This window comes from Oreochromis aureus, linkage group 16 (assembly GCF_013358895.1).
Source record: "Oreochromis aureus strain Israel breed Guangdong linkage group 16, ZZ_aureus, whole genome shotgun sequence".
Lineage (NCBI taxonomy): Eukaryota > Metazoa > Chordata > Actinopteri > Cichliformes > Cichlidae > Oreochromis > Oreochromis aureus.
In genome coordinates, this window is record NC_052957.1 from 3,886,386 (window position 1) to 4,174,743 (window position 288,358).

The 288,358-nt window shown below is 40.6% G+C and overlaps 7 protein-coding genes and 3 long non-coding RNA genes across 14 annotated transcripts; 6 read left to right on the plus strand and 4 right to left on the minus strand.

Annotated features, from left to right (window-relative positions):
- The first annotated feature begins 4,497 nt into the window (after window positions 1-4,497).
- twist2 (twist-related protein 2) lies at window positions 4,498-7,597 on the plus strand. The gene is made up of 2 exons (XM_031739457.2): window positions 4,498-5,250; window positions 7,041-7,597. The coding sequence occupies exon 1, from the start codon at window positions 4,723-4,725 to the stop codon at window positions 5,215-5,217; it is 495 nt and encodes a 164-aa protein (XP_031595317.1). The 5' UTR covers window positions 4,498-4,722; the 3' UTR covers window positions 5,218-5,250; window positions 7,041-7,597.
- Window positions 7,598-15,972: 8,375 nt separating this feature from the next.
- Window positions 15,973-133,963, minus strand: LOC116319962 (histone deacetylase 4-like). Of its 3 annotated transcripts, XM_039600043.1 has the most exons (28): window positions 133,828-133,963; window positions 121,279-121,481; window positions 86,491-86,553; window positions 65,337-65,513; window positions 65,110-65,255; window positions 63,926-64,076; window positions 61,539-61,659; window positions 59,633-59,751; window positions 54,135-54,263; window positions 53,917-54,023; window positions 52,328-52,447; window positions 51,877-52,090; window positions 50,607-50,824; window positions 45,786-46,058; window positions 44,541-44,727; window positions 44,084-44,217; window positions 43,236-43,338; window positions 42,093-42,139; window positions 38,909-39,016; window positions 36,980-37,035; window positions 36,713-36,800; window positions 35,564-35,683; window positions 35,371-35,468; window positions 29,214-29,332; window positions 28,360-28,493; window positions 21,722-21,806; window positions 21,373-21,514; window positions 15,973-20,571 (listed from the first exon to the last, which is right to left on the minus strand). In XM_039600043.1, exons 2-28 carry the CDS (start codon window positions 121,298-121,300, stop codon window positions 20,532-20,534), a joined length of 3,321 nt encoding a protein of 1,106 aa, XP_039455977.1. In that variant the 5' UTR covers window positions 121,301-121,481; window positions 133,828-133,963; the 3' UTR covers window positions 15,973-20,531. The 3 variants fall into 3 exon arrangements, with proteins under 3 accessions (XP_039455977.1, XP_039455978.1, XP_039455979.1); XM_039600044.1 differs by lacking the exon at window positions 86,491-86,553; XM_039600045.1 differs by lacking the exons at window positions 86,491-86,553; window positions 121,279-121,481; window positions 133,828-133,963 and adding an exon at window positions 70,775-71,014.
- LOC116319964 lies at window positions 46,980-50,798 on the plus strand. Its single transcript, XR_004199416.2, has 5 exons — window positions 46,980-47,135; window positions 47,213-47,333; window positions 48,177-48,210; window positions 48,788-48,872; window positions 50,664-50,798. It is a non-coding gene; the product is annotated as an uncharacterized LOC116319964 (long non-coding RNA).
- Window positions 133,964-166,486: 32,523 nt separating the features above from the next.
- On the plus strand, window positions 166,487-177,588 carry LOC116324946 (lactase-phlorizin hydrolase-like). 2 transcript variants are annotated; one of them, XM_039600152.1, is made up of 17 exons: window positions 166,487-167,274; window positions 167,527-167,597; window positions 168,582-168,659; window positions 168,763-168,856; window positions 169,683-169,767; window positions 169,884-170,562; window positions 170,658-171,306; window positions 171,407-172,945; window positions 173,061-173,329; window positions 173,452-173,742; window positions 173,851-174,049; window positions 175,818-176,020; window positions 176,102-176,208; window positions 176,438-176,569; window positions 176,671-176,894; window positions 177,033-177,266; window positions 177,426-177,588. In XM_039600152.1, the coding sequence occupies exons 1-16, from the start codon at window positions 166,653-166,655 to the stop codon at window positions 177,257-177,259; spliced, it is 5,469 nt and encodes a 1,822-aa protein (XP_039456086.1). In that variant the 5' UTR covers window positions 166,487-166,652; the 3' UTR covers window positions 177,260-177,266; window positions 177,426-177,588. The 2 variants fall into 2 exon arrangements, with proteins under 2 accessions (XP_039456086.1, XP_039456087.1); XM_039600153.1 differs by having other exon boundaries at window positions 167,170-167,274; window positions 167,531-167,597.
- A 1,339-nt stretch (window positions 177,589-178,927) lies between these two features.
- Window positions 178,928-181,731, minus strand: LOC120433618. Its single transcript, XR_005608667.1, has 3 exons — window positions 181,643-181,731; window positions 180,234-180,345; window positions 178,928-179,052 (listed from the first exon to the last, which is right to left on the minus strand). It is a non-coding gene; the product is annotated as an uncharacterized LOC120433618 (long non-coding RNA).
- Window positions 181,732-186,943: 5,212 nt separating this feature from the next.
- LOC120433619 lies at window positions 186,944-187,432 on the minus strand. Its single transcript, XR_005608668.1, has 3 exons — window positions 187,339-187,432; window positions 187,149-187,219; window positions 186,944-187,041 (listed from the first exon to the last, which is right to left on the minus strand). It is a non-coding gene; the product is annotated as an uncharacterized LOC120433619 (long non-coding RNA).
- A 9,712-nt stretch (window positions 187,433-197,144) lies between these two features.
- LOC116324945 (lactase-phlorizin hydrolase-like) lies at window positions 197,145-211,751 on the plus strand. The gene is made up of 17 exons (XM_039600154.1): window positions 197,145-197,757; window positions 198,028-198,098; window positions 201,837-201,914; window positions 202,010-202,103; window positions 202,925-203,009; window positions 203,120-203,798; window positions 203,894-204,542; window positions 204,642-206,180; window positions 206,296-206,564; window positions 206,665-206,955; window positions 207,055-207,253; window positions 207,430-207,632; window positions 207,715-207,821; window positions 210,092-210,223; window positions 210,325-210,548; window positions 210,705-210,938; window positions 211,164-211,751. The coding sequence occupies exons 1-16, from the start codon at window positions 197,145-197,147 to the stop codon at window positions 210,929-210,931; spliced, it is 5,460 nt and encodes a 1,819-aa protein (XP_039456088.1). The 3' UTR covers window positions 210,932-210,938; window positions 211,164-211,751.
- Window positions 211,752-232,800: 21,049 nt separating this feature from the next.
- LOC116324944 (lactase-phlorizin hydrolase-like) lies at window positions 232,801-243,394 on the plus strand. 2 transcript variants are annotated; one of them, XM_039600149.1, is made up of 17 exons: window positions 232,801-233,576; window positions 233,851-233,921; window positions 235,563-235,640; window positions 235,734-235,827; window positions 236,595-236,679; window positions 236,791-237,469; window positions 237,565-238,213; window positions 238,315-239,853; window positions 239,959-240,227; window positions 240,356-240,646; window positions 240,741-240,939; window positions 241,030-241,232; window positions 241,315-241,421; window positions 241,560-241,691; window positions 241,790-242,013; window positions 242,156-242,389; window positions 242,901-243,394. In XM_039600149.1, the coding sequence occupies exons 1-17, from the start codon at window positions 232,964-232,966 to the stop codon at window positions 243,083-243,085; spliced, it is 5,652 nt and encodes a 1,883-aa protein (XP_039456083.1). In that variant the 5' UTR covers window positions 232,801-232,963; the 3' UTR covers window positions 243,086-243,394. The 2 variants fall into 2 exon arrangements, with proteins under 2 accessions (XP_039456083.1, XP_039456084.1); XM_039600150.1 differs by having other exon boundaries at window positions 233,472-233,576; window positions 233,855-233,921.
- A 12,004-nt stretch (window positions 243,395-255,398) lies between these two features.
- LOC116333422 (lactase-phlorizin hydrolase-like) lies at window positions 255,399-269,907 on the plus strand. The gene is given in 19 exon segments (XM_039600151.1): window positions 255,399-255,978; window positions 256,491-256,561; window positions 258,104-258,181; window positions 258,273-258,366; window positions 259,589-259,673; window positions 259,765-260,036; window positions 260,039-260,062; window positions 260,065-260,441; window positions 260,537-261,185; window positions 261,287-262,837; window positions 262,933-263,201; window positions 264,936-265,226; window positions 265,310-265,508; window positions 265,746-265,948; window positions 266,029-266,135; window positions 266,292-266,423; window positions 267,032-267,255; window positions 267,424-267,654; window positions 268,600-269,907. Coding segments are annotated over 19 exon segments (5,580 nt in total). The 5' UTR covers window positions 255,399-255,452; the 3' UTR covers window positions 268,797-269,907.
- Window positions 269,908-271,373: 1,466 nt separating this feature from the next.
- gjc4b (gap junction protein gamma 4b) lies at window positions 271,374-278,744 on the minus strand. Its single transcript, XM_031756653.2, has 3 exons — window positions 278,538-278,744; window positions 272,885-274,061; window positions 271,374-272,806 (listed from the first exon to the last, which is right to left on the minus strand). Exons 2-3 carry the CDS (start codon window positions 274,029-274,031, stop codon window positions 272,793-272,795), a joined length of 1,161 nt encoding a protein of 386 aa, XP_031612513.1. The 5' UTR covers window positions 274,032-274,061; window positions 278,538-278,744; the 3' UTR covers window positions 271,374-272,792.
- Between the last annotated feature and the right edge of the window lie 9,614 nt (window positions 278,745-288,358).

The following is a 288,358-nucleotide window of genomic DNA, read 5'->3' on the forward strand; positions in this document are numbered from 1 at the left end:
TTTCTTCACGCAGCTCTCCCATAGGGTGTAAAGCCTCTGAGAGCTGCACTTCAAAGCTTGGCTTTTTCATTGGATGGCCATAATTCTGCAGGGCAGTCGGGCAGAGTCAGGTACTGCGCACAGGTTTTGGTGTGGGTGTGGGCTGATGGTGTGTATACATATAGGCGTGTATTTGTGTCCGTGTAGGACAGGGGTTATTCTGCTCTATTTCCCCTTCCACCTCCAGATATCAAAGCAAACTCTAACAGTGGGGGTCTCTGGCATCCCGGGCCCCTTTCCACCCAGGAGACAAAGCAGCGAGCAGCGAGTCTGCATCGTATTAAACAAAGTCTAAATGCTTCAAGCTGTTACACACTCCCCAGTGAAACCTTTATGAAAGGGCCCCTAATGCGATTTCAGAAACACCTTGTCATCAGCCCCGGGGCAGAGGAATGGCGCAGTGTGGATGTATGAATGAATGGGTCCTGGGCGTTACTGAGGGCTCGCTCTGTGAGTGCAGGTGACCCTATGGTTTTATAGTCCAATATGTATCACTCATTGATATTGCCTGTTGTTTCATTCACTGTGGAGGCCTCTGCTAAATATGGGCTCTTATTAGAAACAAGTGGCAGTCTCGTGCTTTTAAAGAAACGCAAGCTTGTGATTGCACGTTTGGGACAATGGATCCCTAAAGAAATGTTTTAGCAGGAAATGCAGCGATGTGTAATTTTCTCTCCTTGATGCTATCGGCCTTTTGAAGTTACAAAACATGTCTTGTTGTTTTTCTAAATGTCTTTGCATTCATTGGACCTTAAATGTGGACTTTGAGTGAGTATGACGCGCGAGTTCTTAGTCGGAGCTGACTTGTGAGTCACATTTTCACAACTTACTGGAAGAGAACTGCGCAATAAAACAGACATTCATGTTGTTTTTCCCAAACTCTGGAAACAGACACGCTTTTACAAAACAGCAGCGGCAGAGATGGCTAACAATTGTTTTCTGTTTTGTTCCAATACTAATCAGCGGTGATCACTCACGTTCTTTTTTTCAATAGATAGCACTGACCTTTATGGAAACGTTGTACTCTTCTTTTTGCTTGTAGTCTTCACAGCCTGTTCTGAGAGAATTCCTTGTCGTTAGGTGCTTTGTGGCCGGTTCAAGTCGCAGGGTTGGATTCCTGTATAGATATGTAAAGGATTCCTCCAGTGGAAGCAGTGGTGCTACAAGTAGCTTTAAAAGCGATTGCACTCCTGGTAATAGACACCGTACTCTGTGCAATGAAAAGCAGCTGGGCCTTCCTCTGCTGATCTCTGGTTCATCTTGAATCACTTTCTGGCACACCCGCACGCGTAGATACGCACATGTTAAGTGCACATATAAAAAGGCAAATGTGGATGCACTGATGCATGCCGTAATCAGGTGATAATGTAGACTGTACACGACTTTGCATGCAGGCCAAAGCTAGTTCCTCTTTCCAAGATGATTTGGGGTGAGGCTTCGCGAGTGTCTGGGGATGGCAGGATGGTGTTGAAGTCAAAGGTAACCGATTCTGTCAGACACATGGACAGCAAACCTTCACTCATCGCAGCCTCTAACAAATCATCTCTTTCCTGACTTTCCTCACACATCCGTGACCCTCCACGTCAGATCAAAGTCTTCTGTGAATCATCACATATCAGTACATTTGGCCTCTTTGTTTGCCATTTCATCTCTTTTCTTTCTTTTTCTTTTGAAACTGCTTTTTGTCTCTCAACACCTCTCGCTCTCACTCCTCATCTCCGTCCTTTTCTGTTTATGAGGCGGTCCATGCAGCAGGGATGCGTTTCTCGCTGCAGTGACAGCAGAAAGGCTCTGCGCTTATTAAGGCCTTGCCCTCGGCCCATGTGGAGCTGGTCTTAAAGGTGTCAGACAAGACAGAGGTACGTCATCCTGCTACGCTGAGTTACGGCCCAAGCTCACCTTTGATCTGAGAGGCAAGTCATCCCTCTCTCTTTCCCCTGTCTCACTTCATTTTACAGTATTTGGCTGCCTTTTTATCTTCCGAGAGCCAACAGCCTCTCTGGATGTCATTGAACACTGGGTGAGATGTATTTGAATTATGAATCAAGAAAAAACACATGCTTACTAAACTGCCACAGCACCACATCAAGTTAAATGTTTTTTGATTAGCTGAATTACTTTTACTCTGTTAGTGTGAAAAGTATTTTTTTGCAAGCTTTGCTTGACTTTTGACTGGGCACTTGCTTAGCATTGCCTAGAGCGCACAGTGGGTGGAAAAGTGTCAGCTAAGGTCCCATTCTTCTTCTTCTTGTGAAGTTTGTGTGTGTGTGTGTGTGTGTGTGTGTGTGTGTGTGTGTGTGTGTGTGTGTGTGTGTGTGTGTGTGTGTGTGAAGCCTACCTCATAGTCACTGCACAGGATCAGTCTCGTACTTTGCAAGTCAACCCTTCTCCCCGGGGCCTCCTGCAGCCGAGCCAGGGAGCAGAAGGTCAGAGGTCATAATTGGGGGAAAGTGTGTGCGATTTTGTGCACGCTCCTTCAGGTGCATGTTCCCTCTTTCATACTTGCTCTTGTGCATATTCGAGCATTGCTTTCATATTTGCATATGCGAAACATTTCCTTCTTCGTGTAGAAGCTGTATGAAAGAGGCCAGTAAAATGTGTAACCACACTTGGACCTACCGGGAGGCATGCCACGGTCTGAATTAATGCATCTGGCACTACGTAAAAGTAGAGTGACAGTAACCATTACCGGTGACGCCTAAAACACAAAGCACACTCGGTTCCCATAAGCAACACCAAGTCAGTGCTCAGGAGTTTAACGTATGCTGAGCATACTTCAACTCCATGACTCCTCGTGCCACTGCCATCAAATTCAAACCGAGCATGTAATTTAACACAGAACAATAAATATTTTCAGTTCTGATATTTTATGTTGCCTTTGTACTATTTCAATTAAATATAAATCTTAAATAATGGGCAAATCATTACATTCTGTTTTTATTAACACGCCTAACAGTTGAGCTGCTGTAACGTGATTATATTCACACTTTGTGTGTGTAAATTAGATAAATTGCTTGTTAACGATGTCATTCTTGGAACAGTTTGATTTTCGTTGGATTTACATTGGCAGTTAAATTTCTGTTTCTTTAATAAATACATGAACATCATGCAATACCGGTTATAAATATAGCCCCTGCTGCAAAAAAGTAAAATATACACGCTCACGTTCATTAATCTTCATTAGGAAATGTTTTTTTTTAATCTTCAACACAGTCTTATTACTAATATTAGTCCAATTTCCTGTAACTAAGTGAAAGTCGGATTTATCCCCAAGAGTCGAAAAAAATGCATTTGATTAAAATAGAACATCTTATTTCATCCGACTCTCATATTTTTTCTCCGCTCTCTTTTTTCAATAAAAATAAAACAACTGGTTATATTTTGGTGCTTTATGGGAGCTGAAATGCTCTCCAGTCAGAAACTGATAACAAAGAAGTTAAAGAAATCTCCAGAGGTCACAGTCAGCTGATTTGGACAAACTGAGATTTTGGCAGTGGATAAATTCAGCTCTATAATATGAGCCACCTGTGCGCCGCTCTGTGTAGGGAAAACACGACATGACAGATGAAGAGGTGGGCCGCTGACAAAACGCATGGAAAAACCGTTCACTGGAGGTATCGGCAGAAACCGGAGAGCTCGATGGTTAGTTTAAGCCTTCTTCCTGTTTGACTTCCACATTATAGGAGCTGCGAGTGCGCACAGACTTGATTCGATTAAAGATCAAGCGGATATATTTCCTCCGGTCTGACGAATCTGTGCGCAAATCGCCCTCCGCGGTGCGCATACTTTACACTGGCGTTAAAACTCAGTTTTTACGGTACACGGAAGGTTTGTGTGGCTGTAAAAGGCCTCGCAGGGAGCGACTGTGGCACAAAGACTTCACTCTCCAAGAACAAATGGATTTTATACTGCAGTTAATTTGATAGTTTTATTGACCCTAAAGGCTCTGGCTCATGTTTTACTTTAATTCAAATCCAGCGACCTTATAAGAAATCTGGAAAATATTTTCATGAGGAAAGACTGTTTTTATTATTGTTATTATTATTATTATTAAATTTTAACTTTAAGATGTAAACTAACTATAGATATTTGTCAAAATATTATTGCAAATATTCCAAGAAAAACGAGACAACTTTTTCTTTTTTATTAAATTAATTTTTGTTAAATTATGAGTCATCATCTCAGTAAAAATAGTGAATGTAATTTTCTGCCACGTAAAGAAACTGCACTTTTTTTCCTTTAAGGGGACCACCGATGATAAAAAGGGAAAAGAAAATAAGAGCAAAGTCGGTCATCCCTGGCCTCTGACAGTAAATACGAGTCTTGTTTAAGTCTTCTATGATACACGAAACCGTGACTGGTCCCTCCCGCTTGCTGAACACCAAGGCGCACACTAGCTCCCCCTCCGCACCTCAAAACCCCTCCCCTTCCACTCTTAAACCTATTTAGCATCTGACGCCGGGATACCGTTTCCAAAAATATTGTAAGGAAAAAACTTCCTGCGCGAGGAGAATTGTGCCAACCGCCACTTTGACCATAGTTCCTTCCAAAGTAAAAAGCGCAGAGACCCATCTCGAAATTATTCCCCTCAGCTTCAAGGATATCTATACAATTTTTGTAACCACGGCTTCAAAGGTGGACAGCGTGTTTTCCTCTCTATCTCTGCATTTCTTCAAGAAAGAAATGGAAGAGGGCTCCAGTTCTCCGGTTTCCCCTGTGGATAGTCTGGTGACCAGCGAGGAGGAGCTGGACAGACAGCAGAAAAGGTTCGCGAGGAAGAGGAGGCACAGCAAAAAGTCCAGCGACGACAGCAGCGGGAGCAGCCCGGGTCCGGTGAAACGGGGGAAGAAGCCGAGTCCGAGCAGCACTCAGTCGTACGAGGAGCTGCAGAACCAGCGGGTCCTGGCCAACGTCCGGGAGAGGCAACGGACTCAGTCTCTGAACGAGGCCTTTGCGTCTTTGCGCAAAATTATCCCCACACTGCCATCGGACAAACTCAGCAAGATACAGACGCTGAAGCTGGCCTCCAGATACATCGACTTTCTCTGTCAGGTGCTGCAGAGCGACGAGATGGACAGCAAGATGTCCAGCTGCAGTTACGTAGCGCACGAAAGACTCAGTTATGCGTTCTCTGTGTGGAGGATGGAGGGCGCTTGGTCTATGTCAGCTTCTCACTAGCACCCACAGACCGTCACTTCCAATGCCAAAGCGGTGGGTAGCACGAAGCCCGGAAAGAAAAAAAGTCAATGATGTCAGTGTTTACAGCGTGAAAAAGAAGTAATAACGATGAAGGACTCATTTATAAAGGCGCCGCTGTAGGCAGATATAACGCCTTATGGTAAAACGGTTATGAAGCGCATTATGGGAGTCATCCCCCAAATTCTGTTTATTTTCACTTTGAACTTTTTCTTTTTTAAAGAGTCGTTATCAGGTGGCGACTTGACCACGTGTCTGGAGGGAAACTGTAGCCAGATGTGTAGGTGACAGGCATCCAGTGCATCAAACGTGTCCAGATCCCTTTTTTTTAATGTTCAAACTTTAAGCACGAGGCGCAGCATCTTTTAAACCCTGCCCGCCCGCCCGCAAACTCTCGGGGACAGTATAATCCATGATGAGTTTGATGTTCCGAGAATTGAGTGAAGCAGAGGGCTCGTTCGGGATGTGAAAAACGGGATCGTGTTTATTTGAAGGATTAGGCGGAGGAATGAATGCAAATAATAGTTGCGGAACGTGTTTACATGCCAGGCATTAAGAACGTGCCTCATCTGTTCCTCTCTTCTATTTGTTGCCAAAAAATTACGTTGTTGTTTTTTTGTTTGTTTTTTTAACTTTTGTAGTCCCTCTTATAAGGACTCTAGTTTTTCTTTTTCTTAAAAAGGGCCAAGACGCAGCTGTAGTGCCACTACGGGTAATTTATATCCACAACAGAGCGCCTTCCTGTGTGGAGACCGCAGGAATGGGCAGCTCCTGCGGCTGGACGGGGAAGTTCAGGCCAGTGCAAGACAACAAAAACAGAGCCCGCATTAACACGCAGGCTCGTTACTTTCTTCAGACTTGCTTTGCTCCCTGATCTGGAGGATTGGTTACTCTACAGCTGACCTGCAGCTGGGACAGATTGCACTGTTTTTGGAGTTTCTACTTTTAATTTGAGCTTTTTTAATTTTAGCAAAAGGGGATTAAAGAGGGAGTAACAGTGACTCTATTAGTGATGTCAGTAATCAGGAATGCGTCTTTTTTTTAGTCGCTGTAACCTTCATTTAAATATCTGACAGGGCTCAGGGCCCGATGTGGAGATCGAAGCCTGTCCGGTCCTGACTGCCCCTCGGAGCTCCTCTGATTCTGAAATCAGGCTCTTCACCGTGATTTGCTTTAAATTTGAAGGCGCATCCGCGACATGCAGGCTAGATTCAAAATATTCAGATGTGTGGCTTGACAGCGTTAAAAAGGCAGAAGTAAACCCGCGCTGGGGTTTCTCACGGGCTTCAGATTTATCCAAAATATAGTTGGAAGGAAATGTAACAACAAACATTTTTTAATTTAGCAGCAAAATGAATAATTCACACCGGGCTGTGGACACACTGCGGGGCCTTTCTAAACAAACTGCGACCTTGGTGAGCCGCGTGATTTATTTCAATAATAACTCGGGGCTTAACTTTGCTCCGAGGAATTGGATTTTATTGTTTCAGGCTTGTCCACTAACGCCGAATTTACTCAGGTGCTTTAAAACCGAAGCCCAGAATAAAAGCAGCTGTGGAAGTACATTCGCATTCAAAACCACGCTGCTTCCCTGCCTCCATATGGTTTTACTCAGCTCCGAGGCTAATAATTGATTCATTAATTAGTTCCCACGTGCTAATTGAGCCCTTAAATGCGTAAAATACACCAGATGTCCTCCCCCCGTAGAGCCAAAGCCGATAGATAGCCTGTCACTGTCCGCACACGTGATCTCTCCTGATCAATAACATCCCCCCCACATTTCTTTCTCCCTGCTTCTTTTGCAGACTGTTAACTTCTACAAAGTATGAAGACCACAGGGATTATTGAAGAACCCATGGACCTCAAAGGCATGGCGCAGAGACGTAATGCGAGCCACAACTACAAACTCTCTGGGAGTGAGTGTGGATGTCGACCCATCGCACTGCTTCTGACCGTCTGGAGCTGTTTGTGGAAGAGAGAGCGGGGGAAGCAGGAAAAGAGACAGCCCTGTGATGTGTGTAAGCCTAAAAGATGTTACAGCGAATAGCTCGGATTCACGGCCTGTATTCCACCAAAGCCATCCTTTAATCGTTTTTAGAAGTAAATATATTTTTGTTTTGTTTTGTTTTTTAAAGACTTTAAACCAAATTATAAATATATATAAAGAAATGCATATTGTAAATACTTGTGTAAGTACGCCTATAGCCTGTAAAGGGACCAATGCAATTTAGATTTTTTTTTTTTCGCTGCATGGATTTAGTTCATCGACTTTCTTTAGCAAGTCTCCATCCAAACTCCGTTCAGTGTACATTTTTTTGTTTTGTTTTGCTTATTTATTAAAACACGTATTTTTTGAACGAAATACGTTTCGTTTTTTTATTCGAGTTATACATTTTAGGCTAGAATATGTAGTTCTGCTGATTAAATTCCAATAAAAATACATCAAAGAAATAAATATATATATAAAAAAATATGGAGCCAATTTTTTAGATGGACGTAAAAGAATACGACTCCCATGTTAACCACATTTTTCCCTCTTTCTCCGCTGGGTGTGAGAACGTGCCCCTCCTCTTGTTATGGAAAGAAAACACCGACCCAAAAAAAAAAAAAAAAAAAAAAAAAAAAAAAAAAAAAAACCAGACCATAAAATAATACAGCTTCATTAACAGTGCAGGAAACTCGAGCCAGTTTCAAACTGGGTCATATAAAATGTTTGTACGCTTAAATAACGAGTAATCATTTCAAATGGCGATGCCTTTGTGCTTCCTAACGAGCAGGGAGCCCCAAAAAACCGCAGATAAGGACAATAACTCTGCCTGTAGTATTAAAAAATCCCAAAGACCCCACCTAAATGACTGAAGAAATTCCTTTGAATCTCCGCTCAGTCTTAATACATCCAAACTGTTTACATGTCGTTTTCCCAGACGTGGTTAGATGCAATCTAAACACTAAAAGGACCTCATTGTTAACGTGGGGCTGTTAGTGTAAATGGATGGCTGACTCTTTGTGGCTATTTCAGCTGTATACAGTGCACTGTGGGTCTGCTGCTGGAATAACTGGGTAGCCTAATTTTATCAACCAGTAAAACAAACGCCTGCCCCCTGGTTTTAAATACAGCACTTTCAAATTACCTTTTCCCGCACTGAACCGCCGGTTTCACAGGTGAAAAGCTGTATAAAGAATCAGCGACCTTCACTGAGCTGGTTCTCTTATAAAATACTAGTGTTACTAAATATTTTAACCCCCTAGGATTGGTGCTGAGTCTGATTTTTCTTATGGTCTTTGAACGCGGCCTCAATTAGGAACCACCTGCAGCCACCGTGGCTTTATCCTCCTGTAGGTTTGTGAATATGGTAATGCGGCACTCTGCCGTCAAACACTTTTATTAAAAATAAAAGTGACGAGCATGTGGCAGTGTGCAGAGTCTGTGCAGCAGGGATCCTCTTTTATTTTTCAAAATCAAGAGCTTTCCATCACTTAGAAACCGAGAATGACCTATATTTATTTCAACCTTTTAAAATAGATTGATTTATCTGATAAAGACCACGTGACCAATCCCAGTCTTACTGCTGGAGGAATGGCACGACCCTCCCTGCATGAAGGGTAAGGATCAGGCCCTCGTAAATGTGGTGAATTTACACATGCTATACCTGAGCCGCATGGCAGCCAAAACACACTCACTGGATTTTCTGTATAATATCAAGCAAATATTCCTGTGAGCTCTAACTAATTAATCTCTAAGAGTTTAAGCAATAATAGCCAGAATCCTTTTCTAAATCTTTCACAACGCTTCAAAAAAATATGAACAGACGCCACAGTGTGCAGTCACTTTTGGCATGGTGGTCTTGGAAGTTGTTGTGCAGCCCTTCCTACCAAGGCCGGCTTATCCATAGGAGCCCGTTTGATACCTGCTCATTATCCCGGGCCCTCACAGCTGAGCAGCACAGAATCACCCGGGGCCACCGCTCCAGTGGTGCGAGAGATCCAGATGTTTCCCGTAAAATCAAACGGAAAAAGCTACAAAACTTTAATTTGCACTAAAAAAACGGAATAAAGTAAAGGTTTACACTCTGTGTGCCTCAAATGGTATTCTGTGTTCGTCTGGTTCAGTGAAGAAAAAAAGAAATTCAAAGGTTAACCTTATACCACTTTGAAGGGTGATGTTGGCTCGACTGCGTGTGTGTGTGTGTGTTTGTTTGTATGTGTTTGCTGGCAAGGCTGGAAGTCAGCTGTGTAGGCTGCCACCGAGGGAATACACAAAGCATTAGTCAGGCTTCAAATATGCCTCAAAGGTTTGAGCCATATCTGATTTTTCTCTTTGGTTCCCCTGTTGTGAAGGTTTACTTTATCAAGTTAAGACTGATGAAACGGGTGATTAAAAAGGTATTCTTGCTAAGAAATTAGACTAGTTTGAGTAAGACAGCTCTTTATTAGTCAGTATTTCATGCATACACTGGCCCCACTACAGGAGAAAAATGCTTCATGCAAACACAACTAAAGCTGCAAAGAAGCCACATAAAGATCCTCCATCTGTCATAAAACAAATAAAAATGAAACTGCAGGCGTTTCTTTGTGTGTTTAAATGAACCAGTGCTGACATTATGGACATCTTCACTAACAAAGCAATAAACTGCTGTGTATACAAATGAACAGAAGTTGAAATGCGAGGAGAGAGTGTGTGATAGTTCTGAGAATTCAGAGAAACCTGGCAGAGACTGAGCTGTCGAGGCTGCCCTGAAAAAAACAAAAGATTCTGGCATTTTTCTTAAGCTCGTCTCCACCTTTCCTTCATTCCATCTTTTATTCCGGCGCCCTGAGATCCTACACAGAAGCATGTGCCTGCATTACTGTCATATCTCAGGCTCATATTCTTAAATATGAGGATTTTATTTCTTCAAAGAAGGTGGAAACTCAATATTTTAGATTTTTCTTAAGCAGCTTTATGCCTCTTACAGTCACCACACTTTGTCACTCACAGTCAGCTCCTTCCACTTCATCATGCATCTGCTGATTGCTGATTATGCTGATTACACTAACAGAAAGGGTTTGGTATATGGGATAGTTTGTAATGACTGACCTCTGATCGTTGAATTCCACCACCAAACCCTTTTTTTCCTCAGTCTGCTTTGATCCTGACCTACAGCCTCAAACCTAACAGCCTTTACACGACACTGCTGAGGTACATCCTCCATTAATCCTCCATTAAAGGGCGTGGCACTCTAAAGCACTCCTAAGTATCCTCATAACCCTGATCTTGTGTGTCTGTCATCGGCCCTATAAAAAGAAAAAGTCACTGCATGCACACAGTTCAGGTCTCATACCTACTCTCTCTGTCATCTCTGTGCTTATCAAACGGTTTCCTGCATTTTCCAGCTCTGCATTGTAGTGTGCACATCATCATCATCCTCTCATCCCCACACTGCTGCCCTTCACTGCGTGTCTCTTTGGGGTTTTCGTGTGGAATTGGGGTGTGGAACTGGACTGGTTGTAGAGCTGTAAAAGCAGTCCTGCATTTACAGCCAACAGTCCAACAGTCCCATCCGTGTGTGTGTGTGTCTGATATTTTTTTTTCCCATTTTGTGTGACAAACACATCTGCAGTGCAGTTCTGAAAACACCTTTCACTTCTGATTTGTGATGTACTAAAAAAAACGATCTGATGCTGCTGCCACGTGAAAAAAAGACAACGTCTGATCTGTCATGTTGTTTTCGCATCTCTCTGTAAGAGATTACTGTTGTTATAAAAACAGTGAAGGCAATCACACTGAGTTCTGGAAAGCAGAGAGACCAAATTCCAAATTAATGTGGAGGCAGATGCTTTTGTTGAAATCCTCTCTGGGGTATGAAGTGTTATTTAGGAGTCTTTTATGACAGACTGTCAAAACAAAAGCTTTTTTTTTTTTTTTGGAGCATCAATTGATATCAGGTCTGGTTTGCATTAAGAAATAAATGTGATCAATTAAGCAATAGATAAAGCATAATTGCAGAGCACAAATATGCATGCAGCTGTGGCCTGGACCTGCATTATGTGTGTTTATTATACATCACCTCTGGTGTTCTCTAAAGTCCATCTGACCTCACCTTATATGCATGCACACACATATAGTGCATTTATAAACTGCATCCATTTCTGACTAACACCGCCAACATCTGTTATTGTGCATTTAAATATCTATTATCCCTTCATAAGATTGAAAAAAAAAAAGATTTGTGTGACCAAGTTAGAAAATATCTAACTTTAGCGTCAGTGATGTCAGCCAAACAATAATTGCAGCCTTGCTATCAGGTTCAGGCGAAGGACGGCTGGAAGAAAGAAACATTTCTTTAAGGTTTCACTGTTTGTTTCACTCACAAACAAATGGACACACAAAAAAAATATAATAAAAAAATATAATAACAGTTGATCAATATTTCTAACTCATCTCACAGTGAGTTAGGTCAGACACCAACAAATCAGTGCTTTTGCTGCTAAACCACAGTTTACAAATATGAATATGAATAATTTGCCTTCACCGTGGCTGTGAGCCAGTAACGAGGCTGATAGCTGCTCACAGACAAAGCAGTAAAATTTGATTTGTCTGCAGGCCGGGGAGGTGACGAGGGTCTGTGTTTGTAGGGTGATGCCCCCCCCGCGCATCATTAGCACTAGTGATGACTGCAGGGTCAGCAGGAGTCACCAGGTCACGCCACTTCAGGAGCCAAACTTCTCGTTTATTTTTCACTACATTCAACAGAAATGAAAACTAAACAGGTAATATATTCATACAGTGCATACTCTGAAATATAACGTAAGGCAAAAATAAAATATTTACTCACTGCTTCGAAAACCCAAAAGGAATTTGTTGGTATTTATTTCCACTCTGCACAGGCACCACTATAAATACTCCAACAGGAGGACATAGCGGTTAAATCCACATCACAGTTCAAGCCGTCTGAAGACCTGGAGACAGCGCTGGTGGCTTGAAACAAGCAACATTCGGATACTGTTAGATGTCAGTTTCATGATTACAATTACTGTGGAGTTAAAAACAATAGACAATAATGTTATTAGTAGCATATCTAGAGAACATCTGTAAATAGTAATAACATTAATAATAAGTGCATCAATTTTCTCAGTCAGTTCAATTCAATTTTATTTATATAGGATCAAGTCACGACTGTCACTGCAAGGTGTTTTACTATATACTGTAAGATAAAGACCCCACAATTATACAGAGAAGACAAACACAAAAAAACACCTATGGGCAAGCATCTGGCAACAGTGGGAAGGAAAAACTTCCTTTTAACAGGAAGAAACCTCCAGCAGAACCAGGTTCAGGGAGGGGCGGGGCCATCTGCTGGTTGGGAGGGAGGGAGACGGGACAAAGACAGGCTGTGGAAGAGAGCCAGAGATGAATAATAACTAATGATTAGATGCAGAGAGGTGCATAAACTCACAGTGAGTGAAGAAGCAACAACCAGGGCATCATGGGAACCCCCCAGCACCAATGACCTAATTCAGTGTAACTAAGGGAGGATTCAGGGTCACCTGGTCCAGCCCTAACAATACGCTTTATGAAAAAGGAAAGTTTTAAACCTAATCTTGAAAGTAGAGGGGGTGTCTTCCAAATCCAAACTGGAAGCTGGTTCCACAGAAGAGGGGCCTGAAAGCTGAAGGCTCTGCCTCCAGTTCTCTAGGAACAACAAGTAAGCCCGCAGTCTGAGCGCAAAATACTGTTTTGGGGGTGATACTGCACTAAGATGGGATCTAACAATTAAAGACCCTGTATATGAGGAGAAGGATTTTAAATTGTCCTTCGCCTCCTCCAGAACCACATTGTGTTCAGCCACACCTCAACAACATCTCAGGAACAGCTGAATAACAAACCACAGTGCCCGAGGCATTGATTTGGCCCTCAAAATCCCCAAATGCCAAACTAATCAAGCATCTGTGGGATGTGGAAGAACAGCCTGATCCACGGAGTCCCCATCAGACAATCCACAGGACCCAAAGGATCCACTGCTAATGTCCCTGTTATAGACGACCGCAGGATGTCCACAGCGGTCCCGTGGAAATTCCCAGATGGGTTTATGGTTGTTCTGTTGGCAAGAGGCAGACCTACACAACATTAAGCATGTGGTTTTAATGTGGCAGATGACTGGATGTACAGTATGTGCTGCTGTCCGTCACTGAACTTTGTACTGCGCTTTAGTCCTGACACCCAAGCTGAGAGTGACCTACTGTTGTTCTGTTTGCACAACCTTCCAGCCGTGTGTGTGTGTCTGTGTGTCTTTCCCTTTTTGATGTCAGCGCACACCGAACAGTAGACTAAACACATACAGTAGCAAGATAAGCAAATGCCGCACAGCTTTTCAAATACACTATGGATCAGAAGTGTCAGCCGGACAGACGGAACATCCGATGGAAAGAACAGCAAACGGCCACAGGCTCCTCACGTTCATTTTCATTGTTTCCAAAGTCATGCTTGGAATAGAACAAGTCGAGAGAAACTGCTGGATTTGTTCTAACTTTGTGTCTAGCATTTCATCGACCTTTCCTTCTCCAAGACTTCACAGACTTCACTCGACCGGGCCCCTTCTGTGATCCCAACGTACATGTTTGTTAGGACCTGTTAAATATAGCTGATGTTTGTGTGCTGAAGATCCAAATTTAATTCTAATGACTCTCTTCTATAATTAGTTTTATTTGTCATCCAAGCAACTGGCCAAAGCCTCATCGCCCATTTGGAGTCACTCGAACCTGCAATTAAAAAGTGCGGCGATGAGCACAGCTGGGAGGATGAGGCCTTTTTTTACGCATACGGGCGGCTGGGTAATGACAGAGCTGACTGATAACGGCCGACGCTGGAGGAAGATGAGCAAGGCAAGAAAGCTGCGGCAGACCAGAATGTCACTGCAGGGAAATGAGAGGGAAACAAAATAAGGGGTGGGGGGGTTCTGACTTTTCAGTTCTTTGTTGTGGAAGAGGAAACCATCTTGTGGGTTGAGCTTCAGGAGGGGGGAAAGTTCAACTAGCAGGGCTTCACCCCTTCTCCGACCTGACCTGACTTGGAGGGCACGGGGGTTGCGTGTCACTGCATAGCGGGAATACGGTGAACTTAAGGTGAGACGGGCAGTCTGTGTGTGTCACGGGCACGTCATTAGAGCATCTCAAGGCACAGAGGAACCATAAAAGAGCACATTCCCAGCTTTACTGTCATCGTTTTTAGTAGTAGCGCTTTCAGAGCTCTTTTCAGCATCTCTAAGATGGTAAATATTGTCCCTCACGCCTCAACTGAATGTTATTTTCTCAAGAAACCAGGTTGTCTTCACTGCATGGTGCTTCAAATCTGACAAGTCTACAAATCCTGCCGCAGTGGTGTTATTTACACTGTTACTCACTGAATTCAGACTCTGACTGAAAGCACTGGGATGTATATTTATTTGAGGGGAGGAAAGTCGGGATTGGCTTTGTTTGTTTTTGGACTGTTGTCTTAGCGTTAGTTCCACCACCATCAGGGATTCAACGCTGGCTAAGACCTTTGACCTCTCCAAATGGGTGGTTAATCCTGGTCAAAGCTACTGTGGGGCCCTTGTTGCCGTTCTTGCCAATGATGCCCACCTCAGGACGTAAAGGCCCACTACCCCAGTTTTACACTGAAGGCTGTTTGCAGGAACTGGGGAGCGCAACTCTGAATGTTAACATTTATAAAAACTTGTGTGCCTGCAGAGGGAGCTGTGTGCAGTGTGATAGCTTCTTTAGCTTCAGATTAGCTTTAATTCAGTGTGTCATCTTTCCCAGTGCACCTTTTACTCTCATCATTGTAGTTTGTATTATTTACTGTTGTCATTTATATTTTTATTAATTTACATTTTTTTGTTCCTAAATCATTTGCTTTTTTTGATGACTTTGTTTGTGCAGCACTTTGGTCATCGTCTGTAGTATAAATAAAGTGACTCGGTTTGATGGGCTGTCGGTTGGATTAAAGATTACAAGCTTGAAAGAAAAAACTAATCTGGGTATTTTCAGAACTTTAGCTTCTGTTAGAGCAGAATATCTGACCAAACAGTCTGCAGTCAATATGCATCGCAGGAGATTTGGCCAAAAGCATGTTAGTTTAACTGGTCAATCTACTGGGATACGCTCCAGGACTGGATAACCAGTTAAGAAAATGGATGCATGGATGGACCATCATCATAAATATTAGCATGAGGTCCAGTTGACTACGACTGGAATTACTGGAGGCGAAGCTTGGCAGATTCAACCATCAGCTACACCCTGCTGTGTTGGCACGCCTCTCAGTCAAACCATCCACTCTAATTTTGACCTTGAACAGTATCCAGATGGATGAGTTTTTTGCACTAGCCTTGGACCTGTGAGCTTTTTAATGCTGTAAAGTTTGATATTTACATTTTAACTACAGTATTGACTCACTTGGAAGTCTGGAATGTCTGCAAGGCCAGATCAACCTCATCAGAATATTCTCAGAAACACAAGCCTCTCTCAGGCTCTATCTTTTTTGGAAATTTTACCAAGCGTGGCATTCATATCCAATCATATCATTACCCACCACAAGAAACTGCTGCAAAGTAGCGATGGAAGCAGATACGGATATGCTGTTGCACTCGAACTTTTAAGTGCAATCCCTTTAAATCTCTGTAGTATTTCTTTTATCGCGTGAGGACACATCCTGAACGTCTGCCTTCATGCTTTATCTTCGAAATTACAGCAAACAGCAAAAGCATAAAAACACATCAATTTTTTTTTCAAAACAATACTTTATAATGTACATGTCAAAGACAACATGTTAGAGCAAAGGTTCCCGAGAAAAATGTACTATTTTTGTAACAATGGTGGAACAAGTCAAAAACATAACTGATAAAAAAAAAAAAGAATATGCATTTTATACATATGTAAACCTAGAACTGTTTGTTTCTGAACCACAGTGGTCATAGAGATAACTGGCTTATTTACTGGAATGGACAACTGTAACAATGACCAGGCGTCTGGATGGAGCCCTTTGATGAGTTCAGACGTGACAGAAAACACAAATATCTTCTGAAAATCCTCCAAAGTCACATCTCGCCTGGTTTGGAAAAAACAAACAAAAAAAAGACAGTCCATTCTGGTCTTAGAGTTTACAAAGCATCCCACTAAACAATTTATTTTCTACATAAATACAATAAAATCTATTGTCTGTGCTTGATACTATTTCTTTTTGTAACTTATTCAACTTAAGTCTGCCAGGTTTGATGATTCGTTCGCTACAAGTGAAAGCACAACATGGAAAGCACCCAAAGTCCTCCATACTAGAAACAAAAAGAGAAGCAAAGAGATAAAAAATAGTTTGGATACAGTGAAAGTCCTTCAGTGCTTGATCCCGTGTGCTGGTGTGTGGCAGGGGACAGACAGACAGGTAATGCATGCAGACAGACGGATCATGCAGGGAGAAAAGAGGAGGAGCGGAGTGGGGTCAGACCGGGGCATCTACATAAACAAGACAGCTCTCAGACCTGTGAGGGTTAAAAAAGAAAAAAGATTTACCTTATAATAAATGGAAATTACACCAAAATGGAATGCTGCTTTTTTTTTTTCTTTTTGGTTACTGGACATTGTTTTAAGACTAACAGTGAAGACAGATGGCCAGAGTAGCCAGACAGTGCTAGTTTTGGCAGCGTTTGAGAAACGAAAGCATTAAACAGAAGAAAAGCCATGACTGGCACTGTTGTGCAAAGGTTCTGGGAATGTTCTGGGCCGGGTTACTGAAAGGCATCTCTTCAAGTGTGTTAAAATGAGCCGAGATGTCAGCATATCCCAGCTGAGGTCATATTCAGGATAGCCCGATTATATGCATTTTCATATCCCGACTATGAAAGTACGCAAGTATTGCACACACAAAGAAGCTGGCCAACGTCTACAAAGGAGGAGAAAACAATGTGCCTGTGTGTCTAATAAAAAGGGAATGTACAGAAAAAGCTAAAAATTATAACAAAAGATGCCCTGCTGCAACCAGACCAGAGGTTTTGTTTTGGCAGAATTAACTTTATGCACGATTTAATGCAAACTTGTATTGGTATAGACATTATCTTTAGAAATTTACTAAAAAAAGATGATGGTGAAAACAATCTACCATATCCATATCTCAACTACAAAAGTTATGGAAAAGGATTCGAGACTTAAAGACATTAGTGGTGCATTAGTAAGGAGAGGGAAGATCTCTCTGAAAGATACATTCAGTTAAAATAAGCAAATTTATTTCTTGTACGTCTGATTGAAATGTCCCCCCAAAAAAGAAAATCAAACACGTTTTTTCCTGTTTTTTTTAAGGCATAGATACCACGGTCCTGCTGCAGACAAAGCCAGGACACGTTGGCTACTACTGTGATCAAACAACTGTGATTTTTAGATACAGAAACATAACTTGCATACCAAAGCTGATGAGAATTCAGCTGTGAACTTGAAAAATGTTAATTTAAATTAAAACTAAGCATACTTGGCCTGATAAGAAAATAAATGTTGATCATACAAAACCATTTGCGAGGCCCGTCGTGGTGATTTAACACAGGGAGAAAGCAATGGCCGTGTTCCAATTCTAATCCGCCCTCGCTATTCTTCCTATTCTTTCAAATACGTCAGATGATAATCTTTAACAAAGAGGAACAAAAAAGGCTTTGGCATTTTTTTGGATGTCGAAAAATTCATATCTTTAACTGTAGTCTCAAATTTCTTGAAATACTGAAACTTAACAGATGCCAGGCAAGATATGTGTGCAAGAACATCTGCACTGAGAAAGAGAAGGTATGGAATCTGACAAATATGTGCATTAAAATGCAAGGCTGAGCAGAGGGTGACTGCACACCTACTGTAACAGTGTTATGGTACCAATGGGATAAATAATGAACAAAAACAAAACAGACCAAAAAAAAAAGAAGTCATTACTGCTGAGAGACAAAAAACAGCCAGAAAAATGCTGCTCAACACATAATCAACAGCAAAAGGTGCCTTCAGTAACACCCCAAAAAGGGCCAACTGTAACTAAGACCCACGGAAAGTATTGTTTTTCAATACCAACTTCAAAAACAACATCGTAGCATTTTGTAATGTATAGATATATAATATACTCATTTCTTTTTATATATAAATCTACTATGAACAGACAGTAAATACACAATTGTCCATCATTATACAAAGTAGAAACATTTGAATCCCAACGCTCCCGCAAAAACCCTGAACCCAGAAAACGTACTCGTGTAACGTCCACTAAAAACAGAGTCTGAACCCTCACCTGCTGTGAAGTATGTCAGCTTTACAACATATCAGAGAAACAGAGAGTGGACAACACGCACAAAACAACAGGAAAATTGTACAAAAATAAGTCACTAGAGCTCAAAAGCAGAAAAAAGCGAATGAGAGGAAAACAAACCAAAAAAATAGTTAATGTGTGTGGCAGGAATACTCAGGAGATCAGTGTCCTATGTACAGTAAATAACAGTAAATACCACAGCACTCCGTTTCCTGTTCACTTAAAAACGACATTAAAGACACGATTAGTTTTTAGGTCAAATAAAGGCGGCAGAAGGTAGTTGCCCAGAGGGCCAAACACAAGCTGGAAGGAAGTTAGCATGCTGATCAGAGGGGCCGCTATAGTCTTAATCTGGGACTGTTTAATTATTAAATTAAACAAACTACTACAACCTAGGCTGGTGGTTGTGTGTGTGGTGCAGAGCGACTGGGAGCTATATTGTGGGCTTGACTTCAAAAAAATCAGAGCAGGAAACTTTTACATCTTGTCTTCTTAAATATTATAACATATAAAAATGCTGATTCAAAAAGATTTGATACTCAGATTAGTAACGAGACCCGACCTAACAAAACGATTCAGAATCCAGGAGGACAGGCTGAGCTACATGTGCTATTTAAAGCTCAAATATGTGCATTTGAGCCACGGGCTGTCAAAAAGAGGACTGCGTTTTATAATGCAGAACACCTAAAAATGAGTGCATACTATTAAAAAAATATATAAAGAAGAGTTTGTGCTTTATTGTATACGAAGAGGCAGACGGATTCACACCTGCCTCGTATCACCTGACATTTGCAATGCAGATGTTCTTGATAAGGATCGAAAGATGTTAAGCCAGCTGTGAAAGCTCCAGAACACCCCTCTGGAAAATCCCAGGTGGTATGGTCCTTGTCTTAAAGAGAGGGCTGGTTCAACAAATTAGCCCATGTGAGATTAGTTTATTTCCATTCGGCAAATGTCTGAAAAAGTGAGACAAATTCTAATGTAAATACTGACACTGCTCAGTCGTTGTTATATGTGTGGGGCAGTAAGTGGTTATACTCTACAGAGACAATAATCTGTCATGCTTTGGCTTCATTTTTATGTAACTACTACATACGATATAAACAGGATTCTATCTTTCAGAAGTCCCAATGCTCCAGTAAAGTGCATGCTACGTACATCTTTCTCTGACAAAGAAGAATTGGTGCCTATGTGATTAAATGATACAACTCTTAATTTCCTTTTTAAAGGAGCCACCTCCAACTTGTGGCTGGGAACTACCTTCCAAGCGGACACTGAAAATGAGGGGAAAAGGTGGGGGCAGAGACAGTAGGCTGGTTGCAGGGAATTATAGGTAAACATGCCAAAGTCCTTCAGTCTATGTGCCAACAACATGCAGGCAGTGGATGTCTTGCCAGGATAGAAATGTGTGAGGGCTTGGGGAGAAGAGGCCTCAGTCCCAAAACTATTTTTAAGGCAAAACTCTTCCAGTGGAGTTCAATAAAAATTCCACCAAGTTTAGACGGGGTGGAGGGGGGGGGGAAGGCACAAATGTCTTTTACTCTAACAGGTTTGTGACCTTTCTCATCTGTAACCTTCAACAATATGGAAAACTGTCGTTTTTTCCCTCTCATTTAGATAACTTGAAAGAGCAAGAACCCATCTTTAGTCCAGAGTAACAATCACAATAGCTATGGTGGTCTTCAGGAAAGCGAAGAGATGAAGATAAAGCAGGGACAGAGCAGAATTACATGAAGAGTAGATGACTGTAGGTCCTCTGTATGGTTCTCACTGGCAATCAAAAGTATGTCTGTCTAGTGTTTTAAAAGCACTGGCACTGGAGGTTGTCATTACGGGATAGCTGAAACAATCGTATATCCAAAAGTCTTTAAGTGCAATGCAATGCAATGCATTTATGCTGATTGCTCAGTGCACTGCTGATCAGCAAAAGGGTCGCTCATCTTCGGTGGTCCATTTTTGTCACGATAAAATGCCACCGATGAGTCTGAGAGATCAAAAAGGTCGTGATGTTTCTTTACATAGGAGCTTCCTCTTCCATTGGTTCCTCTTCAGCCCTGTTAAAAAAAAAGATAACACTATGAACAAAGGAGAAGTAACAGAAAACTGTTTTAACTATTTAACAACAAATACAACATATAATGTTACAGCAGGAAAAAACTGCATTGAAGGAGTCCTGTAATAGAGAGCTTTCACAGGATTCAGTAGCGTGTTGAAGCAACAACTACAAGTAATCATTTTCTGTTGGACTTTATCGTTCTCTCACATTGTGAAGGAATTTTGTCTCACTCTTCTTTACAGCTTTGCTTCAGTTTTTTAGATTTGCAGTCATTCATTGATCCATTTATCTCTCACAGGAGCATTTCAATCACTTTGAACTTTGACTGGGCCATTGCAGCACTTTGATTCTTTTCTTTTTCAGCAATCCCGTTGTGCTTGGTCCTGACCCAGTCAGGGCAAAGGTTTTACTGTCAGTCGGATAGCCAAACATTTAATTCTAACTACAAGATTCCCAAGTCCTCTGACTGAAAAACAAGCTCCCCCACCGTGCTGACACTTGGTGTGAGGTGTTTATGCTGATGTGCCGTGTTTGGTTTTCATTAAACAAGGTGCTGTGCATTATGGGCAAACACCTTCTGTTGCAGCAGTCTTGCAGCTTTGTCCTGAAGCAACTTTGTAAACCTAACTTTACAGCAAAGAGGCTTTTTCTTGTCAACCCCTCTAAACAAGCAATGCTTCTTCGGGGGTAACTCTGGGTCTGGTATTGTGGTATCGTGATGACCTGCTTTACCTCCTGAGCCACAGCCAAATGTACACTAATGTAAACCAGTGACTGTAAATGACGACAATCAACTTACCTCTTTCCAACATGCTTGTTTGCGACAGACAATGAGGCCATGGCAGAAACAGTTTCAGCTTCCTCTGCTTCACGCTTGAGGGCCTCACTCAAAGAATAACCCAGCGAGGAGGCAGAACGTTGCAGTGAGCACCAGTATTTACCTGATAAAGAAATGCAGACAGAGTGTGTGCAGAGATATAATATGTTCGGCTAACTGGATTTGAACATGAAGTTCAGCATCTAGAAGCTTTGCTTACCAACTACTTGACTTACCCTTAGGGAAGCTAGTTACACCTAATTATTATTTATAATGCCAGCAGGATAAAGCAAATACATAATGCTTAAAAAAATGCAAAAGATCTACTCACTGTGAAATTCGATTACTTTCTCCATAGACTGTACCGCATTCGCATTTGGTCTCTGCTGCAGCACCTCATCAGGTATGGGGTCCAACTGAAAGGAACAGAAAACAATAGAAAAATTAAGCATGAAATGTTTTTCTCTATCAAAAGGAAAACAAAACAAGACAATGGCCCTGCACACTTTTACAGTATCAGTGCTGAACCATCAGAAGAGTCATCTGTGAGACCACTTATGGCACCTTTGCCGAAATAAAACTGCTCTAACTTGGCAATGAAGCTATGCCTACTGGGAACATCGGTTAAGCGCATTAAATGTATCACAGCGTTTCTTCTGGTGAGCTGAATATGGCGAGATAGGCCTTTCTATAAATGTGACTGACAGCTGTTCAGAAGCCTCGCTCCAAAACTTCACTTGAACTAATGCGAGTCCCTCCAGGTTTAAGGGATCATTTTTGATTGTGGCCCACGGCCCACGGTTGAGTCAATCCAAGAGGTGGGGAGCAAGTTTGAGCTGCTGACACAATAGAAAATAGGCCTGCAGATGCACACCTCCTCCCACTCATCGGCAGCTTTGCTACTCTTTGACACAATCGACAATGCGTGCTTTGTACAGTGTCCCACTCCGAGGACACATGCTAGTGCAACAGATGCATAAAAGCAGAAACTGCCAGTTTGCCCAAACGCTTGCACTGGCACACACATGCACGCACGAAAGACGCGCACGCACCTCAGAGAGCACGGCTCCAAGCCGCAGCACAGAGAAAACAGGGCTATTCCTCAAAGTGCCTTCCCAACCCGGAATGATTCAATTTCCCTTTTGGCCAACTGCACATACGACACTTTCCCATCCCATTTTGTCAAACAGGCTCATTCAGCTCCACATTCCACCACAGACAACATGCATCCCTTTTCTGCTCAGTCATAACCCCAACGGAATAAAGCACCGACTGAGACTCATGTAAAGAGAGACACGGAGAGAAAGAAAAACAGTTTGGCCTGAGATTTGTGAGCAGAATGCCAGAGAGAAGAGGAAAAAGTCATTGTCGGTTGGTCTCGCTTGGCCGAGGCTGGAAGTTTTCTTATAATTAAAACAAATAGTGTGTGGGAGGAGTTCAGAGGGAAGAGGGAAAAGGCAGTCTGGGGAGAGGGATACTTTAATCCTACTGTGGCACGACAGGCTACATCATGCAATGAAGAATGGACAGAGGTCGCGCACACACACACACACACACACACACACACACACACACACACACACACACACACACACACACACACACACACACACACACACACACACACACACACACACACACACACACACACACACACACACACACACACACACACACACACACAGTTTTAGCACAATATTTTCATTGGCCTATTTAATATTTGACCAACACTTTCATCCAGAGTAACATACAGTAACAATGGACAGTCATTAAGCTTCCTAAAGCTTAATGACTGTCCATCAACTCCAACTATTTATCTACGCAATAAGTCAAAGCCGGCCTTACTTTTCCATACTGTTTAAATCCAAACAAAACCCTCAATGGACCAAAGGGCCGTTCGGGACCTTGCTGATGGTTTTCAGTCACCTCTTTTTTGCCTTTTCGTTCACTTCTTATTGAATTTTCATTCACCGCTTGCTTCAGTTTAGGGTTAAAATACACCTTTCCTCAACATTAACCTAAAATTCAGTGACAGATCAGCCTCGCTGCCATTATAGGTACAGCAGTGAGGCCCAGCTATGAGAACGAGCTGCTGCACTCAATAATCGACAGCAATGGAGCTCAATTACCGGAGAACTTAAAGGTTCGGTTCTTCAGCGCCCCATTTAGACTGGCCATGACGTACGCGTCAACCCGTGTCAGCCGGCTCTCCTTCATATCCCGCCTCTTCAACAGAGCTCAACTCGGAATAAATGCCGTCTGGATTTTTTCTCTGGTGTTGCCATTTCACAGAAATGAAATCACATTTATGTGATACTGTAATTTCAAATGTCATTTAACTGACTGGACAAAAAAACGAGGGAGAGAAGCACATGAAATGACCCGAGTCATATGCAGCTCTGCTCCTTAAAAGTGGTGTAACATTACTTTAGTTGTGGCGGAGAAGGAAACAGCAGTGCTTATTATCCCATCTCAAAATTTCCAAGTCTGTAGACTGAAATCATTAATCTTTTAGTCAAAACTAACTCCTCCAACCTCCAGGCTACAGCCACCATCTACCCACCATAACCCACGCCAGTTCCAGCCCAGACCTACCCAACCCGTGCAAATCCAGCTTGCGTCAGCTCCCTGTCAGAGCGAGGTCAGGGGTTCTCTGGGGTTTCGTGAGGTTCACGTCAGAGCAGAGTTGGACAGGGGCAGTCTGTCAGCTTGATTGACAGCTGGGCCTCACGCTTATAAACTTTAATGGCTCTTGTCAGGGTAGTCCAGGGCCCCCCCCCCGGCAGGTATGGCAAACGCACATATACACACACATACAGATATGCAAAGCGTACTCTAACACAAGCCCAAATTTCTCCAGCAGATCATCTGTGATGGTAATTCTGTTTATTTGAGTTGGTGGTACTGGTCTTGGCCGGATGTCTGGATCTTGGTGTCATTATAAATGTGTCGCAGTCTTTGATAGAGAAGTGCGAGAGAATGATGGTTTGAATAATCTCTGAGGAGGTCTACATCGCTCTGTGACACAGCGGTCCAAAATAAAAAAACTCCTGCCCAACAGAACTGAGGCACCATGGAAAGCCATGAGCCAAGCGTAAGGAATGTGGCCCGGTAAAAACATTCCTAAGAGAGGCTGAAACCAAAACAGTGGAAAGAGGAGGAATTCCACTTGTTCAGCAAAGAAAAAGCGCACAAGGCATCCATTGTTTACTGTTGTGTCCATGTGCATGTGTCGGCGGTCGCTAAAACCAGTTGATTATGTTATGCTAAGTGAACAAGGAAATGATGTGTACTGTGCAAAGCAGGCGACCTTTTTTGGAAAAAAGGTGTGGGTTAGCCTTGCTCTAGTGGGGGAACAGTCAGATCCAAAGCGGGGGACAGGTGAAGTCGAGCGTCTTACTGTAACTGGAGTGTAAACGCACAAAATAACCTCATTGACAGCTGGTAACAATTAGCATATTAGCCAGTTGTTTATCAAATAATTGCTAACAACCGTGGTTCGAGCTGGGCCAACATCTGTTTGTGAGCAATCATCAATTAGTCCAGAGTTCAGAGTTGACTAGTGGAGCTGCCAATGCATCATTCATGAGCTATTTAACTAGAGAAACTTCAGCATTATGCATTACAGCGGTAAAAGAGCCTGTAAAGTCCATTCAGCAATTTTCTTCCCTAACTCTTTCCCACCAGCTAATTTGAGCTGCTTTCAAAAGAAACCCAATACTCATTATAGCAAAGCTTGTCTTAACCTGCCAAAGAAAGTACGGCTAGAACTCTCACACAAGTTCGAGTAAAACACAGAAAGTACGAGATACAGGGCAAGAGAAGATGATGTATAACATACAGAGTCTTTTGCAGTACTTGCGCATTACCTCCCAGTAATGGTCAACTAAAGAGCACCAACAGCATGAACAGTGTTTCAGTTATAGTCATGTATTGGGTTCATGATACCTGCAGACAAACCCCTCGCCCCCCAAGCAGCTCGAAGCAACATAAACAAATGCACAGCTGACCAGCAGTGATCGTATGCCTCAGTCCACCCCTCCAACACGCACACATGCACAAACTAAAACAGTCTCAAAGAAAGAGAAAGAAAGTACTCAGTCATTCAAAAAAAAGCTTTTTTTCTGACTGTTATTCATTTGATGCCCAGCTGGCCTTGGACCCAAAGCCTGGTTGGCAAGACTTCACTGTTCCTAGACTTTTTTTTGCCATTACCAGGACAGAAAAACAAAACAAGAAAACAGGCCTCCATCCTTTCCCTCCAGCTCCATCCCCCACTGACGTTTTCCATCAACATTCCTTGTCCATTACAGAAACGTTTGCTGAGATTACGTTAGAAACACTTGCTTCCTGCTGTTTTGATCTGATCAGGGACATTTTAGCCTATTTTTTCTTCTTTGCTATCAGCTATCAAAGCACCAAACAACCGTGTGATCTGCCTTTGTTCAAACAGCTGACATCACTTGCTGCCAAAGAGCCAGCCGGAGCAGGTCATGCAAACTGTAGTTCTATCTTTGTAGGGGGAAAACATCATTGTGTTCTTCACAACTTTGTTCAAACCAGTCTGCTCATTCAACACATGCCAGTAAGGCCTTCCGTACAACATGTCCTGTCAGGCTCCTGCCATATATCTATATATATATCTATCTATATATATATATATATATATATATATATATTATATATATCTATATCTATCTATATATCTCTATATCTATCTATATATCTCTATATCTATCTATATATCTCTATATCTATCTATATATCTCTATCTATATCTATATATATATATATATATATATATCTATATCTACATCTATCTATCTATCTATCTATCTATCTATCTATCTATATATATATATATATATATATATATTTTAAAATCATTATTCAAGATTTTGTTTTTTAAATTAAAGATGAAGCCAAGTTGTTGGGACTTGTGTATAGTGGCCAGGTTTATTGAAAAAGACTTTGAAGACCTGCACAGGTACAACAATACTTACACACGCCTTAATAACAATAGCTTCCTCCCTCCAGACTTCAAATGATTGCTCCATTTCCTTTTATTATCGGATTCCAAGACCAAGGCTGACCCTGCTTGCAGAGGTGTGAGGGTAACCACTTTCAGATGTGTATCAATGACAGGGCCCCGGGTGAGAGGGATGCCCTGCAGAGCCGAGGCAATTGACGCTCCCTGCCTCCTGCCTATTTTCGAATTTTCAGCTCCCCATGGCACTCGTCCAGGTACCTCCTCCAAACCCCTGCTGAGACTGGTGCACTACAGGCGGCTGAAACCTTAGAAGCAAAGCCCCTGGCCTAAAATATTATTTTTGCTTCAGGGCGGTACTGTGAGTAACGAAAGTGTCCTTCAAGCTGGAAGTTGTGCACAAACCTTCGTGACAGCAAAAAGCATCCGCCCTTCTGAAGTGTCCTTGAATTCCTGAAGCTTTAACAGATGTAATGGCAGTGCTATGTACTGCAGCTTCAAGTCATTGGTGGGCAAAGTGCAGGTACAGAGAGGCTGGTTATTACATTTAGCCTCCAAGTTTAGGCATTTCCCATGAGCTGGAAGCTTTCTTTGATCTGTTTAGCACATAGTCAGCGGTTAAAACATCGCTAACATGCTCACGCTGCACTTTACGATTCTTTTTAGAAACATGCTACATGGATACACGTTATTACTTACAGTGTGACTGAAAGGCCCTGCAATGTTAATCTGCGATGGTCAACATCTTTGCGTTACAGAAGACAGTGTGGAAGCAGAAACATAATTCGTGTGTTAGATTAAATAATTAGATAAAATAATACGGTCATAGATTAGATTCCAAAATCCACATGGAACACCGTCAGGCTGCTTTATTCTTATTATAAATCTACAAATGTACAAATTTACTGATATAGTAAATTTAGACTGATATAAATTCACAGTTAAACATCTCATACTCATAAAAGTCATTTTGATTTTGATTTTCATGCAGGCTTTTTGTTTAGAGTTTGTAAGATAAAAGTAAATTTGTAATTATTATTGCTTTTTAGTATTTTGCATTAGTGTCCCAAGGAAATTGTTAATAACACTGCATCAATACATTGTTATACCATATGGTATGATGTAAGTAGTTTATATGTATTTCAAGGTGCTCTATACTGCTAAACAATACTGCAGAAGTGCAAAGATGATGGCTTTAGCAGGAACAGAAACAAATCCAATGACAACCAACAATCTGAGCCTGTGCTTGTGGCTAAGACTCCAGCAACAGTTTAGATTGTTCGCTTTCTAAAAATAAATGTTAATATATGTCACTCTGGATATTAATCCTTGATATAAAGTGTCTCTCAAGAATCTCCACTTTAACCGCAGTTTTGTGGTTCTTTTGCAATGAATCAGACACCAGCTAGAAGAAATCTGTGGGTAGCCATGAATCACAGAGCTGCTCCCCTGCCCAACCTACACACTCCACAATTAACCTTCTGCCTGGAAATCCTCCCTCTGACATATGTGTGTGTGTTTGGTGCTCACTTCCTGTCTGAGTGGTGGGGTAGACGAAGAAAATATGAAGAGCTTGGACTTGGATGAGTTAAAAATAAAAATCAGCCTGCTGTTGATGCAGAATTGTACAAACTTGTGGTGTAGTAATAAAACTTTTATGAAAACAGGTTCATCCTTCAGCAGGTAGTATGGACTAAAACATTGTAACAGCAAATCAAGAACCGAAATCATCGCTTAGTGATTCATTTGTAACACTTTTTGTTTTAGCATCATTCATTTAAAGTGTACACAGAAAGTCTGCAGTGTTACTCAACTGGAACAGCTCAAACTCCAGTGTAGGAATTATATCAGTGCTTCACATATCATCACATATCAGCTGACACAGGCAAACAGTCATCTTTAATGTGCTGATCAAGAACAGTTTGACAATTATTTATACAAATATTTAAAGTATTCTCTCCTTCTCTCTCTTCACATCTTACCTCATTGCCAAGCAGAGCAGAGATGCAGGCTTCAGAGGCATCACATATGGCTGTGAGGTCGTGACCCCCCTCCAAGGCAAGCACCAACCGACCGCCTGCCAGACCCATCAGCTGCCTCGTCAGGTAGCCAAAGCCTGGACAGACAGGAAATCACAGCAGAAATGGCAAAGGGAGGGAGAGAGAAAGAGCAAGGAAAAAAAAGAAGAAGAAGAATGAAATGGTATTCAGCCTCTAACTTCCTTTCTGGATATTGATCAAAGAAAAAAGGCAGAAAAAAGGGGCTGGAGCGCGGATGAAGGAAGGGGTGAATGCATCACAGAGGAAAAAGAGAAAGCGAGTGCACTGTGGATTTACTGGGGGGCAAAAAACAAGCCCTAATATAAGCCAGGTTTAATTTTAATAAATGTGGCTTTGCGTTTAGTCTTGGTCACAGCCTTTGATGTTTCTCCTCTCAGGACGTGGGGCACTCTTATATATGTATTCAGCCCTAAATTCTACCATATCCCCTCTTCCTGCAATCCTCTTTAACCCACCCATAACACCCCCTCTTTGACAACAAAGACCCCTAGCTCTTATTTGAGATATGCTGGATGGTTTTAGAAAAGCTCTTTGCTGTCACGCCAGGGTCTCTATCTGAATATGTAAGTCAGATATGCACACTGCACACAAAAGGGGTGAGTTTGTTTTTGAGTCTTTCATAGCATTGAAAGCAGTGTAGCATCACACAGCATACGACACGAGTGACGTGGTGCACGCCTTAAGATGTGCATATATGATTCAGCTCATAGTAAAAAAAAAAAAAAAAAAAAACAGGTTTAGAAGAAATGAAATGGACAGTTTGAATCAGCACTTACATTTGGCTGTCAGTTTGTATCCTCCCAGCGGTGGGGCATGTCCATCTACTGCATCAAAGCCAGAAGACACCAGAACCATATCAGGCGCAAACTCGTTGGCAATAGGCATGACCACCGTCCTGCAGAAACAACAGGCAAGGTAATGTATTCGTAACAAACATTTTAGTTAAATCTCAGACAGTCAAAGGTTTTCAGCTTCTGATGTCTATATTTCAACCTTACACATCAGCGTCTGCATGAATAACAGTGCATGCATGCTTCTTATTTGGCTTGCTGCCCCACACAGGAAGGCCAGAAACCAGAAGTAATTTTAAAGTCTAGTGTTTCTCAAAAATATCACAAAAACCTTGGTGATAAGTGAGGTTAGATTTTGTCACACAGCCTTGTGGAAAATTCTCACTATTATATTATATTTTTCAAGGAAGGCTATCAGAAGTGTCACACTACATTTCACTGGCATTCTTGCAACCGGATATTCTTGAACTGCCACATATGGTTAATATTTGATCTAAATGACAGGGTGACTGGGCTGCTCTTACTGTATGAAACATGTATTTGTAAAAGAAAATGCATTAAATACAGCAAATACTTTAGATTAGAAAGAAATGCTGCTTAAACCACCAAAAGAAGAATCAAAACCACCAAGCCTGAGATTTCAAGATTAAATTATAACACTACTAGCAGCTGTCCCATGTGAATATAAACAGTTAGTTTTTCCCACTGCCATATTTCCAATACATGAAACTGTGTCAAAGGATAAGGAACTCACAACTAAGCATACGTGGACATTAAAGAAGCACGAAAACCAAAGAGCTGACATCAACAAACTCAGGTCTGACAGATTTATAAATACCCAAAAAAACTATTACCTCGGTCAAGGTTATTAAACACGATAGTTCGGAAGGTTGAACTTTGTAGTCATGTTTATAATCCATTAAAATTTGGGTTAGATCTACCAAGTTCTTCAAGGTTAACTTGATGATTTATTGTTTGAAAATTGACAAAAATTCTTAGAACCTGAAGAAGTGTATTGGCAGCTTATAGAAAGCACCATATATAGACTTAAAGTATCATGTCAGATTTGACCTCTGCTTTGAGATCAATGGATTGATCTGAAGGTCAAAGTGATAATAATGCTGTGTAGCTAAATAACGCTTAAAACTATGTTAATAACTGCCACCATCTTTAGCCATATAGGGACTGCTATATGGCTTTGTATCAGTATTGTGTTAGCTCTGATGGCTAAAAGAAAAGTAACAGGGACTACTATAAAATAAATATACTAAGAAATGCCTTCAGTGTTTTTAGTGCCCTCGTGATGTTGCTTTCTTCCACTCTGGGGATGCTACAATTCACTTGCACTGTGAATGAATTGCAGTATTTTTTAATTTTTTTTTTTCTAAATGGCATTTTTCTCCATTTCATGGTTTTCAAAGCAAACATCCAACTAATCAGTTTGTTTGTACAGTATGTGTGTGGTAAGGAAAACTGCCACATAAATGTTTGAAGTGGAAGCTTTGGAAATTTAGTGCAATGCACCGCATGAACCTTAAGTAAAAAGGAAAAACGGAAGGACAGATATAATTGCATATGTGTATGCGTGTTAAGTACGGAGGATAACTAAGACTGGATGGGTGTGGTGAATGAGGGCTGCTTGTGTACAACCTTCATCTGACTGCTTGTGTGCAATGTGTCATACACAGAAATCAAATCAACAGTGGAATAGTGCGGAATGATTCACTGCAAGCTGTGGCTGGAAAATCCAGTCGGGTTTATAGGATGACCTTGTTTTGAAGAAAGGGTTTTTGACCAAGCAGATTAGATAAAATAAGATTAGAGTTGTTTATATTTAGCTTGTTTTTGTAGTCCTATCACAAAATAACAATAATACAACTTTTAAGAAATGAAAACTTTAGATGTTATTGGGTTTCCATAAATTATGAACCTGTAATAATCAATCCTTGAACTAGTAATAACAGGAGGGCCACAGACATATCATGTGACATAGCATTCTGGTTTAGCATAATTTACAATGTCTAACTGAGTTCATAAATAGGACTTCCCAGATGGCAAAACAAGTGTCTCTGTCATTCGCTGTGGAACCTCTGGCATGGCACAACAATTTTTTGGGGGCCTGGGATATTTGGGCAAGTAGCGTTTTAGTGAGGTCTGTGACTGATGGAGTACCACAGGGTTTCGTTGTAGGTCCCCTGTACTTTGCTGACCTCAGGAACACGGTGTTGGTTTGCCAGCTGTGGGTGAACAGCGTGCCCTGAGCTCCGTAGGCCGCAGGTTTTTCCATCTCTTGCTCACCACCAAATTATAACCCTTTGCTGTGCGCACCCCACCCCCCACCACAACACAACACTCCTACATACACACAGCTGTCTGAGGGAGAGGCGGGAGGTAGCACTGGGAGGTTTTTGGGAGTCCCAGACAGTAAGTATACGCAGAGTGTGAGCGTCACTGCGCTATCGTGCAGCTGGCAGCGTTTCAGATGAAAACGTCAGGCCGAATAGGATGAAAAACAAAGTGAACTTAATCGAGTAAAGACATAAATAAAAAGTGGATGAATGAGGCGAAAGACGTGACATACTGCATCTTTTTTTTGTTGTTTTCCAGCCTTTCATATACTTCAAGTCAGACAGCCGTAAACAACACAAAAGTGTACACGAGCAACACAGATAATTATGTTTGGATTTATGTTAAATTAAAAAGGACTTCTGCTAAACCCTCTGACTAACTGCTACATTTATTTAAGCATACAGCCTTGGCCCATTAACATTTGGGGGCCATAAAGACCCCACACTAAAAGAAGCCTGCCACAGACGTTTATGTGGCCTGACACACGACTTGGTGGGAAACCTTGACTGCCAAGGATATGCCTCAACCACCAAGGGCTCCTCCACCCTCTCCCCTCCAACCTTGAGCACAGACAGCAACTAGTTCTGGTCACAATGCTGAAAACTGCTGGTGTGGACAGTTCCACACCCCACCCCACTGGAATAATATCCTGACATTTAAACAAATAAAAAGCCACAGTGATCAATTACCAGACTGGCAGAGAGGGAAGTAAGTGGTTTTGAGAAGGGCTAATTGTGCGTGAATCAGAGGCTATGCACGCTGAGATGAAAAAGACTTTTTGTTAATTAAGGGAGGGGAGAGTTTACGACCGAGCCGTAAGCGATGGGACATCCTGACCAATCTAAACCACTGCTGGCTGTCTCCCAGTTACATTTAACTACAAATGCAATTACTTGACAGCTATGTGGTCTAAACTTTTGTTTAGCATTGTTTGGCTTACCTAGCAACAGGTGCAGCTGAGTCTGCATGCACAGAGAGCACAAAGGAATGCTGAATGGCTGTTGCACTTCAGCACTTTATCGCAGCTATGAGACGGCTTTAATAAGAATACTCAAAATAGATGCAGCAGAGCTCGGGTTCGAAAACACTGGATCCTACACTTCCCGTTTCTGCAAGCCAGGATAAGCCCGGTGACATCACTGGGGGTATTTTCTCAGTCTTTTCAGAGAGAAGGAGCTCCTGTCCACAGACTGAGGAGCATTCCCAAAGCTGTATGAACAGATCTCCATGCGTAAAATCTGTTGAGGCAAACACATATCTTCACTTGGCACCGCTTTAAAAGACTTGACCATGCTCAACCTTATAATGCACGCTTTTTTTCATTTACTCTGCTCCAAGTAATTTCTCCTTGTCTGATTCCAGTGAGCACTTTTAGTATTTGGCACATGTCACCCAACATGATTTCAAGTGTGCACACTCACACAAGTTAACGCGGCAATAGGTCTTGGCATAGCCGTCATTTTTTTGAGCCAAGAAAAACTTCCTCTCTCGGGACTACACATCTTTATGTAATTAATCTAGTCCTGAATTTATACGTTGCCAGATCTTGATTATGCCCTGTGATCCTATGTACTTCAGCTTTGTAACATGAAAAGTGGTACTGTGATGTACAGAATAAAAAAAAAAAAGAAAGTATTACTATCCTATCATTTTGTATAAGATGACCGGCTCTGGTCTAGATGAAAATGCCACCAAATTAGATATTTGTGGGCTTTAAAGCTTAGAGAAATTCATTCTCATCGAGAAAAAAGAAAGAAAGATCCTTTAAAGGGAGCAGCACTTGTCAAACCAGCAAACAAAAGGTTAAACTGCAGGCTTCCCCCCTTCGTTCATAAAAAATGAACAGGAGAGCGGGAGAAGAGGGAGAATAAGAGAGCGAAAAACTCACACACGCACACTTACACTTCAAAGCCCTGTCATCTGGCTCTGCGGAGAGCTGGTTTGAATTAAATTTAATTCTCCTCCTCTCTCGTCTTTCCAAGTTCATGGCAAAAAGAGGGGGGTGGGTGGGATGGGGGTGAGAGAGGAAGAGAGAGAGAGAGACGGGGAAAGAGACGGTGCTTCTGGTTTTCATTAGGGCCAATTTTCTTATCTTTTTTCTCTGTGCTTTCTGGAGGCTCAGACTTGATCCCCTGCAAATGCAACGTGGCACAGGCCAGAGGAGGAATGGGAAGGTACTGCCTGCAAGGCACGCATCCCCTCCTCAAGACAGAGAGAGGAAGGAAAAGACCGAAACACACAAGTAATAAGAGTGAAAGAGCAACTGTGTTCACCAGGTGTTTATTTTGGGTTGTAGATGTGTGAGCAAACAGATATAAAAGGTGTGCATTTACACATCTGTTTCACTGTGCACATTTTGCACACAATCATGCAAATTTGAATCAGGGCATGATGCATTTGTTTGACAATGAGTGCATGCAAGAACTATGCATGCATGCGTGTGTGTGTGTGTGCGCATTTGTGACAGATCTATGACCTGCGCACAGGTTTGCTGGTGCCCCCGTGGGGCCTATAAATTGTCCAATACCTCTGGAGCCTCTGGGAATTAATGGTGACAGGACCTGAGGTTCACGAACACCAAACTCTTATTCTCTTTCGCGCAAAGAAGGCTGAATCGCAATTGCATAAACAACTTGAGCATGCACAGGCCGATATGCAAATGTTCATCACTCCAGGACAAACACAGACATACCAAAACAAGGGCATAAGAAAAGTTCATCCAGATGGTGGCAACACTGTTAGTCCAGTGTGTGTAAAGAGTGTAAAATGGAATATTATATAATTGTAAATGAAAAAAAAGCGTGAACTCTCTTTTTTGAGGCAAATTCCTAATTACAGGAAGCCAGAGTTTGAGTGAAAGTTCCCTTTGGTTCATTTAACTGTGTTTTCATGATTATATTTTTGGAACTATTCAAGAATTTCTAAAACTTGAAATGAGTGTGCAGGGTTAATTCTTTCCCCTCCTAACGCAAATAAACATATAAATACAGAGTTATAAAAGTAATAACTTAGTAATTTAAGGTCTTCCTAATGGTCTCTTGTGCTGTTAGTATTGGAGAGCTCTCAGTTATATTCATCTCAACTGTCAACACAGTCATTAACATTTAAAAGGTGATTTAATACAGAGCATGGTTACTAGTCTCTTTTTGTGGTTTTATTTATTCATAAATTCCTGAGAGTAGCACGTTCTATGATGGTAGAGGGAATGAGAGTGAGGCAGCAGCTACTGGCTTCAGTCATAGATTATAAGTAATAGCTGCAGTATGACATACATTACGTGGCTGTCATCAATGCACATGCAAACAGCAGGGTAGAAAGAGGAGGATGAGGAGGAGAGAGAAGAATACAAAGAAGAGAGACGGGGAGCGAGAGCACCCGGGGTTCTGGGGTGCATTAAGAAGCTAAGGTGTACTTCCGGGGGATTGCGTGCCTAAAGCCGCGATGAGCCAGTGGCCTGTTGGTTTGATGTGTCGGGCTCGGGCCAGATGGACAGACAGTTGCAAACATGGACTCGTCTTCAAAGAGTGCTGGAACAAATCCAGGCCTTCTCCTTTCCAGCTGTATGAACTAAAATGTATGAGAGACAGGTACATGTCTGCACCGAGTCCATGCCTGTATCTGTGGAAGCTTATGTATAGTTATAGGACCATGCCTAACGGGAATCAGATGGGATAAGGGTGACCAGCATAAGTTCTTAACAGCTACCAATAGATAATTTGTTACACGCTCTACTTCATACTCCAAGGCTATGACAGGAAGAATTAGACTGCAGTGAGTGACATCACCGTCTTACCTGAATGCAGCTAGATACTCTGCATCCCCCATGGGAGGGTCCAGTCCCCCAGTAAAGGCCATGTTCACGTTAAAACCTTCACCTGCTCCACTGCCCACCTAGGAAGCACAAAGACATGTGACTGGGTTTGTTATGTGTGGGCTGACCGAAGGCTGGGTCTGAAAAGTTTATTAAAAGTATTCGGCGTCTTTACCTCATCGGGTGCGCCACTTCCAGGGAAGAAGTTCCCATCATCGTAACGATGCAGGGACAGGTAAAGGACACTGGGGTCAGTGTAGAAGGCCTGCTGGGTGCCATTGCCATGGTGGACATCCTGGAAAGATTATAATGGACATATTGTTATTAAAAAATAAGCATATAATAATATTTTCAGCGCAATTATCCTTTAAATCTCTTCGGTCAAAGAAAAACCAAATACCAGGGGCACATAGAGACTGCCTCGTCATTAAGGCGGATTAAGATGAATAGGTTTCAGGAAATTAATGAGTTTCACAGAAACGGACCATCAATCTCTGCACCTCCACTTGGACCAGCTGACTGATGCAGAGAGTGAGTCCTATACTGCCAGACTACATCATCTCCGCTCCAGCCTGTTGCGATGTCACAAAAGGATTCAGCAAAATTCAATAAAACACTCGACTTCAACAGCTGCTCACTTTTGCCAAAAGCGTCAATTATAAATGACCTCATTGTCTATGTCTATGAATGCTATAGTACACAATTTCTAAAAATGTCCCGGCGGCTGGAGGCAAGTGCCATGACAATGAGCCTGCACTCAGCGTCCCCCTGTGACAGACAGAGAGGAAATTAAAAGGCCCTTCAAAGGCTTTGGGGAATGGCCGTGACCAGCCAGGGATGCCACTGAACAGCACCGCTCCTGGACACGACGAAGGCTCTGTCATACCTTCTTATAAATTTTATTTATAAGAAGAAAAAAGGGATAGTATCTGACCCAAATAGCCAGACAAGAGTTCAATTTGCAGCTGCTATGTTCATAACCCCTCGCAATTTAAAAACATCAAGTGGAACAGATAACATAATGAGGATTTTTATATTTTTACTGCCTCATAAATCTAGTAGCTATTTTCTTTTCTTTGTTAATAGAAGCTAGTGAGACATTTGTGCCTTTGTCAGCTGACAGTCTCTCTCTTTGACACTTTATGGTATAAAAAATATTTTAAAGTAGTTATGCAGAAGGGATCATTCTGGGATGCAACACGAGCATAAAGAGAAACAATGAGTAGGTAGCCCACATTAACAGTTTCTTGCCATGTAAGTCCAATATTGTACCTGTGCATACAGGTATGCTGTCATGTAACAAACATCCCACTGAGAAACTCACCCAGTCTACGATGAGGATTTTACTGACACTGAGCCTCTGCTGCAGGAGCTTGGCTGCTATGGCGACTGAGTTAAAATAACAGAAACCCCTGAGGATTGGGAAAAAAAGAAGAAGACAGCAACAAAATGATGACATTTTTAAATTTTATATTCATGCCTGGGCAATATTATACGCATCATACAGTAAGTGCTGTGTAAAAAGTACAGAAACACTAAACGTAAGAGGATGAGGAAAACAGCTTTGTAAGATGAGGTGTGGATTACTTACATAGGTGTGCTCTCCTCAGCGTGGTGTCCAGGGGGTCGAACGATGGCGAAGCCATTCTGTCGGCAAAAACAGATCACAGATGACACGCCTGCTCACTTTATTTAAAAGACTAGTAAAAAATAGTCTTCACAAATCCACTGCTGCATGCAAAATCCCACACATGGAAATCCATAAAGAGTGCATTTGGACAGTTCCTTAATTGCTTATTTAACTTGGGGGGCTTGGGATAGTGGGCCTACACAGGGTGAATTAGCCCCTCGTGGGGTCCCCTGGACAGGTGTCCAATCCATCACAGGGCTAACAGAGAGTGACGCATATCCACACACTCTCACATTCATACTTACAGCCAACTGATGAATCACAAATTAACCTAAAAAGCATGCTAAAACAACTGGACTATAACAATGAAAACATTATTTTCCCAGCATCGCTATTTACCCCGTAAGGACGAGTAATGTGTAGATGAACAGAAAGAACACAAATACATTCAGAAGTATTAAAATCTATTTCTGTATTCTAAAGAATACAGATGTTAGCTTCTCCCACTGAAAGTGCATGCGTGTCCACACGGGAACAATGAGTCCGTTAAGGCAAACTTTGTCAAGGCAGTACTCCAAGCAATTGTTTTTGGAGGGTCCCAGCGCAATGTGGGGACATTAGATAGATGTTTGAGCTTATGTAGAGCGATTGCAAACTGGACTAATGATGTTGAGTCAGCTGCAGCGGATTAGCAGCCAGCCGGAAGATTACTGTAGCGACAACTGCCTCTACTGGTTTCCCCACACACGGTTAAAGAACTCTGTATGGTTCCATATATATGTGAGTGAGTGAAGTTTCTCTATACAAAGAAAAGAGTAATTAAATTAAAACAGACGTGGGGGGAAACAGAAAGTAGCAGACGCAGAGACAGGTGTGTGTGTGTGAGAGTGTGTGTGTGTGTGAGTGTGAATGTGAATGTGAGCCTTCAGTAGATTTATGGCTTTCTGTGGAGTTCATAGAGTTGTTGGTGCAGGTGGAATTTGGTCATTTGGCCATGAAGGATCCTCGGAGAACCATCTGCATGTGTGTAAGTATGCACGTGTGTGTGTGTGTGTGTGTGTGTGCGCACAAGCATTAATTTGAGGGTAAGTCAATACCAGCAAACTTTAAGCAGGAAATCACTCAAACTAAAGCTGTGTTGTTTTTAATTGTGCAAACTGATGCACAGAATGACCAACTCATGCCCACCCAACATGACGGCAGGATGCTAGCAACCCCACCCAAAACTCAGCTGGGTATCAGCATGGTTTGCTACTGTTTCTTGCTGAAGAATATCACCAGATAATGTGCTATACTGGTGCAAAGCTGACGCTAACCTGATCTGCAGGTGGCTTTGGTGTAACACTTCTAAAGGGGGCCCATTAGTGGGGACTGCTAGCGCTTGCGGTGCGTGTGCACCGGGTCTCCCTGCTGGGTTCAAACAGCAAGCAGCCACTGCTACAGACGCATGAGTCTGGCTGGGATGGGGGAGAGGCGTGATGGGGTGGGGATGTCTGTCTGGGAGGTGCGAAAGTTGGTTCTGGAACTTTTTCCTTGTTTTTTTTAAGGTGTCTGGAAGTACGGCCGGATAGCACATTACTAGAGGTGACCTGATATAGTCCCCTCGTTGCACTGGGCCTTGTTCTGTCTGTAAGCCTATGTGACTGGAACTCGGGTGGAAAATCTACTAGAGCAGTAAGACCTTAACAAGGATATTAAAATCAAACCCCTCGAAGTTGGAGGGGACCAATTATACTGCAGAGTCCATTTGAGTTAGGTTTCGCATAGCATTTAAAGGTTAACGCACATTTACCCGCTCCTAAAGGCCACAAGTGCTCCAATGCCTAAAAATACACTGCAGCCCCGCAAACAGCCATGACTAATCGAACTCCACGGAGCATCCAAACCAACCTTCAGTTCTCCCGATGCTACTTTGAAGACGAGCTCCACCACAGAGCCAACAGCCAGACGCGCTGCGCTGGATGAATGGACTTCATTCCAAATGGTGTCGCTGTCCACCTGCCAACACAGACAAACACACATGAGGCCTTGTATTGTTTAAATAACATTTTCAAAGGGAGCCAAAATATGCAACTTCATACTGTTTTCCACTTATCTATTTTTTGCTGGTGCTACTGACAGCACTTGAGTGGGGCAGAAATCGTAAAACTGAGCACATTTGAAATCATTTAGCTTGTGTCATTTCACAGCATCAAAGTTACTCTTTGAAAGTTTGTCTGCAGTGGTGCAAGAAGGGCTGGAAAATTTATTCACTGTGAGGAAAACAATAGAGAGAAACACTACGAGACATAAAATTAGAGGATTCATCGTGCTGTGTATAATACAACAGACTTTCTAAAAATCCCTTTTATCCGTAAGCATATGACACTGTAACTCTGCACTTCAGAGACCAATCAAAGACTTAAGTATAATATGATGAAAACACAAAAGCCTTAATTAATAACAGGTTAAGCAGCAAATTTATAGTAAGCTGTCAGTTTATACGTCAGTTTTAAGGTTAAACCATATAGAGGGGTTTTCAGGCAAACAGCACTCATTACACTTAGAGATATTTAGAGACATTCTATAATTTATCCACCTTAAAATATTACACGACAGAAAAAAATAGTAAAAGGCCCATTTTTAAAAAGTTTTTTGGTATAGAGCATGAAGTTTAAAAAAAATATGAGTGCGTTTATTAGATTTTTGACTAAAATGCGTGTGTGTGTGTGTGTATTCATATCTTTGTGGGGACCAAGAAATGGAAGTTTAGTATACGTGTGAGGCCCAAAATCCTGGTCCCCACAAGTTTGAAGGCATTTTTGAGAGTCAAAATGTAGCTTTAGTGACAGGGTTACAATAGGGTTATGGTTAGGTTTAGGGTAAGGGTTAGGCATTCATTTTTAATGGTTAGGGGTAGGGTAAGGGGCTAGCTAAGGGGCATGTCAAGTAGATGTACCCACAAGATATGAATACCCGACGTGTGTGTGTTTGTCTGTGTGTGTGTGTTTGAGCATGCTTAGACACGGGGCAACTATTCAGTGGTCAAGCCTGATAAATGCAGAAGCACGGGCAGCTTCTGCATTTATCAGGCTACACTACAGTACCTCCACATACATGCACACAGCCAAACAGACCACAATAGTCTGTGTGATTGATTGTACGCAGAGGGCCACGCACAGGATAATATACACACCCTCCATCAGGCATGGCAGATGGAGCACACGATAAACACAGAGAGAAGAAGCTGGCAGGGGAAAAGAAGAAAGGGAAGGCCTGTGTGTCAGTGTGTTTTGAACCGTGCACACATGTGCAGAGCGGCCGACGCCAGAGCTCTAAGTGAGGCTTTCCTGATGTAAACCTGGGGGTCTTCGAATATGTTAACTTTAACCTGCCAGTCACTCGCCCTTTCATCCATGCCGCCGGCCTTTCAGTCAGTCAACTGACCGAGTGGAACATTAACCTTAGCCACCCAGTCAGCTCCTCGGTCCTTCAACCAGTCAGCGAGCCGAGCGAGTCGACAGCTTTTCAGGCAGCCGCCCCCCCTTTTTCCTCCGGTCTCCAGTGACGAAACTGATCAAGGCCGGATGATTACTCCATAATAACATCCACAGAGAAGAAAAGGGGCTCTTTTAAAGTTGCGCCAAGAAAGAATTTGTCATGAAATGAAACTTAGGAGCGCTCAACATACACTAAAGATACTAAAAAAAGGAGGGAGTGAGGAAGTATGGAGTGCATTGTTGATGAGTGACTAATGGAACCCAATGTGAAGAGAGGGGAACGCGGTGTAAGTGGATGACAGTATGTAGTAGCTGAGTCAACGAGTGAGCGAGCGAGCAAATCAAGAGTCAAGTGAGTGAGTGAATGGGAAACTGAATCATATATACAAGTCAGGTTAATGAGAGCAAACAGATGCTGCTCTGAAGCAGCGTGAGTGCTTTATTATTTCCCATGTTGATGTTTAGTTTTGCCTCGAGCCTGGAGGGGGACACAAGCTCGTCGGGGAAAAGTGAAAGGGAAGTGGTGCGTGTGCGTGCGTGTGTGTGTGTGTGTGTGTGAGAGAGTGAGTGTGAGTGTATGTGTTAGAGGCAGAAAATAGCGGGAACGTGCTGGTATGACAGAATGATGGTTCTCCACAGGCTGACAGCTTAATTTGAACCCCCTTCCTCTGCAAGCGCGTGAGTGTGTGTATGTAAGACTTGTATGTGTGTGTATGACAGGAAAACAACAATTTAGTCCCATTTGCCATTATAAAGAGCAGAACGGAGCAATGCAGAACTCCGGCTGCAGGAGTGGTGGCCCCAAAGGAGGCAGGAAGAGGAGAAAGGAAACAGAGATATGAGGAGATGAGGAACGATGTAGAGAGATCAAGTACGTAGGTATGATGTAGCCTTTCAAATGCTCAATATTGTGAAGACAACAACAAAAAAAGCATGAAAACACACACACACACACACACACACACACACACAGGTGCACAACTGTTCCAATGTATCAGTTTTCAGATACATTATCACTTCCAACTTGAAGCAGCCATCAAAATCATTGCCTTAGCACACAAGCATCCCCAAACACAAACTATGCAATGCACACAAACAAAGTCATACCCCCCCCCCACACACACACACGCACGCACACACACAGCTCGCAACATCTGGTTACAATTACTAACATGGCGGAAAGGCGAGCAACAGCTTTTGTTGCCTCTGGTCCTTGAGGGGTGGTGTTTGTGTGTGTTTGTGTGCGTCTGCGTGCTAGTGTGTCAAGGCTGTGTGTGTGTGTGTGTGTTTGTTTGGTGGAACGAGAACAAATGGGACCATTATTTAGGCAGGGGGCAGAAAGAGTGGGCGAAGGAGACACTTATTATACTGCTATTTGATAAGGCTGAAACTATGCTTATTTGCTTCGTTCCAGAGTCTGATGGAGCTGTGCCAGATGGGTATTGATTAGATTAACAGTGTTGTAAAAACACAAGCGTCTATTACAACAATTTTCCACTGAATAAACCAGTGCGCAAATTACAAATGCTTAATTAGACAGTGAATATTTGGAAGATGACTTAAGCATGAATTAACAAACAGAGTAAGTGACTTACCCCTATGCCTCCACACGGCAACCTCACAAACATGGGATTTACTGAACCTGAAGAGAAAGAAATGAAGTGAGGAATTAGAAAGAGAGAAAACAAAAGTGAAAGGTTACCAAGGGAAGAGGTTGCACTGCGGACTCACGGACACCCTTAAAACCGACTATTTGACTTTGTGACCTTATCTAACAGCAATAGTACACAAGGGCATGCTTTAGTTAGGTGAGGTGAAGAAAAAAAAGTATCTGCTTGACCTCCCAATCAAGCCTTCTTCAGGGAAAAAAAATCTAGATTTGGCCAGAGAGGGGTCAGTTTGTCACTGAAGAAGAAAATCAATAAACTTCACATTTCTGACATGTCTGAAAACAAACTAAGCTGACCTAGTTACTGAACCTGAGTCGACTCTTTTAAAAGTGTTAGCACACATTTGAATTTCCTTTCAAACAAAACAACATCAGCTTACTTTATTATTTGTAATTTCTTTTGAAATGAAATCTGACTGCTTAACATAATCCTAATCCAGAGTTAAACACTACACCACTAACAGATATTTAATATAGTGTGAATACTCTAATTCCTGATTAGCCGCCACTTTTGTGGTTTATTCTTTTACTCCAGCTCTTACTGTAGGCTATCCCACTTGTACGCTGAAGCTCACACAGGAGTATCTGGTAAGACTCCTGTGTGAGCAGTAATAATAAGAGGAATTTATGCCTCCACTGAATGAAAGCCAAGATCACCACTGGGGCTCGCCCCTTTGGTTTTTTCACATAATGCAGACTACCTCACTACACCTGCACTTTAAGGCCAGCCATAAGTGACTAAGCAGCCTGTGAGACTTTTAGTTTAACAGCTCTAGTTGGTCCTTGTCTTATCGTAACACCTCTGAGGACTTTATTAGAAGGGACCTTTAGTTATGATACGATTTAATCATTAGAGCAGATTCTTTAAACCGGACCCTGCAGAGTCAGGCAGTCAACTTTAGACTTGTGAATAAATGCATAAAACTCTACAATTCTCAAAAACCCCGTAAGTCTTAAAGCATCCACAGTTTTTTTAGACTAAACTAATGAGTAATCTAGTCTAGGAGGTGAAGCCGTGCACGCTTGGAAAAAGTGTGTTTGTGAATGTGTGTGAGGAAGCATGTCTTACTGTCTAGTTTCTGCCGCAGCGGGTTAGTTCCATATAGCATGACGTGGGCTTCAGAGTGGACTGTTTGCAACTCCTCCAATGAGGCCTTCCTACCACGGATACACTGAAAACACAGAGAGAGAAAAAAGATACGCAACTTCGGATTAGCTTTTCATGCTCCGCATTTAAACTGCCCACAAAAACAGCACAAGAGAGCAGAGTTCTGCAGGAGTTTTATCATACTGTTAGCCCAAAGAAATAATATACAGGGCGTCCCAGTGTTGTCACCGAGTCACTTTAATATTAGATCATATGTTAAACCTCAATGTGAGAGTTTTTGACTATAACTACAAGCATTAAAAGAAGTGCATTAACACTGCCTCCTTCTGGCTACGACAACAACCTGCAATAAAGTGGTAAAACATCATTGTCAGGGGAAAATAACACAAACACTAATATATGAAACAATTTCCCATGATACAACAAAAAATGTGCTGTTCTTTTTTCTTTTTTAAAAATTGGGTGGTGGGTAGTTCGATTCCTGGCCTGCTCCATAAGTGTTCTTGGATGAGACACTGAACCCTGAATTGTCCCAGTGCACCTGATGATGTTAGAGGGTGTGTGTGAGACAGAAAAGCGCATTATGAATGTGAGGGGAAACATATGAGCGTAGCTTCTAGTGTAAAGCGTTTAGTGTGGTCAATCAAACCAGAAGACGACTGCATAAATGTCAGTGAAGTTAACATTTGTTTCCCAATACGTTTCCAAAGACTGACAACAATTCTTTTTGTTTGCCTCTGAAGGTTAAATACTGATGTACATTTTCTAAATGTCCTTCAATAATAACACAAGTCTAACTTTGTCCTTACCTCACAGTGCGCCCTGAGGCCTGTTTCCTGCAGTCGGGACCAGATGCTCTGAATGCGGCCGGCGTGCTCTGGATGACTGGTTGTGCTGCCACATATGCACTGGTGCTTCTGCATCAAAGACTCATACACAAGACCTGGAAAATTCACACACCACCATGCACAGACATATGGGTGATTATGCATCACTGACAACAAGGATAGAAACAGCTGTCAAGATGACATTTTTACGGTTACACCATAAGACGTGGTGTGATTATCATCTATTGCACCTGCTTCTTCTAAAGCAACAGGTTGTCATTGTGCAATAAGCAAAAACCCTGTTTAGGATGTTTAAACACTCTGCACACAGCTACTCACTCGCTGCATTGTGTTTGATTACTGTGGTGCTCATGACAATAAAAAGCATAACTGCTGTGTGTGTGTATGTGCAAATAAATAATTATGTAACTCAGCAGACCTGTAGTGAATCGAGGTTTGGCTGGCGGCTCCTGCACGACCATGGGGAAGGAGGAAGAGGCTGGCGATGACTGAGCTCTGGACAGAGGCCGGTGGCCAGCAAAATTGGCCGAAAGCCCGGCTGCTTCCATCGAGGCTTGGTAGTTCCTCAACTGGTGGATCCGCTGCTGCTCTAAGAGCAGAGCCTGCTGCTCACAAACACAGACAGTGTAATATTCAGCAGACAGCTGGGCTGCAATATGTGTGTCCCACCAGAAGATGGCACCAAATACCAACATCTTCCTACTTGCTATAGCGTCCAGTTTAATCGGCTTCCATAAAGAGATCCTGTTGCAAAGAACCAAACTACATTTGGTTGTTGAAGCAACATTTTCTAGCTGACATAGTATCAAACATGAGTGTTTCACATTAAGGCGTCGTAATTATTTTAAACTGCTTACAAAAAAGAAAAGTTATTATGTAACTATTTGGAACGCAACTGTTTTTGCTTTTATTTCACATATCTATTAAAATGATCTGTAAGCACCTGAGTGGAATATTTCAGTGCTCGCTAAGCAGTCGTGTTTTCCTGCTCTGATGGGTGTGTCTGTCTACACTATGGGCGCCATGGCGACAGTGAGAGGAGTGTCTGATTGAATTTGGCTGAGCGGACAGCAGGGATGGGCTGGACATATTGAGGACATGGTGTCTCAATTGTGTATCAATGTGGCCAAAGAGAGACTGCACTGTATAAATTCATGTGTAACGGAGAGATTTGTTGCTGCTAACAGATTTTTACATAAAATACTTGCACGTGTATGCCCGCATGAAGTTGTGCTACGGACTAATTTCGTGGATATTTATACACATATTATACTGGAAGCGGGTTGGGTAGTCAGTCCAGTCGGGAGGAAAGGCAGATCAAACAAATGTGGAGTGTAATGTTTCAGTCACAAGAAGCTCCATCTGTCACTGCTATCAGTGTGTTGTTCAGCCCTGCTACAACACCACTTACTGATTACTGTAATAGAAAAAGAACCCTCCATACTGTGTAATCACTGCCAGTTTGAATCATCATGCATATATATGAAGACATTATGTCAAACATATGACTCTGACGCTGCTTTTAGAGTCATGCAAGTTAAAAAAAGTTTCTCCCTTTTTGTAATTGACAGATTAAACTTGTGGAATTTAAATTTTGACATATTTTATTTCATGCCCAGTCCGTCTTTCCCACTCCAACTTGGTCCCCACCATTCGTTCTTACCTGTCTGAACAGGAAGTCCTGCTCAGCCTGCCTCTCTCTTTGCTCCCTCTCTTCCTGCTCCTGGGGATCCGGAGGCTCCTGCTTGATGACCACCCCACGTAGCAACCCCGTCTCTTGCCCAGAGGTCGGAGAGGAGGACGACGATGACGAGGAGAGCGCCTGGTGCTCCCTAAGCTCCTCCTCCGTCTCTTCTGGGTGACTCTGGTGTTGCCTGCCTGGTCCTGAGGCACCCGGGCCTGCAGCTGAGGCCTGATCGCCGGGCTTGGACATTATCTAGAGGGCAAAAAGACCCGGCCAGGTCAAACTTTTGACGCAGTGGTTTGACCATGTTATGCATGTTTTTAGAGGAAAAACTGGAACACTGGAGATAATAAAAAAAAAAATTCACATAACGTCAGGCCAAGATTAGGGAGTCAACTGATGATGTTAGGAGCCAGTAACAGAAAGACGTTCCAGAAAACAGAACTGAGAAAGAGCAAAAAGATAAGTACAGTTTCAAAAGCTTGAAGGGAGGAAAGGACTAAGGAAACATCAGGGACAACATGCCCCAATTTAAAACTACACTCTGGATGTTTTTCATTCCAAAAATAACTGACTAATCAGTTCACGTACAAAGATAACGAAAACGACCTTAGATAAACCCACCAAAAGCTAACATTAGCCGGGGTTTTTGACTTTTTGCACACACAGAAATAAACCACATCCGTACTCTGGACTCTGATAGGCTAGCTATTTGCTTTCAAACTAATGATATAATCTCCTGAGACTATGGATGAATTTTACTGCTAAGTTCATCGTGTCTGAACCTGTAAGAGAAAAGAAAAAGCGAGGAAAGGACATGTGGGAGAAAGAGAGTGGAAGCACTGCAGAGGGGGGATTGTAATAATCTTGTTTTGGCAGCTGCCCTCGTCCCTGTCGTCAAAGACCTCAACCTTGATGTGCAGGTCATGATTGGACAGGACCACTGTTTGTGCTTGGAACACACACACACACACACACACACACACGGCTGGCATATTGCCCAGGGAACAGTCCATTGACGTCAGAGAGAGCAGGCTCTTGCCTCATCCCAGTCCCTCTTCTCCAAACAAACTCAAAACACTCCTGCCACACTGACTCTCTTCCTTTCTCTCTCGCTTTGCTCTCTTTCCCTCTGTCTAACCCTTCTTCTTTTACAGAGGAAATAGTGGCTGGGACGTGAACCATAAGGGGGACAGACACTAAATAAGCCTGTTAAATCAGGTGGAAGAGGGAGAGGAGAGACAGGGTGGTGGAAACACTTGACACGCTCCGACTCTGTGCATTTACTTCTCTCCCCTAAGCACACCGCTGTAGCCATAGCTGTCGGGGGTAATTAATGGGACACAACAAGTTCAGGTTGGAACCATTTCAAGATTCTTTCATTCATTTCTTTCTTTCTGCTGCAGAAAAAAACCAAAGGTTTTCAGGAAGACCCCTTTTTCCTGCTGACTTGACTGATAGATGCAAATAAGGAAGGAAAGGAAGACTGCAGATGAGTCAAGTGGTGGATATCCAAGGGCGAAAAGGGTAAATGAAATAACTCATGCCAACAGGATATTTCTACATAATAGTTAGCAACACTTTTAAGAGTCAAATGGTAGGCGTTACATGCATCACTGGAAACATATTCGGCCCACGTTGCTAACTTTAGTCGCGTATTTTCCCACGTCAAACAGAAATATAGCAGATATTAAAACCAGCTCGCAGCAATCAACATTTCCTGGGGATAATGTTAAATTCCTCATTAAGTCTGATCTTTATGAGGCAAAAACAAAACAAAGGCAATGAGTAACTAGGGAGTCCGCTGGGGATACTTCTCCAATGACTTCCATGGTGCAATGATATCAGGCAACATTAAAAAGCAGGAAATGAATAGACACCTAAAATAGCACTGTCATAATCCTGCTTTGCGGTTATTGCAGGAGCTATAATTACACTCACAAATATCAGGATAACAAGTCACACACACAGCAGTCAGCCATGGACGACAGGAGAACAACTACACCATTCAGTAGCTCCAGGTTTTATTCATTAATCTACTTCTGTGCATGACTTTGGTAAAATAATACACAGCACTATAGTAACACTCGGAGATCATCACACGCCAAAGCATTTTCTTGTTGTGGTCTAAAGTTTAAAGTCTAGCTCTTCAGGTGTTCCCTTGTGATATTTTGAGTAATGGACTCATTGTTAAAGTTAAAGCTGCCATTAAAGCTTTTCAAAGCTACACAGAATGGCTCCAGTTAACTAAACAACCACCATCCTTTTTCTGTCTTGTGTCTTTTAACAACTTTATCCAGTCACTGAACTCCTGCCTCTTCTGAAAAACTCATTGGATGCCCTTTATTTAATCCTGTCTGATAATTCCAGGTTATCCACTGCTGTATGAAGAGGAAATCATCAGGTAAGGGATTGCTTGAAAGTCTATCCGAGGCCCGTCACGTACACCGCTCACACAAATACACAATTGTCATCCCTTCAAGCCACGCAGGAGAAAATAGGCTGCGAGTAACCACGCCAACCCAGGGAAATAAAGCAAACTGTACAAAGACCTCAACCTTCCAGCAGCTTTAAATCCAGTATCTGCTACAATTAAACCCTAATAATAATAAAAATGAACTGAATTAATTGGAAGACTTATGTAGCAGAACTTAATGTAACGCAAAATTACACAGAACATTATAGCTCATTATAACTGCCGACAAATAACCTAATGGGAATTACAGAAATTGCTACAAGCTTTCATGACTTTACACTTGTTCATTTTTATGCATATACGTTGTTCTGGTTGTACCGCAAACTTTGGCTGCTGATCATTAGGGATTAGTGGTCATTAGGTAGCTCCACACCTCATCCTCTGTATAACTCAAGCCATTTTAGTTCCAGTCTCTGTCAGCGCCTCCTTCTAATATGCATGCTTTGTCTGCCTCCTCCTCTTACTAGTGTATAAATTTTTATGTGGGGAAAAACTCTTTCTGCAGATTCGTGTTCAAGCCTGATCCCCAATCTGAAATATGAGAGGTGACATCCACAGCAAGAAAGATTACAGGAGGATGTTTCTGGAAAGTATGACACTCACTGCTTGGTTTTTATGTGATGAAACTACTGATTTAGTGTCTTAATCATATATATACAATGGGAGAATTTTTTTTTTTGTAAGTTTCATTTCTTTATAAGTTTGCTCACTTACAAAGAAACAAACAGTCTTGTATTTTGTGGTAATTTCAGTTTAATGGAGAGACGGAATGAAAGTCACTCAGTGATCCTCTGCAACCCAGCCAGAATTCTAGATCGCACAGACTAGGGGTTAGGGATACAACCAATCAATTCCAGCTGTCCAAAATTGTCGAATGGACAACAAAAGCATCAGTAAGAAGCTTGTTGAGAAGGTGAAACTGAAGAAAACTAAAATGACCAACAGTCACCCTCATGGGGTGAGGATGATCATGAGAAAAGGTGGTGAATAAGCCCAAAACTACTAAGACAGTTGGGACCACAGTCACTAAGAACACCACCACTGGTAACACACTTCACTGTAATGAACCGAAATCTTTCAGCAGCCACTAGGTCCCCCTGCTCAAGAAGGCACATGCACAGGCTGGTCTTAAGTTTCCCCGTGAACATCTCAGTGATTCAGAAAGGGCCTGGGTGCTGATTGAAACAATGTTTACTGGGAGGGAAAGGCTGAGTATGACTCAAAGAACACCATCCCCACTGACAAGCAAAGAAACCTAAAGGATTTAAAGTTTCTGTGAAGAGGAGAGGACCAAAATCTCTCCCGAGAGGTGTGCGAACCTGGTGACCAACTATAAGAAATATCTTACCACTGTACTTCCCAACAAAGATTTCCCCACCGAGTACCAACTCATGCAGGATATCAAATACTTAATTCACTCAATGCCATGAAACTCAGTCTGTAACTTTTATGGATTTCTGGTTGATATTCTGTTTCTCTCCATTTAAATAAAACTACCATTAAAATTAGAGACTGTTAATTTCTTTGCACGAGAGCAAACTTAGAAATTCAGCAGGGGGTCAAATAATTTCCCCTATTTTACACACACACACACACACACACACACACACACACACACACACACACACACACACACACACACATAGGGGTGCTATGCCTTGAGTAGATGATGTACATCTATGATGAGCTGACAAAGCCTCAGATTTTGGATCACATTGATTACTTTTACAAATATTTACCTGATTATTTCAACATTTGGGCACATTTAATGTGGTCATGTGACACAGCATATGAATATATGAATTTCAACACACACAAATTATGACCGTATCACAGAGCAACTCCACACATAAGCTTACACACACGCACACTCTTCAACAATGAAGCAGTGAGTCATATTTCCTGTGTGACCATATATGGAAGATGCTTCCTCTAGTGCACAGTTGCCAGGGTGACAGTGAGAAGCAGGGACACATGAACACAGAAAAAGAAAAAAAAAAACTAGCTAAAAGACTTGCTAATTACAGGCTGAATCATCCAGCTCTTGGAGAAAAGAAAGTAGGACTCACAAACATTAACCAAGTCAGTGTCATGTAGATAGACAAACACTCTCTCACACACACACACACACACACACACACACACACACACACACACACACACACACACACACACACACACACACACACACACACACACACACACACACACACACACACACACACACACACACACACAGTATATGGACAGACATACAGCTGCCCGCAATACTGCAGCTGTTCAGAGTTACTTTTGATACTGCGCACAGACACGTGTTGAAATACCTTGTTGATGATGTGCTGCTGCTGCTGCTGTTGGAACAGTTGTTTGTGCTTCTCCAGGAATTGCTGGTGCTGCTGCTGGACCACCAGGTGCTGCAGGGCCTGGGCCTGTCCGCACTGCTGCTGGGGCAGAGGCGCCGACTGCGTTCTCCCCAGGGGGCGGTGGCTGCGCATGAGCTTGGAGACGGAGGGCGATGGCAGCGGTAGGCCACCAAGCCCAACTACAGAAAACACAGAGCGGTTGCAGGAAATGATCGCAAGCATTTTTTTTCAAAAGCTGTGTCTTATTTCTGTAGCTCCACTCATCATTCACACATATTTTAGGTGATAATTTTAGGTGATTTTATTTCATCTGCTTAAAAGAGACTGGAGGCTTTACAACTGGAACCACAGGGACCATCCTCATATGACGGATGGAAACCGTTACTCAGGAATACCGGCTGTACATTTTAGCTGCAATGCAGTGCAGCTCGTGCTTTTTTCTAGCTGAAGTGATATTTTAAAATAAGATAATGTCAGACAAGTTTGCCACGTTTGTCTCCACTTATAAATTTCAGTGGCTTGGTTCAAGCAGCCTCCACAATGCTCTGTGTATAAAGTATCGCAGAATGGAAAATAGATCATGCATTAAATGTACTGTAAGTGACAGAGTTTCACTCTTCAGGCTGAATCACATCTAAGCAATCAAAAGGCCAAACAAGGATTGATTTTGGCAAAATGTATCCTTTGACAGCTATTTGGGTCTTTATTAGTGTTTTTAATTCATCTCCATTCATAAACAATGAGCAGCAGAAGGAAGAGGAAGTCTTGGCCCTCATATATGCCGACTTCATGGGAAGCTTTCCGAAAAAGATTGGCCTTCATCTTTAGAGGCCAGATTCAGCAGACAATAGCCAATGGGATCACAGATTGCATCAGTGCAGAATGAACTGTGAGGTCATTGTCCAAATCCAGTACAAATAATGTCAAACAAAAATCGTATTTATTTCATTCCTTAAAAATCGTTGACGTTTTTTCCTCCAGTGATGCTCTCAAAACTATAAGCTGCCCAAATCATTAGAGCCTTGAATTGTGTGTATGTAATCTTTCCAGTAATTATTTTGGCACACTTTGGAACATAATACTGTAATCGCTAAAGCTCAGAGAAGAAACAGCAAAATATTTGGGCTTTAAATTCTTTCGGTGGACCACACAGTATCAATAATTCAGACCTCACCCACTGTTTGAAAGAGAGAAAAAGAAAAATCCTGCAAATGTTGCAGTGAAAACTGACCCACTGGACTGTGGCTCGGATCCAGCAGTACCATGTGTTGGAGGAGGGGGTTGTGACCCGCCGTGCCCCCTCCAGGGCCCTCCCTGTCCAGTGCTGAAGATGCCAAGTAGGAGGGCAGGTGGGTAGTGGGCAGGAAAGGAGGGGTCAGTGGAATGCCCTGCTGTAAAGCAGGCAATGCCAGATGACTCTCACCATCTTGGTGTCCTGATACCACCTACAAAGAGATTGAGACACAGGCAGGGAGAGGGAGAGAGAGAGAGAGACGTTAAGGTGGGGAAAGCAATGACAAGACTGACAAGTTCAAATCCAGTTACAGACTCTGTAATATCCATCGTATTTCTAAGGACACTAACCAATGAATCTTCTCCACAGTGATGAGAATAATTACAACTAAAGAATGATTTGTTATTAACAGTTTGATTCTGTAGTATTTTCTTTTAAGTGGACTCACAGTGCTAGCAGGCCCTGTGGCTGGCAGGCCCAGGGTGATGTTGGGCAGAGAAGGAGAGGTGTAGAGAGAGAGCTGGCTAACTGACCCTTCCCGTGTTGCCAGCCTCTGGAGCAGGGAGGTCTGCAGACACATTCACATTGACATAAATACAGTGCAGATCCAAGAAAACAGTACTGTGTACAGTGCAAGACTTTTCCATCTCTCTCACACATACAAATGCACACACAGCCATGTCCACACAGCCATGGATATTAGATTCATTTAAGTCTATTTACCACAATATTTAACCAGAGCTACGGCATGAATAATCCAAATATAACATTAACCTAAAATAAAAAAATTTGCTTTATGAAGACTTAAATGATGACACTGATTAAACAGATGCGGGTCTCTCTGCAGGTGAAGAATGAAGCCAAAGCTTAACAGCCAAAAACTGCAGTTCCTCAAACTGCCACTTGAGGCTGGCATCAAATGCGTGTCAGTCCGCAGAGAATAAGAGAATAGCAGAAGTAAACATGTTTACATCCTGGCACCAACTCTTTTGGTCTTCCTACTTACTTTCCCCATTATGACAACTGTATGGAGCCTTTTATGCCTCACCTAACACCACAGGGTCAGGCTGTGGTCCAGGCTCTTTTACACAGAGTTCGGTCATGAAAGGGTTACAGACCCAAAGAGACAGAAGCAATAAGGTTAACTTCGGAGTATACCTAGCCTAGCGGGCTGAAGGCCACTGACGTGTACCTGATGATTTTGGAGCTGAAGAGCCCATGCAAGACTTTTGAAAGTACCCCTCGTGTCTCTTTGGATGTAAAACATGTTTTTTATCCACTTGTGCGGCTGGTTATAAAATGTGAGATCACTTAAAAATTGCAGAATGAATAAAAATATGTCGATGGGATTCCAGGAATCACAGTCGGAGACTCCAACTGTCTCAACATGTGCAGAGTTCACTATTTTTGCATCTGAGAAAGTTTGTGATGTGGTTGGTTGAAGCGAGTTATTTGTCCTTGAATTTACTGTGTAGCCTGTATGACTCACACATTATGACTGTATTATCTAGGACTGATTCCTGGAGTACTATAAATAAAAACAGTTTTGTGTGATTACTCTATGAATTTAGCTCTCTGTCTCATTGCTGTTATTTAATGAAACAGCAGTGAGAGACAGAAATGCCTTTTTCTAAGAAAGCTGGTTGTGTCTCTGGGCCTTGAACACGTATGTCCTCTGACGCAGACTCTATCGCCCAGTTAAATGTTCTTAGAGTCATGTGGAAATAAAGGTGTGGCTGTTTGAAGCGACAGGTTTCTCTGAAGAGTGAAAATCTAGTATCATGTTCTTTTGTTACTTATCACTAATAAGCAGGTATCCGTGCATCTGTATAGTTTACTATTACAAACTGCTAACCACGTTTGGTAGCAGAGGTCGATGTCATGGTGGCCAAGTCCATCTTTCACATACAGTGTATGGATTGAATCTACTCACAGGCTGATGCCTCCATTAAAATAAATTAACACTGCAATTCCTAGAGTCCTGCTTCACAAACACACATGTGCATACGCTATAATTAGAGATCCCATGATGTTTACCTCTCCTGGACTGCTGCAGATTGTGACCCCATTCTCAGTGGGGATGTTACCGGAGCCATTGTTGGGGGAACTGGGACCCGAGCCTGGTGCACTGTTGCATGCAGACTCTAGAGTACATACAATGAATAAAAAATGAATCAACTTTCTGCACTGAAATGCATCTAACTGGGTTACCATTTGTGATAGCACCTTAAAACAACAGCGACAGGAGTCCTTACCAGCAACGTCTAAGGGACGCTTCTTGGCAGTAGCAATGGGTCCATCTTTCCTACGGAGCAGAGGGCTGCTGCGACGCTCCGTCACCTTCTGTTTTAGCCGAGAACGAAGCTTTAGGTTGGGCTCAGAGGCTGAAAAGACACAAACATCCATACATTTCAATCCAGTTTAAACGATTTAGTGCCACATCACTACAAGTGTCACCTCAAGGCATTTCATATTGTAATGTAAAGATGCTACAGTGTTACATCCTAAATTCAATCAGACTTTCTTTCACTTAAAGTCATGTCTGTTTGTAATGTGTATAACTGAGAGCTGAGCTGCGACAGGGCTAGAGGCCCTTAATTTCCAACTAAAGCACCATTTCTAAAAATAAAATGTGTTACCGCTCAAGTTCGCTCCATAAATGACTTACACGTTACAGAGTTTCTCTAACCTGGCAGTCTGGCCCTCAGATTTGTGGGTCACACAAATGTTGGCATGTAGCGGTGCTAATGAGCTTGTCCCTATAGGCCACACTGTATGCACCGGCTGACATATTTGGGAGCTGAGGTTTGCCATCATCATGGGACAGCAGGAAGCGGTGCAACACCAGGGGAAGCAGCCAAATGGCAGTTTTCTTGACCCCACGCTTAATGATGCTGCCTTCACGCTCTGCTAATGAACACTGCTTGTTTCCAGACACTTCCAATTTAATACAAATACGAGAAATGAAAAGGAAACTGCCAGTGTTTTCAATTAGGTTAGTACGCATATGCTGTGTGTGGCTCTGTCTGTATACCGATGCTCCTGTTCTGGATTGGTGGTGTGGGAAGGTGCGACATGAGGCGTACGGTATATTCCGGGATTCCTGTCATTTCACGATCAGCGCCTGACATTTTCTGCGCAGTGCTGCTTTGGTGTCTCTGTTGTAGGCAGTTTACCAAAGACAGGCAGTTTTATTCCCTCCTCCGCTGGCTTCCTTCCTTTAAATTAGGTAAAGCAGGCCAGTTGACCACCAGTTGACCCCATGCTCGTCCCCTGACCTACTATCAAACCGACCATGCCACATTCATTAGCCTCAGAGAAGGAGGCGGGGCTTTTTGGTACAGCCAAGTGGAAGCGATTGATTCTTTGTGTATTGTGGAGATTTATTCTGCAGCAGAAGAATTATTCTGGGTCATTACAAACCCTCTGGCCCCTAGAATGCTAATCAAAGTAGGATAATGCACCAAGTTTTAATGTACTTCAAAGAGGTGCTAGCTTTCATTATACCTTCTGGTCAGCGGGGATGAGATAAACTATCATGAATCTATAATGTCTAAGTACTTTTTCAAATGCACTCTCAATTTTAAGGGGGACAGTGCTGCAGAACTTATGAAAGTCAATTATTTAAAAAAAGACCTCCTTCTTAGTGGAGGGCACTCTTCCAAAGTCTTTGTTAAGAAGGATGGGGAGAGTGAGGATAAAATGCTATGCATTAGTTTAACAGGAGGAGACCCTGGGAGAGTGAAGCCTGTGAGAAAAGGAGTGCAGTGCATTAAAGTTTTATTTTAGACTATGGCATGCTGAACTGGGACAGCCTGACCATTCTTTCAGTGCTGTCACGATAATGATAACTGACAAAAAAACGATAATAACTGCACGTCAGATTTTCTCTGCTTTAATAATGATTTAATCAACAAAACAGAACAAAAGTTGGCCTTTGTGTAGTTCTCATCTTTTAAAAAAGGCAATCAATATCAGTGTTATCCAGCCACTTTGTATGAATGCTGGCATTCACTAATGAAGTTTGTAGCTGTGATAAAAGAAAGCATTCAGCATAACTGGTTTACCTGACTAAACATGATTCAATCATTTGTTTAAATACTTGCAAAATTCAGCTGATCTACCTCCATCAAAAGTAGTTAAATGCACAAAATGCCTCTAAGTGTTTGATGAGTGCTGTCACATTAGTAATAACTAAGAATAAGCTAAATAGTCATCAGATGATAGCCGATGGTTTTGAGCCACTCTGTTGCTCTTAAACTGGACCGTTTACCTCCCTGCAAGCTTGCTCAAACATGATTGGTCAGTAGGATTTGAATTATAATCAGACTGCAAATAAGACCACAAAGTTTCTGCAATCAAAAATCACTCTGGTCTGTAGATCGTGTGCATGAGCAGCCAGGTGATGGAAACTGAGAAGAAAGAACCACAAAGGTAGTTACAGCAGACACTAGCGAGGTGCATTTAAGGTAGGTTTTTTTGTGTGTGTGAGACTTATTACAATATGGACTGCTAAAGGGAGCGACTGCTACCGAAGGACAAGCTGGAGATTAGAAGGACGTTAAAGAGACGAGGAAGGAGGGTGAAGCGGGTTTTATGTCTTTGCTGGGCACCATTCACAATGGGAGTGTTCACCTCAGGACACAGTGACTTTGAAGGGTGTTAATGCCGACTGGGCAGAAGCACACCAGTGTGCACACGTGCGAACACACTCGCTGCAGAGGGCCCAGACTGTTTTTTTTCTGCTGATGATGGTGTTTTATTGCAGCCTTTTGTGCCTCCTTCACCTCCATCCATGCCCTTCTTTCTCTGGCTTAGTCTAAGAGCCCATTTCTCTCTTTTCTCTAGAATTATTTCCTCTCCTGCTCCTTGTTGTTGACTCTTCATGGGCACACTGCTTGTTACAGCACTACGTCTCTTCCTCCCATATCATGGCTACTGCCCAGATTTTTTTCATCTCACACCAGAGCAGGACATTAGGTAGCATAACTGTGTGGTCTTGTAGCTGTGATAATAGATGGGACACAGATGGACTTTTACAACCTATATAACCCATACTTTAAAAACCAACAGTCCGAGCATGATAAATGTGATATGGCATAATATACTTGAATTTCTTTTATTACCCCCTCAAAACATCCAGATGAAATTCCAGAAACTTCCTACCTGGATGCTTGAGCATGCATCAAGACACCCTGACGTCACGTGGCTATGTGAATCGTGCTTGGGATTTCCTGTTCACGAAACAGGACAAAAACTCTGAAGGGATCTTTCTCTGATCGCTTACACTTCAAGTTATCCATTAAATCTCAGATTAAACATCTGCATATGTGGTATTTAATATTTTAAATAGGGAGTTGACGGGGAAACCGGTTCTCAGATCTAAAACATATTAATCAGATGCTCATTTGTCTTGACAGAGAGGAGTCCCGGGCTAAAGGAGTCAAGCTGGGGGGAAGCCGTGCTGCTGTGCCAAGGAGAGGGAGGGAGGGAGAGAGGGAGGGAGGTTTATGGAAATCAATAGAGCAGTTTGCTGAAACTCATCAACAGAGCTTCCGAGAAACATCATATGCGGATCTACATTAGATAAATGGATTAGATGGACTTAGAGACAAAGACATATAGACAAGCCTTTGTCTCATTTGCATGTGTTCTACAAAACATAAAAAGCAAATAAAGTCAATCAACTTTGATTAAGCGGTTCACTAAAGCCATTTTATGGCATGAAAAGACAGCATTGTGATTAAAAACCATAATTCAAGAAAAGATTTCTTGTGGGCACATTAAATAAATATGAACATAAGACACCAAAGAGCTCGCCGACAGTTTCCCTTTGATTATAAACACTGAGGTTTTCTCAGGGGACACACAACTGTTAAAACAGTGACAGCCGAGCCGTATATGAGCAGGGAGGCTGGAAGAATGGAGTCGTTTTTACAATTCAGCTATTTTACCGCCATTTGTAACATACCAGAGCGACCCATAAGAGCATAGCGCAACCAATTTACATTCCAGCAACATCACAAACAGTCAGTCTTTTGCTTGATTTGCCTTGTGTTTAGTTTAATATGTAGAAGTGCTAAGTGTCCATCCTGGGGTTAGATAGGAACAATAAAGAACGCAGTTAAACTTGGCCGGCTCAAAGCTCGGATGTCACCTTCCTGACTGCAGTCACCAGAGACATGCAGCTCATAAAGGAGTGTCAAAATGTAAAGCTGAGCAGGATAAAAGAAGGAAAAAGGAAAGTTCTGAATTGCATGCGGATATCCTGCATGCTTCAGCATTAGTGCAAAGTGTGCTATGGGACTGTCAGTGTGTGATCTCGTATGAAAGAGAGGGAGAAATGGGGTCAGCATGACAAGTCTGCCTCTGTCGTGAAGGCCTTGCAGACTTCCTGCCATAGCATTCAAAGTGGCCTTCTGTGTTCTAAGAGTCATTACCACAAAGCCCTTCATACTTGGACAATGAGCCCCTTTTGGAATATACTGTGTGCCTGAACTTGCTAGTCAAAAAATATTTTTTAATGCACATTCAGTGAACATAATAGGGCAAAAACGTCATGTGTGACAGCTCCAGCGTCAGCGGAGTGCAGGACTGCAGAGACTGCTTTCACTCACTTCCTCCGAACACAGTTCATATATTCACTTCAGCCGGTCTAATCTGATCTAGGCCTGCTCACTACTGACACAACAGTTCCTCAATAGCCGTATCTGTATGTCTATACATAATCGAGTATTCCATCTCTTGCTCTGGTTATAGCGCGAGCAGAAATACCTTAAAATCCAAAACACTTATCTTAAAGAGGTCTTTGCACGCGGGCTCTGATATATAATTAACTCCTCATTAAGCTTTGTGTCAGTGCTCAGTGGGAAGAATTTTTTAGTTGTGAATATTTCTCAGGGGAAAATTCCTGAATTACATAAAGTGTCCCTGAAAGTTGAAACTCGCAGTGTGAGTTTGTGTGCCAGGAAAAATCATTCCTGCCTCCAATGCGCAGCAGGTGGGCAAGAGTGCAGAGTACACAGAGTTTGGCCTCCAGCTGTGAAAGCAGCCAGTGATACGGCCAAAGCAGCTGCTGACGCTAAGTGAATAATCACAGCTTGGCTGTGCTTAATATGGACAGATGGACAGAATCTGATGCAACCAAAAGGCAGTAAGTTTGTTTTTACATTTCCTTCAGTGCTGTTTTGTTGACCGGAGCGGTCCATGGTGTCTGTGAAGACGTGTGACTGAATGACTGAGTTAAAATCTTAAAGAATGCAAACAGCCTACAGAGTTTTTCAAAGCTGACCGTAAACAAAAATGTTTCCACTCACATTTACTGTAAGACCTTGAAACCAAGAAAAATGTTTTTTCAGAACCATTTCTGATTTCTTATCTTTGAGTTTGTGCTGGTTGCCTGACAACTTGCCCATTGTTATCATTTCTACTTTGGCTTTTCATAAAAAAAAATAAATAAATAAAAAAAAAAAACAGCAAAATCTAGTGTGTGTCTAGACAGACTCCGCATCCAGTCCTCACGCAAAGTTAAGCTAACTGACTACAAAGCAAACAGAGGGCTCCATTATCTTCAATCTTCCGTGTTATCTTTTTAAACAACAATTTTTGGAGCTCCCGTAATTCTTCATGTGGTTGATAACCAGTAAGACAAAACTTTCACGTTGCTAAATGAGGAAAAAGGAAGATCAGTGCAGCACTGTGGAAGTGTGGGGAATGTCAACAATCAACACGACGTCAGCAAAGCCTTCTGTACCGGTTTTGCGGAGAGGGAAGTCATCTTTCGAGTCGTATGTGCCCAGCATGGGATGGTTGTATGCTGACAGCGCCGTTTGTGGAGGTGAGCTCTGGTCCAAAGAGCTATGCTGAGTTTTTCTGCAAAAAAACCCACAAAAAAGATGATTAAAAAAAAACAGTATCAGTATAACATCCTACATGAATGTGGTAACTCTGCAGTTGAGCGCTGGCTCCATACACACGACACATTCCCAGCTCAATCTATTACTATACGTGACTTTTGATACTCGCACACCCACACACAAGGGAAGTTAAAAGACAGCTTGTGTCTTCTCTCCAAAGTCAGCTAGACACGTCAGAGCGTGGACAATGACGTGGGTGGAAGGAAGAAAGAGGTAAAGCTAGAGGGACAAAGCCTGAAAGCTTTTTTTCCATTTTTCATTTTAGGAAAGTAAACGGGCTGAAAATGCACAGAGACAGAGGCGAAACAGAGAGGGAATACACGCATGAGAGAAGTGAGGAGAATGCCAACAGGTCGAACAAACAGGTCGAACCCTAAAGAAAGGGGAAACTGTGATAAGCGTGATATATAGCGACTGGTAGCACAGTCCTCCTGATTATTCCATCATCTCCTGCCTTGGCAGAAATGTTTGACTGCTTAAAGCCTCTTCAAATATTTAAAGCACAGGAGAGGTGCCATTGTCTTTTCTCTCTGCCCACTTCAAACACGCGCACACACCTCAAAGAGAGCTAGCTGTCAATCACTGACAACAAACACTGACAGAAAAAAAAAAAAGCCTCATCGCTTCAACGTTTTCTCTGCAGCTCGACTCAGAGAGGCTAATGCTGATGTTGGAAACTTGATGTGAACACAAAAGCACATCAATGACAGACGCCTACACAACAGGAGTTCATAACACCACGGGGTTCGCCATGTTTGCAAAGCCAGGATGATGAGAGACTTTCATGGTGCTCATCACTGGCTTTTATGTTTGATATTTTTCCTAGTGTGGATTGTTTTTTTGCTTAGATGTAAAAAAAAAAAAAAGCAACCAAACACTCGTAAATACATGAGAAATATCACATGCTGATGTTTCATAGCTCTGAATTTTAAGGTTATTGAAATACTGATGTGAAAAATGTTAAAAAGAACTCAACATAAAGGATTTAAAACTAATTCTTTTCACTTCAATCAATCTACAAAGTCTATATTAAACCACCTGATGTATGAAAGACCAGTCTGGTGGTGGCAGCGAGAGCTGTTAATGACATGTTAATCCAAAACGTCGCATCCTGATTTCTATTGGAAGTGGAAAGGTGTACCACGGTACAACAGAGCCATCGCTGTAGGGCTCAGGGGTTTGGGATTGTCATTTAATTCCTGACCCGTGTGAAAAAACTGCTCTAAAATTCTTTCATCTTTAAAATGTTTGGACTTTAGAAGGAAGGAGGAGGATGAGGAGGACATCAAAACTCCACACAGATGGGCCGCGGTAACCCCGGCACCACGTTCACAATGGTACAGTCACACTAAGGAAAACAGTGGTTGGAGACTGTGGCATAACCACAACTTTTGCAATGAACTTGAAATGGTTGGTTGGAAGGTGGGGGAAGTCTGTGACTGCTCACGGGCAGCCACCATCTTCAAACAGACTTTGTATCAACACAGCAACAAAACAACGATAAGATGGAAATCAGTCTGCTATCAGTTTTCCACTGAATTGGGTCAAGTTGGCAATTAATGCAATGCATTTGTGGTAAAATGGCTATTCACTGAGATGAACTGGCAAAAAAAACATGCAACACTCGGAAATTCACTTTCACTACTTACAGTCAGAGTGCAGCCAAACAGAAATTTAGGAATTCCTCCACAAATTGTGACGTAGTTGCTGCAGAACGTGTGCAAAAACACACATGACACTCACCCATACCAGTAGCGTGGGTCACTGGGCAGACAGTGGTTTAGGTTTCGCTGAGCCAAGGCTTTCTTTTTGTTCAGGACAAACTCCTGAAGTCGCATCTTTACCTCTGTACTGGCGACTGCACCTGCACAGAAACACAGAGACAGGCAGAACAGTAAGCAAGCGTGAGAACATTTTGCAGCACAGCCACGTCCTTCCCACACAAAACACAAAGAACCTTTTGCCCTACGTGAGCTGCTGCCGTATTATCCAATCTGTGACACTAGGAAGATTATAACTACATCCATCCATACTTTGACAGATAATGGCTATCTGAGTTCTACAATCAGAGCGCACAATCTTGCATTAGGGTGTCACTGAAATCCCACTGAGACGACTGCAGCTCTACATAACCTGCCTCGAAGACGTGCATCACGAGTTTCATTCAGCTCCTGGTCTCTCCTCAATTACCAACCTCCTGTCACAGCAACAAACAAATTATCAAGGGAGGGAGACCGAGGCGGGTGAGAGGGAAGGAGAGATGCAGAGCGAGGGAAGCCGGGCTTAAAAAACTGGTTTCAGAAAGTAGAGAATAGAGTAGAGGTGTGTTTTCATTAGAATGTGACAGTGGGAGTGATAACAGGTGACGTGCCGAGCCTCAGAGCAGAAGTGGTAAATTCACTGTGTGAAAATGACAACAGCTAATACATGTTCCCTAAATCATGGTGCAGCTGGAAGTGCTGACATCCCAATATGTCTGCTTTGCCACTGAAGCAAATTGGCTTTTATGAGACTGCCTTCGATGCAATTTAGTGCAGTACTTAACAAAGCTTCCTCTGTTTGCAACCCAATGCTTTTTCCATAGACGTCAAACTGTAGGCTCACTCTGCTCAGCACAGAATGATTGAGAAAAAGGGCATTACTGGAAAAAAATAATGGCTCTGAAAGTGGGGTCCATACACTGCATGTATATATATATATATATATATATATATATATATATATATATATATATATATATATATATATATATATATATATATATATATATATATATATATATATGTATTCTAGTATTATATCAGTACGAATACAGTAATACGTGAGTCATTTCCTCCTCGTTAAACTGTGTTTACGGCCGTATCCAAAACCTCGTTTTGTTCATTTACAGACATGAAAATGCACACAAATACACAGCAGCATGGATAAACGCATATTTCCTATATTACAAGAGTGATTCAAGTATGAGTAAGTACAAATGGAGAAGCAATTTAGTAAAGTGCGGCTCAGAAATGGCACCGAAAGGGCAAGTTTATACACAAAGTGCCATTCAAGGAAATTCAAAGTCAATTACGCAGTGAGTCTTTCATACGAGTACATTTAGCAGTAACAATTAGAAACACAATTAGCTTGATGCTGCTAAAATAATAAGCAATTATATTTTATTTTAAAGGAGAGTTAGAATATTTTGAGTAGAGGAAAAAAATAGAGATGATGTTGCTGTCTCTGTCTCAGCTGTTATTGGTGAGTACAGAGATTAAATAACTGATGCAATGATGTCTAAAGAAATGATACCAGACCAGCACTGGACCAAGAAATATAATAATAATAATAATAATGCATTGGATTTATATAGCGCTTTTCAAGGCACCCAAAGCGCTTTACAATGACATTATTCATTCATGCTCACATTCACACACTGGTGGAGGCAAGCTACGGTTGTAGCCACAGCCATCGGCCCCTCTGGCCAACACCAGTAGGCGGTAGGGTAAAGTGTCTTGCCCAAGGACACAACGACCAGGACAGAGAGGCCGGGGATCGAACCGGCGACCTTCCGGTTACAGGTGCCCTTCCCAACCCCCTGAGCCACGGTCGCCCAAATATGTTTAAAGGGAATAAAAAAAAGAGAGAGAACGTTGCCTGATTCAGTTTTATTGCTGTCATTTTATTTCGCAATCAGTCCGCCTGTAGAAAAACTGACGACATGTCTTTCTGCACGACGTCTCGCCCCTCTAACCCCGTCTTGGCTGTCTTATTATGATATTCCCTGCGGTGAATGTGTGAGGTCAGGCTGTTCTGACTGCTGTGCTGTAACTGCAGGTGCTGTGACAGAGGGGCTGCGAGGGCCAAGCTCCTCTGACACCTGCTGTGATAATATGACACTGTGTTTCTGCACAGGTACAGCAGATGTTGGCAGCGCACAGCAGAGTGAATATGCGCTCGGTCGAACACAACAGCTTCATGAAGACTTTGTTCATAACACCTTTGATCCTACTGCAGAGTAAATCCAAGCACTGAACTGACTATTTTGGCCATACATTACGTTCTTACAGTAACACTGTGCACATTTTTGATGAAGATCTCTTGATCGCTTTCTTTAAAAATAATTCTCTGTGGCAGTCGCTACTCACTCTCTTGTCCCCTCTCCTTGTTTTTGAGCTGTTGGAGTTTGTGTTCCCGCTGCTGCTTCTCCAGCTGCTCCTCGTGACGTTGTTGCTCCATCTTTCTGTGGTGCTCCAACAGCTCTTGTTGATGCTTGAGCGCCAATAACTCCTGTTGGTGCTGAGAGAAGGACGAGGAGAGTAAAGAAGAATCAGTATGAGCTGAAAGGACTTAGCCATGGTGATCTGGAGATAAATAAATAACATCACAGACAGCAAAAAAGACAGACAGACTTTGAGTCTGAAAAGCAAAGCTAATATAGAATTGCATTATTTTTAATGGCCACAAGGGGGCAACAGCTGTGGTTCCAGATATATGGAAGTCTATGGGGAAATGGTTCTCTGTAAACACTCTCCTGATGAATTTATGGGCTCAGTCACTCATTTGGGGTCATACATACAATGTAGCTTGCCATCACCTGTGTGTGAATGGGTGGATGACTGAATGTGTAAAGTGCTTTGGGGTCCTTAGGGACTAGTAAAGCGCTATACAAATACAGGCCATTTACCATTTATTGAAAAAAAAAACCCTTAATGCATTCTGTACATTTTTGTTATTTTATTTTACATTAGATTATCTGGAATATGCTTGTTGGCTAGCAACCTGTAACGACCTGTGTGTCGCTAGCCAGTAAGCATGAGGGTTTCACGGTCACTCTGCTGTCACATCCAGGTTCAAAGCGGGTGGCATCGAGGTAGCTACGCCCGTTAGAGATGCAGTCAGGCCAAACTGACAGTCTTTGTTACCTTTTGGTTTTGTGGTCACGGCAACACAGTAAGGTTTTTTTTGGGGGTTTAGCTGGGTGATTTGCTGAAAAACGTACCAGCACTAGATCAGATTACACCAGCATACACACTTAAATGCAATTTGTTTCTGTTTGCCCTTCACGAGGCATATTTCTGCTGAGTACAGCTCTACAGTATCCGAGGAAGATTTCCCGCCTCACCCCCATCCAGTTCACACACACACACACACACACACACACACACACACACACACACACACACACACACACACACACACACACACACACACACACACACACACACACACACACACACACACACACACACACACACACACACACACACACACACACACAGAAGGGAGGAGAAGAAATTTTCTCCTCTCCATCTTCATCCCAACACCTCACCTTGACATGTTCCTGCATCTGGGCTTCATGTTGCCGTGACAGCTGTTCATGTTGCCTCTGAAACTCTGCAATGAGTAGCTGCCTCTGGAGCTGCTGCTTGTGTTTAAGAGCCACCAGCTCCTGCTGCAGGTGCTGCTCCTGCTGGCCTGTGGGAGGTTTTGAAGACGCGATTACTCAGCGCATCTACATATACGGGCTGGAATGCCCCAAGATAAACGGAGACTTACTAATGACTGGTCCACGGCCTGTCTCAGTAGATGTGGAGGTCGGTGGCGTGGGGTGGGGTGGAGGAACCAAGCCAAAGGAGGGCTGCTGCTGGTGGTGGTGAGCGTGGTCCACTACGCGCAGATCCATGGGAAGGATGGCTGTGGCGGTGGAGGGCAGCGCCGCTGTGCTCACGTCCACTGAAACAGCAGGGAGTCAAAAAGGGAACAGTGAGAAGACTATTTTATTATATGTTCACATTAAAATTGTAATTATTTAAAGATCATCTTAAATTCCTTTAATAGCAGCCAAAACATTGTGTCCTCTTTGATCCAAATGAGACAGACGGACACTTGTTACATCAGATGTCCAGACTCTCTGGCCGTGCCAGCTGCACTCATCATTACACTTCATAGTGCTCGCGGCTGCTTGTAGCGTTAGCGCACTGAGAACTTAAGTCTGTTTTTATAGCTGTACACAGCAGATAAGAGCATTAGGGACACAGCGAAAACATAAAATGTGTCTGAGATTTTGAAAGCCGGAGATCATCAGAGCATCAGTGTAAGCGGCGGAGGGAGAAAATGTGTTTATGTAAATCCATACAAACATCAGAGAGCGAAAACACCGCCCATCCCACCCCAACATGAATTTCACAGCAAGGATTTGCTGACACGCGTGTGCGTGTCTGCGTTTCCGTTTGGTACCGTGTGTGAGCAGAACGCTCTGCTTCTGCCACAGCCGACCCTGAAAAACTCAACTTCAGATGTGACACTTTAAGAAAAAGGTCGCAGGAATCGACTTTTTAAACCTCACGACAAGGTGTTAAAATATTAGCAGGCGGGAATAAACCGTAAAGACCCATCTGTTTTTGTTGCTTCCTTTATGATTTACTCAATCTGCATCATTTAATCTGCTTTATACGAATAATCCAGCGAGGTCGCACAGGGCCCCATGATAAATGAAAGGTAATGCCCTGCTTCAACACCCCTGCTTGTCATGCAACAGCTCGGGGTACGAGTGCAATCAGATTAGTTCTCTACAAGCAAACAACACAGCAGCTTACACACAAAAAGTAGCACACCAGGGAAACGAGAGAAAAAAATCCAATTCTCTGCCTTGATCTCTGAATAAAACATGCTGTGATCAAACACCATTAGCACGCTACTCCATTCAATCCAAATAGTGCAGATTCACTTTTTGAAATAAACCTTTTATCTATGCAGTGTTGCAAGCAAACTTTTGACTTATACATCAAAACCTCATGTGCACCATTTGGTCTACTCGGATCAATATCTGCTGTGTGGAGAAGCAGCTTGCACCACGCCAAGCCCTCCGCCAGCAATCAATAACCTAAAACCAGCGCGAAGGCTCCCCAGCCTATCGTGGATGTTCTGGCATCCCTGGTGGCCAATGAGGTGGCGATGAAGTTGCAGTTACTTGCAGGAAAGGTCCAATGACATCTTTGGTACTGGGCAGGTTTTCAGTGCGGGGAGAAACTTGACACCACCCAGTGGGACAGCATGGGAGAGAAGAAGGGTGTGGCTAGGCCAGACTTGCTGGTGCTTCGCTGGTGCACGTGTGTGTGTGTTTGGTTGTATCACTGCTCTTGTAGGGACTTGTTTATAGGCTGGACATTAGAAGTTCTGTTAAATCCTTCTGTTGGAAAAGATGAAAAGGACTAGGCTTAGAATTAATTAGGCAAGGGTGGAGGTTTATTTAAAGACTTAAGAGTTTACCATCCAGCTGCGCCACTCTTGCTGCTCTTAAAAAAAATAATGCCAGGTGAATTTAGCAGCATTTACTGTGACGGGTTAGTCATCTGTGTCTACATGCAGGAGCCTCATTAGAGGACCACAGTGACTGCCATGTTGAGTCCAAAGAGTCGGTCCCAATCAACCATGTTATCCAAACAAAGCCAGCCGCACTGAACCATGTTCAAATTCAGCCCCCCTCCCGCCTCTCACGCAAACATTTACACAAACATGTCAGCTGTTTACACACATATTTAATAAGCAGTAAACATCAAGGTCAAACAAAACAAAACCTTTTCTTTGACCGTCAGCGGTGGCAAACATGCATGGAGCCGGACCTCAATTAACGCCTCCTCAACTGTAAATTTTCCCACATGAACTTAGGTGAGTGGCACAAATGTCCTGTAAACAGAGCTCTGGCACACGCTCTCAAACACACACACACACAGACACACACACATGATCCCTTCATAGCAAAGTACAAATTCAACTATCCAAACTTTCATGCAACCCTATGGAATCCTTAGATGTTTATTACTAAACAATAACACAACAAAGGCAGCTGTCTTGCATGACCTGAAATGAAATATGAAGTAACTCGTGTTTTCGCAGCACAGATTAGTAAACTAACACATGAAACTTATCAGACACACACATTTTGCCAACAAGCTGACACTTAATGCCACGATTCACAGACAAACACAGCACAGCGAGTTTCTCAGCCAAAAACATGCGCCAAAGAACCAAAATAACTTTTAGCCAAAAACAGTGCTAAAATTGCGCCACAGCGGTCCCCCTCTCCCCACCTCGGAGCAGCTGGTACTGAATATACCTGTGTGCCTGTAATGCATATTCCTTTATGTGTTTTAGAAGCACTGGGTTACCTCTGTGCGTCTACATGGGAAGCAATTTTAAAAGCCGAATGCCTTTGTACGTTTTATTATGTTAACATGGCCGGCCACTTACGGAGCTGTGATCAATGGCCAAGTGCAAGGCTAAAGCCAGGCAGCAAAATAAACTAATTACAGCTACTTATCCTCAAACTGAGGGGCTACTAGTGCCGACGGCCAGGAAGAGACAGAGATGGAGAGAAATAGGGAGGCGGTGTAATAATCATCGCTTCGACCAGCTACTCCGAGGCTAACCACACTGGGCTGCCACATTAAGACTGTACTGAGAGCTATTGCTGGCTACAGATTGTGTTGTTAGCTACACAAAGAGACACAGGAAGATAAATAAGGATTATGTACCAACACAGTCTATACCCAAACCGCACAGACTCGGAGAAGTCGTTCCAGTGCCCGGAGAGAATGCTTTTGCTCCTATGGTTTCATCCTCTTGGATAAATGCATCTCACATGAGAGAAGATGCACTTAAGACTGTAATGCTGTCAGGATTGTGTGTCTTTAGGGGCTGAAACTATTTTCTTTAATTATCCAGACACAAATATGCTTTGGATCATTAAAAAGAGGGCTGTCAAAAGTTTGGAGCTCCAAGGAAACATATTTGCGTCACTAACAGTTCACAGTCAAGCTGACACGGCTCTCAAGGATCGCAGTACTGTTACAGTTGCACCGTGACAAAAACACCAGCAGCTCTCCTAATAACAAACCTCAGAGGCATGTTTATAGTAAACAAAGCCTTGTCAATGGCGGCAGACAAACAGGGCGACATACACCACCCGATAGGGGAGAAGCCACCTGTGAAGTAATTAGCCCAGCTTACACTGATCGCACTCTGTGAATATGGCATTGGCTTACGGGGAGGAGAGGTGCTTTCATAATAGCTGACTCACCCCGACAACAACGGATGTGATAATGCAAAGATTCTCACTGCAGATCTGGATGAGCAATTCAGAATGAATGCTAACAGATGCTTCCTGAAATAAACGAATAAAAATACTAGCGCTATTGTTACGCACTGATTTCTATCTCGAGTATATGTGCACGTGTGGAGACTACTTCTCCAGTTCTTGCATCCTTGTTGCACAAAACACTCCAAATTATAATAAAAGTATTATAAAGTATTTTTTTCAATTAATTCACAAATGAAGTTGGCTCTAAATGTCCTTAAGCCCCAGGACGTCTCTTTAAAACTATAAAAGACAAACGTGAGATAAACTCTGGTCGATCTCAAGACAGGAAATTGTGTTTACTTTGTAGAAATCGTTCAGGATCGAGAGAGTTCTTGACTACAGGCACAGCCTGACTGAAAGCAACGAAACCCAACATAAACAAAACTCTTGAAATGCCAGGCTCTGCCTCCTCTTCTCTCTCTCTCCCTTATCTCCTCATTCATCACTGTGTCCCTCAATGACTCTACCCCTCCCTCCTTCCGCTCATCATCACCCCCCCGATCAGGCTAAGATTATGGATCACACAGAGTTATTTATAGACGAGGACTCCCAGAGGAGTTCCTCGCCCCACTGGGCTCCTGTGCACTCAGAAAACCCCATGTATGTTTACTCACAGCTTATGAGAAACTAAGAGTGCAAACTCATTCACAGTTCCAACAGAATGAGCAAATGTCAACACAAGCCTCACAAATTTAGAATGAACAGCAATCACTGACATAATGTCAGCCCGCTGCGAGCCCAGCAGACTCAGGTGCTCACAGAGGAGGGAGGCAAACACCATGGTGACTGCTGGGACTGTGGCCAGTGGTTGGTCGGACAGCGGAGAAGGGGTGGGGCTTGAGGTGGAGGGTGAACCAATGATGGTAGGCAAGCAATTCAACAAACGATCTGCATGTGCATTTAGCTCAGTGCTTTACTGTCAAGTCTGGGGTGGGTGGGTGTGACTGTTGATGTATGCCTCGCTGCATGTCCCAGTAGCGTGGTATCATGGCCGCCAAAAACCTGTGGGTTTTTTCTGCTTCCTCCTTTCTCTGGCAATATTTCCCCAGATTAACTTCAAAAAAATCCAAAACGGCAAATGCATTTGTCATTTAAATAAATATTTAGTACTGAAGTGTTCTCGTTAGGAGATAAAGAGATACAAAAAGTGTTTACTGGCACTTTTCAAAGAGCTTATCTAGCTGTGTCACAGCACTGTGATTTTAAATGTCAAAGCTGGAGTAAACTGAGATAAAGGTGTAAAGCAAAGACCCCACATGTGATCCAAGGCAGACAGCAGCAGAGTCAAATGGTGATACGGGATGCAATCTAACATTCAGTCCTTTGTGTTTATATGTCCAGCAGTAGTCCCAGTGAGCTTACACACAAACTTCCATGCATTTTGCTCCACACACGCACGCAAATGCACACTTATGTGCACAATAGAGTGTGCGGAAGGACAGACGCAGCCACTGCCATCTGCTCCATTCAGTTAAAGGCTGCGCTGAGCGAGCCTCCATACATCAGTGCCATTCAATAAACACTGCCACTACTCAAAGTCGCACACCCACACACAGCAAATGAACATGCACACACTCCCTAAGTGAACATATATACGTAACACAGCAATACATCCACAGGCAAAACAAGAGTCTGCATAAACAAATGCACGCCTGTTGATCACATAATGTACAATCAGCACACTCTGCACTGAAGAAACTCTGTGAAAGAAGACTCCAACAACACATCCTTTACACAAAGGAAAACCACAACAAACCTACAAGCCGGCCGAACACAACTACACGAGGATAACATAAAGCACTTCACTACATGCGGTTTGAACAGTAATTCTCTGCATAACAGGAATAGCTCTTACCCATCAGTTATGCCGTGCTGCGCTGTTCTTGCAGGTTTGAGAGTACCGTACAGTATCTGAGCGAGAGAGAGACAGAAAGTGTGCGTTTGTAGCCAAAAGTGCGAGTGAGAAGAGACGGCGGTAAAGTCCACTGCAGCACAGAGACACAGCAGACCGGCCCGGGTTAGGTCCTAACAACAAATCTTTCTCCCTCTCGGTCTTTCACACAGTCCGTCTCTCACTCTGTCGCCTCTCTCTGCTCCTCTCACTGACGTGTTTTGCTCTGCCCTCCAGCTGCCACTCTCTCTCCCTCCCTCCCTCCGCTCCTCCGGTCCCCTCCCACTCACTCTCTCTCCCACTCTCTCTCCCTCGGCTCTCAGTGACATCAGGGGGCAGTCTCGGGCATGTTGAGCATTTTATTACAGTCACTCTCCCTCTTCTAACACACCGGCAAACACTCTGTCTACATTCCTATTTCCCTACACCACCTATGCTTTCGTGCACTAAATCTGCATTTTTGGACTAAACAGAGCCAAGTTGTACTTACCCACGCGTACACATTTATTAACAGACACACACACACACACACACACACACACACACTTTATGTAAAATCCTCCTACACACAAGGAACCTTACAGCCTAGACAGTCGCTTTCTGTGACGCTGGTTTGACAATAGCAATACATTACAACCACTGAAGACACACATACGTCACAGACATCGGTCTCTGTTCACTACAAACACGCACATAGAAACAAAACAAGCTGTTTACTGGTGGAGACTGATACCCCAGAAACTTTATGATGTTAGTAACTTTGTTCTGTAAACTCTTTCTGTTTTTTTTTTTTTTTTAAAAATTACGTTTTATTCCAGTGAATCATCACCACCTAAATATGCAAATAATTGATATATTACACAAGATGGAAAGAAAGAAGTTGATCTGTTTATGGAGTTCCACTGAAGCAGTTAAATAAGTAAATCTTACCAAGAATGCATGACTAATAAACACGAGAGATGCTGAATCACAGGCCTGAAACCTTATTTGTAGATTAGTGATGAGTTTGAGATTGAATGATAACGAAGAGCATTTAGGGGACGGCTGAAGGACTCGCCTACTGAGTGGAATCAGTCCACTTAAGACAAGTGCTCCTCTGGGGGCAACACCTGACGTGCCTTTTGGTTCTTTCAATGGAGGTTCAGTCGATATGTGTTAAAAGAAACAGGCAGGAAGGACCTGACTGTTTGTCACATGTAGGTCAGTCGTCCTGTGCGCTCTAACAGTCTGCTTTCCAATTCCCCTTGAATTACACTGGAGTAAAGGCAGGGTGCCAGTTGTGAACTGAAATCAGATACCTGCCTTTCACCAGCGGGGTACCAGTTCAGAGCCCGGGTGGAGCCAGTTACACTTTAATTTCTTTAAATAAATACAAGTTTTGATAAGTCCGAAAATCAAACTTGACCAAGCGCTGCAGAGTGGAATCATGGCGGACAGAATCTGTGGGCTGAGTCACGGGTCGATTTCTTGAGACGGCCCCTCCCATATAAACAGGTATGTGGTGCAACTTTGGGCCAACTTTATGATGTTGTGCTGGCGTCGGCTTTCTTCAGCTCTCACCCCAGTGTTTTTTTTGTTTTTTGTTTTTTCCCAGTTGAAATTCGTGGGACTGCATTTAGAAAAACATGAGTGATATACTGCCACTGTGGATAACGTTCAAAGTTTTTCACTTTTATGAGTAACCCCATTTGCAAGGAAGCTGAAAACAATTGTCTTCATTTTGATTCTGATGGGAAACAGATTGTTTTCTGATCCACTGCATATGGAGTTAAACAATAGTGAAGGGTTAGGACTGCCCAGTCCAACTGAGATATGTCCAGTGCTTGCAACATACACATCCAAGGTCAGAGATGTCCTTTGCAGTTTTTATGTCTGAAAAAAATCAAAAAATAACAAGGAATTACGTTTTTTTAAAGCCCGTCTTGCCTGGCAGCTTTTGCAATCATCATGATCTTGCTTTTCCAAGACGAGCTCTATAAACTCTTTTTTTTCTTCTTCTTTTCTTTTATTTATCTATTTATTCATTTCTATTATTATTCACATTAGTGCATATGGAATATGGCAATGCCCGAGCTGACAAGGATAAAAAAAAGAAAAGAAAAAGTGGGCGAAAATAAGAGAAAAGATAAAAATGAACAGACAGAGTACAAGTGGGGGAAAAAAGGAATTACATTGATAGGTTTGAAACTAAAGAGATCATCGAAGCACATGGGATACCAGCATGCAGCATACTGTCCTATTTTTGCATATGTTCCCATGAATGTGCTTGTACATACAGGTGTGCATGTATGCGCGTGTAGCATGGTCTGTTCCTCTGTGTGTGTGTGTGTGTGTGTGTGTGTGTGTGTGTGTGTGTGTGTGTGTGTGTGTGTGTGTGTGTGTGTGTGTGTTTGCAGAAGCTATTTTTGAAGTTCAGTGTAGAATCCAGGAAGCCAAGTTTTGTTTGATCAGACAACACACCTACACACCTGGCTGCGATAAAGGCCTGCCTTATCAGCTTGTTGTATAGTGTTGACGTCAAAGGCTTAGCTAAGCATCATGCAGCCATGACACTGATAACAGCTAACGCTACTGATCCCAAACCGCAATGGCATACACGCACGCACACAAACACCATTTTTAGAACAAGGAGAATCTCCCTCGCAGAGGCCACTGACACGCCGCGGTGAAATCAGCGTGCAGAGAAAAGCCGGGAGGGAAAGACGACGGTCAAAGAGCAGCGGCAACGATCTGACAACTTAACAAACGAAAATGAACAGCGGGGTGCGTGTAGTCAGCTTTGGCGGTGTTTGTTGGTCAACACCGCATACAAAGAGGAAGACTTGTTTTCAGACCGCTCCTGCATTATTAGGCTTGTTTGGACAGACAACATAAGAAAGAAGCAATTAAAGCAAATTTGTTTTGTAATCAATAAAAGTCTTGAATTAAATGAACATGCTGCAGTGCCATATACAGCTCTTAACAAAGAGTTTCAACACAAACAGTACTTCTCCTGCTTCGCACGGAGTTGTTCAAACCGTGTTATGGTGCCACAGCAGATGTTGTTTCCTGTTGTTAATATGTGTCTTACTGGGACTTTTGTCTGCTTCCTTATTCACAAGGGATCACCACAGCAGACGGATCCACATATTTTATTTGAAAATTTCTTACGTCAGCTGCCCTTCCTGCAGTGGCCCTCCTGAGCGTGTGTGCCTCCTCCCCTCAAACTGCAGCTTTTTTGCATATTAGGCAAATGTAATAACAACTACACTACGGGACTTCCATGTAAGACTCGCTGCCAAAATCACTGATGTCTGATGATAGCCAAGCAGCAACAATCAGGTCAAATACACAACAGGTTTGCACACAGCTACAGTAAGTGTTGCTTCTACCAAACCGCATCCTTGGGACTGCTGGATATGACGAGTGCTCATCAAGTAAAACCAACTTGTATTCGTCAAACCCCAGAACCTTCATACAAGTCAGGCAATGAATTCCTGTGAAACAGGGTTTTTGCAGTTATTTAGAAGCTTTGGAGAGAACCAGACGAGGCAATAAGTGAGTGATTCACAGATAAATAACTATCTGCATCATAGTCAGTGTGCACATGTGTCTTAAATAATGCATGTGGCATAATGATCGCAAGGCATGCTGAAATACACAGTGTGGCAAGCAAGCAGACAGAACTGATGAATAAGTAATGGATGGTGTCCGACTCATAATGTACACACGAGAGCTGCACGCACGCACGCATGCACACACACACACACACACACACACACACACACACACACACACACACACACACACACACACACACAAATAAACCTATTAAAGCTCAGGAAGAAGAAAAGACACCAAGTCTTATTTTTGTACCTTGGTATGCTCTCGTCTTCCCTCCTCTTCATAGTGATGGGGTTGCTTTTTCATCCATCTCCCAGAGAACTCAGACCCAACTCAAAATACTATGTTGTTTATTATTGATTTGAGTTATTTATAATACACACACATACCCTCTCTGTAATCCCCCTTTACCTATCCCTTCTCTCCCTTTTAGCGTTCCCATTTAATGGCACACTGGGAAAATCTCAAAATTGAGGCACTAAATCTGAAACTTATAATAACAATACAATAATATATAATAACTAAAAGTATTTCAAAATAATATCAACACAGATTTAGTTAACGCGATGAAAGTCAACAAAGGGGGCATCTTAGGTTTGCACCTGCTACAACAGGGTAACACCCAGTCTGATCCCAAACCCCCCAGTCAGATTATTCTCTGGTCTCTAAGAGGACCCAGATAAACTATATATAAACTAAAGGACAAAGTGCACTTGGCTAAAAGAAGCCTGCAAAGTAAAATGGGGGAAGAAGCAGGTGAATTGAAGGGGGATGCAGATGGGTTGTAAGCCAGTCCCTCTGTACTAGATATCAAAAGGGCCACTAGGATGGCGACTGAGGCAGCAGAATTTACAAGGTGGCAAAATATAGTGTGTATATATATTTTGTTGATATACTGGAGTGAACTGAATGTTGTCTGAAGTGATTGAGGTTTAAAAATGTTTACAGCGATTGATATCAACTTCTTTTTACTGTCTATTGAACAGCTTGTGGATACACATAAAAGCAAAAGTGACAGAAATCAATACCATCGCTATAAACCTGTGTGATGCTGCCTTTCTTTGCATACACAAACACACAAATACACATAAATATACACACATACGCTGACTGAACAAATCGCAGGGAAGCAGCATCAGTTTTCTAAAACATCTTGAGCTGCTGTCTTGCTGTTTATAAGTATGGTTGTAAGATCCACTATGATGACATATATACAGTGAAATGATTTGTAATCCAGCAGAGATGTAACTTAAACACTTCTAGCTGTGGTAGGCCGCTAACACAAACCTTATAAAGCTAAATAATTTATATGAGTGGGAGGCCTAAAGAGATAAAATTATCCAGTCATATCGTAAAAGACACTCTGAGAAGAGCTGAAAGTGCAATGAAAGGGGATTATTCAAAAATAAAATCATTACATTCAAAGATATTTCTACTTGGTTTGTATCCAGAAGAACGATAATGATGAATCTCAGCTTTTCACTGCTTAAAGCTGAAAGCATTGTTTTTGGAAAAAGCTCGGGCCAAATGATGCACACTGTACAGGCTGGATAAGAGTGTGTGTGTGTGTGTGTGTGTGTGTGTGTGTGTGTGTGTGTGTGTGTGTGTGTGTGTGTGTGTGTGTGTGTGTGTGTGTGTGTGTGTGTGTGTGTGTGGTAAAGCTCCACAGAAATACGCACAGTGTGTGTTAAATATAAATTCTGGCAGTTCTGAAGAACTGAAAACATCAAGGCTTTAAGACACCTTAAAAAAGCAGCAAAGATAACAGAAAGAGAGGCTTCGAGCTGCCAGCTGCAGCGAGGAACTCCGTTCATTCATATTTTATACCGTCTCGCTCCATCTCAATTGTAATGCCTTCGCCGAGCTCACAGCAGACAGAGACCCATTAGCTTTCAGTGATGCTAAACTGAACTTATGAAAGATGTCAGCCCACCACACTGCTCCCTGTGCTCCTACAATCACATGGGTCACAAGAACACCAACAGCTCAAATCTCAGACTCTTCATGAGCAGTGCAGACTGCAGCAAGTTGTTTACTACGGCATCGTCGACAATGAAGAAGAATAAACCCCACAGACAAACAAACATAAAGATGACCACAGATGTAAATGGAGGATGAACACTATGATAACAAATATCATCTTGTGGGGCTATATTAAGGTCTTGTTGCACTTTAAAACGTTTTTTTTTTTTTTAATTTCAAATACCTATTTATACTTAGAAAATAATCAGAGTAAAAACTATTACAGTAACTGTAAGTATAGAAGATTAGAGATATCTGATAAAGAGATACACAGATTAGACAGTCTATTCTTGATATTCACTTTTTTCAGTTCTACAAAACGCCCACCTCTCGTCTTGCTCGGCACCATCTTCTACTCTACTTAGAAAATTGGTGCAAGCAGAAAACCATTGTCTATTTCTTCTCTTAAATGAGTCTGCGGTAAAGTACAGTCTATCACTGACAGCCATGCGGTAGCCATTAGCCTGTGGGCTTACTTATAATGAACTCCTTTTCCGGGACCAGGGAAAGCTAACCTTTGGTTGTGATGGTGTCCTGGACAAATGGTAACAAATTCTTTGCGAGCAGAAAGCAAAGGTCTGAGCCCTGGAGTGGTCATCCATAATAGCTTCCAGAAGACTCTTCCATATATTTCTACTAAGGCTTTTAAAAGCCTTTACAAAACACACCTCTGCATTAATAAGTGAGTTTGACAGGAAGTGAAAGGGCAATGCATGGTTGGAGTCAAATGTGAAACACATCCATTTGCATATAAACAGACAAACACTACTTTTACAAATGGCTTTAAAGGAACTGGAGACTCTGACGTGGTAATTGATGAGAACTTGATGAGAAAAAAAAAAAAGAGTATTTGCAGTACTGCCTGCTGATTATATCACATTCTAGCGTGCACATGCTAATACGTTACTGATCGAGTCTATCTTAAACAGGCAGAGGGAAAGAGCGAGGGAAACCACAGCTGCAGATTAACAGAATCAATGCAAGACAAAGAAAGTCTGCAGAGCTTGATGGTTATGGCACAATCTGTAGTCTGCATTCAAGTTGTGTTCAAGGCGGTGGTACCAACTCCCTATATAAGCATGGTTTTCTTTGTGTTCAGGGACTTTTATATCTCTGACCACTCCAAGTTTAATCACAAACAATGCATTGTTATTTTTCCATTGCCCGCTGAGAGCAAACAGGCAAAATCATTTTGAAAAAGTCTCATTATTGTATGCACTACGTCTATCCCACTCTTGAGCTTTTTATAGCTGCAGAAAAACAGTCAAAACAACCTATTTATTGATGGCGAAAGGCCATCTTATTGCTTAGCTGCAACACAACAATGGCTGCCTATCACACAAACAATGTTTCAGACCATTGAAGGCCAGATCACCTAATGAGCAGTGAAATCTCTCTCTTACATAAAGTGCACAGGTTAAGCTATTTTTTATTATAATCCAAGAGAGCAAAGGTGGAAATGCTCAGCAAGTATCTTCAAAAAGACAACTTTAAGGTGGCTGTGTTTCATATGCAGTCTATACTCACAGCCATTCAAGAGCCCCCACAGCAGCAATAACACTTCCTCCATCTGCATGAAGTCACAATGCACATATTTTTACTTTTTCTACTGAAAGCAAATCAATAGAACAACCTAAAAAACTCCACCTTCCTCAGGGGAAGTTCATCCAGGCTGAACTTTCCCACAGAGTTGAACCATGGTGAACTCTGAGCAAAGATGTGACCCAAAGCATCATAATCGCAGGAGACACCAAACACTGCAGAATTTATACAACTTTGCTCTGCCGAAACAGAAAGTCAAGCCCGGTGCAGACGGGTCGTGGTTTACATAGCTGACGCGTGATGATTTCACTGGACTGTTTTAAAATTTTTAAAACTTGCAGCTCTACCTCCAACTGTTCCTGTGGAATTTCCCCTCAACTCTGTGACGTGAACAAACACATGAGGAAATAAAAACAATTTTTAAAACGTGTTACGATCAGTGGTTGTTGTTACGATCAGGGTTAGTTCCCACGTGATTAGAATGCAAAAATAGAAAACATTAAAAACCGTTTCCATTTTGCTGTCCTGTAATACTATACAACCACACCTTCCCTGGCACTTCAAATCCCCACGTCTCTCCTCTTCACCAATTCCCACTGTGCCCCAAAATGTTACTATCTCACATCAAAAATGAAGGTTGGGTTTTTTTGGGTTTTTTTTAATGTATTCATACATAAACATTGACTAACACAGCCTCACTCTTGAGACGTCTGGTAGGTCTTTGAAAGCCATGACAGTCAGCCATAACAGGGCCAAATTCAATATTTATAACCTGGTAACATGGTAAAATCTTTCTCCCTATATGACATCCACACAAAGTCTCACGCAGAACCTGCCGAGGCTGTCAGGATAATGGCACTGATGCAGACAAAGTAGGTTAAGGCAATGCCTGTTCTGCTGGAAGACGAAAACAAGTCTGGCTCGAAGCACTCCGCCATACTTTTTTATGCCCAAATGTGAAGAGTGTGTGTATCTGTGTGTGTCTCTTTAAGGGGGTTGACATGAAGGCCACAACCTCAGGCTATGTCTGTAAATATAATCAGGCTCTAATACACTGCCTTGTATTCCCTTTGTAACGCCTATCTTTCGCTCAGGATCAGATTTGATTTCACCTCATGCTCTCTGACAGCTTTAGGTTTGTTTTAGGATTTTGCCTTAAACTCACGGCTGTATGGACTTTATATCATCCTCTAAGGAATATTAAAAATAGTTAAATTATTCTGTGCCGCTTGGGAAAAATAAGTAGTGACGAAGCAAAGGGCAGAGGATTATATCTTAGCTCATCTGATGTTTCAGAGAACCTCTTGGAAAAATCTCCTGAGCATCGTCTTTGTTAGTGTGTGTGTGTGTGTGTGTGTGTGTGTGTGTGTGTGTGTGTGTGTGTGTGTGTGTGTGGATTTCTGTGTGTGTGATGGTGGTTAAGCAGAAAAGTAGCAGCTGCCCACCAGCTCCTGCCTACACCAACCTGGCACCAAGCAGGGGAATCCATGCCAGGTCAGGGAGTGACAAGGATGGGGAGGGGGTTGGTAGGTGGCTCTGGGGGCCCATATGGGGGGCTGGAACCAGGACCCGACAGCCTTGTGGGTTCCCTGGTGAGCATGTACGTATTAAACAGGTGGCCTTCGGTTAGGAATTAGGAAAAGGTGGGATTTTAAGTGACACTGATGGGATGTAGGACTAAAATTTCACAAGGTTATAATTTTCCATTTATTTATCTGTGAGCTATGTCCTCAGTTTAAATGGGTGACTCAGTCTTGAAATTGTATATTTTAGTTCTTACACTGATTGTGATTAAAAAAAAAAAAAAAAAAAAGGTAATGTGATGATAATGTGTGGCGATACTTCAAGTTTTCCTGAGGGGAAGTTTGTCTTCCTAATGAATTCTGCGGCATCAAAAGCAAAAGCAAAAACACGAAAGGATGTGATGACAGGATGTCGTACGAAAGAGAAATGAGAAGTTAACGAGCAGAATGAGAGAAAGAAATGAGGCTGTACCACAAGCAAATCTGACCCGTTGTGACGTAAAGCATGTCCCTTTACGTTAACAGAGTAAGAGCTAACACCAACACACAAAACAACAATGTCAGGATTAAGGTCAAGCATGCACTCATGCGCAGATACACGAAACTCTGTTCCAGTGAGTAGGGAGGGAGGCAGCAGGGGTCTGGCTGGCAGACAAGTGTCTGGTCATGGTGACCTACACAAGTGGTGTCCTCTGGAACACACCTCGCTCTCCATCTCTGGCTTTTCACCACCAACCCTTTCCCCCTTTCGCCTGCGTTTCCACTCTCTTCTGTTCATGCTCTTCTGTTATTTCCAAATTTGCACTAAATTATTGTAGTTCAGCATCACTGAAGGGAGAACATTTCTGCGGGGTTAAGGTTGAGGTTAGCGATTTAGCTGTCAGCGGTTAATTCTAGGAAATACATTATGCCAATGAGCATCCTGTGCATGTGCAGAGAAATGCAGATGCAGAGGGTGAAAGAATTTGGTGTAGTCCAAAAATGTTTCTCTGCACATTTTTTCTGATTTCCTTTCCAGAGTTTTGAAATGGTAATGAGGCTGCTGGTATTTGCATAATGTGCCTTTCCTCATTCCTCTTTTTCTACTTATCCAGGCTCTCTTCTACTCAAATTGTGGTTCTCCTGCCTCTTACCATCTCCTTTCATTGCATTTATTCTTCTCCTCCCACTAACCCGCTCTCAGGTTCTTAAGTGCTCATAGATTATTGACAACTCTAAATAAAGATACGATAAGATAAGCAGTTCAGCCAGACAACAGCAGCTGACCAACAGGTCTGCCACTTCCTGTGTGAACAGCTCCTCATTCTCAGCAAGCTTGCTCAAAGTCTTTCATTCAGCTCAGCCCTAATATCAGCACTGTGCAGACGGAAAATGGACACTGCACAAAGCCTTAAGACTAAAAAACTGAGAAGGAAAAAAAGAAATACTGCTGTCAAATTTCTTGCCGATTACGACGGTGCATGCCAGGCAGGCAATGATGAAAGGAGCCATAACGAAGTCCTTCTGTGAGCTACAAAAGCATTTCTGGTCTACATAATCTGTCACTTCTGCTCCCACTTTACTCTTCTATTTTCCATCCTCTTCTCTCAATTTGTCTTCCTCTCTCCTCCTCCTTCCTCATCACTTCTCTCACCTTCCCCTCCCTCCTCCTCGCTCCCTGCAGCGTCTGTGCTCTGACAGTTATGTGTGAGTGGAGCGTGGGCTGCTGCTAATTTGTGCAGAGTGGGAGAAAGCTGTTTTGGCTCACCGAGGGGGGAAAAAAAAAGCCCAGTTTAGCCTATATGATGGGATGGATGGATAGATAAGCCAAACTAAGCACACAAACAAACACAAATGCAAACACACACACACACACACAAACACTCATTTAATATATGTTTGTTTAGCCTGTAATTTTCACATCCTCGTCTAATGTCACATGTGCATTTACTGATAGAAGCAGCTGCTCAAACCTACATTCACATCCAAAGTGTGGAAGTGACTCTGAAAGGTGCAGACTTGTGTTCCTCTTACAGTACCTCCTCCTGGGTGCAATTTAGTCATCCTGATTAATATGCACCCAAATCTGTTTCCATCAGAGTCTTCCTCATTATCTCCCTCATTTTTAAATTTCACTAGCATTCATCATGTCGCCTGATTGACACCCACTCAAATTTTGATCTAAAACTTTAAAAAGAAAGAAAATGCACAGTCACAGACTTGTGGCTTTAAGGTCAGCACCACTCACTGATGCTGTTAGCATCTCATTAAGGTCTGTGTTGAAATGGACTTTGCAGCATCAAATAAACACACACACACACAGAGGAAGTGTTACTGTTGCTCTTGGCACCCACTTAATTAATTCTAACACATCGTATGAATGTGTTAATAGACCATTGTACTGTACCTATTCCAATAAAATGCTGTTGTCCTTTTTTGGCAGGCATTTAAACATTTAGTTATTCTTAGGGTTGGAACAATCTCCACATTTTCAAGTGAATTTATTCAGCATCTCAGTCCAGCGAGTTAACTGTGGAAAATACAAGTGTACTAACTTTGAAGAGAACCGGTTAATCTTCCATCTATGGCGGATCCTTTGTGGTATACACACTATGGGTGGCTACGACCTGTGATGAAACTCTATTCCTGTGTGCTGCCCACAACGATGGTATCATGACAGCAGTTTTGCAATACTCAATGCTCTGCAAGAAAATTATCTACGATACATCAAATACCTTAGTGAAAAAAAAACAACAACCTATAAAAGTGCAAAAAAAAAAAAAGCAGGAATTCTGTAATTTTTTCACTGCCCTTTGTTGTTAGTGTGCGTACTATCATCACTATTCAACATCAACTTTGTGCCAGTTCAGTTAATCAGATCTCTGATTTTCTTTTTATTAAGTTTATCCTTTTTACAGCTACTTCCCTTCACGTTAACCTCATTGACTTGATAAGCACCTCAATGAACAGCCATGAAGTAGTGACTCCTGCAAGTCAAATTATCAATGGAATCTGCTAAGAGTACCTGTATATTTGAATAAAAATAGTCAAAAGAGGCACCGTGTCCTCTCTGTGCTGCCTCTTTTTCTGCCTCCTCTTTCATCTCACCCACCAACCGGCCCAGCAGATGGATCCCCCTCCCTGATGCTGGTTCTGCCAGATCCCTTCCTGTTAGACAACAGATCTTCCTTCCTACCATCGCCAAACGCTTTCTCACAGGGAATTGGTGTAATATAACTGAAATTGCATCACAAGAGAAATTAATATAATATTTTGTTTCACTCTAAATACATTGTGGACATTTTGTCTATAACTTCTCAGCATTTAAAGTGTAATGCACGCTGTAATTTATGCTTCAAGTAAATTTATCTCAGGCGCCAGTCTGAGATAAAGTAGAGACCAGTTGGAGACCACCTTCTTACAAACAACGCAAGAGGAAAGAAATGAGCATTTGCCATTTGCTATAGTTTGCATGGAAGGTACCAACTTGTCTAAACAGTTGTAAAACAGGAGACTGTGGTCCAAACTAGAAATGGAAATCTTCCACCTTCCGAAGTTTCACCTTTGGAAAGGTAAGGCACATTCTTTGTTTAAAAAGTTTTAAAGTGCTCACTTTCCAGTATGTGTCACGCCTTTTTCAGTTTTACTGCAACTCGGTTTGCGAGTGCGTGGGCGCCTTCCGTCTTCTGTAGGAAGTGCAGGCGTCCGAGGCAATCGGAGTTTTTTGGTGCAGCATTCTCTTTGCAACCACTTGCCAACCAATCAGGAAAACCACATTTTTTCTTAGAAGCTGGAGGTTACTAGGTGGTCATTTACTGGTCTCTAAGCTTCTGTCGTGAGGTCTTATTGATATTTCAATTTACAGCAATTTGTATGGAGGAAGTGACTAAAGCCTTGAAATAAATTCAAACAATTTATTTTTTAACTGCTTCTTTGTTGATATGGTGACAAACATGAGTCAAACCACAGAAAAAAAAATGGTGCCTTTAAGAAACTACTTTCACTTCTTTCATATGACTTAGGGTTAGTTTCTTTTCTCCATTTTTGTGAATGTCAATGTATCATTACGCAGTGATGTGATTTTGTGTATAACAGAGGTTTAACCCCCATTGGTCCTATCCACCACATGAGAAAGGGGTCAAAGGTTAATCCCTGCTTGTCACTATTAGGAGAGAACTCAGGCTACAGTGGAACTCTAACACTTTCGACAAATCTCAGACTTGCAGTACATTATGAAGTTTCACATTTACTTCCCCTTTCAGTATGCTCACTCGCCCACACATTCATATTCTTTCTGTTTCGCTCTCTCATTAGGGAGTCAGTTAAAGACTTGTAAATGTCAATATCATTAAGTTAATTTCTCTCCATATTATAGATACCAGCTCAACAAAGGCAGGCATCTAGCCCAAAGTTAACCGAGGAGTAGAGCAGGAGGGGGATAAAGTGTGTTGGTCTAATGGGGTATAATTTTGTACGTGCATTATATTATGCTCCAAGCTCTAATAAACGCATAATTACACCAAAGCTTTCAAGCAGACATCAAATTTTAGGGAAAACTAAAACTTTCTAAATTTACAGCTTTGCTAAGAAACTCTAAAAACACTCTACTTCAATTTCATTCATAAAATAGGGATTTTCATATTTTTTATACTTAATTGAAAACTAAAATGAAACTTGAAAGCCTCTGAGAGCCACTTGTTGTTTTGGGTTTTATTAAATACATGGATGTAGGCAGTCGGTCGAGTTGTTTTCGTGTCTCCCGGACTGACTCATTGCTGTTGAGATCAAAGCAGAGGCCTTACAATCCGGAGGATTCATGGTTCCTCTTGTCACTGAAGTTAGTCCTTTACAATCACTCTCACACTTTGTATTTGGCACCAGGAAGCTTTCCGCCTCATAGTACTGCGGGATGGAGACCAATCTAAAGATCACGAATGCCTAAAACTTCTGCACCATTGTCTATGTGCATGCGTCTGTCTGTGTGTTTATGCCATTACGTGGGTCACCACTGCAGGCAATGAAACATACTATTAGCAGACTACAGCTCCGAGCCTTGGCACCCATATCTGTGACATCACTGCTGCATCAGCATTTCGTCCTGCCACATGGGACAAACATACCGCTTGTGGGTTGATGACATGCTTATGTGGCGCGATCATCCTACGTTCCTGTCAACAAGAAGATGAAGTTCCAACCAAATTTGCTTGTGCCACGTGCACTTTCACGTAAATGCACGTGAAGTGACACACGCAGAGCGAATTCTAAACGGAGTCGGTCACTGAATAGCACATTGTCATGTACTAAAAACAACATGCAACGTCAGCTAGTGGAAATGATTGCATGGCTGGGCCTAAATGATAAGTTCCCTCATAATCAGACACTGACAGGGTGTACTCTTAAGCCATATATTAGCAAGAGAAACCTGATCACCAAATCCCCCTCTGAGCATTAATGTTCTATAACCACCTGTGGTGTACACGACCCAAAGACAAGACTGGATCAATTGTTCAGCTCTCAGTAAACACATGAAAGATGTACACCACTAAATTAATTGTACTAGATAACCTCTTCAACTGCTCATTATCCAAGTATCAGGTAATCACATGGCAGAAACTCAGCGCATGTGCACATGCAGACACTGTCAACATGACCTGCTGAAGTTCAAACAGAGAAACAGAATGGAGAGGAGAGAAGTGATTTAATTTACTTTGAACGTGGCATGGTTGTTGGTGCCAGAAAAGCTGGTCTGAGTGTTTCAGAAACTGCTGATCTGCTGGGATTTTCCCCACATAACCATCTCTACGATGATCCAACACAGAGAAATATCCAGTTAGCAGCAGTTCTCTGGGTGAAAATGCCCCGTGAGATCTGAGGAGATTATCCAGACTGTTTTGAGCTGATAGGAAAGCAACAGGAACTCAAATAACCACTCGTTACAACCAAGGTACGCAGAAGAGCATCTCTGAACGCACAAAACGTCCAGCCTTGAAGCAGATGAGCTGTAGCGCCAGAACACCACACCGTGATGGTTTTGAAAGAGGAGTGAAAGAAGCCATCTTTGTCCACTGTGAACAACCCTCTTTGAACAGAAGCAGTGGCTTACGACACCAACTGTCTGCCATCTATAATCCAGTTTTGAGATCCCCTCCCAGACCCCTTAACACATCCTTGGCCATTTGACCTCAGGAAATCACATCACAGGGTGGGGCTTTGCTGCTTGTGACCTACACCCGTGTGACTAGGTAGAGGATCATTAGGGGGTCCATTGTCCCTTTGGGGGGACACTCCCATAGGGCTTAAATCTGGGACTCTGCACCATACAACAACAAACAACCTTTATTTGTCACATACACAATCATACAACACTGTAGTGAAATGCTTGTGTCCGAGCTGCAGACAGGCTGCAGACATAGCCGCGCCATTCCAGAGCTTTTTTTGTTTGTTTGTTTGTTTTTGTTTTGTTGTTTTTAGCATGGGGGTTGTAGCCAGGACCCTTACTTGATACTGACTCCTGCTCCAAAGGTGTGTAGTCTTACCACTACACTATACAGCCGCTTTGACCTAAGAACTGAAGAAGCTTCTTGATGAGAGGTGAAACGTCTTCTAGCAACTTAAAGAAGTCCAGACGCTTTTCTTTCCAAGCTCCTTAGACTACGATGACCTGGATGATTGAGAACCTTAACAGACATACCACACCGTGAGCTACCCCTGTCAACTAAGAACAGGAAACTGATGCTAAGGTGGATCCAGCGTGCCCTGGATCAACGGTTCAAATGCAGTGTAATGAATTTCGGGGATATTTTCCCAGCAAACTTTTTGGCCCCTTATTACCATTTGAGAGCTCCGTTTAAATGTCATCGACTACCCGAGTATCATTTCTGACCAACTTGTAAAAACCTGTAATAAAAATTTGTACGGTGCATCCAAACAATGACAAGACTGATCCAAGCCATCAACACCAATCCAAATATAGTTCACAGACATGCAGTTACACAGACAAATAAGCCCTACCAAAATGGTTGTGTGCCGCTGGTTTAATAAGTTCCAGAGGCTTCTCCGTGCTGGTTAATCCACCTGTCAGAGAGAAGGAAAAGTTAGGCTAAATATGGTCTTTAATGTGGCAACAAAATTAGCTTTAAAATAGAATTCAAAATTAATTCTCAGTTTTGCATGGACTACGCAGGACTGGATTAAGTTAAGTAGGATTAATTTCAGTCATCTTTGCAAGCCTTCATTAGTGAGAGTATTAATATTTATATTGGGATGCTTATGAAATTAGCATTAGTGAAATCTGAGTAGAAAAGTACAGAAGATGACTTAAAAGGGAAAAAAAACATTCACAAGCACAATGTCAAAGTCTCTTCTTAAATGGATCAGACTCCAGGCTTTCTTAATCTGGTTTCACTGCTACAGATATCTGCTCAAAAGAAGGCCTGCTGTACTTATGACTGTACTTATCAATATGTCAGGAGATTTTAACAATGTTTCCGGCTTCTTTTAGAAATCTAAACTGCTTGATGTAGTACAGAAAGCTGGAAGTCCAGAACTAGACTTAAGCCTTGTCCATTACACATGCACTCCATGTCAGGCCCCCATCGTATGATGGAGTGTATGTGTAATTATTTGCTGCATGTGATAATAAAACAAGTAGCAAGTGATTCAGTCATGGACCAGCCTTTAAAAAAATGTAATAAAGAAGAATTCAGTAATTTCCAAAACTCTACATTTAATTGGAAACTAATTGGAAGACAACAGCTGCTGAAACTGAGGACTGGATCTGTGCAACAGCTTTCAAAACACATGAGACACAATGAACGCATTTGAGATTTGAAAAGAAGATTCTCTGGTTTTTAAAGAGCTTTCCCCCCACCTCCACTCTTGTCTGGATTTCAGCTGCTCAACAATTTACAGCTTACTTTGTTTCTAATTTACTTCTACTTTATAGTTTCAGGAAGTACCAAGGATGGCGGTCCTTTAAGAAACCTGCTCAGTTTCTTAAAGATCTAAAAGTTTTCAATGTGTAAGTTTCGCACCCAGAAACTTTCTTTTTGTAGTGTATCAGGTGTAGAATGAGGTTTGGTATCATCTTGCTGAAATAATAAAATCTTCCCCAGAAAACAGATTTATAGGTGTCAGTATATTTCTCCACATCCTTTATATAAACATTAAGCATTAAAGGTGCCGTCACAGATGTGCGAGTTACTCAGACCATACACACTAATGTAGTCCTGATATCATTTTCCCCCCTTTAGCCTGGATAATATAGCACACATTACATTCAGTTTATTTACATTTTACACATATCCCTTTAAAAAAAAAAAAAAAAAAAAAAAAAAAAAAAAGACCCAGTTTTTTTTCCTGTATTCCCATTCTTACTGCTGCTAACATATATTTTTAAATTGTATTTATTATCAACTTTTTTTTTAATTTGCTCATGAGGCCTAGACTTTGCGCTACTATCAGGTGTTAAGACCTTGAAAAAAGAAGATTATACATGTACTGTAGTTACAGCAAGAGCAGTGTGGTCAAGAAGTGTGGGGATTTTTCATGCAGTGTGTGGGAGTGGGGTTCTAGTATGCTGGGCTTATAATGAAATAGTGAAAGTGAAGCAGTGCCGACTCTCAGCTTTCACTTCAGTGTATGTAGTGAATTGTATACCTTTTGTTCACTGTTGTTAGAGGCAAGTTAAACAAACTTATATCAAGCAAACATCACGTGTAATCTTCCATTATTCATAACAGCCTTCCGACATTTATTAACAGATATTCGAGCTCTTCTTCTGTGTACTGCAGCCTTGTTTGGTCCCAAGACTCTTATTTAGCAAGTGATTCATAATAACAGTCACACTGGCATTAATTGACAACAGTGCTATGTTTTATTTCATGACTAAGTTATATGAGTTCAGTACAGGGATGTGATCACCAACACTTACTGACTGTACTGGACACACAGAGCTATAATTAGCCTGCTGGACTGAATTTTAAGAAGGCAGCTAATATACATTTTAGAGCGTTTCCAAGGTTACCTCAATGAAAAAATTTCAGCTTTTGGGCGACACCGTCAAACGGCAAACGGTTTTTGCTTGCTTTTACAAACTGTCACTCTGGTGCTCTGTGGTCTTGAATTCAAGCTCTTGTGCTGAATACAAGCTTGCTGCCATATTTCTGCTCAGCTTCGTTCAGCCTACATTAGTTTATCCTTAAGACTGGCAGCTGGTATGCATGGTGGGGTCAGTAATCCTGCAATTATCACCACTTTTGGGAAGCAAACTCTTAGAATGTAGTAAATGTCTAACTTTGTCTATACTCAGTGGGTGCGAGCACAAACACAGCAGGCTGTCAGAGTTAAAAATGTGTGCCAGACGAGCAAAAACCGCCGAAAATTGACACACGATATAAAATCGCCAATGCTTAGCAAATTTAAAAAGCAAATAGTAAGTGTGGATGCAAATCACAATATCAAAAAAATGTTCATCATTTTTTTGAATCAGTGGAGACAAACATGCGGAAAGAAAAGAGAAAGTGTGGAAGAAAAGAAAAATGTGAAAGGCGACCATGTGCTGTGGCCACATGATCGAGCAGCAGTACATGACATACCCACAACTACTATGGATTTTGTTTTTCTGGGTTGCTAGGCACTATTTTGAGCCTAAGCAGACTGTCCTATGACTAATACATGATGAAGGGAGGGACTGAATTAAATATTCATATCACACATACAAACACAGTAAATGAATTTCTTGAATTCCTGGGCAACGCCTGCCTCCTTTGTGTGTTTAACAGAACATATTGAAAAAGTAAAGATACAAAACTGAAGAGAAGCTTTGAATAGACAGAGTACTATAAGAAAGCTGTGTGTGTGTGTGTGTGTGTGTGTGTGTGTGTGTGTGTGTGTGTGTGTGTGTGTGTGTGTGTGTGTGTGTGTGTGTGTGTGTGTGTGTGTGTGTGTGTGTGTGTGTGTGTGTCAGTAGGGTGTCAGTGGCAGATGGCAGAAAGATGACACCAGAGCTTGATGGGCAAGAGACAGGCCAATCAATCCCACACTTAAACACACACAAAGGAAGATTTGAACGTGTGAGTGACTGTTATATATCTTCCCTCTGTTACGCTAAATTCCATCACCTCATTTTAACTTCTTTGCCTTTGGCCTCATGGAAACTCTTTCTATGACTTGCTCTTTAATATATGCAGAGATATGTATAACTGCCTGATTTTAGCCTGAAAAAAGAAGACATGGGGTGGTGCTTTAAGATTGGGAGACAAAGTGGCCGCTGTGCATGACAATTAATGTCTACTTTTACCTTGTATAGTGTGTCGTAATGGGGGGAAACCTATGCTGCAAGATTTTATGCCTCTACAATTACTTTATCTGCCACAATGATCATCAACACAAATGCTGTTTACCTTCAGTTTTTATTGTGTCTTACTCAGAGCAGTTTTACAGCAGTAGATTTTAATGTGTGACTGGAGGAAGTGGAGGAGGAAGACAAATATAAGGCTCAGAAATGTGTGTAATTATCTGCATGTGCAGAGGAAATGTATTTCGCGGAAACCAACCAACTTCATTGGGTTGTCGATTATGACCGGTATGACCTCTTAACGCCTGAGCAGGAAGACGGGTCAAGAGCTTTCTGCCATAACACGCAGTGATGAGAGAAGGTCTCCATGGGAACCAGAACAAACAAATAGGCAGAAAGAGAGAACGTATTGTTTTAAACCTGGTGTTTGTAATACTCGTGGCACTGCCCCTAAATAGCCTGAATATCTTGGCTCAACAAGCGGTCACAGTGCTCGTTAATGCATTTTCCAGCACATAAACAGTCCCAGAACAACAAATGACAAAGTGTTGTGCAGAAATTGATAAAAGCCCAAAGTAAACATGACATAGGAACACTTGAGCAAGGTTAGTATTGTTAATGAGATTATGGGTTGGAACAAAAAAAAAAAAAAGCAGTAAGTAAATCTTCATTTGAGTCATCTCCTGTTCTTTACATTCTTATTTAGGTTTTGTGTGTTAAATTATATTGCTCATTTTCTTAGAACAGGCACATCCACGAAGCACAGGATACACAGTGTTTCTGGAAAAATGTGTGACAGCAATGATGTTGCCAAAGTTTAATTTAACCATCATTTTAAAAAACATTTAAAACACAGTTGAAGGATTACACATGTAGGGATAAACTCAAGCAATGAATTGAGGTTGGATTGTTGGTATGACAAAACAGGCTATTTGAGGACATTTCCTGTTATCAGGAAATTAGCAGTAAATCAAAATAATCAACAAACAGACTGACAATAAACCTCAGATCTTAACTGGGCAATCGGACTGAATCACCATTATATCAGTTTATAGCTTTCATTGTTTAAAAGGCCATTAGCAAGTCCAGTTTTTCCTTTTGCATACATGATTATTAGCCCTGCACAACAAGTAATGAATCACATTACATTAAAGCACTGATTGGTAGCAAGAAGATAAGAGATTACTTTCTTGTATCGAGCAAAGCACACCGAACTATGTTTTAGGTGTCATGTTAGGTAGAAGCTGCAAATGCACTTTCAAGAGCACCTTCATCTGACAATGAATGTATTACAGATATGCTTTCAAATTCTGTCTCGCCCTCTGATGTCCCTTAGACACAAAAATTGGAAAGCCAATGTTCTAGCTAACCAGGTCTAATATGTCCTACTTTGCTCCTGATTTACTTTCTCCTAAGGCCAGCATTAATCAATCGGGTACCTATATCGAGTCCATTGGAGAAGATACCACGTGCTACCTGCAAAATTTCCTGCAAAGCCCTTGAATTCATTTTAAGGAGGGCACTTATCCATACTGCCCAAATAATGTATCAGTTGTGTCAGAGTTTTATTGAACAGTTGTCCTCTCTACAGTACAACTATTATCTGCATTTACGGTGGTGAAAAGAGCTAAAGTTCAAGAGAGACGAGGCAAAGAGGTTCACCACCACTCACAGCTCATTCTGTGGTCCGAGCTCTGGCTCAGCTGCTGAACAAATGGGAAGAGGAGCACTTGAAATGCCTTAATTATTTATTTTGTTATGACACATTTTGCATCATCAGTATTTAGAGGATGTGCTCGTTGTGCAGCATAATGCACAAAGCGTTATCAAAGTAAGTAATGTCCTGCGGGGTGTTAATGCTGTGCAGAAGTTATATGTGTTATGTGTATGTAATGGATATGTTAATGTGCTGACCTGTGACCTTTGCCATATGCATGCCTCCTAGCAAAGAATGAGCATACTCCTCAGAGACAAGTAGGAATACAGAGTGCATACGGTATGTAAAAATAAATCTGAAATAAAATTTAAAAAAAAAATACATGTGTGCCCGTAAGCTGAGGCAGGAAAATGATTTGCTGTCTTTCCTTATGTCATATTCCTTTTGTAAAAGCCTAACAGCCTTCCTTGTGGACAGACATACGTGATCGCCACATGGAAAAGGAAGAGGAGGAGTGCCAAGTTACCGATGGCTGGCAGAACGACAAGTTGGCTCCGAGGCCAACAGGAAGCAGGAGTGCCTGGTTCAGTGGATACACACCCGGTGTACTAAGCTAAGGGGAGAGCCCTTCCACAGCGTAATAAGAGACGCACAAAGAATACATGAACATTCATAAGAACACATAAGACAATGTGATGACATTTACACACCCAGCTCGCACACACCTTTCCTCCCGCTAGACCGAAGGTGCCAAAACTGCCTTGTTAATGGCCGCTTCCCTGCACCATTACCATACAGCCAACCTGTCTAGTCCACTACAACTCAGTCTGGTGTATTCTGAGCCCTGCCACCCTCTACTCTGCCAACTATGCCATTCTGTCTGCCGAGGCTCCACCAAAACTGCCCTTCTGCTACAACCAAACTCCGAGCCAGTCCGAGACGGTGCCAGCAACGCCAACCTGTCATCGCCACTCTAAACCGCAAGATAATCTGCTGGGAAGCCAACATATGAGGAGACTCAATCCAAAATGAGATCTCAATCATGTGACTGAAAAAATGACTTTCCATGGAAACTTGCAGTTTCTGTATTAGGTAAGGAAGCTTCTTTTTTTTTTTTCCCCCTTTCCTTGATATGAGCTTTATTTTGGAGATTAGGTTATAGCATATGTGAAGCAGTCTCCAGCTAAAGGGTTTTATCTGTTGTTTGCTCATACTGTCTAAAATGACCTGTATAATTAAAGAGTCACAGGACAGGTCAAACCAACATGACTCCTGAGCTTAACAAGAAGTCACCAGCTATAGAATCAGCCACATACAAGGTCTTGATTAATCAGGCCCCATATTATCTTAATATAGTACCATATCTCCCCATTAGAGCACTTCGCTCTCACACTGCAGGCTAACTTGTTGTTCCTAGAGTATTTAAAAGTAGAATGGGAGGCAGAGCCTTCAGTTTTCAGGCCCCTCTTCTGTGGAACCAGCTTCCAGTTTGGATTCAGGAGACAGACACTATCTCTACTTTCAAGATTAGGCTTCAAACTTTCCTTTTTGCTAAAGCATATAGTTAGGGCTGGACCAGGTGACCCTGAATCCTCCCTTAGTTATGCTGCAATAGGTGTAGGCTGCCGGGGATTCCCATGATGCACTGGGCGTCTCTTCTTCACTCACTATGTATTCACACACCTCTCTTTATTCAATCATCAGTTATTATTAATATCTGGCTCTCTTCCACTGTGCGTCTTTTGTCCCGTCTTCATCCCATCACCACCAGCCGGTCGCAGTACATGGCCGTCTCTCCCTGAGCCTGTTTCTGCCAAAGTTTAGCCTCAATAAGATATTATTACCACTGAAGACTATGTTAACTAAGACAAAGAGAAAGATTTTGTACAAATATATCGCATTCTAATAAAAGTTCACAGTCTATAAATGAAAGCTGGACAGATTAATCACTCACAATGATACAGACTTTTGTATATAATAACAGATAAATCAACAAACCTACTGGAACTTTCTAGAGACTGACTTCTACATTATTCATTCATGCTTTAACATTTAGCAGTGCACAGAACAGCAAATCCTTGTATTGCCTGTTGAATCCATGTATGTGCAGGCTAAACCCATGAAAAACTTCTCACCACTGCAATGCTGCAAACCACTTGTTGGTGTTGTGGCCATGTTTACCAACTACTCAGCCCTTCCTCTGGGCATTTTAAACCTACGAGACAAACCACAGCCTTTGACTTTATTTTTACTGCCGAGCCTTTTTACATTTGTCTGACTGCGCTCACATGTGTGTACTGTTATACATTTGTGTGGCTTGGCTGCTATTAAACAACATAATTTAGGTATTTATAGTACACACAATATGCATTTATGTGTATGTACTACAATCAAGTTAAGACCTAAATACTAGCTTCCAAGGCCAAAGTATATTTACTTGTTAAACAGAAGAATAACAGAGCTTTTGATATTTATATACAACAGTTAAAAAACCTTATTTTCATCATTGTTTTGTCCAAGTATGCTGCCTTAATTAAGAAGCAATTTTTGCACAGAGGAACAGCTGAACGCTTGTTCTAATATTTTTTTAAAAAACTTATATAGTTTCAATATGATGTACTGTATACTCTTATTTTCATTGCAACTGTCAAGCTGTCAACTGCCTTAAAACCCCCACAGAAAGAAAGCCAGCTTCTCAAATTCATTAAGAGAAAAACAGATTTGTGGTAAAATGCAGCAGCGACACAGCTGAAAACACACAGAAAGAAGTGATCTGTGTATTTGTGCGAGGCCTGCTTTCCTGTAAAGATGCTGCCTGGAAAAGAGGTTCATTACTACACGTGTTTTTGTGCCATCAACAATGACAAAGAGCATCGGTGACACTTGGGCCCATGTTTCACATTAAATTTTAAGTGCAACTCATCACAAAGACTCAGTGCTAAGTGAAACAGGAGCTGCGTACACATTTAATGTGAGCATGCAGATATCCTCACCAGGATATTTGTAGTTAAAAAAGTAACAATTAGGACTTTAGGTCAAACGGTCTGGTCCAATCTGCCACTCTTACTGTGTCTCTCACACACACACACACACACACACACACACACACACACACACACACACACACACACACACACACACACACACACACACACACACACACACACACACACAATCCACAAACAGAGTCCATGTGGGCTTACAGGATGCAGGCAACATGAAGTAAGTTCACTGAGAGACAGCAGATTCCCATGACATGTAAGACTGGTGCTGTGTGCGCATGTTCGAGAAAGGCCTGAAAGAGGAATTTAAAAAAGAGAGAGCGACATCTGTCCAGAATTGAAGGGGTCACTGGGAAGAGAGAAGGACCTTTGTGTTTGTAAGAGCATTACAACATGTGCACGTCACTCGGCAGAGTCGACATTAGTTCATAAAGGTTGTAAAATATACAGATGTGGAGGAAAGAGTGCAGACTCCAACAAAATAGATCATTGCTGCTGAATTTTAAGTAAAAAGAAGTCAATACAGTCCTACAGACACATAAAAAAGTGTTAACACATGTTTTTTTCTTTCATTAAAGCAGTTACACTTCAAATAGTCTGCATTCATCTTATACTCTGCATTATACTGTGCTCAGTCCATCCACTATCTGAAACAAACTATTTGAGCTCCTTCCTATAAGGCGATGTTTTGCTGGTTTGCTGCTCCTCACGAGCAGAAAATCTAAACTAGGTGGGGCTTCTGTGAGCTCTGCAGTCTGAGCTGCGCCCGCGCTGACCTTATTAAGACGATCCCCTCTCCATGACATCATACAGACCCCAAGATTGTTTCTGACAGATTTTTCCCAGAGTGCTTATTCATATTTAATATGAATGATGATTTTAAACACAGCATTCGTACATTAATTTACTTTGCACACAGACGCTAAATTATTTCACACTAAACTAAACTGATTAGCCCGTCTGAGTTTAATAATCTGTTTTGCATCCTTTCTGCTGGACAACAGCCTGTGGTCATTTGTTGTAGTTTTCAACAAGTCTCACACTCGTCTCCTGAGCAACCCCAACCCATCAACCCGTTGATCTTTGGCAAACCTCTCAAGATTTAATGGTCTCTTGGCCTTGGTCTTCAATTCACCCTTCAGATAATCCAAAATACAGCGCTCTGTGCAGGTCCGTCAGTACTTTGGTCTCCTGGAGGTTGTTCTTCACCAGGACTGACGCACGTTTTGGGTTGTTGTGGTGTTTGAAGACCAAGCGAGAACACAGATACAGTTTTGATGCCGACTGCTTGAGTTTTTCTTTCTGAATCTTCACGTCTTCCTTTCTTTACGATTTCTTCAACCTTGCTGAGACTCCCAGTTGCAGACACATAACACTCCCACCACTGTGTCAGTCTGGCTTAATGTGTCTCTTCTGCAGAAATTTAGCTTGTCTTGGTCTGCGGCCTCGCAGTCCGTCCCCGTGCAGGGTTTTGATTCTAATGTGACTGTCTTCTTTGAGTCTAAAATTTCTACAATTTACAACTTGGCTAAGCCTTTCCCGAGTGTCTTAGGAGTCCTTGTGGGGTCTTTAAACATGTCTAGCAGAGTCGATCTTTGAAATCTTTGCTTCCTCCTTCTGTCAGACTTGTTCTGTACTGAATGGCTCTTTGAATTTCCCGATAATACTCCTCAGTCCAGTTCTTTCCACTTTGGAAACTCTGTGATAACTTTGTATATTCATCTTCTGCTTGTGAACATCAACAATTCTTTTTTCTGTTTTTGGCATGATGCTTTAACAGTGACAGCTCAAATCTCTGCTGAAATATTTATACTTTGTGTAAACTTGAAGATAATTTTTGAAATAATTTTGTTTTGAAATAAGGAAACATATAAGAAATCCACTTTAACTAAAAAAAAGTAAACATTAAAAATGAAAATATATATACTGCTGTTATAGTGTGCTATCATCAGGGAGGCTATATCATTCACTTCAATTCCATTTTATTTATACTGCACCAAATCACAACAACAGTCACCTCAAGGCGCTTTATATTGTAACGTAGACCCTACAACAAGGGGCGGCCATCTGTTGGGGTAAGGAGAGGAAGACAAGACAAAAGACGCTGTTAAAGAGAACCAGAGATTAAAAACAAGTATGATTCAGTGCAGAGAGATCTATTGACACATAGTGAGTGAAGAAGAAACACCCAGTGCATCATGGGAATCCCACGGCAGCCTACGTCTATTGCAGCATAACTAAGGGAGGATTCAGGGTCACCTGGTCCAGCCCTAACTATATGCTTTAGCAAAAAGGAAAGTTTGAAGCCTAATCTTGAAAGTAGAGATAGTGTCTGTCTCCTGAATCCAAACTGGAAGCTGGTTCCACAGAAGAGGGGCCTGAAAACTGAAGGCTCTGCCTCCCATTCTACTTTTAAATACTCTAGGAACAACAAGTAAGTGCTCTAATAGGGTGATATGGTACTACAAGGTCATTAAGATAAGATGGGGCCTGATTATTTAAGCCCTTGTATGTGAGGAGCAGGATTTTGAATTCAATTCTGGATTTAACAGGAAGCCAATATAGGAGAAATCTGCTCTCTCTTTCTCGTCCCTGTCAGTACTATGGCTGCAGCAGTTTAGATCAGCTAAAAGTTTTGCAGTTTTTAGGACTTCCTGATAATAATGAATTACAGTAGTCCAGCCTGGAAGTAATAAATGCATGAACTAGTTTTTCAGCGTCACTCTGAGACAGGATATTTCTAATTTTAGAGATATTGCGTCATTACCATGTGCGCTCCAAGCTGCGCCAACAAGAAAGAAGGTAAACTGTTTTAATCTGCAGTACCTTGCTGATATTTGTCTAAAATGTTATAACCAGCTTTGTGGCTATTGCACTTGATTTCAAAACACGTTTGTGCTTTATTAGCCTTGAGAGCCACAAAGGACTAAGAGCAGGAAATTCAAAGGATGTAACACTGAGAGAAATCCCAAGGTTTCATCACAACTCTACACAGTACCACGTTTACCCTCTAACCTCAACTCATTTGTCATACCATTCTATTGTGAAAGGGACAAATGACTTTTTCTTACGGTAAGGACAATAGAGGCTTGATAAGTTCTCCTACGTTAAATGCAGGCACCACCAGTTTAAAATGCAGGACTGAAGCCACCATGATGAAGACAAAAGAGTGAGACGAACGGAGACCCGTCATGACAAGCTAGCTACACCACCAGGCTGTAAACCACTGGAGTTAATTGCACCTTTTGTGTCTCAGAGTTTGTTTTTACAAGAACTGTATTCACTCTGTGTGTTGATGCCGGGAATATGGGTGTGATTCTCAGCATGTAAAGTCATGTTGACTCCTGTTGATTTTGTGTGTATGCTGCCGAGACCTGTTATTAGTCTCTCTATAGGCTGTATGTTTACATATGTAGATATAGTGAAAGTCAATAGCATGCCCTTGATTCTCTTTACATTATGTTAATAGGTAAACTTAAAAGACACCCAATCTTTAACGCTGGTTAAAAAGCTGGAGGGGATTTTTTCCCCCTTATCCTGTATCATCATTTACCTTTTTAGGCCTATAATAACCCGCAAGTTACTGAACCTGGAAACATCCAGGACATCTGGACGGCCAAAATTCTACCCTGCTGCAGTTTTTACCTAATGTGGTATCACAGATACTGCATTCACATTAGACTGTGAATGATTTTTATTTGTCTCAGCACTACAATCTCAGCTCACAGTTAGTACCTAGGACCTTAGGCCTGATTTAGACCTCTGTGGGGAATCTGTAGAGCCTACGACGCAACCAGCACAAGAGGCTGACGCTGTTGCCAACATTAATGTTTGTGCTGGTGAATTATGTGTTAATTACCGTGTGGTCATGTCGCAGTGTTTTATGTACAGTGTCAGTCGAGACAAACAAATCGACGCTAGGACTTCTTTCCTTCCCGACTGCCTGCTCTGTGTTGTGGTCAGAGTTTTTATGTAGGCAAACAGATTTATCTCTCAAGTTTTTCCACTTCTTTGCACATTCCCTCAAGTCCATTCCAACCGCTGACATTTGTGAGTCCTTACATTGAAGCTTTGACTATTATTCATCATACTGAGGCTATGATTGTTGTTCTCTCAGTGATAAATTCAAAAACTGTGGCACAAATGTAACCGGAAATGCACACAAGGAATCAATTGTACTCCACAGGCCAATCAGCAGGTTGTGATGTGTAGTTGCACCTACGGGGCCGTGCACGTCAGGTTACAGCTCAGGGTTTCAGAGGGTATTTGTGCTTATTTCATAGCTACGGCGTAAATGTCTTACAGAAGCATAAGTCTCCAGAGATACTCAAAAACTAACCATTGAGTAGCAGCGAAACTTGGAAAAGAAAAGGAGAATATCCACCTCAAGTAAAAGTTATGCCTTACTGCAGAACCAACACATTTCAAAGGTGCAACTTTGCAGTTTGTGTCACACTCTTCACAGTTTCACTGCTGTTTCAAGGCAAGTCAGCGTCTTCCATACAAACTATGGGCAACTGCTGCAATCTGCTAGCAACCAAAGAAATCACAAGGAGGTTTTTGGTGCAGCACCTTCTAGGGATAATCAGCAACTTCCAGCAACCACTTGCCAACTGGTTGCAGAATACACGCCTTTCCTTAGCAACCAGTGGTTGCTGCGAGACCTGGGGCAAACATGAGAAACCTTTAAGTGCCTGGATGTATCATATCTGGATGTATTGTGGAAATTACAAATGATTCCCATCTGATCATTTTGCAGCAGCCAAAAACGTTTTTTGTCAAAGAAACACTTTTTTTTTTTTTTTTAAGTATGGATAAATCACTGTAACTATCCTTGTTAATGAAGAAATGCTCCAAGTGTGAGTTTATAAAATTTATAACTGAACATGATGCACAAACTACATCCTCTGTCATTTCCCTATAAAGTTTTTATCGTAGTGTAGTATTAGGGAAAACATTATTATTCATTCCTGTTACATTTTTGGTCACCTGATGGTTAAAAGCCCAAAACGCTCTCACTTTTACGATTTTGTTTGGTCCCCGATAACCTCTGAGAAACACATTCTCACATCTGGGTTTAATGATCCAAACTTTGATGCTTCTCACATATTGTAAATTACTATATTAATCAGACCTCCAGATGCCTCTCAACTGTTGATGAGCGCAAGTCAAACTCAATTATAAAATGACTGCTAAAAACAATATAATGAGCAAAAAAGGAGTCTAGAAGGCTCGGTCGGATGAGCAACCTTGGTGATGTGATCATTTATTGTTAATCACGATGAAATTTAATTAAGTCATTACGCCTTAATAAATCAAACAACCACAAACTTTGTACAAAACATTCGAAAGCCAATCCAGAATGAACCAAAGAGATGCTAAGAGTGAGATTTCATCTGCTAAATAGGACAGGAGTAAAAAAAAAAAACTTTAAAATTTAATTTGATTGAAATCATTTAAATTCACTTAGGTTGTAGTTCCATTTGAGGCCAAGTTAAAGCAAAATTAACGAAATTATCAACTTTCATATCCACCAATAAATCCTTTTAACACTTTCATCATAAAAGCAATACAAATACAATTTAAGAAAGGCTTTAAAAGGGAAAAGGGAGTGAGAAAGTGAAAGGAAGAGCAGGAGAAAGTTGAAGAGGAACTGAAATATTGTGATGCAGTAAAGCACACAGGGATGGAGCGAGTGATCCCACTGTCCCATAGCCTCAGGTGCTGTTGGCAACAGCGTAGCGTTATTAGACAGGGTCAGGGGTTAGGGTGACACACTACACATCCTTCAGGAAATGTGTGTGTGTGTGTGAGCCAGTGAAGTGGTAAGAACCAAACAAATGGCAGCATCATTAAGCGGCCCTGAGACTACAGCTCACAGATGTCACATGATCACACAGGATGCAAAGAAAAATACAAGTCTGTTGCATTATTGGGCTGATGGTGGTGATTAAAAACTAATAATCTTGTCCATTTTCACAAATTGTTCTAAGATAAACCAAAATGTGTCTGATCAGTAGCTCTCCCCTACTAATAAAATGCTTCCTGGGGGAGAAAGGAAAAGCTTCAAAGTCATCCTCCAGTCGATATGCGATCCTCCATAAATCCCTGAGCTTCCTACCGTCTCCATTTTCAGCACAAATCCTCCCTGTGAGTGTGTGAAACCTACTCGCACCTCGCCATCAAACTCCTTTCTCCTAAATCAACTCTCGCCACTCAGCCCATCCCATTCCTCTTTAAACTAAAGCACTATAGTATAACTCTATCAAGGACCCTGAAAAGGGAATCAATTTTAGAGACATCTTGTTCCACTTTTTGCCTCGACTCTGTCGGGCTTTAGCAAAAAATATGTGATTTCACAGAAGACAAAGATCTACAGCTACAGTAAGATTAAAGTGAATAAAACTTTATAAACGAACTAATGTAATCCTGTAAAAAAAGGATGCACACAGGTCTTTTGTGACTGGTGGAGCATTTAGTGTCCTGCTGCATAATTCATTGACTGTTTAGTAAAGTTTCATACATTTTCTGAAATTTGCAACGCAATTAATAGTTAATACTTTTCTTAATTCATGTCCTCACAATGACATTTGTGACACTGATTATATCCATTATTGTACAAAGACTTTAAAGTTAAAAGTAAGCAACAACACTACAACATTGGCCTCATTGTCCGAGTCTGGTTTCATGCAATTATGGGAACACGAGTGTGAAACACACTCAGTAACTTTTCAGTGCATTCCTGAAAAGAGGACTCGCTGCAACACCAGTAAAGAAGGAAGGAAGAGGAGCAGAAGAAATAAAGCAGTTTGAAGGAGAGAATAAGTAAGTGGAACCACAGTGCAGGGAAAAAAAATAAAGGGGGAATCAATAAGGAGGTAGTTCATTTTTAGGGCTGGCTAATGTATACTACCAGAGAGAACTAACACAACACCGAAAAGACAAAACAAAGAGACAAGTTTTAAAACGTGAATATGAACTGGAACATTTTTATACAAAAAGCCTGTGCATTCCCAGTAATTAGGAAGGAATTTCTTACATGTGGCTCTCTCTGACGTCAATCCTGTACCTTCCCAGAGTTTGCTTTCTCTTCCCCGGTGCTGTGAATGTTTAGTGTTAGGCTGCTTTTGGCAAACCTCCTGGACTTGGGTGCTAGAGAGGTTTAGGGGGAAGGGTGGGGTTTCTCTGCTTGTTTGAATAGCAAGCAGAGATGAGCAAGGTAACCCCAGTTCAAGTATTTGGCTCTCCTGTGCTAATGCACTGTTATTGTGTATGTTGGCAATTGCTAAATAAGTATATCTTAACAAAGCCAAAAAGATTCAGATATTTCAAGCAGAGTGCAAAAAATCTGTAGACTTCAAAGACATGAGAACCAACAAATACTGGACTCTTGTATAAAGTCCATGTGAAGTGTTCGTTTGGCCCCAGCCTGTGAGAAGGCTTAGATTTTTGATTCTGCTTAAAGTCCTCTTCAGGGAAAATTTACAGTCCATTCATCCAACAATAATTATGTAAATTCATTCTGGACTGCCTGCAATCATAAAATCCCGTTGCTCTGCTTTTAAAAATCAAAAAACAGCTGATTTAAATCTGGCTGATCTCCACTTGTGGATTTTGTTTTTTTGTTTTTTTTAAATGGAGTTGATATTTATGAGACGTTCACCATAAGTGCCATTCTGAACACTTGCATGTGCAGATCTGCATTTTCTGCCATGCACAGAGCACAAACATCAATTTCCATGTCAAACTAACCTGATTCCCTAGCTTCATAAAACACCAAACATCAGTCTCAAGTTTAAGAGTCCAACGTGTCCAAGCTTCAAGTGGACCATTAGGTGAGGCGCATGCAGCCAGGTGCATTTTATTTTCAATTATAACGACAGTTCCCCATGAAACCATGCCATCAGCACAGTTCTAGTATGATGTCCTGAGGTATTTAAGGGAGAACATTTGGTGATAATGACTTGAACTGCAGCACTTGCTATTGTGCGCTAACATACAGCAGTTTGAAAACCCAAAAGCTTTTCTCAGCCACATCACCAAAATCTTTAATCTCATTTTTTCCATGTTTGCCAGATTAGATTCCTGATACTTTACCCCATTACTGAAAACAAAATAAATTGGACTTGTTGTGAGGAAATGAAGTGCAGGTATTACAATAAAAACACTGAACTTTTTGAAAGCAGTTGACCCAAAGTCTCAATAAATTTGTCCATCAGTACGTTATCAGGCAAACTGAATTAACATTTTTACCAAATTAACAAATACTAAAATACTTTAGTTTTCCAAGTTCACAAAATAATTTCAGTTAGTTTTCATTTTTATTTCAAATCTTTCTTCGCAGCTTGTTTAACTGTAATAGTTTTACTACAATCCTGGCTTCTTCTAGAGATCACGTGGAGGACATGAAGACGTGTATTTGGGACACTGACTCCAATCATCTGGACCCAACATTAAATATCCTTTATCCGGGGAGCGCTATGATACAAAGTCTATTAATGTAGCAGGTTACAATGAGTGATTGTGCATCATGAGTCTGAACTCCTGCTAACCCTCCGCTTAACAAAACACGGCATTAACTGTCAGAAAAACACATCTCATGTGGACTACCTACTGTTGATGCTACAGGTAAGAAAAAGGGCAAATCAGGACAATTTCCCAACCTGATCCTCCCGACATTGTCCAGAATCCACATGTGGAAACAGCTTAAAAGCAACAAGATTCCCTTGTTGTGCTCGAGTTCTAAACTAGAATATCTGCATCGTGGATCTCTGTGTAATAACCTGATCTGCTTAAGCATGAGTGGATACTGGGACATACATTCTGCTGATGACAGTCCGCTGACAGCATTCATGCAGCACTACATAAATAAGATAAAAGCAATCTTGTAACATTATACACAGCAGCCATCTGCTTTGTGCTGTTTTCTGTTCAACTAAGATAATAGCTGAAATGCAATCAGTTTGTAAACAGAATGGTGTGTGTGTGCGCGCGCATGTGTGCATGTAGTTTACCCCTGCATTCACCAGCATGTCACACAAAACCAGACTAGGGGATTATCTGTAATAATAGTGACTCACTTGGGTTTTAGAAGGAGTTTACTATAGGATTACAGACCAGTCTGATGCTGAGTGAATTGCACTGTCATTACAATTATTAATATTCATACTGGGCTCATACTTATACTGTATGTTTCTTTCATTGAGTGTTCTGATTGCACGAGCACCAAATATCACACTACAGTTGAACTTCTTGATACACAAGTAACTTCATTCTTTTGTATCCAAGATAATACAGACGGGTCATAACTGGCTCATCTTTGTATTGTTGTGCAGCATGTAGAGGGTGTGACTGATCACAGTTGGTTTTAAAAATGTTTAATGATATAATTTGTCCAGTTTATTTGATAAACATTTAATAATCAAATTATCAATTTGATATCTCAATAGCTTATATTAAAGCCACTCGGATTGTTGGGAATTACTGGGAATTTTTAACCAAGTCTATCACTGACAACCAGAATGTCCTTGTATCCATCTTCTTCCTCTACCAAATGTCTATGGGAACAAGCCAACTGTGGAGATACTTACTTTAGGCTTAGTTTATTTGTTTTTCCCCCCTCTCTCTACGTGCCCGGTGCAGGATTGCTTGAGCTCCTTCACTGAGCCTTGTGTGTGGATTCATAGTTCCCATGCCATCTGATGTCAACAAGCTCCTTCAGCAACACTAATCCACTCCTGAAACTCCCCTAGATCAGTTAGCAATGGAAACAAACCGAAGGAGAGCCAACTTTCACACAAGTGTTGTTTAGAACTCGAGAAATCACCTCATAAAAATGTTAATAACTTGGGACTCATCTCACACGCTGTGCTGTCCATCACATTTGTATATGTAAACAGAAACAAATGAGGTTAAAAAAAAAAACAAAAGGAGAGGATGCCAATGAACCAACAAGCAGAAAAGTTAAGCTTGGCGTAAAAATAGTCAAAAGTTGTGCCGGTGTTCATCGATTTAGATCAACTGTGGTGTTCTTTCAAAGTCTTCATTCCATGTTTAGTTTTGACTCAGATAAAATTCTGTCATAGTCAGAAAGAAATGTTTGTAACCGTGAAATTAAATACAAGCTACGTATGGTGAACATGGCCCAAAAAACTAATCCACACAAAAGAAAGTGAAGTCGCATTTGCAGAGGGATGATAAATGAACGTATTTTTTTTTAATAATAAATAGTTTTTTCAAAACATAGAAGTCAATAGTCAGTGTGTGTGTGATGATGTTCATGCAAAGTTTCGCTCAGATTGATCCACCCGTTAAAGAGGACATGGGAGACAAACCATAGATACATTTATGATTAAATTCTAAATGAAACTTAAAACATTACTTCAGAAACATAAAATATACACAGCCTATAAAAGTTGCCTTTCTGAAGCCTAAACCTTATCTTTATGTTCATTGCCATGCTGGTTTTTCTAAGCCAGACAGGGCTATATTTAGACAAGAGTGTAGCATGCCAAAATATCAGTTAATTCAAGCAAGCTTGGTTAGCAGCATGCATACATAGACGGTACGAGTCTACACTCAGAGACAGACGTCTGCTAATTAGTACAAAATAGAAGAGTATTGCTCACCAAACGTAGAACACAGACATGCTGTTAGTCAAAAATACTGGCACATCAAGTCATAATTAATTGTCAGATAATTATAATTGTACTATAAATGCTTGAAAATGGCACAAACACCATAAACATGTTTGAAAGAGTGTAGATCCGTGGCTAAAACACCACTCAAAGTAGCACCACTTCTAATAATACACACTACAATTCTTAATAAAATTTACTGAGATGGAATTTTTGGCATTTATATAATAAAGATTCCCAGTTCATATTAGCCTACTAAATTAGTGAGGCAATTGTACACCACTTTACCCCATGCATTAAGTGCTTTACCTGCTTGCATCCACGCCTACAGCGAATTTAGAATCACTGTTTAAGCTAGCATGTATATCTCTGAACAGTGGGCGACATGCAAACTGCAAACACAACCCTGGCAGTGATCACAAGGTTCAAACCCAGAATCGTCTTATCGTGACAGTGCAGGGCAATAATGTTAACGGCTGCACCATCCTCTATGTTGGTTTGCAGAAAGTGAAAAATCAGCAAGTAACTTGTTTTTTCTTTTGCCCAATAAGGTTGCAAACTTGTTAATATCCTTGTTTATGGGTATTAACAAGGATTATTGTTAATAAGCCTTTTCTCTTCGGGCGCCCCCCGTGTGCGGCAGCCTGTTACAGCAGCTCTGCTCATTCTGAGTTTCTTTCTTTCTTATCTTTTTTCTTCTCGTAATTTTTATAACTAACGTATTAGTAATTAGACTCTGCAACCATGTTCTACCGTTTTGTGCTAGTTCTGGTCATTTTTCTTAGTTTTTTTCTACTTTTTTCACCCGTGTCTGGGGACCCAGAGCAGGGATCCTTTGTTTACAGTAAGGATCAGCTGTTAGCGCTGTGTCCCGCAGCGGTACTGCCGGCGGACAGACTCGACAGTCCCAGCGAGCTGAGGAAGAAAAGACGGGGGTGTCGAGCTGGTAAGGAGCGCCGTCGCCCGAGAAGGAGACGTTATCGACCATCTCTTCCTTCTGTAATTATTGGAAACGTAAGATCTTTGCCCAATAAGATGGATGAGCTCACGTCGCTAACCAGGTCACAGAGGGAGTACCGGCAATGTAGCATCATGATGCTAACGGAGTCGTGGCTAACACCACTAACTCCGGACACGAGCGTGACACTACCGGGATTCCAGCTGCTGCGAGCGGACAGGACGAGAGAGAGCGGTAAGAGGAAAGGAGGGGGACTGGCAGTGTTTGTGAATGACAGATGGTGTAACCCCGGGCACATCACTGTAAAAGAACAACTCTGCAGCAGAGACATTGAGCTGTTAGCCGTTAGCATGCGTCCGTATTACCTGCCCTCGAATTTCTCGCATGTTATCGCGATAACAGCGTATGTCCCCCTCGCCAACGTGGATGCAGCCTGTGACACTCTCCACTCTGTGGTCAGCAGACTGCAAACACAATCTCCGAGAGCCCTCCTCATAATATCAGGGGACTTTAATCATGCCTCACTGGACTCCACACTGCCCACCTTCACCCAGTATGTGACCTGCCCAACCAGAGACAATAAAACACTGGACTTACTGTATGCCAATGCTGCAGAGGCATACAGTTCATCACCTCTCCCTCCCCTGGGCAGATCTGACCACAACCTGGTGCACCTTGTCCCTGTGTATGAGCCCTTAGTGCGCAGGGAGCCACCAGCCACCCGCACAGTGCAGAGATGGTCGGAGGAGAGCGAGGAGGCTCTTAAGGATTGTTTTGAGTCGACTGTGTGGGAGGTGATCTGTGACGACCACGGAGAGGACATCGACAGCCTTACTACATGCATTACTGACTATATTAATTTCTGTGTGGATAACACCGTACCTACCAGGACTGTACGGTGTTTCTCCAACAACAAACCTTGGATTACCCCAGAAATTAAAGCTGTCCTCAAGCAGAAGAGGAGGGCCTTCAAATCCAGAGACAAGGAAGAGTTGAAAAGGGTGCAGAGAGAGCTGAGGGGACTGATAAGGAATGGGAAGGACAGCTACAGGCAGAAGATGGAGAACCAGCTTCAGCAAAATAACGTTGGTGAAGTCTGGAGAGGCCTCAGAACCATCTCAGGCCACAAACATCAGAACTCTCTGGCTGGGAGGGATGTGAGGTGGGCAAATGAACTGAATCATTTCCTTAATAGGTTTGATTCAGCCATGAGGCAGTCTCCAACATCGGCTGCATACTCACCCACCCCCACTGCTGCTGTTCCACCTCTGACACCTCAGACACTTCACACCTCCTCTATTCACCCTGCTCACCCCTCCCCACCCCCAACAACAGCATCCAATACACACTCAACACAAGGCTCCAGCCTGTCTCTCTCAACCACCCAGGTTAGGAGGGAACTGAGGAGGATTAATGGCAAGAAGGCAGCGGGTCCAGATGGCATCAGCTCGAGGGTCGTCAGGTCCTGCGCGGACCAACTGTGTGGGGTGATCGAGCACCTCTTCAACCTGAGCCTGAGGCTGGGGAGAGTCCCACAGCTCTGGAAAACCTCCTGTGTTGTACCAGTGCCAAAGACTTCACGCCCAAGGACCTCAACAGCTACAGGCCGGTGGCTCTGACATCCCACCTGATGAAGACCCTGGAGCGGTTGGTCCTGGCTCAGCTTCGCGCCTGGTGAGCTCATCACTGGACCCACTTCAGTTTGCCTACCAGCCTGGCATTGGAGCGGATGATGCCGTCATTCACCTCCTACATCGCTCCTCGCTCACCTGGAGACCGCTGGGAGCACTGTGAGAATCACGTTCTTTGATTTCTCCAGTGCCTTTAACACTATTCTTCCCTCGGTCCTGAAGGACAAGCTGGAGAACTCTGGAGTGGACCATCACCTCACAGCATGGATACTGGACTACCTCACTGACCGACCACAGTATGTGAGGACTCAGGGCTGTGTGTCGGACAGGGTCGTCTGCAGTACGGGGGCCCCACAGGGAACGGTTCTGGCTCCGCCCTCTTCACCATCTACACTGCAGACTTCTCCCACAACTCCACCCAGTGCTTCCTGCAGAAGTTCTCTGATGACTCTGCAATAGTCGGCCTCATCACTGATGGGGACGACAAGGAGTACAGAGGACTGACTCAGGACTTTGTGGACTGGTGCCAGCTGAACTACCTCCAGATCAATGCCAGTAAAACCAAGGAGCTGGTGGTAGACTTCCACAGGCACAAACATCCTCCACTGCAACCACTGAACATCCAAGGTATGGACATCGAGGCTGTGGACAGCTACAGGTACCTTGGTGTTCATCTGAACAACAAACTGGACTGGACTCATAACTCAGACACCCTCTACAGGAAAGGGCAGAGCAGGCTGTACCTGCTGCAGAGACTCAGGTCGCTTTGGAGTGGAGGGCCCACCCTGAAGACCTTCTATGACTCTGTGGTGGCCTCAGCCATCTTTTTATGGTGTGGTCTGCTGGGAGGCAGCATCTCTGCTGGGGACAGGAAGAGACTGAACAGGCTGATCCGAAGGGCCAGCTCTGTTCTAGGATGCCCTCTGGACCCAGTGGAGGTGGTGAGTGACAGGAAAATGGTGGCTAAGCTGTCATCCCTGTTGGACAACAATCTCCCACCCCATGCAGGAGACTCTGACACCACTGAGCAGCTCCTTCAGTGGGAGACTGCGGCACCACGGTGTGGGACGGAGAGATTTCATGAGTCTTTCCTCCCCACTGCTGTCAGACTCCACAACAAAGACTTTTGCAGCTGATCAAACACACAAACCCACACATGTGCAATAAGACTGCTATATGTGCAATTCTTCTTCTGACGAAGTTGTATTTTTACATTTTCCTACTCAGTTGTATATAGTATTGTATTTCCATTTTATTCTATTGTATATATTATTCTATTCTATTGTATATGGTATTTTATTTTATTGTATTTTATTGCTTTCCAGTGTTTTCTAATTTCTGCTACATAACTTTACACTTTGCTGTAACAAAACAAATTTCCCACCTGTGGGACTAATAAAGGTCATCTTATCTTATCTTATCTTAGCCTCAAGTGGACATTTCAGGAACTGCAGTTTTTGGCACATGCAAGGTGGCTTCATTTTTCTGCCCCATAATTCAGCAGCTGTATAGAATGTGTAATTAATCTAAGCTAAACAGACATTTAGGCACATATGAAAGCACATGTGGATCATATTCCCTTACTTTCGCACTTGGAGGAGATTTTCTCTGTTCAGACAACTTAACTAAACAAAAACCTTCAAGGTCAATCTCTTCATTCCATTCCACTAGTAAGCAGTCCATTAGCCAGCTCATCTTTCCCTAAACGCCTGGCATATTTAGAGAGGCAGTGTTCGGAAGGGCTGTGCTGAGATCACAGAACTGTCAACATGGGCCTCTGACAAGGCAGAGCATTGCCATTACTTTCATGTGAAAGGATGGGTTAATTATAAGATTTGGTTTCTAATATGAAGCCTTTCAGAGGAAGTGGAGAGCTTATACCCGGTAATTAGACATAAATCGTTTGACTGAAGCAAATGTGGGGATGTGGGAGAGGGGGTGGGTTGAGTAAGATCATGCTTTGTCTGTGGCAAGGAGGAGAAAATACAATCCCTTAGAAACACAAGCTGAGTTTTACACACAGCTTTAAGAACATGTTCACTGTAAGGTGATGTAGTATGACCTCAAATTTATCTCGTGGTCTATTTTGTATACTGATGGAAAACTACACACGTGGCCATTTAGGATAGTTTGTTTCCCTCCAATTTCATTAGGTGTTATTGTGCCTTAAAACAAGTAAATATACTCCATGGTTTGAACATGTGCTCCAAAACTGCTTATGAGAGACTTTTCAGGTAGTCCTGTTGTAAGGGGGCCAGCACAGGTTTTTTGTGTCGTTGTCTTACTACTTTGGTCTAAACTGAAATATCTGCATCTGTACAGAACTATAAACCTTGACTACTTCCCCTGACTTCTCTTTACATGGCAGCAGATGCCTGTCCCTCCCGAGCCTGGTTCTGCAGAATGTTTTTTCCTGTTAAAAGTGAGTTTTTCTTCCCACTATCGCCAAGAGCTGGCTCTAGTCTCATCTGGGCGCTCCAGTTTCTCCCACTGTCAGACATCTTTGATCAATTGTACTGCAAACATGCTCTTGATAAAAGTGCTGCCTTACAGTTGGATCTGATCCCCAAATACACAATGTAGTGAATGACTGACTATTCACTATGCGTCCATGCACAACACCAACTTAACAACTAGTTCACCTCAGTTCACTACAGATTTTATGACAGAAAGAAAACACGCTCACAATGAAATGTTAGAATGTACCGATACCAATGAACAACTGGCTGAATAAAGGTAGAACGACCTCTCTGGAACACTCTCACTCTAACCACAGTATGACTAAACATGCTACAATTACGGCCTTTGACCGCTTGGTTTTGAAGCACCATTTCAATAAGTGTCAGCCGCGATGGATTCATTATTCACATAAAAGGGAAAAATGAAAGGGCCTGTGACTGTGCTTGCCCGGGGCAAAAACACAAGGAGTATGTCCTCAAATACTAATAGACCCACACCGACACACTAACGCACACATACAGTAATGCGTTGCCTACAGTTGGCTCAGTCCCTTCACCAATTTTCCCCCTCTAATTACAATTAAAATCGTCACGCTTGTTTTTATGCAGCATAATTACACCAGCACAGAGCTGAGAATGGCTTGCTTGTTTGTTGTGGTCGCAACAAAAGGGCCTTCAATAGCGGAGGCCTGTGTCCAGCCTGACCTTTGCCAGCTGAGATGGAAAGCTGTCCATTTTCTCTGGCCTGAATATTAGTAGATTGCCTCTGAATGTCATCTAGGGGATAAAAGGTTATTGGTTCAAACCCATTTTAGGAAATGTATTTCCAACGCCACACAATCCAGGACACCAAATCTTCGCATCTAACAACTTTAAGGACGAATGCGTCGTCACATGATACAGAAATTTTCACAGAAAGTTTGCAGTCATGTGAAAAAGTAACTACAGCCTTACATCTTCTAATTAAGAGTGAGCAGCAGCCTGGTGCTGCTAATAAATCACTTTATTAACTGGTTATTACCACGTATGACCAACTCTGCAAAAGCAGAAAATCAGCATGTTAAAATTCATGACAATACAATGTTTTGTGAAAAAAAAAAAAAGACTGAACATATGGCTTGTTTGCAATTGTTGCAATGAGAAAGATTCTTCTGTCTAATTAAAGACGATAGCATCACAGCTTAGGTTTGCAAGGTTGCATCAGATCAAATCAGAAGACTTCTAGAACAATGTCGTTTTGACAGACGAGACCAAAGTGTTGATGTTTGGCCATCGTGCACGGCACCACGTCTGATGAAAACCCAAACAGCATATTAGCACAAAGGCTTCATACCAACCACCAAACTATTTAAATACATAAATCAGCTCAGGACCAAAAATATTTTATCACGAAGCTCTAGAAGAGTTCCAAATGACCACAACTTTTTAGGAGCAATTGTATGTTTTTAAAGTCTTTTAAAGTCTTTCTGGCCCTGACCTTTATTTGGATATTTAAACAAATATATACATATATACAACAACAAATAACAACACATGAAAGCCAGAAAATGGTTAAGAATCTATGATTCACCGTGTGCAAATATTTGTAGCCATCTGTCTTACCTGCAGCACATTAAGTGACACTTCACCGGCAACTAAGGCTGAGTAATGATGTCATTCGGGAACTGTAATCTAGGGCTGCTTTTAGATTGCTGCCAACATTATTACAGGGCTTCACCTCACTGAGTAATGCAACAGGCTGCCTTGATCCGCCTATAAAGACATAACACCAAGCTCATAACATCATCAGGGTGAGACCAGAGCAACACTGTGCACCTGGACCTTAAAGCGGTATTCAAAGGTGTTTGCAGTGCAATTAAATCAATTCTATGATGGAAAACTACCACCGCGAAGACGGCAGTGGAACTCACTGCCGGGACTGGGCTCTGATGTGGTATGTTTATGTTTTGGTATGAGCCTACTGTGTGTTTCTGGTGTGAACAAAAAGGAATGAGGGCTCCATTAGATCTGTGCTCTCAACAAAATGTCCTTTGTTCTCTAAATAAAATACAGTTGTGGGAGAGCAAAACACTGGGGAGGGTGGATAACTGGTGTCTAGTAATCGGGTCTATAAATAGATCAAAAGCATATTCCCATGTTTTTTTATTTTGCTTTTTTTTTGCCCTGCCACTAATAATCCTCAAAGCACCCTGCACTAACATAAACCTGTGATTACTTCATTAGAGCTAATTTATAAGAACACAGTTAGCCTAACGATAAATGAGGAATTACTTTTCGTATTAGGTTCAAATGTCTTAAATGTCAAATATGCTCAGCCTGCTCAAACATCCAGGTAAGGAAACCCCTAAAAGTTGATTCTGTTCATGTGGACGTCGCATTTTCAGTGGGAGAAACATTTTGTCACTCATCCAAGTGACATCTCCAATGAACACTGGTTCAAAAATAAAATATTTTAGAAAAAGGACAAGTCATGGCATCAGAACCGAGAAATACCCTCTTAAAATCCTTAAAACACCTGCATATTTAACTTTCCAACACCCACGGCAGTGTGGGTGTTAGTTTCTGTGTTAATCAAGTGTTCAGTCCCCCCAAAAAATCCTCCGAGTCTGCATCTTTGTCAGGTCAAATAAACATTCCCACGGAAGAAGCGGCGTTTGCGTGTGTTACACGTTGTGTCAGCATCTTCCTCTGCATTGAAATGCTTGCTGAGTGGCTTGTCATTGCACGGATGCTCATTAAGAGAGTTTTAGCTCCCGTTGCAATCGTGTGAGAATGACAGAGAGCCTGATAGACGCAGACACAAAGACAAAATCATCGTCGGTCTGACAAAGAGGAGATAGTTTAGCATGAGCTCAACAATCAGTGACATTTCACTGAGCTACAGCAGAGGAGCAAGAGAAAAGTCCTTATATTCGATATATGCGTACGCACAGACACACTCACAGCAAATACACCTTTCATAAACTACAATCTTTCTCAGAGTTGGAGTTAACTCTGGTTAACAAGCTTCCAAAGTCACGGGTCACAGCGAGTCATATTTCTTACCCAACTAGTGCATTTATACCAGCTCATTTATCTAGCCAACACCAAGTCTAAGCAGACTCTTGCTGCTTCATTCATCTAATAGGCTGCTGCCTCTGAAAGCTGGAGAAATGAGCGTGCTACGCTGTGGTAATGGATGTAAGAGAAATCTGGTAAATTACGAAGTGGGAGGACGACAAACCTCATTTACATGCAATTTGACTGATGACGAGTGCGGCTGAACTCGGTGAGCTCGCATAGATTAATTCAGGAAGTTTCCTTGTTCCCCACAGTAAAGGCTTCATGTAGCCTCTGGTGATATGGTTATGCTAGATAATGCCGAGTTTTACGAGCTTATGAGTTTATGATAATATATTTTGATGAAAACTGGGCTGTGGCTAGTCCGAGACACCAAGGCTTCCCGTCTTAACCTATGTATTAAAAAAAAAAAAAAAAAAATCCCACTTCTATCACATTAGCAAGCCAGGTGTTGCTTCTCAAAGACTTGGCTAAAGTTTTCAAAGATCGCCTGTTGGGATATATTTCATAAGAGCAATATTTTGTGTTATTTGTCATTTCTGCTGTTTGGTCAAGAAATGCTGAACAAGATATCGATGCTCTTGATGAGGTTCTGCTTTTAAAAGTAGGACTTCATCAAATGAATCAATAAAAATGAGCCAATCCATTGTTCTTTCTGAATTACCATTACCAACTCAACCTAGAGCACTAAAACACAACCAGACAGCACCCAGGAGTTTAGTTTCTATTCCAAATTATAGCCTGATTAACCACAGCCAATATAATTTCATTTCATATAGTGAAATCAGTGGCAGTTGACCAAAGATGAGAAGATAGCACAATATCATTAGTATAATAAATTTTAAAGTGCTGTTATAGCATATGAAGCCAAGCAGTGACACACAAGTCTAATGTCAAAGTTTCTTCCTCCCGTTTCTCCCCTCAGCTCGCCAATGATTGGACTAAGGTCGCGTTTTCATCTTCATCTGACTCTTTAAAAGTTCACAGGTCTTTGCAGTTCACTCTGTGCGGCTAAATATACCTGAAAACATAAACTTGACATTTTGCATATCAACCACCCACTCATGTATCACTCCACATCCAAAATAGCAAGCGTGTTTATCCAACACCCCGATAATGCAGCAGCGCTACTGTGACTTTGTGTGCTGCAGCCAACAAGCAGCTTGATGCTAACAAAAATATCACACAAATCGAGGATCTTTCCATTCCACAAAGATCTGTTTTTTTATATTACATTAAGAGGTGGAACACACACACACGAATGGCAATGGAAACAAGATATCTAAATATAGCTTTGCTTTTAATTTGACCAGCAACATCATTGCAATGTCATACGGAAGAAATTTTATGAAAAGCAATCTTACCTGCTATTTATTTAAGACATATTTAATAAGAAGCCAGTATGTCTCAAAAAAGGCTTCAGATTGCACATATTCACACATGCAAGCTGCCAAGTGCAACCACAGGAGTCGACTCTTGGCAGCTGAGCAGCTCCATTGGTGCAGTAGGAGTTCAAAAGGCTTGGTGAGCACACGGCTCTGAAGGAGGAACATAATACACTCACTTAAACAACCCTGATTTCCCCAGATGAATCTGAGTTATAAAGCCAGAAACCTCCACGTCTGAAATCGTCTTCCTCTACCTCAACAAAGTCACTTGTGCCATATTAGGAATCGTCTCTTGCTGCAGACGGAATTTCATCAGTTAACTGGAGAACTGGTTGTGTAGTGCTGCTTAAAAAATGTCAAGTCCCTCTTGGAATGGGTCGGTTTGTAGCACTGTTCAGTGAAAGCAACAGGCAGGAAGGTTTAGGGCCAGTTTGTTTCCATTATGACCTTCTGAGCAGGCTAGAAGCACCAAGACCCCACTCAAAGTAGAATTGTCACATGGCTGAATCATGGCACAACGCCCTACTGCTGCTAGCTGGTGCTGATAGAGACATTATCTTCTCACAGAGGAAAGGAATGAGAGAGAAGGAGGTTTCTGTGAATTAATCATGAATAAGATGCTGTGAAATGATGTCAACTAGCAAAACTCTGAAGATTAGGCTGCAACTTTAAATGATGTTAACCAGGATCAGATTGTTTGGGGAGTATCACAATGAGAAGACAAGAACAGTCAAAAGTTCCACAAACACAGAGAAAAAAAAAGAAATATATAATTTAAAGGGCATGTGCTACACTCATTTCCAGTTCCATAGTTTTGGTATTCTTCCATGCAGCATTCACATTCCAAAAATCATTATTAGTCATATCCTGAATCTCTAAATATACCCGCTTCTCTTCCCTTTAACCCCACCTTCATCTGATTGGCTGTTTCTCACAAACAAAACATTTGAAGTGATCATTTTATACCTCAACTCTCAATTTCTGGTGACAAACATCCACATGTAAACTTTGTGAAAGAAGACGATGAGTGATGTTTTGATGGCAATATGCTGTTTTCTGTCAATAAGCGCTGCTGTTAGTCTCCATTAGCTGCTGTTAGCCAGCATTAATAAAACTGTCTTTAAAGTGAATGTAACATTGTTGGGCTCTGACGTTTAGTGAATAAACTCTCATATGATGTGAGGATGTAATCAAACTGTGGGAGCAGAAGTGTGATTTTTAGGATACCCGAGTTAGCTTATAACCTGTTGTTGCCCTTTAGCCGTCGAGTTCTCTTCTCCTCCACCTTTAGTGTTCCATGTATGTGGTCAGTTTTAGCCACAAACGAGAAACACAATTATTTGCATTAATCTCTGTCCCAGCCACTGCATTTAAATATGATGGGGCAACATGATAGCTTCCACAAACTGCAAACCCACTCCTATGTATTTTTAAGAGATTAATTACAAGCTCATGAGAATGCATCAGTTTGCTGGAAAATGTAACTACACATTATAATTAAGGATACAAACCTTTTTATCTATTTAATAACCTCAAAAATTACTGACTGAACCTTTAGGCAACTGATAAAGCAGTGAAAGCATTTAGAGTCTGACAGCCGAGCTTTTAGCTCCCTGAGATTGCTCGTACATATCTTGTCCATGTTTGATATGCATAGCAATAACTGTAATAGAGTACATTTCTGAAAATAAAAACAATGATAACTGATCCACTAAAGATAAAATAAGCTCCATTAGATAAAAGAATGAGAGTATTCTAATATCAGCGACAGTCTCTAAATATTGGTTTAGTATTAAAATAAACATTTCAATCTAAAAATAAACCTTCCTCTGCTAAATGAATTAGTCATTTCCAAAACTTTACTCATCGTCCATGACATTAATCAGCAAAGCAAATAGAAAACTTGTTAAATGTCAGTTTTATCAGACCTGCATTAAAACCTAAAGAGGCAGAGTTGAGATAAGAGTGTTTAGACTGTGGTCTGAGTGGATGACTGCTTTATCACTTAATCTTAATCTATGGACCTGAGTCAGTGCAAAACCACCCAGCTGTTTCTGAAACACGCAGTTTCTATTTTTAAAGCAACTTTTCTGCAAGGCAAGACCTGCTTTTTCAAACCACCAAACTGGTACCACAAGTACAAATCTGCAGGGGAATGCCAATCATAGCGAGCGCAGCTGCTCCGTGGGGTATTTCATGCATTTTTAGCACACTGTGGCACACAGAGTTAGAGGGACTCGGGGCTTATCCTCGGATTAATGCCTGGAAAAGTTCATTCTGACCTGAGAGATCCAGGGTGCACAGAGTCCTTCCTAAAAGGGATTGTGTAACTGCTGGAACTTTTGATTTTGTTTTGTTCATAGAAGCAGGAGGATTACATCCTCAGAGACCCACCTGACCCGCCTCCCTCTTCTCAGCTGTCCCCTGCTGAACCCAGCGGACTTCATCCCACAGCCAGATGGGAAATACAGCAGTACACGGATATTCTTTTCAGAGTTTTCTGCTGGGCAGAGGTCTTAAAGACAATGGGGTGCTCTTGCATTTCACTTCTAGATGTGAAGCCTCACGCGTTAATCTTAGAGGTCAATCATTTTCTTCATTTCACGACTTACGCCAGACCAGACATCTGGGCTGTGTGGTACCATCAAAACCCTATAACTACATACAAGGTCAGCTCATGCTATAAGCACTCCTATAAAAACCACAGTGTTATTATTTCATTTCTTTTCCCCACAAAGCAACGTCACATGCAGTGAGTATTAAGTTTCAGGACAGCCTCGTTTACTAGCACGGCTGCTGGAAGATTAAATAAGAAAAGAAAAAAAAATCAACACAAAAGGCCGGGTATCAGAGGACGTTAAAAATCCATTACCACATTGTCACTGCTACCAAAAACAGCCCTAAAAATAATCTAATTATGAAATGATCTTTAATTACGTGAAAGGACACTATGCATAACAAAAAACACAAAACCGCAATTCAGTACCGAGCTTCTCGTTCCAGCAACGGCAGCAGCAAAGCTCTGAATGCTTAATAAATTCTTCTGAAGGCTGCACCGCACACTTGTTTCATCTGACAATGAGACTACTTGAATGGAATAGTCTGGAAAACTGTAGAGGGGAAGACAATCATGAAGCAGTAATCTTATTTCTCCACAGCAGCTCCCATTGTTCTCCTAAAAATGCTTCTGTTTAGTCCAGTTCAGCTCTCATTCCAATCCATCACTCCATTGAGAAATATTCTGCAGAGCCAAGGATAAATTAGAACAATAACCGTGCGGCGCGATTTGAATGCAGCAATCAGGCTCGGATAGGAGAGAGTACCATTGTGCTCCTCCAGCTCTTACTAGATAGCAGTAGCTGCTCTGTGCGCGGCTGCAATCAAGCCCAGATGAATTGAACCGCCTCGCTCTGTGTTCGACTTCCCTGATAACTTCCTCTGATTAAGCTCCTGCTTAATTCATTCTGCCTCTCAACTCGGTCGACTTCAGTCATCTTTAGACAACTTTCAAAACGTTCAGACTTAAACCATCAATTAACACCCCGAGCCTTCTCCGACACCGGCCTCTGTAAATGAGGAATCATCGGCGTGGACCGGCAGGTGTTAAGCTCCCTTTTTGAAGATTATGCTTCACTTCCAGTGGCCTGGCACAGGCTAGCCACTCTCTTCTAATCCACCACTGCAAGCTTTTGATAGCTCCCACTGAGAGTCTTTATTACAATTTCTGATTAAAACCTGGAGCCAGAGAGAAAATGAGACAGACTGAGAAATTAGAGTGACAGAAGAGAAGGAAGGGCAAGTGAAAGAATTAAAAATTCCTCCTATTTCAAATGCAGGAGTGTAAACTGCAGTGCCTGCCTTTGATTACCTTTAAATCTAATACTTGGGCTTAAATTTTGTTAGAGGAATGAGCTGACCCCAAAGGCCTAAACACGCATCTCATATTCTGTCAGGAAACAGTCCCTCCAGGAAAGACTAAAGAATGAAACCCTGCATTTTTAGTTTAAAACTGCGACATTAGCACCACTACCGAAATGCTAGAACCAGACAAAATTGACGAGAGCTAAGGAAAAAAAACCAAAGCACAAATCATTAAGATCATGAAGAATGCACTGCCTTTATCAGCAGAGAAAACAAAACAAAACAGTCTTATCTGGTTTCAACTCCAGCATCATTTATGAGGCACTTATTGTGCCGTCCTTCCTCCCTGATACTGAATAATCTCTGGGATAAAATCTACACATGGCTGTGGTCATCCCAAAAACATGAATAATTCACAGCCATCTGCCATAAACCAACAGTAAATTAAAAAAAGACTGAGGAGGTGCGATTCCTTTATTGTGATCACTTCTTTATTTTGTGTGTATTTTTGTGTGTCGCAGAAATGAAGTGTGGGTCCGCTTTTGATTCACTTTATTACGTCATCACAGGAAGCGAGACAGACTCACGTTCACACTTACAGATTTAATTAATTAGCAATTTAGAATTCGCAATTAGCCCAACGCATGCATATCTTTGCACTGTGGGAGAAAGCCAGAGTAGCAGGAGAGAGCTCACGTAAGCACATACTGATGTCTCTACCTTCTCGGAAATAGCGACAATTTAAGCCAATGTCTGCAGTAAATTAGAAAAGAAATTTTAGATGTAAAATGTTATTATGTACAGGCGACTGCTGTATGAGGGGAAGTCTCCAAAATAATCACGTGTGTAATGTGTAATCATCAGTAAGGGTGTTGGTTCTCAAATTTGGGGCCGAGTGATTATTTTACTCACAACTAAGCCTAAAACAACAGCACTAACCTCATCTTTAACCGTGTGAAAGGTCTGTTAAACAACACTGTGATCATTTTATCTCCCCCAACTGGTTAAAGGCTCTTAAAGCTTCACTGCTGATTAGCACTGAAGCTCCACACCATAAAAAGCGATCTTCAGAGCTCCAACTATCAGTTACTTTAAAGCAAGCGGTTGTCGTGTTGAAAGTGATACGTTAGTCAAGAATGTCATCACACCTACTATGTTAAAGTGTCTAAGGTGCTTTTGCGGACATGAAGCAGACACGTTAAGATGCCGCCAGCATTTCGTGGTTTCAAAGCAAGAAATAAAATCCAGCGGGGAGTTTTCATGGTCTCGCTTTGCCAAAGTTTTTGGCTCCTTTGTTTACACATTATGTCCAGACTGCAAACATAAAGCATAACTACTAAACAGCAGCATCCATATCATCACAGAGAGGAGGCTGGGGCCAGTCCAAGAGGTAAAAACAAGACTGACACTACACAATACACTCTAACTAACCCAAGTGCATACAACATCCAGGATTTTTTCTGGTTAGACTCCGGAGGTCTCAAAGCTTTTTTAACCAGCTATACAAGGCCTCCAGCAGCAGACGGCCCCTCTCTCTGTTTGTGTTCCAGGCCGGCGAGTCGCTATGCATGACGATTTATTGACGCAAGATCCCCCTCAGCCAGGACTGCCACCGATTACTGCTGCTGGAGAGAGGAGACGAGGGCAGGGAGAGGGGGGTAGACAGAAGGGGAAGGTCTTGCAGGGATAAGAGAGAGTTTTTCTGTGTGTGTGTTCTAGCTCTGCCTCCAAGGCCATAAACCCAGTTCCAAAATGCCAAGTAGCATGTCAACATGCCAGCCTTTGCCACCCAAGTTTAAGTCAGACAAAAGGCTCTTTAGTCCTCAAAGTGGTGGTCTAAAAAAAAAATAGGAAATGATGATCTGTCATACGTGGAAAAAGGCTTTACCAGAACTGCACAAACTGAAGGGCGACAAGGAGAAAATGAACTGCTAACATGAAGTGAAACTGAGCAATGAGAGCTTAATTTCTGAGCTCCCCAAAGAGAAGGAAGGTCTGGCACTGGATGAATGCTCTGGCCTAATGCAAACACAATCATCACTCACCTATTTTTTTTATTTTATTTCATAACAGCTGACATTTGTTTTTCAAAAGATTTGTCCATCAGCAGATTGTTAGCTGTGACGTAAAAATTCCACCTCCCCAAATGAAATGAAAAACATGCGACGAATACAACTGTTCTTTTAACTTAACACTAGATAAACATCATCAATTTATTATTATTACATGAAAAAACCAAAACTGCTAAGTTAAATTTATGTCATATATTCAGAAGCAAGTTGATGAGGGAAGCATGAGCAGGGAACAGAAATGACCAAAATAAAAAGGAAATGAAACAGGAAAACACGGCCCACTCCAACGATCACTTGCATAACGCAGTGTATTTAAGAAAAAGGAAAAAAAAAAAAAAAAAAAAAGAGGAAGAAGACCAAGAAAGAAATCAGTAAATATCTTTGGCCTGTGCCAGTTTTCCCCGTAATGTGACGACCTGAAACATCGGCTCTGACGCAAACCCCTTTGAAAAGCCTTTTGGCAGGGACTCAACCATTTCTCCAAACACTTTTCAAAAGAATAGAAGGTGATGCCAGCAAGCTACATTGTGTCGCACAGAACCGTTAGTACTGCAACAATTAATAAATGCCTGTGAAATCAATTTGCTGAACATGACCAAGACAAGCAGAGCTTGATGGGAAGTGAGGACACAATGGACCTTTTGTCCAGTTGAGTAAAATAGAAATCCAGATCTGTGCTAAGGAGGAAAAGAATATATACTTTTCCCATAACACAGCAGCTATAAATCTATTCAAAATAAACTGCTGTGTTTAAATTTTACATTTCTTATTTCTTACCTTGGCGACTGTGAGAGCTCATTGTTATGGCTGCTGTTGCTCGTGCAGACTTGATGTGGAAAGAGAGGAGCGAGCGAGGGCGTCAGTGCGCCTCTGTCATGGTCACCATCGTTCGCTACCCAGCTCGGCCAAAGAGGAACATGGAGGGATTCATCACGCTGTGCCACAGGTGAAGACCTCGTTGGACTGCTTCACCAAACTGCCTGTGAGGGGGAGATACAAAAAAGAGGGGCATTTCATGCAGGCGCTCATTTATCACTGCAATATGCTAACCATTTTTAAACAAACTTAAAACAAACACTACATATTCTGCACGAGGCGTCTTATGTGCTGGTGTCCGTTTATGGTTTTTGCCATTCATTTATCCCTCCCTGCACAGGCAACAAAGGACAGACAGCCCTGCCAGCCAGCTTTCAAAGAACTGATGACCCCAGTTCAGAGTTTCTGACTCTCTTAAGCCCCAATTTGAATTAAATCACTTCCATAAAACTGTCCAGGACATTCTTACACAGAGTTGATGAACAACGCTGAAAATTAGAAAATAAACTGCAATTTCTGCTATTGCTGTTACAAAACAAAGGCAAGTGTTTAATGTTCAACAGCAACTTCCTACCTGTTGTAAATCTGTTATAAATAGTCTTACAATTACAATTGTTGCTAAAGAGATATAAAGTGAGGAAAATGCAGCAAGAATCAAGTTAGGACACCGTCCTGAGTTGCACTTTCTCACATGCAGCACACAGCAGGAGACGGTCTGCAACAATGCTGGAAACACAGAGTTCAGTTTAGGTGAGAGTGCGTTCAGCAGGCAACACACATGGCTTGCAGAGAATTTCCCCGGACAAATACCCTCTCCATTCTCACAATCGGACATCACGCAGCTTTTGCTCTGGGGAGCTGCTTCAGTAAATACTCTTTAATATTCAATCCAACTGGCATGGAGATTTTCATTTTGACATACTGCTCTGCTCAGTTATACAGAGAAAAGTTCAGGGCAGCAGTGCAGGTGTTAAACAGCTTGAATTTGGTGGAGATTTTTGGCTAAGTAGAGAAAGACAGAGCGGGAATTCAGTCTATGCAGGGGCTGTGAAGTCCAACTTCCAGAACAGCTTGTGGGCTTACAGGAATGATGTTCTCCAATGCTGATGGTTGAACAGCCAAGGGAGCAACAGCGGGGTTAACTATGACGAGGGAAAAAGTACAAAAACGGCTGACTGGACAGTCGTTTTTATTTTTAGCACCCTGTTTCGCTGCACTACAAAGACGTTCTTTGTATATTTTGGCATCTCTTCTCCACAGCAGGGGCTAAACCAAAGGACCAACAGCACCGCAAACAGCAACAAGAGTAGCCCACAGGACGGGTTGGGACACATATTTTTGACACTGCCCTCAAGTGACAGGAGGCGGCTACAACATGTCCATGTGGGTCTTCCAAACTTCCAGTGCACTAGCAAATTTAAAACAGAGACTAAAAGGAAGAGAACAGAGTGAAAACAAACTGGCAAGTTGTATAACGTGTTTATTTTTTTTATTAAATCAAAGTGATTCATTTGAACCATCTGGCTTTACTTAAAATCACAGCATATTTACAGAGTAATGCGAGTCACTATCAGAACTGTCATCACAACACTGCCTGAGCCACACCCCACGAAGAGAAGCTTTTGAATTTGGTTTAGCAGGTGTACATCGGTGATTAAGCACTGCAAGAATAATACACCGCATTTGTCACATTTATGCATCAGAGCTTACCGGGGCACACGCCTTTGCAAGCATTTTAAGATCTGATTACATCTATTACCGTGTTTGCTCCCACAGTTTGCACGGTCAGCCTGGGAAAGTCACTGCCTAAATAAAAGGCTCTGGTAGAGCCCCAAATGAAATGCAAACAGAGGCTTCATGAAGGCTTAGACTCACCTCCGAGTCAATAGCAGAAGAAAGAGGGGAAGAAAACTTTTCATACTGCCTCGTGTTTGTGTGTCTTATGCAATCAAAACTGCGAGCGGTGCGCAAACAAACACACATAGAGAGGCCTCTGGCTCTTCAACTCTAACCGGCAGAAACTAAAACTCACCTCTGTCACATCTAACAGGTGTCGGCAGAGCTGAAAACAAACATGTGGTAATGAGAGCTGCAATCAGTCCATTTAAACCCCACAGCGGCCGCAGCAAAGTGCGTCTGCGCTCCCTTTTCTTTCTCAAACAGACACACTCGCTCTTTAAAGCTGCTAAACTGAATCACTGTCACATACCTACGTTCAGTTCTGTTGTGCAGAAAAATACAACTTCATGGAAACGTATTCCTGCCAACAGTCTCCAGGCTCTTACCTCAGCTATCAGGAATTATCATAAACACCATAACGGTCCCTTAAGTCTAGAACAAATTCATCTGAGAAACCAGATTATTAATTGCCGTCAAATGTGAGCGGAATAAAGTGTCAGCGTGCTGATGGGATAATATTAAAGTTTAAGTGCCATTTGTGACTTTGAGAAAAAGATGAATGTGTTGCTATGACAAAAGTCAAAACACAGTATTTCACTCTTCGAGTTGAGTGCGGCTCTTCACAGCATCTTTCAAGCCACGGGGCAAAACAGCAATGGAAGAGGTTTAGATGTCAGTCTGAATTCCTGACAAGGGTGTATGTTTAGTTACATGTACACTGATGACACTTGGATGACCGTGAGGGACACCTAAAATGGGTGTTGATGGATTTGCTGAGGCATGGGGCGTCAACTGGAGGGCAGTGGTGCTATTCTCAGCTCAAACTGCCTATTTTTGTCAGAGGAGTTGTCTGTCTGTCTGTCTGACACACACACACACACACACACACACACACACACACACACACACACACACACACACACACACACACACACACACTGTTCTTTTACGGTCTGTTATAGTATGACAGTAGTGACTTTAGGCATTTGGAGTTCAAAGAGAAGCCTTTACCGACTCCAGCCAGTTGCAGATTGTAAAGCTGATCTGTTATCACTTGTGATGCTACTTCCACATGACTTCATTTTTTTTTTTCTCCTGGATTCTTAATTACTCTACGGGGATCCCATAAAAAATGGATCCTTGTACAACACTGCAGATATTTCTTTTCCCTACACTGTGGCACCATAAAATACATCACCTGCATCTCTTCAAGCACCTCATTTTCACCGGCTGACTCGTCTGGATAAGATTTATTATTCTCGTGCAGTGAAGTTTGAATCTGGAAACGTTTCATGGTGCTTGACAGGAAAACAGCTCTCAGGACCCCTTAATGGACTTCATTTCCCAAGCACTCTGAGCACTGCCGGGAGTAATCACGATAGCATAAAAATAACATGTGGTTGGATAGTGAGCAGTAAACAACAATTAAGAGACCCCTTGCATAGCTCATGAAATGAATCATTGAAAATGCATTTGTTCCATGAAGACCGCCTCAGCCTCTCAGCCCTAATTGACTATGAATTATTCAGCTGGCGATGGGATTAGTGCCTTGTATGCCATGGACAGACATGTTTCTGAGGTGTAGAGTCTTTACAGTGTGATAGCAGCTCAGAATTCTTGAAATAGATGTGGACGGCCCAACAGGAAGCTTTTTGCTTTATTACTACCACCAAGACAAGGGTAGAATATTGTAGTGTGTCTGACAGGAGCTGGTTCATCTGTGAAGTTCAGTGTGTAAAACAAGGGCTGGGCAATATACAGATCCTTTTTTTTTTTTTTTTTTAATGCCGATATAATTTCAAAGCGTATACGGAATGAGACAATTCTGTTAATATAAGAATGTCCTTTGATGCTGAGTTATAGGAGGTTTGCCTTAAACAAAGTGAGGCCAGTCGTGTTGGCTCTCCGTGCAGACTCACTTTCTGCAATTTCTCCTGCAGTGAGTGATAATGAATGCCTCAAACTTTAGTTAACTGAATGTTAAAATTGCATTTGTGACTGCAGCTGATGAGGTTTCCTGCTTTATTTAAACGAGGCACTGAGAACAAAACTGCTCTTTTCAAAGCCAACATACTCAACAACAAAAAAACTTCCGATGTGAATCTCATAGTTTTAGTTTGTACATGCAAAAGACCTACGAGAACAGCTGAATCATTGCACCACCACTGCTTTTCAAAAAGCCTGAAACCATCATTGCTTTGAAAAGGTGGTCATGAGAATTAGAACCTGTACTCCATCACTTTTGGGTGCATAAACCCTAAAACAGTTCTTGGATTATATCACCTTCACAGAAATGACTGTTGTTTCTTATTTTGGCAGTAATTTTGGCACAGTAGACAGGAGCTTAGTCCTGCTGGAAAGTAAATCAGGATTTCCATGAAGCTCATCAGCAGATGGAAGCATGAAGAGCTCCACAATCTCGTGGTAGAAGGCTGCATAGATTTTGGACTTGATGAAGCACAGTTGACCAACAGCAGCCAACACCAGCAGATCACACCCCAAAGCATCACAGAAACGTCACATTCAAATCTGTGCCTCTTTACTCCAAAATTTACTTTTATTTGAAAAGAGCAGCTTGGAATACCGAGGAACAGTCCAGGTAGGACACTTCTGACAGCGTTTCTTTAATACAGCAGTCTGGAAACAGCTTATTGGCTTGTGGAGGTTGATCATCGTCATCAACTGTCAAGTCAGCAGTTTTTCCCAGGATTGTGATTGTACACATACAGAACTAGACCGAGAGATACACAAAGCATTTAAACCATGCAAATAATAATTTACTCAAAGTCAAATTTACATCCTAATAATGTAAGATACTGGATTTTTGATTTTCATGAGCTACAAACTACAATCAAATTTTTCATACAATGAATGCTGAATAAAGGTTTTACCTAATTAAAATAAATTATAAAACAAGATTAACTTTTGTAAAATCTTCACATTTTTGATATACCAACAGTACAACTTGTGTAATGACTACAGTCAGTATTAGTCTCTAAGGATAACAGCTGTCACTGCTTTGTCACAAACTTTACTTTGTAAACTGGGTAAACGACTTCACACAATGTTTCACATCAAAATGCAAAACAGTGACCGTGTACATGTTGATGAAATGACTGGAGATATAAATCATGAGACCAACCTTGAGACCTGGTACCCGAATTCTACACAAATTCAAATAACATCACGGATATTGCATTAAAAATCTTTCAAATGAAGTCACTTTAAAATGTTTTAAACGCAGCTAAGCTGAAGGCTTGAGTTTCGTTTTGAAGCTTTGGTACAAATCATTACTAAACATTCAAGCCTAAAGTGCTGGAGGTCGTGGTTAAAATACAGTGTTTTATTTCTCAATAACATACCATTTCAGCATTACTTCTATTCATGTACTGACTCATCTTCAGTCACTGTTTTTATAACTGGGTTAACGTCACAAAATGCTGGAATTCATCTAAATGTCAAATAAAATATCCCGATATGCATAATGGGGGACGTGGGTGAAGCACACCAGCAAAATGCCTGAAAATTCACTTTTCCTGCATCCTCAGCCGATGGTTCACGTAACCAGATGCAACTTTTTATGTTGAGTTGTTTTTTTTAAATTAATAGTTTGAGAATATTAATCAAACTAGGAGGGGGAATCAGAACCAAAATTTCCATCATAAGAATAGACAGATTACCTGAAATTGTTTTTCTTTTGCCTAAAAAGAAAAAAATGAATAAATGGCTATTTGTACAATGGTTGAGTGTGCAGGCCTGTCCATCACAGGTACCAAGCTCTTACCCAACACCACTGTGCTATTAATAGACACAATCAGTCAAACGAAAACAAAATGTTCACTAACAAGGATGCCTTTCCAAACTACAAACCTATTGATAACTGATTTCAGAGCGCTAGGATGGGTTCCAAGTCAGGACAAGGTCCTGCAAAAACACAAAAGAGCTAATACGGGTTATTATTAGAGTTGCGAGGCACCAACGGGGTGTAAGGGGCTGAACTGTGGGAGAATAATTCACAGCCATGAGTTCATTGGGTGACCACAAGAACTCATCAAACCTCAAAATCACATCAGTTGAGGATGAGAGCTTCTGTATAGCCGCCCATTAAAATCCCAGCATCCTTCTTGCTGCTTTCAATCTTTGTCTTCTTGTCCTGCTTTCCTGGCTGAAATCCAATTTCTTTTCTTTGATTAAAGTGAAATTTCAGTCTATACTAATGAACAAGTCTGAACTTAACAAAGCACTCTTCTGCTAATAATAGAAAAGTCCTAGCATGCACAGCTGTCTTTCCTGGAAGGTTAACATCAACATACTTGTACTGAAAGTTTTCTAGATCAAATATGTGCTGATTTTATCAGGTTGCAACTTTCCCTACGTTCTTACTGGTTTAGAAAATCCAAACATTAGCACACTGATGCTGTAAATGATAAATGGGCGGATTCTTCTATAGCATTTATATGGCCATTTGTTTTTTAAAGAAATGTTAGAATCGTGTAAACAGTGACAACACAATTTTTGATTTGACTATATATAGCATATAGTGCAAAAAAGTAATTGTAAAATATGTATGTGACAAATATTTTAAGATTGTCTTAGGGAGCACCAAAACACTAAAACATGACAGTGGTCATTATAATGTTACAGACAGGCAAGAATGATAATGCTATGATTTTATTCTTAGCCCGCTACCTTAATGACATTTTTAAGGAAGCAAACATTATCAGTCTTGTCTGTCTATAACATCATAATAAATAACTTAACAGACGGTTAACATTGCTATCAAATAAAAATACCTTCAGCTGAAAAATCCACCTTTGATTTGGCAAAGATTTGAATACCAGATGCAATTCCTAAAGCAGCTCTCCCAATTAAACAGGTATGGGACCAACGCTAGGCGTACACTAGTGATTCCCTGAGGCTGGGTTTGTAACTGCTAATAATTAAGCAACTAAAATTATTGTTTGGTGGCCAGGTTGACATTTATGATGGTTCATGACCTCTCAAACTCATTCAGTGTTGTGAACATCAAATACTTCAGCTGCTGGTAAGGGGAGGAGCTGTGTACCTACCTGTCTGCAACTGTTCTGTGTGATGTTTTGTGTCAACTGGAGGAGGCCAAGATGCTGTCATCTGTATCGGTACTACTGCAAATGATAATATAGTCACAAAGTAATTTGTAGAATTGTCAGTGAAGTTAGTATCTGACAACCGTAACAGAGGTAGGAGGTGTTGTGGAGGAAGGGAGTAGTCTGCAAGCATTGTGTGTGCATGCTTGCTTTCTTAAATTCATTGATAAATACCACTTCTATGAAATATACTTCATGCAAGTAACTCCAACTCTGACTTAAAATCAGTAAGCCTGGGATAGCAGGAGGTGAACCGGTTGTACATGTGATACAGAAAAAGGTTACAACTGCTGACGAAGAAGGACCACCACTACCAGCGTCAGTCCCAGATGGTGATATTGAAGTAAATACAGATGTAGAAAACTCTTGGTGAGTAGGCAGATGAATAGCATTGAGGACCGCTATAACAGCCACCTGGCCAGCCAGCCGACCTGTGTGGAAAACCCAAACTGTTAAGGGCTGCAACAAGGCGGCTAGCATCAGAAGAACGAGAAAAAGCACAAAGGGATCATCTACTAGTAAAGTGATGGTGTCAATCCAACAGACAGATAAAGAAATTATAATGAAAAATATACTGCTAATATACCGAGGCCCACAGACCTACAGCGGCACAAGTTTACGTGTGGAAAACACTGAATGGTTAGCATGTGTCAACTTTAACACTGTCAGATGCCGAGAAGCATCTGTTGCCATGTGCATCTAGTTTTCTAAATGCACATGGCACAATGAAGGTTATTGAAGTGAGACTAAAACCAACACATGGTGATTAAGAGGAATTAAAATCTAAACTACAATCATTTGAAAAGCAACTGTCAACTGCAGTTTTGGTTTGATAGACAAATTACTATTTGGACAATGCTGCTTGAGTATAAAACCAAAGCTCCAATGCCATTTACAAAGTCAATCAGTGTCACATAAACAACATGTGAACAAACAGGGATGCCTGTCCCAAATGCCAGCCACTTGCTAACTGATTTTAGAGGTTCAAAGTCAGGACAAGAACAAAAGAGCTAAACAGGTTTTATTATTGGAGTTGTGAGGCACCAACTGGGGATAAGGGAGCTGAATGTTGGAGAATAGTCAACTGCAATGAACTCATAGAGCGCCCAAAGGGGATCAACACAAGGATTCATCAAGCTTCAAATCACATCAATTGAGGCTGAGAGCTTCTTTACAGTTGGCCATTGAAAATTCACAGTCCTTTTTTTACTGCCTTCAATCTTCCTCTTGTTTACTTTTGCTGTTTTTCTGGCCAATATCCAGCTTCCTTTCTTTTTATAAACTTGCATAACAGTAAGCCAAATGAGAAAAAACAATGTACTGTAACCATCTGTTGATTGGTTGGCTGGTTTAGTTGAAGGATTCATGTACAGCCGATTTCCCCAAGTGTCATTCAAACTATATTAGTGTTTTCTCAAACACTGTGTGCAATCAAGAGCAGGACAAAATAAAAGAATAAATGAATACAGACTGAAAACAAAGATACAGTAGTATTTGGAATGGCAGTGCGCTGGTGGAACGACCTTCCCAGTTTACAAATTCCTGCTGGGTGATTGTGCATTGCTGGGTTCTATCATTTTATTTGTCTCTGAGCACAACAGTGGCATTAATAGAACCCATTAGAATCCATTAGTGTGACAACATCCACAAAATGTCCACAAACAAGCAAACGTTCTGAGCGCCAGCTTGTGCTAAATAATAGAAGGAAATTGGAAAGTCAGACCCGGAATTTTACAAAGCACAATGGAACCAAGATAAATGAGCTTATTAAAGAGATTAAAAGAGGCAAACTTAGGACACAAGTGCTCATGAACTTTGGTAAGGTAATGATGTAGGTAGCCGTGTGCTTGCTGGTCTAAGGTCACCTACTGCAACTTCTCTTATGTACTCCCTATGATATTAATGTGTAGTACTGAATCGGGGCCAAGATGTACAGCTGTTATACATCCACTATATCTTTCCGTGCTACACCCTCCTTGGCGCAGTGATGATACCAGCTGGGGGACAAATCATACAAACAAAGCTTCTCAACCAGATTTTCTTCTTTGTTGGAATCTCAACTATTTTGTTTTGCATGCTTCACTTCCATCTATACTGTTTGAGTTTGTTTTACTTCTTTCACAAGCGCTTGTTGATCAGTGCATCATTTCACACTGCATTCCTATTGGTCAGTTGCTAGTCACACTGTGAAATGCTTATCCTACACTTCTGGCACTTTATGAATTTTGCCTCAGGCTTGGTTGGTTTAAAGACCAATACAACTTTGAACCTCTCTTATTACGTGACTTAGTACCATGAGTTTGGAGTAACGACCAAAAGATATCACCATGACATATCACCTGTCTTGTCAGTCAACTTTTGTCTGGGAAACTCCAGGGAAAAAAAGCGGCTGAATCAACTAGACGATTGAAGAAAAATAACAAAAAACCTCAAACTTAGGCATTATGAATCTTTTTTCTTGCACTTTCCCAAAACCAGCATTTTAATCCTCCTAATAGCTCCTAATAGAAATACAAAACAATCTCACGGTACACCAGGAAATTATTCTCTCTGTTCATACTCAAACAAACAAAAGCACAACTTGCAGGCCATCTTATAAAAGCTTTCTCCCTGACGAAAAGATGAAAAGACTGGTTACTTTGCATTGACCCAATCAGCCCAGTGTTAGACACAGACAGAAGTCCTCTTTTTCTTTACTGTCAAACACCACCCAAAGTCCTGCTTGAAAATGCAGACTTCCTAATATTACAGCATTTTGCACACTAACTGCAACAGATTCCTTTAAAGTGGACATATTATGGCTGACATATTAACAATAGCGGGACTTCCAGTCTGTATCGTGCTATCAAGTCTCATTTAGCTTAAATATTACAAGAAAAAAAGAACAATTTTCTTAAACACTAACGCCTAAGATTCAACACCCTCCAGAAGATATTGGGCAAGAGGCGAGTTACACCCTGGGAAGGGCGCTGGTCTATCACAGAGCTAACACATGCACATGTCTTTGGATTGCACAGGGAGAACACCCAAATCCCACACAGAAAGGCCCCGGCTGACCAGCTGTGAGGCATCAGTTCTTACCACAGCACCACCGTGCTCCCCACATCAAAATCCCACATTGCACAGTACAATTAGGAATAATTCAGTTCCACAAACACCAAAGTCTAAAATGTGAGACAGTTACTGCAGGTGTTTAAGCCAGGCAGAGGTTTTGTTAGATGGACTCTTAAAAGTTAATTTACAGTGATTTAAAAACTGTCAGTTATCCTTTAAGTCCTTAGTCCACATAAAGCTGTCGAAAGGGGCAAATCAAATGTGCAGGTGACTTTTTGTCTTTCAAAGTCAATACAAGCAATACACCAGGTGTTTCATTTGAAATCTGACCAGATTATTTATGCTTCTCCTGTGTCTTACTGTACACCCCCTTTCATGGAGATGCAGATGCAGATGGATACAGAGCATCTGGTCAAAATCCAAGAACTGTCTTGGGTGGGTCGATCAACTCTGGTAGGTGCGTCCTTGCCAGAAAGCAAAAGGGTCAGACTCGGTTTTGCCCTCATATTCTACAATTACACACACAAATCATCATCACTGGTCTATAAACACTAAAATCCAGAGCAACTGCAAGACATTTCACACCCCATGATCATTACAAAGAAAACAAGAAAGTGACTTGGATAATAATAACTGAAATCATTACCACGCACTACAACCATGTCAACACTTCCTCTTTGCATGTACAATGCAAAATGAAAGTAATTGCCACAAAGAAAAACTTTGTGCAAATGCGAAACCATTTATTTCAAACAAAAACATTTTTTGTGGCAGCTTTGCGTTGCAATCCAAAACGCCATAACATGGTCTTCCTCTGGAATTTTTCATGTGGCCAAAGAATAATTACAGGCTGCCAGCCCTGTGGAGTTTTATTAGACATGTTTAGAGTTTGTTTTGTACAAGACTTCGCATATGCTTCTCAAAGGGGACATCCATCCATCCAACCATCTTATTCTCCCACTTATTCCAGCTCAATACTTGGACTCAACTCCTTAGAGAAGTCACTTTTCCACAGTTCAAATAACCCTTATTTATCCTACAATAGGCCTTGGTGTAACCTCTCAGGTTATCCACTGTCTTAACAATCCATTTAACTCACTCCCCAAATCAGCTTTCTTCTGGTTGGCTGCCCATCTCAGTCAGAAGGTTTAAGGTTGCAGCTTCTGTGCTCACAATCAGTGCGGCGTAACTGAGATTACATGACATCACGAGAAGCCAAGAGTGAAAAACGGTCTAGAGCTGATTGTTCAGAGATGCCAGAAGCCCGAGCGTTCGGCTCACAAACATTTGTTTCTTTGTTTTACACCATCATCTTCACTCTGCTGTTACCTTCAAAGGATTGATATCATGATGTAAGGACATCTGTCATCATCAAACAACTGAATGAGACCACATGAGGACGTTTTGAAGCCGCAGAAGATCAGACATGCTTAATGAGTTGTCAGTCACAGACAGACCCTGTTGAACATCAGCTCTTAAAGAGTAAGAATATAACAGGCTGCAGGCTGCAGAAAGAGATCCTGCCATAATTCAATGATCCTGCTTTACATCTTCACCAGTCTGGCCTGTGCTCTCGGCAGACTCATCCTTTAGGAGGACAACTGAGGCATTTCTTTAGTGGGCTGCTGTGACCTTGTTCCCGTGGGGCCTGGAGTTTACAAGCATGCGCCAGCAGTGCTCCAGAGCTTGTAATGCTGAGGGAATAGTTTCCACTAGTGAAGGCTTACAGGAGATTTAGCAGAGCACAGGCACAGCCCTGCTGCTGCTCCGCTCTGTTTACACTTCACCGAGACAAAGTTTACAGCCAGAACTGCGGCAGCGCGGTCCGACCTCAGCAGAAACCTCCATCACACACACGCGCGCGCGCACGCACGCACAGGGACACCCGTGCTGTCTCTGTGTTACTTGAGGAACTATGGAGCAAACCAATGCGTTTAACTACAAGAACAAAACTTTGTGTGTGCTCGAACAGCTCCGCTAAAAGCGCGGCTGTTTGCGCCGAAACCTCCCCAGAACATCTGGCAACCCTTCGCTGTAACCTCAAACTCAGCATGAAGGCAGTGTGACAACACGAGGCAAAAACACAGTGAACACGCTTTAATAACAATCTGCTTCTCACCACACCGAAAGCTGAGCAACAATGTTGCACAACACACTGTTTTTGATAACCTACTACAAACTGCTGAAAGTGAGCAACAACACTTCTATTGCGCAACACTCACGGCTTCCTTCAGCTGACTGTAAAACACCCCACAAACCCACACGAAACAGAGTAAAGTGGAGTTGCCCCACGACTGCAGCTCACTTCGAGGAGACACAAAGCGCAGCGACCCCAGAGATAAACATCGCTAACTTTTTTCAGTCATGTGCCTCTAAACGTTCAAAGCAAACACCGGTTTTTTTTTCCACAAACACGGAACGGAAACAGTACCTGAACCGAGCTTTGCTGGCTGGGAGTTGTTGCTGTTCTCCCGCTGCTTAACAGCATCCACGAAGCAGGGTTTTAGGACCCGTCGGTGCCGTTAAAAAAAAAAAAAAAATCACTCACTCACTTTGATCAGTGGGTTTTGGTCAGTGATTGTTGATCAATGGTCATGGAATTTGCATGGATTATGGAACTGACCTCACAGCCCATTGTTCCTTCAGTGGGCTGGTTTCAGTCATTATGCAAATGTACTGTTTATAAGGTTTGGGGAAACCTTAGTCAGCTGAAGCTGAGAAGTCACTTTAGAGTGACGAAACGTTTCTCCCACAAAACGCTACGTCCAGATGAACAGATTCAACTTTTGGAGCCAACAGATCATCAAGCACTCAGCAACAGATCCGCCATACTGAATTAATCACGTGTCAGACAACCCCCTGTGTTTCCGTAGGAGGCGGGGTCTGCGGGCAGGATGATTGACAGCTGACGGGAAAATCTCTAAGTGGACACATGAGGCAAGACCACCCTACTGACACACAGGTATCATCACCTGTCCTCTTCCTCCTTTACTACATCGTACAAGTTTTTTTTATTTTTAACTTGTTTAATGGGGTTTAATGTATTTTACATTTAATAGAGGATTCTTTTGGATGTGCTCAGCAAAGACGTATATGTCCTAATTTTGTTTAGATTACAATAAACAGTAAAAAAGCTCCTGAATGCTGATTCAAACCTTTAGTATTTTAGGCAAATACCAAAGAACAGGCCAAGCAAAACACAGCCAGCACAAAAGAAACAAGGTTTCTAATGTCACTGGAATGCTCGGCACTCCTCTTACTTTAATATATATATTAAAGTATATATATTTAATATATATATGCACCCACTGGTACCGAAGAATGGAATCCCTGTGCGAACTCAGTCTGCTGTTTCAGTTGGTTCTTCCCACTCCGGGACGACTTTCCCAAACTGCAGATAACATGTGTCAACTTGTCACACGCAGTAGCTGGTTTAATACTTAGGTGGAGAGACATGTGGCAACAGTAGATTTTCCAGAAGGAGTTGGAGGATTGCAGTTTCCCTCCTGGATGTGAGCCTTCTAAAACCATATACCCTTCAAATTATAGGTTTAAACACACACACACACACACACACACACACACACACACACACACACACACACATATATATATATATGTATATATTTGTGTGTGTGTCTGTATAAAGCTGCCTTATAGTGTCCAAGGAGACGTTCAATAGCCACAAAACCACATATGTAACTGATATCTGCACAGCACCAAAAAGGCTTAATACTCATCAGGGGGTAGTGCTCTTGATTCCCCTTGTTTGTTAAAGGAACACTTCCGTAAGGTGAGAAGCGCAACTCCAACTTCCTCTAACAAACTGGAGCATGGTATACCTCTGTCTCATAGTTTTTCTCTTCACTCGCTACGATTAAACCCTGTGACAGCTTTACTTGCTTGGTCAGTTTTACACAGCATCCCAAAATAAGTCAGCAAACAGTGAGTTCATCTTGTGTATAATATTAAGTACAAACAGACGTTTAGTTTATTTAAAAATCATTACTGTGGTGTTTAAAAGAAATTACAGCACAATAGAGATGAGTTCATAGCCTACTATAGACAGCATGTGTGCCAACAGCAGGAAAGCTACGTAGGCCATGGAAGGATTTTCCTTTATTATATCTGCACCTATTCAACTGCATGCTCGTGCAAATATCTCATCAGCCAAGCATATGGCAGCAACTCAGTGTATTTAGGCATTCAGACATGGTCTTAGACCAACCATGTCTATGGAAAAGAACAAACCCAGTGACTGTTAGCTCTCTGGGTGAAAATATCTTGTTGACATAAGAGGTCAGAGGAGAATCCAGAATGCTTTAAGCTGATAGGAAGGCATCAGGAACTGAAATAATCACTTGCTCTAAACAAAGTATGCAGAGGAGCATCTGTGAATGCACCAAGCTTCAGATCTTGAGGCAAATGGGCTACAGCAGCATACCACACCAGGAGCTCCAGGAACAATTATCGCTTCTTTTTCCCATTAATTTTCTTTCCTTCCACTGTACCTTAGTCAGTATCAGTATTAAGCAATGGGGTTTACTCCCTGATTTATCCAGTAAAATGACACTATGAATCACAGCGTGTAGAATAAAATGTTACACAATTAATGAAAAAGTGCCATTGTTAGTTTCCCTTTTGATTGTGTAATCTAATGTAGTGTTTTCACTCTTTTGGAGGGGGGAGGGGGTCATCTTTGAAGAGCAACATTATGAATGTACACAGCCAGTAACTCTGACGAGTGCCATTAATTACCAGCGTTTGGGGAATTAACACACATCAGCAGCTGAAACAGGGAGCAAAGACATCAATAACATGCGACAGCATGAAAATAAAAATGACACAATAGCGGCGAAAACAAAACGCTCAGTGGGAAAGCAGGTTTAATTAGGTGGATAAAATACAACACTGAGCTGTAAATCACCTCATCCCCTTCAAACACCATTCATCTACTTATTATCCAAACACATTGTCTGGATGTGATTATAGCTATGAGGCGATAAAGGGATACTTTATTTTTCATGGAGCAAACAGAACCTGTGACTTTTTTTCTTCCATTTAAAGGACAAATTGAGTAGGAAGCACTCATGCAGGCTGGAAGCAAAACAGAGAAGTTTTGAAGATGCTCGCTAATATGGCCAGGCTGTCAAAGAAATCTGATGAATTGCAGTTATGTGGTAACTTTGTCCTTAAATAACCGACACCCAGCAGTACACCGTGTGTGGTCATAATCAGCAGTTGCACTGATGCAAGTACTGCACAACAGTGGACTGTATTACTGTCAGGCTTGAAAGGACACCTGATGCTGCCGCAGATGTAGCAGCAGCAAGGCTGGGATTACATAAACACTCCAGCTTTAAGAGTCTGGGCTCATCCAAAGAGAAATGAAACAACTCGACCCAGTGGAGCTGTTCGCCAAAGAACAACACTGACAGCATAATAAGCATCCTCTCACACGGGCCTGTCCACATAAGCAAGGAAGCTGATTTGAACAACGATGGGATGGCTCAACCCGGCCACAAGCTCCGCTGACAGCATAATAAGTATTCTCTTGAAACCCGTCCACGGCATTTAAGAATGGGATGCATCCAGAGTTTATCTGCTGCAATGGAAGCAGATAGGGCCAACACAAGATGCCACACCAAGCTATTTGATATAGCTAAATAGTTATAAAGAGGTCATTAGGATCATGTTCATTCATTCAGCACTATGGCATAGAAATGGCAAAACTCTTTGACCCACAGCACCATAGATTGCATTAAATCTGCACTGCATTAAAAGAAAGTGAGCTGATCAAGGGCTGGCATGCATTGTTGCTGAAGCTGCAGCATTAAAAATCATAAAATCTGTTCCAGTGTTGGGTACTGTACTCTTTCTGTAACGCAGTAATGTAATGAGTTACTCTACTAAATTCAGTGCATTACTTTATAGTATAAATTATGGTTCTTTAGTCATTTTCATGCCAGGCAGATAGAAAGAAAAAAAAAATCAAACAAACAATCTCAGGTCATCATGGAGGAAAATGGTGGAGCAGTACAGCGATACAGCTTTTCAGTTATGAGCATTAGTTTGTTTTTTGTTTTTCAAGAAAAAGGACGAGAGCGTGATAGTAAAGCAGAAACTGCATCCAGGGCAGAAACACTATTATGCTGTTAACCCAACTTTGGCTCTTTTCAAGCATCTGCAGGGACAGCATGCTAATGCTAAGCTAGCAAAGAACCCAGAATGAAGTTAAAGCTGAGTGAATGCCGACCCCAGCCCAGAAGCCAGACCCTGAACTTAGGTAACAAACTGATGAGCAGTCAGGCTGCAGCCTCCGTTTCTACCTGTTTATGTTTCTATAGTAGAATCGCCATGGCGATTGCTCTAAAGTCTCTTTGTGCTGGTTTTCATCTTTGATATTTGTGTCGTCGGCTTTTTGTTCATTACTAAATACTAAGAGAAAGATGATATGTGTGTCCTCGTTATGATAGGGATTTGTGTTGGTGTGTGAAACTGTAGAGAAAATGTGTTTCGGGTCATTTTTATGGAGAAATGCAAAAGTAATGTAACAAGTAGTATAACAAATTACTTTCTCCTGTGAGTAATTATGTACTGCATTACTTTTAAGTGAAGTGTTCAGTGTAGTATGTGTAATAATTACTTCTTTTTGAGTAATGATCACAACACTGATGAGAACAAAGAGGGGAAATACCCCCAACATGCACAAACATTTGACCCACAGAATACAATTAATTTGCATGAATGTAATGTCTTTGATATGGCACTTACCGATGGTGGTGACTCAATGCGGAGCCAATGACAACCCAATAAGAATCAATAAGGAATCCATAGGTGATATTCATAATGGAATCAGAATCCCTAAATTCTTATTAATTTCCATCCCATCCATCCATGGCATGATTTTTAAGAAAAGTAATGAGAAATGTGTGATATATTACTTTTCTTGAGTAACTGACCAGTTCTCATCCATACTCAGTGCTGCCCTAGTACAACAGCCCCTTTGCCAAAGAGTACAGACGACACCACTACACGGTTTTCTGAGAATTAAGAATGTTTGGCCCAGATGTGGTCCACATCTGGCCTTGAGTGACACCATAGCCTGAGGGTCAGTCTGGCTTCTGCATATTTTGGAATAAAAAAATAAAGTAACTGTAAAGCAGTGATTTGTGTCGGTAGACTGACTGAAAAGTAAGAATAAGGAACAATTCCAGCAACATGTTGCGATGCTCTTTGTGTGCGAGCTTCTCAAGTGCAGCATCTTTCATCCTTTGGGGTCATTGATGACGTGTTCCATCTCCTAGCTCTCTGAGTACACTCACTTTGATTTTCTGCTGGTATGAGATCTGCTGCTTGACACCAGAGCTTCTTTTCTCAGTGTGATGGAGCAGCATATTCACGCTGTCCTTTAATGGCAGAACAGATGGTGGCTGACATCATTGTTTTCAAGCTTGTGCACATGGACGCTGATGTAAAGCAACACATGCAGCTTTTTCTGACCAGGAGCAATAGCAGCCTCTGTGGCCACAGGTGGTAGTCACAGGATTCCTGCTTGGATCTAAGTGTGGGTGGTAAAGGGAACCAGAATACAGTTTATCTCCAAAAGTTGAATCTGTTCATCTGGACGTAACGTTTTGTGGGAGAAACGTTTCGTCACTCATCCAAGTGACTTCTTCAGTCTCAACTGCCTGAAGGTTTCCCCAATCTTATAAACAGTACATTTGCATAATGACTGAAACCAGCCCAGTGAAGGAACAATGGGCTGGGAGGTCAGTTCCAGCCCATCCTGACCTCCCAGCCCATTGTTCCTTCAGTCAGCTGAGACTGAAGAAGTCACTTGGATGAGTGACGAAACGTTTCTCCCACAAAACGCTACGTCCAGATGAACAGATTCAACTTTTGGAGATTTACTTTCCTGGATGATTGAGCATGCATCAAGACAAAATACAGTTTATCAATTGCTCGTCAACAAACAAAATCTTTTCTACTTTGCATGACTCTCCTGGCCATATTGTCTCCAGATTTGCTGATTTTATACTCACACAGAGCCAAGATCTTCAGCCTGTACAAAGAACAGAATCCCTCAGCAGAAGGATATGAAGTTGTGTATTAGGAGGATCTTGTGCTCTTGAAAGCAGTTTCACTACAAGCAGACAAAAGAGACAGATTGCTTTCTGTTTATTGTGTAACAAAGACATACGTGAAAAAAATGTCTTGGTGAAATCATGCTCTTGCTATAACAAACAATGCATTCAAAAAACAAACTGAAATCGTGCACAGTGTCTGAAACTTTCCACTTGCAAGCACGGTAGGCATAGAAGTAATTATCTGCTTTTGTATTTTAGTGTGATGGAGATTTTGCAGAAAAAAAATGAAATGTTTGGCATGGATGCACTTTTGGGCTTCATCTCTTTCTTAGGCTTTTAGAAAAGCTCATACAGTCATCGTCTTCACTGAGAGAGGGACGAGGTGAAGACTTCCTGTGGCTTTTCACCTCTCGGTGGAAACGATTCGTCTTGAGTTTCCCTTCCTCTGATCAAATCCAGAGCTTTATTCCTTGTCAACTTGTTCATCCATCGATCTTTACTAAATTCTCCTGAACAAGGACGGCTGACAAAGTGGACCTTCCTGTGTTTGAGTGCAGGAAGAAAAAGGAGAGGTTAAACGATTATAGAGGAGTGTAGAAGAGCTGCAATTTGTGCAGAGCATGGAAAATAACAGTGTAACGCTAACTTTGAAACACTTCATTTATATTAAAGTGTTTCTTTATTTTTATATAAAACTAAAGCTGCATATGTTTGTGTGCCTGTTGATGAACCCTGACTTTTTCAGCCCCCTTTTTGTGTCTGCATTCAAACATTTCAACAATAACTGGAGTGCTTAGCCTTGAAACAGATAATCAAGAGTCACGGTGGATAATGTGTATTTCACCTCATTACTTGACTTACCATCTAATTCCACAGTGTGCTCAAAAATGTAACCATATCCAATATTTGTTATGACGCACTACGGGTTGAGAGAGTGAAAAGAAACCAGAGATCCTTCAACATCTTTGTGGAAGTTTTTGCTGTCAGAATGACACCATCCAACATAGTTAAGTGACATAAGAGACTCTCTCAAGAGTTTGAATGACACGAAAATGGGGCAAGAGAGACATTTTTCTCACTTGGGTTGATACTCATCTTGTCACCCTTGTCAGGTCTGGAGACAACAGCCTGCGGGCTTCAGAAAAAGAGAATGACACAAAATAGAAGAGTTTTTCTTAGCTTAGCTCTCAATCTTTTTTAATGTAAAAGGATTCCTAAATACTATGTGACAAATCTGAATCATGATGATAAGTAGCCTGTTACTTTGAGATATAACTTGATGTTTAGTTTTAATTCAACAAAGTAATGTCAGAATAAACTGTCATAGGTGACATTCTTCGTAATATCACTTTTTTGTTGTCAGAGACCTGTCAGAGAAATTCACACAAACATTATGGATTTTAAAGTTTGTGTGACATTTTGGCTGGATGGAAGGCATTGCCTTTAAACTTTAGTTCTCATAATTCAATTAAATTCAGGTCAGTTTAATTACATTTTTTATATAGCGCCAAGTCACAGCAACAGTTACCTCAAGGTGCTTTATATTGCAAGGTAAAGACCCTAGAGTGAACCCCAACAATCAGATGACCTGTGATGAATCTGGCATCTCACCATCTCACCGAGCGAAACAACCACTAATTTGAAAAGCAGGAGTTTTTGGGCCACACCAACACAATTTAACTTCCTCACTTGCCCCTGTTGGCAGATGATCTTGAACGGTAATCAGCGAATGTTCTGAAGTTTTATAGGCCCGTCGCAGTAAGTTTTTGTTCACAGCTCAAAGCAGATTTTGTATGTCATGTCTGCAAATTTTCATTTTTTGTGCAGATTTTATTGCATTATATGAGACATGAAAAGTGTGATATCTAATAGCATGCCAAAAAACAGAAAAATGGTTTGTAATAGGAGCTAAAACATAAGGCTACTGACAGGGAGACATAGCTTCACCACTTCAGATAAAGTCTGTAAAATGAAATTGCTCAAAATCCCCAGCAGATCAACAAAACAACTCGTGGCAAATGACTCAAACAAAGCCTTACAACTGTGGAGCTACAGTAGTTAACTGGGAGTCCCAGAAGCACTTAGTTTCCATAAATGATCCATAAATCATCTACTGCAACAAAAGTGCATGACTATATTCTATTTTTGTCTGTAAAAATCATACGTATTCCATCTTCATCAGACAAAAATCCTAATAAGCTACAGCTAATCCCTTGCTGCTAACAGAAGCAGCTTGCCCACACAATCACTGTCAACAAGCCTCCTTAGAAATGCCAGTGCGGGCCTTTCAAAACACCTGCTTCATTAAATCTTGCTGCTTTTCTTCCAAACATTGACTGGTAATTGTGTTTGAGCTCCGCAGTCACCCAAGATCTTGAGGAAATACACACTGTATGCCTTCATTGTAATATTGCTTTGACAGCAGCGGATGGATTTCCTGCCCGCTATGACGGGAAGATCAATTCTTGCAATCTAACGATAGGAGAGCATTCTCCAGAGAGCACAGCATTATCTTTTAAGAGATAAGCTAACGCTGGCACATTCACACACTGTAGGTTAATGCAATTCAAAGTGGGATAGAGGATCTGGTGTAGATGCCTGCAAATGCAAATTTGGCACACATGATGGAGTGGAGAAATTGCTGGTACTGCTGTAAACTGGTGTGCAGGGAACAGGGTTTTGCGTGTAGGAATAATCTAATAATGATCTTCTTTGCCATTATCTTATTTAATTTTAAGATTTCTTCCACCCACATAAGAAGGGAAAAAAGCTAACAGGGCGTGTGTTTGTGCATCTAGCTAATGTGATTAAGAGCCCGACTTTTAGTTCTTTCTGTTGTTGAATGTTCAGCCCATCGATTTAGCTCTTTGGTCCAACACAGAGACAATTTGTTTCAGCGATTAATGTCAAACAATGCATGTTCAGTTTAATCCAAGATGGTGAAAAGCAAGATTTATGAAACGGGTCTGCAGACTGTGATTTGTTACTCCATCTCAGGTGTTGGAGCATCGTAGGCATGCTAAAGGAGATAAAACACATCATTTAAGGAGTTTATGAATCGTAGGCGTAAACATATGATTGATGAAACAGTCCTGAGGCACATTGTAAGTCTAGATGATAAATATCATGCTTTCATAGCTTTGGCTACATCTCAGATTTTTTAATAGTTGTAGGAATTAGTTTTATGTGACATATCCTCTTATTTTGTTATCAAATAAGATGGTGAAATCCACCCAAAAAACACCAAACAGTGATCCTGTCAGCCAGGCACAGTCAAGCGGCTCTTTCAGGTAACTGTGTCGAGGTTTCACTAAAGTATTCAAATGTAGGAAACAGCTGACAAGTTTATCAGTTTTAATAAACATAATCTTCAAAATGAGCAGCAGCAATGAACGTCACAACAGGATCCAGTAGGAAACAGAGCTGCTCTTCTCTTTCTGCAGGGCTGACCTCCGCTGCTCAGAGTTTCAGGCCAGGTGAGTAGTAAGGATATATAAGGAAGGAGGAGACAGACAGATAAGCACGGGTATGTAAAGCAGCCTGAACTATACTACCACACATCAGCAGTGTTGGTCAAGTTACTTGAAAAAAGTAATCAGTTACTAATTACTGATTACTTCCCCCAAAAAGTAATCCCGTTACTTTACTGATTACTTATTTTCAAAAGTAATCGATTACTTAGTTACTTAGTTAGTTACTTTTTAAAAACACGATTTACAACCTGAATAGGTGATAAAGCGATAGATCTTTCAGCCCAATTCTACTTTTTCTGCATAATTCATCATACAAAATGTAATCAAATGGAAAAGTCTCTTTTTAAAACTTGTTTTATTAGTTTTAATCTTTTAACTTTATGCATCAAGCAAAAATTAAATTATATGCAACATTCTCTGACTGGAAGAAATTTGTTTAACATTTAAACCTATTTTCTGCACATTCCAGCACATAAAATAAAATATTTTTTTGTGTTTACACTCACTCTTTCAAATAGATGCAAGTAAAACACAGCAGAAAATAAATAAAATCAAAGACTAGCGGTCCTGTTGCTCTATTTTCACCTGTAAAGCAGGACTGGGGTAGGCGGAGGAGGTTTACCCTGGTGCAGGTGTGCCGCAGCGGTCAGTGGAAGAATCCGCGAGTTTCTCTGTGAATTTCACATTACGTCGTAGTACACTCGGTGCTTGCTTGGAAGTTTAGGGTTTTTTCGCTGTAAAAGAAGTTTTCTTCCACGCACAACGGACACTAATGTTTTTGTCACTTTTATGGGATCAAACTCAAAATAAGGTCAGTACTTCCACGCTTTAAACGCTGCATGCTACACTCTGTCCCGCACTCGATATATTATGATCTGCAGACAGCTGTTGTCACGAACGTCGCACTCGCTTACGTCACTGTCATGAGACGTTCTCGCAAAAAATCACGGTTTTAGTAACGCAGTAACGCAGCGTTCCTACGTGAAAGTAACGGTAATCTAATTACCGTTTTTGCAATAGTAATCCCTTACATTACTCGTTACTTGAAAAAAGTAATCAGATTACAGTAACGCGTAACGCGTTACTGCCCATCTCTGCACATCAGACAACAGTCCGGCAAGTAGTGGTGGTGCTCCACTGAAAAGTTGTGTCTTCTAGAAATCATAAGACCACGCTGACACTGTAAGAGATTGGTTAGTCATAGCCACGCCCACATTCATACAGGTAGAGGACAGAGAGCACAAGGCAGGTCTGCACCTGGAGGACAAGGGGGACCATGACACACTGGAAAGGCATCTAAAATATGTAAACATGTAAATCCTTTTGTTCCGTTGTATTATTTTTGTCTCTTTTGATTGAAATCTCGTTGGTTATGAAACAGTTGTGATCAGATAGCCGCACAACAATGGGTAAACAAACTCGTCTTACTGGACAGGACATTTTCCCCATTATAAAAAAAACAATTGATATGCACGTAAATGTAGATTTTATTTTTATAGGCGTAGTCATCATTGTGTGTCGCTTATTTGTACAACATATCAGGGCAGTAAGGTGCTAATAATAACAAGCAATGTTGCCTCACAGCGAAAAGGATCTGGGTTAAAATACGCTGATCCCCCGAGGAGTGTACAGAGGTCTGGAAGAGGAAGGGTTTCTTTCCCCTTTCAGCAAAATTTAGATGTGATGGGGCTTTTACTCGACATCTTGACCCGAGGAGCAGCTCTTCACCTTTCACTTTTTAACCAAATGTCAGAGTTGTATAAATGTCTAACAAAGCCATCCTTTCAGGGGTTTTTTTTCCTGTGTGGGAGCAGATAACAGATGCAAAAAACCCCTGAACAGAGTATAATACAGTGCAATGCAGTACAAATGTCAATCATGGTACGTGGCATTCAAATGTTTAGTCAAAACTGCTGTTTACTGCCTTAAAAACATGATGATGAATGACTGGAGGTGTAGAACGTAATTCGCTGTACACACATAAGTGTTGTTGGTTGTTGTAGCTTTTCTGTTGCTTGATGTTTAAAGAAGGGATAACCGCCAGTAAATATTAACTGCTTGCTATACTGCTTATCTTTTTGCCTCAGTTTAAGGTGCAGCAAGTGGATAAGACGGATTAATGGTATCTAAACCTTAAAACACCAGCCAATCCTGTAATCCAAGCCGAGCACGGTTGCAGTAGTTCAAATGTGTGTGGCTTTGGCGATCCTTCGTGTGTCTCCTGACACCAACGATGGTTCTAATGACAGAGATCACGCCCTACACGCTTTCTCCTGTAACGGTGCGTACACGGCAGTTTATCCCATCCTACAACCCCAAGTCCAATCCAGTTCCTCTTTCAGGCGGCAAACGCTGAACCCATGATCCTGAGTCATCACTGGCTCCATCCTTTCAGCTTTTACCAGTAACATAGATGCTCGGTTTGTAGTGTATCCGTCCATAAACCCCCTCCCCTTTTAATTTTAAGTCAGTTCTTTGTCCTCGTGTTCATCCACACTAACGGCAAACAACCCGTTGTTTTATTCGAGCAAAATCCGCCCAGCTCTCTCCGAATAGTGCAAAATGTGAAACATGACATATAGAATGCCTTTTTTTAAGCTTTAAGTCAGAGCTTTGTAGAGCTTTTTCCACACTGTATGCTTGTTTGCCAGCCTGCTCAGTAATGCCGCTAAGAAATATCTGAAAAGAACCAAGAGCATTGTGGCTGAGATAAAGTCCTGTGACGGTGTGATAAACAGAAGCTACTAACAACACTGATCCATTATAAAGAGGGCTCGAGGAATGACAGTGAAATGGGAAAGACGCTTTGATGCTGTCACAGTGCAGTGCAATCTCCACACCAGATGTGAGCAGCATTACTGTGGTAACAGTGGATTATCAGTGATTACATAACAGGGGCTGTGCACTTAAACCCACATGATAAACAGTCACATTGTGCAGCCTTTGTTGCTAGTGTGTACAGTACAGATCTGGGTGGGACATATGGTCCTGATGGTTCAGAGAAGTAGAATTTCGAGAACAGATAGATCACTGAGTGTTCAAGGCCTAATATGCCTGTTTTACTAACCTCGAAAAAATACTCCATTATTAAATATATAGACGGATCCTTCATTAAAAAAAATAATTAAAAATTAAAATGTTAAAGATTAAACAAAGAAGAAACTCTGCAGCGAGGAAGCTCTCATTGTGCCCTACTTCTCCATTCACACTGAGATAAGAAAGGCAGAAAAACATGAAAACACCAAATGGCATGAACTCTCAGTGCATCTGTGTTTGTAAAGTTACCCCTTATCATGATTATTTTAAATTATCTGACTGCAAAAGCCAATTAAAATGCACTACATTAGTGCATTTAGGATTATTCAGGTTTGAAACACAGTCTGCGTCTGCTTATGGAGTTGGACGTTTGAAAATGCTCACCACGAGATTGCTCCTGCTGACTTGTAACACCTTGGAGTCCATTTTCATTGTATGTGTGCTAAATATAACAGGCTTGCATTTTAAGCTTGCCTTCCAAAATCTTACTATATGCACAATCTGCTGCCAGTGTGGCCAGCAGATACTCTGATCCAGAATCACTGTTCTGTCTGCTTCCCCTTGTTTAAATAGTTATCAGACCTGCTGAAACCTGATTGGGCAATGCAACATGGACTACAAGAGTCTAAAAATGAAAACCAAGAAAGCAACCAACATTTTTCAGATGAAGATATTTGCTTATAGAGCCAATATGTGCATGTTCGGCTGATGAAGGTAAAACATAACCTTCTGTTGTTAAACTCTACTGCACAGGGTTGGCATGGTGGTGCAATCGTTAGCATTAGATAGACTTGAGTCCCTTCACGACCCTGAACTGGATAACTGATAAAGATAATGCACAGATGGATGTTTTTGCATGGTGAGGGGCGACATTATGCTTATCAATAAAATACTAAATTGTAGCCGTGTTTTTGTAATCTGTCAACTCGAGTGTAACAAAAACTCTATTATTAAAGTAAAGACAGTCTCCTGCATAGATGCACACATCTATGCAGTCAAACACAAATCATGTCTGATTGCCTGAGGGGGTGACCTTTACAAATAAGAGCCCGAATCATCCACCTCCTGTGCTAATAACAGAAGTGCTTCACTAATAAGTATGTGCACTGATTTAACAGACAGGCACTCGTGTACAAATGTCAAACAGTCTGGTCTGGAACCAGTTGAGGTGAAGCAGGCATACGTATAGGTTTTAAAGAAGCAGTTTTTACAGATATTGTATTGACATCAGAACACGCTGGGAGCCAAACAGCAAACACCTACTGGGAATTTCACCATGCACTCGAGTCAACAGTGAAATCCACCTGGGCAAGCATACCTCTTACCTCCTAATTACTAAGGTCCCTGGTGAAATCTAAAGTCATTGTTCTCTGAAAACACTTTTAACTTAAAGCCCTTTTGAAACATTTTGATTGTGTTTTCAAACAAGAAAAGGTAATTGAGCAGAAGGCTGTTGCTCACAGTGGGGTTAAACTCCGTGCTGCAACAGGTAGTTTCATTTGTTCAGTTGCTTTAGTCAAAATGTCCAGCTGAGGTCTTGTTAGCTGTGTGTGTGTGTGTGTGTGTGTGTGTGTGTGTGTGTGTGTGTGTGTGTGTGTGTGTGTGCGTGTGTTTTAACACATTATAAGCAAAAGACATGGTTCTCAAAGAATTCTAAATTGAAATCTATGGAATAATTCCTCAGTAGCAAATAAAATAGTAGAAATATAAATAATAGGTAAAAAAAAATTGTAAGAAAGTCAGTAAACCTTTTAAGGATTTTTATGCAGATGCCCCAGTGACTGCTTACATTAGAGTTAATTCAGATAATTTCTTAGTACAAACCAAAAATAACTGCGCTGAATGATTTCAAGACAGCTGATTGCTGGTGAGACCTGATTCGGTTCACTTCAGTTCAGTTGTATTTTTATAGCGGCAAATCACAACAGCGGTCGCCTCAAGGTGCTTTATATTGTAAAGTAAAGACCCTACAGTAATACACAGAAAATCCCCCAAATCAGATGACCCCCCTTTATGAGCAAACACTTGGCGACAGTGGGAAGGAAAAACTCCCTTCTAACAGGAAGAAATGTCAGAATCAGGATCAATGCAGCCATCTGGCATGACTGGTTGAGGCAGATGACAAAATGCTTCATTTCCAGTATTTTCGTGCATGTGTGTCAGTAGGTGCTTTGCTTCTGTTTGTGGTAGAGCAAAGCACCACAACACTGCCTGTAAGTCAGAGTAAAACAAAAGAACTGTGCTAGAAGTTCAGTGAGGTTGAATTAAGGGAAATTGATGCTTTGAGATTAAATAATGTGACATGCATATTTTTGGCAGATGATGCCAGTTTACTGAGTTACAAGCACTTACTTGTTAACCTAAGGAGTAGTTGATTCTGTTGTTGGAGGTCTGGTTGTAGAGGTGGTGGACACAGGGGTTGTTAGAGACTATTTTGTCAAAGTTCATGAATCCATCTAATAGCTGTTGGGACATTGAAACCACAGATATGAGATAAATGGTAAACTAAAGCTAAATTGTGTGCATATTTTAAAATATGTTGTTATGTAGGCTAAAATGAGCAAATCGTCATGACTCCTTGTGTGCTTTTCTTGTGTTCTTTAGGCAAAGAAAGAACTATGATCCTTTGCCCAAGACTTGCTTTTCCCGGGTTTAGTCATTTTATAGTTTAATTGATACTGCAGGTATCAATAATGGATCAAATAAGGGTTGATGGATTTAGGCTTAAATGTCTGCGTTTAAAATCATGTAAGTAATCAGGTTTTGGCTAGCTATTGAAAATGTCTACAGGTCCTTTTGAGTAACTTCATTTGACTCTGTCTTACATTTGCAGCAGTGGAGGCAGTGAATGGCATATGAGTCAGTCGGTGAGTCATTTGGATTCAATCGGCTCTAAAATAAAAACTCTCTGTGTAACCGGGTTTCATTTTTTCCACGTTCTGCATTTTTGTCTTTGTTGCATTGTGAAAGGAAACTAGCGAGAGATGACAAGTAGCAAAGGTCAGGAGCCGGAGTGGTGCGGTTAAATGGCATGTGAATGCGGCCGCTGCAGTGACAGTGTTAGTCATATCCATCACATTTTGTTTTGGCCTTCATGTAATTATTTGTCTTTGTAACCATTTGCTGAATCTTGAGCTCTGTGATTACAGCAAATTAAAGCACTGAAGTCAAACATACATGCATCAGTGGCAAAAACCTTTTTACCCCAAAGCCTTTCATATATGTTAATCTGTCAACTTTTAAGGCTAAGTTCATTCTTCAAACTCACTCTGCTTTTACCCAGATACTCGCTCTTGGGCGAATTGATTCATTCAAAACAACCACTTGTTTGTAAGCTTCTATAATCTCGATCCTTATAGAAAAACATGCAGGGTGCTCTGCAGTTACCTGTTGCCATTTTTATAATAGCTTCATTTCGGAATTTCAAATGAACAGAGCTCCTTGACGCCACAGTGCAAACCTCCAATAACTGTGAAACCGAGGAGAAACTACAGCACACAGCTGTGCAGCATTTGTTATATACCTTTATTCTGTGCAGGAAGGCTCTCATAGAGCTAATGAAATCACTCTCCTACCTGATGATCCTGAAAGTGTTTGCTAGTTTGTTTTGCAGAGTGAGGAGGCAGTTGCACAGGTTCTCCTCAGCAGGGTGAGTAAGCCTGGTGGGAGAATGGCACACTACATCCTGTCATGTTGGGGCTGTTGCTAATTGTTTCCCTGAGACCAGTGGCACGCCAGCCAGTCAGACCTAATTAGGATTTTCAAAGACTCCAACCTGCCAGACAAAGTTGTACAAACCCATTCCTCGAGCAGGTACACAACACTCACAAGTTGAGTTTATACTTTTGTAGAGACATCACAGATTACTACATAGAGCCTGGCTTGTGAGAAGACTTTGTATTTGCATACAAGTACAATATTACAGTAATTCTCTTTTTATTAAAAGTCTTGCTCTCATATTATGGCTATGTCCCTGTCTGTTGACAGCAAATTCAGAAGAAAAGTCTAAATAAATCCAGACTGTGGTAACTCATGTTTCCCTTTTCACTTCTGAAAATTAAGTGTTATAATCAGCAGAGACTCTAAACTGGTTTTGGCACTCAGTAAACATTAGCGAGCAGTCTGTAAGCCTCAGAGAAACACCAAGCTGTATACCAGCTGCTGTGTGCATACTGCCGCATGTCCTTTGAAGTGCCAAAGCCAACCAGGCCTCATGATGAATGAGCCAAGATGGACTGAAGGTGCCAAACGGCAGACTATTGCCAGGTCATTGTCCCAACAATAAAGCGTAATTGAGCTCTGAAGCAGCAGCAGAGTTATGGGTAACGCTGTATTACACGCCTGACCAGAATTTTCCCCTCAAGGACTGAGAGGATTATTAGAGGGCACACATACATCTGGTGAGCTGTACACGACCGGCATGTTCCGAGGAAATAGCAGTAGGCACAGCAGTCTCTGTAGCACAACGGGAACCCTCTTTTCAATTTCCTGCTCCAGTTTCCATTCCTGCTTTATTTCGTGCAGGGACCTGTAAAGAGGGATTCGCAAATGCAGAATGTAACATTTAGCCGATATGGCACCACAGAGCACAAAACAAGGAAATTGATTCTGTCAAAGGCAATATTTGTGATAATGATCTCAATAAAAACATAGGGTGATTTCAAACAGGGTTAGCACAAGTCCCTATAGAGATTTCACACCTAGCGCAGCAGTTGTTTCTAACAAGTGCTGTACATTTCAGGCTTTATGCTAGCCAGATACCCGAGGTATAATCTAGTTCCCTCTACACACTAAAACTTGATATCAGAGCTGAGTTAAGACTTGTTGACATACATACTTTGCTTGTTTTAGCAACGAAACAGTTGAAACGGTCAAGAGGCCTAGACCTTTTTTTAAATGCTGTATCTAAATGATCCAATCTGTCTATCAAATTTGTAGAACAGCAAATTTTACAGTTGTTTGTATATATGTCGTCGTGCAAACAGATCTTTGCGCGCACTTAACGCCAATTTCGTTCATTTGAGAACTTTAATAAAAATATTGATAGATCACAAAACATCATCTATCCCTTAAAGGTTACATTCAACATTTTTATCATGCAGAAATGATCTAACAAAGACAATCTGACACCCCTTTATCATTTATATCAAATATTTATATCAAAATGGAGTGTTTATTGAACCTTCTTATGATGATTGTTCTTAAAGATACGATTACCAATTTGTTTTAATTGTATATTAATTTGTACCAATTGTTTACATTGCACAATTTGTTGCTAATTTCATCATGTCATTTATTCAGATTTTGCATAAAAGCTCAAATCAAATATGATGCATTTGAGGTAACAGGGCTAAGGAAACCTACTCCGCTCATTTAAAACTCCTTATTTTTTATTTTAACTGTTTTAGCATTTCTCCTTTTAAAGACACGTTCCCTTTAGGCCAGCTTTCTTCTTTTTTTCTACTAGTGAAGACAGAAGGTTCAAACAGCAGGGGGCACTGGCTCCTGTGCTGTGAAAACTGTATTAGGGATCTCCCCTCTCAGTGACACCATAAATCCCTGAGTAGAAAAAACTGCCTGACACAGAGTGTTTAGAGCAGTTGGAGGCCTGAGCTTTGGGATCCCAGATTTTACACTGGCTGACCTCAGTCTTCCAGTATGAGCGTTTAGTTTGGTGGGTTTCCATACACACCTTTTCGTGCTCATTTTCACTGCACGGGGACAGGAAATGTGATAAAATGTTGAAAAGATTGTGTATCGCTGAAAGCTGACAAGCTACAAAGTGCAACAAAAAGGAACAAAAGTCAGACCACATTCACCACCAAGGTCTTATTTCCCAATTAGGCTCTCCGATGGAACACTACAACGTGATTCAATTCATGCTGTTTGATTTGATGTGAAATCTCATTAATTAGGGAACCTTATTGAAAACATGCCTTTGCTTTGGTAAGGAATAACTTCCATATATTGTGTATGGCCTGCATTTGTTTACTCAGTCCCTTGGACCCCAAAGCACTTTGCACTACATTCAGTCATACACCCATTCACACACTGGCAATGGCAAGCTACATTGTAGCCACAGCTGCCCTGGGGCGCACTGACAGAGGCGAGGCTGCCGGACACTGGCGCCACCGGGCCCTCTGACCACCACCAGTAGGCAAACATGGGGTTAGTATCTTGCCCAAGGATATTTGGCATGCAGCCAGGAGGCAGCCTGGGATCGAACCACCGACCTTCTGATTAGTAGCTGACCTGCTCTGCCACCTGAGCTACAGCCACCCCACAATATATAATATATGAAGCATTTATTAGTTGACAAGACCAAATGAAGAAAGACAAGACCTTGATTTGTCTTGAACAACTCTTTCTTATTTTTGTTTATTTTTCTCTACATTTTGATGGCAACTTAGTTGCAATTAAACCCCAACTTTACAGCTCGCAGAGCATCATATTTGGGGAAACAAAGATTATAAATTATGTTTATGCATTTCTGTGTAGCACCAAAAGTTTGACAACAGGCCAGAGAACTGAGTGGAGCATTTAACTTATGACTGCTGTTTGCTCAGGAGTAGGTGGAGAAGCAAAACAGACCTATTTGACTTTTGATAATTAATCTGATGTAAATGAACAATTAAACTGCCATAAGCCTTGGGTACTGTGGAAAACCCTATGACGGCCTGAGCACTTCTTCTTCCGACTTCCTTCTTTCATTTTCTGTGCATTTACAGCATACTTCATACAGCTATCTCAATCTTTGACCTCTTCCTGTAATTTTCCATAGAAATCTTTGGCTCAGGAGCTGAAGAGAAGTCCTGATTTGAGATTACTGGCCACATCAATCTGCTCAGATCTTTTTCCCCCTGTCTTCACACTCCTCTTACCCCGACAGTCAAAGTCGCTGACCCTGATCCTGGATCTGCTGAAGCTCTATTTCCATTAAAAGGCTTTTCCTCCATGCTGTCACATCACAGAGTCTTTCTCAAAGGGGCCTGTTTGCTTTCACTGTGTATGATATTGTCAGGGATTCACCTCACTAAAGTTATTATTCCATAAGTGAAGTGAAATGAAAGCTAATGCTCTCTTCTTATTAAATCTTGTATTTTTTTTCTTGTTTTAATGCACTTTGCTCTGTTCTTCTACCTGCCTACATGTAAAACACTTGAATTGGCAGTGAGAATGAACTGAGCTATAAAAACAAACTGCACTTCCTTTATGTTCTCAAGGTGGCCTGAAAAATCTCTGCAAACGCACAAACAGGCAAATTACATAATTTAACATGGAAGTTCAACAGCTTAAATGTGTATGTATGTTGTGTAATTCATTAGATGCCGTGGTAACCTCAAAACAACCAACTAACTAAGACATAGCAATGGGAGTTTCATACTGGAATGTGTGTGTGAGACAGAGAGTGAGCATGTACATCACTAATTAGACTCATAAAAGTAACACACACAGACCTGGATTTCCAAATCTCAGGTTGCCACAGGAAACAGACAAAACAACTCCCAACAGCCATTTATTAGTGTTATTCTTTACAGATGTATGTTTGTATGAGTGTAAATATTTTTGAGGCTTTTGTGCTATAACTCAAATTTTCCAAAACAGTGGAGTTATTGGAGAGACAAATTAGTAGAAATCTCTAATGGAGTATGTGTGTTAGGCGTGCAATTTTTTTTTATTAAAGCCAAAATGAAATACAAAGCACCTTTGTTTGGATTCACACAGCTGAAGGAAATCACTGGAAGGATTTTTGGGTGATGTTCAGTAGCTGCAAATTTCTCATTGTGGTGATTTTCGATGTATTTTATTAATTTTAAAAGAAAGCTCAGTCTTGCAGGAGGTGCTGCTTCCAACAGCTCAGCTGGAAACATTCTTAAAGTATCACATTGCTATTACTGGAATGAAAATATTCCTCCTCCATTCCGGAGTCTCATCCCACACAGTTTTTCAACAATAATGTTTTCCTCTCCTAGCGTTTCAAATAGGAAGATCTCAGCCTCTGTCCTGGAAAGAGAGACAGAGCTAAAGACTCCCACAGTTCGTTGCCTTTGTGAAGCATCATTTAATCACTTTTGTATGTCAGATTCGATTAGTACATGACACATAGCTAATATATATAGCAATAACAAATGGCACAGGAGGGTAAACTAACTTTTTAAAAAAATTCTGTAAAACTCTTAAAGAGATTAACTGTTGTCATGCGCTCGCACAGCTGAGGCTATAAGAGGGAGCAAAGATGGCACACAGCAGTTTGCAATCACCATCACTCTCTCTTCATGACACAAAGGGGAGACTTTCACTCAGCAAGCATTTGATTAAAGCATCAGAAGAACATCAAGTTCCTTTTTTGTATCGCTGCAAAACACAGCATGGAGAGGTTGTACACAGCAGCAGATGGGTGGTGTATTCTAAAGCTATACCTGACTGACCGACTGTAAGTGTATTTTCTTTGAGTAACTGTAGCTGATGATATTCATTAAGAATCAAAAAGATCTTGTTGTCAGATTTATTTGAATTGGGATGATATCAAAACCAAACCCTTGAACCTACAGTGAAGGAATCCAGTGGCTATTCCACTTATTTTACTGGCATGATTTGGGTCCACAGAAAGGGTCACTGCACAGTAATACTTTGAGCTGCTGTGAGTCGTCACCTTTATGCTCTAATTAGACCTTTGTATACTGATGAAAACCCTGGATGAAATTAACCCCTTCTTTAGGGCTCCATTCGTGCAATTATACAAATGAAGTGAAATTAATGCTACGAATTTTGCAGAAAGTATATTGTTGATCCCGAGGGTTTCTTTTTGCCAATTCTTTTCTTCTTCTGAGTGTGTTTAATATAAATTGTGGTGAAAATGAGCATCTGTATTATTATTGCTATTAAAGCGAACCTTGGAAGCTCATTTTGAGCTGCATATTTTTTTTTCTTTACAGCAGCTTTGCATGACTCGCAGTTCAAATTTACTGGACTACTATATACTGCTATGTACAATATAATATTTATTTCATGCTGGGGCTTGGCCTTCATTTCATCATACATGAGAAAAACTAGGAAAAGATGCATGCAGTGTAATTATTTAGTATCTTAAATAAGTGTTTATGAAACAGAGATCAGCAGGTGCACATGTACATGTCATCAAACTTTTATGTATATTAATTACTTGACCTAAAGACATTTCATGAAACTATGAGCCAACATGTTTTTCCTCAGTCTGACCCATACCCCATCCAGACTGACTCTGAGGTTTCAGAGAGGAAACAGAACGCTTGTTAACCAGAGCTGCTGAGGAGCATGCAGAAGAGAGACACCTACTGTGTGTTAATGCCTACATCCTGTTGAGATGAGGTGGGTCACCCTGGAGACCAGATGTAGGGTTCTTCACAGGTGGGAGCAAAGAAACGGTGTATGTGCTCTGTTTGTTCCTGGGTGTTCCTAGATGTGTGGATAACTGAGTCGACAAACAGGCATTTCTCCACAATAGTTTTAGCCAGAGGTCATTGGCCAAAAAGCCTTTAAAGTTGCTGGTTTGACCCAGTGACCCATCCTTGAAAATAGTGGAAGTAAAACAAAATGCAAAACTAACTCATGGAGCAGCTCAACAATTTAAGAATGGTGATGTACACTCAGTAATCTAAATTAAGTGCTTCACTGATCCCTTCGGGAAATTGAGTAAGGATTGCATCAGAACAAAGTAGGTCACTCACTCCACAATTCAAATAAATCAATTCAAACAAATTTATTCCTTATCAAAATTTCACATCATGTTATTTCAGTAAAATGACAATAAAAGACCAATGGAGGAATGAAATATACCACGTTGTGCAGCTCAGAATAAAGAAATACGTTTTATTCCACAAGCACATACTCGCCTTTCTAAATGCCCTCATTAGCTTCTCATCCTTTTACCCTCAAGTCAGATTTCTCTGAAATATTATTATTATAAAATTGTGATATTGTAGTAAAAGGTGGAGAGTCACAGCAAAAGCCTCCTTAGAAAATAATTTACTGGCGCCATCCAGAGGTCAATCATTGACACTGACATGTGAAAAGGTGAAGCTCTTCTGCCAGCTGGATAAATTCAGGGCACACATAAGCAAACCTGTTTTACTGCTTTAACAAAGCTGCTGTAATAATAGGGAATTTATAAGTTGGTTAGGAATAGGAAGAAACTCAGAGTACAAACAAAAAAATTCTTCTGGTCTGGACCAAGAAGAAACTTGACTGATTATCAAGACTTTACTTTTCTTCATCCTAACAGATTTCATTTATTGCATTCAGGAGGTAACATCATTTAAAGATCATCCTTCATATTTATGCAGGAGCCACAAATATGAAGGAAGCCACAAGCCAGTAAGTTTTGTGAGAGGCAGTGTACAGGTATTGTATATTTGCAGTTCTGTAATGTGACGACTTTGGGATGCTACTGTTACAAAAGGGAGCAAAACAACAAAATATCTAATTGTTTTTCCAGCTATATTTTTCACTTTCTCTTTCCTCTAGTTGAGATGTGCATTTGTTCCACAAGCTTATATTACACAGAAAATACAGCAATTCTTTCATCCTACAGTGATTGGACTGGTTTAGACATCGATAATATGGCGTGAAATGTGAAGACACAATTTTATAGATGTGAGGAATGGTGTAGAAGTTCACACACACACACACACACACACACACACACACACACACACACCCAAAAGTTAATGATTTGTGTGGGTTAATGACTTATTAAAGATAAACACTTTGTTTAGGATTCATTGAAAAGCTTCATGCACAGCCCTGCGATATGCTGGGACCACAGGTGGGTGGTGTGAATATTAGAACTCTGATAAATGGTTTGCTTTCAGAATTTAAAACTATGCGACTATTAATTACTCTGAACATACCTTTTAATGCCTCATTGATGTTACTGCTCATGTACTCCATTCTCCTGGTGTCATTGAGACTGCCCCACCTGTAATCAGCTGGCCACTTAAAGAACTTAAAATTTAAAATTCAAGTGTTCTGAAGGAGTTCATAATATTTCCAAAACTCAAAGGTCAGAGAAGTGATGCATTCAGAAGACCTCTGACCTCACTTTTACATTCCTGCCGTTCCTTCAAGCTGACCCCTCTCAAGAGACAGAGAATGAGCTGCCTAGTTAGTTAGAAATACACTGTAGTATAATATCATAGCCAATAAGCTAATAAGCTCAAGCTATTCATGACCAGTTATTTACAAATCAATACCTATTATCCATGAGTCACTCCTACATGTTTGTGTAATCAAAATAAACATGTGTCCTGCTCAAGTTTTCAGGCAGTAGGCTAAACAAAGAAGTTTGTCAAAAAATAACAAAACAGAATAAATATATAGAATATTTTATACTATTTCTTTAAAAGTAAATATTGTCCAGAGAGTGGAGAAGTGCCTTGGTGGAGGTTTGTACTCTCCATGTGCTTCTTGTTTATTTATCTTTTCCACCATGATAAAGCCCTTTCTCCTTTCTCCTGCTGCATTAATTGTCCTTTGTTATCATGACCTTTGGGACATGTAGTAAACAATTAGGAAAACGCACTGTCATACTTCATGCACATCTTATAAATGTGGGCTGCATTTCAAGGAAGATAAAAAGAACCTGCGTCCCAGAGTAATCTAATTTCTTATTATTAGAGTAATAACAAGTTTTCTAAGAACAACCTGAAAGAACACACACACACACACACACACACACACACACACACACACACACACACACACAAGCAAAGATGTTTAAATAAAGAAATTTAAAACAAAGAAACTGACACAAAGTGCTTTATAATCACCCTCATTTGTAGTCCAGGTCTCCAAGAACCCAGTTAAAAACGGAGAACTAATTAAAAAAAAGTCTGAAAATGCGATTGAAAAATCCAACAAAAATATAAATATATTATATAACAAAACTCTACTTGCTCAGCATGAAATATATAACCATGTCAGAGATTTGCTAAGAATCAAGTTCATTTATTTCTTGTAGAATATAAGAAAAACACGTTTTCTTTATATATCTTCGTTATTTTATGAAAAACAAGGAACTGGGAGCAGACTGCGAAAAGCAAGGAAAACACACAGCAACATGGACAATGTGACAACAAGCATAGGGAGACAGGATTTAAATACACACACAGCATAACAAGGGGATAGGCAACAGGTGGGAATACAGGAGGAACACATCAGACATAATGAGACAGGGGAAGCAAAACTGAGCACAATGAACACGGGAGAGAGTATCAAAATAAAACAGGAAGTACGAAAAACATGGAGAAGAAGACTAAGCCACACAGACTTGACACAGGGACCAGGAAGAAACAGACATGGGGACATGACTGACACTGGAGAGACAGAAGGGGGACACCACATGAAAACATTACAAGTACAAGGCATGAGTCCATTAGCAGCAGTAGATGTATTACTTTTACACAGGTTGCATTATACAAAGAGAGAACATTTATCAAGCATAGGAAAACCTAAGCCAAAAAAAACCTTTCAGGTTTAAGTCTCATTAATATTAAAATTTTGTTACTAACTTCTATCACCTCTGTTTGCAGTTAGTTCTGAGAATGACAAAACTAGAGGGAGTTTCATTTATCTATTGTTACACTGACTGCATTGTTTTTCAGTGTGTGGAATTTTCATTATCTTAGTTTAATTTTCATGTCATGGTCCTGAGTCTGTGGACTCAGCGGTTTTGTTTTGATTGTCATTATCTTTTGTTTCGATTTAATTCTGATTAAGATTTTGTTTTGGACTCTGTCCCTCCGTCCTGGTTGTTTTCTGTTTTTTTTCGTGATTTTTGTTTTCTGGTTTGGGCTGTCTGCAGCCAGCCCTTAGAGGGGGGTACTGTGATGGTCCTTGACGTCCTGTTGTGGACTCAGTTGTTTTGTTTTGATTGTTGTTATCTTTTGTTTCGATTTAATTGTGATTAAGATTTTCTAGTTCTGAAGTTTTGGTTTCTGTGTTCCCTCTGTACTGTGTTAGTTTTGTGTCTCCGTGTTCATGTCATTTCCTGTTTTATTTTGAGAGTGCCATGTCCTATGTTAGTGTGTCTAGTTTTGCTTTCCCTTGTCTCGTTATGTCTAAGTTATCCCAGCTGTGTCTCCCTCCTGTTTCTCATTCCCTGATTGCTCCCTGTGTGCTCTCCTGCTTGTTGCTGGTTCGTCTATGTTATTTCCCTGCGTCTTTCTATGTGGTTTCCCCGAGTCTCCCTGCGTTTCCGTTTTCGATTCTCTTTTGTTAGTTCTCTCCAGTTTAGGTTATCCTTAGGTTCTGTTTCATGCCCGCTACGTTTCTGTTTGTTTCACCTCCCAAATTAATAAAACTCACTTGCATCAGAAGCTGCCTGCATCTTGGGTCCTTCAGTAAATTCAACACGGCTTGTCCCGTGAGCTGTGACAGTTCAGGGAAACATTCAAACATTCACATCTAGAAAGACATTGTAGGTGATGATGGAGGCAGAGAAAGAGTTTTAGGTTTTTCTGGGTGTGTGGATGTGTTGATGAGCTTACATATAAAAAAGTCCAAAGTATGCAGAGAAGCCAGCAGTTTACTCAAACCTGATGACCAGACTTTACAAAGTCAAAATGAAAACATGTCAACATGGGGAAGCTGCAAATACTCAGATCACTGGTTTGACTTAAGTACTTTGCTTAAAAATGAACTGGTGTTTGATGGAATTGCGGAAGATGGAATTGGGAAATCTTTGACTTCATGACAAGAGCTTCAAAGTTTAACTTTAATGTTATACTTTTATCATAAAAGTCAATTTCAGCATGGTTCAATACATAACCACTTAGCCTTGTGTATATTTGTGTATTTGTTGATCTATCCAACAGGCCTCAGCTGGTGAGAATGGGGAGCTGGACTGGTGCTGAACACGGGCCACAGGCTGTGTGTTCATCTCGGCCTTATTCACACTCTTCACTCATGACTGTTCTGCCATTCACTTCACTAACACAGTTGTGAAGTTTGCGGAAGATACGACAGTGATGGGTCTCATATTGGACAATGATGACACTGATTATACAAAGAAGATCCAACACCTGACACAGTAGTGCTTAGGTAATAACCTCATCTTAAAAACCAGGAAGACCAAGGAGGTTATTGTTGATTGGAGCAGTCCACTCACACATCTGGACTAGTAGGTATAAGCTGAACTGATCCAAAAAAGGGGTTGACATATCGCTGCAGACCCCACCCACCCTGGCAATGGAATATATCCTGCTTCCTTCTGGGAAGCAGTACAGCAACATACAAATATGCACCACCAGACTGAGAGACAGAGAGCCATGAAAGCCCCAGAGATTTGAAATCCATCTAAATTCTTTCCGTCTATTGTGCAAAGTGTGCATTCACCTTGTTTTATAGTGTTGGATGTGTGTGCCGAGAGTTAAGAAACAAAAGGGTTCTTCTTTTTCTCTTTCTTCTTCTTTTGCACATTTATAAATATCCGATTAACTTTCGTTTTCACATTCTGTTAGGAGTTGGGACTGCCTGTCCTTTTTTAGTGGATGTAGACGTTGCTGCTATCATCTGGGTTTCCCCGACGCACCTGCGGAGCACCAAGCATCATGTGCTGGGCTATTTGATAGATCAAAAAATATCTCCAGGCCAATTAAAACATAAAAAAATTACTGTCAATTTCTTTAAAGTCCCATTTTTTTTTAACAAACATTAACAAAACACTTCACATTCTAAAAAAGAATAACTAGTGACAATTTCTGAATAGTATATAGCTATATTTCATAATAATGCTAAAATAAAAAACAGGAAAGTTTTAAGAATAAATTCTTAGTCACAAAAAGGAAGAAAATGCTATTTTCATTTACCTTTCTTACTGGATTTGAGCAAATTTCACAAGCTGCACCACAAAAATCTCAGTAAATAACCTGCATAGTACAAAATTTAAGAATTTCCAGGAGGTATCCAAATTATATCTGTGAAAATAATTTGGTTAAATATGTGCACATTTTTCATTTTCAACACCTACTTTACCTACCCATGATTTTGAGACGTGCTGCCCTGCAAAGGTCAGTTAATTCAGGGTAAAATATAGTTGGAAGCAAAACATGCATGTATTTAACAAAATTATTTTATAATTTCAAACTGGAATCGTTATAACAATGTGTAGAAAAAAAGGCCCGAAGGTCACCTTTTTTTAGCGAATATATAGAAACTCCAGAATTGCGCCGTATTCTGAGACTATGTACTGATATTATCGTTTTTGCGACATGTGTTTGCTCATTTCAACCTGAAAGTTGATTGAAAAATGCATTATTTGTGAATGTGAAGTATTCTACATGCTTTATTTATATTACATTATAGTGAAATATAAAGAAATATAACGTTTTTAAAGATATTCATATTATTTTTAAACATTGCTGTTGATTTCAATGTGTGAAAGATATGTAATGATTTGTACATCTAAGTTTTGGCTCAAACAAAGACAGTTTGATACTAAGTTATTCTAAACTTTAGGACATTAAAATCAAAAAGTGAAACATAAGGAATAATTAAGACATGTTGGTTTGCTTTATTGTCTTTTAATCTTGTAATCTCAAGGTTGTTTCAAATCTCTCAGTCATTCTTTGGTCAACCCTGTTCAATAAACTGAATCTTATTGATTAGGGTGAGGGTGTCACCTTTTGATTTGAGCCGTACAGATTAAGCATTTATGATGATTACTTTTTTATATAACAAAAAGTCATATAACTTAATACGTGTGGATCAAAGTTCAAGTGATCTGGAACACATCATAGCCAGATTACGTTAGTTACATTATGTAATTACCTTATATTTGACATTAAGAAAGTAAATGTTCAGTTTCAGTCTGATCAGATGTTTGTAATAGTTATTTGAGGTCCATTAACCTCCTCCTCCAACAAGGAGGTTATGTTTTTGGTAGCATTTGTGTTTGTACATGTCATTCTCTCTGCAAACACAAGAGCTCTGAAAATTTGCAATAATTTCTTTGTAGCGGTGTAGAGTTAAAATTTGGCTTGCATACATCAAGGACTTCAAGGCCAAATTATGTTCTATATAGAACAATTAAAAGCTGTGTTTCTTACTGCCATTGTTTGTATTGACAACATTCATGCACAAAGTCAATTATATATGGCCGTGATGGACCGAGTTGAAAAAGCAGGAGTCGTCACAGGAATTATTAGAAAAATAGGGTTTTCATTTATTTAACCCCCAAAATTATATTTAAAATAGTAATAAATGTTGAGCTCATAAAAGAGGTCAAAGAAACAAAACTGAACTCAGACAAAGAACTGCGAACTCAACAAACCAAACAACTGCCCAAACAAACATAACTGACCTAAACAGGAAATGACACACAGGGGTATATAAAATGGCTGGTCAGACCACTATGACACAACAGGGGTAACTAAACAAAACACAATCATAAAGTACAAAAATGATGCAGTAAAGTCTGATTTGTTAATAAACTAAACACCAAAGTGGAAAATCAAAACCCACTAAAACCCTAAACTCAAATATTTAATCAAATACAAAAGCTTTTTTAATTAAAGAAAATACACATTCTCCCCCTTCGGCAGGAAGTGGTGGTTCAGTCCAATCATCCCCTCTATGTATTTTAGGTGCTTTGAACCCAGCTTTTGTCTGGCAACTCCAGGAATAACAGGTTCATAGGGTTCATAGCAGGTAAGAAGCAGGTAAAAGAAACAATGATTAGTCACAAACCAAACCACGAATAAGAAATGAATTGCTATGAATATATAAGTAAACAAAACATGCACCCTTACAAATAGAACAGATGTACTGAAACCAATCAATAAACTTATTGGAAACTAAAGCGTGTTACTGTGTTCAAATGAAGAAATAAAAATACAGTGGTCCCTCGTTATATCGTGGTTCACGTTTCGCGGTCTCGCTGTTTCGTGGATTTTTTTGTGTGCAATTTTGCATGATTTTTTTTTTTTTTTTTTACAGCGCATTGTGTTCTACGTCCTGATTGGCTGTAGACCATTGTCAATCAATCTCGTGCTGTGTCTCCTGTACAGTACAGAATGTGTTCAGCTTGTCAAATTTACATAAATCTTCGATCGCTATCAGACTCTGAAGTGCTGTACTGTATGTTTGTAAGTTTTCTCCCCAACCTGCCCGGCCTCAGATGTTAATGGAGTTATTCTCTGGACTCACCTGTTTTCGCACCGGGATCACTTATCCCCTCCACGCCTCGTGTCCTCCTGCACAAAAGTCCTGCACGGTTACATCTCACCATTTTCGCACTGGAGTAACGGCTGGAACACCTCCTAACACCTGTCTCCCTCATTACCCGGTGTTGGGTTCCCTTCTTTAGTCCGTGACAGCCCCAAGACTCCATCACGGACCTCACCACCCAGTTAACCTGGTGATTAACCAGTGCCTCGCTTTCAGCTCATGTTCTTTAGCCTGTTAGAGTCTGAAGTCTCTTTCACAGTGTGTCATTGAAGCATTTGAATGTGTGCCCACAGAATAATAGTGTGTTTTCGTTTGGTGGTGTAATGCCCATAGCATTGCGGCTGAATGCTTGCTCATAGTGTTTTTTATAGGAGAAGTTAAATTCAGTTTAGAATCTTTCCTCTCCTAAGTCGCTCGCTCTTAGTTCATAGTGGATGTGTTTGATGTGTTTTGCATCCTTATACATTTAGTGTTTCCTCTCGAGTTCTGTAATAAAGTTTACTTTGCTCACAGGCCCTGCGTCTCTGAGTGGTGTCTGCACCTGAGTCCATTACCTTGTGTTTGGCCGTCTAGACAAGACAATAGGTGGACTTGCTGCCGTGTTTTCAATCATTGTGCTTCTGCAGAACCCGAGCGCGCCTCAGCTTGAGGTTACAAACTTTTGGCTGGACATTCTCCTTCAGGATTTTTTGGTAGACAGCAGAATTCATGGTTTCATTTACCACAGCAAGTCTTACAGGTCCTGAGGCAGGTAGACAGCCCCAAACCATCACACCACAACCACCATATTTTACTACTGGTATGATGTTACGTTTCAGAAATGCTGTGTTACTTTGATACCAGATGTGATGGGACACACACCTTCCAAAAACTTCAACTTTTGTCTCATCAGTCCACAGAGTAGCTTTGATCACAGTGGGAAGGAAAAACTTCCTTCCAGCACAAAGTAACCTGCAGCACAACCAGGCTTATCTGCTGAGTGGTCGGGGGTGATGGGAGGAAGACAGGACAAAGACACACAGAGAGCCAGAGATGAATAATGACTAATGATTAAATGCAGAGTGGTGTATAAACACATAGTGAAGACGAAACGCTCAGACCCCAGCAGCCGAGACCTATTGCAGCATGACAAATAGGGTCAAATGTCTAAATCTTACATTATAGTTTGCACAAAAATATTATGTCACATTTGACCTCTGATCTCACTTTTACATTTCACATCTGCCTTACTGTCAAGTCTACCTCAAAATGCATTATATATATAAAAAGCTAAATGTATTAATGGTAAGTTATTTACAAATCAAATTTACAAATCAATACCTGTTACCCTACATACCTTCTCCTACATAATGTTGGTGTAATCAAAGTAAACATCTCTCATGCTATCCTTATCTGATTTTTGTGTCACTAAAAACTTCTTTTTAAAGTACATTTAAAAAGAACAAAGAAAACAAAATAAATACACGTAAACTCAAATACCATTCCTTTAGAAGTACTCTTTACTCCCTAGAGAGTGAGCTGTCTTAAAGCCCTCTCTGAGTGCTTTTTATTGATAGTATGGGATTCTGTTGCTTTGTAGCTTTGTCACTGAAAAAGGATAATATTATCCAGCATTACCCTTTATTAATTTTATATATTAGTGGTGGGAATTGCAATTAATTAATTTGAAAATAAATAAATAACATGTTTAATCCAAGCAAAGGGGAACTTTTGTCAAAACAAAACAGTCAGATGAATCAAACTTTACTCAACTCATTCTTCTTGCTTCCTCCACTTCCCTACCATTGCTTTATTAATGTTGAATTCTCTTGCAGCTGCTCTATTCCCATGTTGTTGCAGTATATTAATGACTAACCTCGTATTGTGGATGGATTATCTCAGTTGTTCTCCTGACTGAAGTTTGGTCTGTTTACAGCATCCTGCCATGCCCTCAACCCTAACCATCGGGAACCCTCACGGTAACTTTTATTGAGTGGAAAAAAAGTTAGCGTTCATCCTCCAGCTTCACTGTGTTTATGCTATGCTAACATAACGCTAGAGATCACGTAGCACATCATTATATACCAGCTAGCCCAACTTCAGTAACCCTGCAAACATCACTGCTGTTTAGTTTTCTGTCTCTATTTATGTTGGAAGTGATAGCAGAGCTTTATGTTTGAATCTTTTCAGAAGTCTCCCAGTCAGAACATGCTATGTCATGTTTAATTGGAAAGCAAGCTAACTTCCTGCTAACTTCTAACTCTGTTAAATTTCATAAATTCTGTTTTCATGGATGCCTTGGTGTTAAACTTAACTGTTACACCTGGTAAAGCAGCAACGGTGATTATTTTATTAAAGATGAAATAATTTAGACAGTTTTTAACTCTCAGTGATGCCGCAGTGTTCGTTTGACTTTGGGACCTGAAGTGGACTGAGTTTTGGAACCTGATTACTCCGAGTCCACGAGGCTCCTGACTACTGTAACCGTAATACTCGTAGCTTACCACAGTCGTACTAAAACATTTTTTGAGCGCTGTGTATCACATAAAATCGGTTTGAGGTCAGTAATCACAACCAGAATTCATGTCTCAGCGTCATCTTTACACAGCCTGCACCTGGGGTCTTGCCTGGTGTGGTAGACCCCAGCATCTATTGAGCTTGTGCTTTGGGCTTGCTCCTGTGCTGCCATGATTAGTGCCTCCTTTCAGTCCAGCTTTGTCCAGCCACTGGTAGGATTTCCTGAAATAAGCAGCTTTTTCTTTTTGACGGTGGTGCATTCCGTGCAGAAGCCTGTCCTTCCAAGATGGTTCCTCTTCTTGCTCCTCATCCTTCTTAGATTTCTGCTGACTGAGGTATTCACTAAGCACATGGTCAGTTCTGGCCATCTGGTAGAGGACTTGAGCTTGATGGGTAAAGACCGCCTGCAGAGCGAGTGGGGAATTTATATATGAATTCTACATGATTACTATTAATAAAAATAAATAAATGTAAAAACTAAACTTGTATCAAATACGTCTTTTTGATACCTTGTTGCAAATAAAAAGGCTTCACAGATAACAACAATAATAAAAGTGGTAATAATTCAAACATAATCTTTTCAACACCTCTGCAACAGTTAGACAGTAAGATGTTAACTATGTTAAACATAAAAACAAACCAACAGAAGTCAAAAGTAAATAAAAGAGTTAAAAGATTAAAGTTAAGCACCTAGGATAGGAGTAGTAGAATTAATGACTATGATGTGATTCTACAGCAATAAAAAGTATATCAGAGCTCAAGAACAGAGGATGGGGAAGTTGCTATCTCTAGAGTCCAGAGTCTGTCTGGCTGTATCTCAAAGCTACAATAAAACACTTGTGATAACTGGATGCGGTGCCAATTTTAATTATGTAACAATGCAATAAAAAGGAAAAATATTGCTGTTAAATAGCTCAGCAAATGAAAAATATCAGTTGTTCTGTTTTTGAGCCACAATGAAGAAGTTGCTGTGGGTTTTTTGTCTGTACATTTTTTGTCTCAGTGGTTGTCAGAGCAGTGAGGTGAATGGAAGGGAGGACTTCATGCTTCTTGCAGGGCCTCTGACAAAGCAGGTGGTCAGAAGCTCGGACAGAAGCGTAAATGATGCCTTTGACTGCAGTCATCCCGTTCCTCCTGGCTCTAAGCAGTACTTTGAGTACCTGCAGAGCAGAGGGGTGACCCACTTCAAAGTACCGCTGTCATGGGCTCAACTTCTTCCTACAGGCCACCCCAGCCAGCCCCAGCAGGCTGTGGTTAGATGTTACCAGACCCTGCTGAAACAGCTGCTGGAAGCGGGCCTTCAGCCTCTGGTCATCCTTCATGGATGGACAGTTCCAGAGTCTCTGCAATCAAGGTATGGAGGCTGGGAGAGCCAGGAGCTGGCACAGATGTTTCAGCAGTATGCAGAGTTTGCCTTCCAAGAGTTTGCACCACTTGCACACTCCTGGGTGACACTGAGCAACTTGGATGATGTTTGGCATGACGGGCAGCCTGCAGATGCTCCCAGTTTTCTGCAGAACATCCTTCAACTCAACAAGAACATTTACCAGATGTACCATCAGCGCTTTCCTGACAAAGGTGAGTCACATTAACAGGAAAAAGTGAAGATTAAAGACAAAAGTGACGTGACTACATTTATGCTTTCAGAATTATTCTCTTTTAAATACTTTTTCTTATTTCTCTGAGGCTTGAGTTTACTTAAGATATTGTTTATATGCAAGTGTCTTGAGAAATCACCTGTAAAAATAAATCATATTTTATAACCAACTGAGGTTGATGAAATCATTCAGCATATGTTCAGCTGTTCCTTTCATGCTTGCATATTTACAGGCAGACGTCTGTCACTGGGACTGAAAACTAAAGATGTGGCTTCTCTCTCCCACATTAAAGCTTCAACAAGTGTAAGTTTTTTTCTTTTCTTTTATCTATACATATCTATACATAACACTAATATATGTATAATCAGAATTTCACCTCCTTGCATGATTTTTTGATGTTATTTAGATAATTGGTAATAAAATATTTTATATTGATTATAAGCTCCAGTTATTTATTCACCAAATATATGTTAAAACAAAATCCTTCCATGGCCTCAAATGTCCCATTTAAAGGAAATAAGTTTAGTTAATTTCTGCCAGTAATGGACTACTTCTTGCAGAAATTTAATCACGTAAGTAACCATGCAAATTTCCATTAGTTGCAAAATATTTAATGGTTTTCTTGCATTTAAAGCTTGTTTTTAAATCTCTCCAAAGTATTAGAAACCTCAGATTCAGCTTTTTAAGCAATTCACTGGTGAATTTGTTAATCTGCTTAGTATCATTATTCCAATGAACGTCCCCACCGATGGTTGCTTACATGATCTTTACCACTCATTGATAACACTGAGAACATATAATTATGTGGTCAATTTATGTGTAAAGAGCTGCTGCATTCAGCAGCTCTTTACACCACACACTCTAGTGACAAGAACAGCAGCACTAACATACCTGAGGTTAATCATTCCCAAAAGAAATTTGAATCATTGTCACCAAATCTGGAACTACTGATTGCTGCTATATGGATTTTAATTGGTTATATAATTATATACTCTTTTTTTGTTTGTTTCGAATATGATTGATTTGGTTTTCTATTTATTTAAAGGATGGAAATGGCAACATAGAATAAGTCACCTTAATCGCCTTAAAATATCTAAAAAATTATGATATAATGGTTCAAAAATGTTGAAAACAACAATTTCCTGCAAAAATGGAGCATTACATACAGTCATGTAAAAAAAAGGAAAGGGTTACTATAATACATTTCACATTAAGTCTCTTGTCATTATGTCCCATCTCAGAATGACGTGTGACGACCTGATGTTGTGTATCTCCTGTTTTGAACAGATGGATTTCTTGTCAGTGCACATTGACTACAACTGTGCCATCTCTTCAGAGTTTGAAAATGAGCTGAGGAACTTACAGGTACAATAAACATAATAAGATGTTTTTTTAAACGTTGCATTTAACATTTTGCTGATATTTTGCTGATACAGCAAAGCTACATGTGTTTCATTTTATGTTGTAGATTTTGAGCAGGAACTTGCCTATCCTGATTTACAAGATGAGTGCTCATGATTGTTCTCCCAATGATTACCAGCTTCTTGGAGATTTCCTGAATGGTACATTTTTATTACAGCTTCTTGACTTTCCAAATATAAGATAATAATAATTAATTAAAATGTATTTCCCATAACAGGCATGAGAACAATACCTCATTTTATGAATGTGCAGCTGTATATGTAAAAGAAACAATAGGACTTTCCAGTAGCTGTCTTAGTAGAGATTTGTGTTTTTGTCTACATGAAATACGTACTGTGCCTAATAAACCAGTTACCAAGAACATACCAAATAAACACGTATACTTGATACATTTAATGTTAAATGTTTCTGTGAATATAACATCACTTAATATTGTATACAGTGTACATCCTGTCAAAAAAAAGTTGGCTTTGTAAAACAGCTATTTGAAGATATGACGGGATGGCAGAATAAAGAAAAACCAAAGGCCACAACATCTGGGCAAATCCTCTGGTGTTGTTAATCAAACAGAATACATTAAGATAAAGTTCTAGATCTTGGGAGTGTTAGCTTGTAAGGGTGAAATCTGTTATGGGCCAGTGATGTTATGTAAGGCACCTGTAGACTTAGCCTTTGGTTACGACTTGTATTCACAGTTTTTCAGTAACAGTGAGAACATATAGTTACAAAAACAGCTAATAGAGCTGCGCTGTGTCAAGGAAACAGCAAGTGGGTTTTTATTTAAGATTAAAGAGGATTATTTCCAGATTTAGTTAAATAAAATTTCTTACATAAACTAACAGAAGTATTTCCAAATTCACAAATAAACCGATTAAACAAAATTTTATTTTAAAAGTAATATATTTTTAAAGACAAGTTATTTATCTTCAGTCATAAAACAATTCATATTTCTTGAACACAACACAGTCTTGATGGACAACGGCTTGAATATTGTGGGATGTGACATGAAGGGCTTGTTAGGAAACCTGGAGATGGAAGAAGCTCTTGTCAAGTAAGAGTTCATTTTCTGATTTCTAAGTACTCGAATTCTGTTATTTTATTTTTTATTTCAAAGTTTGTTTATTTTTTAATTTGCTTATGTTTTTCGTGTCTCTCTCTTTCCAAAAGTCATGGTATTTCACACCACACCAGGACGACAGGGTCAAGAAACAGTTATCAGACTGTGTGGGATAAATTTAAGGCCCAGACCACAGCAGAACGAGATCTTTTCCTTCAGGAATCATTCCCCTCTGGCTTCCAGTGGGCCACCTCCAGCGTATCCTTTAAAGTTGAAGGTGGCTGGTCAGAAGGCGGGAAAGGAGAGACTATTTGGGACCGGTTTGGTCATGAAGGCTTGGCCTTTGCAGATCAGACAGCTGACCTAGCTTGTGACAGTTACCGTAAGGTAGATTATGATGTCTACCTTCTGCGAGGTCTTCAGGTCAACACCTACCAGTTTTCCATCTCTTGGGCCCGTATTTTCCCCACAGGGTACCGACAGAGCCAATCAGAAAAAGGAGCTCAATACTATGACCAGCTGATAAATGCTCTCATTGCATCTGACATACAACCCATTGTCACTCTGTACCACTGGGATCTGCCTCAAGCACTCCAGAATTATGGTGGATGGACCAATGCCTCCATTGTAGAGGCCTTCAAAGACTATGCAGACTTCTGCTTCTCCAGGTTTGGAGACAGAGTCAAGATCTGGAACACATTCAATAGTCCCTGGGTAGTGAGCCATGCCGGGTATGGTACTGGTGTGCATGCCCCAGGAGTAAAGGACTATGTGGAATCTTCCTATCAGGTGAGAGTGATGTTATTAGAATACTATAATTAATCACTTTATTATAAGTATTATTGTTTCACTGATGTATTTAACATTTGATTTTGCATTATCAGGTCACTCACAATATTCTCAAGTCCCATGCTGAGGCCTGGCATGTCTATAATGACAATTACAGGAAAACACAAGGAGGAAAAGTGGGCATTGCCTTGAACTCTGACTGGGCTGAGCCCAGTGACCCTGCCAAACCTGAAGACGTAGCAGCTGCAGACCGTTACCTGCAGTTTATGCTGGGCTGGTTTGCACATCCCATATTTGTAAATGGAGATTATCCTGCAATACTCAAAGATCAGGTGGAACAGAAGAAAACCGCATGCCCTGACTCTGTGCCAGCAAAGCTCCCAGTTTTCACTCCCACAGAGAGCCAGAGGATACTTGGTACTGCTGACTTTTTTGGTTTAAATCACTATACTTCTCGGCTGGTCAGCAACAGTAATGGTGGGTGCACCTCTGGTCCTGACGGTGTTGGTGACTTCCATCCAACTGTGGACCCCACATGGAGTTCCACAGCTTCTGACTGGATCTATCCTGTTCCTTGGGGACTTAGAAGGCTCCTAAACTACATTTCAACAGAATACCTGAATGTTAACAAATTGCCTATATACATAACAGGAAATGGGATGCCAACAGATTACAGTGTTGACAGTCTCACTGACACCAGCAGAATGGACTACATGAGAAGTTACATCAATGAGGCCCTGAAAGGTTAGTATTGGGGATTTTCATGATTTGAAGTCATTTTTTTTTAGAGAGAGAGTTAAAATAATTCAAATATTAATTTTGTTTTTGTGTGTTCATTTTGTAGCAACACTCACAGATGGAGTTAATGTGCAGCGATTCACAGTCCAGTCACTCATGGATGGATTTGAGGCAAACCAAGGCTACAGCCAAAGATTTGGTCTTCACTATGTCAACTTTGAAGTCGGATCCAGACCAAGGACCCCAAAGCAATCTGCATATTTGTACGCTGAGATTATTGAGCAAAACGGTTTCAGTTCACAAAAAAGTAAGAAGTTTAAAGCTGCAGAAAGGCCATTAACTCGACGTTTAGCTGCCTTACCACCCTCAGAAGTTCCATCTCAGGCAAAGGTAGTTTGGGAGAAATTCTCTTCACAGTCCAACTTTGATAGAAAAATGTACCATTATGGCACTTTTCCTGAAGGCTTCAGTTGGGGAATTTCTTCTTCGGCCTACCAAATTGAAGGTGGCTGGAATGCTGATGGCAAAGGTCCTAGTATATGGGATACATTCACTCAGACAACTGACAGTATTCCTGACAGCGCAAATGGCAATGTAGCCTGTGACAGTTACAACAGACTTAATGAAGATCTCTACATGCTGCGGGCTCTGAGGGTGAAGTCATACAGATTCTCTTTGTCCTGGTCCAGGATCTTTCCTGATGGCACACGAAAGTCCCTCAACCAGAAAGGTGTTGACTACTACAACAGACTCATTGATGGTCTTATAGCGTACAATATCGAACCCATGGTAACACTGTACCACTGGGACCTTCCTGAAGCTTTGCAAAAGGTCAGTGGCTGGGAAAATGCAGCGATGATTGACATTTTTAATGACTATTGCGACTTCTGCTTTGCTACTTTTGGTGACAGAGTGAAATTCTGGATAACCATTAACCAGCCTCAGACAATTGCATGGTCTGGATATGGACTAGGAAATATGCCACCAAATGTTGTGGACCCAGGATATAGACCATACATAGTTGCACACAACCTCATTAAAGCTCATGCCAAGGCCTACCATACATATGATGACAAGTATCGTCAGGTGCAGGGTGGTCTAATCTCCATTGCCCTCAATGCTGATTGGTTTGAACCTGCAGATGTCAACGTAGTCCGTGAAGTGGTGACTGCTGACCGGGCAATGCAGTTCCAATTAGGATGGTTTGCACATCCTATTTTTAAGAATGGTGACTATCCTGATGCACTGAAGTGGCAAGTTGGGAACAAAAGTGAAATCCAAGGTCTTCCACAGTCAAGACTTCCTTCCTTTACTGAAGAAGAAAAGAACTTCATCAAGGGAACTGCTGATGTATTCTGTGTAAATCATTACACTACAAGGGTAGTGAGCTATTTAACAGCTGAACTTCAGCCTCACTCCTATGAATGGGACCGGGACCTGAGAGAAACAGATGAACCTGATTCACCAACTACAGCAATTCCTAACCAAAAAGCTGTGGCCTGGGGCTTGAGGAGACTCCTCAACTGGATCAAGGAGGAGTATGGTGATCCAGAGATTTACATTACTGAGAATGGAGCAGCAGTAGAATGGGATGACTTTGAAAGAGTAATGTTTTACAAGGCCTATATCGATGAGGCTCTAAAAGGTGCACTGATATAAAAATATTTCAAAAGATATTCAACATTTTCCACGACTGCTATGAATGGTTGTTCATTTATTTTGTGTATGTGTGTGTGTTTGCATTTGTGGTTGCATTACAGCCTATGACCTTGATGGTGTGCGGTTGCAAGGATACACAGCAACAGCTTTTATGGATTCTTTTGAGTGGCTGCACGGGTACAAATTTCTATTTGGTCTGCACCATGTGGACTTCACAAACCCAGATCGGCCAAGAACACCAAAGTACTCAGCTCACTACTATTACAACATCATAAAGGATAATGGTTTCCCCTTGCCAGATGATGACAAGATGCTTTATGGTCACTTCCGAGAGGATTTCATGTGGAGCACTGCTTCAGCGTCATACCAAGTAACTTTTACTGCAATTTTACTTTTACTCAGTTAAGCAATAATTTGGGAATGATCTGAATCCTGTGTTGCTTCCCCTGTTTTCATCTCTTTAAATTACTATTTTGCATTTACTGTGTCCAGATTGAAGGAGGATGGAGGGCTGATGGAAAAGGTCTAAGCATCTGGGACAAGTTCACTCACACACCTTCCAAAATATTAAATGATGACAATGGGGACATAGCCTGCGACAGTTACAATAAAATAGAAGAGGATGTTGCGATATTAAAGCAGCTGAAAGTTAGCTATTATCGTTTCTCCTTATCCTGGCCGAGAGTCCTTCCTGATGGCACCATCAATAACATTAACGAGGCTGGAATCAATTACTACCAAAGACTTTTGGACGCACTGCATGCTGCAAATATCCAGCCACAGGTATGTATAATTCCTTTCTGGCTAACAGAAAATCTTTATGCCAGAAAAGATACATGGAAAGTAGATCAATTCAGCAAGACAACCATTTTTCCATTTCTTTCCTTTCAGGTTACTCTGTACCACTGGGATCTACCGCAAGCTATAGAGGATTATGGAGGCTTTTTGAATGACAGCTTTGTTAAGCTTTTCAGGGACTATGCTGACCTCATGTTTGACCGTCTTGGTGACAAGGTGAAAATTTGGATCACCTTTAATGAGCCACTCGTTATAGCGCGCCATGGATATGGCTTTGGAAATTTTGCCCCAGGTATGGTTTAAGTCAGTCACAAACACATCCTCCATCCACACACACCCATATTTTGTTTTCAAATTCCATTGCAGTTTATTTCACACCTCAAACTGTTTGTGAACAATTAAACAAATAAAAGTAAACTGCAATAAATTACAGGTAGCAATGAAAAAAACTATTACCTCTTTTACGCTACATCCAAACCTACACGGGTATTTTTGAAAACGCAGCTTATTCTAAGCTTTGGGCCTTTGGTCCACACGTAAACTGCATTTTGGGTCACTGAAAATTGATATTTTTAAAAACTCCTGTCAGGGTGGAGATTTTCAAAAGGGCCGCTTATGCGTTTACGTGTGGACGAGGAAAAAAGAGATTTAGTCACGCTTTTTTGATGTCACGCTCTGTGCCACATTATTGTTTACATGAGATGAATTTCAAAAATGACGAAAAGAGACAAAATAATGTTGCTGTTAATCTTACTATTTGCCGTTTTACATGCTTACATATTAAAACACAGTTACTGTCCCTCCATTTAGAAGACATAGGCATCAGAGTGAACTTCGGACGTGGCTTCTACATTCAACACAGTCGCTCTCACAACCCAAATCGCGGTGCCAACATCGTTGGCAGTTTTTAATAGATTTAATTTTTTAAAATTAAATTTATGTATGCTGTATGCATTTTGTCCATTCCTAAGTTGTGAGTCTACACCAGCCATATTTCACAGTGCAGACTAATATAAAATTTTCAGTTTCTTTCTTTATTGAATAAATTCTGGCCAAGGGAGCTAGTGAGACAAAATCCAAAATACTGTCTTCAGTTAGAAATCACTTGACACGCAACACAAAATTAGCTGCCTTTTCAGAAAAAAACACAAAAACTTTCAGAAGGTTTTATTCTTTCCCTGCCAGGCTTCTAGACTTCTGATTGGCCAACATTAGGATTTAGCATGTTCTTGACAGCGTTTGACTTTGTTTTTTGTGTTTACATGTGGACGGAGATATTTTTTAAAAACTCCACGTGTGGACGGGATTTTTATTAACAAAAACAGAAAATCTCTGTTTTCAGAAATACCCGTGTACGTGTGGAGGTAGAAAAATAAACCATCTTTATGGTGTAATTATTTTATGTGTAGTTGTTTTGTTTTTACTGTGTATGAACATTCAACATTGCTGTCAATACATTTTTCCAAAAAAATGCCTCTCTGTGCAAAATGGGTTTAAAAACATAAACAACTGTGGGATACTGTTTGTCCGTGATTTGGACAGCCCAGCGCTTGCTCCCGATGCAGGGGAAACAAATTCTGTCGGGGATACCTACCTTGGCACCGCCGTTGTGCACATGAAGCCAAAGGCAAGATATGCTTCTTCATATTTTCTAGTCTTTGGCTTGGAAACAAGTTGGTTTGGATGCATATTTGGCGATGCTTTATCGTCTGCTTTGCGTTTGTTTGGGAGCCCCGTCAAAAAAACCTTTCCATTATGCTAGCAGTGTCCAAGCAGTCTTTTTTCATACTGAACCCCCCCCCCCCCCCCAAGGTGGCGCGCACCCCACTTTGGGAACCACTGGTTTAAGTAATGTTTTGCATCTAATGCTACACTGTTATTACGTAAGTTCTATTAATGCTATGCAGTGATATATTGTTATGGACAAAATGTTCCCCTTTGGTCAAGGTAAATATCTGACTATTTCGAAATAAGCTGTAATCTGTACAGCAGTTCTTCACATTTCTAAACCATAGTGACAAAAGCATATAGGCAGCAAATGTGTCCATGTTTGTCTCCAGGAATCAGTTCAGGACCAGACACTCTGCCCTACATTGTTGGTCACAACCTGATTAAAGCTCATGCTGAGGCCTGGCATCTCTACAATGACAAGTACAGGGCCAAACAGAACGGCATAATCTCCATCACAATCAGCTCTGACTGGTCTGAACCCAGAAATCCTTATAGACAGGAGGACTATGATGCTGCAAGACGTGTGGTGGAGGTATGCCAATTCTTCTCAGATTTGACAAAAGAAATTAATAGCAGTTGGTTTCAAATGACTATTGCCTTTCTCTTTGTGCAGTTCACTCTTGGCTGGTTTTCCCATCCCATATTTAATGGTGACTACAGTGAAATTATGAAGACAAGAATAAGAGACCGAAGTTTAGCTGCTGGTCTACCACAGTCTCGGTATTATGAAGGCTATTATTAAATCACAAAAAGCTAATTCTGTTCACAAAACGTTTTTCACTGAAAACACTACTTCCAGATGAACAGACTCAACTTTTTGGGATTTCCTTACCTGGATGATTGAGCATGCATCAAGACGATATTATTAAATCGTTAAAAGTTTGTCTGTGATTTTCTAAGTAGCTCTATAGTATAATAAGTAAGTTTGATTTGACTTACATTTCTCCAGGTTGCCTGAGTTCACTCCAGAGGAGATTAAGAGAATTAAGGGCACTCATGACTTCTTTGGATTGAACCAGTACACATCTGCCCTGGCATTCCCTGTGGACCATGGAAATACTGCAAGCCTCGAGGCAGACATGTGAGAAGTTAACATTTGAAAAACAAATGTCTTCTGGAACTAATTCTTCTGAACAGCTGTGCTTTTTTATTCTGTACCTTACCAAACTTTGCCCTCCGCAGTGGTGCGGCGACAGTTCCTGATCCCACTTGGTTGGATTCAGCCTCTGACTGGCTAAAGGTCACACCATTTGGCATCCGCAGATTGCTGAACTTCATCAAAAATGAATATGGAAATCCACCTATTATCGTCACTGAGAATGGAGTCTCAGAGCAGGGACCTATTGATCTAAATGATGTTCACAGGATCTACTACTATGAACAATACATTAACCAGGTGTTGAAAGGTATCAAAAACTTCTCTTTATAAAAACTCTAAAGCCAGGAATGTCCTGGAGAGGAAAAGAACATAATCATGTTTTGTGTGTAATATGGATGCTTTAAAATACACTCTGAATTTGAAAGTACTTATTTTCTCTTCACAGCTTACTTGCTTGATGGTGTGGATGTGCGTGGTTACACAGCGTGGTCACTGTTGGACAACCTAGAGTGGGCTTCTGGCTTTTCACAGCGATTTGGTCTGTTCTATGTTAATCGCACAGACCCTAATCTTCCTCGAGTGCCCAAGAGCTCTGTTAACTTCTATGGCACAGTCATAAAGTGCAATGGATTCCCCGACCCTGAATCAGGACAAGTGTGCCTGAACCCATAGTCTGGAGGTAAAAGAATGAAATATTTGCTCCTACTTTGAATGATAGACCTTTAAATTAAATGTTCAAATAAATAACTAACTTACCTGCTGAAAAGCAGATTAGTTACTATCTGCAAATTTTCAAAATTAATGTGACAGTATTGCTTTTACTGTACTTCTTCTGCAGCAAAAACTGCGCAAACAGCTGCACCACCAGTCAACATTAACAGTGTGAAATTCCTTGGTCTGGATCTCTCTGCCGATGATGCTGAGACTCGACTTTACACCACATTTGCTCTACTGATTGTTGCAGTAGTAGGAGTCATTTGTGTTTCTGTTTTCTTCTTTAAAATGAAAGAAAAATCCAAGAAAAGTGAACATGTGGACAGTATCAAAATGGAGTGAAAACTGTAACTGCAAATAAGCTTATGGGCAGTGTAGGCCCCTGTAAACAGCATTTGATTGCAGGCCCTTAAATACTGAAAAATACTACTAGGCTCATCAGACATAGTATGTGTAAGAGTTCCTATAACTAAAATTGTAAGTTTCTCATGACTTAGTTATTAAATCCTTGTACATTATAATTTGCTTGACCACTGCTGCAACATGAAGATTTGAGAATCCACCAAAATGATTAAAAGTGTAATTTTATCCTGTACTCAAAAAGATAAAAGTAATTTATGTAATAAGAAAAACAATTTTCTAGTTATAGTATAGGATGTATCATAAGCCTCAAATTTGAATAATGTTTTTGTATATGTTTATCAAATAATCAAATATATCAAATAAAACACTGTAAAAAAAAAAATCCAGTGAATTATGTCATGATTGCTGTGAAATGTAAGTACCTTCTTCATCTTCTGATTTTTTTTCTTCACTTTTTCGTACAGTGTTAAGCAATTTTTGATACTGATACTGTTACCTTGAAGTAATCAAAATTAGATTGTGAATCAAAACAATATATCCATTATCCATCATGTCCTGTGCTGGTCAACAACGCCATGCCCAGTATTTCTACTAAATAATGATCAGTGTTGTAGGTCGATTCATTTGTTAATGAAAGTCTAAAACTGTGCTTAAACATTTGTTATTTAACATAAAATCCGGTGGCATCTTAGACCTTTGCAATTTTTTACTTCAATATATTTGACTTCAGCGGTCTTCAAAGTAGAGCAGTGTTTCACAAACAAGGAGCAAATTAAAGCAGTTCAAATCACTCTTGTTAAAGAGACCTGATGACAATAAGTGTCAGGGTACTGTACTGCTAAGGTTTGGACTTGTATTTGTTTTCCAGCTTCAGTCAGAACTCTATAGCCCTCACCACACTCCCTGCCCGTGGCTGATGCCCACAGGCGTTGGTGGTTCTAGGTGTCTGTGGCTGGGCGCTCAGGTATGTACCGGCTCACTCCCGGTGGCCTGGCGCCCGTGGCTTGCTCTGGCCCCTTCCAGGGGGTGGGGGGCCCTTAGGCCTCTGGGCCTGCAGCTCGGTTCACTCTGGTGCAGCTGGCTGCCAGCAGAGCATGCAGGCACGTCACTGCAGCCCCCTTTGCCCTCTGCACCGTGGCTGCTGGGTGACCCCTCGTCTGGGGCTCTTCTCAGCTCTTCCCAGGAGGGTGGCACGGATGCCCCTCTGATGGTCCTCCTTGGGCTTTCGCGCTCTGGGGCCTCTGGATGTGTGGGGCCTGGATCTCCTCCATGCCTGCTTCATGCCCTGGGGAACAGCACCATGGCTCCCTACACCCTCTAGCAGATCCGTTTTTTTTCTCTCTTTCCTTCCTGTCTTTCTTTCTCCATTTCCTACCCCCCAGCCATGTCTGTCGGGGGATAGGGAAAAAAAACAACAAAAAAACAAAAAACTCTACAGCCAAGGCCAGAACTGAAAGGAGGAAAAATGGGCGACATAAAGGTATCATTTTGTTAAAATTTACCAGAGAGAAAGAAGCTTTAACAAATATCAATATGCATCAGAGTTTAGCTTCATTTTTAGTTTTGGTCTATTGTATGCAAATAGGACCAATTTCAGACTGAGTGGACTACCTATGTACTGTGACTTAATGTTCATAAAAATTCTCTCTGAAGAATCTGGTGTTCAGTTAAAATCATTTTATATTTTTAGATTAAAGATGACTTTTAATCTCTCAAAAACATTTCCAAAATTAAAATAGAAATCTCGATTTTTTTCTGCTGCTTCTCACTGTTAATCTCAGAAGTTGTGATTTAAACTGGAGTTTTTATGTTCAGAATCAGAATCAGAAGACTTTATTTATCCCCAAGGGGCAATTAACAAACAACCGAGCAGCATAACGTTGAAGATAAGGACAATAAGAACAGGCAATAGGAGTGAAATAATAAATACACAGAATATACAGTATATACAATTTTAAAATTCTGTTCTGTAGAAATCACAGTCCCACTACAGGTCACTGTGGAGAAGTCACATAATTTATACAGAACAAAACAAACAAATAAAAACAAAAAAAAAACAAAAAATAAACAAAAAAAACACAAGTTTAGAGTTTTTGGATGATTTGTGTTTTACTCATCTGAGACTAACAAAGCAATATAAAATATATTTTGCCACCAATTCCCAGAGACATTATAATATGAGTGTGTTTTAAAATATATATAAAAAAGCTAAAAACAAAAACAAATAGAGGAAAAAAAAGAAGGTATTCGTCTGAGTGTGGTTAGCAATGACCACCGTGACTGAGACTGCTGTACCAGTTAATGACCTCTGACTTTTCTGCTTGGGATGGTACTAATAAAGTTGCATTCCTGTAGTTGAGCAATGTATGGAACACAGGAACTGCAGGTAAAAATAGAGGTCTCTGCCTCCTCCTTTGCTTAAGCTGGTGTCAGAAGTGGGATGGAGTATCGTAAAAGGATGGAGAGAGAGAGATCCAAGAACTAGATCGAGCGACTGAACAGAATATTTATTGTCTGGACAACTTGAGACTAGAATAAAGGCGAGTAGCCAGTGATTGCTGCCACATACCTGGCTCTGGTATTGGAGAGAAATGCGCTGCAAGTGCTTCTTGACCTCACCATGGCACTGGAGAGGTGATTTGGTCAGCGGCATTCCACTGACCATTGCAGGGAGCAAGTGGCTATAATAATAAAGAAATAAGAACAAAAAGTAATAAATATAAAGTAATATATTTTGTATTTTTCAATGGTTTTGACTATCCACTCTGTCCAAAGCAGGAAGGTTATTTAATGTTTAAACTGTAGAGATAGGGCTGTGCGATATGACCAAAATCTCATATCCCGATATTAAGACATCTATCGTCCGATAACGATATAAATCACAAAAATGTAACATTTTCTGTAAATTCTGTGAATGTCGGGCAGCTCAACTTGCGTGAAGTGTTTCCAGCTGGGCGTCGCGTACCTGGAGTCCAGTGTTTTAACTGATGCATGAAACGATACATTTTTAGACATAGGTTGCTGCCGTTTTCTTTGTGAGTATTTATTACACAGCGTGCTGCGGGGAAAAGCCTGTTCTAATGTTTGAGTCTGAGGTTTATTTTTTAGCACCTGGCGGCTCTTTTTTGCTTCTCATCCGTAAATACTCTGCATCTTTCACGTGATTCAGTTTATTTTGAAAAGTCTCAACAGGATCTTGAGCTTTATTGTGAAAGGTTTATGTGGAAAATAAACAAGCGGACACGAGGTGGTTTTACCGTCGTTGTTGCTAACGACAACGCATAAAAACAAGCGCTTGTCCGTCTGTAGTGTGGTTATATTAAATATAAGAGAAAGAGAGAACGTTAGGAAATTAATATAGCCACTACAGTGACCATCAAAATAATGAAAAAATATTGCCGTAAACAGTTTATTTTGCGACACCACGAAACAAACGATAGCGTAAAATGAAACGATAGACGTTTTTCTATCGTCATCCGATATATATCGTTATATCGAACAGCCCTATGTAGAGATACAATAATTTTGCTGCTGTAAAAACAGCATTTTGTCATATTTGAAATATAAATCTAATATAATCTGTTTCTTAATGTATTTTCTTTAAAAGACAGTTTTTTAATGTCATAATTATAATAATCCACATACATATGGATATGAATATTAGAGTTTTTAGTGAAATATAAAGCCTCCACAAAGGCAGGGAAAAGCCCTGTAACTTACTTTAAAACAAAATATGTTCCCTAAAAACCAGTGGATAGAGCTACAGACCCCTCCCACCCTTACTTAGTTAGCTAGCAGCTAATGACCAGCACTACTTGTGCAGTTAAAAAAGGACAGGTAATGTGTTGTTGTGCTGTTGCACACATGCTCATTTGTTTCAATTCATCAGTTGCCACAAGACAATTTGACAACGTGTACATAATACGCTAATACTCCTGTGTGCTATAGACTACAGTGTACGCTGTACACTCTACTTACTTGTTTTTGTTGCATCAGTCTGCGTCACCCAGCTAATTTGTGTTTTTCCCAGCTCTGCACCGCTCAGACAGCAAAAAATGCTCGTTCCCGTCTCGTTCCCGGCTCGTAACCAGCGCTCTGCCATCAAGGGTGAGGATTGGTTAATGGTCATCATGTGACTGATGCAAGTCAGATCCTTTTATTTAGCAAATATGTAATTAATAGTTAAATGTTATTGTTGAGGAGCACAGGCAGGACTCCACACGCACACACACACATTAAAAAAATAAAATAAGGTAAAAAAAAAAAGAAGAAGAAGAAGAAATGCCTCAAGAAAAGGGCACCTGGGGCACCGTCAGGAACGGGGCAGGTGCTCAAGCCCAAGGTTGAGCTACATATTTTTTTTCTTTACAGCACCTTTGCATGTCTCACAGTTCAAATTTATTAGACTACTATATACTGCTATGTACAATATAATATTTATTTCATATGGGGGTTTGCCCTCATTTAATCATATATGGGAAAAAATAGGAAAAGATGCATGCAGTGTAATCATTTAGTATCTTAAATAAGTGTTTATAAAACAGAGATCAGCAGGTGCACATGTACATGTCATCAAACTTTTATGTACATTAATTACTTGACCTACAGACATTTCATGAAACTATGAGCTAGGGCTGGCACGATTAGTCAACTAGTCACGATTATGTCGACTATCAAAATCGTTGATGACCAATTTAATAGTCGATGCGTCGTTTGAAGCTAGATCTTGAAAGACGCAGGAATAAGTAGTAGGATTTAAGAGTGTAATAATGGACTGAAACAGAAAATGGCAGCAATGCATCTACAAGGATGCCAGCTGCCATTAAACGGCAAAGAAGAAGAAGAAACAGTCTCTGGTATTGTTGCTGTGTCCAGATTCAGGGGCCTCATCTTTTGGAAGCCGCATTTGTAGGCAGGTTATGTCACAGCGACGCGACGACAGCAGTCCAAATTCGAAGACTCCTCCATATGCGTCCTCCTTTTCACCATTTGAAGAATGGGTCGGGTGTGTCCTTCGTGCCCCAACCTATCCCAGAATTCATAGCGCCGCTCAGCCAATTCCAGCTTCCAACAATGGCGGCAGCTACTTAGTTTTAATATTACTCTTTCTGGGTCACAAAATAAACTTTTAAGATATTTTCATGCAAGAATGTAGCTGTGTAAACTTCAAATATCTGCTCGGCTTATCAAGACGTCACATATTTGCTCTGATGTTTTCGGAGACGTCCAGCTCGATAGCTAGCCGGGGGTTCAAGGTTCACTAGAGCCGTTTTCAATACCCCCGCGGTCTTTCGCTACTCAGGTTAAAATGATATATAAGTCACTTGTAACTTGAAAATGTTATTGTTTGGGCTTTTTCAGTGTTTTATTTGTTCCTGACTAAATTGGTTTGGCTGAGATTAAAGTTATCGTTTTCACACAGCTGAACAAAAGTCAAACAGAAAGCTGATTAAACAGAAGTGTGAGATGGTAGAATTTACTCCATTGTCCTGTTATACATTAGTGAGCAAGGAGCAGACGGCTCCTTGTTTATTAAACTCCACCGAGACAATCTGCAAATTTCATTAGAAGTTTAATAAACTATCATCTTGTCTTTATTTTTAGTAAGCACTTCAAGCTGTAAGCTAATGATAGTTATATAAGAGCAGATGCATGCTGGTGCAATAAACTGTACGTTTTAGTCCAATGGATGTATGATCTGATTAGTCGACTAATCGCAAAAATAATCGGTGACTGGTCGACTATCAAAATAATCATTTCTGGCAGCCCTACTATGAGCCAACATGTTTTTCCTCAGTCTGACCCATTCCCTATCCAGACTGACTCTGGGGTTTCACAGAGGAAACAGACGACTTGACAATGAAATGAAATGACAATAAAAGACCAATAGAGGAATGAAATATACCACATTGTGCAGCTCAGAATAAAGAAATATGTTTCATTGCACAAGCACTTAAATGCCTTTCTAAATGCCCTCATTAGCTTATCATCCTTTTACCTTCACCTCAGATTTCTGTGAAATATTATTGTTATAATAATGTGTTATTGTAGTATGAGGTAGAGAGTCACAGCAAAAGCCTCAGAAAATAATTTTTGGCGCCATCCAGAGGTCAATCACTGACACTGACACGTGAAACAGGTACAGGTAAAGGGCTTCTGGTAAATTTACCAGGGCCAGCCTGGTAAATTCAGGGCACAAATAAGCAAACCTGCTTTACTATTTTAACAACGCTGGTGTCATAATAAGGAATTAATAAGTTGGTTAGGAATAGGAAGAAACTCAGACTACAAACCCCCCCCCCAATTTCCCTCCAGTCTGGACCATGAAAAGATGCCCTAAAACTGATTGTCTAGATTTTATTTTTCTTCATCCTAACAGATTCCATTTATTGTATTTATGAAGTAACAACATTTAAAGATCATCCTTCATATTTGTGCAGGAGGATGTAGAAAGAACCACAAGCCAGCAAGTTTAGTGTTTTGCGACGCAGTGTACAGTTATTGTATTTTTGCAGTTCTATAATGTGATGACTTTGGGATGCTACTGTTACAAAATGAAGCAAAACAAAAAATACAGTGATCCCTTGTTTATAGCAGGAGTTACAGTCTAAAAACAACCCGCGATAGCTGAAATCTGCGAAGTAGCCAGCTTTATTTTTTACAGTTTTTATAGATGTTTTAAGGCTGTCAAACTCCTCACTACACACCTTATATACTTTTCTCAGACATGCATGAATATTTTCACACTTTTCTCTCTTGTTTAAACACCCTCAAAGTGCAAACCTGCATAGAAAAATAAGTCCAGTATTATAGAATGAAACCAAAGATCAAACCCTGTTTTCAGGTTCAGAACATGGGAATAGAGCAGCTGCCAGAGAATTCAACATTAATGAGTCAATGGTACGGAAGTAGAGGAAGCAAGAAGAATGAGATGAGCAAAGTTTGACTTTTCTGACTGTTTTATTTCGCCTAATGCGCCTAATAATCCGGTGTGCCTTATGGTCTGAAAAATATGGTAACTTCTACCTTCCTTTAGCATGTCCAGAAGTCCAACTTTTTGTGCGATGGTTAGCATCTTCCTCTGCCTTTTGGGTGCTACCGCAGGTGGTTTTGATGGTACAAAACGTTTTGTTGACATTGTTGTGTTTGTTGGGGAGAAAACTTACAAAAACATACAGTACAGCACGTCAGAGTCACAGTGCTAGGGAAGATTTATGTAAATTTGACAAGCTGAATGCATTCTGTACTGTACTGGACACACAGCACAGAGGAGATTGATTGACAATGGTCTACAGACGATCAGGACGCAGAACACAATGCGCTGTCCAAAAAAAGAAAAGAAAAAAAAAGCATGCAAAATTGCACAAAAAAAATATCTGCGAAATAGCAAGGCCGCGAAATGTGAACCACGTTATCTGTATCTACTTCTTTTCAGCTCATATTTTTTACTGTCTCTCTCCTCTAGTTGAGATGTGCAGTTGTTCCACAAGCTTATATTACACAGAAAATACAGCCAGTATCACTTCCTTCATCCTTTGGTGATTGCACTGGTTTAAACACTGATGACAGGGTGAGATGTATATACAGATGGTTCTGTATTTCTACATATTACAGATTACAGGTATTGCAGTGGTTTACAGTAAAGAGCCCAGAGATACAGTGCTATCTCCTACCTCTTATTTATATGCCAGAACACAACGCATCGACAGGCGTAACTAGGGCTGTGCAATATGATGAAATATCGTAATTTCGTAATCGTAATTTTCTTTCCAAGCTCCTTAGACAGTGTAAGACAGGGGTCTCAAACTCATATTGATGTGAAGAAATATTTTTTTAAATTGTTATTAAAAAACTGATTTAATATGAAGGCAAACATGAGCAGAGTGTTACAGGCATAACCGTTTAAGAATGTAGCCTCATGGGTGGTGTAGTATGTGCTGCAGGGAAATTGTGTGGGAGTGCCCCTTCTGTTGTGTGTGTGTGTGAGTGTGTGTGTGTGTGTGTGTGTGTGTGTGTGTGTGAGCACGAGAGAGGGAGAAAAATGAGAGTCGAAAAGTACGAGGTGCTACCAACGAGAAACAGAAGATGAAAGCATGTAAATATACTAATAACCATGCAACCAAAAGAATGCCTGACGAGCCCAGTTGTAAGTAAGCTGTTAAGACTCGACTGTACACTGTGTTCGCCGCCTCCGAAACAATAGCGTTCCGTTGGAGCAGCCTTTCAACGCCTCTCTCTGTCTCTCACTAGCAAAGTTGAAGTTAGTTACCGGCTACGAGCCCAACATGGAACCCGATGTAGTAGCCAGAGGTCTCTTTACCACAGTTGAGAGCCGCAGACATGGCTGAGGAAACAAGAACGTACAAACATGTTGAGGGATTGGCTGTGGCACTTATGTCTGCATTTTTATTTTGTTAAATACGAACAAAATGATAGCAAAAGTGCTGCCACGTGTCTGGCCGGAAAGAGAGGACCAGTTTGTTTATTTGGTAGTTCAATGAAAGGCTTCAGTTAGGAGTGAGAAAAAAAATTGTGTTTGTCTTGTTATACAATATTTGAAATAAAAACAAACAAACAAATCACTACAGTGGCATCAGTGGCCTGCTGCTCATTTGAGTTTGAGACCCCTGCTGTAAGAGTTCACACACACACACACACACACACACACACACACACACACACACACACACACACACACATGTTTACATTGTGTTTATCATTAATAACCAGATATTGAAAAGCTTCGTGCACGGCCGTTTGATATCCTGGGACCATACGTGGCTGTTGGGGATAGTAGAACTCTGATAAATTGTTTGCCTTCGGAATTTAAAACTATTTAAAAATTTAAAATTATTATTAATTTAATTAATTAATTATTATTAACTATTAATTACTCTGAACATACCTTTTAATGCCTCATTGATGTTACTGCTCATGTACTCCATTCTGCTGGTGTCATTCAGACTGCCCCACCTGTAATCAGCTGGCCACTTAAGGCACTTAAAATGTAAAGTATTCTGAAGGAGTTCATAATATTTCCAAAACAAAGGTGTCGAACAGATGCATTCAGCAGACGTCCACGACGATGAGGAGTAAAGTTCTGCCTGGAACTTATTCAGACCTTATTCAGTCGTAGCTGTTGGTGTTGCTGTTATACCAGGCTGTAATGGAGACCAGGGCTTCCATTAACCTTACCTGTATTTTTTCATTAGTTTGAGGGATTGCTATTTAAAAAGGTACATAAAAAAAGAAACAAACTGAACAAACATTTATGGGTTGGTGATTCTTTATTAGGTTTATCAGGTTTGACATTTGGGTTACTATTTAAGTGACTGTTTGTGGAAGGCGAAGAGACAGAGGGGGACTGGCCGTCCTACCTGTGTCAGGAAAAAGAACCTGGGTTAGAGCTCTTCACAATTTATTTGTTTCGTAAACCTAAATTGCTTGTACATGTATTGAAGAGAAGTGTGTTAGCAGTACTCACCTTATCCTGGTTGTTTCTGTCACAGGATGTGGTGCAAACTGGTAAAAGCAGCTCAATCACCTGCTTATGAGCTGAAGCGTATGTGTTATTAAATTATTTATAGGACTTATTATGAATATATATATATTTTTCCATGTGTTGTATTGTGGTTTGATGTTTGCTTATAACTTGGGTTATTCCAGATGCTTACCTGAATCAGGTAGAGTATAAAAGGAAGCCAGCTGAAAATAAAATTAAAATTGAATTGATTTTTTAATATCACATTATAGTTTGCAACAAGTATCATGCCACATTTAACATTCATACATTATCACTATAGTTTAAGGCACTCGAGTTTTGAGGCAGTAGGCTGAGGCATTATCAGTGGGGTTTATTTCCTTGAGGTATAAACTTCTTAAACAAAGAAGTTTGAAAGTAACTTTTTTGTTTAAAAATAACAAAACAGAATAAATATATAGAAAATTTAATACTATTGCCTTAAAAGTAAATATTGTCCAGAGAGTGGAGAAGTGCCTCGGTGGAGGTTTGTACTCTCCAAGTGCTTCTTGTTTATTTATCTTTTCCACCATGACAAAGCACTTTCTCCTGCTGCATTAATCGTCCTTTGTTATCATGACCTTTGGGACATGTACACTGTAAAATCTAATTAGTTCCCAGAACTCAAAAAAATTATGGAAACTCGTTGCCTCAAAAAAATTGAGTAAAGCTTAGCTAAACATGACTAAGTTAGGACAACTTATTTACTTTGAGTACTCTGTACAAGCTCATTTGTTCCCAGAACTCAAAAAAATTGGATCAGGTTTACTTAAGATGACCAAGTTAGGGCAACTTACTCATTTTGAGTACACTGTACAGCCTTGTTAGTTCCCAGAACTCAAAAAAATTATGGAAACTCGTTGCCTCAAAAAAACTAAGTAAAGCTTACTTAAGATGACTGTTAGGACAACTTATACATTGCAAGTCTGCAGTATTAACAAGAACTTGATATTTCTGACTGTACAATACCAATTGTTTACCTACTGACAAACATGTTAAGTTCAACTAAATGAAAAAACAATTTGTGGTAACCTGAATATGATTAAAAATAATTAACAACAATTTTTGTAATGATGTTAAAATGAGCCCAACTTTTATTTTCAAACACAACAAAGTATAACAGCCAACATACTGGACACTGTTCTGCTGAACAACAAACAATTATATTGCCATCACTGTTATAATCTTACAATGAAACAAAGTCTCAGATGTAATTATTCTGAAAATAAGTTTAGGCCTACCACAGTTTGTTTTGTACTTACATTACTTATATAATCAAAATAAAATATTTATTGTTCTGTCACAAGTGCAGTCTCTAATTTAAACAACACATTTGTTTTCCATTCCAACACATGAGCTGGAATGTTGTATTATTTTAAGGATGCTTTTTTCCAGTCCAGGCATTACTGCCTGAATGACTGTCATGGATCGAGGTGATCCAAATGTAGGTGCAGAAGAAAGTCTTTAACTTCCCTTAAGTACAGTGGCAGTGGATGTGGGTTGGAGATGCAATGAGCTTGAACCTGCAGGCGACCATCTTCACTGACCACACCATCTGTGACCGAGGACTCATCTCTCCTGGTGTCCTGCAAGCAAACAATCATATTTTTTGGAACATGAACTTAATTGCTTTCTTAAAACATTTTTTTCTGCATTTGGTATAGAACAGACTCCAATTTAGACAATCTCAGGCCCCCTCCCCACCGGAGAGGTGACATTCAATGTCCCAATTGTCAGTCTGCATAGCCCTGACCACCACCCAACACACAATAATGTCATGAAAGCATCATTTTAAAAAAGGGCTATGCAAACATGGCCAATAACTTTCATTCTAATGATGTGCAAAATGATTTTGGGCACAAAACAGATTTTGCTGTTAGAAAACTTGCAGACTTCACTATATACAGTGTAGACCCTCTAAACTAAGTTTGGGGGATGTGATCTTTCAAGAAATGCAGACCAAACTGTTGTTGTTTGTTTACTTACACAGCATGTCTTGTAGAATTAACTGGAGTCACCAGCAACACCATAGTGCAGTCATATCTCAAGTCTAATAACAGAAGACAGGAAAAGATCAGTAAAGAAACAACTTCCCCAAACCAAAGCACAAATAAAACAATAAGTAAAACAGGCTGATCTAAAGTATGATTAAAGTTCAGCCTGATTAATATAAATGTCACTGACAGTTGCTAATATATTGGAAAACCAAAATACTTACTGATGTCTTTCTGTCCAACAACAGGAGTGCTGGTCCCGAGCCTCAAAGACAGTAAGAAGCAAGCAGAGGGAGAAAAAACAGAACATTTTTCAGAAACTGATTTGATCCTTAATGGCTGTGCAATCATTGTAACATAGAGTTTGCTTATGTTGTTAAATAAAGGCTAGATTTGACATTAATAGATGCCACAGATGTTCTAAAGCTGCCACAAAGCATGAAAAAAAAAAAATAGACATCTCCGAAAACGTCGGGGCATTTTTGCCAATATGTGATGTCTTGATAAATCGAGCAGACATTTGAAATTTACACAGCTACATTCTCGCCTGAAAATATCTTAAAAGTTTATTTTGTGACCCAGAAAAAGTAACAAGTTTTTCAGCGGCGCTCCTCCGCCATTGCCGCGCTTACAAGTACGCACAGGCTCCGACAACCGTGGCGACAAATGCGATCCTCCTTTTCCCCAGACTCCCCTTTCTGGGTCACAAAATAACCTTTTAAGATATTTTCAGGCGACAATGTAGCTGTGTAATGCTCAAATATCTACTTAATTTATCAAAATATCACATATTTGCAAAAGTGCTTCCACGTTTTCGGAGAGCTCTGTTATCCACCCCCCACACCCTACCCCACCCCTAACGGCTGCACCTCCCGAAGAATTTTGTCTGGGCTCTTACCTCACTTATTTATTTCAAACGATCAACAGAAAATTTCACCACATAGTTTTATGTAAGGTTTTTAAGGCTGTGGTGTTAATTTTTAAGTAACATGAGCCCAGCGGCAGCAGCAATGCTAGGCTAACACTAACTAGCTAGCAAGATTTTAAACCTAGTGCTAAACTAAGAGAAGCCACAAAATCAGTTTGAATAAGAGTAAACATTTACTCACCAAGTCAGTGTATCAGGTAAAAATCCACAGCAATGACAACAATAATATCTTGAGCTGACGCTTCTCCAGGTTTGCTCAACATATTACATAAAAAATGCACCGTGAACATGCGGACTGATCCGAGAGGGAGGAGGACGGTAGTCACGTGGCATTTTCAAAACACATCTTTCATCCTTCCGCACTGAGAAGCAAAACTTCCAGCTTACTTAGTTTTTCTAAGTTAAGACAACTCAAATAAATGGAGTTTATCAGCGTTTTTGCATAAAAAGTACTGGTAACTTATTTAAATTGAGTTCTAATAACAAATTGATAAAAATTGAGTTCAGCCTATTTAATATTTTTAATTAAACACAATATTACATTTTACAGTGTAGTAAACAGGTGTAGAAAATGCACTGTCATACTTTATGCACATGTAATAAATGTGGGCTGCATTTCAAAAAAGATAAAATGAACCTGCGTCCCAGAGTAATCTAATTTCTTATTACTAGCGTAATAAAATTTTCTAAGAACAAGCTGAAAGAACATGTCTTTTAGTTGAAGTTTATCTGTATCAGGCGGTAGATTTTATTTGGTGTAGAACAGAATAGAATTTTATTAATACCTTTTTTAATTTCCCCTGAGGGAAATTATGGTTCCAGCAGCACAACACAACACTAGCTGAAATACAAATAAGAAAAAAAAATTACCAAGCAGGTACAAATAATTAAGAATAGAATATTAAAAATAAAAAAATCAACAGCAGAATTTAAAAAGGTAGTAATTAAAGGAAGTCCAGGAATTAAAGTGTAAAGTGTAATACATTGGCAATGTGTTTGTTTGGTTGTTTCAATGGGTTGACATCGTCCACCACCCCCCCCCCCAAGTGCTGAGTTGTACAGTTTGATGGCTCAGGGTACAAAGGAGAGTTTAGGCCTGCTGGTTCTGCTGCTGGGGAGGAGCAGCCCATCGCTGATCGGGAATCTCTGGGCTTTGATGACAGTGTGCAGAGTGTGGCTGACGTCATCCATGTTCAGCAGTTTTTTTCTACAGTCCTGTTTTCTGCGGCTGTCATCAAAGATATAAAAGCTTTAATTAGTTTATCTGAGTAATAGTGGCTGGAACAAAGATAATTTTTATAGAAGGCTGTTATAAACTTTGGGAGTAAACGAATTTATCCATAAGGCCACGTGTGTGTGTATTTTTTAATTAAATTTTAATGTGTTTCTCAGCCATGAAAAAACCATGCAGCAAGCTCTTATACTTTGCTATACAATATATACAAACAAAATTTAAATGTATTGAATTGAATGGTTTGATGATTATAAAAAAACATGCAAATTTTTATGCAATGGCCTTCACAAACACACCCTGTTGAACAACTATGATCAAATTTAATTGGATCAGTGTTTCTTTCTGAAAGTATTTTGCCATTGGAAATATATTTTCTTTTTCTTCTGCTCTTCTCATTAATGTTTAATACAGATCATGTTACACTGACACAGCTGCACTGTGCTGTCAGACCACTGCTTTTCGAATAAATTAAAGGGAAGGTTTCATGCTCACTTGTCTCTTTGTTCTCAGACTATTGCAGTAACACTATCGAGAGTGTCCCAAGCAGCTGCATCACTCTGCTATGGTAACTGCACCGTATCGGCTCTCAATACCCTACCACGGATAGTGAGAACAGCTGAGAAGATCATTGGAGCCTCTCTTCCCTCCATCACGGACACTTATATCACCCACTCCATCTGCAAAGCCATATGATTGTTGGGTTTTTCTCTGTATGTATGATTGTAGGGTCTACCTTATAATATAAAGCGCCTTGAGGTGACTGTTGTTGTTGATTTAGTGCTATAGAAATAAAATGTAATTGAACTGAAATATAGTTAATACTACACATAGAGATCTGATGGCACAAACTTTTCAATAGGCTCACACAAATCACCACACAGATTGAAATACACTCAGAGAGATTGAGATATACACAAACAAAAATATTTTCTACAATATTCTTTCTCCTGCTTGAATAATCTACACTCATTATCATGACCTTGGGACAGGTGTTCATGAAAGGTATAATCGCACAAAGCAGGGTGATCATTTCTGAACATGAAATAAATGTTGATAAGACAACAAAAGAAGATAAAGGAAATCTAGTGTAACACCCAATACAATTATGGTGATAATAAATAACTACGCTTACAAATTTAATAGTATCTATGTTTTAGTGTCTATGATGAAAATAAAACTAAATAAATAAAACATACACAGCTCTACCCGTCTTTGTCACAGGTGTAGGGTACTGTGCAGGGACCAACCTAACCCTAAATCTAACAATTTCTGAACAGTATATAACTATATTTCATAATAATGCTAAAATATGAGACATAATAGTTTTAAGAATAAATTCTTAGTCACAAAAGTGAAGAAAATGTTATTTTCATTAACCCGCATAGTACCAAATGTAGGAATTTCCAGGAGGTACTCAAACGATATCTATGAAAATAATTTGGTTAAATATGTGCACATTTTTCGTTTCAACACCTACTTTACCTACCCATGATTTTGAGACGTGCTGCACTGCAAAAGTCGGTTAATTCAGGGTAAAATATAGTTGGAAGCAAAACATGCATGTATTTAACAAAATTATTTCATCATTTCAAACTGGACTCGTTATAACAATGTGTAGAAAAAAAGGCCCGAAGGTCACCCTTTTTTAGCGAATATATAGAAACTCCAGAATTGCGCCGTATTCTGAGACTATGTACTGATATTATCGTTTTTGCGACATGTGTTTGCTCATTTCAACCTGAAAGTTGATTGAAAAATGCATTATTTGTGAATGTGAAGTATTCTACATGCTTTATTTATATTACATTATAGTGAAATATAAAGAAATATAACGTTTTTAAAGATATTTATATTATTTTTAAACATTGCTGTTGATTTCAATGTGTGAAAGATATGTAATGATTTGTACATCTAAGTTTTGGCTCAAACAAAGACAGTTTGATACTAAGTTATTCTAAACTTTAGGATATTAAAATCAAAAAGTGAAACATAAGGAATAATTAAGACATGTTGGTTTGCTTTATTGTCTTTTAATCTTGTAATCTCAAGGTTGTTTCAAATCTCTCAGTCATTCTTTTGTCAACCCTGTTCAATAAACTGAATCTTATTGATTAGGGTGAGGGTGTCGCCTTTTGATTTGAGCCGTACAGATTAAGCATTTATGATGATTACTTTTTTATATAACAAAAAGTGATATAACGTCATACGTGTGGATCAAAGTTCAAGTGATCTGGAACACATCATAGCCAGATTACATTAGTTACATTATGTAATTACCTTATATTTGACATTAAGAAAGTAAATGTTCAGTTTCAGTCTGATCAGATGTTTGTAATAGTTATTTGAGGTTCATTAACCTCCTCCTCCAACAAGGGTGCATGGGAGTTTGCCCAACCAGTCTACATGTGTTTTGTGGACTTGGAGAAGGCATTCGACCGTGTCCCTCGGGGTGTCCTGTGGGAGGTGCTGGGGGAGTATGGGGTGTCTGGCCCATTGCTACGGGCCGTTCGATCCCTATACAACCGTTGCAAGAGCTTGGTTCGCATTGCCGGCAATAAGTCGGACTCGTTCCCGGTGGGTGATGGGCTCCGCCAGGGCTGCCCTTTGTCACCGATTCTGTTCATAATTTTGATGGACAGGATTTCTAGGCGCAGCCAAGTGGCGGAGGGCTTTCACTTCGGTGACCTCAGAATCTCATCTCTGCTTTTTGCGGATGATGTGGTTCTGTTGGCTTCATCGGGTGAAGGCCTCCAGCTCGCACTGGAACGGATCGCAGCCGAGTGTGAAGCAGCGGGAATGAGGATCAGCACCTCCAAATCTGAGGCCATGGTTTTCAGCCGGAAAAGGGTGGAGTGCCCACTCCGGGTCGGGGATGAGTTTCTGCCCCAAGTGGAGGAGTTCAAGTATCTCGGGGTCTTGTTCATGAGTGATGGGAGAAGGGAGCCGGAGATCGACAGACGGATTGGTGCTGCAGTGATGCGGACGCTGCACCGGTCCGTCGTGGTGAAGAGGGAGCTGAGTGTAAAAGCAAAGCTCTCAATTTACCAGCCGATCTACGTCCCTACCCTCACCTATGGCCACGAGCTGTGGGTACTGAGCGAAAGAACGAGATCGTGGATACAAGCGGCGGAAATGAGCTTCCTCTGAAGGGTGGCTGGCCTCTCCCTTAGAGATAGGGTGAGAAGTTCAGCCGTCCGGGAGGGGCTCAGAGTAGAGCCGCTGCTCCTCCACATCGAAAGGAGCCAGCTGAGATGGTTCGGGCATCTGACAAGGATGCCTCCTGGGTGCCTCCTGGGTGAGGTGTTCCGGGCATGTCCCACCGGGAGGAGGCCCCGGGGCAGACCCAGGACACGCTGGAGAGATTATATCTCTTGGCTGGCCTGGGAACGCCTTGGTGTTCCCCCGGATAAGCTGGAGGAGGTGGCTGGGGAGAGGGAGGTCTGGGCTTCTCTGCTTAGGCTGCTGCCCCCGCGACCCGGCCCCGGATAAAGCGGATGAAGATGGATGGATGGATGACAAAAATATTATGTCTTACTTTTACATTTCACATCTGCCTTACTGTCTGTCAAGTATACCTCAAAATGCATTATATATAAAAAGCTAAATGTATTCATGGTAAGGTTATTTACAAATCAAATTTGCAAATCAATACCTGTTACCATATACCTTCTCCTACATAATGTTGGTGTAATCAAAGTAAGCGTCTGTCATGCTATCCATATCTGATTTTTGTGTCCCTAAAAACTTCTTTTTGAACTTCTTTTTAAAGTATATTTAAAAAGAACAAAGAAAGAGAAATAAATATACATAAAATCCAACATCATTAATGGGATTCTGTTCCTTTGTAGCTTTGTCACTGAAAAAGGATATTATTATCTGGCATCAAACTTTGTTCTCTGTCTCTCTCTCTCTCTCTCTCCATATATATATATATATATATATATATATATATATGTGTGTGTGTGTGTGTGTGTGTGTGTGTGTGTGTGTGTGTGTGTAATAAATTAATTTTTCAAATTAATTAATCGCAATTAACGCGTTAAATTCCCATGCGTTAATTGCAATATATATGAATGTATATGGATTGTGGATGGATTATCTCAGTTGCTCTCCTGAGTAAAGTTTGGTCTGTTTACAGCATCCTGCCATGCGATTGCATTTGTCCCTAACCATCGGGAACCCTCACGGTAACTTTCATCGAGTGGAAAAAAGTTAGCATTCATCCTCCAGCTTCACTGTGTTTATGTTATGCTAATATAGCTGTGTCGCTAGCGATCATGTAGCACATCATTATATAGCAGCTAGTCCAACTTCAGTAACCCTACAAATGTCACTGCTGTTTAGTTTTCTGTCTTTATTTATGTTGGAAGTGATAGCAGAGCTGTATGTTTTAAGCTTTTCAGAAATCTCCCAGTCAGAACATGCTATATCATGTTTAGTTGGAAACTAGCAAGCTAACTTCCTGCTAACTTCTAACTCCATTAAATTTAATAAACTGTTTTCATGGATGCCTGGATTTAAACTTAATTGTTACACCTGGTAAAGCAGCAACGCTGATCATTTTATTAAAGATGAAATAATTTAGACAGTTTTTAACTCTCAGTGATGCCGCAGTGTTCGTTTGACTTTGGGACTTGAAGCAGACTGAATTTTGGACCCAGATTACTCCAAGTCCGTGAGGCTCCTGACTACTGTAACCGTAATACTCCGACAATCCATCAAGCAGTGCGACTTCGTAGCTTACCAAAGTCGTACTAAAACATTTTTTGAGCGCTGTGAACACAAAATTGGTTTGAGGTCAGTAAGCACAACCAGAATTCATACATAAGGCGTAATGATTATAAGGCGCACTGTCAATGTTTGAGAAAATAAAAGTATTTTAAGTGCGTCTTATAGTGCGAAAAATATGGTAGTTACTGTATTGTCCAGTTGGTTAGCCATCACCAGTTTGTTTGTATCTGGAAGTCCCACAGGATATTAATTTGCCTGGTAATTCTCACCCACTCATTTGACGTCGAGACTTCCAGGCCATACTCGGTATAGATGTTGCTGTTTACTATGTCGGCCACTTGGTTATGGCCTTCCATGTATGCCCTGACTCTTGCACCCTGCTGTTATGTGCTAGATTGTCTCAGTGTCATCTTTACACAGCCTGCACCTGGGGTCTTGCCTGGTGAGGTAGACCCCAGCTTCTATTGATATTGTGCTTAGGGCTTGCTACTGTGCTGCCATGATTAGTGCCTCTGTGCTGTCTTTCAGTCCAGCTTTGTCCAGTCACTGGTAGAATTTCCCGACTATTAATACAAATAAATTAATACATGTCAAAACTAAACTTGTATCAAATAAATCTTTTTGATACCTTGTTGCACACAAAAAGGCTTCACAGGTAACAATATATGTTGATAATTATAACAACATAATCTTTTCAACACCTCTGCAACAGTTAGACAGTAAGATGTTAACTATGTTAAACATAAAAACAAACCAACAGAAGTCAAAAGTAAATAAAAGAGTTAAAAGACTGAAATTAAGCACCTAGGATAGGAGTAGTAAAATTAATGACTATGATGTGATTCTACAGCAATAAAAAGTATATCAGAGCTCAAGAACAGAGGATGGGGAAGTTGCTATCTCTACAGTCCAGAGTCTATCTGGCTATATCTCAAAGCTACAATAAAACACTTGTGATAACTGGATGCGGTGCCAATTTTAATTGTGTAACAATGCAATAAAAAGGAAAAATATTGCAGATAAATAGCTCGGCTACACTCGAAAAATATCAGTTGTTCTGATTTTGAGCCACAATGAAGAAGTTGCTGTGGGTTTTTTGTCTGTACATTTTTTGTCTCAGTGGTTGTCAGAGCAGTGAGGTGAATGGAAGGGAGGACTTCATGCTTCTTGCAGGGCCTCTGACAAAGCAGGTGGTCAGAAGCTCGGACAGAAGCATAAATGATGCCTTTGACTGCAGTCATCCCGTTCCTCCTGGCTCTAAGCAGTACTTTGAGTACCTGCAGAGCAGAGGGGTGACCCACTTCAAAGTACCGCTGTCATGGGCTCAACTTCTTCCTACAGGCCACCCCAGCCAGCCCCAGCAGGCTGTGGTTAGATGTTACCAGACCCTGCTGAAACAGCTGCTGGAAGCGGGCCTTCAGCCTCTGGTCATCCTTCATGGATGGACAGTTCCAGAGTCTCTGCAATCAAGGTATGGAGGCTGGGAGAGCCAGGAGCTGGCACAGATGTTTCAGCAGTATGCAGAGTTTGCCTTCCAAGAGTTTGCACCACTTGCACACTCCTGGGTGACACTGGATGGTGTTTGGTATGACGGGCAGCCTGCACATGCTCCCATTTTTCTGCAAAACATCCTTCAACTCAACAAGAACATTTACCAGATGTACCATCAGCGCTTTCCTGACAAAGGTGAGTCACATTAACAGGAAAAAGTGAAGATTAAAGACAAAAGTGACGTGACTAAATTTATACTTTCAGAATTATTCACTAGTAAATACTTTTTTATTTCTCTGAGGCTTGAGTTTACTTCAAGTATTGTTTATAGGCAAGTGTCTTGAGAAATCACCTGTAAAAATAAATTTCCATCACTATATAACCAACTGAGGTTGATGAAATCCTTCAGCACATGTTCAGCTGTTCCCAATAGTAAAAGTGCCTTTCATGCTTGCATATTTACAGGCAGACGTCTGTCACTGGGACTGAAAACTAAAGATGTGGCTTCTCTCTCCCACATTAAAGCTTCAACAAGTGTAAGTTTTTTTCTTTTATCTATACATAATCTATACAATAATATATGTATGGTCAGAATTTCACCTCCTTGCATGATTTTTATTTAGGATCCTAATAATGTTTTCTCTGTTTGACATTATTTTGGCAATAATCAATTAATCAATCAATCAATGTATTTATAAGCACATTCAAAACCAACACAGGTTGACCAAAGTGCTGCACATAGTAAAAAGTAACAAGTAGATCAAACACACACAAAGAATGAAACAAAACTCAGTCACAATTAAAAGCTAGAGAGTAAAAATGTGTTTTCAAACGAGTTTTAAAAATGTCAAGTGTTGGAGAGATCCTAATTTCAAGAGGCAAACTGTTCCAAAGTTTGGGCGCAGCAATCGTAAAAGCCTGGTCTCCTCTGTTTTTTAGCCTGCTTCTAGGGACAACTAGAAGCAACATATCAGCTGACCCTTAGAGGTCTATTTGGAGTATTTTTAGTTAACACATCGGAGAGGTATGACAGAGCTAATCCATTTAGAGATTTAAAAACAAGCAATAAAATCTTAAAATCAATTCTACAACATACTGGAAGCCAGTGTAAATAAGCCAAGACTGGGGAAATATGGTCATGTTCACAAGTGCCTGTCAAGAGTCGGGCTGCAGCATTCTGAACTAGCTCAAGACAAGAGAGCAGAGCCTGGCTGATACCAAAATAAAGACTGTTACAGTAGTCAAGCCTGGATGAAATAAATGCATGTATCACTTTCTTGAAGTCAGCAAATGACAAAATGTTCTTAGTTTTTTCAAGGGCCCTGAGCTGGAAGAAGCTGGCTTTTACAACAGAATTTATTTGTGCCTCAAATAAAAAGCTGCTATCAAAGAACACTCCCAGATTCTCTGCAAAGGGATTCCTGGACTTTTCCAGAGGATCAAGGTCAACCTTAAGAGAAAAGTGAGGGTCAGAAGGTCCAAATAGTACAATCTCAGTTTTTTGGTCATTTGCATTAAATTTTTTTTAATGCAAACCACGATTTAATGTCATCAAGGCAGTCTAGCAAAACTTTTAGAGAGTCCGTAGAATTATTTTTAAGAGGAAAGCAAACTTGAGAATCATTGGTGTGGCGTGGCGTGGCCTGCAGTGCCGTGCAGGGAAGGCGGACGCACCTGCACGACATCCACAATCATGCCCCGCCATCTTAAATATGGGACTGGGTCCTGGCTGGGGGTTGGTGGTGTTGATGTGCACAGAACAATAAAAATGTACAGAACAAAACTGGGTCTGCTGTGCATGTTCACAATTGGCATAATGAGATTCCATGTTTCCTGAAAATAGAGCGTTATGGGAGCATGTAAAGGGAAAAGAGTAATGGGCCCAGAATAGATCCTTGAGGGACCCCACATGTAAGGGGGGGGAATGCGGATGAAGAGCCACCGAACCTGACAGAAAAACTATCCTATCAGTTAAATAGGATCTGAACCATTCAAGTGCAGTTCCTTTGATACCCACACAGCTCTCCAGTCTTGATAAGTGAATCCCATGATCTACTGTATCAAATGCCGCATTTAGATCTAAAAGCACTAAAATGGCAGAGTTACGATAGTCAGCAATTAATAAAAAGATCATTAAGATACTTCTAAAAGCACAGTTTCAGTGCTATGTAGCGCTTTGAAACCAGACTGAAATGTTTCTGAGATCTCATTAATTTCCAGAAAAGCCTGGAGCTGAAGAAGCTGAAGACTTTCCAGGATTTTGGACAGAAAGGGGAGTTTAGAGATTGGCCTAAAATTTGACACAACTGATGCATCGAGATTAGTTTTTTTAAGAACTGAATGCACTACGGCATGTTTAAGATCGACTGGGACAACTCCACTTAGAAGAGATGTTAATAATGTTTAAAACGTTAGGTCCAATAGTGTCAAAGACTTCTTTGAAAAATAATAATGTCGAGGTGACACATAGAGGGCTTAAGATGGGAGACTACTTCGGCCAGAGTGCTCAGGGAAACAGGTTCAAGGTGATTAAGCACAAATGAAGAATACGGGGGAACAGAGGGATCATAAGCTGGAGGAGAGATTTGAGACCTGATAGTAGCAACCTTATCGACAAAAAAACTTAAAAAGTTTTCACAGGTGGCTGAAGACCCTTGTAAGTGTGTGGTGGGTGGAGGGTTGATAACAGAATTAATGGTGTTGAATAAGACACGAGACCTGTTGCTGTGATTAGAGATGATATCTGATAAATACTTAGTTTTTGCTATCCGAACAGCATCCTGATAAAGAAATAGGGCTTCCCTTAAAATATCAAAGGAAATCTGGAGTTTATCTTTTTCCATTTTCTTTCCGCTTTTCTGCACGTCCTTCTGAGGGCCTGAGTGACATCGTTTAACCAGGGATCAGTTTTAGGTCTAGTGCACTTAGTTTCTTTTAAAAAGGAGCAAAAATATCAAGAACATTTGAACAAGTGGCATTGAACAAACAGCAGCGAAATGTCCAGCAGTAGCAGGACTGATGATGCAGAATTCACGCGTAGGTAAAAGAGATTTAACTGGAGGACATGGCACCAAAATTTAGATTATAACAGGCAACAATAAAATATTTTATATTTATGATAAGCTCCAGTTATTTTTTCACCAAATATATGAGAAACAAAATTCTTCCACCGCCTCAGAAGTGACAAATGTCCCCTTTAAAGGAAATAAGTTGCTCTAATTTCTGCCAGTAATAGACTACTTCTTGCAGAAATTTAATCACATAAGTAACCAAGCAAATTTCCATTCGATGTGAGATTTCACAGTTTTCTTGCATTTAAAGCTTGTTTTTAAATCTCTCCAAAGTATTACAAGCCTCAAATCCAGCTTTTTAAGCAATTCACTGGTAAATTAGTTAATCTGCTTAGTATCATTATTCCAATGAACGTCAATTGGTCAATTTATGTAAAGTCATAATTTATGTGGTCACAATCAGTGACCACATTAAAAAGCTTTCATGTATCACAGAGGCCATTTTTACTGTGCCAAACAATTAAACCTTAAATTTGTCTGATGACAAAACATTTTTTCCATTTTAAAACTGAAAATTAAAACTGTATGCCACTTAGAGTCAAAAATATGCATAATCTGCACATTAACTGGCTGTTGTGAAATCATATTTGCTTCTTGTAGAGGATTTTTCTTTTTTATTAAACTATTTCTAACCAATCAAATAATTATTAACAATTATAATAATTATTAAATTTAATAAATTATATTTGATAAATTTTTAAATTTGTAGTTAAATTTTTAATTATTATCCAATTTTTTATTTATTTTTCACCTTTTATTTCACACCTCTTTACACCACACACTCTAGTGACAAGAAAGTAACAACAGCAGCACTAACATATCTGAGGTTAATCATTCCCAAAGGAAATTGGAATCATTGTCACCAAACCTGGAACTTCTGATTGCTGCTATATGGATTTTAATTGGTCATATAACTTTTTTTTTTTGTTTCGAATATGATTGATTTGGTTTTGTATTTATTTAAAGGATGGAAATGGCAACATAAGTCCCCCCAATCACCTTAAAATATATAAAAGATTATGATATAATGGTTCAAAAATGTTAAAAACAACAATTTCCTGCAAAAATGGAGCATTAAATGCAGTCGTGTACAAAAAAGGAAAGGGTTACTATAATACATTTCACATTAAGTCTCTTGTCATTATGTCCCATCTCAGAATGACGTGTGACGACCTGATGTTGTGTATCTCCTGTTTTGAACAGATGGATTTCTTGTCAGTGCACATCGACTACAACTGTGCCATCTCTTCAGAGTTTGAAAATGAGCTGAGGAACTTACAGGTACAGTAACTGTAATGCGATGGGTTTTTTTAAAATGTTGCATTTAACATTTTGCTGATACAGCAAAGCTACATGTTTTTCATTTTATGTTGTAGATTTTGAGCAGGAACTTGCCTATCCTGATTTACAAGATGAGTGCTCATGATTGTTCTCCCAATGATTACCAGCTTCTTGGAGATTTCCTGAATGGTACATTTTTATTACAGCTTCTTGACTTTCCAAATATAAGATAATAATAATTAATTATAATTGATTTCCCATAACAGGCATGAGAACAAGACATCATTTTATGAATGTGCAGCTGTATATGTAAAAGAGACAATAGGACTTTCCAGTAGCTGTCTTAGTAGAGATTCGTGTTTGTGTCTACATGAAATTCGTACTCATGGTGCCTAATAAGCTAGTTACCAAGAACATACCAAATGAATATGTATACTTCATACATTTAATGTTAAATGTTTCTGTGAATATAACATCACTTAATAATATGTACAGTGTACATCCTGTCAAAAAATGGCGTTGTAAAACAGCTATCTGAAGATATTATGGGATGGCAGAATAAAGAAAAACCAAAGGCCACAACATCTGGGCAAATGCTCTGGTGTTGTTAACCAAACATTAAGATAAAGTTCTAGATCTTGGGAGTGTTATCTTGTGTCATGAAATCTTCTGGTTATGGGCCAGTGATGTTATGTAAGGCACCTGTAGACTTAGCCTTTGCTTACGAATTGTGCTCACTGTTTTTCAGTAACAGTGAATACATATTGTTAGTAAAACAGCTAATAGAGCCCTGGTGTGTAAAGGAAACAGCAAGTGGGTTTTTATTTAAGATTAAAGAGGATTATTTCTAGATTTAGTTAAATAAAATTCCTTACATAAACTAACAGAAGTATTGCGAAATTCACAAATAAACCGATTAAACAAAATTTTATTTTAAAAGTAATATTTTTTCAAGATAAGTTATTTATCATCAGACATAAAACAATTCATATTTCTTGAACACAACACAGGTTTGATGGAGAATGGCCTGAATATTGTGGGATGGGACATGAAGGACATGTTAGGAAAGCTGGACATGAAAGATGCTCTTGTCAAGTAAGAGTTCATTTTCTGATTTATGTGTACTGGAATTCTTTTATTTATTTATTTTTTCATACTTGTTTCAAAGTTTTTTCATGATTTTCATGTCTCTCTTTTTCCAAAAGTCATGGCATTTCACACCACACCAGGATGACAGGGTCAAGAAACAGTTATCAGACTGTGTGGGATAAATTTAAGGCCCAGACCACAGCAGAACGAGATCTTTTCCTTCAGGAATCATTCCCCTCTGGCTTCCAGTGGGCCACCTCCAGCGTATCCTTTAAAGTTGAAGGTGGCTGGTCAGAAGGCGGGAAAGGAGAGACTATTTGGGACCGGTTTGGTCATGAAGGCTTGGCCTTTGCAAATCAAACAGCTGACCTAGCTTGTGACAGTTACCGTAAGGTAGATTATGATGTCTACCTTCTGCGAGGTCTTCAGGTCAACACCTACCAGTTTTCCATCTCTTGGGCCCGTATTTTCCCCACAGGGTACCGACAGAGCCAATCAGAAAAAGGAGCTCAATACTATGACCAGCTGATAAATGCTCTCATTGCATCTGACATACAACCCATTGTCACTCTGTACCACTGGGATCTGCCTCAAGCACTCCAGAATTATGGTGGATGGACCAATGCCTCCATTGTAGAGGCCTTCAAAGACTATGCAGACTTCTGCTTCTCCAGGTTTGGAGACAGAGTCAAGATCTGGAACACATTCAATAGTCCCTGGGTAGTGAGCCATGCCGGGTATGGTACTGGTGTGCATGCCCCAGGAGTAAAGGACTATGTGGAATCTTCTTATCAGGTGAGAGTGATGTCATTAGAATACTATAATTAATCACTTTATTATAAGTATTATTGTTTCACTGATGTATTTAACGTTTGATTTTGCATTATCAGGTCACTCACAATATTCTCAAGTCACATGCCGAGGCCTGGCATGTCTATAATGACAATTACAGGAAAACACAAGGAGGAAAAGTGGGCATTGCCTTGAACTCTGACTGGGCTGAGCCCAGTGACCCTGCCAAACCTGAAGACGTAGCAGCTGCAGACCGTTACCTGCAGTTTATGCTGGGCTGGTTTGCACATCCCATATTTGTAAATGGAGATTATCCTGCAATACTCAAAGATCAGGTGGAACAGAAGAAAACCGCATGCCCTGACTCTGTGCCAGCAAAGCTCCCAGTTTTCACTCCCACTGAGAGCCAGAGGATACTTGGTACTGCTGACTTTTTTGGTTTAAATCACTATACTTCTCGGCTGGTCAGCAACAGTAATGGTGGGTGCACCCCTGGTCCTGACGGTGTGGGTGACTTCCATCCAACTGTGGACCCCACATGGAGTTCCACAGCTTCTGACTGGATCTATCCTGTTCCTTGGGGACTTAGAAGGCTCCTAAACTACATTTCAACAGAATACCTGAATGTTAACAAATTGCCTATATACATAACAGGAAATGGGATGCCAACAGATTACAGTGTTGACAGTCTCACTGACACCAGCAGAATGGACTACATGAGAAGTTACATCAATGAGGCCCTGAAAGGTTAGTGTTGGGGATTTTCATGATTTGAAGTCATTTTTCTTTAAGAGAGAGTTAAAATAATTCCAATATTTATCTTGTTTTTGTGTGTTCATTTTATAGCAACACTCACAGATGGAGTGAATGTGCAGCGATTCACAGTCCAGTCACTCATGGATGGATTTGAGGCAAACCAAGGCTACAGCCAAAGATTTGGTCTTCACTATGTCAACTTTGAAGTCGGATCCAGACCAAGGACCCCAAAGCAATCTGCATATTTGTACGCTGAGATTATTGAGCAAAACGGTTTCAGTTCACAAAAAAGTAAGAAGTTTAAAGCTGCAGAAAGGCCATTAACTCGACGTTTAGCTGCCTTACCACCCTCAGAAGTTCCATCTCAGGCAAAGGTAGTTTGGGAGAAATTCTCTTCACAGTCAAACTTTGATAGACAAATGTACCATTATGGCACTTTTCCTGAAGGCTTCAGTTGGGGAATTTCTTCTTCGGCCTACCAAATTGAAGGTGGCTGGAATGCTGATGGCAAAGGTCCTAGTATATGGGATACATTCACTCAGACAACTGACAGTATTCCTGACAGCGCAAATGGCAATGTAGCCTGTGACAGTTACAACAGACTTAATGAAGATCTCTACATGCTGCGGGCTCTGAGGGTGAAGTCATACAGATTCTCTTTGTCCTGGTCCAGGATCTTTCCTGATGGCACACGAAAGTCCCTCAACCAGAAAGGTGTTGACTACTACAACAGACTCATTGATGGTCTTATAGCGTACAATATCGAACCCATGGTAACACTGTACCACTGGGACCTTCCTGAAGCTTTGCAAAAGGTCAGTGGCTGGGAAAATGCAGCGATGATTGACATTTTTAATGACTATTGCGACTTCTGCTTTGCTACTTTTGGTGACAGAGTGAAATTCTGGATAACCATTAACCAGCCTCAGACAATTGCATGGTCTGGATATGGACTAGGAAATATGCCACCAAATGTTGTGGACCCAGGATATAGACCATACATAGTTGCACACAACCTCATTAAAGCTCATGCCAAGGCCTACCATACATATGACGACAAGTATCGCCAGTCTCAGGGTGGTCTAATATCCATTGCCCTCAATGCTGATTGGTTTGAACCTGCTGATGTCAGCGTAGTCCGTGAAGTGGTGACTGCTGACCGAGCAATGCAGTTCCAACTAGGATGGTTTGCACATCCTATTTTTAAGAATGGTGACTATCCTGATGCACTGAAGTGGCAAGTTGGAAACAAAAGTGAAATCCAAGGTCTTCCACAGTCAAGACTTCCTTCCTTTACTGAAGAAGAAAAGAACTTCATCAAGGGAACTGCTGATGTATTCTGTGTAAATCATTACACTACAAGGGTAGTGAGCTATTTTACAGCTGCACTTCAGCCTCACTCCTATGAATGGGACCGAGACATGAGAGAAGCAGAGGAACCTAGTTCACCAACTACAGCAATTCCTAACCAAAAAGCTGTGGCCTGGGGCTTGAGGAGACTCCTCAACTGGATCAAGGAGGAGTATGGTGATCCAGAGATTTACATTACTGAGAATGGAGCAGCAGTAGAATGGGATGACTTTGAAAGAGTGATGTTCTACAAGACCTATATCGATGAGGCTCTAAAAGGTGCACTGATATAAAAATATTTCAAAAGATATTCAACATTTTCCACGACTGCTATGAATAGTTGTTCATTTATTTTGTGTATGTGTGTGTGTTTGCATTTGTGGTTGCATTACAGCCTATGACCTTGATGGTGTGCGGTTGCAAGGATACACAGCAACAGCTTTTATGGATTCTTTTGAGTGGCTGCACGGGTACAAATTTCTATTTGGTCTGCACCATGTGGACTTCACAAACCCAGATCGGCCAAGAACACCAAAGTACTCAGCTCATTACTATTACAACATCATAAAGGATAATGGTTTCCCCTTGCCAGATGATGAGAAGATGCTTTATGGTCACTTCCGAGAGGATTTCATGTGGAGTTCTGCTTCAGCGTCATACCAAGTAACTTATTCTTTTACTGCAATTTTACTTTTACTGAGTACTGTTTTGCTTCCCTTGTTTTCATCTCTTCAAATTACTATTTTGCATTTACTGTGTCCAGATTGAAGGAGGATGGAGGGCTGATGGAAAAGGTCTAAGCATCTGGGACAAGTTCTCTCACAGTCCTACCAAAATATTAAATGATGACAATGGGGACATAGCCTGCGACAGTTACAATAAAATAGAAGAGGATGTTGCGATATTAAAGGAACTTAAAGTAAGCCATTATCGTTTCTCCTTATCCTGGTCAAGAGTCCTTCCTGATGGCACCATTAATAACATTAATGAGGCTGGAATCAATTACTACCAAAGACTTTTGGACGCACTGCATGCTGCCAATATCCAGCCACAGGTATGTATAGTTGTATTAATTTCCCTGTGTGCCAGAAAAGATACATGTAAATGTATTAGATTTAGTAAGACAGTCATTTTCCTTTCCTTTCCCCTTCAGGTTACTCTGTACCACTGGGACCTGCCGCAAGCTATAGAGGATTATGGAGGCTTTTTGAATGAGAACATTATTAAGCTTTACAGGGACTATGCTGACCTCATGTTTGACCGTCTCGGTGACAAGGTGAAAATTTGGATCACCTTTAATGAACCGATCATGACAGCCAACCATGGATATGGCTTTGGAAGCTTTGCCCCAGGTATGGTTTAAGTCGGGGATCTCCAATTCCAGGTCTCAAGGGCCGGTGTCCTGCTTGTTTTCAAACAAGCTGTAATCCTTATAGCAGTTCTTCAAATTTCTAAACCATAGTGACAAAAAAGCAAACAAACATGGACACATTTGCTGCCTATATGCTCTGTTTTTTTTTGTCTCCAGGGATCAGTTCAGGACCAGACACTCTGCCCTACATTGTTGGTCACAACCTGCTTAAAGCTCATGCTGAGGCCTGGCATCTCTACAATGACAAGTACAGGGCCAAACAGAACGGCATAATCTCCATCACGGTCAACTCTGACTGGTCTGAACCCAGAAATCCTTATAGGCAGGAGGACTATGACGCTGCAAGGCGTGTGGTGGAGGTATGCCAATTCTTCTCATATTTGAAAAAACGAAAATGACAGCAGTTAGTTTCAAATGACTATTATGTTTCTCTTTGTGCAGTTCTACCTAGGCTGGTTTGCCCATCCCATATTTAATGGTGACTACAGTGAAATTATGAAGAAAAGAATACGAGAACGAAGTCTAGCTGCTGGTCTACCACAGTCTCGGTATTATGAAGGCTATTATTAAATCACAAAAAGCTAATTCTGTTCACAAAAAAATTCTCTTGCTGAAAACACTACTTCCAGATGAGCAGAATCAACTTTTTGGGATTTCCTTATCTGGATGATTGAGCATGCATCAAAACGCTGTTATTAAATATTTAAAATTTTGTATTTGATTTTCTAAAAAACTTTATGGTAGAATATCCATCCATCCATCCATCTTCATCCGCTTTATCCTGGGCCGGGTCGCGGGGGCAGCAGCCTAAGCAGAGAAGCCCAGACCTCCCTCTCCCCAGCCACCTCCTCCAGCTTATCCGGGGGAACACCAAGGCGTTCCCAGGCCAGCCGAGAGATATAATCTCTCCAGCGTGTCCTGGGTCTGCCCCGGGGCCTCCTCCCAGTGGGACATGCCCGGAACACCTCACCCAGGAGGCGCCCAGGAGGCATCCTTGTCAGATGCCCGAACCAGCCGCATCACTGCAGCCGCAGCACCAATCCGTCTGTTGATCTCCGGCTCCCTTCTCCCATCACTCGCGAACAAGACCCCGAGATACTTGAACTCCTCCACTTGGGGCAGGAACTCATCCCCGACCCGGAGTGGGCACTCCACCCTTTTCCGGCTGAGAACCATGGCCCCAGATTTGGAGGTGCTGATCCTCATTCCCGCTGCTTCACACTCTGCTGCGAACCGTTCCAGTGCGAGCTGGAGGCCCTCACCCGATGAAGCCAACAGAACCACATCATCCGCAAAAAGCAGAGATGAGATTCTGAGGTCACCGAAGTGAAAGCCCTCCGCCACTTGGCTGCGCCTAGAAATCTTGTCCATCAAAATTATGAACAGAATCGTTGACAAAGGGCAGCCCTGGCGGAGCCCATCACCCACCGGGAACGAGTCCGACTTATTGACGGCAATGCGAACCAAGCTCTTGCAACGGTTGTATAGGGATCGAACGGCCCGTAGCAATGGGCCAGACACCCCATACTCCCGCAGCACCTCCCACAGGACACCCTGAGGGACACGGTCGAATGCCTTCTCCAAGTCCACAAAACACATGTAGACTGGTTGGGCAAACTCCCATGCACCCTCAAGTATCGTTGAGAGGATAAAGAGCTGGTCCAGTGTTCCGTGACCAGGACGAAAACCGCATTGTTCCTCCTGTATCCGAGGTTCGACTAGCGGACGAACTCTCCTTTCCAGCACCCTGGCATAAACGTTCCCAGGGAGGCTGAGGAGTGTGATCCCCCTATAGTTGGAACACACCGTCCGGTCCCCCTTCTTAAAGATGGGGACCACCACCCCGGTCTGCCAGTCCAGGGGTACTGCCCCTGATCTCGACCCAACATTGTAGAGGCGTGTCAACCAGGACAGCCCTACAACGTCCAGAGCCTTCAGGAACTCGGGGCGGACCTCATCAACACCAGGGGCTCTGCCACCAAGGAGTTGTTTATCTGCCTCAGTGACCTCGCCTCTGGAAATTGGCAGGTCATTCCCCTCATCCCCAGACTCTGCTTCCTCCTCGGAAGACGTGTCAGTGGGATTAAGGAGGTCCTCGAAGTATTCCTTCCACTGCCTGACAATTTTCTCAGTCGACGTCAGCAGCGCTCTGCCAGCACTATACACAGTGCAGGTAGAGCACCGCTTTCCCCTCCTGAGATGCCTGACGGTTTGCCAGAATCTCTTCGAGGCAGTCCGAAAGTCTTTTTCCATTGCCTCTCCGAACTCCTCCCACACCCGAGTTTTTGCTTCAGCCACTGCCCGAGCCGCATTCCGCTTGGCCTGTCAATACCTGTCGGCTGCCTCCGGAGGCCCACAGGCTAACCAAGCCCGATAGGACTCCTTCTTCAGCCTGGTGGCTCCCTTCACCCCTGGTGTCCACCATTTGGTTCCGGGATTACCACCACGGCAGGCACCAACCACCTTGCGGCCACAGCTCAATGCAGCAGTTTCGGCAATGGAGACGCTGAACATGGTCCATTCGGACTCAATGTCCCCAGTCTCCCTCAGAATGCTGTTGAAGCTCTGCCGGAGGTGTGCGTTGAAGATCTCGCGGACTGGGGCCTCTGCTAGACGTTCCCAGCACAGCCTCACTACACGTTTAGGTGCACCGGGTCTGTCCAGCGTCCTCCCCCGCCACCTGATCCAACTCACCACCAGGTGGTGATCATTTGACAGCTCAGCCCCTCTCTTTAGAGTCTTTTAGAATAATTTAACTCATATACTTAAAGTCTACTAAAATTAGTAAGTAAGTGTGGTTTTACTTCAATTTCTCCAGGTTGCCTGAGTTCACTCCAGAGGAGATTAAGAGAATTAAGGGCACTCATGACTTCTTTGGACTAAACCATTACACATCTGTGCTGGCATTCCCTGTGGACCACGGAGATGCTCCAAGCATTGAGGCAGATAAGTAAGAAGTTAACATTTGAAAAATAAATGTCTTCTGGGAGTACTTCTTTTGAACACCTTCACTTCTTTATCCTGTACTTCTTTTACCTTTGTCCCCTACAGGGGTGTGGTGGTAGTTTCTGATCGTACCTGGCTGGATACAGGCTCCTCCTGGCTGAAGATCGCACCATTTGGTCTTCGCAGATTGCTGAACTTCATTAAGAATGAATATGGAAATCCACCAATTATCATCACTGAGAATGGAGTCTCAGAGCAGGGGACTGTTGATCTAAATGATGTTCACAGGATCTACTACTATGACCAATACATCAACGAGGTGTTGAAAGGTATCAAAGCTTCTCCTTATATGAAATTTAAAGCCACAAGTGTGGAGAGGAAAAGAATGTTTTGTGGGTAATATGGATGCTTAAAAATTGTTCTGCTCTTTCTCTAAAAGAAAGAAGAATTTTAAGCATATAAAGATACTTATTTTCTCTTCACAGCTTACTTGCTTGATGGTGTTGATGTGCGTGGTTACACAGCGTGGTCACTTATGGACAACCTAGAGTGGACTGCTGGCTTTTCAGAGAGATTTGGCCTGTTCTACGTTAATCGCACAGACCCTAATCTTCCTCGAGTGCCCAAGAGCTCTGTTAACTTCTACACCAAAATGATAAAGTGCAACGGATTCCCTGACCCTGAATCAGGACATGAGTGCCTGAACCCATAGTCTGAAGGTAAAGTGATAAAAGATTTGCTCAGATTCCTACTTTGAATGGTAGACCTTTAAATTAAATGTTCAAATAAATATCTTTTCAGCAGGTTAGTTAGTACTCTCTCATCAACCCTCTATTTTCTAAGCCATGCACCAGTTAAAATAAAGGTTGGATTTACAGTTACTATCTGCAGATGTTCACGAACAATATGACACCATTGTTTTCACTGTCTCTTTGCACCAACAGCTGCACCACCAGTCAGCATTAACAGTGTGGCATTCCTTGGTCTGGATCTCTCCGCCGTTAATGCTTAGACTGGACTTTACACCACATGATTGTTGCAGTAGTAGGAGTGATTTGTGTTTCTGTTTTCTCCTTTAAGATAAAAAAAAAAAAAGTCCAAGAATAGTGAACATGTGGGCAGTATCAAAATTGAGTGAAAACTGTAACTGCAAATAAGATGATGTGCAGTGTAGGCCCCTGTAAACAGCATTTGATTGCAGGCCCTTAAAAACTGAAAAATACTTGCACTGCTCATCAGACATAGTATGTGTAAGAGTTCCTATAACTAAAATTGTAAGTTTCTCATGATTTAGTCAGTTATGAAATCCTTGTACATTATCATTTGCTTGACCACTGCTGTAACAAGAACACTTGAGAATCCAACAAGATTATTAAAAGTGTAATTTTATCATGTACTCAAAAAATAAAAGTAATTTTTGTAATAAAAAAAAAACAATTTTCCAGTTATAGTATAGGATGCATAATAAGCCTCATATTTGAATAATATTTATATATATGTTTAATTTACCAAATAAAACACTAAAAAAATAATCCAGTGAATTATGTCATGATTGCTGTTAAATGTAAGTACCTTCTTCATCTTCTGATTTTTTTCTTCACTTTTTTGTACAGTGAGAAGCAATTTTTGATACTGATACTGTTACCTTGAATTAATCAAAATTAGACTGTGAATCAAAACAATATATCCATTATCCATCATGTCCTGTGCTGGTCAACAATCCTATGTGCAGTATTTCTGCTAAATAATCATCACTGTAGTAGGTTGATTGATTTGTTAATAAAAGTCTAAAAATGTCTTCAAGCATTTGTTATTTTATCATAATGTGTGGTGGCCTCTTAAACTTTGGCAATTTTTTACTTCAATACATTTGACTTCAGCGGTCTTCAAAGAAGAGCAGTGTTTCACAAACAAGGATCAAAGTAATGCACTTCAAATCACTCTTGTTAAAGAGACCTGATGAGAATAAGTGGCAGTGTACTGTATATGTTAAGGTTTGGACTTGTATTTGTTTTCCAGCTTCAGTCAGAACTCTATGGTTATAGAACTCTACAGCCAAGGCCAGAACTGAAAGGAAGAAATGGAATCATTATGTTAATATTTAGCATTAACAGAATGGCGGAAGTTTTAAAAAATATTAATATGCATCCAGATTTAGCTTCATGCTTAGTTTTAGCCTATTGTATGCAAATACTCCACTCACTCAGAAATTGGTCCTAATGTTGCACACTTGGATTAAAAGGCATCTAAACCAGTGTAGTTTTGTGAGTCCGCCTTTACTGTATCTTCTGGAAATATATAGACATGGACGTCTCCATTTTCCGAGGCAGCTGAGGTCTTTCAGCATCGGTCGGACAATTTTTTACAAGTCTGTTGTGACCAGTGCCACCCTCTATGCTGTTGCATGCTGGGGCAGCAGGTTGAGGGTCGCAAATGCCAACAGACTCCATAAACTGATCCGCAAGGCCAGTAATGTTGTGGGGAAGGCATCAGTCCATTAGCAGCAGCTATATTACTTTTACACAGGTTGTGTTAAACAAAGAGAGGGCATTTATCAAGTATAGGAAAAACTAAAGCCACAAAAAACCCCTTTTAGGTTTAAGTCTCATTAATATAGCTGTACACCTGACCAGCCTGCTCAGAAAAAAATCCAACATTAAGTCAGAAAGGACCTGAACAGAGTTATTACTTCAGTGATCAATCAGACAAATTAGAGTTTCCAGACTAGACTAGGAACAGCCTTCTGAGGACCCTTTGGGTATTTAGTAATAGGTGGGATCAATGCATCCACACTATCTAGTTTTTCCTTCCTACAACTTAATGCAGCTAAGTAACAGTTAAGTCCTTTGACTTTATGTAATGTGCATTATTATTATTTTTTAATGGAACACTAGTGATGGCCAAATAAAGCTTTCTGAAGCATTGGAGCTTGTACTGAAAAACGATTCATTACTTTTCAACAACGTCATCTTTGGTGACATCTGGTGGCCAAACATATGAAGAGCAGCTTGAATCTACACCTTATAATGAACTGTTTCATTATGATTGACTCTACAGAGCTGAGGTGACAGCTTCTGTTTCACATCATGTGATAGCTCTGTGTGATATGGTGCTTTGAACATGTTTTTGTGTTATGTCTATTTTAATAATAAATCATTTTGATTAATAAACCTTCCTTGTTAAAACATGTGCCATGGTGTGTTCTCCTTTTCGTTGTGACTTCTTGATGTTTTTTACTAATAAAAACCCACAAAACATTATATCTATGCACTATATCCCGACCATAATAGGTTACACCAGTAGATAGTGCTGTGTGTATTAAGAGGTTTCAGGTCAGCAATCTTCAGCAATCTGCTTGGTCCAAAAAAAATGAAAAAAGGAAACAAAAGTGTTAAAAGTCAATGCACAGATAGAACACGCCTGTGACTCTAACTTGCTTGAGTCCATAATCTCAGAGTCTGGTCATTTAGATTCAAGAAGGCTGTTCCAGAGACCTGAAGGCAGAACTTAACCATGTGAGAGCAGCAAGTATAAAACCAGTTTAAAACCAGGATCAGTGGGGTGGGGACAATCAAAGGGGTCCACCATTGCCTTTGAAAACACAGCAAGATCATTTTTCATGTAATAAAAGGATTTTATCTTAGTCAGGGAATGAACCTTTTTTTTTTTTTTTTTTTTTTTTTTTTTTTTTTTTTTAACTGTACTTTTGTTTACAATCAGTCAGACATGAGTTTCATAACTATAGCTATATATGGCTATAGTCACACTACTGCAACCCTTTACAATGTGTTTTGTAGGTTTGCTTTTTTCTTTGAAGGTTGAGTGTTTATGACAACAAAAGGTTAAAATGAGGAAGCTGTGTTGTGTAAATAGTACAAAAACCAAAGAAAGACCTTGAGCTGGTTATTGCACACTATGTGTACATTTTGAGTTGTAACTGACTTAAACCTTAGTGACATTTAAAATTAACTACTTTACGTCTTATCAGCGTAAAAAGAATTTTTATTATGTTTTAAACAGTAAATTATAAAACATAGCACTGTGCCTTTGTGTTCTGATCCAAGGCAATATTGAAAAAACATTAAGATACAATGTCAGAAATGTCATTACACCGGCTGCAACAGTCTGTTTCCTGATTTAATTAATTATTTCCTGATTTGTTCCATGTTTTTGTGGATATAGAGGACGTAATTAAGCAATAATGAAGTAGAACATAATCTCAAGGTCATTTTGAATCTCAGTTATTCTTTTGTCAACCATACTCAATAAACTGAATTTTATTGATGGGTAAAGGTGTCACCTTTTGATTTGAGCCATATAGATTAAACATTTATGATGATTATTTTTTTATAGAACAAAAATTGATATAACTTCATACGTGCGGATCAAAGTTCAAGTGGTCTGGACATATTATCATGACAGCATGTCATAACAGAGTTCAGCAGTTACGTTATGTCAACTACAAGCTTTTATATTTGGCATTAGTAAAGTAAATGTTCAGTTTCAGTCTGATCAGATGTTTGTAATTGCTTGTAGCATTTGCGTTTGCGTGTGTCATTCTGTCTGTAAACATAAGAGCGCTGAAAATTTACAATAAATTCTTTGTAGCAGTGCAGAGCTACAATTTGGCTTGCATACATCAGGGACTTCAAGGCCAACTTGGTCAAAAACTGAATTTTATCAATGTGATAATAAGGCTATATAGAGCAATTTAAAGCTATTTTTCTTACTGCCATTGTTTGCATTGACAACATATATTCATAAAGTAAATTAAATATGGGGATTCTAAATATGGTACTTGGGCCTCTGATCACTTCTTTAATGTCAGATAAGGTCAAACTTTCATAAAATGTATTTTATCTTTAAAAATTTTAAACTAAAATTCCACTGTATTTGTTTGTATTTGCAACATTTAGGAAATTATTCTAGTATACTTCAGAATCAATTTATTTTACAGTGGTGTGAAAAAGTGTTTGCCCCCTTCCTGATTTCTTATTTTTTGTGTGCTTGTTTCATAAAACAATTTTTTTTTTTTATTAATATTAGACAAAGATAACACCACAAAACACAAAATGCTGTTTCTAAATTAAGTTTTTATGATTAAGGGGAAAAAATCAAAACCCACATGGCCCTGTGTGAAAAATTGTTCCCTGAACCTAATAACTGGTCCAGCCACCCTTAGCAGCAACAACTGCAGTCAAGCATTTGCGATAACTGGCAATGAGTCTTTTACAGCACTGTGGCGGAATCTTTCCCCACTCATCTGTGCAGAATTGTTGTAATTGGGCCACACTAGAGGGATTTTAAGCATGAAGGTCATGCCACAGCATCTTAATTGGATTCAGGTGAGGACTTTGACTATGCCACTGGATCATTGTCCTGCTGCAGAACCCTAGTGCGCTACAGCTTGATGTCACGAAGAGATGGCCGGACATTCTCCTTCAGGATGTTCATGGTTCCATTTATGACAGCAAGTCTTCCAGGGCATGAGGCAGCCTACATCCCCAGACCATCACACTACCACCACCATATTTTCCCTTTGGTATGATGCTGCTTTTCTGAAATGCTGTTTTATGCCAGATGTAATGGGAGACGTGTTGTGGAAAAATAATAACCAAATAACCAAAATTAAACAGATTTTGTGAGATTGTGAGATACTGAAAGAAAGTTAAAACCTTTACAAAGGGATCAATACAGCACGGATGGGGTTTGCATCAGCATTGACGAAATTATAACAGTTCCTTTATAGCCATGGTGTAGATAGAATCTTTGTCTATTCAGTGGTTGGGAGTGAAATTCTCACCCTCATGTAGGCACCAGATTGATAATGCAGTGTGCCACGGCCTTACAGTCAGCTGTTTTCCTGTCTTCATATGCTCTTTCTTTGTAGATAAAAGTTAAAATTACATAACATACATACACACAGGTTAGATGAGGTGAGAAACAGATTTTCCATCACATTTCCTCCCTTTTGATTTTTTAATTACTCTATAGCAGGGGTGGGCAATCTCAGTCCACGAGGGCCGGTGTCCCTGCAGGTTTTAGATCTCACCTTGGGTCAACACACCTGAATCACATGATTAGTTTGTTACCAGGCCTCTGGAGAACTTCAGGACATGTTGAGGAGCTAATTTAGCCATTTAAATCAGCTGTGTTGGTTCGAGGACACATCTAAAACCTGCAGGACACCGGCCCTCGTGGACTGAGATTGCCCACCCCTGCTATAGAGTATAAAATTTAAATACAAAACATAGCAGTAATAATATAAAGGAACATCTTCCAAAAATATCAGATTGCACATGTGGAGTTTAAGTGAATTACATCATAAGCTGTAATTATGAAATAGCATTAGTTGTTCAACTGCAAAATAGAGGTTTAAAACTTTATTTAAATTAAGTTGTTCACTTATGAGAGACTGTTGTTAAGTTAAGGAAGCCATTTGCTGTAAGACATCTTTACCAAACTTTATCCTTAAATCCATCAGCCAATGTTCTAAATTTAGTGTCTGTTTCTGTAAAAGAGCCATTAGAAGAAGTATCATTAGGGTGAAGTCACATCATAAACACTCCTCCTTTTGTGCCATTCTATTTTGCCATGTCATGAGACTTGCAGCATCCATTTGCTCTCATACAGCTTCAAGCCCATGTCTAGTGGAATTAGCAAATCTTCGCTGGTTTTAATAAATGTAATTTATCTGTGTTTTTGCTAGTTTGTATCATATATTCAAAGAATGGAAACCACAATGTGAATCCTGCAGCAATTTGTGTGCTTTATTATCAGTGACCCTTTGAGGGACACCTATAGTGTGGCATACAAACATCTTAGCGTGAGCCTCAATGATGTCCTTGGAATCTTTAACCTTACTATGAGGGGATGGTTCCTGCGATTAAACCTGTGGCTAAATCATCATTCAACAAATGATCTTTCCAGGTTTGAGGTAAAACTGGAAGCAGCCATGCATTTCCATACAGACACAATACATCAGCTAGTATTGACCTGGATTTTGCAGCAGAGTGACAGATGGGTGCTTTTCCATCTATGCAGTGATTTGTGAATTTCACTGTTGCAAGGTGTTAGCGATCTTTGGAGAGTGATGTGAATGTTTATCATTTGTAAAATGATTGGAAAAGTCACACAAATACCCACTATAACTGAAAAACATACTGAATACTGAAAGAGATGATCCGACAAGGCTCAGAGGAAAGCAAACACTATATACACACACACAAGGTAATGAGGGAAATGCACAACAGGAGGGAGACGCAGCTAAACCTAATGAGACATGATGATACAGGGAGGAAGCGAAACAGAACACATTGATGTAGGACACAGATTGTCAAAGTAAAACAGGAACCATAACACAGAGATGCGGGCTTGACAGGGGGAAACTGTGGACAGAGAAGACAGAGCAAACACAAACAGAAACCAAAAGACTAAGAACTCTAAAATCACTGAAATCATAGACTAAAGATTCAAAATAAGACAAAAAAGATTTTTAATAATAAACAACACAAAAAACTGGGTGACAGACACCAGGACAGTGACAGTTCTTTACTCCCTCCACTTCTCTGCTGCTGTCTGCCTCTCCTACATCCTGCGTTGTTGTGACTTGTACATTATCAGCAGCCCTATTGGCAGTTTTTCTTCAGCTTTGTCTTGTTTTCTCAGTCTCTTCCATTGCCATTTAACTGCATGTGTAGCAAGTCTCAAACTCAGACAGTCTTTCCAAGTCCATTCACACAGTGATATTGCAGGTAAACTTCCCAGCTTGCTGGTCTCCCCTTTAAAGTTGAGGGCAATGCTATTGTCTGGCCACCTGCTGCTGACTCCCGATGTCAGTGCAGTTGCTCTGGAAGTGCACCTTGTCACCGAGGAAGCTCGATTGTTGCTGAAGCTTGTTTTTCAGGATCAGAGGTGGATGGAGAAGCTGTGGAATATTTAGCCCAAACAACCTGGAAGTAGTTCTGATGATGCTGGTGGTGTTGGTCTGTCATTTCACTCCAGCCTATGTGCTCGTGGAGGAGGCTGATCCAGGTCCAGGTTTCCCTGCTACTGACACACTGAGACATTTCATTAATGTATTTTTTCATTCCTGCCTTGAGATTGCTTTGTCCTGTATTTCACCATGTTTGTTTTTCATAAATTTAACATTTGGACTTTTTTAGGTCATAATTAATTTGAGTCAGCTTTTCTGTTTTGGATTTTTAATTCCCCATATTAGTTATTGGCGTTGTTCACTTTTGATCTCAGAGATGCAATCTCTAGATTTAGTGACAACCAATGTCTATTGTGAATTCAGCCCCAGTAAGTCGCCACCTATGTAACCCACAATGCCGTTAACCTACATCTGCTTGTGGCGATCAGCTCAAACCAGCAGTGTTTACCTACTTTTCTCTGAATGGCAGACCCTCTTACCAAACACAGAGTAATTTTAGATTTCTTAATTCAAATAATTTGCCCTTAAAAACCTACAATACAATCAGAAATTCAAGTTGCTCTCAGCCACTCTCCACTCTGGATACTTTTCAACTGAGATTTCAGCAGTGACCCCCTCTGCTCTCAGTTGTCATGCACTTGTCTCCTCAATGATTTGCTCGGAGGTAAGCGCTCTTTCAGACTCATCAAGTCTACCTGGAGGTTTTCCTGAATTAACATGAAAGCAGACTGGAGAAATCCTATCCTCGTCACCAGAGTTGTTGTGAGAAATAACTTGAGTACTGAAACCAAACTGATTTTATGAGATTTATTGAAAGAAAGTTAAAACCTTTGCAAATGGATCAATACAGCGCTGTATTGGTTCACGTGGTCCTTTATAGCCATCATGTGGATACAATCTTTGTCTTTTCAGCGGTTGAGAGTGAAATTCTCACCATCATGTAGGCACCAGACTGATAATGAAATGTGCCATGGCCTTGAGCAAAGCGTACTGTCAGCTGTTTTCCTGTGTTCTTACACTCTTTCTTTGTACAAAAAAGTTGCAATTACATATCAATAGTACACAGAGGTTAGATGGGGTGAAACACATAGTATCCATCACAACACACACATTCCAAAAAGCTCAACTTTTTTCCCAAAAGTATTTCATCAAGATATTTTCTGGCAAAACTAAGGTGAGCAATCACTTTTTCACACAATGAAATTGCCATTTGGAGTTTAAGACCACTTGAAAACAGGCAAAAAAATCATATGTCGCACAGTTGGATATTAACAAGGTTCCAAGTAGAGCTGGGAGTGAGATAAAACATTTTTTTGAGCCGGCAATTTATTGAAAACAACACTTAAACTGAAACAGGCTGTTTTACAGATGATCAAAAGTTTAGGACCGCACCTCCAAAAACCCCCATAAACCTCCCCAAAACAGAAATCAAAGAGCCAAATAAGAACTCACTGATGAGTAGCTCCACCGTTATTGTTGGTCACTTCAAAAATTCATTGGGGCATGGTTGATGCATTTCCATGATGTGAGTGGAAGCATTTTCCCAAGTGGTGAAGACGACCGCAAGAAGGGCATCTACTGTCTGGAACTGTTGTCCATTTTTGTAAACTTCCCTTGCCATCCATCCCCAAAGGTTCTCAATTGGATTTAGATCAGGATAACATGGAGGATGGTCCAAAAGTGTGATGTTATTCTCCTGGAAGAAGTCGCTTGTCCTGCGGGCATTGTGTACTGTAGTCCTGTTGAAAAACCCATTCGTTATCACACAGACGAGGGCCCTCAGTATTGAGAGATGCTCTCTGCAACATCTGGACATAGCCAGTGGCCGTTTGATGCCCCTGCACCCCAGACCATTATGGTGCCCCCTTCACTGTGGCGAGTAGAAAACATCTCACGTGGGATCTGCTTGTCATGCCAGTAACGTTGGAAACCATCAGGACCATCAAGGTTAAATTTTTTCTCATCAGAGAATAAAACTTTCTTCCACCTTTCAATGTCCCATGTTTGGTGCTCCTTAAATTAAATAGTTTGCCCTTAAAAACTACAATACAATCAGAGAATCTTTGATGGCAAGGGAAGTTTACAAAAATGGACAACAGTTCAAGACAGTTAAATTTTATTGGGTCTTCCACTTGGCTTTTTTGATCCATAACCCTCAGGCTCATTTAAGAAATTCCGAATGACTGTCTTACTGCGTCCCACCTCAGCAGCGATGGCGCGGTGTGAGAGACCCTGCTTATGCAGTTCAACAACCTGACCATGTTCTAAAAGGGAAAGTTTTTTGCCATCAGAACGTTATGACAGTGTGACTACATGACAGATAATTACAATGAATCCACATTTTTGCCAAGGTTTGGCCTTTTAAAGGTATGTGGCCTTAAACTTTTGATCAGCTGTAGAACAGCCTGTTTCAGTTTAAGCATTGTTTTCAATAAATTGCATGCTCAAAAAAATGTTTTATCTCACTCCCATTTCTTCTTGTTGCATGTTGAAGCTCTACTGGGAACCTTGTTAAGATCCAGCCATGTGAAATATGTTTTTTTTTGCCTTTTTTCAAGTGGTTTTGATCAGGACTGTATATAAAATACTAAATGTATTCATGGCAAGTTATTTGCAAATCAATAACTATTATCCATGACCTTCTGCTACATAATGTTGGTGTAATCAAAATAAACATCTGTCATGCTATCCTTATCTGATTTTACCATTCATTTAAAAGTACTCTTTACTCCCTAGAGAGTGAGCTGTCTTGACACATTCACTGAGTGCTTCTTTTTGAGAGGATGGGATTCTGTTCCTTTGTATCTTTGCCACTGAAAAAGGAAAAAGGCCACGGAAATATTTAACCATTTTATTTCAGTCATTGTAGTTTATTCATGTGTAGAAGTAAAATTACATGCATTTTGCTTACAGACAAAACTGTTATCAGAATCATATTCTTGTAAGACTCACTTTTACAAGAATATAATTGTGATAAAAGTTTTGTCTGTAAGCAATATATCAAAATACTCAGGTATTATCTACTCAGCTATTATCAATTATGAGGGTAACGCAAGGATTTTGTAATCGGTTCTCAACAAACCAATTCAACCCCCGAACGATTTACCACTTCTATTCTTCTGAAACCTGTAACTCCTTGATGCTGTTCGGGACTACAAAAATCAATAACATCCACCAGGAGCTCAGTTCGAATGTTGTGTCTACCCCCTCTCCAGAACCTTTTCTCCATTTTGAACCCCTTGCCACCTTTCATCTTCCTAATTTATCTGATATTTCTGAGTTCATATGTATATCAAATCCTGCCACATGTCATCTTGACCCTATGCCTACAGGGCTTGTGAAATCCTGCCTCTCTTCCTTACTCCCACTCATCTCTGCTATCATTCACTCTTCACTCACCACTGGTATCGTTCCCTCCTTATTCAAGATTGCTTCAGTCACTCCTATACTGAAAAGACCTTCCTTAGATCCTAACAACTTTAACAACCTCCTTCCAATTTCTAATCTACCCTTCATCTCTAAAATACTCGAAAAAGTAGTTGCAGCTCAACTTCATTCACACCTGGTTAATAATAATATCTATGAGAGATTTCATTCTGGTTTTCGCTCATGTCACAGTACAGAAACTGCTTTACTTAATAATAATAATAATTATAATGGATTGCATTTATATAGCGCTTTTCGAGACCCTCAAATCGCTTTTTTACAATTCCACTATTCATTCACTCTCACTCTCACACACTGGTGGAGGCAAACTACAGTTGTAGCCACAGCTGCCCTGGGGCAGACTGACAGAAGCGAGGCTGCCATATCGCGCCATCGGCCCCTCTGGCCATCACCAGTAGGTGGTAGGTGAAGTGTCTTGCCCAAGAACACAACGACCAAGACAAACAGAGCTGGGGATCGAACTGGCAACCTTCCGGTTACAAGATGAGCTTCCCAACCCCCAGAATGACGGTCGCCTCCGTCACTAATGATCTTCTAATCGGAGCTGACTCTGGTCTTCTCAACATTCTCGTCGTTTTGGATCTGAGCTCAGCCTTCGACACCATCTCTCACGCTGTCCTTCTAAGCAGACTTTCCTCTCTTGGCATCTCTGACACACCCCTAGCCTGGTTTCAATCATATCTCCTTGACCGCTCCCAGTTTATTCAACTGAAATCATTCCGCTGTCCTCTATGCCCGGTCACTTCTGTTGTACCCCAAGGTTCAGTCTTAGGCCCTCTTCTCTTCATAATGTACATCCTCCCTCTTGTTACCATTTTCCGCACATTTGATCTTCCCTTTCACCATTTTGCTGATAACACCCAGATATATCTCTCCTGCAGGCCTGATTCCTCCCTCCCACCTTCTTCCCTTACAGAATGTCTGTCTGAATTAAAATCCTGGTTTATCTCTAATTTTCTAAAGCTCAGTGAGGATAGAACTGAAATCCTCCTTATTGGCACCAAATCCAACCTTTTGAAGGCGAACCATTTCTCACTCACTATCCATAACTCCACAGTTTTCCCTTCTCCTCAGGTTAAGAGGAGTCTAGGTGTTATCCTAGACAGTTCACTTTCCTAAAAATCTCACATCAATAATCTCACTATCTGCCTATTTCCATCTACGCAACATAAACAGATTACGTCCTTCTCTTTCCACCCAGTCTACGTCCATTCTTGTCCACAGTCTCGTTACCTCTCGTATTGACTACTGCAGTTCTCTCTTGCAGGGTCTCCCCCAAAAATCCCTCCATAAGCTTCAACTGGTTCAGAACTCTGCTGCTCGCACTATCACCAGAACCCCCTCCTACCAGCACATCACCCCTGTTCTTCAGGAACTTCACTGGCTCCCAGTGAAATTCCGGATAATATACAAACTTCTGCTCACCTTCAAGGCCATTCATAACCTTGCACCTCCTTACCTTTCTGACCTGTTAAGCACTATCTCTTCTGCCCGCTCACTTCGATCTTCTTCTTCTTTGTCCCCCACTTGCAACCCTACTATTACCCCTTTATTACCGAGCTATAAGAGAAAGTGCTACCAAATAATTATCATAATATTAAGAATAAAAAATCAGCAGCAGAATTTAGAAAGATAATAAAGGAAATCCAGGAATTAAAGTGTAAAGTGTAATACATTGGCAGTGTGTTTGTTTAGTTTGGTCATTTCACTGGGTCGACATCTTCCACTCCTCTCCTCCTCCTCCCACTCAGCCCGAGTGCTGAGTTGTACAGTTTAGGTTTTTAGGCCTGTTGGATCTGCTCCTGAGGAGGAGCAGCCCATCATTGATCAGGCTTGTCTGTGCATTGACGACAGTGTGCAGAGTGTGGCTGGCGTCATCCATGTACAGCAGTTCGTCCAGAGTCCTGTTCTCTGCCGCTGTCATCAGCGGAACAAAGATAATTTTTATGGTAGGCTGTTATAAACTTTGGGACTATAAGAATTCATCCAGAAGGCTACGTGTGTGTGTGCATTTCTAAATTACATTTTAATGTGTTTTTCAGCCCTGAAAATATGCAGCAAGCTCTTATACTTAGGAAATTGCTGAATTAAAAAATGTTGGAGTGAAATTAGGCCAATTTTTGTCCTTACCTGGATGATGATTATTATTATTATTGTTATTCAGAATTGCACACCCTTCATCATTATTCCATCTTAGTCAATTTTTACGTTGTTTAGCTTTTATACTTGCTTTTTATTTTTATTTTACCTTATGTTTTTTTTAATGTTTTGTACTAATGAAAGGTGACCTTGAGGGTCTTTAAAGGCGCTTATATATAAAATGTATTATTATTATTATTATTATTAGAAGTATTGTTTAAAACCATCAGGTATGAGAGGTATATGATGGGTTTCCACTGAAGTAACTTGTTTTCTTGTCAGGGAACATGGTTATCACTTTTCTGTCATACATCTTTACAAAATATGGTGAGATCATTTTGAATGGGCCCCACTGAGGTTTAATATATTATCATACTCTTATCTAAACTCCTTTCGTCAAAAGTTTCATAACTCACCACTGTATGTATTTCTGTCTTTGTAGACTGAGGATTTCTATATATATATATCTCATATATAGATAGATAGATAGATATCTCATAGATGTGTGTATATGTGTGTATGTGTGTATATGGGGCTTAAACTACGTAAACTATTAACCAATTTCCATAGAAAGACCTTGGACCATTATACTTCACTAACTGTTGGAAATCATTAAACTTTGAAGACTAATTTCACTTAAAATGAATGACTGTTCAGCTTAATACTGTTAATTTTTGTTGTGTGGTGTTGACTGTCCTACAGTGTGTTTTGGAGCACAAAAACACACTGGAAAGCGGTATAGGAACATACAAACATGCACCACCAGATTGAGAGACAGCTTCCTCCCCAGAGCTGTGAAGTCCATCTAAATTCTATCTGTCATTTTCTGCACATATTTTTCCTGCACATCTGCACACACATAATGATGATAAAGATTTCTTCTTCTTCTGTTGCACATTTACAAATACCTTAGTAGTTTCCGTTTTCTCTATTTGATAGAAGACAAAATTCATTCTCCTTTCTCCTGTTGCAATAACTTGTAGTCCTTATCATGACCTTGGGACACATGTTCAACACTAATCAAAGATATAATCTTGGAAAGCAGGGTGATAATTTCTGAACATGTAATAAATGTGGATAAGACAACCAAAGAACATAAAAAGAAACCTTGGCAGTGTAGCACCCAATACAATTCTGGTGATAATAAATGACTACGCTAATAAATTGAGTAGTATCTATGTTTATTAGTGTCTATGTTAAAAAAAAAAATCATACATACACACCTATACCTGTCTTTGTCACATTGTAGGGACACCTGACCACCCTGGTAACGTGTACAGTGCTGAAAAAAATCCAATAGAGTTGTTACTTCAAAGTAGATTTCCCAGACTAGCCTTGGAAAAGCCCGAGGACCCTTTGGGTATTTAGTAGGTGGGGGTCAATGCATCCACACTCCATGCATCCTACTACTTAATACAGTTTAGTACCACTTAAGACACGGAACTACTTAAGACCTTTTGACATTATGTAGTGTCTGTTGTTTTTTTTCCTTATGAAATGGAATCTCTCCCTCACATGCACACACACCACACACACTAACACACACACACATAAAAGACCTGGGTCATTTTATATATTCTGTGACCTCTAATTTTGTGGTCCAGAGTTTGAATGTATATTGCTGTTAATCTTAGCTTCATAAACTAAATACATTTTAAGATATCTGTTTTTTTTTTTGGAAAAGACTAGTCAAGCCACTTTAATAACATTTTTCTTGCACATTGAAATCTGAGGCAACATTTGAACATGACTATTAAAGATAAAATCTTGATATTTTCACTATCCTTAAAATGAATAGCGATCTGTAAAGTGGGACAATTCCTGTCAATTTCTTTAAAGTCTAATTTTTTAACAAACATTAACAAAACACTTCACATTCTAAAAGAAATAACAAGTGACAATTTCTGAATAGTATATAGATATATTTCACAATGACGCTAAAATAAAAGACAGAATAGTTTTAAGAATAAATTCTTAGTCACAAAAATGAAGAAAATGCTATTTTCATTTACCCTTCTGTCTAGATTGAGCAAATTTCACAAGCTGTACCACAAAAATCTCAGTAAATAACCCGCATAGTATAAAATTGAAGAATTTCCAGGAGGTACTCAAATTATATCTATGAAAATAATTTGATTAAATATGTGCACATTTTTCATTTTCAACACCTACTGAATTTACCCACGATTTTGAGACGTGCTGCCCTGCAAAAGTCGGTTAATTCAGGTTAAAATATAGTTAGAGGCAAAACATGCATGTATTTAACCCTGTCATGCATAAATTATGACAGCCTCAATCAGGATTTTTTCTTAAGTATTTTTATTCATCTTTAGGCATGAAAAGATGAATTAAAATGCTTATTGAGGTTGTCATAATTCATGCATGACAGGGTTAAATAACAATAATTACAATGAAACACGTCATACATCTATAGTAACATTAAACGACCTGTGGGTGGCACGGTATGGCGTCACACATCAGTGTCCAATTTAGTGGTGTATGTGCAAGTATACCATCAACACTGACACAAATACAAGAAAATAACCTTTGAACAGCTGTCCACTGTAGTGACCACCATGCGTGAGAGGGTTAACAAAATTATTTTCTCATTTAAAACTAGAATAGTTTTAACAGTGTATGGGGAAAAAAGGCCTGAAGGTCACCTTTTTTAGTTGCGTCCTATTCTGAGTAGACTATGTACTTTTTTTTTTTGTTTTTTGTTTTTTGCGATATGCATTTGCTCAATTCAGGAGGAAAGTTGATTGAAAATGCATTATTTGTAAATATGAAGTTTTCTACATGCTTTATTTTGGATTATAGTAAAATATAAGTATACACCATTCAGAAATCATCACTAGTTGTCTTCTGCTATCTTTTGCTGCGTTTTTTTATTAGTGTGTGCTCAAATATGGGATTTCTTGCTCAGGAAACTGTTGGTTGTAACAGCAGCAGATAGTGCTGTGTGTATTAAGAGGTTTCAGTTCAGCAATCTTCAACTCATCTAGCTGCTCAGTCCAAAAAAATAAATGAAAACAAGTGTTTAAAGTCAGTGCACAGATAGAACAAGCCCGTGGCTCTAACTTGCTTCACTCCATAATCTCAGAGTCTGGTCATTTAGATTTATGAAGGCTGTTCCAGAGACTTGAAGGCAGAACTTAACCATGTGAGAGCAGCAAGTACTGTTTAAAACCAGGAGGAATGGGATGAGGTCAATCAAAGGGGTCCACCATTGCCTTTTAGGATGGTTTTCAGCTGAGGCCCAAGAAACGCGGCCTCGTCTTTCTGCCATACATAGTTGTAAAACATAGCAATGTCATTTTTCATGTAATAAGGTTGTTTTTTTTATTTTTTATCTTAGTCAGGGAAGTGAATGAACCTTACCAAGCATAACCTTTTTTACTGTACTCTTGTTTACAATCAGTCAGACATGAGTTTCATAACTATAGCTATATATGGCTATAGTCACACTACTGCAATCCTTTACAATGTGTTTTGTAGGTTTGCTTTTTTCTTTGAAGGCTGAGTGTTTATGACAACAAAAGGTTAAAATGAGGAAGCTGTGTTGTGTAAATAGTATAAAATCCAAGCTGGTTATTGCACTATGTGTACATTTTGAGTTGTAACTGACTTGAACGTTAAAAGCCTGGTAACATTTAAAATTAACTACTGTACATCTTATCATCTTATCAGTGTAAAAAGAATTTTTATTACGTTTTAAACAGTAAGTTATGAAACACAGCACTGTGCTACTGTGTTCTGATGCAAGGCATTATTGAAAAAAGCAATACAATACAATGTCAGAAATGTCATTACACCAGCTGCAACAGTCTGTTTCCTGATCTACTTAATTATTTCGTGATATGTTCCATGTTTTTGTGGATATAGTGGATGTAATTAAGCAATAGTGAAGTAGAACATAATCTCAAGGTCGTTTTGAATCTCTCAGTCACTTTTGTCAACCGTGTTCAATAAACTGAATTTTATTGATGGGTAAAGGTGTCACCTTTTGATTTGAGCCATATAGATTAAACATTTATGATGATAATTTTTTTATAGAACAAAAAGTGATATAACTTAATAAGTGTGGATCAAAGTTCAAGTGATCTGGGACTCATCATGGCAAGATTACATTAGTTACATTTTGTAATTATCTTATATTTGACATTAAGAAAGTAAATGTTCAGTTTCAGTCTGATCAGACATTTGTAATAGTTATTTGAGGTCTATTATTACCTCCACCAGGAGGTTATGTTTTTGGTGGCATTTGTGTTTGTGCATGTCATTCTGTTTGCAAACACAATAGCTCTGAAAATTTACAGTAAATTTTTTATAGCGGTGTAGAGTTAAAAATTTAGCTTGAATACATCAAGGACTTCAAGGCCAACTTAATGTTTTATTTGTCAAAAATTGACAAAAAGCCTTATAACTTTGGTGTTTTGTTTTGTATCGTGCCACATTTGACTGCTGGCCTCTCAAGATCAGCAGGTTGCTCTGAATGTCAATGTGATAATAATGCTATATAAAACAATTTAAAGCTGTGTTTCTTACTGCCATTGTTTGTATTGACAACATATATGCATAAAGTAAATTATATATGGGGATTCTAAATATCATGGTCCTTTGGGCCTCTGATCACTTCTTTAATGTCAGGGAAGGTCAAACTTTCAAAAATTTTATCTTTAAAACTCAAAAACAAATATATTTGCAACATTTAGGAAATTGGTACAGTTCAGAATCACTTCAGTTTTTTTTTACAGTGGTGTGAAAAGGTGTTTTCTCCTTCCTGATTTCCTATTTTTTTGTATGCTTCTCACACTTAAATGTTTCAGATCATCAAGCAAATTTAAATATTAGACAAAGATAGCACAACTAACTACAACTAACTAACTAACACAAAATGCTGTTTCTAAATGAAGTTTTCTTGGTGGCAACAACTGCACAGAAGCGTTTGCGATACCTGGCAATGAGTCCTTTACAGCACTGTGGACGAATTCTGGCCCACTTATCTTTGCAGAATTGTTGTAATTCCGCCACATTGAAGGGTTTTTGAGCACCAACAGCTCTTTTAAAGTCATGCCACAGCATCTCAATCGGATTCAGGTCAGGACTTAAGGTCATAGGTGGACTTGCTGCCGTGTTTTCGATCATTGTGCTTCTACAGAACCCAAGCGCGCTTCAGCTTGAGGTTACAAACATTTGGCCAGACTTTCTCCGTCAGGATTTTTTGGTAGATAGCAGAAATTCATGGTTTCATTTACCACAGCAAGTCTTACAGGTCCTGAGGCAGGAAGACAGACCCAGACCATCACACCACAACCACTATATTTTACTATTTGTATGATGTTACGTTTCAGAAATGCTGTGTTACTTTGATACCAGATGTGATGGGACACACACCTTCCAAAAACTTCAACTTTTGTCTCATCAGTCCACAGAGTAGCTTTGATCACAGTGGGAAGGAAAAACTTCCTTCCAGCACAAAGTAACCTGCAGCACAACCAGGCTTATCTGCTGTGAGTGGTCGGGGGTGATGGGAGGAAGACAGGACAAAGACACACTGTGGAAGAGAGCCAGAGATGAATAATGACTAATGATTAAATGCAGAGTGGTGTATAAACACATAGTGAAGACGAAACGCTCAGACCCCAGCAGCCGAGACCTATCCGGTTGTTCAGTGATGACGCGACGAATCCTACTTCCGGGCCTAAAGTAGTCTGCGTTTAATATGGCTTTTGTGTTGTTAACATGTTTAATGCTTTGTATTTTCTTCTATTTAATCTCAAAAAGCTCCTAAAAACAGTCAGTGATCACCGTTGACCTCCCTCGGCTTTTATTACCGCTAATCATTTATTTAAGCTCAGTTTTTAAAACCTTACGATGTAACTACAGCACAGCCCATGCAGCAGTATATGAATAACTAACCTCGTATTGTGGATGGATTATCTCACTTGTTCTCCTGGCTGAAGTTTGGTCCGTTTACAGCATCCTGCCATGCGATTACATTTGTTCCTGACCACCGAGAACACTCACGTTAACTTTTATCGAGTGGAAAAAAAGCTAGCTTGTTTATATTATGCTAACATAGCTGTGTCGCTAGCGGTCACGTAGCACATCATTATATACCAACTAGCCAAACTTCAGTAACCCTACAAACGTCACTGCTGTTTAGTTTTCTGTCTTCATTTATGTTGGAAGTGATAACAGAGCTGTACGTTTGAATTTGTTTCTAAACCCCTGCAGTCAGGACATGCTATATTGTATTTAGATGGAAGTTAGCGAGCTAACTTCCTGCTAACTTCTAACTCCGTTAAATGTCATAAATTCTGTTTTCATGGATGCCTGGATGTTAAACTCAATTGTTACACCTGGTAGAGAAGAACGCTGATCATTTTATTAAAGATGAAAGACTTTAGACAGTGTTTTAACTCTCAGTAATGCCACAGTAATCATTTGATATATGGACCTGCAGCAGAGTTTAGGCCCAGACACGGCTAGTGACGTCAGACTCAGTGTTGCCAACTCCTCAGTAAGGAAAATCGCTATTGGTTGTCCTAAAAGTCGCTAGAAGTCGCTAAATGACGTCATCACCTAATTTGCATAATTGGTCATGCTAATATAATTGTAACCTATGTTGTTGGAGAGAAAATAACATCGTGGAAGAGACATAAAGTGAGTAAAAACGTCCTAAATGCATTTAGAGTTTATTTAGAACTACAAATTAAATTTCTTTTAGCAATTATTGTTTTTTTTAATGTCACAATTCCAACCCTGCTCCTTTACCCGGGCTTGGACCGGCAAAAGTGACCCGAAATAGGCACTCTGGTGGAGTTACTTTGTGTGTGTGTGTTTATAAGTAGTTTTAAACCTTGTGATCCACAAAACAGCATAAGAGTAAAAGAGTAAAAGAAGAACTGACTGTGTTACAGCACCCGCTGCTTGTTGAGAGTAAAAGGGATACGTGCTTTCACGTCTTTTTTTAGCGACTTTTTTAAGAAAAAAAGTCGCTAGGGGGTCTGAAAACTCGCTAAATATAGCGACAAAGTCGCTAAGTTGGCAACACTGGTCAGACTGAACAACCGGATTGCAGCATGACAAATAGGGTCAAATGTCTAAATTTCACATTATAGTTTGCACAAAAATATTATGTCACATTTGACCTCTGATCTCACTTTTACATTTCACATCTGCCTTACTGTCAAGTCTACCTCAAAATGGATTATATATATATATAAAGCTAAATGTATTCATGGTAAGTTATTTACAAATCAATGCCTATTATAATGTTGGTGTAATCAAAGTAAACATCTGTCATGCTATTCTTACCCAATTTTTACTTTACTAAAAACCTCTTAAAGTACATTTAAAAAGAACAAAGAAAACAAAATAAATACACATAAACTCAAATACCATTCCTTTAGAAGTACTTGAGCTGTCTTAATGCACTCTGAGTGCTTTTTATTGAGAGTATGGGATTCTGTTCCTTTGAATCTTTGTCACTGAAAAAGGATAATATTTAACCAACACTTTATTAATTCTTTTATTATATATATGAATTATTGATCATCAAGAGGTTGATAATAGTTTATAATATTGTGATAGCAGAATTGGTCTTAAGAACTTTATGGTGAAAAAGAATTAATTTTATTTTAGTCATTGTAGTTTTTTCACGTGTAGAAGTAACATTGCATGCATTTTGCTTACAGACAGAACTGTTATCAGAATTATATTCTTGTAAGACTCACTTTTACAAGAATATAATTGTAATAACAGTTTTGTCTGGAAGCAATATATCAAAATTTCCCTCTTACCCTGCAGGTGGTCTTTATCCTTAAAATTCTGGTCCTTTACCAGAGTCCTGGGAGTTTGAGGGTTCTGTGCAGTATCTTTGCTGTTCCTAGGACTGCGCTCTTCTAGATAGAGTTCTCGGATATTGTTCCTGGGATCTGCTGGAGCCACTCGCCCAGCTTTGAGGGTGATTATTAATGGGACCACTGTTACCTTCACACTCCACATCTTCTCTCAGCTCTTGGTACTTCTTAATCTTCTCGTATTCCTTTTTCCTGATGTTGGCATTGCTCAGTATAGCTACATCTACTAGTTACTACTATGTCCGGTTGGTTAGCCATCACCAGTTTGCCTGCATCTGGAAGGTCTGGAAGGTCCACAAGATATTAATTCGGCCGGTAATTCGAATTCAAGGTCAAAATGGGTGGTTGAGTCATTTACATAGGTGGTGGTTGAAATTACATAGGTGGTTGAGTCATCTTTACATAGCCTGCACCTGGGGTCTTGCCTGATGTGGTAGACCCCAACCTCTATTGATCTTATGCCTAAGCATAAGTTGTTTCTGTGCTCCCATGATTAGTACCTCTGTGCTCTCTTTCAGTTCAGCTTTGTCCAGCCACTTGTAGCCAATTGTCCAGCCATATTAACCACTTATTCTATCTGGTCCAGACTGTGCAGGAGCCTGTCCTTCCATGAAGGTTCCTCTTCTTGCTCCTCATCCCTCATGGATTTTTGCTGACTGAGGTATTCACTAAGCACGTAGTTAGTTGGGGCCCTCTGGTAGAGGACTCAAGCCTGAAGGGTAATGACCACAGGCAGGACGAGTGGGGAATTTATGAATGAATTCTACATGATTACTATTAATAAAAGTAAATAAATAAAGGTTAAAACTAAACTTGTAGTTGAATTGAACATGATTACTATTAATAAAAGAAAAAAAAACATTTTAAAACTAAACTCATATCAAATAAATTGTTTTGATACCTTGTTGCACATAAAAAGGCTTCAGAGATAACAACAATAATAAGAGTGGTAATAATTATAACAACACAATCTTTTCAACACCTTTGCAATACTCAGACAGTAAGATGTTAACTATGTTTCACATAAAAACAAACCAATAAGGGTCAAAAGTAAATAAAAGAGTTAAAAGATTAAAGTTAAGCACCTAGGATAGGAGTAGTAGAATTAATGACTATGATGTGATTTTACAGCAATAAAAAGCATATCAGAGCTCAAGAACAGAGGATGGGGAAGTTGCTATCTCTAGAGTCCAGAGTCTATCTGGCTATATCTCAAAGCTACAATAAAACACTTGTGATAACTGGATGCGGTGCCAATTTTAATTGTGTAACAATGCAATAAAAAGGAAAAATATTGCTGTTAAATAGCTCGGCTACAATCGAAAAATATCAGTTGTTCTGTTTTTGAGCCACAATGAAGAAGTTGCTGTGGGTCTTTTGTCTGTACATTTTTTGTCTCAGTGGTTGTCAGAGCAGTGAGGTGAATGGAAGGGAGGACTTCATGCTTCTTGCAGGGCCTCTGACAAAGCAGGTGGTCAGAAGCTCGGACAGAAGCGTAAATGATGCCTTTGACTGCAGTCATCCCGTTCCTCCTGGCTCTAAGCAGTACTTTGAGTACCTGCAGAGCAGAGGGGTGACCCACTTCAAAGTACCGCTGTCATGGGCTCAACTTCTTCCTACAGGCCACCCCAGCCAGCCCCAGCAGGCTGTGGTTAGATGTTACCAGACCCTGCTGAAACAGCTGCTGGAAGCGGGCCTTCAGCCTCTGGTCATCCTTCATGGATGGACAGTTCCAGAGTCTCTGCAATCAAGGTATGGAGGCTGGGAGAGCCAGGAGCTGGCACAGATGTTTCAGCAGTATGCAGAGTTTGCCTTCCAAGAGTTTGCACCACTTGCACACTCATGGGTGACACTGGATGGTGTTTGGCATGACGGGCAGCCTGCAGATGCTCCCAGTTTTCTGCAGAACATCCTTCAACTCAACAAGAACATTTACCAGATGTACCATCAGCGCTTTCCTGACAAAGGTGAGTCAAATTAACAGGAAAAAGTGAATATTAAAGACAAAAGTGACGTGACTACATTTATGCTTTAAGAATTATTCATTACTTAGTATTCAATTACTTTTTTTTTATTTCTCTGAGGCTTGAGTTCACTTAAAGTATTGTTTATAAGCAAGAGTCTTGAGAAATCAACTGTTAAAAAAAATAGTGTATAACCAACCTAAGTTGATAAAATCCTTCAGCACATGTTCAGCTGTTCCCAATAGTAAAAGTGCCTTTCATGCTTGCATATTTACAGGCAGACGTCTGTCACTGGGACTGAAAACTAAAGATGTGGCTTCTCTCTCCCACATTAAAGCTTCAACAAGTGTAAGTTTTTTTCTTTTCTTTTATGTATGCGTATCTTTTAAACACTAATACAGTGTAGTCAGAATTTCACCCCCTTTCATGGTTTTTATTTTGGATCCTAATAATATTTTCTGTATTTGATATTATTTAGATAATCAACACAACGTTGAAAAAAATGTGTGTCCTTGTCCACAAGAACTAATTAAAAATCCTTTAGTTAAAGTTTAACAATGCCTTTCTGTCATTTAACAGCTAACAATTTGAAACGTGCATGTGATCATGTGGTTGGCAACCTCTTCTCCATGCTGTGTTATCGCTTGTTCTTACTTGAGCTAAAATCATCTAACTCCCCTCCTCAAAATCATAAATAAAAAAAAGTAATCATTAAACAGACAGTAATAATCTATTGTGTTAATTTTTATTATTTTGTTAGAAAAGGCCATTTTGCCATAATCAAAATGAAATATTTTGTATTTATAACAAGCTCTAGTCATTTATTCAATAAATATATCAGTAAGAAAATCCTTCCATGGCCTCAGAAGCGACCTTTAGAAGAAATAATTTTGTTAATTTCTGCCAGTAATGGACTACTTCTTGCTGAAGTTTAATCATGTCAGTAACAATGCAAATTTTCTTTGGTTGCAAAATATTTAATGATTTTGTTTTTGCATTCAAGGCTTGTTTTTAAATCTCTTCAAAATATTGCAATTCTCAATTTCTGCTTTTTAATGGATTCACCATCTGCTTAGGATCACTATTCCACTGAAAGTCCTAGTTGATGGCCGCTTACATGATCTTTACCACTCATTGATAACATTGATAACATATAATTTATGTGGTCACAATCAGTGACCCCATTAAGAAGCTTTCTGTATTACAGAGGCCATTTTTACTGTGGTAAAACAATGAAATCTCAAAATTTTTTAAAGACAAAACATTATTTCCATTTTAAAACTGAAAATTAAAACTGTATGTCATTTAGACCGAAAAATGTGCATAAATTACACATTAATTGGCTGTTGTGAAATCTATATTTGCCTCTTGTAGAGGGTTTTTCCTTGTTTTTCCTTGTAAAAATTATTTCAAACCATTTAAATAATTATTTTATCCCATTTTTTAAATATTATTTATTTTAACTTTGGTTTTGTTGGGGGCATTCAACGACTCTTTACATCACACAGTCTTAACAGTGACAACAACAGCAGCACTAACATACCTGAGGTTAATCATTCCCAAAGGAAATTGGAATCATTGTAACCAAATCTGAAACTACTGATTGCTGTTGCATAGATTTTAATTGGTCATATAATTATATAATTTTTTTTTGTTTCAAATATGATTGATTACTAAATTACTGAATTTCCCAGGAGGAACGCACCCAAGGGATTAATAAAGTTCTATCTAATCTAATCTCTGGTTTTCTGTTTATTTAAAGGATGGAACTGGCAACGTAGAATAAGTCACCTTAAACAAATTAAACTGTCTGAAATAATGCTTCAAAAAGTGTGTCCCAAAATTTCCTTTTTTTACATGACTGTTCCTGTTCCTGTTTTTGCAGGAAAGGTTTACTATAATACATTTCACATTAAGTCTCTTGTCATTATGTCCCATCTCAGAATGACGTGTGACGACCTGATGTTGTGTATCTCCTGTTTTGAACAGATGGATTTCTTGTCAGTGCACATTGACTACAACTGTGCCATCTCTTCAGAGTTTGAAAATGAGCTGAGGAACTTACAGGTACAGTAACCATAATAAGATGGGTTTTTTAAACATTGCATTTAACATTTTGCTGATACAGCAAAGCTACATGTTTTTCATTTTATCTTGTAGATTTTGAGCAGGAACTTGCCTATCCTGATTTACAAGATGAGTGCTCATGATTGTTCTCCCAATGATTACCAGCTTCTTGGAGATTTCCTGAATGGTAAATGTCATGACAGCTTTTTGGCTTTCCAAATGTAAGATATAAAAAGTTGATTAAGATTGATTTCCCATAACAGAAATGAGAATAATACTTTATTCTTTATGAATGTGCAGCTGTATATGTAAAAGAAACAATAGGACTTTCCAGTAGCTGTCTTAGTAGAGATTCGTGTTTTTGTCTACATGAAATACGTACTGTGCCTAATAAACCAGTTACCAAGAACATACCAAATAAACACGTATACTTGATACATTTAATGTTAAATGTTTCTTTGAATAGAGCATCACTTAATATTGTGTACAGTGTACATCCTGTAAAAAAAATGGCTTTTTAAAAAAGCTATCTGAAGATATTATGGGATGGCAGAATAAAGAAAAACAAACAAACACAACATCTGGACAAATCCTCTGGTGTTGTTAACTGAACAAAATACATTAAGATAAAGTTCTAGATCTTGGGAGTGTGAAAACTTCTTGTTATGGGCCAGTGATGTTATATAAGGCACCTGTAGACTTAGCCTTTGATTAAGGAAACTGCAAATGGGTTTTTATTAAAGATTAAAGTGGATTATTTCTAGATATAATAAAATACAATTCCTTACATAAACTAACAGAAGGATTACCAAATTTACAAATAAAGTAATTAAATATATAACATTTATTATATTTTATTATATAACATATTTTATTTTAAAAGTAATACATTTTTCATTATCACTTATTTATTGTCAGTAATAAAACAATTCATATTTCTTGAACACAACACAGTCTTGATGGAGAATGGCCTGAATATTGTGGGGTGTGACATGAAGGACATGTTAGGAAAGCTAGACATGGAAGAAGCTCTTGTCAAGTAAGAGTTCATTTTCTGATTTATATGTACTGGAATTGTGTTATTTTATTTTTTATTTCATATTTGTTTAAAAATTTGCTTATGTTTTTCGTGTCTCTCTCTTTCCAAAAGTCATGGTATTTCACACCACACCAGGATGACAGGGTCAAGAAACAGTTATCAGACTGTGTGGGATAAATTTAAGGCCCAGACCACAGCAGAACGAGATCTTTTCCTTCAGGAATCATTCCCCTCTGGCTTCCAGTGGGCCACCTCCAGCGTATCCTTTAAAGTTGAAGGTGGCTGGTCAGAAGGCGGGAAAGGAGAGACTATTTGGGACCGGTTTGGTCATGAAGGCTTGGCCTTTGCAAATCAGACAGCTGACCTAGCTTGTGACAGTTACCGTAAGGTAGATTATGATGTCTACCTTCTGCGAGGTCTTCAGGTCAACACCTACCAGTTTTCCATCTCTTGGGCCCGTATTTTCCCCACAGGGTACCGACAGAGCCAATCAGAAAAAGGAGCTCAATACTATGACCAGCTGATAAATGCTCTCATTGCATCTGACATACAACCCATTGTCACTCTGTACCACTGGGATCTGCCTCAAGCACTCCAGAATTATGGTGGATGGACCAATGCCTCCATTGTAGAGGCCTTCAAAGACTATGCAGACTTCTGCTTCTCCAGGTTTGGAGACAGAGTCAAGATCTGGAACACATTCAATAGTCCCTGGGTAGTGAGCCATGCCGGGTATGGTATTGGTGTGCATGCCCCAGGAGTAAAGGACTATGTGGAATCTTCCTATCAGGTGAGAGTGATGTTATTAGAATACTATAATTAATCACTTTATTATAAGTATTATTGTTTCACTGATGTATTTAACGTTTGATTTTGCATTATCAGGTCACTCACAATATTCTCAAGTCACATGCCGAGGCCTGGCATGTCTATAATGACAATTACAGGAAAACACAAGGAGGAAAAGTGGGTATTGCCTTGAACTCTGACTGGGCTGAGCCCAGTGACCCTGCCAAACCTGAAGACGTAGCAGCTGCAGACCGTTACCTGCAGTTTATGCTGGGCTGGTTTGCACATCCCATATTTGTAAATGGAGATTATCCTGCAATACTCAAAGATCAGGTGGAACAGAAGAAAACCACATGCCCTGACTCTGTGCCAGCAAAGCTCCCAGTTTTCACTCCCACTGAGAGCCAGAGGATACTTGGTACTGCTGCACTTTTTGGTTTAAATCACTATACTTCTCGGCTGGTCAGCAACAGTAATGGTGGGTGCACCCCTGGTCCTGACGGTGTTGGTGACTTCCATCCAACTGTGGACCCCACATGGAGTTCCACAGCTTCTGACTGGATCTATCCTGTTCCTTGGGGACTTAGAAGGCTCCTAAACTACATTTCAACAGAATACCTGAATGTTAACAAATTGCCTATATACATAACAGGAAATGGGATGCCAACAGATTACAGTGTTGACAGTCTCACTGACACCAGCAGAATGGACTACATGAGAAGTTACATCAATGAGGCCCTGAAAGGTTAGTGTTGGGGATTTTCATGATTTGAAGTCATTTTTTTTTTAGAGAGAGAGTTAAAATAATTCCAATATTAATTTTGTTTTTGTGTGTTCATTTTATAGCAACACTCACAGATGGAGTTAATGTGCAGCGATTCACAGTCCAGTCACTCATGGATGGATTTGAGGCAAACCAAGGCTACAGCCAAAGATTTGGTCTTCACTATGTCAACTTTGAAGTCGGATCCAGACCAAGGACCCCAAAGCAATCTGCATATTTGTACGCTGAGATTATTGAGCAAAACGGTTTCAGTTCACAAAAAAGTAAGAAGTTTAAAGCTGCAGAAAGGCCATTAACTCGACGTTTAGCTGCCTTACCACCCTCAGAAGTTCCATCTCAGGCAAAGGTAGTTTGGGAAAAATTCTCTTCACAGTCAAGCTTCAACAGAAAAATGTACCATTATGGCACTTTTCCTGAAGGCTTCAGTTGGGGAATTTCTTCTTCGGCCTACCAAATTGAAGGTGGCTGGAATGCTGATGGCAAAGGTCCTAGTATATGGGATACATTCACTCAGACAACTGACAGTATTCCTGACAGCGCAAATGGCAATGTAGCCTGTGACAGTTACAACAGACTTAATGAAGATCTCTACATGCTGCGGGCTCTGAGGGTGAAGTCATACAGATTCTCTTTGTCCTGGTCCAGGATCTTTCCTGATGGCACACGAAAGTCCCTCAACCAGAAAGGTGTTGACTACTATAACAGACTCATTGATGGTCTTATAGCGTACAATATCGAACCCATGGTAACACTGTACCACTGGGACCTTCCTGAAGCTTTGCAAAAGGTCTATGATTGGGATAAAGCAGAGATGATTGACATTTTTAATGACTATTGCGACTTCTGCTTTGCTACTTTTGGTGACAGAGTGAAATTCTGGATAACCATTAACCAGCCTCAGACAATTGCATGGTCTGGATATGGACTAGGAAATATGCCACCAAATGTTGTGGACCCAGGATATAGACCATACATAGTTGCACACAACCTCATTAAAGCTCATGCCAAGGCCTACCACACATATGATGACAAGTACCGTCAGTCACAGGGTGGTCTAATCTCCATTGCCCTCAATGCTGATTGGTTTGAACCTGCTGATGTCAACGTAGTCCGTGAAGTGGTGACTGCTGACCGGGCAATGCAGTTCCAATTAGGATGGTTTGCACATCCTATTTTTAAGAATGGTGACTATCCTGATGCACTGAAGTGGCAAGTTGGGAACAAAAGTGAAATCCAAGGTCTTCCACAGTCAAGACTTCCTTCCTTTACTGAAGAAGAAAAGAACTTCATCAAGGGAACTGCTGATGTATTCTGTGTAAATCATTACACTACAAAGGTAGTGAGCTATTTTACAGCTGCACTTCAGCCTCACTCCTATGAATGGGACCGAGACATGAGAGAAGCAGAGGAACCTGATTCACCAACTACAGCAATTCCTAACCAAAAAGCTGTGGCCTGGGGCTTGAGGAGACTCCTCAACTGGATCAAGGAGGAGTATGGTGATCCAGAGATTTACATTACTGAGAATGGAGCAGCAGTAGAATGGGATGACTTTGAAAGAGTGATGTTCTACAAGGCCTATATCGATGAGGCTCTAAAAGGTGATATAAAAATATTTCAAAAGATATTTAACATTTGTCAAGACTGCTATGAATGGTTGTTCATTATTTTGTGTGTGTGTGTTTGCATTTGTGGTTGCATTACAGCCTATGACCTTGATGGTGTGCGGTTGCAAGGATACACAGCAACAGCTTTTATGGATTCTTTTGAGTGGCTGCACGGGTACAAATTTCTATTTGGTCTGCACCATGTGGACTTCACAAACCCAGATCGGCCAAGAACACCAAAGTACTCAGCTCATTACTATTACAACATCATAAAGGATAATGGTTTCCCCTTGCCAGATGATGAGAAGATGCTTTATGGTCACTTCCGAGAGGATTTCATGTGGAGCACTGCTTCATCAGCCTACCAAGTAACTTATTCTTTTACTGCAATTTTACTTTTACTCAATTAAGCAATAATAAGGGAATGATCTGAATCCTGTGTTGCTTCCCTTGTTTTCATCTCTTTAAATTACTATTTTGCATTTACTGTGTCCAGATTGAAGGAGGATGGAGGGCTGATGGAAAAGGTCTAAGCATCTGGGACAAGTTCTCTCACAGTCCTTCCAAAATATTAAATGATGACAATGGGGACATAGCCTGCGACAGTTACAATAAAATAGAAGAGGATGTTGCGATATTAAAGCAGCTGAAAGTTAGCTATTATCGTTTCTCCTTATCCTGGCCGAGAGTCCTTCCTGATGGCACCATCAATAACATTAACGAGGCTGGAATCAATTACTACCAAAGACTTTTGGACGCACTGCATGCTGCCAATATCCAGCCACAGGTATGTATAATTCCTTGCATCTCAGAAAGATACATGGGAAGTTGGTGAATTCAGTAAGACAGCGATTTTTCCTTTCCTTTCCTTTCCCCTTCAGGTTACTCTGTACCACTGGGACCTGCCGCAAGCTATAGAGGATTATGGAGGCTTTTTGAATGAGAGCTTTATTAACCTTTTTAGGGACTATGCTGACCTCATGTTTGACCGTCTTGGTGACAAAGTGAAAATTTGGATCACCTTTAATGAACCAATCATTATAACCAACCATGGATATGGCTTTGGTAGCTTTGCTCCAGGTACAGTTTAAGTAATTTTAAATATTGCTTTGCATTAGTGCTGCATGCTCTCTCTTTCTCTGTGTCAAATGTGTCCATGTTTGTCTCCAGGAATCAGTTCAGGACCAGACACTCTGCCCTACATTGCTGGACACAACCTGCTTAAAGCTCATGCTGAGGCCTGGCATCTCTACAATGACAAGTACAGGGCCAAACAGAACGGCATAATTTCCATCACTGTCAACTCTGACTGGTCTGAACCCAGAAATCCTTATAGACAGGAGGACTATGACGCTGCAAGACGTGTGGTGGAGGTATGCCAATTCTTCCCAGATCTGAGAAAAGGAAATTGATGGCAGTTAGTTTCAAATGACTATTGTGTTTCTCTTTGTGCAGTTCTATCTTGGCTGGTTTTCCCATCCCATATTTAATGGTGACTACAGTGAAATTGTGAAGACAAGAATACGAGAACGAAGTCTGGCTGCTGGTCTACCACAGTCTCGGTATAATGAACGCTATTATTAAATGCTTAAAAGTTTTTTTTGTTATCCTTTAAGTAACTCTATAGTAAAATACTTTAACTCACATACAAGTCTGCTAAAATCAATAAGGTAAGTTTGGTGTCACTTCAATTTCTCCAGGTTGCCTGAGTTCACTCCAGAGGAGATTAAGAGAATTAAGGGCACTCATGACTTCTTTGGACTAAACCATTACACATCTGTGCTGGCATTCCCTGTGGACCACGGAGATGCTCCAAGCATTGAGGCAGATAAGTAAGAAGTTAACATTTGAAAAATAAATGTCTTCTGGGACTACTGCTTCTGAACAGCTTCACTTTATTCTGTACTTCTTTTAACTTTGTCCCCTGCAGGGGTGTAGTTGTAGTTTCTGATCGTACCTGGCTAGATGCAGGCTCCGTCTGGCTTAAGGTTGCACCATTTGGCATCCGGAGATTGCTGAACTTCATTAAGAATGAATATGGAAATCCACCAATTATCATCACTGAGAATGGAGTCTCAGAGCGGGGCCCTGTTGATCTAAATGATGTTCACAGGATCTACTTCTATGAAAAATACATCAACGAGGTGTTGAAAGGTATCAGAGCTTCTCTTTCAAAGAAATCTAAATCCAGGAATTGGAAACAAAAATCCAGATGTTTTGTGTGTAATATGAATGCTTTCAAATTATTCTGCTCTTTCTTTTAAAGTAAGACAAAAAAAAATTCTTCCCTTTACAGCTTACTTGCTTGATGGTGTGGATGTGCGTGGTTACACAGCGTGGTCACTGTTGGACAACCTAGAGTGGGCTGCTGGCTATATAGAGAGATTTGGCCTGTTCTACGTTAATCGCTCAGACCCTAATCTTCCTCGAGTGCCCAAGAACTCTGTTAACTTCTACACCAAAATGATAAAGTGCAACGGATTCCCTGACCCTGAATCAGGACATGAATGCCTGAACCCAGAGTCTGGAGGTAAGCTGACAAAGATTTGCTCAGATACCTGTTTTACAGAACCCAGTTAAACATTTCATCTAATGACAAAATGTGTAATGAGAATGTAACAACATTTTATTTAGCATAAAATCCATTGGAGTGTTGGAGTTGGAGTGTTGGAGTGCAGTGTTTCATAAACAAGGAGCAGAGTAAAGCACTTCAAGTCAAGTTAAAGAGACCTGATGAAAATAAGTGTCAGGATAGTATATCCGCTAAAGTTTGGACTTGTACTTGTTTTCCAGGTTCAGTCAGAACACTGTTGTTATAAACTGATAAACTGATAAGGATATGCTCAGACACCTGTTTTAAATGATAGACATTTAAATTAAATGTTCAAAAAAATAACTTTTCAGTGGGTTAATTAGTACCCCCTTGCCAAGCCTCTATGACCTCTACTGCTGTGCAATAATTAAAATAAAGTTTTGATTTACAGTACTATACTTCAAATGTTCATAAATAAACTTTTTTTTTCATTGTGTCTCTTCTGCAGCAACAACTGCACCAACAGCTGCACCACCAGTCAACATTAACAGTGTGAAATTCCTTGGTCTGGATCTCTCTGCCGATGATGCTGAGACTGGACTTTACACCACATTTGCTCTACTGATTGTTGCAGTAGTAGGAGTCATTTGTGTTTCTGTTTTCCTCTTTAAGATAAAAAAAAAGGCCATGTAAAGTGAACATGTGGACAGTATCAAAATGGAGTGAAAACTGTAACTGCAAATAAGATGATGTGCAGTGTAGGCCCCTGTAAACAGCATTTCATTGCAGGCCTTTACAGACTGAACAATACTTGAACTACTGGACTCAGCAGACATAGTATGTGTAAGATTTCTTATAACTAAAATTATAAGTTTCTCATTGCTTATTCAGTTATTAAATTCTTGTACATTATAATTTGCTTGATCACTAATCAAGATTATTAAAAGTGTCATTTCATCCTGTAATCAAAATAAAAAAGTAATTCTTGTAATAAAAGCATTTTTTTCACTTTTTTGTACAGTGAGAAGTATTGTTCAATACTGATAGTGTTACCTTGAAGTAACCAAATGTAACGATCCTGGGTCGTTTGACCCAGTGTTTTGAGTTTACATATATTTTGTTGTTCATGTTTAAGTTCATTTAGTTATCTGAAGCTCCTCGGTTGCTCAGTTATAGTTCTTTGTTTATTAGATTCCCCTTTGCCTTCGCCCCTGTGTTTAAGTCTCCCTCGCCCTTCATGTGTTTCAATGATGTCTCCCATCTCCTCCTCTTGTTTACATGTTTCCCCCTTGTGACCAGTGTTGGACAAGTTACTTTGAAAAAGTAATTAGTTACTGTTAGAGTGATTTGTTAAATGTTGTCATTTTTATGCTTACCATCCATCTCTACATTGTTTAACTGTGTGAGGAAAGGAATTCTTTCTGTCCTCCCCTCCCCAGATTCTCGAGGTTCTGGGTGGGGGGCTGTAGTCTTTTATTACAGACACATCCTTGTGAAGGTCTTTTTGATGTAAGCTTCCTGCCCAGCAGGAGGTCTCACACACACACACACACACACACACACACACACACACACACACACACACACACACACACACACACACACACACACACATTCTTACTTACATACAGAAGTTCACACATATACATACAATGCCTTGTCTTAGAACCATGTGGGCGTTGCTTTGCTGTGTTTTGTGTGAACTGTCACAATAAAAGGCAGCGGGAGGAGGCCGGATTTGGGGTCATTTTCGTGGTGGACACAGACGAGGCCTTACAATACTATAAAAGTTACAATATTATAAAAGTAATTAATTACTAGGAAAAGTAACTATTGCGTAACTTTAAAAAAATGTTTAAATATGTAAAACAACTTGGATCCAGTCTTAATCAAAGTTACTAAAATAATAAAAAATAAATTACTAAACATACTTGAACATACTAAAACATATATACAACTCTCTGTTATAAAACTAAATATATAATTGAAGTAAATAGGCACTTTACAGAAGGAACTAACAGTAAACATTAATATATATGTATACAAACTATTCAAATGTTACTGTGATAATATGACAAAACACCAATCAGATAATATTTTATAATTGTAGAGAGAAGTATTTTTTAAATTTGTCATAAATAATACAATAAAATACAACAGATGTGTCAGAACCTTTGATATTTATTGCACATAAACAGGCTGCAACTGGCTGTCAAATAAGTATTAAATTAAATTATGCTTTTTAAGCAAATTAAATGAGCCAAACTGTAACAGCTTTAGAGAACTCTGGCTAAACAAGTATTTTCCTCCATGCAAAAGTAAATAGTTGAGGTGATTTCAATTTAACACAGAAAAAATACACTGTATAATAAAACTAAAACATTTTTATAAGGTATAAAAATGGAAACAGGTAATACAAAGTGTCAACTCCATGGCCATTTACAATCTATTTGAAGTCAAACGTGCTGTTCTTGCAGTAGAGGTATATTAGAGGGTCCTGTTTTAATGTCCTCTGCTTTTTTAAAACATGAAGAATTCTTATTTGCCACATCCACAAACCCCTTACATCCATTCATCCTAGCCATTAAACCAGTGGTTGTATCTCAAAACTAGGAGCTTCTCAAATTTCTCATCAGAAAGTCTGTTCCTCTTTGGAGAGAAGACGAGCTTTCCCAGGCTAAACAGTCTTTCTACTGGTGCACTGGATGGCGTGGCTGCATTGTATCTGAGTGAAATATTCTTTATCAGTGCATATCTATTCAGAGAGTCCATTCCATGTGATCCTGATTTGAAATAATCTATGACTTGACTTTCTGCAGTAGCAGAGGTGTCGTCCTCATCTTCAAAGGAAAAAAAAGTCATCCTCTGTGGCTGAGTCTGTTGGCATGTTGAGTTGGCATGTTGGTGTGCTGGTACCTGCTCGCTGGTCTTTGTCAAGGACAATTTTCCGGCACTCTGCCAGCAGACTTGCCTTGGCCTTGTCCTTCCTTTCCTGTGTCCGCAGCCAACGTAGTTTGAACTTGGGCAGAGTCACAGCAGCCAAGAGAGCATCTTCACTTTCCAACACCTCTGAAAATATTGTTTTGATTGCCTGAAAGTAAAGTGTGTAAAGAATATATTATACAACCTATCTATACACATAGACACACACACCACTTTATATATCATGTGCATCTTTAAAAATATATTGCATTTGACATAACATTTTTCATGATTGTTCTTTTTAAAGTACATGGTTTCTGTTCTTGCTTTACAGCAAAAGGTCTGATGTCTAGTCATACAACTCTAAAGCGTAGAATAAGATGTATAAACTAACAATATGCATTTACCATCCATATGTATAAAACGCAGTTGATTACAAATACAAGTTCTTACTGTGACAACTGCCTCTGGAAGATTTTCAAGAATTTGCAGGCCACTGCTCAACTCCAGGGTCTTAAACATTAATGTCTCCAGTGTCGGTAGGAGTATCCCATAAACAGTGTTCTCCCTGAAGAATGTCCAGTGCCACTGTAAGTGGCCTCATGACAGTGCAGTACTCCCTGATGAACTGATGTTCCCGCTCTGTCATGGCTGTCAACCCAAACTTGGAGAAGGTGGTGTTCAGCTCAACAAGAGAAATCAAACAGATTCGAGCCAGGGAATCATAAAACATATTCCATCTTGTAGTGCAAGGAACTAGCAGTTTCTTTCCAATAATGCCATCCACTGTCTCTGCAGCCACTGTTGAACGACTGGCCTTGTTCCATAACCCTGTGCACTTTGTGGTAGCGCTTCTATATACTGCCTTTGTTTCTGATTGTGAAAGTAGCCACTTGTTTATAAAGGCAGCATGTTCTCAACGACATACCTGGCTATCAATTTGTTTAATTCAGTCTGTGTCACAGTCACAAATGTTTGTGGAGAAGAGAAATCAAGCTTAGACTGGTTGGATTGCGTCGATACATCTCCATCGCTCGCTGAGCTCATGTTAGCCTCACCTGAGTTTGAGCTGCGCCTGCTAGCATCAACACCGTCGTTCTTGGTGACCAGTTTTGTTGAAGCATGTGACGTTGAGAGGTGCTTCGTAAGATTCGAATTGCTTGTAACTGATGTTGAAAGGCACTTTGTTCCAGGGCATAGGTTACATTTCACATACAGATTCTTGCCTTTTATCTCTTTGAGTGAAAAATAATGTCTGTACCTCCACTTAAAAAATGCTGCCTTCGAATTATCCGGGCTCTCCATGACTTTTGTTACTGTGCTATCTGTTTGTATGTGAACATCCGCCCAAGTCTACCTCTGATTGGTTTACTACCTTACTCGTACTCAGCCAATCAGAACCACTTGTGCAATTGTTTTGCCCTCCTACCTCCCAGTAAGCCGAAGACAGCTTTAACCATTTGTGTGTTGAAAAATAGTAACGCACCGCATTTTATTGTTAGTAACTGTAACGGCGTTGTAATGATAGGAATAGTAATTAGTTAGATTACTAACGCCGTTAGTAACAGCGTTACATGCTTGTGACCCATTCCATCTGTCATGTTTGTTTCCCCCCAGCCATTATGTTCTGTTTGTGCTTAGTGCCATGTCTCATCTCCAGTCCCCCTTTTTCTCTGTGTGTAGTTATAGTGTGCGTGCTCCTTGTCGGTTTGTTAAGTTAAATCTGTGTGTCATAGTCTGTCACGTGTTTCATGTCTGCGTGTCCTATGTCAAGCTCGTGTTGTTATGTCTGCATCCCATTATGTTTCCTGTTTTATTTTGAAGAGTCCAGTGTTTCCATGTTCAGTGTGTTTAGTTTTACTTCTCCTGTGGCGTCATTATTTTGATTTGTATCGGCTGTTTCCCCATGTGTTTCCACTTCTCCTGATCACCTCCTGTGTTTATTAGCCTCTGAGTTTTCATTTGTTCCTTGTCTGCCATGCTGCCATAAAGATCTTCATGTACTCATGCCAAGTCTTCACGTTTCAGGTTTTTCCATGCCAGATTTCCATGTTCATGTTCATCATCCAGACTTTTTTTGTTTTGGCTTAGTTCTCCCAGTTTAGGTTATTGTTTAGTTTCGCCTTTTCCCTTTTGTTTTATACTGTTAACCAGCCTTAAATAAACGGCTTGCTTCCTGTTAAGATTACGTTTTGTTTTTCGCATGTCAGCACTTGGGTCCTCCTTCTCACTCCACACAGTCAGCTTCCACTAACTGTGACACAAAATTCAATTGTCAGTCAAAACGCAGTATACTCCAAGTCCATCATCTCTTGCATTGGTCAACAATGACATGCCCAGTATATTTGTCATGACTTTTACAGAAAGGCAAGCAGAGATGATTGCCCTTCCTCCACTACATCCATGTAACACGATTAAAATAAAACACACCATCTATGCCTCTCTCCACTCTACATGGGTTCTTCATCTTTCTGCCCTCCTTCCTGGGTGAAGAATTGTAAAATATCATTACTACTACAGTCAAGTAAGTATCATATATTACCAAAAATTATTTGTTATTAGTTTAAAATGATAAGTGGTGGAGTAATTTTTTAAACCAATCCTTTGGAAAAAGAAGCAATGCAACTGTATGAAAACACTTCAGAACACAAACTGTTACTGGAAAATTGTACATTAAGTATCGAAATTAAATTATTATTCCTCAAAACATGTTCCCCATCAGTGTTAAATGGATCAGTACCATTGCTATACATGTTTAAGACTGAGCTGATTTTAAATACTTTATATGCTTTTTAATGTTCAGCGATCGTGGCTCAAGAGTTGGCAGTTTGTCTTGTAATCCGAAGGTTGCCGGTTCGAGCCCCGGCTTGGACAGTCTCGGTCGTTGTGTCCTTGGGGAAGACACTTCACCTGCTGCCTACTGGTGGTGGTCAGAGGGCCCGGTGGTGCCAGTGTCCGGCAGCCTCGCCTCTGTCAGTGCGCCCCAGGGCGGCTGTGGCTACAATGTAGCTTGCCATCACCAGTGTGTGAATGGGTGGATGACTGAATGTGTAAAGCACTTTGGGGTCCATAGGGACTAAGTAAAGCGCTATACAAATACAGGCCATTTACCATATTCCATAAAACATATTTTCGCAGTGGCTCTCCTGTGATGACCTCTAGATAGGTGGGATTTGATATGGTTAACCATCAATATCTATAAAGAGAATTAAAATATGCACGAAAACTGAAGGTGGAGTGTTGACAAAACATCTAATGTATTCCATTCAGACATTGTCATAGATGATAATCTGAAAGTGTTGCTGAGCCTGCACCTGCTCAACTTGCCTGTTTTATGGACATGGTCAGAGCTGCTGTCCATCTCCATCTTTATCATTTCAGCTTTCCTTGCTAATGTACTAAAGCAGTTACTGATAACCTTTTCAAACACCATCTTCTGTGTATCACACATACTGGCCAAAGTGGTTAGAAAGAGGAAACACATCTGTTACGATGCTCAATCACTGAAGTGCGTTTACTTGCTAATGCTAGCCATGTTTCCATATGAACCGCAGATCCTAGCTGATCTCAGAACAGTAAAAGCTAAGCCACTGACAGCTTGCCTCATAGCCTGCTCTCCCATCAGTTGACACGGAGCTTTCAGTGACAATGGCCGTTCTCAATATGCGTACTTGTGTGTACTTGCATTCTCGTGGACTTGTGATATGTCATCAGTCACAGACAAAGTAATGTTCCAATTCAGAATACGCATCAAGCCAGATGTGTTCTTGCTCCTCCTATTTTATCGAGCATGCATCGGTGGTGACTCGTGTGGACTTGGTGCAGCCAAATATCCCAGAATGCATTTTGTCCAAACTCAAACGCGGCAATGGTGGAGGAGAGTGGCTAAAAAGTTTGAAATATTACTGTTTCTGGGTTAAAAAATAAACTTTTAAGATATTTTCAAGCGAGAATGTAGCTGTGTAAACTTCAAATATCTGCTCTATTTATCAAGACATCACATATCCCTCCGGTTTTGTGCACCCCCACCCCTCTTACTTTAGTGTTCCCGGTCAAAGTTGACCGGTCCTTGTTAATTACTCATATTTCTAAAAGTGCTCTGACGTTTTTAGAGATGTCTGTTACCCCACCAGCTCGATCACTGACCAGGAGGTCGAGGCTCACTAGAGCCGGCGAGAACAGCGGACTTCCAGCACATCGTTTTCAACTTTCCCTGTCCGCGATCTTTCGCTACTCAGGTTAAACATGATATATAAGTCACTTAAATAACTTATCAATGTTAATGTTTGGTTTATTTTAATTTGGCTGAGATTAAAGGTAAGCTTCATAACTGGACTGTTTTATTTAATATTGAAGTCTTGCTTGGAGAGCTGTCAGGATAGTTTGAATTTTACCTGTCATATCCCTGTCTGTTCAGTTCTCTTCCAAACCCCAGCTGTCTTTTGTAATGTCATTGATGACATTAGTTCACATTTTATTTAGAGTCTTTAATTAGATTTTGTAACGGTGTAACACCCCAAAAATCATCTCTTTCAGACACTGAACACAATGTGCGACCCTTTACCTGAGCAACAGATATGGTTAAATTTCAGTCTTGTCACAGTCCTGGGTCATTGATCCAGTGCTTTGTGTTTGTGGACTTCTTGATTAAACGTTATGGCATTTCTAGAGTGACTCATTTTTCATAGTTTAGTTTTTCTTAACCGTATCCGTTTTTCTGATTGTTTATCCCTTTTGGTTCTATTTCCCTTAGTGTTTTCCTTCCTTGTGTGTTGTCCTCAGGGTTTCCTGTGTTTGTCGGTCTTGTTGTCATGTCCTATCTATTATAGTCTTCGTCTCTGTGTTCTGTCTTTAACACACTCCTCAGTCTCTCTCGCCCTCTGTGTCTCTCTCTGTATCTTTCTTCCTCGCCCTCTTAGTGGTGTCTATGTATTTCGTCTCCCTTACTTGTTCCCGTGTTGCTCTAATTGTGTTTCATCTCATCACCCCAGACTGTCACGTGTTACCTGTCTGCTTGTTCCCTCTCCTATTGTTAAGTTCTCTTTGTCTGGGTCTCACGGTGCGTGTCACTTCCTGATTAATTTTGAAGCTACCTTGTCTGATGTGTGTTATGTTCAGTTTTGCTTCCGTTGTTCGGTTAGTCAGATTTGCTCCAGCTGTGTTTAAACCTGTTGCCCATCCTCTTGTTATCCTCTGTATTTATGTTCTTCATCATGTCGTCAGTCTTGATGTCCTCCCGTCATGTTTCTCCCCATGCTGTGTGCTTCATGTTTTGCATCTTAGTTACCATGCCAAGTGTTTATTGTTTGGTACTTTTAGTTTGTAGTTCTCAGCAATCGATCTGTTCATGTTTCGCCTCAGGAGTCCTGTGTTTGGGTCCAACCTCTGCTTGCCAAACAGCCAGGCCTTGGCAGGTCTATAGTTCTGAAGTAAACAATTTTAAAACCAAAGGTGATGTTAAAGCCAAACATTATTGTCAAAAGATATTAATTATTGAAGGTAGTTAAAAGAAAAATAAAAGCAACAACTTTTAATTATAACAAAACTTTGACAGGAGACACCAACCCACTGACATAAATATGCTCAGGAATATAAAGTAAAAAGTAAGTAAAATGCAGTCAATAATAAACATCTATGCCTTCAGTTTGTTCATTTCTTTTGCTCATGTTCATGTCTTAAAATGTATCGCAACTTCTGTTATTGCAGCAGGTAGCCATGATGAGGAGCTATTATGCAAGAGTTATAAAGTGAATAAATCCGTCATTCACCTTCTGTTGCATTAAACCAGAACCAGACTGTAATGTAAAGGATGTCCTGCAAAGTTTGAAATGGGGTTTAGAAGGGCACATCAGGGTCTAATCAAAGAAAATGTCACAGTTTATGCAAAACACTGAGAGTCAGGACGCACTTGAAAATGATTTTAATGAACGCTTTCAAGTTAGTAGCAGGTAGGATTTCGCAGCAGTTCAGAACAGTACTGGAATTATTATCAATATGAAATCCTTTGTTTACAAAGGTAGTATCAGTAAGACTGAGACCTGTGTACAAAAAATAATTATGAATATAATATAAAACAACATAGTAAAGATGATCACAAATTAAGAAAAAAAAAAAAACACATGCAAGAGTAGTTCAAGAGACTTAATAATGTTCCAGTGAAATCAGAGATTGTAATTTAAAAGTTTTTTGTGGCTTGTTATAGGAAGCAAAGTATTTAAACCTGGTTTTTCCAAGTTCACTGTGAAGAAGAGGTACAGTCAGTGTTAAAATGTGTAAATTCAGGTAGGCAGTCAACCTATGCAGTAGAGAACTGTAAATAAATGTTGCGCTTTATTGCTGAGCAGCAAAATCCCTCTGTCAAACAAGATGCAGTGGCGAGTAAGAAAAGAATCATCTGTGATAAATCATGATGCACTGTGATACACTAAATCTAGAGGCTTGAAAGTGGATGTAGAAGCATGCATATAAAATATATCACCATAATCAATGTAGACAAAATTGTGGATTTGATGTTACAATATGTGAATGAGAAGCAAGATTTAGATGTAAAAATCCAATCTTTGTCTTTAATTTTCTTTTTTTTCAATATTCCATATTGTTTTTAAAAGGAGTCTATCATCCAGCCAGAGTCTGAAGTATTTATAACAATCAACAGTTTCAGTTTTATGATCATGAAGGGTCTGAATATGGACTGTAGGCTGGGTACTTTTATGTGCCCTTGTAAATATCATGATTGATAACTGATTGCCGAATTGAATCTCACACAGACTGTTTACATTACATTAAAAATAGTGTAAACTTGGAAAAACATACATAAAAGAGGTCAAAAAATAGATCCCTGTGGAGCACATTTGGTAGATTACTGGTGAGTGGACTTTAAACTCGGGTTCTAATAGAAAGATAGTAATTAAACCATTTCAAGGACTGTTTATCCAAACGAACTGAGAATTTCTTTTTGAGAGAATCTCTTTCTGAGAGTTTCTAATTCCAAATTGATCTCCAAATTCCCCAGTTCACTGAGGTATTGCATTTAAAAAATAATACAGATGAACTGGAGCAGTCAAAATTTTCACTGCAGGCAGAAAAGCTGTAAATGATTGGTTGTTGGTGCAGCAGTGTAATGCAGTAATTTTTGCATTAAAAATTGCCATATCTATTTACGCTTTGTTTCACTGGAGTCACCAGCCAGGGCTGGACTGGGACAAAAAATCGGCCCGGGCATTTTGACTAGAGACCGGCCCACCAGGATAGAGATTGAAAATGTGACGTCATTCAGGGGTAAAACCGCAAAGGATTCTGGGAACTTGAGGCAAGAGGTACTAGCTCACGCAGGCTTTCAATTGAACTCAGTTACACAGGGATAAAAAGAAACCCAAAAAATGGCAAGAAGCTGTTGTATTATTAACTGCAATAGCCGGTCGCATGACAGCCACGGGAAGCCGACGGGTAAAGAGATCGTTTTTTTTATCGGATTATGTCGTTGAAGAGAAATTTTTTAAGCCATGTTTCTGAAGTAAGAGCCGACGGATGGTCTGGATATACCAAATATAACGTCTCAGAACACTCCAGCTCACATGTTAGTCTGCTCCAAGCATTCCCACAAAGGTCAGTGTTTTGTAGTAGTTAATAAGTCACTTTTCTTAACATAATTGGTGATATAGGTTACAAGCAAGTCTGGCGCTGAACAGAAATTGTCGCTATGCTTCTTTGTTTAATGTGCATAAATAGTGAATTGTCCTGACACAATATTGCGTTTCGCTTCTGTTATTACCACGGCACATTGACAAAAACATATACTTTTATTCACAGGATAAAACAGTTGTTTTGTATCACTAATTGCCCAGTACGATTACAGCATACAATATTATTGTCACTGCTACATTTCTGTAATGCGTACCAGAGATTATTTCCACTACTAATTAATTACCGTTGAGCTCAAAGGTTATATTAATAAATGGTTAACGATTGTGTATTTATGACGACGATTTGTGAGACTGGTAAACTTACCTTTGTTTGTACGATGGTCTTTCGTTCTACACGGTGCATTTCAAGGTCCTGAACCCATCCGTCGGTAAACTGTACCTGGGCTTGTTGCAGTGACCTGAAGTTACTAAAACTTCATGAGTGTATGCACTCACTCCAAGAACCGTATAATTATAAATCTGAGTGTGGTGAAAGTTGGGCAGCACGCTAACGTCTTTTGTCCACTCTGTGTGCTCCTAAGGGTCTGACCCTCTCACTCCTTTGATTTTTTCCTCGTATCTTTTCTTTGCCTTTTTGTCGAGTCTGTCTTTGTACGGTCCGGCATTGTTCTCCTTAGTTTTGTACATTCCTTTTTTGTGCGGCAAAGAAAAACCAAGAAGGTATTGGAACCGGAGAATGAACTTTTGGTGCTGCAAATGCTTGCATTTGATGCGGTACTGGATTGTTCTGCCTCGAGTTCCCGGCATGCAATGCGCGAAATCTGTCAATCGCTATAGGAAAAACCTTAAATTAAGACCAAGAACACTAGAGGTGAGACATGATCATTAATTAATATTAAAATTAATAAATGACAGATTTAGTGATATTTTCATAAACACCTCCTTTCCTTTTTTTGTTCTCCATTTTCTTTAGTTCGTCTATAAGTTTGCTAAACAAGGGGGAGGGTGCATCCGGCCTCCTCAGCTGTAATTGGTCCAGCCCAGAGTCGATCATGACCAATTGGCCAATCCAACACCTTTCATTATATATACCCTTCCAAAAAAAAAAAAAAAAAAAAAGTCCATCGGCCCATAAAAACAAAAAATCGCCAGCGGCCCACCGGGCAAATGCCCGGTATGCCCGATGGCCAGTCCAGCTCTGTCACCAGCAGTTGCTGGTAACAGATGATTGTTATTTTAATGACATTTATTATGAGTAATACCACATGCAGTCATTAATTTTGGTCTGCAGTCTCATGTTAAAGTACAGCACACTCTATTTTCACTTCTTCACTTACCCACCTTAGTGAGTAAGTGACCTTTGGGTCCTGTGATAAGCAGTTATGGAAAAAGCACTGTCATAAATACTGTACATCTAATAAATGTGGTCTGGACAAGAAACTAAGACAAAAGAAACTCTACCAAAGTAACTTTACCTCCTAACATAGTTTTCAAAAAAATGAAAACTGAATTCTTTTTCTATGGAATGAAAACATGCAGGGTGTGACTTTGCTGTTTATACCCACAGAAGCATAACTCCTCTTAATATTAATTTAGATTTGGCCCGTTTAAATTTTACTCTTCCAATGCAATCCACTTGAGGGCATTCAGGTGTGCCCCCCACCCCCATCACCACCACCACCACCACCTGATGTTAGGTCTCTCCTATTGTCAGTTCAAACTTTACAGTTTGATTTGTTGGTTTACATTGTCTGTCTGCATTCGGGTTCTAATACTGCGCTTTATAACATAGAACATTTCAAAGAGCAATACAGTTTCGGCTGTATAACCATTACTTATCATTGTACCTTGAAAGATCGGCAGATTTGAATAGCCTTGTTTATGCAAGTCAGGAGGTTGAGTATCAAGAAGCTGATAATGGTTTATGATGGATATTTTGTTTTGACAGCTGTAGCTGATACTCGAGTTCATCTACATAGAAATTAAGCTGGTGAGAAAAATACTCAATTTTAATTCATTCACCTTGGTCTTTAGAACTGCAGAACTAACTGACTTTTAAAATAATCTTCTCATGCTTGTTTTCTGCTAATTATATTTTTTTTCCTTTTAACTGATATACTGTAACTCACACTGATATCAAAAATTATACATTTTAAAAGGTATATTGCAGCTGCACAGTCGAGACTTTTCAGATCACTGCAAGGTAGGGATTCAATTATCAGTAGATTGAGTCCAGAGTCTTTCTGACCATATCTCACAGCTACAATAAACATGTTCACTTGTAATAATTACACAAGATACTGATCTTGATTGTGGAATTATGCAATGAGAAGGAACCAAAACTGCCTTAAAGAGCTCTGCAACCAGTGAATATTGTCACTTCGTTCCTTTTTTTTTTTTGAGCCACAATGAAGAAGTTGTTGTGGATTCTTTATCTGTACATTTTTTGTCTCAGTGGTTGTCAGAGCAGTGAGGTGAATGGAAGGGAGGACTTCATGCTTCTTGCAGGGCCTCTGACAAAGCAGGTGGTCAGAAGCTCGGACAGAAGCGTAAATGATGCCTTTGACTGCAGTCATCCCGTTCCTCCTGGCTCTAAGCAGTACTTTGAGTATCTGCAGAGCAGAGGGGTGACCCACTTCAAAGTACCGCTGTCATGGGCTCAACTTCTTCCTACAGGCCACCCCAGCCAGCCCCAGCAGGCTGTGGTTAGATGTTACCAGACCCTGCTGAAACAGCTGCTGGAAGCGGGCCTTCAGCCTCTGGTCATCCTTCATGGATGGACAGTTCCAGAGTCTCTGCAATCAAGGTATGGAGGCTGGGAGAGCCAGGAGCTGGCACAGATGTTTCAGCAGTATGCAGAGTTTGCCTTCCAAGAGTTTGCACTACTTGCACACTCCTGGGTGACACTGGATGGTGTTTGGCATGACGGGCAGCCTGCAGATGCTCCCAGTTTTCTGCAGAACATCCTTCAACTCAACAAGAACATTTACCAGATGTACCATCAGCGCTTTCCTAACAAAGGTGAGTCACATTAACAGGAAAAAGTGAAGATAAAAGACAAAAGTGACATGACTACATTTATGCTTTTTACTGCTTTTTTACTGCTAATGCTGAAAAGGTAAATAAAACAAACAAAAATGAACGACCATTAAATGTCATATTTGCTGTTTTCCAGTTCTCATATATGTCAAAAAGTTACATTTTGGTGTCATAAAATAAACACATAGATTTGTATTTTAGGCATTTTTGTAATATATCACAACACATTAGATTTTCTGTATGTCTTAAGAAGTTAAAAATACTGTTAAAAATAGCAAAATACTTTATAGCCAACTGATACTGAAAGCCTTCAACACATTATTTATTGGACATATTACAAGAGACTGTCATGTTTATCTCAGCAGCAATTGAATTCACTAAAATAATCTTGTATGCATGTCACTGTACAGTTTGACCCGACAAGCCATTTTTACAGCAGACATTTTATATTAAAGTAGACATTAAAAGTGACTTTAATGCTTCTACATTCACAGGAAGACGTCTGTCAATTGGGTTGAGAGCGACAGATATGACTTCCCTCTCCCACATTAAAGATTTAACAGCAGTAAGTTAAATACTCTATTTCATTATGTATGTAAATGTTATGTATACTTTAAGCTTTTATTAAGACCAAGTCCCTTTATTGTTAAGCCTATAAAGAAAATCAATCTGGAAATAACGATGAAACATGCTTATTTGCCCAGAGCTATTGGGCAGCGGTTAGAAATATGTGAAGCTTTTTGAGGGTACATGGAGAATCACCTTTACCCTTGAATTGGAGATTAGCTTGCCTAGATAAGATAATCATACACAACTTGGATTACGAACCTAACCCAACAGCCCGATTAAATTCCAAGTGATCTTTCTCCATCACACACCCTTTCACCTTGTTGTCACATGCCCACATTCTGCTCTTTAGATTTTTCTTGAGCCTAAGCCATGGGCCTGATCACAGTGTTTTGTTCACTGTATGAAACACTGCTCAGCCTGCATGAAGACTCAAGCAACAGTGCATATAGAAAGTGAGTTCTCTGTCCAAGATCTTTGCCTCATATATCAGGAGGGACCAAAGGAATTGGGGTATAATGACATGCTGTTAAATCCAAACTCTTATTGCCTGGTAGGCCAGTCTTGTTTACTGTATTTAGCCAAATCATAAGCTTTTTGATGTTGCTTAGCATCTCTGAGGCTACAATTCAAGGCTTAAAATATGATATTGTGTGGTTTCTTCATAAGAGATGTATTTGCAATGCAATGGAAAATAACATCACATTTATTCTTCTCATGGGGGGCTGAGTGAGGCAGATAGGATTTTACTCTGAACCCACTGCTCCCTGCAGCTGAGCCACAGACCACACCTCACCACAGAGTCATAGTTATGTCAGGAGAGGTAGTGGAGGGCCAGATACTTAAACAAGAAAGAGACAGCTCAGAGTAGGCTGTATCACCTTTTGAGGCATACTTCCCCTGGTTTGCGTGTTTGGTGGTTGTGAACAGCGCTGTCCTGTTTTCCTGTTTCATGCTAAAAAACAACTTGAACCCAGTTTCTGCTGCTTTCAGAAATGATGATCTCCCCCTGGTTTGCCCACTTTGAATATTTTCTCAAACTTGGTTACCTGTTTTCCATTTGCTGTAACCAGAGCACCACCTGTTTGGTGGTTGTGGGCTGCAATGTGCTATTCATGTTTCATGCTATGTAAATAAAAAAAATATATTTCAACCTAATTTTGTATGGTTGAAAATGAATTGATAAATACAGTTTTAGCAATGTATTAAAGGTCCTCAGTTTGAGAGAAATTCCTGTGACAGTTCATAAAACATAAAGATCCATGCCAAATTAATTATACTGAACTGTCCATTGTGGTGACCCACAAAAGAAGCTTTACATTCATTTATATGAGACATTGACAATTTTTTTAATAGAAATTTTTAAACGATGATATTCTGGCACTTTGTGTTTCACATGACTATGTAATGGTATAGTTTTGAAACAATAGTAAATATCAGTGTGTTATATATACATCAGTGAGTATCACATACAGTTTATTTTTTGATCAAGAGGCTTGAGTGTAATGGTATCCTGTTGTTTATCTTCTATTTTAAATAGATGGACTTCTTGTCGGTGCACATTGAATATAACTGCGTTATCTCATCAAACTTTGAAAATGAGCTAAGGAGGATACAGGTACAGTGAACACATAAACATTTTTTCCTAGCTTTTCCGATTTTGCATTACTGTTAAACTGCTTCCATCTGCATATTCTGTAACACTGTAGATGTCCATTGGGAACTTGCCTATCCTGCTGTACAAGATGACTGCTCATGACTGTTCCCAGAGTCATTATCAGGTTCTTGGAAATTTTTTAAATGGTAAATACCATTATATTTTATGTTGTTATTTTCCATTAAATTACCAATGAATATGAAGAGCATATGCAACTAAATTTGTATTTACAGATATATAGCATATTATTAGTTGTTTTGATGCATGCTCAATCATTCAGATAAGGAAATCTCAAAAAGTTGATTCTGTTCATCTGGACATAGAATTTTCAGTTGGAGTAACGTCTCATCACTCATCCAAGTGACTTCTTCAGTCTCAGCTGCATGCAGGTTTCCCCAACCTTATAAAGAGTACATTTGCATACTGACTGAAACTAGCACCGCTGACTAACAGTGGACCGCGAGGTTTCCTAGCCCCATGAGCTTTCATAAATATGACAGTGATTTGCCATACATACTTATACTAGGATAAGAATGTGTCTGCCTATAGTCATGCAGAAATTTTCTTTTTCATCTGACTGGAGGTAAATGAAGTGCACTACACTTAAACCAGAAGGTGAAGTTAATATCTTTTAATATGTGGAAGTGTTAAGAGATATTAATACCAAAACAATGACCAGTGCCACTGAAACCAGTGGTCACACTGGTAATCATGGAAAAATTAAAAAAATATTAAGTCAAATAAAGAAATCCTCTGGTATTTACTGAGGAAAAAACAGATTAACATAAGCTTTTACATTAGGCAACACTGTAAAAATTTACAATACCGCTCTCATAAAAGTGGAAGAGTTGTCAAGTGAAAGTGATGAGTGTCATGTCATCATATTCTGAGCCAGTAAAGTGCTAATAGAAAATGATGTGTTGGAGCACAGTCAATGCTTTCTGCATAACTGTTATGACAGATGCATTGTAGCAAGAACATTGGGTGAAATGAAGAATGTGTTTGCATTGTAGATTTTAGTTGAGTATTAGTATTAGCAAACATAAGCAAATATTATGACCCATTATATTAGGATACACCATCCTAATCTCATATTACATACTGTATTATGACATTACATTCTATGTTATTAAATTCTGCATTTTGTCCTGAATTGAGCTGTCAAATGTACAAATAGGGCGGGTAAAATAGGTATTGAACACATTACCAAGTGTGTTTGTAAGTAAATATATTTCTAAAGGTGTTGTTGACATGACGTTCTCACCAGAGGTCTGTAACAACCGATCCAAAAGGAATGCATTTTTTTATTTCTTTATACTTACTGTTTTATAACTGACAAGACATAACTATTTCTTGAACACAACACAGTCCTGATGGACAATGGCCTGAATATTGTGGGGTGTGACATGAAGGACGTGTTAGGCAAGCTGGACATGGAAGATGCTCTTGTCAAGTAAGAGTTTATTCTCTGATTCACATATATTGTGTTACTTTTTTTTTTTTAAGTTCACTTGTGATATTTATATCTTTTTATTTTCTGAAAGTCATGCAGGCTCACACCACACCAGGATGACAGGGTTAAGAAACAGTTATCAGACTGTGTGGGATAAATTTAAGGCCCAGACCACAGCAGAACGAGATCTTTTCCTTCAGGAATCATTCCCCTCTGGCTTCCAGTGGGCCACCTCCAGCGTATCCTTTAAAGTTGAAGGTGGCTGGTCAGAAGGCGGGAAAGGAGAGACTATTTGGGACCGGTTTGGTCATGAGGGCTTGGCCTTTGCAGATCAGACAGCTGACCTAGCTTGTGACAGTTACCGTGGGTAGATTATGATGTCTACCTTCTGCGGGTCTTCAGGTCAACACCTACCAGTTTTCCATCTCTTGGGCCCGTATTTTCCCCACAGGGTACCGACAGAGCCAATCAGAAAAAGGAGCTCAATACTATGACCAGCTGATAAATGCTCTCATTGCATCTGACATACAACCCATTGTCACTCTGTACCACTGGGATCTGCCTCAAGCACTCCAGAATTATGGTGGATGGACCAATGCCTCCATTGTAGAGGCCTTCAAAGACTATGCAGACTTCTGCTTCTCCAGGTTTGGAGACAGAGTCAAGATCTGGAACACATTCAATAGTCCCTGGGTAGTGAGCCATGCCGGGTATGGTACTGGTGTGCATGCCCCAGGAGTAAAGGACTATGTGGAATCTTCTTATCAGGTGAGAGTGATGTTATTAGAATACTATAATTAATCACTTTATTGTAAGTATTATTGTTTCACTGATGTATTTAACATTTGATTTTGCATTATCAGGTCACTCACAATATTCTCAAGTCCCATGCTGAGGCCTGGCATGTCTATAATGACAATTACAGGAAAACACAAGGAGGAAAAGTGGGCATTGCCTTGAACTCTGACTGGGCTGAGCCCAGTGACCCTGCCAAACCTGAAGACGTAGCAGCTGCAGACCGTTACCTGCAGTTTATGCTGGGCTGGTTTGCACATCCCATATTTGTAAATGGAGATTATCCTGCAATACTCAAAGATCAGGTGGAACAGAAGAAAACCGCATGCCCTGACTCTGTGCCAGCAAAGCTCCCAGTTTTCACTCCCACAGAGAGCCAGAGGATACTTGGTACTGCTGACTTTTTTGGTTTAAATCACTATACTTCTCGGCTGGTCAGCAACAGTAATGGTGGGTGCACCCCTGGTCCTGACAGTGTGGGTGACTTCAATGCAACTGTGGACCCCACATGGAGTTCCACAGCTTCTGACTGGATCTATCCTGTTCCTTGGGGACTTAGAAGGCTCCTAAACTACATTTCAACAGAATACCTGAATGTTAACAAATTGCCTATATACATAACAGGAAATGGGATGCCAACAGATTACAGTGTTGACAGTCTCACTGACACCAGCAGAATGGACTACATGAGAAGTTACATCAATGAGGCCCTGAAAGGTTAGTGTTGGGGTTTTTCATGATTTGAAGTCATTTTTTTTTTAGAGAGAGAGTTAAAATAATTCAAATATTAATTTTGTTTTTGTGTGTTCATTTTGTAGCAACACTCACAGATGGAGTTAATGTGCAGCGATTCACAGTCCAGTCACTCATGGATGGATTTGAGGCAAACCAAGGCTACAGCCAAAGATTTGGTCTTCACTATGTCAACTTTGAAGTCGGATCCAGACCAAGGACCCCAAAGCAATCTGCATATTTGTACGCTGAGATTATTGAGCAAAACGGTTTCAGTTCACAAAAAAGTAAGAAGTTTAAAGCTGCAGAAAGGCCATTAACTCGACGTTTAGCTGCCTTACCACCCTCAGAAGTTCCATCTCAGGCAAAGGTAGTTTGGGAGAAATTCTCTTCACAGTCCAACTTCGATAGAAAAATGTACCATTATGGCACTTTTCCTGAAGGATTTAGTTGGGGGATTTCTTCTTCGGCCTACCAAATTGAAGGTGGCTGGAATGCTGATGGCAAAGGTCCTAGTATATGGGATACATTCACTCAGACAACTGACACTATTCCTGATAAAGCAAATGGCAATGTAGCCTGTGAGAGTTACAACAGACTTAATGAAGATCTCTACATGCTGCGGGCTCTGAGGGTGAAGTCATACAGATTCTCTTTGTCCTGGTCCAGGATCTTTCCTGATGGCACACGAAAGTCCCTCAACCAGAAAGGTGTTGACTACTACAACAGACTCATTGATGGTCTTATAGCATACAATATTGAACCCATTGTAACAATATATCACTGGGACCTTCCTGAAGCTTTGCAAAAGGTCTATGATTGGGATAAAGCAGAGATGATTGACATTTTTAATGACTATTGCGACTTCTGCTTTGCTACTTTTGGTGACAGAGTGAAATTCTGGATAACCATTAACCAGCCTCAGACAATTGGATGGTCTGGATATGGACTAGGAAATATGCCACCAAATGTTAAGGACCCAGGATATAGACCATACATAGTTGCACACAACCTCATTAAAGCCCATGCCAAGGCCTACCATACATATGACGACAAGTATCGCCAGTCTCAGGGTGGTCTAATATCCATTGCCCTCAATGCTGATTGGGCTGAACCTAAAGATGTCAGCATTCGCCGCGAAGTGGTGGCTGCTGACCGGGCGATGCAGTTCCAACTGGGATGGTTTGCACATCCTATTTTTAAGAATGGTGACTATCCTGATGCACTGAAGTGGCAAGTTGGAAACAAAAGTGAAATCCAAGGTTTTCCACAGTCAAGACTTCCTTCCTTTACTGAAGAAGAAAAGAACTTCATCAAGGGAACTGCTGATGTATTCTGTGTAAATCATTACACTACAAAGATTGTAAGCCATATTACAGCTCGGCTTAGCCCTGAGTCTTATGAATATGACTGGGACTTCAAGGAAGAAGAGGAAAATGATTCACCAACTACAGCCATTCCTAACCAAAAAGTTGTGGCCTGGGGCTTGAGGAGACTCCTCAATTGGATCAAGGAGGAGTATGGTGATCCAGAGATTTACATTACTGAGAATGGAGTTGCTACAGAAGCACAGACAACTTGGGATGATTCTGACAGAGTGTTTTTTTACAAGGCCTATATTGATGAGGCTCTGAAAGGTATACTGTCAAACTGATTTCATTAGCTACATTGCATGATCACTATAAGTATTTTTAATGTACCTAATTTTTTTGTGCGCTTGTTTACATTACAGCCTATGAACTTGATGGTGTGACTGTGAAAGGATACATTGCAACTTCGCTCATGGATTCTTTTGAGTGGCTAAATGGGTACAAAGTTGGATTTGGCCTGCACCACGTGGACTTCAGTAACCCAAATCGGTCAAGAACACCCAAGTACTCAGCTCATTTCTATTATAACATCATAAAGGATAATGGTTTCCCATTGCCAGATGATGAGAAGGTACTTTATGGACATTTTCGAGATGATTTCATTTGGAGTACTGCCACAGCATCATACCAGGTACCCTAGATCAGGCCACTGCACATACAGTGGCTTGCAAAAGTATTCGGCCCCCTTGAACTTTTCCACATTTTGTCACATTACAGCCACAAACATGAATCAATTTTATTGGAATTCCACGTGAAAGACTAACACAAAGTGGTGTACACGTGAGAAGTGGAACGAAAATCATACATGATTCCAAACATTTTTTACAAATAAATAACTAAAAAGTGGGGTGTGCATAATTATTCAGCCCCCTGAGTCAATACTTTGTAGAACCACCTTTTGCTGCAATTACAGCTGCTAGTCTTTTAGGGTATGTCTCTACCAGCTTTGCACATCTAGAGACTGAAATTCTTGCCCGTTCTTCTTTGCAAAACAGCTCCAGCTCAGTCAGATTAGATGGACAGCGTTTGTGAACAGCAGTTTTCAGATCTTGCCACGGATTCTCGATTGGATTTAGATCTGGACTTTGACTGGGCCATTCTAACACATGGATATGTTTTGTTTTAGCCATTCCATTGTTGCCCTGGCTTTATGTTTAGGGTCGTTGTCCTGCTGGAAGGTGAACCTCCGCCCCAATCTCAAGTCTTTTGCAGACTCCAAGAGGTTTTCTTCCAAGATTGCCCTGTATTTGGCTCCATCCATCTTCCCATCAACTCTGACCAGCTTCCCTGTCCCTGCTGAAGAGAAGCACCCCCAGAGCATGATGCTGCCACCACCATATTTGTCACTGGGGATGGTGTGTTCAGAGTGATGTGCAGTGTTAGTTTTCAGCCACACATAGCGTTTTGTATTTTGGCCAAAAAGTTCCATTTTGGTCTCATCTGACCAGAGCACCTTCTTCCACATGTTTGCTGTGTCCCCCACATGGCTTGTGGCAAACTACAAATGGGACTTCTTATGGTTTTCTGTTAACAATGGCTTTCTTCTTGCCACTCTTCCATAAAGGCCAACTTTGTGCAGTGCACGACTAATAGTTGTCCTATGGACAGATTCCCCCACCTGAGCTGTAGATCTCTGCAGCTCGTCCAGAGTCACCATGGGCCTCTTGGCTGCATTTCTGATCAGCGCTGTCCTTGTTCGGCCTGTGAGTTTAGGTGGACGGCCTTGTCTTGGTAGGTTTACAGTTGTGCCATACTCCTTCCATTTCTGAATGATGGCTTGAACAGTGCTCCGTGGGATGTTCAAGGCTTGGGAAATCTTTTTGTAGCCTAAGCCTGCTTTAAATTTCTCAGTAACTTTATCCCTGACCTGTCTGGTGTGTTCTTTGGACTTCATGGTGTTGTTGCTCCCAACATTCTCTTAGACAACCTCTGAGGCCGTCACAGGGCAGTTGTGGAGCTGTTTTGCAAAGAAGAATGGGCAAGAATTTCAGTCTCTAGATGTACAAAGCTGGTAGAGACATAACCTAAAAGACTGGCAGCTGTAATTGTAATTGCAGCAAAAGGTGGTTCTACAAAGTATTGACTCAGGGGGCTGAATAATTATGCACACCCCACTTTTCAGTTATTTATTCGTAAAAAATGTTTGGAATCCTGTATAATTTTCGTTCCACTTCTCACGTGTACACCACTTTGTATTGGTCTTTCACGTGGAATTCCAATGAAATTGATTCATGTTTGTGGCTGTAATGTGACAAAATGTGGAAAAGTTCAAGGGGGCCAAATACTTTTGCAAGCCACTGTATATTGCAATGCTTACTCTATTTTCATTCGTTTCAAATCACTGTTTTATACTTATTCCTTTCAGATTGAAGGGGCGTGGAGGACTGATGGCAAAGGTCTCAGCATCTGGGACAAGTTTGCTCACACTCCTCTCCGAATTTCCAATGATGACAATGGTGACATAGCTTGTGACAGTTACAATAAAGTAGAAGAGGATGTTTCCATATTAAAGCAACTCAAAGTGACCCATTATCGATTCTCCATATCATGGTCAAGGGTCCTTCCTGATGGTACCACCAACTACATTAATGAGGCTGGACTCAATTACTACCACAGACTGGTGGATGCACTGATTGCTGCAAACATTCAGCCTCATGTATGTATAATTACAGCTAAAAGAACTGTACTAGAATTGGTCAATTCAATAAAGTCAGTAAACCCTTTTCCCTTTGCTTACAGGTCACTCTGTACCACTGGGACCTCCCACAAGCTCTCCAGGATATTGGGGGATGGGAAAATGACACTATTGTTACCAAATTCAGAGATTATGCTGACTTCATCTTTAGCAGACTTGGCCACAAAGTAAAATTTTGGATCACTATAAACGAACCGTACAATGTAGCCATGATAGGACATGGTTATGGAGTAGGTGCCCCAGGTAAGCTTTATGCTTTAGTATTCCTGGTTGTCTGCTTTATTTAACAAATAGGAATAGTACTGTTACTGAACATGCAGTACTGTATATAAGGACACCAAAATTGTTCAAAACAAAATGTACTGTTACAAACATCAAACAAAATGTCTTCTGTAAAAACACTAAAGCAATCCTTGACCAAACCCACAACAACAAAAAATATAAAGCGTAGAGGCTGCAAATGTGTCTGTTTGTCTCCAGGGATCAGTTTCCAACCAGGTACTCTGCCCTACATTGTTGGTCACAACCTGCTTAAAGCTCATGCTGAGGCCTGGCATATTTACAATGACAAGTACCGACTGGAACAGAATGGAATTATCTCCATCACCATTAACTCTGACTGGTCTGAACCCAGAAATCCTTATAAGCAAGAGGACTATGATGCCGCAAGACGCGCCATTCAGGTACACCAGTTCACCTTATATTTTAAAGCAATATGTCATAGTGGTTATTTCAAGGGTCTTTTGTGTGTCTTTTTGTGCAGTTCTACATTGGCTGGTTTGCCCATCCTGTATATAATGGTGACTACAATGACATAATGAAGACAGTCATTCGTGAGCGAAGCCTTGCTGCTGGTCTGCCAAAATCTAGGTATTCAAAAAACTACATTTAGGCCCCAAAAGGAAAAAAAAAATGTATTTGCTATAAAGTTACCTTTAAAAACAGCAGGACATTTTCTCTTTGTTAGTTGTTTGGTCCTTTTTTTCAACCACCACATAACTTGTTGGTTTCACTTCCATTTTCCAGGCTGCCTGAGTTCACTCCGGAGGAGGTTAAAAGAATTAAAGGCACTTATGATTATTTTGGGTTCAACTATTACACCACTGTCCTAACATTCCCTGTGGACTATAAGAACCTTCAGCACTATGATGGAGACAAGTAAGCAAACATTAGATAAATATTAATAGAGTAATTTAAGGAGCTTGGAAAGAAAAGCGTCTGGACTTCTTTGAGTTGCTTGAAGACATTTCACCTCTCATCCGAGAAGCTTCTTCAGTTCTAAGGGTCAAATGGTGGAGAGTCCCAGATTTAAACCCAGTGGGAGTTTCCCCCCAAAGAGGGACAAAGGACCCCCTGATGATCCTCTACCTAATCACATGAGCCAAGGTGTGAAAGTGGGTGTGGGTCCCAATCAGCCAGGGTTTCCTCTTTGGGGGGAAACTCCCACTGGGTTTAAATCTGGGACTCTCCACCATTTGACCCTTAGAACTGAAGAAGCTTCTCGGATGAGAGGTGAAACGTCTTCAAGCAACTCAAAGAAGTCCAGACGCTTTTCTTTCCAAGCTCCTTAGACTACGATGACCTGGATGACTGAGAACCTTCACAGACATTAATAGAGTAATCTTTCACTTTTTTTCTAATAAAAGAAACCAACAGATTTAGCACAACTGACTTTGTTCTCTGCTGTGGCAGTTTACTGAAATATGAAACTTATTTCATTTGTTTTTTACTCAAACTCAAAAATCTAACCTTTTTGATCTTCACAGGGGTGCAGGGTCAACTGTTGATCGCACCTGGCTGGATTCAGGTTCAGGCTGGCTCAAAGTCACACCATTTGGATTCCGCAGAATACTTAATTTTATCAAGGAGGAATATGGAAATCCACCAATTATTATCACTGAGAATGGCATCTCAGAGCGGGGCACTGTTGATTTAAATGATATTCACAGGAGCCACTACTATGAAAAATACATCAACCAGGTGTTAAAAGGTATCAAAAATTTATCTTGGAATCTATTTATGACCAGGAAAGTTAGAGAGAAGAAGGCTATAAATATGTCTCAGATAAAATGTGGCTGTTTTTTTTTTCTTTTGTGGAAACATTAAGAAACTAGATTTTAAGTGCAAAAAAGTAAACTTGTGTCTTTTCTCTTCCCAGCTTACTTACTGGATGGTGTAGACATCCGTGGCTACACAGCTTGGTCACTGATGGACAACTTTGAGTGGGCTAAAGGCTTTTCAGAGAGATTTGGGTTTTTTTATGTGAATCATTCAGACCCTAATATTTCTCGAGTAGCTAAGAAATCTGTTTCTGACTACTCTAAAATCATAACCTGCAATGGATTCCCTCACCCTGAATCAGGACATGAGTGCTTGAATACTGTGGAAGGTAAATTGACACCATAGACTGTAAATAGTATGTAAAAGATAAGTACGCAGCCACCCTACCGTAAACATAAATATTTAAAGTCTACTTTTAGTTTCAATTGTATCAGTTCAGCATTATGGGTATCACCAACTTGGTACTTTAAAGTCAGAACACGCTATATTTGTGTGGGAAATTGTAAAGTTTTCAGCTAATGCTAACCAGCCTGGTTGGCTCTCCATTGACACTGTTGCATTGTTAAAAACTGCAAAATGTATTAAAGTTAAGAGAAGTGGAATTCCCACCTAACAAGGCGCTTCCACAGTGCAAAAGCAAGCCTTTTAGGACACCTAAACTGGACAGCTGCAATACAATATGAAGTTCCATGATCACGAGGAACAGGGATACTGAGGGGGTCCTAAATATCTGTATTCCTGCATGCAAGCATTTGTAAACTGAGATTAAGCATTATAGCAGAGTTAAGCTTGTATTATGTATGAATGTGGATCATTTACACAGATGTAAGATGTTTGCAAATGTGTTAACAGCAATAGCTTACTAACAAATAGCTAAAATTAGCATGATAATTAGACACTGGGTGCAAAAATAATGCTCTGGCATAGTGAAAGCTAAGGTTTTCAGCCAGCTACAGGCATTTTGTTAGTGTTTTTCTTACCTGCTCACAGACACTTGCTGCTTAGAGGTGTATAGATATACAAGAAACTTCCTGGTAAATAATAGCATTAAAAGAGGTCCAGTTCACTGACTCAGATTAGGTACAGCCTAGCAGAGTGCTAGCACCTGTAGCTGTAGTCAAACCTGCCACACCACACCAAATAAATTTAAACCTTAATGCAGTTTCTGTGGGTGAATTTTAACAACAGTTAAAATAGGGCTTTGATTTACAGTTACTGCCTGCAAATGTTAAAAAATAATATGAAAATTTTGGTTTCTGTGTCTCTTCTGCAGGAACAGCTGCACCCCCGATCACTGACATCAATGCCACTGTGAGGTTCCTTGGTATGGAGCTCTCTATCCGCAATGCTGAGACCGGACTTACTGTCACATTTGCTCTTCTGATTGTTGCAGTGTTTGGAGCTGTTTGTGCATCGTTTTGCTTCTTTAAGTCAAAAAATCAGATTTGTAAAAGTGGAAAAGCATTCTAATTGCAGATAACTTGATGTATTGGTGTTGGGGAGGTTACTTTGTATTCCACTACAGATTACAGATTACAGAATACATGCCCCAAAATGTATTTTGTAACGTATTCTGTTACGTTACTCAATGAGAGTAATGTATTCTGAATACTTTGGATTACTTAATATATTATCAAGCTTTTTACAACTACATGAATTATTGCTGTGTGATTTACTACTATATATGATACTATATGTGATTTATGTGTCTGAAGGATAGTCACCATACCAATACCAACTAGAGTTTTAAATCGTAATATAAAATAAGTAACAGTAGGTGGACATTAGGTAAGGCTGCACTTTTGCAGTGATCTCCTATAGAAAACTATTCCGCGCGTATATAAAACAGGTCTGTGGCTCTGAACCGTAGTATAGGGACCTCTGGCTAATACGTCGGGTTCCGTATCGTGCTCGTAGCCGAAACTAGTTTTACTTTGTTGTCTGGGTCAACTATACTAGCGAGAGACAGAGAGAGGCGTTGAAAGGCTGCTCCAACGGAACTTATTGTTTTGGAGAAAAACACGAACACAGTGTACAGTCGAGTCTTAATAGCGTACTTACAACTGAGCTACACTGCCCATAAAGCTATGTTCTTTGGGCTATGCCTGTAAGAGTCTGTCAATTGCCTTCATATTAAATAATTCTTTGAACAACAATTTAAAAAAATTTTCTTCACGTCATTATGCGGGCCGCAAGTAGAGGTGACATGGGCCGCAAGATTGAGACCCAGGCATTAGATCCTCTTAATGCGTGTTTTGTTTGTGTTTCCACCGGCGTGGAATTACCAAAAACTGAGAGGGCATAGCCTAACATATGAAACAGGAAAAGACCGCCGTGTAATCCCTTTATTTCAACAAAGTAACTCTATTCTGAATACCGCCTTTTTAAACGGTAACTGTACGGTAACTCATATTTTGTATTTTAAATACGTAACGCCGGTACATCTATTTCATTACTCCCCAATACTGATTATAGAAGCCCTCATATTGACAGATGCATTTTAATTGCAGGTCCCATGTTTAATGAATGTTTATTATTTCTTTTCCTCTTCTGTAATGTTGCTGTCACTGTCAAGATTAAACTAGAATTCTAAAAATGATCTGTGGTCCGTTTAATTTGAGATACCACGTAAGCCAAGTGTACATGTAAAAATGTGTTTGTGTGTTTTGGGACTAATTGAGTAAAATATTTCTTCATTTGCTGTTTAGTATCAGACTTTCAGGCTTCTGCATATAGGACTGACCTGCTGTGTTAGTCAACAAAGCCTATTTTCTGTTAAAAAACCTCAGTTTTTTCAGGGTGATTAGTTTGTCTATATGGCTGTAAAATGGGTTTAAAAAGTGCTACTTAGAATATTATGTTGTTTCTTCAACTTTCTGTTATTAGAAAGCTCTTTTTAAAAATGCAGTTGCTATTTTCTGTAGGAATCACCTAGTTCCTCTAGAGGTCACTGCCTGTCTAAAGTAGCCATATAAAACATACTACACTAGAGCTCAGCTTACTGGACAGGTCGTCCGCCTGGCAGAGGGCTAACACAGAGACAGACAATCATTTGCACTCACATTCACACCTATGGGCAATTTAGATTCACCAATTAACCTAACCTCACTAACTGCATGTGTTTGTCTGTGGGAGGAAGCTGGAGTACCCGGGGAGGAGAACGTGCAAACTCCACACAGAAAGGCCCCGGCGAGGTGGAGGAATCGAACTCAGGACCTTCTTCCTATGAGGCAGTGCCCCGTCTGATTTTAGTTACAAATATATAAATCCATAGAAAATTAAATGTATGGCCAAATCTCCAAGTAATTTATTTAATGATAAAACCTCACTGGTGACCTTTTGTTTTTTTAGGTCACACTCAAATATCTAATTGGCCAATTACATGGCACCAATTCAATGTTTGGGCATGGTCAAAACCTGAGCGCCAAAATGGAGAAGAAAGGCAGTTTAAGTGACTTTGAATGTGGCATGGACAGCATAGAGCACCGCGTCATGAAGCTCGGATCACCTCTGACTGGTTTTCTGTGCACTCAAATGCCCCCCGCAGTTGCCAGTTCTCAAACAGAGCACGTTTTGGGTGTGGAGGTATGGGAGATGGACATAATGGATGTGCAGCTAACAAGCCTGCAGCTACTCTGATGTTATCATGTCAATATGAACCAAATCTCACCAGCTACTAGTTGAATCCGTTTTAGGAAGAATTAAGGCACTTCTGAAAGCATTAAGAGTAGCTACTCAGGTATCCAGTGAATGTAGATATTAACGAGAAGTGACCTGACATTTCAGCTTGGATTAGTCATTTGCACCTGAAATTGGCAAGTATTAGACCTCACAGACATCATTAAAATCACTGTACAGGTCATTGATGGAAATTAACTGAGTTATACTTGTGGCCTTTTTCAATACATACAAAGATTGATCTATTTAACTGGGCCACTTTCCAAATTTTATCCAAGATTGTGGAAGGTGAGATACAGCATACCAAGTGAAGGTAACATAATAACAATAACAATATTTGTAAATAAAGGAAAACTAGGACCAAAAATCTGAATTTTCTGGATTTTTTTATTTTAAAACTAACCACAAAGTTCTATCAATACAAAAAGTATAAAAAGTACAAAAAGCATCGTTCAAAAATAACTTGAGATGAAAATGAGTTGGCACTGTGGGTATTATTCAGAATAGAAAAAGATGGCATCTCGTCAGAGCGCATTCAAGGCATTAAATTCACATTGATTTGATTACAGATCCTGGAAGAGTGAAAACACTCATCCAGCAATCAGCACTTTCAGATATCAAACAGATACAGTTTTATCCCCACTTAACCAAAAAGAAAAAAGCAAAACAAAACGAAGTTAACATTTCTTGTGGTCATACATGATGTGTACCTAATAAAATAAAAAAACAAAAGTATTTAAATATTAAAGAGAAAAGCGTTGCAATATTATCTCAAACGGTACCAAACAGAATGCACCAGTCCAACAAAATCTGGCATCAGGGAGCTAAGACAGTAGCAAATATTCTTTGAACAACAGGGAAAAATAAACAAAACCATCCCAAACGTGTTGGCCACAGTGACAAGAGTCAAGACAACACTTACAACTAATACAAAAATACAGTATTAAATGTTTGAAACAATACAAGTCATTATCAAGAGTTAAATGGTTTTCAAGCATTACCCAGGTTTGTTTATTCCTTTGGACAAAGGCATCCCAAGTGTGTTCCAGTTACCACTCAGGCACCAGACTTGGGAATGTTGACTGGTGCAACATCATCAAAATAACAAAAAACAATCATTTGACACACTTGAAGGAAACCTTTGTATGAAATGTTACACCTCAAAGTCTTCATCAGCATGACAATAACTCCAGTACCTTTTCTTTATGAGTGGTGCCGTGTCCATTAACCCCTTGTTTGCATGTAAAAGCACTCTCACTTCCGCACAAAACACAAAATTCTTACAGTTTCAACATCTTTTTTTTTTTTTTTTTTTTTTTTGGCACATCTGGCTTGGCCTTACAAAAATCCCATTAAGTTTTCCAGTTTAAGTCTAATGCAAACTTGAGATGCAATCACTGAACATCCAATGGAGGACAAACTCATAAAAATGACTAATAGCTCTAAGACTTAACGTTAATTAATTAAAAAATTTTTTTAAAAAAAAATAGCTGCCCTGAGGGAGAAGTACATGGTAACCTTAACTCTTCTTGTTGCACTATGGCAGTTTGTAAGCACTTTGGATCTTCAGACTGGCTTGTGTCTCAAGTATTGCTGGGTTGAGACGACCATTCTTGCAATTTGAACCGATGCTTGACCACAGTCGGCCATAACACTGGAAGGCTTGGGCTGACTTCATCCACCTCAAGCAATTTAACAATATCCCACTCACACATACAGACTCCCCTTTGTTCAAATCTCTTGTGTCCTCTCACTACTCCTCCTGTTAACTGCCCAGTTGATGAGAATCTATGCACGGAGACCTGCAGACAGATCATCAAATCATCAACAGCCAGAAAAAACAAAGTGTTGTTATCAAGAGACAAAGACAGAAGCCTCACCTTTGTCACAGGTACTGCTCTGCTTTTCCTGGGCAAAGTTTAGCCTGTTCTGCTCCACTGCAGTTCCGTTAGATTCGGGGCTGCTGCTGCGTGACGGGCTGCTCTCTTCGTTCTGGTATGCCATATCCAGATGCTGCTGGGCCAGTTTTAGGTGCCTGCGCAGCCTCTCCAGCTCCCGAGATGATGCCTCGTCCCCGAAAGACTCGCGACCCGAGTCTCCCAGGTTATCTCGAAATCCCAGTTTTCCAGATGGATCCTTCTTCAAAGCAGTGTGATAGCCTGGAGGCGCAGAGGGCTGGCGGCAGATGGAGGACCTCTGGCTGGCCAGAGCTGAGTGTCGTGGGGTGGGGTGCCGGGGTCGTGGTGTGCAAAAGCAGTCGCGGATACCACTGATGCCAAGGTGGAGGATCTCCAACAGGGTAAAGAGGAGACACAAGGCGCTGACGGCATACATTATAAGCAGGAAGATCGTTTTCTCTGTTGGGCGTGACACAAAGCAATCCACTGTGTGCGGGCAAGGGGAACGTGTGCATACGTACGACGGTGCCACTTCCAGACCATAAAGGATGTACTGTCCAAACAGGAAGGAGGCCTCAAAGATGGCACGGGATAGCAGCTGGAACACGTAGACCTTCATCAGGCCATCTCTCTTGATGCGACGGCGCCCATCGTGCTTTTTCTTGGGCTTTTCTGCAACCTCCTTTTCCTTTTCTGGCTCAATTTCTTCAATGATCATAGGATCCTCCTCCCCATTATCCTCTGCTTCCTCATAGTCCCTGTTAGCACCACGGCTCACTATAGGCATCCTCTTCCTGCCCTGGGGCCTGTAGTCATCGTCATCCATGCGAGCAATCTTGTGCATAGCAAACCCAAGGTACATGATGGTGGGAGTGGTGATCATAATCACCTGAAACACCCAGAAGCGAATGTGCGACAATGGCGCAAAGGCGTCATAGCATACGTTCTCGCAACCAGGTTGCTGCGTGTTACACACAAATTTACTCTGTTCATCGTAGTAGATCGACTCTCCTCCAACAACCGTCAGCACAATCCGAAAAACAATGAGGAGGGTGAGCCAGATCTTGCCCACAAAGGTGGAGTGATTGGAAATCTCATCCAAAAGGCGTGTGAGGAAGCTCCAACTCATTTTGTCTTTGGAACAGGAACACAGTTATGTCTGTGTGAGAGAGAGAGAAAAAAAAAAAAAAAAAGCATATGTCAAAGTTAATTTCTGGATGTCTTTGCCAAGAAGCTGGCCCAACAACAGAAAGCACGTGAAGGAATATGGGTCACTAAAATCTGACCAAAAAGAAATACAGTAGTACTTAACATTTAAATACACTGTAGTTAGGTGTATCATGTTTTTGCACCACAAGGTGGTGCTATTATGCCACCCTCACAGTAGTACCCATTACAGCCATGGACTAAAATCTGCAGGCATGCTCAGGCAAGGATCTCTCATACGGTCTGAACAGATGCAATCAAAATCCTGTAGCCACAGGCAGACTGCTATGTGCAGGCATTCTAACCAGCAGACATGGTACATGATGTTTATCACAGCAAAAAATAAATAAATAAATAAATAAAAATAAGCCCTGAGTTGAGACATTTAAAAAAAAAAAAAAAAAGCATTCATGGTAAGGTCTGGAACCATGCGCGTGTTAGTGTGAGGAAACTTCAGCAAGCAAAATTTCAGTCAAATATTTCATAAGCTCTAACCTTGTGATCTTATCATTGATCACCACATTTCCATGTTACGACACTGCTGTGCAAAGACACTTAAAGCTGTCTTCATCTTTTACAGAGTTAAGTGACAATCGCATCCATCTTTACATGTTTAAGAAGATACAAACTAATTCAGAGCCACATGTGGTTGTTCTTAGTTGAATTTCAGTAATCTGACAACAAAGTAGTAATGAAGAGCTTGTGTGGTTTCACAACATCTGTGACAAACCTCATAACTTCAGCTGTGTAATTATTCAGAACTATAAACCAAGCTGCTGCACTTCAACCAGCTACATAAGGTACAAGTTTCTATTCAAACACTTATGCTGCTTTTTGCCTCTGCCTTAAAACGACTGTTCATATTTTAGATCCGTCATAAAGACTTGAAAGCCTTTATTGAACTACATGAATAATAAAATAAAAAGTCACCCCTCATTTCTTTAGTATATATACCCATGACACCCCACAACTATGTATTGATTTTTTTTTTTTTTTTTATTGTGATAATAGTGAGATCGAAAGTCAATAGTTGTTGTGACCATCTTTATTCTCTAACACAACCTAAACTCTCAGGCTGAGACCATTTCTGATGATGATTCAGCGAGCAGCAGATGAATCAACTGAAGACCCAGATCCCTCTTCGCTGGATTTTTCCTATTTCTCGAAGTTTAAGCTTACAAATACTGTTAATCACCTGTTTTTTGCCCTTTTGCCTTCCCTTTGCCCAGTTTTCTCAAAATTTTTAAGAATAGACAGAAGCCCTTGCCAATATATGCCAGGTTTTTAGCCAACAGCCACGTGGGAGGCACCCTGTTGTTACAAAAACACCATTTCTTGCCCATTGAACTGTTATCTGTGAGATTTTTCATCGACTCAAAGAAATGGGGAATGAGTGTCATCGTTATGAGTTTTGTGCTTTTTATTCTTGACAAAGAACAGCTAGCACCCTACGGCAACATCAGCACAAAGGGAAAAGACTCGACTGATCCTGACATCACGATGCATTCTACTTATACTTTTTTTTTTATTATTGATTTCCTGCTTCAGTGCAACTGATTTATATCCAAGTCTCCACTGCCATGACATGGATGTGAGCAGTGCAACACGGCTGGATTGAAAAAAGGAACCGATGAGCTTGATGGAACAGATTCCAGATTTCCATCCTCCCATCCCTACTGTGAATATATAAGCACGAGTTTATATAACATCCAAACATAACTTTAGAGTTTAAAAGTTGAAGCCAACTGGAAGTACCTCAAATCGGCATTGTTTCAAATGCCCAAAAGGGGGCGCTCTCTATGGTTTTAAAAAGATTGTTGTATTGAATACTACTGGGGATACTACTCTGAGCTGACAAACTGCTCAGTTTTTCAGTCAGATCAGCTCATTGATCGTGATGTCTGTGTGAAAGAACTTCCTTAGCTTGAGGTTTCGTGAGACTTTGCTAATGAGTTATGTCACAGTGGCATCTTTTTTATGCAGTCTCCGTTAAACATGAAAAGAAATGCTGGACATGAACGCCTCAAATTAAGATTTATTGTGCTTCTTTTCATAGCTTGGATTATGATACTTTTCCTTTTAAAGATCACACATTACTCCCCTCAGCACTCCAGCAGAGCTCAGTAAGTGGTTTGTTATACTGGGCAACTCACCGGTGTGAGTGGTACTCATGTTTGACGCAGGGTTGGCAAGGACAAACAACAAAACAACAACTTCCCTAGATAAAGAATGTTTTGCACTGTGCAGGAACAACTGGGAAACAACAATCTGATAAATGGTCAGCAAGTCTTTGATGATTCAGTCTGAAACATGAACTATTAAATCAAAAAATTACCTTCCTGTGTTTACTCACTGCTCCCCTCTCAGTATCTCATCTGTGGTTTCTGCTGTTGCTGTATGCAACTATCTTATTCCTACATGCAAAGAGATGCAGCAACACAAAAGTGTGGTATTTCTCAACTGTTGGGTTCCCATGGAGATAATGTATACTAAATATTTGTGATAACTACTGAAACCCTCCATCTAAACTGAGCTATACTGTAGTGTTGTTCCTCCTGGCTGTGCATCAACAAAGGTCATGAGGATCCTCAGCTGCTTGAAATGTAGGTTAATAGTTAGATAGTAAGAACTGACATCCGTGTTCAAGTCTGAGGGCTGTCTCACAAGCAAGCCTGAAGGAAACAGCTGGAAGTAGCAGAAAGAGCTGAATTATGTAACTCTCAGCCACTCTTGATAATTGAGCACTGGAATCAAAGAATGGTATGCAGATGGGCCTGTTGCTCATATCCTTATTTTTAGTTTTACAGCTCCTCCTCAGCACCACTATTCACTAGGCCATCACGTGCAAACTACTAAGTTACCCAACAATTTGTCAACTTTTACATAACAAAGATTGCCTAACAGAAACGCAGGACCTGACTGGTTCAAATTACGAGTGGGGATGGGGATGAATAACAGACTCCATCAAAAACATTTTTTGGAACTGAGCTTATCAGTTCCACTCATCAATGCTGGTACACTGCACATAACAAAACAAGGGATCTGAAGTCACGGCAGTGGAAGTGTTCATCCAAATTTTTATGGGTTTTTGTAGTGTTTCTACCCTGCTTTCAGTCTCCTTCAGCTGTGCTGACTCTGAAACCACTCATGGGCCTACCCACCTCTCCAAGAAACCGTAAGCACTTGATAATGTAAAATCCATCTATTTTCAATGACCAAATTTTCTATAGACCGTTTGATCCCCATATAGACTAGGGGTGGGGGATGCTAATATCAGTATTAACAATTAAGGTTTCATTTTGCAGAGAATCCCTGCATGCTCCCCACTCATCCGTAAAAAAGACATCAAATGAGTTTCAGCCCTGTCTGCAGAGCCAGCCCGGGCCTGTCTGTGTGGTGTTTGGCAGAAAACAGGCTGCTTCCACCCAATGGAGATTCAACACTGCCCTCACCCCCGCTGAACAGAGAGGGTTTTGTGACACATCTGGGAGGCTCACTGCAGTTAACCCTCCGGTACCCCAACGCGCTTAGGCAGAGAGGCCCCGAGCCTGGAGCAGGGGGTGGACCCCGAAAAGTAAGCAGGGAACGAGCAGACCTGAGTAAGGAGTGACTTCCGGTTAAGTTTAACGATAGAACCGGGTTTGGAAAAAAAAAAAAAATCCCAAACCATCCGCCCATCACAGCGCAGTGATAACATCATAAAACCTGCGTTATGAGTAAAACTGGGGATGAGTAATGACGCGAGAAAACAAGAAAAATCATTTAAAAACCCAAATTCAACGAATGCCAATGTGGAATTTTAAGGAAGCTAATCCGTTTGCAGGGAATAAAATTCCTCCTCGTGGCCAACGACGGGACACGTCGTCAGCGCGGTGCCCCGCGTGCTCTGTTAACGTTACCGACTGTTATCAAAGCAAACCGGTGGGCGACATTGTTTAGATAAATCCTGAAAAACGTTAAGAAAGTATCGATATTGCAGCTAATATCCCACAGAAGCGTGTGTGGCTGGATTCCGGAGAGGGGGGGAACAGACGGTTTCTGGCCGTCCTCCAGTCACAAAGTGGATGCGGATAAAAGTCCCGTTAAAACGAGATAAATAGCCCGCGTGCCAACACAGCTGTAACTGCACGTGCTGCTGATTAGGTATCCTTGCCTTAATGTGCCGTAAGATTCCCCTTTTCTCCCTTTAATTAGCGCTCCCTGCTTTCACACTGTGTGCGTAAACTTGGCGTTTAACGGATTTGCCGTCATTGTGCTGTAACGCACGGCTTATTAAAAACGCTGCGGTGACCTCCGACGCTTTACAATCACAGCCACCGGCGGACAGGCCTGAGAAGTTCAAGATAAAAGTCTAGTTAAAGCTCTTATTTGTTAGCTAAGAGAAGATGCTCCCGCGTCCCCGCTGCGCTTTGTCTGTGAGGTGTTTTACCTTCAGTTATGATTCGAGGTCCTCCTTTTTATTAAAGTTGTGGTCTGACGAGGGGTTTCTCTTTTAAATCAAAGTCCTCCCGCTCTTCATATCAAGCCATCCAGGTTTTTCTTCTCTTCCAACGAGGAGCTCGCGTCGTTTCTCCAGTTGTGTGTCGAACTGCTGGGCGAGGACAAAGAATATTCCCAAATCCCCCCTCCCCTCTTTTCTTCTCCTCCCAGTTTCAGCCGGGCACCCCACCCCCTTTCTGCGCAGCCTGGAGAAAAGCATTAAATTGCCAGCATTCCTGACGCAATCTTTGCTTCGTCTTATAACTCCAGGCTGCTCAGGATGAGAGGACCGAGAAATGTGTCGCAGGGGTAGCATTCTGGAAGCCAAGAATAAATCTGTTTTTTTACTGGAAAAACGGAGAATGGTTTTAGTGCGCCACTTAAATTTTGGCCTCGTAAAAAGGCTTTAATTGTTAACAACAGAGACAGTTTCATTGGAGGTGCTTGAGCCTGTCTGCAACCTGCAAATGGAGTTTCCATTTCTGTCCAAACTGGATAATCTTTGGATTTCCAGGTATCCAAAAAGAATTAAACGTCTCAATTTAAAGTCAGAACAAACAGTTCCAAATCAGATGAATTTAAAACAGGCTTTAGATGTAATGACTCAGTCCATCTCTGCCACTGACTCAGAGGTCCAGAAAAAAAATCACACACACACACACACACACACACACACACACACACACACACACACACACACACACACACACACACACACACACACACACACGAGGAGTGACAAGTTCCAAAAAATTATATATGTCATACTGAAAAGCAGATGTGCAGTGCCTTCACAGCTGAAAGTCGTTGTAAATCAAGCGCTCTGGATATCCATGTTCAAGCAACTGATTAAACACGTGCAAGAGATGCCAAAAAGATAAGATACCCATTGAGGACACATGCATCAGTTTGTCTCACTGTTCAGGTTAAACACACATACACTGCAGTGCATTAAATCAGATCCCACAAAAGCAACTGGCCTGCACCTGGATATCTGCAATCAGAGTCATTTTCCTTACTGTCTTTATTTTCCCTTCAAAAATACAATTTTTGGCAATGTGTCACTAAAACTTGTGATGCTTAGAAAACACTGCCATTGCGAGTTTCACAACTAACATCTGGACCTAATGTTGTGTAGCAGACCAAACACAAATACATTTTTTTCACAGCGCAATTACGTAAAAAGTCTGTAAATTTGTGAACTGACGCAAACTCTCTGGACTCTGTGTCTCAGCAGCCTATAAGCTGACATTCTGCCACTGACTGTGGATTCTTCTTACGCCACAGGCAATTACTAATGGAGGACAAACCCAGCGTCAGCATCTGAGGGCAGATAGAGCTGAATGCTTCATCTTCACTTTAATAAAGAGACAGAATAAAAAGGGGCTTGGGGACAAAATCCTAGGTCTTCTCAGAAAGTTTCTTTCATTCATGAGTTTTACTTCTCCTTCTTCCATTGGCCGTTAGGGCTGAATATGGACTATATTTGTCATATGGACTATGGAAAATATAGCATAACTGGTATCCTTCATACATTAGAGGTTCCAGCAGCAGTGTCGCAGTATGCCATGAAAAAAGTGGCATCAAGCCATAAAGCAGCTGTCAACCATTGTTTTTCTAGAACAATACAGCCTGCTGAGAGTGGGTGCACCTCTTCCTGCTGATGCCAGCGTTCGGAAGTTGTTGCTGTCATAAGCCCCCTTCCTTTGTGTCACACTTTCTTTGCTAAGAACAACATGTGTTTCCTGAGCCCTCCTTCCACACTTCTTTGAACCCACATCCCACAGTAAACAACATCGATTAGTCGACGTAAAAGGAGAGTTAACGCTTTTTAGGCCATGTTGTGTTTAAATCAAGACCTTCTGTGTGCACTAATCTGACACTGGCTCTAAATGTTCTTATTCTGAGGGAAAAATGAGACACCCACCACGCATTATTGGCTTGCACTTAATCAAACTGTAAGAGCTGAATTTGCAGTTGGCTGATGCTGCACTTTCAATAGAGAAGGGACATAAACGAGGTATGCACGGTCACCCAGATTAAATATCGCAAGCATCCAGTCAGCATCAGTCTGCCAAGATAGTCACTCAAACTGAATGATGACATTGTTCTCCCTGGATTCCCTGAAATGCCGCTCTTCATCGCTTCACCGCACCTCTCCAGAGAAAAATGCAGACAAAGCACATCTACTCTACTTTCTGCATTGATGCTGTGAATGCACCGTGAGCCTGGGGGACAGTTGGGCGTCGTCTTATCTCTTTGATAATCGCCCATCGTTGGTGAGAGCATACAAGGAGAAGGACTTATATCTGCTGCAAACAGGAGGTCACTGGAGGAATGCAAAGCCCTTCCCCCTTTTCATGGTGCAGACCGAGCTCTATTGTGAACCACAAGCATGCTTTTATTCATGGGGTGTAATGTGGGGTGCTCTGGAAAACCACAGTGCAAATGACAGTGAGAGATAATGTGGAGGCTAGGAAGCCTGGCCTCATGGCCCCTTCAGACCACGAGCTGATGCTTGTCTTCTTGTTAAGCAAACATGCATGTCTGCATCAACAGAAAGCACCAGTATCTGTTAAATCACTGGCACATTTGCAGTGTGCCTGTCTCTGTTCAGCTCCTTGGCATTCAGATGGGTGTTCACTCCTGTCCGGTCAGCTGGCATGATAGCAAAGAACACTGTGAAAGTATTTGGATTTAGTATCTGGGTGACAATAAGTCTGCTAGGTGCTGAGAGCTCCTTGTCACAGTTTAAAGAAGCATCTGCAAGCCAACAACACTGCCACAACACAGGAAATGAGGCCTGTTAGGGAGCTACAACAGTTCGTTGTCAGCTTAACTGAAGCTGTCACTTTGCTGTAAATTAGTAAGCTTGCTGCTGGTTCTGCACTAGGAGTGATGCTACCAATATGAGCTCTACCACATGAGTTAAAGACAATGAATTAGAGGTAAATCTGGACTAGGATGTACATCCTCTCAACACGTATCATCAACACGCACAGACCCAGTTCAAAGGTCCTTTTGAATTGGTAACAGCAGGTAATGTAGTTATGTAACTGATCAGCTTTGAAATGTATCAAAGCACTTTTAAAGTAACTTTACTCAGTGCTGTTAGGATGAAGGTTATTATAGTGAACTCAAACTGAAAACTGAAAAACATCACGGTTAACTCAAATAAAAATAAAACTAGACTTAAAGATTACGCTAAGTGAAAGAAATTTGTAAATAAACAAATATGTAGAGGATTTTTTTTTAAGTTTTAGTATCTTTAATCTGAAAAACAGTGTTGCTTCCTAGGTACTGATGAACATGTATGTCCACTGCTCTTTTGTTCTGTGTTTCTATTGTAATACCTGTCCTTATTTTCCCAAATCACACCCCTGCTAAATGCTCTCCATGCAATAACAATTTAAAAGCAAAAAAATAACACTTAAACTAATAAAAATAAACTGAAACTGAACATTTTCAAAAATAAAAACTAAAATGAAGCAAGATAAAACCCAGTCTGGAAACTTACAGAAACTAAACGTAATTAAGAACTAAAAGTCAAAATAAAATAACAATGCAACAAAACCAGAGTAGCACTGGTTGGAATACATCCTACAAGTTGGCACATACAAACTAGACATTTTTCCATCCACGTCAAACGTCTGCTGCCGTGTTTGCCTGTAGAAACTGAACTTTTCAGAAACAGTGTAGAAAAAAAGTGTTTGTCAGCACTTTCTCTGTGGATGGAGAAACTGGTCTCAGAGCAGATCTTGATTTATGGCTTAAAGCTGCTTGCTCAAGTGGCCTTTGATTACCCAGCGGGGGAGACTTGAACATTCCTGTGTTGTACTGCTGTTACAGTGTGGGCCACATGGTTTTTAAAAAAACACAAATAGCTCTAAGTAATTAATCCACACCCTTGTGGACAAGGTCTTACACCACTTGTTTATCACTGTTGTTGGGCTGTGCGTCTGTCCACTGGCTTTGCTAAAAATCTAAAAAAAAACAAACTAAAACACACACACGCAGTCACACGCACGCACATGCATCCGGTCTTTTGGATGTGGTGTTGCAACATAATATTCAACTAAAAATGTGAAAGGGCTTTGCTCAAGACTTGCCCTCTTGTTTGCCTCAGAACCTGAGTCACTCTGAATCATACTCTTGTGATATTTGCTTTCCTGCCACAAACGCACACACGCACATACACTTTTGATGAAAGGGTCAACCCAGACTGGTTTTGTGCTTGAACACTTGTGTAAGTTCAACTTGGTGAGCCATAATGTTCCTCTTTTGGCAGTTTTAGTAGAAAAAACATGTCTCATTCGGTAGGGTGTGCTGATAAACTGTATTTCCTTATTTAACTTTTAGATAACATATGTGCAGTTAACCATCTTATTAGACATCCAGATAAGGGATTCCCTTTCCCTCTGCATTAGCACCACCCTGGCAGAGCAGATGAACCACAGAAGCACACAGAACCACACCATATTAAGGTCTTGTTAAGAGTTTTGCTTGCTGCACGCTCTTGCTGGTTTTCATTTTTTAAATCGCATTCTTGTGGCTGTCTCCCAGCTACAACACACACACACACACATACACAGAAAAAAGCACAAGGGCGCGACTCATTTTATGAAATGGCATTAGCGCAGGGTTAACGTGGCAACCAACCAGCATGACTTTGGAAAAATAACCACCCTGTCTTCATTGTGGCCCAGAGAAGAATTCCAGTCTCCTGCAGCCTGACTGTCAGCTGTGTAACCTCTTTCGTTTTCTTCCAATAATTAAGAAATGGCAAGGATTAATTCACTGCTTTGCACTCTCTTTCATACTCTCTGAAACTTTCTTCAGGTAGCCGATCCACCTGCACCTGTGAGGTTTTGGGCACTTACTTAAAATGACCCAGAATAATTCATTCCAGCAGTACCCAGAGTCCTAGCTGTAATATTTTAATTCACAGTACAACAGGGAAGTGGAGCTTCCTGCCAAGAAGACTAATACTTTCCATCTGTGTGTTGTTTAGGACCCAGTGTATCCCAAATAGTGCCTAATAAGGTTCTGCCTCAGATCAGAGTAACTCACTTCCACTCCACCTAATAATGCATCAGTAACAGAATGACTGAGCTTATTAGCAGCAGACAGGCATTTTAAAAGTTTACAGTTGTGCACATCAACATCTTATATGCGTGCATGTGTACAACCAATGAAAAAAAAAAAAGGAGAAAAATATGCAGACAGGCCTAAAACTGTGCTGTATATCACACCTGCAGCCCCATGCAGTGCAAAAAATAACCAGAGCTGTTAGTGCCAGGCCAAATGTAGTTACAGCACCCATGGCCACAAATTGCTTTTGGAATTAAAAAAGAAGAAAAAAAAAGTTGGCCTCACTCTTGAGGCTGACTGGAAGTAATCAGCGTGTGCTAAAAAATATGTCTTATGCCCTAGAATTTTCATCTCATTAATTCAATTAGATCAATGTGTTGTAATTGTATTCATTTTTAAGGAATGCGTAGCTTTAACATGGTTTTCCTTTCACGTGTTTATTGATTTTTGTGGCGTCTGAGCATTTGTCTTCACAATTACTGCTTACTTCCTCACAGGTACGCAGCTCCTATCTGTTCCTCTAATCTCAGTTTTAGAACAATACATTTTTGGGGGGTGGGGGGAAGAGTGACCAAGCACCCTGGATGGTAAAAGTGGGGGTGGCTGGGTTTTATTTGCGAGGTCACCTTCTCTTGCTTTGGGGGGAGGGTGAGTGATGTTCTCAAAGTGTGGCTCTTTCTCAGGTTTTTCTTCTTTCTTTTTTTTAATCTAAATCTTTCCAGAATCTTTTTTCGAGGGGAAATTACCAAACATAAAATTCCTGAAAACACAAATCCCATTATGAAACCTCCTGTCTCTGTCATATAGTCAACAGCAGCACGCCTCGGCAGCATGGTCGGGTTACAGTTGGAACAGACTGCACGTGGGACACAAAAAGAAGGAGGAGGAGGGGTACTGAGTTGCCATGGAAACAGACAGCCCTACCCCCGGAGCAGATGGTGGTGGTTAGGGTATCAGGGGCTGGGTGTAGTGATGGCGGGATCCACAGATGATTATCTGTCCTGGATTTCTGTCCTGAAACAACAGCTTCTGTGTCTTCCTAACAAAACAGGTGGTTCAGGTTTGTGTTATATTGTTAATCTACGACACTTCGTGGCCTAGTGGAAAAATTTAGTTAACAGTCAGGCATCATTTAAGGCACTCGAAGATTTCCAGCACTTGTTCAACTGCATTTTAATAATTGTTTTGATTAAAATCTTAAGCATATTTTATTTTTTATTTGAGCTAAAACTGATTTGTCACTAGTTGTTAATTTTGGTGGATTACTTACATATTTACAAGGAACTGAGAGCTGGGCTCACTGCTCTTACCCTGAAGAAATCCTTCCTTTGCATAACAACACTGGAAGATGCATGAGTCATAAGTTGCTGAACCGAAGGAAAGTTACTCACTGAAAAAACTTGCAGCTAGGAACTTGGAAAAAAAGAGTTTCTGTTTCTCTGATATGCAAATCTGCCTTTTAAAAAGAAATATTCCTTCCTTTGCTTTCCTGACAGGCTGTATTTTATGGATAATTCACGTTAAAAAAAAGACTAACTCTGAAAGTCATTACTAACTAGTGAGGCCTATCAGGAATTTTACAGAGGAACAATTGTCTTTAGCTGTTTTTATGAAGTCAGGATGAAAATGATCAATCAATGAACACTGTAATTATACTGCCAACCTCAGTGATACTTCAACTGTGGGTATAGACCCATTTCAGGTGGGGTATGGCTGTCTAGGGGAAAAATAAGAAGTTAATTGTAATAAATGTGATTTCTTTTAGAAAAAAGTGCAGCTGTGTGCATATTTCATCATTTGAAATAATTGAGGGGAAAGGTTTTGTTTTACTATGAGTGCAAAAAATGTTATGGGAGTATCACTTATCAGGCAGTTATCTCCATGTGTGCTTGTGCATACTCTCCTTTAACAGATTCTGTTTGCACCTTAGTCTGGTTTGGAGGACATATAACTGTAAATTGTCTCTTTCTATATCTTTATGCACCTGCATGTGCTATAAATACCAACCAAATAGCAAACTATGCTAGTAATTTTCCTAAATTTTCCTAAGCACCTCTTCAACCTGAGCCTGAGGCTGGGGAGAGTCCCACAGCTCTGGAAAACCTCCTGTGTTGTACCAGTGCCAAAGACTTCACGCCCCAAGGACCTCAACAGCTACAGGCCGGTGGCTCTGACATCCCACCTGATGAAGACCCTGGAGCGGTTGGTCCTGGCTCAGCTTTGGCACCTGGTGAGCTCATCACTGGACCCACTTCAGTTTGCCTACCAGCCTGGCATTGGAGCAGATGATGCCGTCATTCACCTCCTACATCGTTCCCTCGCGCACCTGGAGACCGCTGGGAGCACTGTGAGAATCATGTTCTTTGATTTCTCCAGTGCCTTCAACACTATTCTTCCCTCGGTCCTGAACGACAAGCTGGAGAACTCAGGAGTGGACCATCACCTCACTACCTGGATTTTGGACTACCTCACCGACCGACCACAGTATGTGAGGACTCAGGACTGTGTGTCGGACAGGGTCGTCTGCAGTACGGGGGCCCCACAGGGAACAGTTCTGGCTCCGTTCCTCTTCACCATCTACAATGCAGACTTCTCCCACAACTCCACCCAGTGCTTCCTGCAGAAGTTCTCTGATGACTCTGCAATAGTCGGCCTCATCACTGATGGGGACGACAAGGAGTACAGAGGACTGACTCAAGACTTTGTGGACTGGTGCCAGCTGAACTACCTCCAGATCAATGCCAGTAAAACCAAGGAGCTGGTGGTAGACTTCCACAGGCACAAGCATCCTCCACTGCACGGCTGTGGACAGCTACAGGTGCCTTGGTGTTGATCTGAACAACAAACTGGACTGGACTCATAACTCAGACGCCCTCTACAGGAAAGGGCAGAGCAGGCTGTACCTGCTGCGGAGACTCAGGTCGTTTGGAGTGGAGGGCCCACTCCTGAAGACCTTCTATGACTCTGTGGTGGCCTCAGCCATCTTCTATGGTGTGGTCTGCTGGGGCGGCAGCATCTCTGCTGGCGACAGGAAGAGACTGAACAGGCTGATCCGAAGGGCCAGCTCTGTTCTGGGATGCCCTCTGGACCCAGTGGAGGTGGTGAGTGACAGGAGAATGGTGGCTAAGCTGTCATCCCTGTTGGACAACATCTCCCACCCCATGCACGAGACTGTGACAGCCCTGAGCAGCTCCTTCAGTGGGAGACTGCGGCACCCACGGTGTGGGACGGAGAGATTTCGCAGGTCTTTCCTCCCCACTGCTGTCAGACTCCACAACAAAGACTTCAACTGATCAAACACACACATGTGCAATAAAACTAAGTGCAATAATCTTTTTCTGAAAAAGTTGTATTTTTTACTCAGTTGTATAAAGCATTTGCATTCTATTTTTATCCTATTGTATATTTTATTCTATTTATTCTACTGTATATAGTATTTTATTTTATTTTATTCTATTCTTTACAGTTGTGTACAGTATTCTTATTTCTATTCTATTCTATTCTACTCTATTCTTATTGTATTCTAATTTTGCTATATAACTTTTGCACTGTCCACTTCCTGCTGTGACAAAACAAATTTCCCACGTGTGGGACTAATAAAAGTTATCTTATCTTATCTTATCTTATCTTATCTTATCTTAAATTGAGCCTCTTAAACTCCCCCACATTCTGGTCACTCTGATGACATCAGCATGACTGTGCAAAAGACTTAGAAATGCGTAAAAGCATTTGTTTGAGCAAGTCTTAGAGTGTGGCCGGACAGTGAGGAATTATGAGTGGAGTAAAAATGCTAAGATCACCCTTGATTCAGCAAGTACAGAATCTCTCCTCCTGGATGACAGGAAAATGGGAGTATCAATCAAAGCAGCCGTGCTAGATGGCAGAGGAGCAGAGGATTTGTGGCTACGGAGCCATGAAAATACAAAAATGAGGCCAAGCTTCAGCATCACTGCCAAGCGGAATAAGTCAAAATTAAATTACGCTGTAAATTCCTTGTCGTGCATGTTGGGGTAATAGTTAATTTCAAACATGTCTGACTAATAAAGAGTGCTTATTGCCCTTTAACCTTTTTTTCAGATTGATATCCAGTGACTGATGAGATTTCCGGTGAGGAGAAGCGTGTCAGTACAGTTATGTGGGTAGCTTGGACGTGATTTCTGTATTGCACATGTGTTTATTCCATCTGGCTCTGCTCATGTCTGAGCGGTGATGTCATGATAAGAGGCCTTTGGGTCTCACAGCTTCTTATTACACCATAGCGCTGGGTCAAAGTTAGACTTTTGGAAGGCTGTGTTTAAGTGTGGGCAAAATTACTACGTTGAGTTACTTTTCCAAGTGGAAATAGTTCTCCCAACTGTTGGAGGACATGACTAGGGACATGAGCACAGCTGAAACTCAGGGCTGACCGGAAATCTGCACTGTTAAAAAAAATCCTAGAAAAACAGTAATATTCCGGCAGCTGGGGCGCCAAAATAATACCATAAAATAACAGAAAATAACTTTCTCATAAAAATACGGTTATTTTCAGTAATGACAATACAGTTTGTTGCCCTAATTTTACATGGGATTTTGCCTTTTTCAAGTGCTTTTAAACATTAAATTAGGAACATGTTAAGGTGATTAAACAATGAAATTACCTATAAACAAGGTCAATGAATGTGGCAATATGAATAATAATAC

What these genes read in the sequence shown, in the direction of transcription:
- twist2 (XM_031739457.2), top strand. Translation starts at nt 4,723, where the DNA reads ATGGAAGAGGGCTCCAGTTCTCCGGTTTCCCCTGTGGATAGTCTGGTG.
- LOC116319962 (XM_039600043.1), bottom strand. Translation starts at nt 121,300, where the DNA reads ATGAGCTCTCACAGTCGCCAAG. An exon ending in TCTGCAGCAGTCCAGGAGAG is followed by an intron (nt 52,448 to 53,916) that starts GTAAACATCATG and finishes ATGTGTCTGCAG; the next exon opens with ACCTCCCTGCTCCAGAGGCT. An exon ending in AACAAGCATGTTGGAAAGAG is followed by an intron (nt 20,572 to 21,372) that starts GTAAGTTGATTG and finishes TTTTTTTAACAG; the next exon opens with GGCTGAAGAGGAACCAATGG.
- LOC116324946 (XM_039600152.1), top strand. Translation starts at nt 166,653, where the DNA reads ATGAAGAAGTTGCTGTGGGTTTTTTGTCTGTACATTTTTTGTCTCAGT. An exon ending in ACATTAAAGCTTCAACAAGT is followed by an intron (nt 167,598 to 168,581) that starts GTAAGTTTTTTT and finishes TGTTTTGAACAG; the next exon opens with ATGGATTTCTTGTCAGTGCA. An exon ending in GCAAGCCTCGAGGCAGACAT is followed by an intron (nt 176,570 to 176,670) that starts GTGAGAAGTTAA and finishes TGCCCTCCGCAG; the next exon opens with TGGTGCGGCGACAGTTCCTG.
- LOC116324945 (XM_039600154.1), top strand. Translation starts at nt 197,145, where the DNA reads ATGAAGAAGTTGCTGTGGGTTTTTTGTCTGTACATTTTTTGTCTCAGT. An exon ending in ACATTAAAGCTTCAACAAGT is followed by an intron (nt 198,099 to 201,836) that starts GTAAGTTTTTTT and finishes TGTTTTGAACAG; the next exon opens with ATGGATTTCTTGTCAGTGCA. An exon ending in GCTGGTCTACCACAGTCTCG is followed by an intron (nt 207,822 to 210,091) that starts GTATTATGAAGG and finishes CAATTTCTCCAG; the next exon opens with GTTGCCTGAGTTCACTCCAG.
- LOC116324944 (XM_039600149.1), top strand. Translation starts at nt 232,964, where the DNA reads ATGAAGAAGTTGCTGTGGGTCTTTTGTCTGTACATTTTTTGTCTCAGT. An exon ending in ATGTGGAATCTTCCTATCAG is followed by an intron (nt 237,470 to 237,564) that starts GTGAGAGTGATG and finishes TTGCATTATCAG; the next exon opens with GTCACTCACAATATTCTCAA. An exon ending in CCAAGCATTGAGGCAGATAA is followed by an intron (nt 241,692 to 241,789) that starts GTAAGAAGTTAA and finishes TGTCCCCTGCAG; the next exon opens with GGGTGTAGTTGTAGTTTCTG.
- gjc4b (XM_031756653.2), bottom strand. Translation starts at nt 274,031, where the DNA reads ATGAGTTGGAGCTTCCTCACACGCCTTTTGGATGAGATTTCCAATCAC.